At 40.2% G+C, this 238,999-nt stretch overlaps 7 protein-coding genes and 1 long non-coding RNA gene across 9 annotated transcripts in view; all 8 read right to left on the bottom strand.

The window, feature by feature from the left end:
• The window catches only part of LOC135463073 (probable E3 ubiquitin-protein ligase MID2), a 27,428-nt gene extending 23,005 nt beyond the window's left edge, over positions 1-4,423 (bottom strand). The window contains exons 1-4 of the mRNA XM_064740393.1: positions 4,349-4,423; positions 1,874-2,561; positions 1,372-1,467; positions 379-588 (exon numbers count right to left, since the gene is read on the bottom strand). Of these exons, the coding sequence (XP_064596463.1) occupies positions 379-588; positions 1,372-1,467; positions 1,874-2,542 (975 nt within the window). The 5' untranslated portion in view covers positions 2,543-2,561; positions 4,349-4,423. The remainder of the gene's footprint in view (positions 1-378; positions 589-1,371; positions 1,468-1,873; positions 2,562-4,348) is intronic.
• A 25,279-nt stretch (positions 4,424-29,702) lies between these two features.
• LOC135463072 (probable E3 ubiquitin-protein ligase MID2) lies at positions 29,703-33,980 on the bottom strand. The gene is made up of 5 exons (XM_064740392.1): positions 33,930-33,980; positions 31,454-32,140; positions 30,951-31,046; positions 29,979-30,209; positions 29,703-29,735 (listed from the first exon to the last, which is right to left on the bottom strand). The coding sequence occupies exons 2-5, from the start codon at positions 32,120-32,122 to the stop codon at positions 29,703-29,705; spliced, it is 1,029 nt and encodes a 342-aa protein (XP_064596462.1). The 5' UTR covers positions 32,123-32,140; positions 33,930-33,980.
• An 11,436-nt stretch (positions 33,981-45,416) lies between these two features.
• Positions 45,417-61,721, bottom strand: LOC135463071 (E3 ubiquitin-protein ligase TRIM38-like). The gene is made up of 7 exons (XM_064740391.1): positions 61,316-61,721; positions 60,814-60,909; positions 59,991-60,221; positions 59,434-59,456; positions 59,022-59,161; positions 53,977-54,398; positions 45,417-45,728 (listed from the first exon to the last, which is right to left on the bottom strand). The coding sequence occupies exons 1-7, from the start codon at positions 61,703-61,705 to the stop codon at positions 45,417-45,419; spliced, it is 1,614 nt and encodes a 537-aa protein (XP_064596461.1). The 5' UTR covers positions 61,706-61,721.
• A 3,564-nt stretch (positions 61,722-65,285) lies between these two features.
• LOC135463126 (uncharacterized) lies at positions 65,286-66,144 on the bottom strand. The gene is made up of 2 exons (XR_010443523.1): positions 65,782-66,144; positions 65,286-65,430 (listed from the first exon to the last, which is right to left on the bottom strand). It is a non-coding gene; the product is annotated as an uncharacterized LOC135463126 (long non-coding RNA).
• Positions 66,145-97,084: 30,940 nt separating this feature from the next.
• LOC135462683 (E3 ubiquitin-protein ligase Midline-1-like) lies at positions 97,085-166,230 on the bottom strand. 2 transcript variants are annotated; one of them, XM_064739908.1, is made up of 7 exons: positions 166,203-166,230; positions 163,729-164,415; positions 163,228-163,323; positions 162,271-162,501; positions 161,713-161,735; positions 161,287-161,474; positions 97,085-98,749 (listed from the first exon to the last, which is right to left on the bottom strand). In XM_064739908.1, exons 2-7 carry the CDS (start codon positions 164,395-164,397, stop codon positions 98,163-98,165), a joined length of 1,794 nt encoding a protein of 597 aa, XP_064595978.1. In that variant the 5' UTR covers positions 164,398-164,415; positions 166,203-166,230; the 3' UTR covers positions 97,085-98,162. The 2 variants fall into 2 exon arrangements, with proteins under 2 accessions (XP_064595978.1, XP_064595977.1); XM_064739907.1 differs by lacking the exon at positions 166,203-166,230 and adding an exon at positions 165,356-165,681.
• LOC135462950 (probable E3 ubiquitin-protein ligase MID2) lies at positions 132,662-135,305 on the bottom strand. The gene is made up of 4 exons (XM_064740271.1): positions 134,643-135,305; positions 134,141-134,332; positions 132,966-133,196; positions 132,662-132,722 (listed from the first exon to the last, which is right to left on the bottom strand). The coding sequence occupies exons 1-4, from the start codon at positions 135,303-135,305 to the stop codon at positions 132,690-132,692; spliced, it is 1,119 nt and encodes a 372-aa protein (XP_064596341.1). The 3' UTR covers positions 132,662-132,689.
• Positions 166,231-185,646: 19,416 nt separating the features above from the next.
• On the bottom strand, positions 185,647-195,277 carry LOC135462684 (probable E3 ubiquitin-protein ligase MID2). The gene is made up of 6 exons (XM_064739909.1): positions 194,315-195,277; positions 193,814-193,909; positions 192,923-193,153; positions 192,366-192,388; positions 191,940-192,127; positions 185,647-187,738 (listed from the first exon to the last, which is right to left on the bottom strand). The coding sequence occupies exons 1-6, from the start codon at positions 194,978-194,980 to the stop codon at positions 187,161-187,163; spliced, it is 1,782 nt and encodes a 593-aa protein (XP_064595979.1). The 5' UTR covers positions 194,981-195,277; the 3' UTR covers positions 185,647-187,160.
• Positions 195,278-216,280: 21,003 nt separating this feature from the next.
• LOC135462685 (probable E3 ubiquitin-protein ligase MID2) lies at positions 216,281-223,195 on the bottom strand. Its single transcript, XM_064739910.1, has 6 exons — positions 222,512-223,195; positions 222,009-222,104; positions 221,008-221,238; positions 220,742-220,764; positions 220,282-220,469; positions 216,281-216,354 (listed from the first exon to the last, which is right to left on the bottom strand). The coding sequence occupies exons 1-6, from the start codon at positions 223,178-223,180 to the stop codon at positions 216,317-216,319; spliced, it is 1,245 nt and encodes a 414-aa protein (XP_064595980.1). The 5' UTR covers positions 223,181-223,195; the 3' UTR covers positions 216,281-216,316.
• Between the last annotated feature and the right edge of the window lie 15,804 nt (positions 223,196-238,999).

The raw sequence follows: 238,999 nt of genomic DNA, 5'->3' as shown, positions 1-238,999 counted from the left end.
CATAGTTCACATCAGCTCTCAATTCCGATTAATAAATTCCATGGTGTTTTATGCAATGTAATTTTCCCCCAAAGATCTGTTTTCATACAAACTATGTTTTTGAAAAACAGCATGCAGTATGTTCTTTTTCACATTGCATGTTGCTACTCTATTGCTTTAGTCGGACAGTGGTTCGGTTATGGGTAGAAAAGTTGACAGCGACCGGAGGGTACTACTGAGCAAAACAAAGCTGTTGAACTCGAATCAACCTTAGTAGATTTGGAAGCATGAGATGGATTTGAACACCTGATAACAGTTCCTAAGGGTGGTTGGGTTATGGGTAACATCTGGAGTTGAGGCAGCTGAACCAGTGTTTGAGAATGTGCACATCTGACTTACCTGCAAAAACTCGACGTCCATTGACGCTAACAAATCTTTGGAAGCCTGTACCATCCTCTCCATTTCCTGGGTCTGAGCGCTACACTCCACGCTCCACTGTGAATAGCGGGTTTTTATGCCATCTAAGGACTGTTGTTTCCATGCTTGTAAAGCTTCCAAGGCTGCACAGTAAGCCTTTTCTACCTGCTGAATGTGAAGTTCCTGGTTTTCCTACCAAACAGAAAAATCGCTTACTGCCTCATCCAGACCTTTAGAATTGTGTGTTGAAGAAGTTATGTATGTATGTGTAACAGGGTGAAATATAAGCGCCACACAACTGTGGCTACAATGTATCTCCGGGATGGAGGGGATTTCCTTGTAGTTTAGGGATGTACATGTAAGTGTCGACTTAAAACCCAAAGTACGTCGTTCAATTCCAAAAAGGGTCGTACCATCATAACGGATGCTCCGAACAGGGCGAGATGGTGGAGTCTTACATGCTTCGGACAGTGCCCGAACCCCAACGCTGTCGCCCTATCAGATCAAATGGTGTATATATATATATATATATATATATATATATATATATATATATATATATATATATATTATTGTGACAGCGTATTATCGGCGATAATACATCAAATGGAGCTGTCTGAGATGGGCATATAGCGTGTTTGTTACTTAGCAGAAAGTCATAATAATGATACGATAGTGTTATTAGATAAACCAGAAATAGACAAAATAAACTCGTCCTTCATGCAAATACATCTCCGCATCAAACCGTGTATTATACTGTTTAAGTTTTTATAAAATTCGTCACTGTTCGGATTTAACTCTTTAATTGTAATCTACATATATAATATGTGACAGAAGACAGCTTTATCAAGAATTGATGATTGACAGCTGTATTTTACCCGGATTTCTGAATGATAGCAATACTCTACAGTCAAAACGAGTCACCAGCATGTGCAGTACAACACAGGCTGAACATGTGTAATGGGAAATACCAACCTGTATCTTATTGTGCAGCCTTATAACTCCTGACAGTGATTCTTTAGTTTCTTGTAGCACTTTCTCCAGTTCACTTGTCTTGTTCAAAACAACTGGCTGTAATGGAAAAAACTCTACATTAAAAAATCCGTCTTTCAAATGACTCACTACAGTACAGGACACAAAGACCCATTCTTCACTATAGATGACAACCTTTGGGTTAATATATGGTTCCAAGTCATGATATATTTATTTTGATTATCGACCTATATACTAACATGATACACGATTTAGATAGTGATTTAAGTTATTCGCCCAAAACATTCCTTGCGTCTTTCTAACGTCAATGAAAACTGTTTACCACTTCTCTTTACGTGATTCCAACGTAATTTTAAATTTGCACAAATGTTTAGTTTCTTCCTGGTTCGTGTTAATCGTTGTATTGAGAATTGACCTTAAGATTAATGACTCAGAACATTGATTTTGGTTGATGGCTGATATACGAATGTCTTTTTCGCATTACCTTGTCATTCTCAGCTGCTGATGGTATATCCCGCACAACGTGTCCCGGATGGTCAACCACACACCCCACACAGATCACCATCCGACAGGGTTCACAGTACATGACGAACGGCTGACCGTGTCTAGCACATGACGGCTGCTGAGTTGATTGGTGGTCCCTGCTGACTTGACTCTGTGATGTTTTCTGGGAAAGGTACTCCAGGGCCGAAATCAGTCTGTGGCGTTTCAGAGGCCCCTTCATTGGGTGACAAATAGCAAGGCATTCCTCACAGTAGAACACACCACAGTTGGTACAAAACTTGACAGCTTTAGTGAGACTACCATCCTCACACAGAGAACAGTACGGGGGGTCATCCTCAACCTTCACATCCGACGAGAACCTTTCCACAATTTCTGCCAGATGAAAGTTGGGAGGCAGACCAGCCACACCTTCTCTCCCCAGGCTGGTCTGTGCCCGACACACGGGGCATGCTATCAGCTCATGAACTTGCTTATTCTCCGTGCTGCCGGTCTCATCTGTGTGTACAGATTTGGACTTGTCAGCATACAACCCAATGCATTCTCTACAAAAACTGTGCTGACAGGGTAGCATTACTGGTTCCCGGAATGTTTCCATACATATAGAACATTTGAGAACATCATCCCGATTCTGCTTGCTCTCGGCCATCATTTGCTCAGGGTTCCTTTTCCTAAAATAAAAACGGCAAATCGCTCATACTGGTACCTGTGAGGGTGTTCCTATATAAAAATATAATTTTCAAGACAGCACACTGCCTCCGTCTGTTCCCGTGTTCCAGCAACATATACAGTACTTTTTGTCGCTATTCTCCAATTCTCATATAAGAAGCATAAAACTACCTATTCATGTACAAGGAGAGTATGCGCAAATTGCTTTCCTGAAAAGGAATTCATTCTGGTCAGTTCGAAATTAGCGATTCTACCTTTTTGACAAAGGTCTGGTCAAGCCAGTTTGGGCAGATGTGTTTGATGGTGGTGTTCGATAGACATACAGCTTCCATCCATAATGAACAGATTCGTGTGTAGGCCTAAAAACGAAACTGTCACGGTTTAAAGTAGATTTACAGAGAGCCAGTGTGAAAACATCATCAGCCGCAGTGTCGCGACTTGACTCAATATGATAACTTGTCTAAACCTGTGGACTGCATTAGTTATGAAGTTATGAAGGTAACTTGGCTCTATATACTTGATGATAATAGGGTAAAACATTTGGAACAGCTCTATCTACAGAATTATAATAAATAATTAAAGAGATATAATAACGATTACATTACTAATAGTGATGATTAACACGAACATTTCTTACTTAGATTAAAACGGATATAAATGAAGGTCAAAGTCTTCCAGCTCCCAGTGTTAGATTAGTTATTGTCAGGAACCACAGAAGTACAGACTACAGCAGAGCTGCTTCACCCTCCGATCACCACTGGTCGAACAAAATGTTTAAACCGTAAATGCTGACTTCGCTCCACTGTAGAAGTGTCAAGTACACGTCCAGTTAGATACAGTGTTATGACAGGGACAGTTTAAAGAAAACCTAAAAGCGTGGATTGGAGATATGTAACCTCAGGTAGACTGTAGAAGTAGGTCAGCGTCAGTGATACCTTCATACAGATAGCTCGAGCTAATGTATAAGTAGACCTAGGTGCAGTATACAGCTGTCCTGACTGGTTAAGCTGTGTCATATAACACCCCATTATTGGTGATCAATGGGCGAGGTTGTAATGCTTGCTGAGTGAGAAGTTACTAATACACGTAGCCTTCCAGTTCTGCAACACTGAAAATCCTATGCGCAATTCAGTACATAATTTTCAGATTCGATCTACTTATACAGTGTAATACACCCCTTCTGTTTAAGCCCGCCCTGAAGTCGGAAGATCCAAGATCAAAGCAAACACTTCAAACGGAGGACATATATATCCTAACTAGAAATTTTTAATTATTACAGTTTTTATATTTGAAGCATAGAGGCCAACCTCATAAGTAAACAAACAGCGATCCATATAGGTCGGTTGTTGTGGCTATTAATATGTATGTAGGCCCAACCTCAGACAACACGTCGCCGGCAACCAACGACTTTCAGCAAAACCAGACATAATGCGTCTCAAGGTCAAAGCTTCAGAAAAGTACAATAAAAACGTACTATCGTCCTGGATATAGTGAGAAGATCAACATAATTAGACAGTATGAACTTGAACCCAATTAAATCAGTCGTTTCCTTCAGAAGAAAATATTCCGAGTGTTTATAGACACTATTCAGAGGTTCACACACAAGCCGAGAGTAGAGTCTATATAAAGACACGCCCCCAGTCGTACATCGACTTCGTGTCCATTTGAGGACGTTCAGACCAATTAAATACTGTCTGAGAGTCGGGCACACGATCAAATAAGACAATTCCCTCACCTCATAGAAACATCCCGTCATCAACATAGACGTACCATATCTCACTGGACTTACCTGTCGACACAATCCCCACCGTGCTTTTCTACTTGATAAAACTGCGCAAAGTGAAATAGAAAATACTTGGTTCGGAGAAATACACGTCACCTGAGCAGGGGAGGTAAATCCCTCAGTATGCTTTTACACTTTTACACTCTATGACAATCCCAGTCTGCGGATCGTCGTGAGTTTTCCCCAGACTCTGCCCGGTTTCCCTCTGACCATTATGCTGACCGCCGTGGTAATAATGAAATATTCTTGAGTACGTCGTAAAGCACCAGTCAAATAAATAAATAAATCTATGACATCCCCACAATGGTTAGCACAGTTCCCTTTAAACTTTATATGCGAATACCATATTTTAACAAACTACCATGGAGTTTCCCTAAACTGAATTCAGTAGTTTAGCTCAATTCATTTATATTTGTATGGAGATTTACGTCTAAACACTGTCCAATATACAGTCTTACGGAGACATCACCTATATATATAATAGTAGGGCTGAAAATAATGTGTGCATATCTGTACATAATTTTAAGATTCTATTTACTTTTAGCACCAATTACGTACACACACATTATGGGCAATAGATTTTAATTATTTATTTTACTTTTATGCCCAACTCAAGAATGTGCACATAACCGTAAAAATGTTGGCCCTCGCAAAGGCCATTATTTGCAGAGTACTGTTTTAACTGCAGCTGATCGGATGGGTCACAGATCAACGATCAATAACAATTTACCTCCCGCAATATTTATTTATTTATTTGATTTATGCCGTACTCATGAATACTTCACTTATACGACAGCGGTCAGCATTATGGTAGGAGGAAACTGGGGTTGGGGGAAGCCAACGACCATTCGCTTGATGCTGACAGACATTCCTACATACGGCCCGAGAGGAAGCCAGCATGAGCTGGACTTGAACTCGCAGCGATCGCAATGGCGAAAAGCTTCATGGTCATTGAGCCGTTCTGTTGTGCTAATACCATCGGCCACGGAGGCCCCTATGAGCAACTGATATAGCATATCACATAACAGACGGACTGACCTACATGGATTAGGAGAACGCTTATACCCTTGACATGACTTTTTTACAATCACACTTTTTATATTTGGACCAGACAGGCGAACGTTGTAAGTAAAAAAATAGCGATCCTTTTAGGCAAGATATTCAGACTTTGTGTGCCACATGCGGCACGTCACCGCTAGTCATCAACCTTCAACATAACTGCATAATGTCTTTCAAGGTCAAAGTTTCAGAACCTCACATTAATGACGTACTATCGACCTGTATACAAAGTGACAAGACTGACACAGTTAAACAGTATGAACCTGAATAAAAATCAGTTGTTTTCATTTATACGCAAATATCGACAGTTTGAGGTTCACACACAGGCTGACATGGCTAATGTTAAAGTCTATAAAGGAAACGCCCCATTCTTATATCTACATTGTGTCGATTTATGGACGACCAAGCCAATTGATTTGTGTCTGACAGTCGGTGATATGATCAAGTAAAGACAACTCCTTAAACTGAGTGATCGTTTCCATCCAAAGTACATATAATCGTCTTACAGAGCCTACCTGTCGACACAGATCCAACTTGACTTCAGATCTTTGTGAAACTGAGCAGATTGCAATAGAAAATACTTAGATCTGAGAAATGCACGTGATCTGTGCAGGGGAGGTAACTCCCCCCCTAGGCCTATGTTTGTACACATTTATACTCTGTGACATCTCAAGATTGGTTTCCGCTGTTCGCCATTAACTTTAAGCCTATATGTGAATGTCACCTTTCAACAAACAATCACTTTCCCACAAAATTATCTCGGTAAATAGGTTCAAATCATTTTTATTGATCACGTTTAGTTCTAAACAGAATACATTGGAAAGATAGCTGAGAAATGTCTGATGTATTTTCTGAAACCAGCATACTGAGATTAGGCTATATCTACAATATTTGCCCATTGAATTCAATCGGCATTACCTTTGTGGGGTCTCCGGGTTGAAAAGAAAGGGCCTGAGTTTTCTTGACAAGCTTGTCGTGACCTATACCTCTGCCGTGAGAACTCGGTGAAATATAATGGACTCACATCTCCCATCTCTGTATGAGGGGCCATAGAGGAGAAGACCAACCTGATTGCCCTCCGTTGCAACCCTTAAATGCGAGATTTTCAAGATCAACACTCCACTTCGGCTTTTACTTAGTTAGAGACTGAAGATCGGATTGGCCCAGTTTGACCAATCCGTTAGAGAAGATATCCTCCGAACTAAAATCACAAAGGGTTGTCAATGTCAAGCGATTCACAACATACAAGTTACAGTGATAGAAAATTCAGTACGTACTTATCGACATTTAATAACCCCTCTTTTCCTCAGTCATTCTCAATTTGCCGGTACAGTCCCCAGGTAAACCTATACATACCTAACTTGTCGTGCCAAAACTTGGGCATTGTAATGGTCATTGTTGAGATAAACTGTTTTGCGTCCAATTTGCAGGAGAAGGCCATAAATCAACATTTATTGACACTGACTTGCCGATGATTGGGGAAGGTAAACCTAAAACCTAAAAACTATATCTGTGAAAGAATTAACTAACCTGTCAATAAAACTACGTCCTCATGTAGCTCTGCACTCAATCAACGTATCACTGGACCTAACTTATTTTTAACATTTCGGGGCCTCCGTGGCCGAGGTGGATAGTGTGCCAACGCGACGCAATGACCCAGGGGGATCTCACAATGCGGTTTCTGTAAATTCAAGTCCAGCCCATGCTGTCTTCCTCTCTGCTTGTACGTGGGATGGTCTTCCAGCAGATTGCGGATGGTCGTGGGTTCCCCCGGGATTTGTCCGGCTTCCTCTCACTGTAATGCTGGCCGAAGTCGTATAAGTGAAATATTCTTGTGTACGGCGTAAAACATTAATCAAATAAACGAATTAAACATCTCCAGTGCAATCATCAATAGCTTTGCCTAGAGCAATAGCATTGTTTTGCTGCAAGACGCCCTGAATCACTAAAAATGCTGACCAATTCTCCACATTATGATCAAACTTCATTTTTCAGTTTCAGTTTCTAACCAATTTGTCCTCTCAGCCACTGGAGACTCGCTTGGGCTTGTTTAATCATGATATTTAGATTAGTTGTAATTTTTCCACAGTCGTGGAAGAAGGTGTATATTATCCCGGTTCCAAAACCCGGTAGTAAATGACAAATAATAAATAATAGACTTTACTGTATAATATTAAATGTGGTTTTCCTCAAAGTCGATTTAAAGTTTGTCGCATTGAAACTTTTATTCGTAATACGGTGTTTTAAAAGACTTCTCGGATATTGGACTTGTCGTCATTTATGTATGTATTAGAACTTTGATCGTCAGTTTAGAGTACGAGTAGGTACAATCTTTTCGACTCTGATGAGCAAAAATGGGTGTACTCCAGGGCAGTATACTATCGCCAACACTGTTTAGCTTCAACTTAATAGCTTGTCAAAAAACTTAACATCTGTTACAGAGGGTTCTTTATATGTTGATGGTTTCCTTATAGGCTACCGTGCTGAATTATGAATTACATCGAAAGGCAGCCGCAGCAAATTAGCAAATTACGCTTTTTTTCCCCGTGTTAAAATTCTTAAAATTAAATGTACAAATCTATGCGTCAAAACAAACATTCGTATACCAACCGTCAATCAAGATGGACGTTCGAGGTCAACAATCGCAAGGCCAATTCCCAAAACTACGTTTAAGTAAGCATCTAGATACAATTAAAGTCTTATATAGCACAACCCAGCACTGACTCGGGTTTTTCCGGCGTTTCCTCTCTCGCTTTTTCCAAAACCTGAATTAATATCTGATCCACGTAATCATAAGAAATCAATTTCAAATTGTCTGGTGACACAGTTTTTGAGGGACAGCTAGTTCTAAACCAGTAATGTATAAAATATAACAGTTAACATCACTGCAGTGGGTTTTTTTTTTTAGACTTCCAAACTTTTAGTTTAGCTTTTAGTTTTTCTATAACCTAGTGTTATAGTACGGATTATTAGGAGTTCAAGCCATACAAGCTTGATTTATTTATTTTTGTGATTGGTGTTTTACACCATCCTCAAGACCATTTCATATGCAGTCTGCATTATGGTGGGAGGAAACCGGGCAAAGCCCGGGGGAAGCACACGACCATCCGCAGCAATACAGGCGTGAATCCCTAGACTTGAGCCCTAGTTGTATCTGTTCGTATTATTATTATCATTATAGGCAGTTTGGTGATAACTTTTATGAGAAAACGACAAGTGATACGTCCCTGAAACTTTAGTATGTTTTAAGAATGTATCTGAAGTTGTGCTTTTTTGGCTTTTGGGGACATTTGGTGGCCATATTGGATTTTGTGCCAACCTGAGCAAATCTTCTTCTTCAGAGCGGCTGATGCGATTGAGCTGAAAATTAAACTGCAGTTGCGCTAAGCTTAGGCACATTTAGGTTGATAACGAAAACTTTCTTCTTTGAAAATTCTACAAGCTCGCTCCTGGGTGAAAATGACTTGTGATTTATATTCAAAGAGAACGCAAAATGATCAGACGTACAGTAAACCCACAAAGTGCTCAAAATGTATTAGATGTATGTTAAAAAAAAACAAAGTGAACACAAAACACATCCAACACACATGTGCAAGAAACCCAACATGTGCATGTACAATGGCAACAAAAGATGAATGCAATTGTTTGCTGTTTTACTGCTTATTAATATTGTAACCAAGAAAAAAGCCACATAGTCATTTGTGCTGAAGTCACAACCTTAGGGCTTTACGTGTTCAGTTACTCGGTTTCCTCCAGAACAGGTTTCCACCCGTCAACATAATTTTGTACTCAGTTTTATGAGTTTACAAATATGAAGTACCTATGACTGGCTAACCAGAAAAGATTTATTCCTTTTTAAAACTAATTTGTTTTTGTTCACGCTTATGATTGCTTTTTTATTTTCTGTCATAAAACCACCCTTTAAATAATGATAAGGTATTGCGGTGTTTGCTTACACAGTATCCCTTTCTTAAAAAAAAATTGTGGATTCATGTGATGTAAGTCTGTAGGCCGACGAGGTTAAATATAAAATCGTTTACTCGCAGTTACTTTTTCCAACTTATGTATCTTCTACAAACAACATACATTCTTTAGCAATCTATATTAAACGTAGTGCCAATTTTTCAGAGAGAGTTATCTCTCAAAACATTTCCAACCATATATGGGGGGTGGGGGTGGGGAACACGTAATACCCTTTCTCACTATTGCAATTTTCATCCAAAAAGCATTGTAAGACTCATATCAGTATGTGTGCCTGGTTTGCCTCGGAGGTCATCCCTTCTGCTCAGTTAGAAATATGGCGACTTTTGCTATTGTTATGCTATAAACAGCAGTGTGTAAAAAAGACTCTGGCGATATAAAAGTAGGGAAAAAAACAAAAGAAAGAAAGACCTCCAAAAGCAATGTTGGAACTTGGTAATTTTGACCCAATTTTATAAAATAATCTGTGCAAATCCGTACATAATTTTAAGATTCGATTTACTTTCAGCACCATTTACCTATACAGACTTTCCTAATCTTTGACGTCATGATCAACTAGTATAGGCTATCGTATAACAGACGGGCTGACCTATATAGAATAGGAGAACTGTATACCCTATAACCATTAATCATTACCAACCACAGGTTTATATTTGGAGCGGACAGCCGAACGTTGTTAAGTAAACAATAAACACCGATGCATGATCAAGGCAATACGTTCGGGCTTTGTGTACCACAGGCGACACGTCACCGCCAGTAATCGACCTTCAACATAACTCTGTATAAGGCCTTTCAATGTCAAAGCTTCAGAAACTCAATAACATAGAGGCCTCCCATCGCTCTGTACAATTACATGTAGTGACAAGACCGACATAAATAAACAGTATGAACCTGAACCCAATCCAGTTGTTTTCCTTGACGTAAATATTCAGACTGTTTATCGACAGTGCTATAGGTTCACACACAGGCTGACGGTAGAATCTATAAAAGACTCGCCCTAGCCATCAGTCTGCAACTAACATCATTGCCATTTTTACCTAATTCTCCTTTAACCATGGTGCTAGTGGGTGTGTAATTTGCTACTATACACCCTTTCACAAGTTGATAAAACTGAACAGATGGAAATAGAAAATACTTAGTTCTGAGGGATGCAGGGGAGGATGCAATCCCTCAGTATGCTTGTACACATTTATACTCTGTGACATCTCAACAATGGTTTGCACCCATCGCCTTCAACTTTATATGCAAGTGTCAAATTTCAACAAAGAACCAATTTTCTACAAAATTACATCAACAGATATGTTCAAATTATGTGTAAGTGTTATCATTTTCGGTTCCAAACAGAATATATGAAAACTATAGTTGAGAACGGATGCATTTTCTAAAATCAGTATAATGAGAGTAGGCTACAGCTACAAGAGTTGCCCACTAAATTCAAGCGGCATTACTCCAATGGAATTTCCGGGGTGAAATCAGGCCTCTGGGCAACCTTGTCGTACAAGGCGACTAACCTAGAGCTCCCCCATGTGGCCCATGTGAATATACATGTAATAGACCCATATCTTAGCGGGTGGTGGATTACATGTTGATCATGGAGTACCTGTTTGCTGTGGGTTGCGACCTTTAGAGAAGAGAACGGGATACCAGTGGTTGAGGGCAGGTTAGTCTAGCGAGATTTTCACGCCCAAGAATGCACATGAGCCTTGCTTAGATAAAGACGGGAGGTTGGATTGGTCCAATTCAACTAATCGGCTAGAGCAAATGTACTCCGAACTAAAATCTCAAGGGGTTGTAAATGTCATGTAATTCACATAAATTACAAAAAATTACAGTAACGGCAAACTTAATAAGAACTTATCGATATTTAATAAACTGTATGGTCCTCAGTCGATCTCAATATGGCCACACAATGTCCAAGTAGACATGCACATACCTAACTCGACTAGGTTCGCTTCATGCCAAAAGTGTGAACATGGCAATGGTCAATGTAGAAATAAATTGGTTTGTTCCCCACGTGCAGGTGATGTTCGACAAAGAGTCAACTCTATACATGTTTTGTTTGACAGCCTCACTCTCAATGCCATCATGAAATACTTGAGGGCCATTGGCCTAAATCCTAAAATATAAATTCCAATTAAAAAAAATTCTTTTGACCGTTTGGAACTACCCTTGATAACCAGTCATGAGAAGAAATTTGCATATTAAAGACCACTCCAGCAAGTTGGTACTTAAATACCCCACAGTGAAGTTTTTTTTACTACCATAGCTCAACATTGGCTCAGCCATTCACACTGTTTGAATTGTTTATGGATTGCCGCATGCAGCTCACAAATGTAGTCGTCTGGCCACATACATTTAATGTACTTAATAGTGATGATCTTCCGTGTCTAATGTGGCTCTCGCGGCTTAGGTAGCTATTCAACTATACATCCATGCAACTAAGTAACTGTACGTAGATAAAAACGTATTGTTCTTCCATTTTCGAATACATACTGTCTTTTTTATATTCATGGTTGAAGAACAAAGTATTGTCATTGATATGATTACTCGAGTCACACGTCGCTATCGTATTTTCAAGGTCATTGACGGAGGAAGGGTCAAAATGAAGATCGGAAACTCAGTAACGGGGTTTGGTCAACACGGGCGTCGATGGTTTCCGTGTATCTCCGTCTCAATGAAGTCGCCTTTTTTTCCCCCGGGTTCTGCTCGGTTTCCTCCCACCACAATGCTAGCCGCCGTCGTATAAGTGAAATATTCCTGATTCCGGCGTAAAATACCAACTAAGCAAATAAACAAATAAGTAAATGAAGTCGCCAGACGAACAAGGAATGTTTGCGGAATCTCCGCCCAGATCCTGGTTAGGTCTCCAGCTATTGCGTCAACCTGCTGGAGGTGGCGTCGCTGCCGTCTCAAGCGTAGGTGCATTTCGTAATTAACTTGCTAAATAGATGCTATAAATCAGGTGAATTTGCGGGTCAATGGTCTACGTTAAAGTTATTTGCATCCATAAATGCTCCTGTCACCTGATGGATGTGCTTTACTCTGTTGTAATGTCATCCCGGGGCCACACGCTGCATGAAAGGAACGACAACGGGCTGAAGGATCTGGTCTGGGTAAACCTGCAGCTTTCAAATTACTGTCACCAACAACAAGAGTACGGTGGCGAAATGTGACACCTCTCCACACCATCACTGACCCGCGCTTCTCTCAACAACAACTGCATTAAAGTAAGGCTCACCCGACGACCACACTGGCGTAGACGCCCATTTGAATGGGAAAGGTGAAAACGCAATTTGTCCCTAAACAGTACATTTTGTCACCAGCTTGCAGGGCGTCTGATGTCCTGTTTGCACCACTGCAACCTTGCTTGACCATGTTTTGGCGTCTACGACGCATTGCGACGTGCGCTCAACCCAATATCCCATTGACGATTTAATACGGTTTGTGGGATTATATGGGGATGGTGTGGAATGATTCGAACGGTTTCTAGGGCTGTTTGTCCTGAAGTTTCTGAGGTGTGTCAAACTTTTGATGATTGTTTCTGAAGTGTGTCAAACGAATCCACCGATCTTGCGTAGGCGTCTTTACCCAGAGCACGGACGATCTCTTACGTCCTGAAAAATTCTCTGGTGTCAGCCATCGCTGCTATGGTGTTTCTGTGACAATACATCCGCTTCGACAATACATTACAACTCTGGTTGCTCAGTTGTAGCTTTTAACTTTTTTCACCAGACATTCCAGCGTATACATTGCATTACTATGCTTTGCTAAATACATAACTATAAATTCATAACTGTTTATGAATTATCAAAAGAATTTATATATGTTTTAGGAAATTTATTTTTATAAAAAGCAAAGCTAAGAACAAACGCAAACTTAAACAGAGATAAAAAGATAACTATCATCATGCAGAGGACACTTATTGCTAAGTTCAAGGCTCTGCAGCACAATTTAAGCGTTTGGCACTTTGCTGGAGTTGATTTCAGCGTCGTCTGACAAAGCTAACAAGTCTCTCTCCAACGCTTTTCCTCTGAATCTGATCTGGCCCTCCCCCAGGCGATCTCACAGTATCCGACCTGACTTGAGTCGACGACGGCTCACGCCTGACCTCTGAGTTGACGTCATTACCCGTGTCACGTGGGTGATCTCGGCTGGTCTTCTGCTCTGACTGTTGTCCACATCTTGTTGGCCTGAACTCCCGACAGCCACGGATAATGTTTGGACTGCTCGCTGGCTGCTTCCAGGTTAAGGAGGAATCGGGCTGTGGCAGATGACGAGCGAAGTTAGCAGCCAACGTCGGCTTCAGACACGCACGGCCTCTTCCCATGTGTGGGAATTTGCCTCCTGTTGGTCTTGGGCCAGTAGGCCAAAATTCTGAACACAAAAACAACATTCTGAAGTTTGAATACTTTATAACTTAAAGCACAGGAGCCCGCAAACAATAAGTCAACCCTATATGAAATATACCTCTATCCCAAAATGTATGTAAAGAAGTAAAGGTATAAAACTCAATTCGACAACGTCTCTGCAATCAGGATTCCAGCCGCCAGGGAAGAACTTCGCTCTCTTGCTCAAACAGACTACACTTCCGTACACTCCAGCCGTCCAATGTTCTGATATATTTTGCCAGCAATATGAAGGTAGTTCAATAACCGATTGGCTTTCAGACATCGTGTTATGTTGCAAATTGTTTTCAGCAATGGTGCCTTTTCTTTTCTGTCAAACTGACCGTGGATATTACTTTTACCCGCTAATATCCTCACGGTGGTTTGATTTGGATACTGATAGAATTAGGATAATTGGAAACCAGATCATATATTGCGAAGACATAAACTTAATTACCGCTTCGGTGGCCTAGTGGTTACAATGTCCGCCTCGAAATGAGGTAATATCAAACACTTTAAAAATGGTAGGCCTACTTGTTGCTGCCTTGCGCGGTACTCAGCAGTGAGAGGTTAAAGCTAAGAAACATGACTGGTTGACCTGGTGTCAGTATAATCTCACTAGGTGGGATGTCATACGTAGTGTTTTCGCCATGATACTTCAGTGGTGGAAGCACGTCAGCGGTATCGACTTACCCTGCCTCAAGAACACACAAGTAATGACTCCTCGTCAACATATGACTGAAAAATTGTTATCTACGACGTTAAACCCCATACATCCATCCATACACACATACATCCACATATACATACATGTATGGGGCCTCCGTGGCTCATTTGGTTAGCGCGCTAGCGCAGCGCAATGACCCAGGAGTCTCTCACCAATGCGGCCGCTGTGAGTTCAAGGCCAGCTCATGGTGGTGGGAAGGTCACCCAGCCGCCTGCGAATGGTTGTGGGTTTCCCAGGGGCTCTGCCCGGTTTCCTCCCACCATAATGCTGGCCGCCGTCGTATAAGTGAAAAATTCTTGAGTACGGCGTAAAACACCAATTAAATAAATAAATAAATAAACATACATACATACATACATACATACATACATACATTAGGGTAAGTACATACATACATACATACATAAACTTAATTACCATTATTCACTGCCACAGGAGTTGTCAGAGAACAAACAGCCCTCGATCTCTCCTGATGCTGATGTAGACTTGGTCTCCCGTCTTTGATACGCTCGACTTCTCCATCTGTATTAACAGTCTCGGCTCTAAACAGAGGATTGGTTTTGTTACCAGCTTCCCTACACCCTCCCATGTTGTTAGCCCTTTGGGTGTTGGGCTCCATGTGTGGTGTGGGGTATAGGTTGTCTCAGACTTTGAGTTGGGGGCAAGTTCTGCCTAGTAAGTTTGAAGTGGGCAGAGGGCGTGTGCATGGTGTGTCAGTTTGATTTTTCTCGGATTTCTTGCCACAATTGACTGAATGGAAACTGGTTTGGTAGCCCCCATCTTTTAACGAACAGTGCACGCGCACATGAGGGTCAGCGTTTTCTGACACTGGTTCCTGCAGTCCAGCAGATGTCTCGCTCTTCAGAGGTTCTGGCGACCATGGCTTCTCCACTGATCCTTCATAACTTTGTTTTTCCTGAGGAAATACGGGACAGTAGTTGGTAGGGAATGTTACCAGAGGCTTGTCTAATATCAGGTCTGTGCCATCGCATCGTGAGAGCAATACTCTGCCATCGGCTGCGATCTTCCGGCAAAAGAACATGGCTTCTGTCTCAGGTTTTTGTTTCTCCATGATTCTCTCAACATGATTCCGTACATTTCTAAGCTTTGCTAGATATTCCAAATCAGAAGCTGTCCCCCTCCTGCTCCAGCCTGCATTCTCTCTCCTTGGGTTCTAAAGATCACCGTGGAATACTCGCATGAATCTTTTGGCTTCCATCCTGGTGTTCAGTTCGCCACGGCATACCTTGTCCTCGGTGATATGGCTTCTCCCTGTTTATGGGACAGGTTCTTGCCATGTCTCTGTTTTGGGGCCATTTTGACTACACAAGGCAGTTTATCCGTACATTTCCTGCTGAGTCTTGAGGAGACTTGCTGTCCTTTTCACTGGAATTCTGGACCTTTTTATACCGGCGTGAAACGTACAGATGTGGATCTTCCAGTTCGTCTACCTTAATGTTATTGGTGGAAACTTTCTCCCTTGGACGAAGAAACTAAGCGTTGCTCAGATTTTTCTGTCTTGCGCTCGGGAATTGCCCTGAAGGATTCCAGACGAGATTTCCGCTCGTTGGTCACGTGGGTGATTTCCTTCTCTCCTTTGTAGCTGCTCGTATTGTCCGACCAGAAGCCGGAGTAATCCTTGTTTTTCATGGCCCTGATGAGTAGTTTGGCATCCGGGCAGTCTTTGACGTCTATATCCAAACTATCAGGAACGGTTTCCGGCTCTAAGTCAGTGTTGACCAGACGAGCGAACAAGTTATTCTTGTAGCCCTTTCGGGAAAGGTAGACTGAAGAACAAAGAAAGAAAAAGCAAAAAAACATTGAAGAACAAATGACGTCTCACAAAGGTTTTAGCGGTATCGTCAAATCATTTCACATGTTGGTAAACTCTACCTTATTAATTGAGTGTGAGTAAATACCTTAGTCAAGCAAATTATATGCTGGTATACGTTGTAGCAAAAAAAAATATCCAATAAGAGCTGTGTTCCGACATAAACACTTATTTTCTAGGAAGAATTTTTAGAACACTTTCTAAATTAAAAATACGTGATACCATGTTGGTGCCAATTTTATCCTCTGTTGCACGTTACATGTATGGTTTGTCACATCTTGTCCCAGCAATGACCCAGGAGCCTCTCACCAATGCAGTCCCCGTCAGTTGAATTCCAGATCATGCTGGTATCCTCTCCGGCCAGGCCAGATTGCAAATAATCCTTACACCGCCGAAATAGATGTCTTTTAAGTACATCTATATCTAGTCGCACCATAACATCATATGGCAAACAAATCAACTAATTCATTATCGAAGGCCGCTACAGACACAGGAAATCTATTCAAGTATACCATAACAGTGTTTCTTAAACGACGGCCAAAAGAAAATTCTGAAGCTTTGTTTACAATACCTCGTAGTTTTGGTAAAATTATAGCTAGTCAAGTGTATTTTGCATTTTGTCTCAGTGTTTTCTTCACAGTGTTTTTTTTTTCACTTTTTGCGACTCCTGTTTTTTTCTCTGTTGAAAACACACCCTTGACAAGAAATACTCCCCTCCCCTCGTTTTATAAAATAGCAACTTAGTATAGTTTATATGCATTAGCCTGGCAAGGAAGGTCATGACTCAGTTAACATGTGATTTCAGCTAAGTCCTATATTGCTCCGATTTTAAGTCTGCACAGGGCGTTTCAAAATGGTCGTTTTCTGATTGGAAGAGGCGACCTGAACCCTTGTTTTTCCATGAGCTTCACCCCGTGGGTGATAACGTCCAATGATCGTGATCTTGATTATGTTTATTTGGCTTAATTGTGATATGTGTTTGCCTGTTTGCAAGCATCCTTATTTTACCCAAAGAAAATTTTACATTCCAGAGAAGTCGCTGCTACCATTTTCTTTTTCTATACCAAATATTGATTGGATAGTTCTGACGGTAGAAAGTGCACGTCAGGAAAAAAAGAACGCAGTATAATGATATTACCTGGTGACAGACGCAATGGAACGAAAAAAAGTAATCACATACATTGTACTGCTCCCCTTAACCGGACCAAAGTTCGTGTCTTATCGAGGTCACCTGAGTGGCTCTCTCTTGGCTTTTCGAGCTTTTTGTATTCCGCCATTTCATCTTTCGTAGCCATCATCTTCGCCTGTAGTGTCGTCAGCGTGTGTGTAACAACCGTTATCTGAAAGTCACTGAAACATCTTTCAACAGACTGATGTTTTGTGAAATTATGTAATTTTTTAAATTATTTATTGTTTAAAATACTAGCAATTGATGAATCGGTTGAGGAAGATTTTGTTTGTTTTTCTTAAGAGAATTAGTAAAACATCCACCCTTAAAGTGTAAAATTTGGAAAAGTGGACTTGCGTTTACAACCCTATATGTATATAAGTTATTTTGCAATATAGGTGTTCACTGTAAGTCACATATTATTAGGTAAAACTGCAAGTTGAATCAGGTGGAAAAGGTTTTCATATCTTCGGTTAGCAGTTTGTAAAACGATACACGATATGTGTAAAACTGGGATATGTGTCCACATAGACCCATATGAAGTCGGAAATTGGATTAATTGATGCCTTGTAGGTTTTCTCTCTAAATTACACATGCGTCTGAAACTTTAAGTTTGTCAAATATTGGCTTAGATGGGACAGGTTTTATATTTCCGGTTATTGGATAGAATTACCAGAATTTGTAAAACCATGATCCCGATCATTAAATTTGTGTAGGTACATATATCTTGAAAAGACAACAGGTGTTCTCTGTAGGTTAAATAATCTCTGTAAGTTATATAATATCACGAAATTGTCAAACGTTTGTCAGCTACTGACTTAACTGGAGTAAGTTTTACATTTTCAGTTGCCAGCATTTGTAAAATAACACGCCCGCACACGAAAATTACTAGAAGTTCCTTAAATGTGTTGGGAACGTGCATGACATGAAATGCCACATAAAGGTAGGTAATATAGGTGGGATACATTTCAAAATTTTAACTTAATTTCCACACTGAAAGAAAAGTTTTAGATGTTCAGATAACAATAACTGTCAAAGGGGAAGTTATCCTGGTCTGTCATATGAAAATTAGTCGATTATATTCCTTCAAACGGAAATACATGTATGTCGTTTAAAATGTAAATTTATTTATTTATTTATTTGTTTAAAAGGCGCTAAAAAAATGGAAGTAGGGGCATATTGTCGGTGAAAGGTGTTTATTTATTTTATTTCTTTTTTGTTGTTGGATTGGTGTTTTACACCGTACTCAGGAATGTTTCACTTATACGACAGCAGCTAGCATTATGGAACGAGGAAACCCGACACAGATCGGGGGAAAACCCACGCCATCCGCAGGTTACTGTAAGATCTTCCCTTGTATGTTCGGAGAGGAAGGCAACATGAATCGATTTTTGACCTTGATTTGAGCGATAAAGACTTATATGACGGTTACGAATGTAGCCGCTCCTTGCAGTTTAAGTGTAATTAAATACTTTGGCTCACAGCAGCGGGAAGGAACAGCTAAGATGATTTTACATTTGCGGATAACTTTTTATAAATCCTAATACGTTTTCAGGTAAATGTTTTATATTTGCTTGTATCCAAAATTTTACATCTTGGGGTAATGTTTTATACAATTAGGCGATTTTACAAATCCTGGTAATTTTCGGGTGATTTTACATCTTCGGATGGTACAAATGGTCAGTTACCTGATAAAATAACAGCTTTCAGATGATTTCTTCCTTTCACAAGAGACCGGACCTGATAGCACAGTTGGTAGAGCGCCCGCTTGGTAGATCCAGGATAAATCCTGCATGGGTCGGGTCACCAACAAACTTCCTCGCTTGTCGTTTAGCATGAAGGGGATAGTGCAACTACGGGTTGATCCGTATCAGTATAATGGCTCTGGCGGGTCGGCCTACTTGTCTTTGGTAAGTCGCCTCAGTAAAGCAGCACTAGATAAAAGAGCGGTGGAAATCCGTCCTGTGACAAGGAGGCACATTACATACACCATAAGGATTCTTTCGTGGTCATATGACTGAAAAATTGTTTAGTACGACGTTAAACCGCAAGCACTCACTCACTCCTTTCACAAGAACTTTTGCTGTCGCTGTGCTGCAAATTGATCCATACTCACGTCTCACCTGAACCCAAACGATGATCAAAATACAAGTTGACGTCACATGACCGTATGATCCAACTGAAACGTCTGTAACGTATTCCCGTGAAATTCATCGTGATATGACGTTTGTAGCCTGGATTGCCTCTCTCTTCTTTGTTAAGCTATAAAAATGAGCCTAAGGGTAATGGGCTATAGCGTTTGTTGGAAGTCAACGAAACAGCCAATGAAAACGTCAAAATAGATTCCACAACATGATATGACGTTGTTGGGCTGGATTACCTCCCCTATTCTATTAAGGTAAATTCATGTCATTGCATATTGGCTTTGGGACTCCCGCAGAAATTGAAGTTATGTGTGCAAGTATAGCCAAAATTTTAATTCATTTTAAGATAAACAGATTGCGATACTACTTGTTTATGTCATACTGTCACGACGACACATACGGTAGAGATACGTTGTCTTGGTGTATCGGTCACTTGTACTTGAAAAACTTGAAATATCCAGCTGATAATAGTATATAAAGGTCTCTATCATGTTTGTTAATGGTTTTGTAACCAGTGATTTGGCCTCCATACTCCATGCAAACCAGCCTGTATTCCGTTAGCGACCAAAACTTTTCATTTACCAATATACCCAATAACTCAAGCTTCCGCCATGCAGCTGTTGCTTTTGTCAGACAGAAGACTTCCGGGCTAAACATTAACAGATCTTCGTTTCTGATTGGTCAGTTGCTCTTTCATGTTCATATTCCGTTGAACATTTGACCAATGACTGTCCACGTAAGGAATGATCTGAACCCGGCGCGGAGATAATATCATGTACACTCAAACAATTAATCTGTTAAAGTTAAGTGTTTCAAATCATCTTTGCGTTTCGTTTTTCTTTCCATTTTGCTTTCCTAATTGTAAAGGTGGTAGCCCGAAAATCTGGTCTCGGAATCTACAAACACGCGCAGGCCGCTGAACTAGAAATTACTCAATATTAAAAGTTCACAGCCGATTTCTTGACTACCCTAATTCTTCTAATTTTGAAGCAAATGTTATCAATTTCGTTGACTGGAGATTTTTGACACGTTCGTAGTTTTCTACCCTCACTACTTCATCCCATCAGGTAATGTATAGATCTGGTATTACAAAGAGAGGAAAACCAGCTCTCCAGATAAGATACACACAGGTAATGTATAGATCCGGTATTACAAAGAGAGGAAAACCAGCTCTCCAGATAAGATACACATCAGGTAATGTACAGATCCGGTATTACAAAGAGAGGAAAACGAGCTCTCCAGATAAGATACACATCAGGTAATGTATAGATCCGGTATTACAAAGAGAGGAAAACCAGCTCTCCAGATAAGATACACATCAGGTAATGTATAGATCCGGTATTACAAAGAGAGGAAAACCAGCTCTCCAGATAAGATACACATCAGGTAATGTATAGATCCGGTATTACAAAGAGAGGAAAACCAGCTCTCCAGAGAAGATACACACCAGGTAATGTGTGGACCCAGTATTAGAAAGAGAGAGGAAAACCAGCTCTCCAGAGAACATACTCATCAGGTAATGTGTGGACTCAGTATTACAAAGAGAGGAAAACGAGCTCTCCTGAGAAGATACTCATCCGGTAAAATGTAAGTACTCGGGTATTTGAGAGGAAACCAGCACTACTGATAAGGTACCCATCCAGCAATTTGAATACGTTAAATATGAAGTTCGTATACGTAAAAAATCGTGTAAAAATACTACATACGGTTCATGACATTTCACCGACACTAACTCAATCATTCAAACAAAAGATTACATAATACACAATCATTCATTTTTATTTAGCATATTTCTCAGAAGTTGGAACACAAAGGAGAGAAAGTGGCAAAATATCACTGGATCATACATGTAGATGAATACAAATACAAAAACACCAAGCAGATGCAATAGCGCAATGCGCTAATAGATGACCTCATAATCTTGACTACTCGTTCTCATAGCTACAGTACTATTGATGACCACGTAAATCAGGTACAATATAATTAAAGACGGACAGCATAGACAGTAAATCGCCACAATATGGCTGAAATATTGCCGATGTGGCGTTAAGCCATTATCATTCATTCATAGAGAGTTAAACCAGAGCAGCGACAACAGTGTGATTGCTGGCAAATGGCCGCATGTAACCGATGAAATACCGCCTCTTGTCCATTTACCTCAGTCAGGGTTTTATTCTAACTCTTTATGTAAATACATAAACAGTAGCAAGTCACACGACCCCTCAAACCATGGCTTAAGCAGAATTAGGTAAACAAAATGCCACTTAGATGTCACTGATATAGAATTACCCAAAGCCAGACTCACACATTTGCAAAGTTGTGTGTTTTAACATACATGTACGGGGATTTTGAAGCAAAACAAAGTCACACATGGCAACATATTAAGCGCTTGGATACATGAGCTGCGCATCAACTTGGAGACGAATGGTGGTCTTTGACGTTAAACTTAAAATGGAACTATCTACCAATTCTGTAGACCACATATAGTGATATGTGCCATTACAAGCTGACTGTGAGTGTGTTACAAGCAGATATGTCAGGGCGTATATTATACATGTCAATTTACTTTAACTTAAGCACGTGTAGGTCCACAGATCTGCATGAAATTAAGTAAACATAATAAGGAGACAGCTCATCTTGTAGTTATTCATACATGTATGCAATAAAAGAGAATTAGCGCTCAGTACATGTACAACACAAACTGGTTAGGTTTTTTAAAGAAAAACTGTGGACAGTATTGTTTACATTAAAATTTAAAAAAGAAAAACCAAAGAAAAACGGTGTAACAACGATACAACTGTCAGTTCACCAGACTAAGCACATCCAAACCAAACACGATCTATATTCTGAACAAAGTTCTTAAACAACTGACTTGCAGCATACATGTTATCAACGTATATACATGCATTGAAAAAAGCATATACTAGCAATACATCTAAAACATATGATTTGCACTGGGCGAAATTATCACAGTGTCATCACATATATTCATCACACACGGTGTAATACTTACAGGATATGGATCTACCTCGGCAGAGAATACAATGTGTAGTAATGCATATCATCTAACATCACAGCACTTACATGGAAATCTCGTGGAAAGGAAATATTTATAATTTATAATATAAATGCTTATCATCCTTCCTCACTTTGCCGACATGAGGCCGTTTAAAATGCAAATAGGTCTAAGTGGATTTTTTCATTAGAAAAATTGCGAAAATCTGCCAACAGCCCCAGAAAACTTTCTTGTTAGATTTTCTAAAACGTTTGAATCTTTTCTTAAGTAAATTAATTTGTCACCAAAGGCATTCACATTTTTTAAAATTTTATCGCCATTTCAAAATACTATTCTAAAATTGCGACAATGACGAGTGCCAACGGAGGCCCTGGGTCAGGTTGTGAGTGTCTTATCTTAACTGGACTACTTTTTAGGGTATTTACCATGGGTTACAGGGCCCTAATCCAGCCCTTCTCAGCGTCCCATTACCGGACGCTGCCGTTCCCTCGAAGTGCCCTTTCGAGGGAACGTCCCTTCGCCACAGTGGCGAAAGCAATATATGCCTTTCAACTTCAGTTGTTTAGGTTTAAAGTTTGTAAATTTACTCAAATTTAATGTTGGGTCCAGAATCAATAAGGAATATTTGAGTTCAGTGTGAAAGAACTTGGTTATGAAAACAACAAAGTTTTTAATGAGAATTTAAAATCGGAAACGTATGCCCTGAAGCAGGTTGCGAAAATTGGACCCGCGATAATTCAATTATCATTCAGATTATGTGGGCCGGGTTACTTTCAATTTACTTTCAAAAAAAAAAAAAAAAAAAAAATATGACGACCAACCCGACTTCCAAAAACAGGGTTTGTTACCTTCAACAAACAACTTTTTAATGATGATCTGGGGTAGCTATGATACAATGTGATGATCAGGTGCACATGTCATCGGGGATGGCAGATATATCAAAATATTCAACAATGAGGTGCCCTTCACCGGTGATTCCACCCACTGCCCTTCTGAGGACAGATAAGGCCCTGGGTTATCCCCAACCATTACAAACATTACCCACATCTCAGAGGTTACTCAGGTAAGAAATGTTATGACTTCACTACCACAGCTAAAAAAAAATGGTAGCTGAGAATGTTGTAGACAAAAGCGCAAGCTACATGTGGAGGTATGGCAAGGCACCACGAGAAAGTTTAGGGTATATGTATATTGTAAAAGTTGAAGATTGCTACAGAATTATTGCAGAAAATCAATGCTCGCATCTAACCTAAAACAGTAAGGGAAATATCTTTTTTTTTTCTTCGAAACTAAAGTTACATAACACAACAAGAATTACTACATGTACCATGTTGACTATATGTATTGTCATGTATAAAATGTGACCTGTTTTGCTCAGTGACACTCCTGATTATGCTGATTTACAAGTCACCATTACTAAAAATAAAACTACCCTGTCATCATCTACATGTATTTTGTCTGGAAGAAAACTGACATTAATATTCAGGACAAGTCAGAAAGACTGTGTATAACTACACCAAGCTGTAAGCTTGTGCCAGATCACTGACCACTTTGCAGAAGAAGCTAAACATGCTGAATTAGCCACACTGCTCACATTAACTAAAACATCTATACGCAAATTGGTCAGTTTGTTTTAAAAAAAATCTAATCAAAGTCTATTTCAACAAACTATAATATGACGGAAAAGATGTAATGAATAATTACCCAATGGTCAGGAAGTGCTTATCATATCACAGAGAACTTGAGGCAAAGTCACAGAGTCACCCGTTACCAGACGGGCAGACACAGATCCAGATCCAGACCGGACATCAAACACAACCCATGGCACGAGAGGCTCTGTGACGATAACATCACTGTCAGTGTAAATTACCTGGTTGTTGTCACAGTCCAGGACTGTCAGTGACTGGTCATCACAGTCCAGGTACACACCTAGGTGATGAGGTCGTGTGTAACGTCTCCACTGTCGATAGTCAGGTTTGGTCTCACCTCCACTGTGACTATAACACTTGACCTCATCACCACGGTACGCCATCTCAATGTACCAGGTGTTACGGCCAGCGTCTATCCTCCCCGTCACATCACAGCTCTCCTGTGTCACTCCTACACGACAGGTACAGAAACATCCATGTGAACAGGTGATGTGCACCTCCCAGTAGTACCTGCCCGTCTGGTAACGCCCGTCTGTCACAGCTCTCATCCACCCCAAGGATAAGTCCTCACCCTCTACCACTGAGCCGCTGTCAGTAATTCTCAGCTCACTGTCGTCTGTCTCTGTGAATCTCAGCGTCGGCTCTGCAAAAACACAACAGAAGCAGCATAAACAACAGCACACTATAAACACACGCTGTAAGACTGAGGTGTAAATACCTGTACACATACCGTAGTTTTACTTTCTCCACACAATCTCTTGGAATAAAATAACATATACTGCTGACATGAATGTAATTTATACACCGATCTCTCTCATTTTCAGCCAGTTTAAAAGAGTTGTGCTTCGACAAGAACTGGATATATGACTAACTGACAGGTACGACATAGGCCGAGTAATGCGTTAAAATACACACACTTAGCGCACTAATTTGTTTGAAACTTCTTGCCTACAACAAGAACAATACCTTCCTCTATCCGGTACTTGGTTTTAGTTATCAGTTATGGCACATTTGAACACAAAACTCACTATGAAGCTGTGGTAGACCTGTTGTCATTCGTGGAGTGACCAGCTACCGAAGCCGTCCTCTAGTAAGGGAGGTAACTCGCCACACATAACTTACCAAGTGACATTCTTTTGCCACAATGTTCAAAAGACTATTTAATCCATCAGAATTATTAGTAATCAAGAAGTATTGGAATCTTCTAACTATTGAAGTTTCTCCAATATATTTTTAAAGGATAGTTAATATATTTAAATTTTAAAAGCAAACTTATATCAAGTGAGGAAATAAATCTAGATCAACAATTTTTCTACATACATAGATGGAAACCCTTTAATATTAACAATAAAACAGATATAAGGGTTGTTTTCCCTTTGAAATACATGTTTGACACCGAGGGGTAGGCTACAATATGTTACTGTTCTGTCCTAACAATACACCTGCTGATTTGTACACATGAGGTAAATATCACTCAGACACTCAGGTGTACAATATGCTATCTGTTCTGTCCTAACAGTACACCTGACAAAGAGGGGTACACAACTATCTGTCCTGTTCTAACTATACAGCTGCTGATATAAAGCTCTGCAATGTACTTCCATTAAAAAAAAAACGAAAAAAAAACATAATGTTGTATACACTACCTTTTTATTAATTTTTAGCGAACCATTGTGTATATAGATTACATTGGCTTTATATTTCTTAGAATGGCCTACTGAATGCCTTTTGACTTCAAAGAGCCCACTGTACACTTTACGAGTACCACACACTATTTTATGTCTCACATTAGGTTGTGTTCTCTGTACACACCCTATAAAATACATCACCCTGCTGTATACCTCACTTTAGTTGTTGTCTTCTGGGCCCACTCTACTGTATACCTCACAATTCTTTGTGTTTTTTGTGCACACCCTACTATATACCTCACATTAATCTGTGTTTCCTGTGCACATCCTACTGTATACCTTACATTAGTTTGTGTCTTCTGGGCATACCCTACTGTATACCTCACATTAGTTTGTGTCTTTTGTGCACACCCTACTGTAAACCTCACATTAGTCTGTGTCTTCTGGGCACACTCCAGTGTATACCTCACATTTGTTTGTGACTTTTATGCACACCCTACTGTAAACCTCAAATTACTCTGTGTCTTCTGGACACACCCCAGTGTATGCCTTACATTAGTTTGTGTCTTCTGGGCATACCCTGCTGTATACCTCTTATCAGCTTGTCTTCTTGGCACACCTTACTGTATACCTCACATTAGTTTGTGTCTTTTGAGCATGCCCTACTGTATACCTCACATCTGTTTGTGTCTTCTGGGGACATCCCACTGTATACCTTACATTAGGTTGTGTCTTTTGTACATACCCTACTGTTAGTTTTACATGAGTCTATGTCTTCTGTGCACACCTTACTGCACACCTCAGATTAGTGTGTGTCTTCTGAGCACACCCTTCTCTATACAACACATTGGTCTGTGTCTCCTAGGCACACCCTATTGTATCTGTGTCTCCTGGGCACACCTTTCTGTATACCTCACATTGGTCTGTGTCTTTTGTACAGACCCTACTGTAAGTCTTACATGAGTCTATGTCTTCTGAGCACACCTTACTGTATACCTCACATTATCCTGTGTCTTCTGAGCACACTCTATTGTATACCTCACATTGGTCTGTGTCTTTTGTACAGACTCTACTGTAAGTCTTACATGAGTCTATGTCTTCTGAGCACACCTTTCTGCATACCTCACATTATTCTGTGTCTTCCGTGCACACTCTATTGTATACCTTACATTAGCCTGTGTCCTTAGCCCACAAGGTACTCTATAATTATAGGTTATTTGATTGTATGGTCCTGTATGGACGAGTCCTGGGCGCCCAAGAAAGGGGCGAGCGTGCGAGTCTTTTTTGTCCACCCTATTCAATGTCTCACATTAGTTTGTATCAGTTTTGCCCACCCAACTGCATGCTTCCCATTAGTTTGAATCTTGTTTTGCCCACCCTAGTGCATGCCTCACATTAGTTTGTATCTTGTTTTGCCCACCCTAGTGCATGCCTGCCATTAGATTGTATCTGTTTTGCCCACCCTAGTGCATGCCTCGCATTAGTGTCTATCTTGTTTTTCCCACCCTAGTGCATGCCTCACATGAGTCTATATCTTGTTTTGCCCACCCTAGTGCATGCCTCATATTAGTTTGTATCTTGTTTTGCCTACCCTAGTGAATGCCTCACGAGTTTCTATCTTGTTTTGCCCACCCTAGTGCATGCCTCACATTAGTGTCTGTCTTCTTTTACCAACCCTAGTGAATGCCTCACATTAGTTTCTATCTTGTTTTGCCCACCCTAGTGCATGCCTCACATTAGATTCTATCTTGTTTTGCCCACCCTGGTGCATGTCTCACATTAGTTTGTATCTGTTTTGCCCACCCTAGTGAATGCCTGACATGAGTTTCCATCTTGTTTTGCCCACCCTAGTGCATGCCTCACATGAGTTTCTATCTTGTTTTGCCCACCCTAGTGCATGCCTCACATTAGTTTGTGTCTTGTTTTGCCCACCCTGGTGCATGTCTCACATTAGTTTGTATCTGTTTTGCCCACCCTAGTGAATGCCTGACATGAGTTTCCATCTTGTTTTGCCCACCCTAGTGCATGCCTCACATGAGTTTCTATCTTGTTTTGTCCACCCTAGTGCACGCCTCGCATGAGTTTCTATCTTGTTTTGCCCACCCTAGTACATGCCTCACATGAGTTTCTATCTTGTTTTGCCCACCCTAGTGCATGCCTCACATGAGTTTCCATCTTGTTTTGCCCACCCTAGTGCACGCCTCATATTAGTTTGTATCTTGTTTTGCCCACCCTAGTGCATATCTCACATGAGTTTCTATCTTGTTTTGTCCACCCTAGTGCACGCCTCATATTAGTTTGTATCTTGTTTTGCCCACCCTAGTACATGCCTCACATGCGTTTCTATTTTGTTTTGCCCACCCTAGTGCATGCCTCATATTAGTTTGTATCTTGTTTTGCCCACCCTAGTGCATGCCTCACATTAGTTTGTGTCTTGTTTTGCCCACCCTATTCAATGTCTCACATTAGTTTGTATCTTGTTTTGCCCACCCTAGTGCATGCCTCACATTAGTTTGTGTCTTGTTTTGCCCACCCTAGTGCATGCCTCACATTAGTTTGTGTCTTGTTTTGCCCACCCTATTCCATGCCTCACATTAGTTTGTGTCTTGTTTTGCCCACCCTAGTGCATGCCTCACATTAGTTTGTATCTTGTTTTGCCCACCCAACTGCATGCTTCCCATTAGTTTGTATCTTGTTTTGCCCACCCTAGTGCATGCCTCACATGAGTTTCTATCTTGTTTTGCCCACCCTATTCCATGCCTCACATGAATTTCTATCTTGTTTTGCCCACCCTAGTGCATGCCTCACATGAGTTTCTATCTTGTTTTGCCCACCCTAGTGCATGCCTCCCATGAGTTTCTATCTTGTTTTGCCCAACGTAATGTATGCCTCACATGAGCTTCTATCTTGTTTTGCCCACCATATTCCATGCCCCATATGAGTTTCTATCTTGTTTTGCCCACCCTAGTGCATGCCTCACATGAGTTTCTATCTTGTTTTGCCCACATTAGTACATGCCTCCCACTAGTTTGTATCTGTTGTGAAGGCCTTAAGGGGATGGATAAGTTTACGTGGTATGTTTAGTGAACAGCCTAATGCATGTCCCACATTAGTGTGTGTCTTCTGTGTACACCCTACTTACACCTTGCATAACTTTGTGCCTTTTTCCCAAACCCCAGTTTTGATCACACCCTAGTGTACACCTTTTACTTTTATGTTTGTGTCTTCGATGCACACATTGTCATCATATGACTGAAAAGTTGTTATGTTCGACGTTAAACCCCAAGCTCTCACTCACTCACTCACTCGATGCACATACTAACGTAAACCCTACAGTTGTTTATGTCCTTTTAGCACACCCTACTGTATATTTTTCATACATATACGAACTTACTTGTAACTAAGTCCCGACGTTCTTTTACAGTCACCTGTCTAGGGACAACGTAGTCATGTTGTACAGAATCTAGAAGCTTCTGTTTGCTGACCTCATGTTTCTCCAGATCTGCTCTTATCTGATTCAGCTGGTCATCAATTCTGTGAGAGGAGGAGAGGAAACAAAGAGACACAGTCGTGTAGAAGAATGCCATGATGTACTGTTCCTAGTAGGTTAGATCTGATTTGTCTGGACAAACGTATGTTTAAACATTGGATATATTTTACAGTCGGGTCATGTTTTGGATAACTACAGTGCTGGTACTAAATGTTATAGAAGCATATCTGCTGAAAACAGAGACGTGCAAATGTATAACAAACCTAGAGAGGTATCACACATTTATACATACGTTTTGGTGAAGCCCGTGGAACCCTGTCAACAAACAGAATTAAAAACTCATATAAAATCATATAAAGATGATAACCGAAACTGAAATACTGTAGCTATACTGTCAATTCAACATATAACAAGAACACATTTGTAATTGAAATGTCTTATCTCTTCAAGTACACAGCCACCCACGGCTTTTACCTCAAAACATTTAGACCATTTCCTGATCTATTACATAGTATAGGCAGCTGAACCAATGTTTGAGAATGTGCACATTTGACTTACCTGCAAAAACTCGACGTCCACTGACGCTAACAAATCTTTGGAAGCGTGCACCATCCTCTCCATTTCCTGGGTCTGTAGCTGAAAATGTTTGAGTATGGCGCTACACTCCACGCTCCACTGTGAATAGCGGGTTTTTATGCCATCTAAGGATTGTTGTTTCCATGCTTGTAAAGCTTCAAAGGCTGCACAATAAGCCCTTTCTACCTCCTGAGTGTGAAGTTCCTGGTTTTCCTACCAAACAGAAAAACCGCTTACTGCCTCATCCAGACCTTTAGAATTGTGTGTTGAAGAAGTTATATATGTATGTGTAACAGGGAGAAATATAAGCGCCACACAACTGTGGCTACAATGTATCTCCGGGATGGAGATGATTTCCCTCTAGTTTAGGGATGTACATGTAAGTGTCGACTCAAAACCCAAAGTACGTTGTTTAATTCCAAAAAGGGTCGTGCCATCACAACTGATGCTCAGAACAGGGCGAGATGGTGGAGTCTTACATGCTTCGGACAGTGCCCGAACCCGAACGCTGTCGCCCCATCAGATCAAATGGTGTACATATACATATATATATTATAGATATTATTATGACAGCGTATTATCGGCGATAATACATCAAATGGAGATGTCTGAGGTGGGCATATAGCGTGTGTGTTACTTAATAATGATACGATAGTAGATAAGATAAACAAGAAATAGGTGAAATTGACTGGCCCATCACGCAAGTAAATTCCCTCATCAGTTCGTGCATTCCCCTGTTTACGTTCTTGTAAAAAGTCGTCACTGTTCGGGTTTAACTCTTTGATTGTAATCTACATATATAATATGTGACAGAAGACAGCTTTATCAAGACTAGATAATTGACAGCTGTATGTTACCTGGATTCCTGAATGATAGCAATACTCCACAGTCAAAATGAGTCACTAGCGTGTGCAGTACAACACAGGCTGAACAGGTGTCATGAAAAATACCAACCTGTATCTTGCTGTGCAACATCATAACTCCTGCCAGCGATTCTTTAGTTTCCTGTAGCACTTTCTCCAGTTCACTCGTTTTGTTCAAAACAGCTGGCTGTAATGGAAAAAATACTACATTAAAAAATCAGCCTTTCAAATGACTCACTACAGTACAGAACACAAAGCCCCTTTTCTTTACTATAGATCACAAACTTTGGGGTAATATTTAGTTCCAAATCATGCCATCTTTATTTTGAGTATCGATTTATATACTAGCATGGTACACGATTTAGATAGTGATTTAAGTTATTCGCCCAAAACATTCCCTTGCGTCTTTCTAACAACATTAAAAACTTTTTATTACTTCTCATTACATGATTCCAAAGTAATTTTGAACTTGCACAATTTCTTAGTTTTTTCGTGGTCCGTATTAATCACTGTTCGGGAATTGACCTTACGATTAATGACTCATGACATCCATTTGGGTTGATGGCTGATAAACGAATGTCTTTTTCGCATTACCTTGTCATTCTCAGCAGCTGATGGTATATCCCGCATAGCATGTTCCGGATGCTCAACCACACACCCCAGACAAATTACCATCCGACACGGTACACAGTACATGACGAACGGCTGACCGTGTCTAGCACATGACGGCTGCTGAGTTGATTGGTGGTCCCTGCTGACTTCACCCTGTGAGGTTTCCTGGGAGAGGTATTCCTGGGACGAAATCAGTTTGTGACGTTTCAGGGGCCCCTTCATTGGGTGACAAATAGCAAGACATTCCTGACAGTAGAACACACCACAGATGGTGCAAAACTTGACAGCTTTAGCATGATTGTCCTCCTCACACAGAGAACAATAAGGGATGTCTTCCTCAACCTTAACAGCAGTAGAGAACCTCTCCACCATTTCTGCCAGATGAAAGTTAGGAGCCAGTCCAGCCACACCTTCTCTTCCCAGATTCGTTGGTGCCCGACACACAGGGCATGCTATCAGATGAGCGTCATCATTCCCCCTACTATCGGAGGTGTCATCTATCTGCACAGATTTGGACTTGTCAGCATACAAACCAATGCATTTTTTACAAAAACTGTGCTGACAGGGTAGCATTACTGGTTTCTGGAATGTTTCCATACATATCGAACATGTGAGAACATCATCCCGATTCTGCTTGCTCTCGGCCATCATTTGCTTAGGTTTTTTTTCCTGAAATAAAAACGACAAATCGCTCAGATTGGCACCTGTGAGGGTGTTCCTATTTAAAAAAATATTAACTTTCAAGACAACACACAGCCTCCGCCTATTTCAACACTATACACGTTACTTTTTAGTTGCTATTCTCCTATTCTCATTTAAAAAGCATTTAAGTACCTATTCATGTATGAGGAGAGTGTGCGTAAATCACTTTTCTGAAAAGGAATCCATTCTGGTCAGTTAGAAATTTAGCGATCCAACCCTTTATTGCCCACGAGAGACTGTTTTGACAAAGGTCTGGTCAAGCCAGTTTGGGCAGATGTGTTTGATACTGATGTTCGATAGACATATAGCTCCCATCCAGATAATGAACAGATTCGTGTGTAAAAACGAACCTGTCGCGGTTTAAAAGTAGATTTACAGAGTCAGTGCGAAATCTTCTTCAGCCCCAATGTCGGGACTTGACTCAATATGATAATTTGGCCAAGCCTGTGAACTGCATTGGTTATGAAGGTAACTTGATTCTATATACTTTATGATAATAGGGCAAAACATTTGGAACAGCTCTATCTACAGAATTATAATAAATAATTAAAGAGATATAATACAGATCACATTTGTAATAGTGATGATTAACACGAACATGTCTTACTTAGATTAAAGAGGGATATGAATTAAGGTCAAAGTCTTCCAGCTCCCAGTGTTTGATTAGTTGTCAGGAACTACAGAAGTACAGACTACAGCAGAGCTGCTACACCCTCCGATCACCACTGGTCAAACAAAATGTTTAAACCGTAAATGCTGACTTCGCTCCACTGTAGAAGTGTGAAGTACACGTCCAGTTAGATACAGTGTTATGACAGGGGCAGTTTAAAGAGAACCCAAAAGCGTGGATTGGAGATATGTAACCTTAGGTAGACTGTAGAAGTAGGTCATCGTCAACAATACCTCCATACAGACAGCTCGAGCTAATGTATAAGTAGACCTACGTGCAGTATACGGCTGTCCTGACTCGTTAAGCTGTGTCATATAACACACCCCATTATTGGTGATCAGTGGGCGAGGTTGTAATGCTTGCTGAGTGAGAAGTTAATAATACATGTAGCCTTCCAGTTCTGCAACACTGAAAATCCTGTGTGCAATTCAGTACATAATTTTCAGATTCGATTTACTTATACAGTGTAATACACCCCTTCTGTTTAAGCCCGCCTGGAAGTCGGTAGATCCAAGATCAAACCAAACACTTCAAACGGAGGACATATATATCCTAACTAGAAATTTTTAACTATTACAGTCTTTTTTTATATTTGAAGCGTAGAGGCGAACCTTATAAGTAAACAAACAGCGATCCATATAGGTCGGTTGTTGTGGCTATTAATATGTATGTAGGCCCAACCTCAGACAGCACGTCGCCGGCAACCAACGACTTTCAGCAAAACCCTGCATAATGCCTCTCAAGGTCAAAGCTTCAGAAATGTACATTAAAAACGTACTATCGTCCTGGATATAGTGAGAAGATCAACATAATTAGACAGTATGAACCCAATTAAATCAGTCGTTTGCTTGAGAAGAAAATATTCCGAGTGTTTGTAGACAGTATGAGAGGTTCACACACAAGCCGAGAGTAGAGTCTATGCAAAGACACGCCCCGAGTCGTACATCGACTTCGTGTCCATTTGAGGACGTTCAGACCAATTAAATACTGTGTGAGAGTCGGGCACACGATCAAATAAGACATCTCCTTCACCTAATAGAATCATCCCGTCATAAACATAGACGTGCCATATCTTACAGGACTTACCTGTCGACACAATCCCCACCGTGTTTCACTACTTGATAAAACTGCGCAAATTGAAATGGAAAATACTTTGTTCGGTGAAATACACGTCATCTGAGCAGGGGAGGTAAATGCCTCACTTGAGTACGTCATAAAACACCAATCAAATAAATAAACAAATCTATGGCATCCCTACAGTGGTTAGCACAGTTCTCTTTTAACTTTATATGCGAATGCTATATTTTAATAAACTACCATGCAGTTTCCCTAAAATTAATTCAGTAGTTTGGCTCAATTCATTTATATTTGTATAGAGATTTGCGTCTAAACACTGTCCAATAGACAGTCTTACGAAGACATCACCTATATATATTATAGTAGGGCTGAAAATAATGTGTGCACATCTGTACATAATTTTAAGATTCTATATACTTTTAGCACCAATTACGTACACACACATTGTGGGCAATAGATTTTAATTATTTATTTTACTTTTATGCCCAACTCAAGAATGTGCACATAACCGTAAAAATGTTGGCCCTCGCAAAGGCCATTATTTGCAGTGTACTGTTTTAACTGCAGCTGATCGGATGGCTCACAGATCAACGATCAATAACAATTTACTTCTAACAATATTTATTTATTTATTTGATTTATGCCGTACTCATGAATACTTCATTCATACGACAGCGGCCAGCATTATGGTAGGAGGAAACTGGGGCTGGGGGAAGCCAACGACCATCCGCTTGATGCTGACAGACATTCACACATACGGCCGGAGAGGAAGCCAGCATCAGCTGGACTTGAACTCGCAGCGATCGCATTGGCGGAAGGCTTCATGGTCATTGAGCTGTTCTGTTGTGCTAATACCCTCGGCCACGGAGGCCCCTATGGGCAACTGATATAGGATATCATACAACAGATGGACTGACCTACATGGATTAGGAGAACGCTTGAACCCCTGACAGGGCTTTTATACTATCACAGTTGTTATATTTGGACCAGACAGGCGAACGTTGTAAGTAAACAAACAGCGATCCATTTAGGCAAGATATTCAGACTTTGTGTGTCACATGCGGCACGTCACCGCCAGTAATCGACCTTCAACATAACTGCATAATGTCTTTCAAGGTCAAAGTTTCAGAACCTCACATTAATGACGTACTATCGCCCTGTATACATAGTGACAAGACTGACACAGTTAAACAGTATGAACCTGAATAAAAATCAGTCGTTTTTATTTATACGCAAATATCGACAGTTTGAGGTTCACACACAGGCTGACATGGCTAATGTTAAAGTCTATAAAGGAAACGCCCCATTCGTATATCTACATTGTGTCGATTTATGGACGACCAAGCCAATTAAGTTGTGTCTGACAGTCGGTGATATGATCAAGTAAAGATAACTCCTTATCCTGAGTGATCGTTTCCATCCAAAGTACATATAATCGTCTTACAGAGCTTACCTGTCGACACAGATCCAACTTGACTTCAGATCTTTGTGTAACTGAGAAGATTGCAATAGAAAATACTTAGATCTGAGAAATGCACGTGATCTGTGGAGGGGAGGTAAATCCCTCCCTAGGCCTATGTTTGTACACATTTATACTCTGTGACATCTCAACATTGGTTTCCGCAGCTCGCCATTAACTTTAAGCTTATATGTGAATGTCACCTTTCAACAAACAATCACTTTCTCACAAAATTATTTCAGTAAATAGGTTCAAATCATTTATATTGATCACGTTTAGTTCTAAACAGAATACATTGGAAAGATAGCTGGGAAATGTCGAATGGATTTTCTGAAACCAGCATAATGAGATTAGGCTATACTTACAATAGTTCCCCATTGAATTCAAGCGGCATTACCTTTGTGGGGTCTCCGGTTGAAAAGAAAAGGGCCTGAGTTTTCTTGGCAAGCTTGTCGTAACCTAAACCTCTGCAGTGAGAACTCGGTGAAATATAATGGAGTCACATCTCCCATCTCTGTATGAGGGGCCATAGAGGAGTAGGCCTACCTGATTGCCCTCGGTTGCAACCCTTAAATGCGAGATTTTCAAGCCCAACACTCCACTTCGGCTTTTACTTAGTTAGAGACTGAAGATCGGATTGGCCCAGTTTGACCAATCGGTTAGAGAAGATATCCTCCGAACTAAAATCACAAGGGGTTGTCAATGTCAAGCAATTCACAACATACAAGTGACAGTGATAGAAAACTCCGTACGTACTTATCGACATTTAATAACCCCTCTTTCCCTCAGTCATTCTCAATTTGCCAGTACACTCCCCAGGTAGACCTATACATACCTAACTTGTCATGCCAAAACTTGGGCATTGTAATGGTCATTGTTGAGATAAACTGTTTTGCGTCCAATTTGCAGGAGAAGGCCATAAATCAACATTTATTGACACTGACTTGCCGATGATTGGGGACGGTAAACCTAAAACCTAAAACTATATCTGTGAAAGAATTAACTAACCTGTCAATAAAACTACGTCCTCATATGGCTCTGCACTCAATCAACGTATCACTGGACCTAACTTTTTTTTAACATCTCGGGGCCTCCGTGGCCGAGGTGGTTAGTGTGCCAACGCGACGCAATGACCCAGGGGGATCTCACAATGCGGTTTCTGTAAATTCAAGTCCAGCCCACGCTGTCTTCCTCTCCGCTTGTATGTGGGATGGTCTTCCAGCAGACTGCGGATGGTCGTGGGTTCCCCCGGGATTTGTCCGGCTTCCTCTCACTATAATGCTGGCCGAAGTCGTATAAGTGTACGGCGTAAAACATTAATCAAATAAACGAATTAAACATCTCCAGCGGAATCATCAATAGCTTTGCCTAGAGCAATAGCATTGTTTTGCTGCAAGACGCCCTGAATCACTAAAAATGCTGACCAATTCTCCACATTATGATCAAACTTCATTTTTCAGTTTCAGTTTCCAACCAATTTGTCCTCTCAGCCACTGGAGACTCACTTGGGCTTGTTTAATCATGATATTTAGATTAGTTGTAATTTTTCCACACTCGTGGAAGAAGGTATATATTATCCCGGTTCCAAAACCCGGTAGTAAATGACAAATAATAAATAATAAACTTTACTGTATAATATTAAATGTGGTTTTCCTCAAAGTCGATTTAAAGTTTGTCGCATTAAAACTTTTATTCGTAATATGGTGTTTTAAAAGACTTCTCGGATATTGGACTTGTCGTCATTTATGTATGTATCAGAACTTTGATCGTCAGTTTAGAGTACGAGTAGGTAAAATCTTTTCGACTCTGATGAGCAAAAATGGGTGTACTCCAGGGCAGTATACTATCGCCAACACTGTTTAGCTTCAACTTAATAGCTTGACAAAAAAACTTAACATCTGTTACAGAGGGTTCTTTATACGTTGATGGTTTCCTTATAGGCTACCGTGCTGAATTATGAATTACATCGAAAGGCAGCCGCAGCAAATTAGCAAATTACGCTTTTTCCCTGTGTTAAAATTCTTAAAATTAAATGTACAAACCTATGCGTCGAAACAAACATTTGTATACCAACCGTGAATCAAGATGGACGTTCGAGGTCAACAATCGCAAGGCCAATTCCTAAAAACTACGTTTAAGTAAGCATCTAGATACAATTAAAGTCTTATATAGCACAGCCCAGCACTGACTCGGGTTTTTCCGGCGATTCCTCTCTCGCTTCTTCCAAAACCTGAATTAATATCTGATCCCCGTAATCATAAGAAATCAATTTCAAATTCTCTGGTGACACAGTTTTTGAAGGACAGCTAGTTCTAAACCAGTAATGTATAAAATATAACAGTTAACATCACTGCAGTGGGGTTTTTTTTAGACTTCCACACTTTTAGTTTAGCTTTTAGTTTTTCTATAACCTAGTGTTATAGTACGGATTATTAGGAGTTCAAGCCATACAAGCTTGATTTATTTATTTTTGTGATTGGTGTTTTACGCCAACCTCAAGACCATTTCATATGCAGTCTGCATTATGGTGGGAGGAAACCGGGCAAAGCCCGGGGGAAGCACACGACCATCCGCAGCAATACAGGCTTGAATCCCTAGACTTGAGCCCTAGTTGTATCTGTTCGAATTATTATTATTATTATAGGCAGTTTGGTGATAACTTTTATGAGAAAACGACAAGTGGTACGTCCCTGAAACTTTAGTATGTTTTAGGAATGTATCTGAAATTGTGCTTTTTGGCTTTTGGGGACATTTGGTGGCCATATTGGATTTTGTGCCAACCTGAGCAAATCTTCTTCTCCAGAGCGGCTGATGCGATTGAGCTGAAAATTAAACTGCATTTGCGCTAAGCCTAGGCACATTCAGGTTGATAACGAAAACTTTCTACAAGCTCACTCCTGGGTGAAAATGACTTGTGATTTAAATTCAAAGAGAACGCAAAATGATCAGACGTACAGTAAACCCACAAAGTGCTCAAAATGTATTAAATGTATGTAAAAAAAAGCCAAAGTGAACACAAAACACATCCGACACACATGTGCAAGAAACCCAACATGTACATGTACAATGGCAACAAAAGATAAATGCAATTGTTTGCTGTTTTACTGCTTATTAATATTGTAACCAAGAAAAAAGCCACATAGTCATTTGTGCTGAAGTCACAACCTTAGGGCTTTACGTGTTCAGCTACTCGGTTTCCTCCAGAACAGGTTTCCACCCGTCAACATAATTTTGTACTCAGTTTTATGAGTTTACAAATATGAAGTTTACAAATATGAAGTACCTATGACTGGCTAACCAGAAAAGATTTATTCCTTTTTAAAACTAATTTGTTTTTGTTCACGCTTATGATTGCTTTTTTATTTTCTGTCATAAAACCACCCTTTAAATGATGATAAGGTATTGCGGTGTTTGCTTACACAGTATCCCTTTCTTCAAACAAAAATAGTGGATTCATGTGATGTAAGTTTGTAGGCCGACGAGGTTAAATATAAAATCGTTTACTCGCAGTTACTTTTTCCAACTTATGTATCTTCTACAAACAACATACATTCTTTAGCAATCTATATTAAACGTAGTGCCAATTTTTCAGAGAGAGTTATCTCTCAAAACATTTCCAACCATATATGGGGGGTGGGGGTGGGGAACACGTAATACCCTTTCTCACTATTGCAATTTTCATCCAAAAAGCATTGTAAGACTCATATCAGTATGTGTGCCTGGTTTGCCTCGGAGGTCATCCCTTCTGCTCAGTTAGAAATATGGCGACTTTTGCTATTGTTATGCTATAAACAGCAGTGTGTAAAAAAGACTCTGGCGATATAAAAGTAGGAAAAAAGAAACAAAAGAAAGAAAGACCTCCAGAAGCAATGTTGGAACTTGGTAATTTTGACCCAATTTTATAAAATAATATGTGCAAATCCGTACATAATTTTAAGATTCGATTTACTTTCAGCACCATTTACCTATACAGACATTCCTAATCTTTGACGTCATGATCAACTAGTATAGGCTATCGTACAACAGATGTGCTGACCTATATAGAATAGGAGAACTGTATACCCTATAACTATTAATCATTACCAACCACAGGTTTATATTTGGAGCGGACAGCCGAACGTTGTTAAGTAAACAATAAACACCGATGCATGATCAAGGCAATACGTTCGGGCTTTGTGTACCACAGGCGGACACGTCACCGCCAGTAATCGACCTTCAACATAACTCTGTATAAGGCCTTTCAATGTCAAAGCTTCAGAAACTCAATAACATAGAGGCCTCCCATCGCTCTGTACATATACATGTAGTGACAAGACCGACATAAATAAACAGTATGAACCTGAATCCAATCCAGTTGTTTTCCTTGACGTAAATATTTAGACTGTTTATCGACAGTGCTATAGATTCACACACAGGCTAACGGTAGAATCTATAAAAGACACGCCCTAGCCGTCAGTCTGCAATTAACATCATTGCCATTTTTACCTAATTCTGCTTTAACCATGGTGCTAGTGGGTGTGTAATTTGCTACTATACACCCTTTCACAAGTTGATAAAACTGAACAGATGGAAATAGAAAATACGTAGTTCTGAGAATTGGACGTGATCTATGCAGGGGAGGTAAATCCCTCAGTATGCTTGTACACATTTATACTCTGTGACATCTCAACAATGGTTTGCACGCAACGCCTTCAACTTTATATGAAAGTGTCACATTTCAACAAAGAACCAATTTTCTACAAAATTACATCAACAGATGTGTTCAAATTATGTGTAAGTGTTATCACTTTCGGTTGCAAACAGAATATATGAAAACTATAGTTGAGAACTGTTGGATGGATTTTCTGAAAACAGTATAATGCGATTAGGCTACAGCTACAAGAGTTGCCCACTGAATTCAAGCGGCATTACTCCAATGGAATCTCCGGGGTGAAATCAGGTCTCTGGTCAACCTTGTCGTACAAGGCGACTAACCTAGAGCTCCCCCATGTGGCCCATGTGAATATACATGTAATAGACCCATATCTTAGCGGGTGGTGGATTACATGTTGATCATGGAGTACCTGTTTGCTGTGGGTTGCGACCCTTAATGCGAGAGAACGGGATACGAGTAGTTGAGTTCAGGTTAGCCTTGCGACATTTTCAAGCCCAACACTGCACATGACCCTTGCTTAGATAAAGGCGGGAGGTTGAACTGGTCCAATTGAACTAATCGGCTGGAGCAAATGTATTCCGAACTAAAATCTCAAGGGATTGTAAATGTCAGGCAATTCACATATCCAAAAAAAAAAAAATACAGTAACGGCAAACTTAACAAGAACTTATCGATATTTAATAAACTTTATGGTCCTCAGTCAATTTCAATATTGCCACACAATGTCCAAGTAGACATGCACATACCTAACCCGACTAGGTTCGTTTCATGCCAAAAGTGTGGACATGGCAATGGTCAATGTAGAAATAAATTGGTTTGTTCCCCACGCGCAGGTGATGTTCGACAAAGAGTCAACTCTATACATGTTTTGTTTGACAGCCTCACTCTCAATGCCATCATGAAATACTTGAGGGCCATTGGCCTAAATCCTAAAATATAAATTCCAATTAAAAAAAATTGTTTTTAACGGTTGGTGCTACCCTTGACAACCAGTCATGGGAAGCAATTTGCATATCAAAGACCACTCCAGCAAGTTGGTACTTAAATACCCCACAGTAAAGTTTTTTTTTTACTACCATAGCTCAACATTTGCTCAGCCATTCACACAGTTTGAATTGTTTATGGATTGCCGCAGGCAGCTCACAAATGTAGTCGTCTGGCCACGTACATTAAATGTACTTAGTAGTGATGATCTGCCGTGACTAATGTGGCTCTCGCGGCTTAGGTAGCTATTCAATTATACACCCATTCAACTAAGTAATTGTACGTATATATAAATGTGTTGTTCTTCCATTTTCGAATGCATACTGTCTTTTTTATATTTATGGTTGAAGAACAAAGTATTGTCATTGATATGATTATTCGAGTCACACGTCGCTAACGTGTTTTCAAGGTCATTGACGGAGGAAGGGTCAAAATGAAGATCGGAAAACTCAGTAACGGGGTTTGGTCAACACGAGCGTCGATGGTTTCCGTGTATCTCCGTCTCAATGAAGTTGCCTTGGTTTCCCCCGGGTTCTGCTCGGTTTCCTCTCACTATAATGCTAGCCGCCGTCGTATAAGTGAAATATTCCTGAGTCCGGCGTAAAATACTGACTAAATAAATAAACAAATAAATAAATGAAGTCGCCAGACGAACAAGGAATGTTTGCAGAATCTCCGCCCAGATCCTGGTTAGGTCTCCAGCTATTGCGTCAACCTGCTGGTGCTGGCGTCGCTGCTGTCTCAAGCGTAGGTGCATTTCGTAATCAACTTGCTAAATGGATGCTATAAATCAGGTGAATTTGCAGGCCAATGATTAAAGATCAAGATCTACGTTAAAGGTGTTTGCATCCATAAATGCTCCTGTCACCCGAGGGATGAGCTTTACTCTGTTGTAATGTCATCCTGGGGCCGCGAAGCTGCATGAAAGGAACGACAACGGGCTGAAGGATCTGGTCTCGGTAAAACCTGCAGCATTCAAATTACTGTCATCAACAACAAGAGTACGGTGGCGAAATGTGACACCTCTCCACACCATCACTGACCCGCCGCCAAAACGGCTTCTCTCAACAACAACTGCATGAAAGTAAGGCTCACCCGGACGACCACACTGGCGTAGACGCCCATTTGAATGGGAAAGGTGAAAACGCAATTTGTCCCTAAACAGAACATTTTGTCACCAGCTTGCAGGGCGTCTGATGTCCTGTTTGCACCACTGCAACCTTGCTTGACCATGTTTTGGCGTCTACGACGCATTGCGACGTGCGCAAAACCCAATATCCCATTGACGATTTAATACGGTTTGTGGGATTATATGGGGATGGTGTGGAATGATTCGAACGATTTCTAGGGCTGTTTGTCCTGAAGTTTCTAAGGTGTGTCAAACTTTTGATGTCTGTTTCTGAAGTGTGTCAAACGAATCCACCGATCTTGCGCAGGCGTCTTTACCCAGAGCACGGACGATCTCTTACGTCCTGAAAAATTCTCTGGTGTCAGCCATCGCTGCTATGGTGTTTCTGTGACAATACATCCGCCTCGACAATACATTACAATTCTGGTTGCTCAGTTGTAGCTTTTAACTTTTTTTCACAGACATTCCAGCATATACATTGCATTACTATGCTTTGCTAAATACATAACTATAAATTCATAACTGTTTATGAATTATCAAAGAATTTATATATGTTTTAGGAAATTTATTTTCATAAAAAGCAAAGCTAAGAACAAACGCAAACATAAACAGAGATAAAAAGATAACTACCATCATGCAGAGGACACTTATTGCTAAGTTCAAGGCTCTGCAGCACAATTTAAGCATTTGGCACTTTGCTGGAGTTGATTCCAGCGTCGCCTGACAAAGCTAACAAGTCTCTCTCCGACACTTTTCCTCTGAATCTGATCTGGCCCTCCCCCAGGCAATCTCATAGTATCCGACCTGGCTTGAGTCGACGACGGCTCACGGCTGGCCTGGCTGGAGTTGACGTCATTGCCCGTGTCACTTGGGTGAACTCGGCTGGTCGTCTGCTCTGACTGTTGTCCAAATCTTGTTGGCCTGATCTCCCGACAGCCACGGATAATGTTTGGACTGGTCGCTGGCTGCTTCCGGGTTAAGGAGGAATCGGGCTGTGGCAGATGACGAGCGAAGTTAGCAGCCAACGTCGGCTTCAGACACGCACGGCCTCTCCCCTTGTGTGGGAATTTGCCTCTTGTTGGTCTTGGGCCAGTAGGCCTAAATTCTGAACACAAAAACAACATTCTTAAGTTTGAATACTTTATAACTTAAAGCTCGCAAACAATAAGTCAACCCTATATGAAATATACCTCTATCCCAAAATGTATGTAAAGAAGTAAAGGTATAAAATTCAATTCGACAACGTCTCTGCAATCAGGCTTCCAGCCGCCAGGGGAGAACTTCGCTCTCTCGCTCAAACAGACTACACTTCCGTACACTCCAGCCGTCCAATGTTCTGATATATTTTACCAGCAATATGAAGGTAGTTCAATAACCGATTGGCTTTCAGACATCGTGTTATGGTGCAAACTGTTTTCAGCAATGGTGCCTTTTCTTTCTGTCAAACTGACCGTGGATATTACTTTTACCCGCTGATATCCTCACGGTGGTTTGATTTGGATACTGATAGAATTAGGGTAATTGGATACCAGATGATATACCGCGAAGACATAAACTTAATTACCGCTTCGTTGGCCTAGTGGTTACAATGTCCGCCTCGAAATGAGGTAATATCAAACACTTTAAAAATGGTAGGCCTATTTGTTGCTGCCTTGCGCGGTACTCAGCAGTGAGAGGTTAAAGCTAGGACACATGACTGGTTGACCTGGTGTCAGTATAATCTCATTAGATGGGATGTCATAACTAGTGTTTTCGATATGATACTTCAGTGGTGGAAGCACTTCAGGGCTATCGACTTACCCTGCCTCAAGAACACACAATTTAATGACTCCACGTCATCATATGACTGAAAATTTTTTATCTACGACGTTAAACCCCATACATCCACCCATACACACATACATCCACATATACACACAAGCATGGGGCCTCCGTGGCTGATTTGGTTAGCGCGCTAGCGCAGCGTAATGACCCAGGAGTCTCTCACCCAAGCGGTCGCTGTGAGTTCAAGTCCAGCTCATGGTGGTGGGAAGGTCACCCAGCCGCCTGCAAATTGTCGTGGGTTTCCCCTGGGCTCTGTCCGGTTTCCTCCCACCATAATGCTGGCCGCCGTCGTATAAATGAAAAATTCTTGTGTACGGCGTAAAACACCAATCAAATAAATAAATAAATAAACATACATACATACATACATACATACATACATACATACATACATAAACTTAATTACGATTATTCACTGCCACAGGAGTTGTCAGAGAACAAACAGCCCTCGATCTCTCCTGATGCTGATGTAGACTTGGTCTCCCGTCTTTGATACGCTCGACTTCTCCATCTGTATTAACAGTCTCGGCTCTAAACAGAGGATTGGTTTTGTCTCCAGCTTCCCTACACCCTCCCATGCTGTTAACTTTTGGGTGTTGGGCTCCATGTGTGGTGTGGGGTATAGGTTGTCTCAGACTTTGAGTTGGGGGCAAGTTCTGACTAGTAAGTTTGAAGTGGGCAGAGGGAGTGTGCATGGTTTGTCAGCTTGATTTTTCTCGGATATCTTGCCACCATTGACTGAATGGAAACTGGTTTGGTAGCCCCCATCTTCTAACGAACAGTGCACGCGCACATGAGGGCCAGTGTTTACTGACACTGGTTCCGGCAGTCCAGCAGATGTCTCGTTCTTCAGAGGTTCTGGCGACCATGGCTTCTCCACTGATCCTTCATAACTTTGTTTTTCCTGAGGAAATACGGGACAGTAGTGGGTAGGTGATGGAGCCAGATGCTTGTCTAATATCAGGTCTGTGCCATCGCAAGGTGAGAGCAATACTCTGCCATCGCCTGCGATCTTCCGGCAAAAGAACATGGCTTCTTTCTCAGGTTTTTGTTTCTCCATGATTCACTCAACATGATTCCGTACATTTCTAAGCTTTGCTAGATATTCCACATTAGAAGCTGTCTCCCTCCTGCCAGCCTCCTGCATTCTCTCTCCTTGTGTTCTAAAGATCACCATGGAGTACTCGCATGAATCTGTTGGCTTCCATCCTGGTGTTCAGTTCGCCACGGCATACCTTGTCCTCCATGATATGGCTTTTCCCTGTTTATGGGAGAGGTTCTTGCCATGTCTCTGTTTTGGGGTCATTTTGACTACACAAGGCAGTTTATCCGTACATTTCCTGCTGAGTCTTGAGGAGACTTCCTGTCCTTTTCACTGGAATTCTGGACCTTTTTAACCGGCGTGAAACGTACAGATCCGGATCTTCCAGTTTGTCTACCTTAATGTTATTGGTGGAAACTTTCTCCCTTGGACGAAGAAACTAAGCGTTGCTTAGATTTTTCCGTCTTGCGCTCGGGAATTGCCCTGAAGGATTCCAGTCGAGATTTCCGCTCGTTGGTCACGTGGATGATTTCCTTCTCTCCTTCGTAGCTGCTCGTATTGTCCGTCCAGAAGCCGGAGTAATCCTTGCTTTTCATGGCCCTGATGAGTAGTTTGGCATCCGGGCAGTGTTTGGTGTCTATATCCAAACAATCAGGAACGGTTTCCGGCTCTAAGTCAGCGTTGTCCAGACGAGTGAACAAGTTATTATTGTAGCCCTTTCGAGAAAGGTAGAGTGAAGAACAAAGAAAGAAAAAGCAAAAAAAACATTGAAGAAGTAAACAAATGACGTCTCACAAAGGTTTTAGTGGTATCGTCAAATCATTTCACACGTTGGTAAACTCTACCTTATTAATTGAGTGTTAGTAAATACCTTAGTCAATCAAATTATATGCTGGTAAATACTTCACTGAAAAAAAACGGTGTAGCAAAAAAGAATATCCAATAAGAGCTGTGTTCCGACATAAACACTTATTTTCTAGGAAGAATTTTTAGAGGACTTTGTAAATTAAAAATACGTGATACCATGTTGGTGCCAATTTTATCCTCTGTTGTACGTTATATGTATGGTTTGTCACATCTTGTCCCAGCAATGACCCAGGAGCCTCTCACCAATACAGTCCCCGTGAGTTGAATTCCAGATCATGCTGGCATCCTCTCCGGCCAGGCCAGATTGCAAATAATCCTGACACCGCCGAAATAGATGTCTTTTAAGCACATCTATATCTAGTCGCACCATAACATTATATGGCAAACAAATCAACTAATTCATTATCGAAGGCCGCTACAGACACAGAAAATCTATTCAAGTATACCATAACAGTGTTTCTTAAACGACGGACAAAAGACAATTCTGAAGCTTTGTTTACAATACAAGGTAGTTTTGGTAAAATTATAGCTAGTCAAGTGTATTTTGCATTTTGTCTTAGTGTTTTCTTCACAGAAGTTTCTTTTTCACTTTTTGCGACTCCTGTTTTTTTCACTGTTGAAAACACACCCTTGACAAGAAATACTCACCCCCCCCCCCCCCCCCTTCCTTTTATAAAATAGCAACTCAGTATAGTTTATATGCATTAGCCTGGCAAGGAAGGTCATGACTCAGTTAACATGTGATTTCAGCTAAGTCCTATATTGCTCCAATTTTAAATCTCCACAGGACGTCTCAAAACGGTCGTTTTCTGATTGGAAGAGGCGACCTGAACCCTTGTTTTTCCCTGAACTCCACCTCGTGGGTGATAACGTCCAATGACCGTGATCTTGATTATGTTTATTTGGTTTATTGTGATATTTGTTTGCCTGTTTCCAAGCATCCTTAGTTTACCCAAAGAAAATTTTACATTCCAGAGAAGTCGTTGCTACCATTTTCGTTTTCTATACGAAGTATTGATTGGATAGTTCTGACGGTAGAAAGTGCACGTCAGAAAAAAAGAAGAGCGCATTATAATGATATTCCCTGGTGACAGACGCAATGGAACGAAAAAAAGAAATTGTACTGCTCCCCTTAACCGGACCAAAGTTCGTGTCTTATCGAGGTCACCTGACTGGCTCTCTCTTGGCTTTTCGAGCTTTTTGTATTCCGCCATTTCATCTTTCGTAGCCATCATCTTCGCCTGTAGTGTCGTCAGCGTGTGTGTAACTACCGTTATCTGAAAGTCACTAAAACATCTTTCAACAGACTGATATTTTGTGAAATTATGTAATTGTTAAAATTATTTATTGTTTAAAATACTAGCAATTGATGAATCGGTTGAGGAAGATTTTGTTTGTTTTTCTTAAGAGAATTAGTAAAACATCCACCCTTAAAGTGTAAAATTTGGAAAAGTGGACTTGCGTTTACAGCTCTATATCTATATAAGTTATTGTGCAATATAAGTGTTCACTGTAAGTCACATATTATTTGGTAAAACTGCAAGTTGAATCAGATGTAATGGTTTTATATTTTCGGTTAGCAGTTTGTAAAACGATACACGATATGTGTAAAAATGGCATATGTGTCCACATAGACCCATATGAAGTCGGAAATTGGATTAATTGATGCGTCGTAGGTTTTCTCTCTAAATTACACATGCGTCTGAAACTTTAAGTTTGTCAAATATTGGCTTAGAAGGGACAGGTTTTATATTTCCGGTTATTGGATAGAATTACCAGAATTTGTAAAACCATGATCCCGATCATTAAATTTTTGTAGGGACATATATCTTGAAAAGACAATAGGTGTTCTCTGTAGGTTAAATAATCTCTGTAAGTTATATAATATCACGAAATTGTCAAACGTTTGTCAGCTACTGACTTAACTGGAGTAAGTTTTACATTTTCAGTTGCCAGCATTTGTAAAATAACACATCCTCACACGAAAATTACTAGAAGTTGCTTAAATGTGTTGGGAACGTGCATGACATGAAATGCCACATATAGGTAATATAGGTGGGATACATTTCAAAATTTTAACTTAATTTCCACACTAAAAGAAAAGTTTTAGGTGTTCAGATAACATGCACTAACTGTCAACGGGGAAGTTATCCTGGTCTGTCATATGAAAATTAGTCGATTATATTTCTTCAAACGGAAATACATGCATGTCGTTTAAAATGTAAATTTATTTATTTATTTGTTTGTTTAAAAGGCGCTAAAAAATTGGAAGCAGGGGCATACTGTCGGTGAAAGGTGTTTATTTATTTTATTTCTTTTTTGTTGTTGGATTGGTGTTTTACACCGTACTCAGGAATATTTCACTTATACGACAGCAGCTAGCATTATGGAACGAGGAAACCCGACACAGATCCGGGGAAAACCCACGCCATCCGCAGGTTACTGTAAGATCTTCCCTTGTATGTCCAGAGAGGAAGCCAACATGAATCGATTTTTGACCTTGATTTGAGCGATAAAGGCTTATATGACGGTTACGAATGTAGCCGCTCCTTGCAGTTTAAGTGTCTCTCTCTTCTTTGTTACGCTATAAAAATGAGCCTAAGGGTATTGGGCTATCGCGTTTGTTGGAAGTCAATGAAACAGCCAATGAAAACTTCAGAATAGATTCATCAACATGATATGACGTTGTTGGGCTGGATTACCTCCCCTATTCTATTAGGCTAAGTTCATGTGTCATTGGATATTGGCTTTGGGACTTCCGCAGAAATTGAAGTTAATATGCAAGTATAGCCAAAATTTTAATTTATTTTAAGATGAACAGATTGCGATACTACTTGTTTATGTCATACTGTCACGACGACACATACGGTAGAGATACGTTGTCTTGGTGCATTGGTCACTTGTAATTAAAAAACTTGAAATATCCAGCTGATAATAGTATTTAAAGGTCTCTATCATGTTTGTTAATGGTTTTGTAACCAGTGATTTGGCCTCCATACTCCATGCAAACCAGCCTGTATTCCTTTAGCGACCAAAAGTTTTCATTTACCAATAAACCGAACAACTCAAGCTTCCGCCATGCAGCTGTTGTTTTTGTCAGACAGAAGACATCCGGTCCAAGCATTACCAGATCGCCGTTTCTGATTGGTCAGTGGCTCTTTCAAGTTCATATTCCATTCAACATTTGACCAATGACTATCCACGTAAGGAATGATATGAACCCGGTGCGGAGATAATGTCATGTACACTCAAACAATTAATCTGTTAAAGTTAAGTGTTTCTGATCATCTTTGCGTTTCGTTTTTCTTTCCATTTTGCTTTCCTAATTGTAAAGGTGGTAGCCCGAAAATCTGGTCTCATAATCTACAAACACGTGCAGGCCGCTGAACTAGAAATTACTCAATATTAAAAGTTCACAGCCGATTTCTTGACCACCCTAATTCTTCTAATTTTGAAGGAAATGTTATCAATTTCGTTGACTGGAGATTTTTGACACGTTCGTAGTTTTCTACCGTCATTACTTCATCCCATCAGGTAATGTATAGATCTGGTATTACAAAGAGAGGAAAACCAGCTTCCAGATAAGATACACATCAGGTAATGTATAGATCCGGTATTACAAAGAGAGGAAAACCAGCTCTCCAGATAAGATACACACAGGTAATGTATAGATCCGTATTACAAAGAGAGAAAACCAGCTCTCCAGATAAGATACACATCAGGTAATGTATAGATCAGGTATTACAAAGAGAGGAAAACCAGCTCTCCAGATAAGATACACACAGGTAATGTATAGATCCGGTATTACAAAGAGAGGAAAACCAGCTCTCCAGATAAGATACACATCAGGTAATGTATAGATCCGGTATTACAAAGAGAGGAAAACCAGCTCTCCAGATAAGATACACATCAGGTAATGTATAGATCCGGTATTACAAAGAGAGGAAAACCAGCTCTCCAGATAAGATACACACAGGTAATGTATAGATCCGGTATTACAAAGAGAGGAAAACCAGCTCTCCAGATAAGATACACATCAGGTAATGTATAGATCCGGTATTACAAAGAGAGGAAAACCAGCTCTCCAGATAAGATACACACAGGTAATGTATAGATCCGGTATTACAAAGAGAGGAAAACCAGCTCTCCAGATAAGATACACATCAGGTAATGTATAGATCCGGTATTACAAAGAGAGGAAAACCAGCTCTCCAGATAAGATACACACAGGTAATGTATAGATCCGGTATTACAAAGAGAGGAAAACCAGCTCTCCAGATAAGATACACATCAGGTAATGTACAGATCCGGTATTACAAAGAGAGGAAAACCAGCTCTCCAGATAAGATACACATCAGGTAATGTATAGATCCGGTATTACAAAGAGAGGAAAACCAGCTCTCCAGATAAGATACACATCAGGTAATGTATAGATCCGGTATTACAAAGAGAGGAAAACCAGCTCTCCAGATAAGATACACACAGGTAATGTATAGATCCGGTATTACAAAGAGAGGAAACCAGCTCTCCAGATAAGATACACATCAGGTAATGTACAGATCCGGTATTACAAAGAGAGGAAAACCAGCTCTCCAGATAAGATACACATCAGGTAATGTATAGAGCCGGTATTACAAAGAGGAAAATCAGCCTTCCAGAGAAGATACACATCAGGTAATGTAGACAGCCGATAGCACAGAGAGAGGAAAACCAGGTCTCCACACAAGATACACATCAGATAATGTGTGGACCCAGTATGAAAAAGAGAGAAAACCAGCTCTCCTGAGAAGATACTCATTGGGTAATATGTGGACCCAGTATTAGAAAGAGAGGATAACCAGCTCTCCTGAGAAGATACTCATCGGGTAATGTAAGTACTCGGGTATTTGAGAGGAAACCAGCACTACTGATAAGGTACCCATCCAGCAATTTGAATACGTTAAATATGAAGTTCGTATACGTAAAAAATCGTGTAAAAATACTGCATACGGTTCATGACATTTCACCGACACTAATTCAATCATTCAAACAAAAGATTACATAATACACAATCATTCATTTTTATTTAGCATATTTCTCAGAAGTTGGAACACAAAGGAGAGAAAGTGACAAAATATCACTAGATCATACATGTAGATGAATACAAATACAAAAACACCAAGCAGATGCAATGGCGCAATGCGCTAATAGATGACCTCATAATCTTGACTACACGCCCTCATAGCTACAGCACTATTGATGACCACGGTACAATATAATTAAAGACGGACAGCAATGAGAGTAAATCGTCACAATATGGCTGAAATATTGCCGATGTGGCGTTAAGCCATAATCATTCATTCACAGAGAGTAAAACCAGAGCAGCGACAACAGTGTGATTGCTGGCAAATGGCCGCACGTAACCGATGAAACATGGCCTCTTGTCCATTTACCTCAGTCAGGGTTTTATTCTAACTCTTTATGTAAATACATAAACAGTAGCAAGTCACACGCCCCCTCACACCATGGCTTAAGCAGAATTAGGTAAACAAAATGCACTGATGTTAACTTCAATTTAAAAGATGTCACTGGTATAGAATTACCCAAAGCCAGACTCACACATTTGCGAAGTTGTGTGTTTTAACATACATGTACGGGGATTTTGAAGCAAAACAAAGTCACACATGGCAACATATTAAGCGCTTGGATACATGAGCTGCGCATCAACTTGGAGACGAATGGTGGTCTTTGAGGTTAAACTTAAAATGGAACTATCTACCAATTCTGTAGAGCACACATGGTGATACGTGCCAATACAAGCTGGCTGTGAGTGTGTTACAAGCAGATATGTCAGGGTGTATATCATACATGTCAATTTACTTTAACTTAAGCACGTGTAGGTCCACAGATCTGAATGAAATTAAGTAAACATAATAAGGAGACAGTTCATCTTGTAGTTATTCATACATGTATGCAATAAAAGAGAATTAGCGCTCAGTACATGTACAACAACAACTGATCAGGTTTTTTAAAGAAAAACTATGGACAGTATTGTTTACATTAAAATTTGAAAAATAAAAACGGTGTAACAACGATACACCTATCAGTTCACCGGACTAAGCACATCCAAACCAAACACGATCTATATTCTGAACAAACTTCTTAAACAACTGACACACATCATACATGTAATCAACGTATATACATGTATTGAGAAAAGCATATACTAGCAATACATCTAAAACATATGATTTGCACTGGGCGAAATTATGACAGTGTCATCACATATATTCATCACACACGGTGGAATACTTACAGGATATGGATCTACCTGGGCAGTGAATACCATGTGTAGTAATGCATATTATCTTACATCACAGCACTTACATGGAAATCTAGTTGAAAGGAAATATTTATAATTTATAATATAAATGCTTATCATCCTTCCTCACTTTGCCGACATGAGGCCGTTTAATATGAAAGTAGGCCTAAGTGGATTTTTTCATTAGAAAAATTGCGAAAATCTGCAAACAGCCCCCGAAAACTTTCATTTTAGATTTTGTAAAACGTTTGTATCTTTCCTTAAGTAAATTAGTTTGTCACCAAAGGCATTCTCATTTTTTCAAATTTTATCGCCATTTCAAAAAATTGTTCTACATTTGCGACAATGACGAGTGCCAACGGCAGCCCTGGGTCAGGTTGTGAGTGTCTTATCTTAATTGGACTACTTTATTGGTATTTACCATGGGTTACAGGACCCTAATCCAGCCCTTCTCAGCGTCCCATTACCAGACGCTGCCGTTGCCTCGAAGTGCCTTTTTCGCGGGAACATCCTTTCGCCACAGTGGCGAAAGCAATATATGCCCTTCGACTTCAGTTGTTTAGGTTTAAAGTTTGTAAATTTACTCAAATTTAATGTTGGATCCAGAATCAATAAGGGATATTTGAGTTCACTGTGAAAGAACTTGGTTATGAAAACACACAGTTTTTAATGAGAATTTAAAATCGAAAACGTGTGCCCTGAAGCAGGTGACGAAATTTGGAGCCACGATAATTCAATTATCATTTAGATAATGTTGACCGGGTTACTTTCAATTTACTGGAACAAACAACCTTTTAATGATGGACTGGGGTACCTATGATACAATGTGATGATCAGATGCACATGTCATCCGGGATGGCAGATATATCAAAATATTCAACAATGAGGTGCCCTTCACCGGTGATTCCACCCACTGCCTTTCTGAGGACAGATAAGGCCCTGGGTTATCCCCAACCATTACAACCACTACCCACATCTCAGAGGTTACTAAGGTAACAAATGTTATGACTTCACTACCACAGCTAAAAAAAATGGTAGCTGAGAATGTTGTAGACAAAGGTGCAAGCTACATGTGGAGGTATGGCAAGGCACCACGCGAAAGTTTAGGGTATATGTATATTGTAGAAGTTGAAGATTTGCTACCGAATTATTGCGGAAAATCAATGCTTGCATCTAACCTAAAACTGTAAGGGAAATATCTCTTTTTTTTTTCTTCGGAACTAAAGTTACATAATACAACAAGAGTTACTACATGTACCATGTTGAGTATATGTACTGTCATGTATAAACTGTGACCTGTTTTGCTCAGTGACACTCCTGATTATGCTGATTTACAAGTCACCATTACTAAAAATAAAACTACCCATTCATTATCTACATGTATTTTGTCTGGAAGAAAACTAACATTGATGTTCAGGACAAGTCAGACAGACTGTGTATAACTACTCCAAGTTGTAAACTTGTGACAGATAACTGACCACTTTGCAGAAGAAGCTAAACATACTGAATTAGCCACACTGCTCACATTAACTAAAACATCTATACGGACATTGGTCAGTTTGTTTAAAAAAAAAACCTAATCAAAGTCTATTTCAACAAACCATAATATGACGGAAAAGATGTAATGAATAATTATCCGATGGTCAGGAAGTGCTTATCATATCACAGAGAACTGGAGGCAGAGTTGCAGAGTCACCCGTTACCAGACGAGCAGACACAGATCCAGGCCCAACACAAAACCTAACCCATGGCACGAGAGGCTCTGTGACGATAACATCACTGACAGTGTACATTACCTGGTTGTTGTCACAGTCCAGGAATGTCAGTGTGTGGTCATCACAGTCCAGGTACACACCCAGGTGATGAGGTCGTGTGTAACGTCTGTACTGTAGATAGTCAGGTTTGATCTCACCACCACCACGGTAACTACAACACCTGACCTTATCACCACTATACCCCATCAAAATGTACCAGGAGTTACGGCCAGGGTCTAGCCTCCCCCTCACACCACACCTCTCTTGTGTCACTCCTACATCACAGTTACAGCCATGTGAACAGGTGATGTGTAGCTCCCAGTAGTACCTGCCCGTCTGGTAACGCCCATCTGTCACAGTTCTCCACCACCTCATCTGGGACAAGTCCTTACCCTCTACCATAGAGCCGCTGTCAGTAATTCTCAGCTCACGGTCGTCTGTCTCTGTGAATCTCAGCGTCGGCTCTGCAAACACACAACAGAAGCAGTATAAACAACAGCAAACCATAAACACACGCTGTAAGACTGAGGTGTACACATACCGTAGTTTTACTTTCTCCACACAATGTCTTGGAATAAAATAACATATACTGCTGACACGAATGTAATTTATACACCGATCTCTCTCATTTTCAGCCAGTTTAAAAGAGTTGTGCTTCGACAAGAACTGGATATATGACTAACTGACGGGTACGACATAGGCCGAGTAATGCGTTAAAATACACACATTTAGCGCTCTAATTTGTTTGAAACTTATTGCCTACAACAAGAACAATACCTTCCTCTATCCGGTACTTGGTTTTAGTTATCAGTTATGGCACATTTGAACACAAAACTCACTATGAAGCTGTGGTAGACCTGTTGTCATTCGTGGAGTGACCAGCTACCGAAGCCGTCCTCTAGTAAGGGAGGTAACTCGCCACATATAACTTACCAAGTGACATTCTTTTGCCACAATGTTCAAAAGACTATTTAATCCATCAGAATTATTAGTAATCAAGAAGTATTGGAATCTTCTAACTATTGAAGTTTCTCCAATATATTTTTAAAGGATAGTTAATATATTTAAATTTTAAAAGCAAACTTATATCAAGTGAGGAAATAAATCTAGATCAACAATTATTTCTACATACATAGATGGAAACCCTTTAATATTAACAATAAAACAGATATGAGGGTTGTTTTCCCTTTGAAATACATGTTTGACACCGAGGGGTAGGCTACAATATGTTATCTGTTCTGTCCTAACAGTACATCTGCTGATTTGTACACATGAGGTAAATATCACTCAAGACACTCAGGGGTACAATATGTTATCTGTTCTGTCCTAACAGTACACCTGACAAAGGGGTTACACAACTATCTGTCCTGTTCTAACTATACAGCTGCTGATATAAAGCTCTGCAATGTACTTCCATTAAAAAAAAACGAAAAAAAACATAATGTTATATACACTACCTTTTTATTAATTTTTAGCGAACCATTGTGTATATAGCTTACATTGGCTTTATATTTCTTAGAATGGCCTACTGAATGCCTTTTGACTTCAAAGAGCCAACTGTACACTTTACGAGTACCACACACTATTTTATGTCTCACATTAGGTTGTGTTCTCTGTACACACCCTATAAAATACATCACCCTGCTGTATACGTCACTTCAGTTGTTGTCTTCTGGGCCCACTCTACTATACACCTCACAATTCTTTGTGTCTTTTGTGCACACCCTACTGTATACCTCACATTAATCTGTGTTTCCTGTGCACATCCTACTGTATACCTTGCATTAGTTTGCGTCTTCTGGGCATACCCTACTGTATATCTCGTATCAGCCTGTGTCTTCTTGGCACATCTTACTGCATACCTCACATTAGTTTGTGTCTTTTGAGCATATCCTACTGTATACCTCACATTAGTCTGTGTCTTCTGGGCACACCCCAGTGTATGCCTCACATTTGTTTGTGTACTTTGTGCACACCCTACTGTAAACCTCACATTAGTCTGTGTCTTCTGGGCACACTCCAGTGTATACCTCACATTTGTTTGTGTACTTTGAGCATATCCTACTGTATACCTCACATTAGTCTGTGTCTTCTGGGCACACCCCAGTGTATGCCTCACATTTGTTTGTGTACTTTGTGCACACCCTACTGTAAACCTCACATTAGTCTGTGTCTTCTGGGCACACTCCAGTGTATACCTCACATTTGTTTGTGTCTTCTGGGCATACCCTGCTGTATACCTCTTATCAGCTTATCTTCTTGGGACACCTTACTGTGTACCTCACATTAGTCAGTGTCTTTTGAGCATGCCCTACTGTATACCTCACATCTGTTTGTGTCTTCTGGGGACATCCCACTGTATACCTTACATTAGGTTGTGTCTTTTGTACATACCCTACTGTTAGTCTCACATGAGTCTATGTCTTCTGTGCACACCTTACTGCACACCTCACATTAGTCTGTGTCTTCTGAACACACCCTTCTCTATACAACACATTGGTCTGTGTCTCCTGGGCACACCCTATTGTATCTGTGTCTCCTGGGCACACCCTATTGTATACCTCACATTGGTCTGTGTCTTTTGTACAGTCCCTACTGTAAGTCTTACATGAGTCTATGTCTTCTGAGCACACCTTTCTGTATACCTCACATTATTCTGTGTCTTCCGTGCACACTCTATTGTATACCTTACATTAGCCTGTGTCCTTTGCCCACAAGGTACTCTATTATAGGTTATTTGATTGTATGGTCCTGTATGGACGAGTCCTGGGTGCCCAGGAAAGGGACGAGCTTGCGAGTCTTTTTTGTCCACCCTTTTCCATGCCTCACATTAGTTTCTATCTGTTTTGCCCACCCTATTGCACGTCTAACATTAGTTTCTATCTTGATTTGCCCACCCAACTGCATGCTTCCCATTAGTTTGTATCTTGTTTTGCCCACCCTAGTGTATGCCTCACATTAGTTTCTATCTTGTTTTGCTCACCCTAGTGCATGCCTGCCATTAGTTTGTATCTGTTTTGCCCACCCTAGTGCATGCCTCGCATTAGTATCTATCTTGTTTTGCCCACCCTAGTGCATGCCTCACATGAGTCTCTATCTTGTTTTGCCAACCCTAGTGCATGCCTCACATTAGTGTATGTCTTGTTTTACCAACCCTAGTGAATGCCTCACATTAGTTTCTATCTTGTTTTGCCCACCCTAGCGCATGCCTCACAAGAGTTTCTATCTTGTTTTGCCCACCCTAGTGCATGCCTCACATTAATTTCTATCTTGTTTTCCCAACCCTAGTAAATGCCTCACATTAGTTTCTATCTGGTTTTGCCCACCCTAGTGCATGCCTCACATGAGTTTCTATCTTGTTTTGCCCACCCTAGTACATGCCTCACATTAGTTTCTAACTTAGTTTTGCCCACCCTAGTGCATGTCTCACATTAGTTTGTATCTGTTTTGCCTATCCTAGTGAATGCCTCAAATGAGTTTCTATCTTGTTTTGCCCACCCTAGTGTATGTCTCACATGAGTTTCTATCTGGTTTTGCCCACCCTAGTGCATGCCTCACATGAGTTTCTATCTTGTTTTGCCCACCCTAGTGCATGCCTCACATGAGTTTCTATCTTGTTTTGCCCACCCTAGTGCATGCCTCACATGAGTTTCTATCTTGTTTTGCCCACCCTAGTACATGCCTCACATTAGATACTATCTTGTTTTGCCCACCCTAGTGCATGTCTCACATTAGTTTGTATCTGTTTTGCCCACCCTAGTGAATGCCTCACATTAGTTTCTATCTTGTTTTGCCCACCCTAGTGCATGCCTCACATGAGTTTCTATCTTGTTTTGCCCAACCTAGTGCATACCTCACATGAGTTTCTATCTTGTTTTGCCCACCCTAGCGCATACCTCACATGAGTTTCTATCTTGTTTTGCCCAACTTAGTGAATGCCTGACATGAGTTTCTATCTTGTTTTACCCACCCTAGTACATGCCTCACATGAGTTTCTATCTTGTTTTGCCCACCCTAGTACATGCCTGACATGAGTTTCTATCTTGTTTTGCCCAACCTAGTGCATGCCTGACATGAGTTTCTATCTTGTTTTGCCCATCCTAGTGCATGCCTCACATGAGTTTCTATCTTGTTTTGCCCACCCTAGTGCATGCCTCACATGAGTTTCTATCTTGTTTTGCTCAACCTAGTGCATGCCTCACATGAGTTTCTATCTTGTTTTGCTCAACCTAGTACATGCCTCACATGAGTTTCTATCTTGTTTTGCCCACCCTAGTGAATGCCTGACATGAGTTTCTATCTTGTTTTGCCCAACCTTGTACATGCCTGACATGAGTTTCTATCTTGTTTTGCCCACCCAAGTGCATGTCTCACATTAGTTTGAATCTGTTTTGCCTACCCTAGTGAATGCCTGACATGAGTTTCTATCTTGTTTTGCCCACCCTAGTGCATGCCTCACATGAGTTTCTATCTTGTTTTGCCCACCCTATTGCATGCCTCCCATGGGTTTATATCTTGTTTTGCCCACCCTAGTCCATGCCTCACATGAGTTTCTATCTTGTTTTGCCCACCCTAGTGCATGCCTCCCATGGGTTTCTATCTTGTTTTCCGCACCCTAGTGCATGCCTCACATGAGTTTCTATCTTGTTTTGCCCACCCTAGTGAATGCCTCACATGAGTTTGTATCTGTTTTGCCCACCCTAGTGCATGCCTCCCACTAGTTTGTATCTGTTGTGAAGACCTTAAGGGGATGGATAGGTTTATGTGGTATGCTTAGTGAACAGCCTAATGCATGTCCCACATTAGTGTGTGTCTTCTGTGTACACCCTACTTACACCTTGCATAACTTTGTGCCTTTTTCCCAAACCCCAGTTTTGATCACACCCTAGTGTACACCTCATACTTTTATGTTTGTGTCTTCGATGCACACATTGTCATCATATGACTGAAAAGTTGTTATGTTCGACGTTAAACCCCAAGCTCTCACTCACTCACTCACTCGATGCACATACTAACATAAACCCTACAGTTGTTTACGTCCTTTCGGCACACCCTTCTGTATATTTTTCATACATATACGAACTTACTTGTAACTAAGTCCCGACGTTCTTTTACAGTCACCTGTCTAGGGACAACGTAGTCATGTTGTACAGAATCTAGAAGCTTCTGTTTGCTGACCTCATGTTTCTCCAGATCTGCTCTTATATCTTTTAGCTGGTCATCAATTCTGTGAGATGAGAAGAGAAAACAAAGAGACACAGTCGTGTAGTAATCTTGTGTACAACGCAGTTATAAGAATGCCATGATGTACTGTTCCTAGTAGATTAGATCTGATTTGTCCGGACAAACGTATGTTTAAACATTGGATATATTTTACAGTCGGGTCATGTTTTGGATAACTACAGTGCTGGTACTAAATGATATAGAAACATATCTGCTGACAACAGAGACCTCCAAATGTATAACAAACCCAGAGCGGTATTACACATTTATACATACGTTTTGGTGAAGTCTGTGGAACCCTGTCAACAAACAGAATTGAAAACACATAAAATCATGTAAAGATGATAACCGAAACTGAGATACTGTAGCCATACTTTCACCTCAACATATTACAAGTACACAGTTATAAAATCTTTTAGACCATTCCCTGATTACAATTACATTCCATTCTATTATATAGTTCACATCAGCTCTCAATTCCGATTAATAAATCCCATGGTGTTTCATGCAATGTAATTTTCCCCCAAAGATCTGTTTTCATACAAACCTTGTTTTTGAAAAACAGTGTGCAGTATGTTCTTTTTCACATTGTATGTTGCTACTCTATTGCTTTAATCGGACAGTGGTTCGGTTATGGGTAGAAAAGTTGACAGCGACCGGAGGGTACCACTGAGCAAAACAAAACTGTTGAATTCGAATCAACCTTAGTAGATTTGGCAGCATGAGATGGATTTCAACACCTGATAACAGTTCCTAAGGGTGGTTGTGGTATGGGTAACATCCGGAGTTGAAGCAGCTGAACCAGTGTTTGAGGATGTGCACATTTGACTTACCTGCAAAAACTCGACGTCCATTGACGCTAACAAATCTTTGGAAGCCTGTACCATCCTCTCCATTTCCTGGGTCTGTAGCTGAAAATGTTTGAGTATAGCGCTACACTCCACGCTCCACTGTGAATAGCGGGTTTTTATGCCATCTAAGGACTGTTGTTTCCATGCTTGTAAAGCTTCCAAGGCTGCACAATAAGCCTTTTCTACCTCCTGAGTGTGAAGTTCCTGGTTTTCCTACCAAACAGAAAAATCGCTTACTGCCTCATCCAGACCTTTAGAATTGTGTGTTGAAGAAGTTATATATGTATGTGTAACAGGGTGAAATATAAGCGCCACACAACTGTGGCTACAATGTATCTCCGGGATGGAGATGATTTCCCTCTAGTTTAGGGATGTACATGTAAGTGTCGACTCAAAACCCAAAGTACGTTATGACAGCGTATTATCGGCGATAATACATCAAATGGAGCTGTCTGAGATGGGCATATACCGTGTGTTACTTAGGAAAAAGTCATAATAATGATACGATAGTCTTATTAGATAAACCAGAAATAGACAAAATAAACTCGTCCTTTATGCAAATACATCTCCGCATCAAACCGTGTATTATAGTGTTTTTATAAAAATCGTCACTGTTCAGGTTTAACTCTTTGATTGTAATCTACATATATAATATGTGACAGAAGACAGCTTTATCAAGGCTAAATGATTGGCAGCTGTATGTTACCTGGATTTGTGAGCGATAGCAATACTCCACATAGTCAAAATGAGTCACTAGCGTGTGCAGTACAACCAAAGCTGAACAGGTGTCATGGAAAATACCAACCTGTATCTTGCTGTGCAGCCTCATAACTCCTGACAGTGATTCTTTAGTTTCTTGTAGCATTTTCTCCAGTTCACTCGTCTTGTTCAAAACAACTGGCTGTAATTGAAAGAAAGCTACATTAAAAAATCCGCCTTTCAAATGACTCACTACAGTACAGGACACAAAGACCCTTTCTTCACTATAGATCACAACCTTTGGGTTAATATATAGCTCCAAGTCATGATATATTTATTTTGATTATCGACCTATATACTGACATGATACGCGATTTAGATAGTGATTTAAGTTATTCGCTCAAAACATTCTTTGCGTCTTTTTAAAATCATTGAAAACTGTTTACCACTTCTCTTTACGTGATTCCAGCGTAATTTTAAATTTGCACAAATTTTTAGTTTCTTCCTGGTTCGTGTTAATCGTTGTATTGAGAATTGACCTTATGATTAATGACTCAGAACATCGATTTCGGTTGATGGCTGATATACGCATATCTTTTTCGCATTACCTTGTCATTCTCAGCTGCAGATGGTATATCCCGCACAGCATGTCCCGGATGCTCAAACACACAACCCACACAGATCACCATCCGACAGGGTTCACAGTACATGACGAACGGCTGACCGTGTCTAGCACATAACGGCTGCTGAGTTGATTGGTGGTCCCTGCTGACTTCACCCTGTGAGGTTTCCTGGGAGAGGTACTCCAGAGCCGAAATCAGTCGATGACGTTTTAGAGGCCCCCTCATTGGATGGAAATTTGCAAGACATTCCTGACAGTAGAACACACCACAGATGGTGCAAAACTTGACAGCTTTAGCATGATTGTCCTCCTCACACAGAGAACAATATGGGATGTCTTCCTCAACCTTAACAGCAGTAGAGAACCTCTCCACCATTTCTGCCAGATGAAAGTTAAGAACGAAAGTTACATTCGTGTGTAAAAACGAACCTGTCGCGGGTTAAAAGTGGATTTACAGAGAGCCAGGGCGAAATCTTCTTCAGCCCCAATGTCGGGACTTGACTCAGTATGATAATTTGGCCAGGCCTGTGAACTGCATTGGTTATGAAGGTAACTTGACCCTATATACTTTATGATAATTGGGCAAAACATTTGGAACAGCTCTATCTACAGAATTATAATAAATAATTTAAGAAATATAATAAAGATCACATTTCTAATAGTGATGGTTAACACGAACATGTCTTACTTAGATTAAAGAGGGATATGAATTAAGGTCAAAGTCTTCCAGCTCCCAGTGTTTGATTAGTTGTTGTCAGGAACCACAGAAGTACAGACTACAGCAGAGCTGCTACACCCTCCGATCACCACTGGTCAAACAAAATGTTTAAACCGTAAATGCTGACTTCGCTCCACTGTAGAAGTGTGAAGTACACGTCCAGTTAGATACAGTGTTATGACAGGGACAGTTTAAAGAGAACCTAAAAGCGTGGATTTGAGATATGTAACCTCAGGTAGACTGTAGAAGTAGGTCGGCGTCAGAGATACCTTCATACAGACAGCTCGAGCTAATGTATAAGTAGACCTACGTGCAGTATACGGCTGTCCTGACTGGTTAAGCTGTGTCATATAACACACCCCATTATTGGTGATCAATGGGCGAGGTTGTAATGATTGCTGAGTGAGAAGTTGCTAATACACGTAGCCTTCCAGTTCTGCAACACTGAAAATCCTGTGTGCAATTCAGTACATAATTTTCAGATGCGATTTACTTATACAGTGTAATACACCCCTTCTGTTTAAGCCCGCCTTGAAGTCGGAAGATCCAAGATCAAACCAAACACTTCAGACAGAGGACATATATATCCTAACTAGAAATTTTTAACAATTAAAGTTTTTATATTTAAAGCAAAGAGGCAAACCTTATAAGTAAACAAACAGCGATCCATACAGGTCGGTTGTTGTGGCTATCAATATGTATGTAGGCCCAACCTCAGACAGCACGTCGCCGGCAACCAACGACTTTCGGCAAAACCCTACATAATGCCTCTCAAGGTCAAAGCTTCAGAAAAGTACATTAAAAAACGTACTATCGTCCTGGATATAGTGAGAAGATCAACATAATTAGACAGTATGAACTTGAACCCAGCTAAATCAGTCGTTTCCTTGAGAAGAAAATATTGCGAGTGTTTGTAGACAGTATCAGAGGTTCACACACAAGCCGAGAGTAGAGTCTATATAAAGACACGCCCCCAGTCGTACATCGACTTCGTGTCCATTTGAGGACGTTCAGACCAATTAAATACTGTCTGAGAGTCGGGCACACGATCAAATAAGACAATTCCGTCACCTCATAGAAACATCCCGTCATAAACATAGACGTACCATATCTCACTGGACTTACCTGTCGACACAATCCCCACCGTGCTTCTCTACTTGATAAAACTGCTCAAAGTGAAACAAGAAAGTACTTGGTTCGGAGAAATACACGTCATCTGAGCAGGGGAGGTAAATCCCTCAGTATGCTTTTACACTTTTACACTCTATGACAATCCCAACCTGCGGATGGTCGTGAGTTTTCCTGGACTCTGCCCGGTTTCCCTCTGACCATTATGCTGACCGCCGTTGTATTAATGAAATATTCTTGAGTACGTCGTAAAACACCAGTCAAATAAATAAATAAATCTATGACATCCCCACAATGGTTAGCACAGTTCCCTTTTAACTTTATAGGCAAATACCATGTTTTAACAAACTACCATGGAGTTTCCCTAAACTGAATTCAGTAGTTTAGCTCAATTCATTTATATTTGTATGGAGATTTGCGTCTAAACACTGTCCAATGTACAGTCTTACGATGACATCACCTGTATATATAATAGTAGGGCTGAAAATAATGTGTGCACATCTGTACATAATTTTAAGATTCTATTTACTTTTAGCACCAATTACGTACACACACATTATGGGCAATAGATTTTAATTATTTATTTTACTTTTGTGCCAAACTCAAGAATGTGCACATAACCGTAAAAATGTTGGCCCTCGCAAAGGCCATTATTTGCAGAGTACTGTTTCAAATGCAGTTGATCGGATGGCTCACAGATCAACGATCAACAACAATTTACCTCCCGCAATATTTATTTATTTATTTGATTTATGCCGTACTCATGAATACTTCACTTATACGACAGCGGCCAGCATTATGGTAGGAGGAAAACTGAGGTTGGGGGAAGCCAACGACCATCCGCTTGATGTTGACAGACATTCCCACATACGGCCCGAGAGGAAGCCAGCATGAGCTGGACTTGAACTCGCAGCGATCGCATTGGCGGAAGGCTTCATGGTCATTGAGCCGTTCTATTGTGCTAATACCCTCGGCCACGGAGGCCCCTATGAGCAACTGATATAGGATATCATATAACAGACGGACTGACCTACATGGATTAGGAGAACGCTTATACCCCTGACAGGACTTTTATACTATCACAGTTGTTATATTTGGGTCAGACAGGCGTACGTTGTAAGTAAACAAACAGCGATCCATATAGGCAAGATATTCAGATTTTGTGTGTTATAAACGGCACTTCAACGCAAGCAATCGACGTTCAGCCTAACTGCTTAATGTCTTTTAGGTCCAAAGTTTCAGAGCCCCACATTAATAACGTACTATCGCCCTGTATCTATGGTGACAAGATCGACACAGTTAAACAGTATGAACCATGAACCTAAATAAAAATCAGTCGTTTTCGTTTATACGTAAATATCGAGGGTTCAAGGCTCACACACAGGCTGACATGGCTGTTGTTAAAGTCTATAAAAAAAACGCCCCATTGGTGTATCTACATTGTGTCGATTTGAGGACGACCAGACCAATTAAGCTGGGTCTGACAGTCGGCAATATGATAAAGAAAAAACAACCCCTTAACAAGAGTGATGGTTTCCATCCAAACTACATATAATCGTCTTGCAGAGCTTACCTGTCGACACAAATCCAACCTGGCTTCACAACATTGTGAAACTGAGCAGATTGAAATAGAAAATACTTAGATCTGAGAAATCTGTGCAGGGGAGGCAAATCCCTCAGTATGTTTGTACACATTTATACTCTGTGACATCTCAACATTGGTTTCCGCAGCTCGCCATTAACTTTAGGCCCATATGTGAATGTCACCTTTCAACAAACAATCACTTTCCCACAAAATTACTTCAGCAAATGGGTTCAAATCATTTACATTTATCACTTTTAGTTCCAAACAGAATACATAGGAAGGACAATTGAGAAATGACGGATGGATTTTCTGAAACCGGCATAATGAGATTAGGGTATAGTTACAATAGTTGCCCATTGAATTCAATCGGCATAACCGTCTTGGGTTCTCCGGGCTGAAAAGAATAGGACCTCAGTTTACTTGGCAAGCTTGTCGTAAAATAGAGCTCTGCTATGTGGCCTCGGTGAAATATAATGGACTCACATCTCCTATAATTGTATGAAGGGCCGTAGAGGAGTAGACCTACCTGATTGCCCTTGGTTGTCACACTAAATTGAAGAGAATGATCTTGCGAGGTTTTAAGCGCAACACTCCACTACGGCTCTCAGTTAGAGACTGAAGATCGGATTGGTTCAGTTTGAGCAGTCGGTTAGATAAGATATCCTCCGAACTAAAATCACAAGGGGTCGTAAATGTCAAGTGATTCACAACATAAAATTGAGAGTGATAGAAAAATCAATACGTACTTGTCGACATTTAATAACCCCTCTTTTCCTCAGTCATTCTCAATTTGCCTGTATAGTGCCCAAGTAGGCCTATGCATACCTAATCCCTCCAGGTGCTTTACATGCCAAAAGTTGAGCATGGTAATGGCCAATGTAGAAATAAATTGTTTTGCTTCCAATGTGCAAGAGGAGGCCACAAATCAACATTTATTGACACTTAAATATCACTGACTTGCCGATGATTGGGGACGATAAACCTAAAACCTAAAACTATATCTGTGAAAGAATTAACTAACCTGTCAATAAAACTATGTCTTCATCTGTCTCTGCACACAATCAAGGCATCACTGGACCTAAGTTTTGTAACATCTCGGGGTCTATATGGCCGAGGTGGATAGTGTGCCAGCGCGACGCAATGACCCAGGGGATCTCACAACGCGGTTTCTGTAAATTCAAGTCCAGCCTATGCTGTCTTCCTCTCCGCTTGTATGTGGGAAGGTCTTCCATCAGACTGTGGATGGTTGTGGGTTCCACTGGCACTTGCCCGGTTTCCTCCCACCATAATATTGCAGCCCCCGTCGTATAAGAGAAATATTCTTGTGTGCGGCGTAAAACATTAGTCAAATAAATAAATAAATAAATAAACATCCCCAGCGGAATCATCAATAACTTTGCCTAGCGTAATAGCATTGTTTTGTTCTCCACATTATGATCAAACTTCATTTTATCTTATCTTTACCTCAGGGTGAGCCTTATTATTTGGATTTGTGGTCGTAACAACGTATAGTACGTGTGGTCATAGTAATATTTATTACAAGTTTCTAACCCATTTGTCTCCTGAGCCACTGGAGACTCTCATGGGCTTGTTTAATCATGATATTTAGATGAGTGGTATTTTTTCCACCGTCATGGAAGGAGGCGTGTATTATCCTGGTTTCAAAACCCGGTAAGGATCATTGTGAGCCGTCTAATTACCGTCCCATAGCTCTTACCAGCGTGGTTAAGTTTGGAACGAATAATAAGTGACAGACTTCTTTGGTATTTATTAACCAACAATTTACTGTCTAATATTAAAGGCGGTTTTCCTCAATGTCAATTTAAAGTTTGTTGCATTGGAACTTTTATTTCTAATGATATAATACATAATGAGCACGTGGTATCAATTATTCTCGACCTTGAAAAGCTCACCGACCTACGATATGGGTATGGGACTTATCGCTTATCGTTATTTATTCATGTATCAGAACTTTTATCTGATCGTCAGTTTAGGGTTCGAGTACGGACAATCTTTCTGACTCTCATGAGCAAAAATGGGTGTACTCAAGGGCAGTGTACTATCACCAACACTGTTTAGCTTTAAACTTAATAGCTTGTCAAAAACTTAAACATCTAGGTCAGAGGGGTCTTTATATGTTGATGATTTCCTTATAGGCTACCGTGCTAAAATATGAATAGCATCGAAAGGCAGCTGCAGCTTTGTCTCAATAAGACCAAGAAATGGGCAGTTGGAAATGGTTCTAGATTTTCTGCATCTAAAAACATCGATATGCATTTTGTTGTAAACAGAACTTCATCTAAGCTTTTATGGTGAAACATTTAAAATTGAGAACTGAAAACAGATTTTTTGCTGGCAAATTACGCTTTTTCTACACGTGTTAAAATTCTTAAAGCTAAATGCTCAAATCTATGCGTCGGAACAAACATTCGTATACCAACTGTCAATCAAGATGGACATTCGAGGTCAACAATCGCAAGGCCAATTGAATCCCTAAGCTTGAACCCCTATTGCGTCTCTTCGAAATTGTTTATTCCAGGCGGTTTGGTGATAGATTTTATGAGAAAACAACAAGTGATACGTCCCTGAAACTTCAGTATGTTTTAGGAATGTATCTGAAGTTGTTGTTTTTGGCTTTTGGTGACAATTGGTGGCCATATTGGATTTTGTGCCAACCTGAACAAGCCTTCTTTTGCAGATCGGCCGATGTGATTGGGCTGAAAATTAAACTGCATTTGCACAAAGCCTAGGCACATTCAAGGCGACAACGAAAACTTTCTATTTTGAACATCGCCACTGAGTGATAATATCTTGTGATTCAAATCCGACGCAAAATGAATCAGACGTACAGTAAACCCACAAAGAGCGAGCTCAAAGTGTGTTAGATGTATGTACAAGAAACCCATAGTGAACACAAAACACATCCGACACACATGAAAACCGATGACGATATATGACAATGGTGCCCAGTGTCTGGGGTACAGAGGTAGTGAAGTTGACATAACCCTACCTAACAATGGCGACAACCGTCTGGACTAGAGTGGTAGTAAAGGTGAATTCACCCTATATGACAATGGCGGCAAACGTCTGGGCTACAGTGGTAATGAAGGAGACTTGACACTATATGACAATAGCCCCAAGCCTCTGGACTACAGCTTGGCATTTGATATTTCTTATGTATTAAAATGGTTATACAATAAAATCGTGACAGGTCAAACTCTTCCAGCTTGCTGTGTTTTATTGTGTTATTGTGAGGAACCACAGAAATACAGACTACAGTAGTGCTGATATATCGTGTGATCAAGACGGATAAACACACAATGTTTAAACCGTAAGTGTTGACTTCGCTGCGCACCAGATATGTGACATACATGTCTAGACAGATACAGGGCTGTTGCTATGGTAAAAGGGAAAATATAAAGACAACCTATCAGGCTGTACAAGTAGGTTAGTGTTTGCTAAAATTCCACACAGACAGCCCTGGCTAATCTATAACAGGCCTGCATGTGGGGTAAACGACCGTCCTGACGGGCCAAGCTTTGTCAAGATACATCCTCCATATCCGTGATCAGTAGGCGAGGCTGTAATGTCTGCCGTGCGTGGCGTTAATACTACATGTAGTCACTTCATGCATAAATACATCTGGGTGTTTGTAAACTATACATGATTACGAGAAGGTCGCTTATATAGAAGTTTTTATATTTGGCTCAGGCAGGCAAACGTTGTAAACAAAGTAAACAAGTAAACAAACAGTGGTTGTTTTGTTCTGGCCTTGTGTACTAGAGGCGTCACGTCACCGGCAGTAATCGACCTTCAAAATACTCTAACTCTGCGTAATGCCTTTCAAAGTCAAAGCTTTAGAAACTCACATTAATAACGTACCATCGCCTTGTGTATATAGTGACAAGATCGACACAGTTAACAATATGAACCAAAATTAGTCATTTTCCGTGAGATGGAAATATTCTAACTGCGCATCGACAGTGTTAAAGGTTCACCCGCAGGCTGAGGGTAGAGTCTATATAAAGACACGCCCCAGCCGTATGTCTACTTTGTGTCGATTTGAGGACGACCAGACCAACTAAATACTGTCTGAGACATTTGGATAAAGACAATTCCTTCACCCGATAAACATCCCGCCGCAAAATAGACCTACTCGATCTTACAGGACTTACCTGTCGACACCAAATCCCACCGTGCTTCGCAACTTAACAAAACTGCGCAGATTGAAATCAAAATACTTAAATTTCGGAAATGCACGTGATCTGAGGAAGAGAGGTAACTCCCTCAATACGCTTTTACATATTAATACCGTATGACATCCCTACAATAGTTAGCACCGTTCCCTTTTAACTTTATGTGAGAATGACGTATTTTAAGAAATATACCAGTTTCCATAAAATTACTTCAGCACTTGTTTCAAATCATTTATATTAGTTTGTATATGTATGTACATTGTATGCTTGGGGCTTTACGTCGAACTGAACAGTTTTCCAGCCATGGGACAACGAAGAGTCATTACATTGTATGGACATATACCGTGTTTTCTTGTGACAGGCCGTGTTCATGCCACCAAAGTATCCGGTCGAAGACACCAGACATGACCCATGACCCCACCCAATCACAGTATACTGACACTGGGCCAGCCACCCCTGTTCCCTTGCTCTCTTCTTACAGTATTGAGTGGTAAGCCAGGGAGCCATTTATATATGTTATCACATTTGCTTTCAAACAGAATACTTTCAAAATATACTTTACATTTTGTGGTGGGAACGTAAGATGGATTTCCTGAGACTGGTATAGCGCCATTAGTCTATATATGGCTACAACAGTTGTAGACAGAATTCAAGCGTCATTAAATGTACAGCAAACTGATCCGGGAAAAAAAAGTTCATAAGATGAGTAAAGAATTGATATTGAACACTAACGTCATCGCATGTTAACTGAACAAACTCACAGAGAACACAAAATGCATCAAATACGCTGCTAACACAAAATACATCAAAGGAACAACAAACCCGCTGCTAACACAAACTATATTACATGCACAATTATGCTATAAAAATGGGGGGAAATGCATTAAATGTAAAGCAAACTCATACAGAAAACATTACGTGAACAACAAAATCATAGAGAACACATTAGACATGCAACAAATTGATAAAGGATGCAAAATACTTCAGATGTAAAATAAACATGTATAAATAGAGGACTTAAAATATATAAGACATATGTGAACACAAAACATATCAGACATACATGTACAAAAGATGAATACTATTGTTTGTTGTTTTTTACTGCTTAATTATATTGTAACAAACAAAATAGTCACATGGTCATTTGTTTTTGAAATGATCATGTAATATATGTAACAGCCTCAGAGCTTTACGTATTCAGTTACTCAGTTTCCTCCAGTCCAGGTTTCCATCTGTCAATATAATTGTGTTCTCAGTGTTATGAGCTCAACACGAAATGCCTTGCTACGTATCAGTCACATGTATCAATCACGGATAAACTAAAAAAGACATATTTCTATTCAAACCTATTTAATATTTAAGTTTAGTCTTAGACTTCGATTAATTTGTTTTTGTTCACCCATATAATTGGAGATAAAACCACCTTTCAAATGATGATTATTGAGGTGTAACAGTATCATTTTCTACAAGAAACAGTTGTTTTAGGTTGTGTAAGTTGGTAGGCTGAGGGGTCTAAGTATTAAATCATTCACTTTCAGTTACTTTGTAGCATTTTCAAACTTGTGTATCTTCTACAAACGACATACATTCTTTAGCAATCCATGGAAGGTTGTGCCAGGCAAACATGGCGGCGCCCTAATCCGAGCGTGTTCGGAGTGGGAAGCGATATGAAGCCTATAAACGTCAATCATACCAGCTCATCAGTATATCAGCACATCAACGCAGCATTGTATCATAGCCTAATTGAATGATCGCATCATTCATGTCATGCACTGAAAAGCCTTGAACAAAATGCACATGTGTTGCCACATGTGAATTGCGTTTTGTCTTCATGCTGAACTCCAACCGTCACACTGACTATGTCAATAGGGATGTGTTTCTCATTGACTCTCAGTAGAATGAAGATTGTCAGACAATAATCCTTCAACACAGTCTCCATATGTAATTCAGTATCTGTTCCATTATTCCAACCAAATAGCGTGTAACATATATTACATTTTGTCGTTATTGCTCAGTTCTCATTGTAATACCTATATCAGGAGAGTAAGTGCGCTTCGCTTCCCTGAGACGGAATCCCTTTTGCTTTGTCAGAACTTTGGCGATTTTTGCTTTTATCATGTATGACAGACAATTAACGAAATTTCGGTGAGACCAATATAGCCAGACGTGTTTGAAGGTGATGGCACCGATATATGTGCAGCAGTGCAATGCCTACGGTTTCCCTATATAGCCCCCATCCGTAAATATCAGAGTTGTGTGTGAAAACGAGACTCCCGTGACATAAAAGTAGATTGATATCCAGCTAATAAGAAAACACCTTCAGCAGCAATGTTGGAACTTGACCGTTATGATAATGGGGTCACACGTCTGGAATACACTCTGGCCGACGCACTAGTCAGATACAGTGTTCTAACAGGAACAAAAGCCGGGATTGGAGACATGTAACGTCAAGTAGACTGTAGAAGTAGGTCAGCGTCAGTTACATCACTAGACATTACAACCTCGCCCAGTGATCATGGATAATAGAGGGTATAAGCGGTTGGCTATTTGGGACGGCACGATACATACATGTAGGCCTTGTAGAGCTGAGCTAGAGTTGTCAGTGTGAAGAGTGTGGAGATAACATTATAAGCAGCTTTTTATTTTATGGATACACCTACATCTACTTATGGACATTTAATACCCCTTCTGCTCCTCATTCGATCTCAGTTTGCCCGCATTGTGCTCAAGTAAACCTGTACATACCTAAACCGACTAGATGCTTTACATGATAAAAGCTCGGGCATGGCAATGACCAATGTACAAAGCAGCTGGTTTGCCTCCGATGTGCATGAGAAGGCCATGAGGGTTTTGAGTGAACTAAGGCAATAAAATGTTTAAAGTACGACAAAGCCCATATGGCCTCTTCTATAATCTGTTCTTTATAAAAAAAAACATGACATTAACTTAAAAGTTCAAAACGATAAAACTTTTCAAGAAGCACGTCGCCTCTTATTCGAGAGCTCTCTTGAAAACTTTATATCGCCAATGTGGTCAAGAGAGTATCATCATCGACGGTCGCTCGAATACCATTGACTTGGTGATGATTAATGACGGTGAATCGAACACAATATTTCTGCCAGAATAAGTTAAACCTGTCAACAAAACGTCTTCATCTTGCCCCAGCAGAGAGTTCAAACTGTTTCTGAAACACAGAAGAAGAATAGTATCTCTGCTCCTGTCAGCAAAAATATATATCTTAACCTGCAAAATAAGGATCTAATCAGTATGAGTTAAGCCTAGTGGCCCTTCAGACCGACCCGCTCAGGCTGTCACAAACTTGGTGTGAGCTTCCTCGTCAGTTAAGTCATCTATGTCTCTTATCACCCGTCTGTTTAGTGAGTTGTAGGATGACACGACTACCGAAATGTCAGCATGTTTTTCAGGGACAACGGGTTGATAGGCTGCTGTTTTTTCCCGTTACACTCAGTCAAGAATTGACAAGACCTAACTGTTTTAACATGAAACTTCTCGGGGCTTCCGTGGTCGAGGTGCTTGGTGTAACAGCGTAGCGCAATGAGCCGGAGCCGCGAGTTCAAGTCCAGCTCAAGCTGGCCTCCTCTCCGGTCATACGTGGAAAAACCTTATGGCAATCTGCGAATGGTCGTGGGTTTCCTCCAGGCAATCCAACAAATAAATAAATTAAACATCTCCAATTGTAAATAGCTTTGCACAGAGCAATAACATTGCTTTGCTGCAGGGCGTCCTGAATCTTTAGATGTCAGCGCTAAAATGCAGGGCAATCCTCCACATGATTCTGCACAAAGTCTAAAAACTCCATTTTTCTTCTATTTGACCCAAAGGTGGGCCTGATTACGTGGACTCAGTAGTATACTATCTGGGCAACTGATTAACAATGTTTGGATAACTGGTAACTTTATATTCTCCCAGTTCACAAATCGGCGGGGGCGGTAGATCCAGGGTCAATCCTGGGTCGAGTCACACCTATGACCTTAAAAGAGGAACTTGTAACTTCCTGGCTTGGCGTTCACCATGAAGGGGATAGTGCAACGACTGGTTGACCCGTATCAGTATAATGGCTTGTGCGGTGCGGCTTACTTGCCTTTGGTAAGTCGTCTCAGTGAAGCAGCACGTGATAAAAGAGCGGTGGTAATACGTCCTGCAACAAGAAGGCACATCACATGCACTCTAAGAATTCCTTCGTCGTCAAATGGTTGAAAAATTGTTAAGTACGAGGTTAAACCCCAAGCACTCATTCACTCACAAATCGGGAGAGGGTCACACTAATCCGTTGAGATAATCCATTAATCCATTGTTCTTACCATCTGCCTCTGTGAGACCATGGACTGGACGATAAAGGGTAGGCTTGTTTTGTATCCAGAAACCAACAATTTACTGTTTAATATTCAGTGTGGTTTTCTTGAAGGTCGAGCTAAACTTTCTCGAATTGAAACTTTTATTCATAATGGTATAATAAATAATGAACATGTGGTGTCAATATTTTTCGACCTTACGACCTTTAGGCTTACGACAATTCATGGAAATACGCTGTTTTTAAAAACACCTCATATATGGGACTTATCGCTTTTCACACTTTCTATACATGTATCAAAACTTTTATCTGATTGTCAGTTTAGGGTTGGCGTACTCAGACTGAAACACTTGGCATAGAGGGTTCGTTATATGTTGATGATTTCCTAATATGCAAAACATGAACACCATCGAAACGTAGCTGCAGATTTCTCTCAATAAAGCCAGGAAGTGGGGCAGCTGAAAATGGTTTTAGATTTTCTAAATTTGTAAACGGAAACTTCACTCGACTTTTATGGTGAATGAGTGAAAAATTGTTGGAGAAAATAGATTTTAGGGGTCATATTTGATAGCAAATTATCTTTCATACCCCATATTAAATTACTCAAAGGGAAATGTACAAACCTACACGCCGAAACAGACATACGTACACCAGCCGTCAACCAAGATGAGCGTTCCAGCTCATTAACAACAAGACCTATTCCCGAATTGACGTTTAAGAAAGGCTCTTGATATAATGAACGCCGTAGTTAGCGCTGTTTAGCATTGTTCTGCCATCAATATTTAATAAATTTATATGAATCTTTTGTGAGGTCTAAGTTCTACCATGGGTCCCCTTTTCACCATTCTGCGAGGAAATCCGCCTGTCCATGAGTAAGGTTTGCGGCTTAGTCTTGGTGCCTTAGAACCTCGCCTGTACAGACTTTATGCGTTGCGGCTAACCAATTTGTAGTATGCAACAGGCGTATACAGTACCCAGTCAATATGCTACAAAGCTTAAAAGCACATCCAACAAACCTGCCAACAACTGTGATGTGTAAGTATATGTAGATAGACATACATGTTCAGTAATCAGTTTAGGAAAGTAACGTCAAACAAAGAGGATATAGCTCGTATGTCTTTTTGGGAGTTTCCTCCCTAGCTTCTTCCAAAAGTCAATAAATACCTGACCCACGTAAACATAAGAAATCAGGTACAAATCCTCTTATGATTCAGGTTTTGAGGGACAGGTAATTCTAGACCAGCAACGTCTAATATATAATAGTTAACATCACTGCAGTATTTTTGTTTAGGCTCCCATGCTAAAAGCTTTGGAAAAGGCATTATTATCGTAGGGGGTATTAGGTGTTCAAGCCAACCAGGCTATTGTATCTGTTCGGATTATTATTATTATTATTATTCTCGGCAATTTGGTGATGCATATTATGAGAAAACGACAAGTGGTACATTCCTGAGACTTCAGTTTGTTTTGGAAAAGGATCTGTAGTTGTGCTTTTTGACATTAGGCAACATTTAGGCGTGTGACTTGGCGGCCGTATTGGATTTTGGGCCAAGCGAAACAAATCTTCATGTCCAGAACGGCAGATGTGATTGAGCTGAAAATTAAACTGCGGTTGCACAATTCAGGGTGATGACGAAAACTTTGTCCTTTGAAATTGTTCAAGCTCGCTATTGGGTGAAAATGTCGTGTGACCCAAACCTAAAGAGAACACAAAATGAATAAGAGAGACAGTAAACCCACGAAGAGCTCAAACTGTATTGTTAATGGGACTGTATGTTAAATGTGATGACAACACAACATTCTGAGTAATTCTACACCAGTGACGTCTAATAAACTGCAGTTAACATCACTGCATCTTTTTTCTCCTAAATCTGGATAAGCCATGATGCCATCGAGCCTATAAATTGCTACTAAATTGCTATTGTTCATGCATTTACATCAACAGTTATGATAAAACCTTGATTAAGGTAAATTGACAAGAGGCCTTATTTCACTGGTTACGTGGGACCATTTGCCAGATATCACACTGCTGTGGTCTTACTCTCTATGCTGCACGTCATTAATTATATTGGATGTATGTACAACAAACCCATAGTGAACACAAAACACATCAGACATACATGTACAAAACCCCAAAGGGATTCCAAGGTGAATACTATTGTTGTTTTACTGCTTATTAATATTGTAACAAACAAGAAAGTCACGTAGTCATATGCTTGTGAAATGATCATCCTCAGAGCTTTACGTGTTCAGCTACTCAGTTTCCTCCAGTACAGGCTTCCATCAGTCAACATAATTTTGTACTCAGTGTCCAACGCAATCGTCAATAGCTTTGCACAGAGCAGGTAATCTGATTACCCTCTCACAGAGAACAACATCGGATGTCATCCTCAACCTTTACAGCAGTAGTGAACCTCTCCCAATTTCTGCCAGATGAAAGGTTGGAGGCAGACCAGTCACACCATCTCTCCTCAGACTGGTTGGTGTCCGACATACAGGGTATGAGATGAGCAGATGTACGTCTTCACATTCCGTGCTGCCGAAAGCCTCGTCTGTCTGTCCAGGTCTAGACTTTTGGGGGGGAAAAGGCCTGGTAAAGTCAATATGGCCAGATGTGTTTGATAGTGATGTTCGATAGATATATAGCTCCCATCCATAATTAGCAGATTTGTGTACAGCAACTAGAAACTAGCTATTTAAAAACTCAGTCAATATGAAAATGTCGGGATTTGATCCCACATATGATCATTTGCCCATACCTATGGAGTATCTCTCTCTGTAGAATTTTGAGTGGGGAGTTAATAATACATGTAGCCATTCAGTTCACGGATACATATACATCTGGGCCCAGTTGTTCGAAAGTGTATCATGTATTAAGTCATGTTTTAAATTTTTAATTTTAGCCAAACTCAGCTGCCAATGTGGCTGTCCAAATTCAAAGTATAACATCATATTTAATAAACTGTCAAGCAATTGTTTTTGGACTAAGTGCAATCTTGAAGCTTTGGATTAAAGTTAAATCCGGTATTAAGTCTTAAAACAGTTTTGAACAAGCGATTCCTGGCTCTACAAATAGTAACAGGGACAGGATTACGCGTATAGATCCCCTATACGGGACTGAAACGCTTAAAGTTCTAGGACCCGCCGCGAATTCGGTAGAGCTGGGACAATACTAACACTTTAACAGTAGTACGTTTTGTTGCCTGGCTTGAAATATGAGAACATGTATATCTTAACTAGCAGTTTTTTACTATTAGAGTTTTTATATCTGGAGCAGACAGGCAAATGTTGTAAGTAAACAAAGGGCGATCCATATAGACCGGTTTTTCTGGCTATGTATGTACCCCTAACACACGTCACCCTCAACAAGCTACCTTCTGCATAACCTTACATAATGCCTTTCAAGGTCAAAGCCCCAAAACCTCACATTAATAGCGTAGGGGTTGTTAAAGTGCATGAGCGTGAATCCTTTTCCTTCTAAAGGAAATACTCTGACTTTTTAATGACAGTGAGAGAGGTGAACACACAGGCTGAGGTTACAGTCTCTGCAAGGACATACCCTCACTCGCCAGTGTGGTTTGTGTCAGTGTCAGGACGACCAGATCAACTAAGTAGTGCCTGACAGTCGGTCAGCAGTTTTTTCTTACATCATTTACATTTGAATCAGGTTTCTTTCTGAGAAAATAAATTGAAAATATGGTTGATATCAGTTTCTCAAAACTTAATTCAGCACTTGCGTAGTTGATGTTATTTTGGAAAATGTCGGGTGGATTTTCTGAGATTGGTATAATGAGATTAGGTCATAGTTACAACAGCTGCACATATAATTCAATCGGCATTAAACGTACAGCCACGTGACAGGGAAATGTAAAATACAAAAGATGTGACAAGTACTGATATGGAACGCACAGAGGACGCAAAATACATGAAATACCAAAAAAAAAAAACTCATATACACAAAGTTCACAAAATACTTTAGGGTTTCAAAGAAACACATAGGCCGGGAAATGCATTAAATATACAATAAACATATAAATCACAAGTAACATTAAAATGAATATATGAATAAATGAATAAATGAGTTGGGCTTAATGCCATACTGTCAATATAAAGAAACATTGAATGGTTTTCAGCATAATGAAACATCAAAAATGAAACAGACGAATGTGTTAAAGTCCTGTTAAAAGAATTAACCTTAGTTAAAACTAAAAAATCCAAACATTTTTTTTATAATATAAATAGTCGTGTACATGTATATAGTTGATCCATCAAACAGTTTAGGGTAATAAATAGGTGAAGTAATTCCAAAGAAACTCATTCTGACAATCTCAATATTTCGACTTTAATTAAGTCGTCACAAGGAGAATTGTACCAACAGAGACACGTTTTAGCTATATATATACATGTATACAGGAGGCTCCCAGAAAGCACAAATAGCAAGCATGTCTGGTAAACAGAGATTATCGGTTGCGTTGCCACTTTGAAATAGAGTATAGTCCAGATTTTAATAGGCCAAAAAATTACCTACTTTCCAAGTGAACATGTAACGCTAATAATATACAAAATTAGTGAGTTGCACACCGGTGAGGATGCTTGAAAGTCATAGAAAGCTTCTGAAGTTGTCATTAAAGTTAATGGCCATCTTTGGCAGAAATTCAAAACCCCTGCAGTTGTACTTTTGCAGGTGTCATGGTTCACATTGTGCGTGAAATTAGATAAAAACGCGTCATTCTTAAATGGAAAAATAGTGAATGGGACACAAAGAGTTCATTCCTGTAGATGTACCTGGTTGGCAAGATAGGGCCACATATAGTCTTGAGGAGGAAGGCTGTGCGACTTGCGCATTTAAAATGATGTAACTCACTTTTTCCTGCATTCTATGAGAAACGACAGCGTAGTTGTTGATGCTTGCATGAAGGAGTCGGGTACACACAGTTTTAGTAGCACTCTGACTCGTTAAAAGGCCAGGTAAGGTTATTGCCACAGCCTTTATTATGGATTTTAGAATGTGTTTTCCCATTGGCTGATACTGACATGTGTGCAGTACACTACTGGAATCTTTTCTCGTGTAGTTGATTCTGTGCTAAAATGGCGATTATACTTTACGTGCAGATGGTTTGAACGGTAAATCTGGCCTGAACTCACAGCTGTTCGTGCCAAGGAATGGAATCTGGTCTTAAAAAAAAATCACGAAGCAGACGACACAACAATACGACGCAAATTATTATTGTAAACAGTTGGCATTTTATAACAGTATGCAGACAATGTAGAAAATTAAACTTTTCCTCAGGGTTTTACGATGTTCATTGAAGGTTCAAGGACGTCAGCACTGCATGGAAATCCCTTTTAGAAAGACAGGGCTTCGCCAGCGAGAAAATAATTCTGCGCATGCGAAAGTTCGGGGGATGGTGATACGGAAAAATATCGCACAGTTCTCTACCAGGCGGGTAACACGCATTAGTATAAGATAACAAACAAATATAGTGTTGGTTTGGTGTCAGTGGGACAGGTTTGGCAACGAACTTGTTTGTTTCCAATGTGCCAAGATGGGTCATGAAGGCTTCGATTGCGAGAACTCTGTCAGGTGTTCGATTTGTAACGGACAATACCATGCCCACACTTCTGAGAGGTAAAACACCTAGTTGGGTTTGGAATGTGTGGATCCACTCTGACACCGTAAGGGCCAATGAGTACACATTGTGGCAATTCGATTTTATTGCAGTTGAAGAGATATGTACTGAGTTTCACCATATTGCCATTCTGTTTAATTGAAATGAATCATTTGACCTTTGTGGTGCTTTGAGTTGTCAGTTCGGCCCAGATTTCGTCCTCCAGGGAGGTCATCCTAATCAGAATTCTGTTGTGTTTAAAGAGTTATGGGGTGAAAAGAAATCCGGGGTGTCGGTAATTTTATTAAGGGACTATAGTTCCATGGCCTAAAAAATGGAGATGCGATCACATTCTACCTTCTCGCATTTTATCTATTAAGCTTGATGAAAAATATGCCAAAAATCATCTGAGTGTTGTTTTATTGAATTCTAGCAAATAAAACCAGAAAGAAAAAGCTGAATTATGGTTTTCTTCTCAAAAAATTAGTGTACCTAAGAAGCTTGCTGAAATAATTTTGGATATAATATCTTGGAAATGTCTCATTTCGTTCAAAGATCTTAAATCTGCATTTACAAAATGCACATGACACTGCAAGTGGTCCTCATTATGTTTGTTATAAATGTCTGAACCATTTACCATCTAAGCCAGTTGTATTATCCCGGCTCACAGATATACTGATCCATTTCATTACCGTTCCATAGCTCTTACCAACCGTGTCTGTAAGACAATGGGGCGGATGATAAATGGTAGGCATGTTTGGTTCCTTGAAACACTTATCCACTATAAAACTTCCGTAAAGGCCAATCAACTTTTGAATGGAAAGATATACGCATGAACAGTATTCTCGGTAAACTGTTTTAAAAAAATGATGGTTTTCGATTTTTAATTTTGGTGGTTATCTGGTTTTAAACGTGTTCGAATATTTTTCCTTAAATTTTGATGAACCAATCACCGTCTCGTGTTTTCAACTTGTTCTGGCCAGAAGATGGTTAAAATGTTGCCGATGTGGCGTTAAGCCATAATCATTAATTCAGTCATTCATTCAACTTTTAATATGTGGTGGTTATATCAATAATGAACATGTAGATTTTATATTTTCTGCATTTAAATTCTTCGATATGCATTTTGTTGTTGCAAGAGGAAAGTTCATTTAGACCCTGAGCTTAAGGTTTATGGCGAATTAGTTATTCAAAAGATTTATGGAGAAAATATATTTTTGGGGAGATATTTGATATGAAAGTGTATTTTATGCCCCATATAAGGATGCTTAAAGCTAATAAATATTCATCTACCATGAGGTTTATATTGGACTATGGGACATTGTCTCTTCCGCTAGGAAATAGTGTCTAAAATGTTGGATCCTGTCTATCACCAGAGTTTAAGTCCTAGGCTTGGTGCCTTTAGAACCTTACCAGTAGAGAGTTTATATGTCGAGCCTAACGAGCCTTTGTTATATAACAGACGTGTAAAACTCAGCCGTCAATGTGCTACAAAGCTTAAAGCTCATCCAACAAACCCTACGTGGGACTCCAGTTCATCATACAGAGTTGAATGTAATAAAACTTCTACCGAGATCTTTGCTTGGTTTTCATATTCGAGGTCGTTTTGTGGAAGCTAACATTAAACTAGAGAATATTCCATTCGTGTCTTTCTCGGAGTCTCCTCCTTGGCTTCTTCCACAACCTTCTGCCCACGTCAGGCAAAGGTCGCACACAGTCAACTCCATATTCAGTTTATTTCACAGCATTCATGGCCATGCTGTCATTAAATATGGGAAGGTCATACGCCTGTACCATAAAATATAGTTGTTTATTATTTATATACTTTCCTAGATAAAAAAATGTGGTTTCTGAGGTTTTATCTAAAATGTGGTTCTTTTTAAACGGTTCTCATTGTCAGGCAGAAAGCCGTTTTCCACCTCGTGTTTTAAACATGTTCTCGCCACAATATGGCTTACAGATTATAGATAATATAGAATACAGGCTTTGCATTGCTCTCTGTTTATCACAAGTTAATCTCTATCGACTCCGAGGTAAAAAGTTTTCCATTCTAATAGCGTATGAGACCGATATTTACTTCAAGTGTTTGGAGACACCACTACAGAAATATGGATTTACTCTCAATACTCCAATCATTAAAACAATGCTATAATTCTATGTAACACACCAAATGCATTCCCAGTCTGTATTGTTCCGGTCTAACTCCTGGAGGAAAACTCAAGTCTTAAGACTTATTTCAGTAGATCGGCAACAGCACCATAATAGAAGATCCGAAGATTTGTTTTTCAGTTCGAACACTAAAGAGTGAATTCCATTTATTCACATATATACAGTCAAATCATCAAATATTCCTTCAGAATAGCAATGCCATTTGCGAGAGAGAGTTTCAGGGGAAATAACTCTCGGCTTGTTGACACGTCTATAGACGGTGAACAGTTTTTAGCAATTTAAAAATATTAGCACAGTTATATGTGCTGGAATTTCTACCTAACCGTAATCCTTAGGTATATTTTAATCCAAGATAAGCAACTCCTTAACTCATATAGTCATAGTCATTTCCCGCCAGATCGACCAAATCTCCTGCGGAATCGAATACGCAAGCTCCGATCGCTGCCAATCAAGATCGGCTCTTCTTGTAAAGATCGGCGGTCTCTGGTAAATGTCTATGCTGATCCCTATGGGTGCTCATCGATGTCTTGAAACCGTATAGCTGTCTTGCATCTGTATGCTTCAGTAATTGTCTCACCTGTGGCATCTTCTAATCCTCTGTGCCTTGTCTTGATCTTAACTTTACCTTTGTCTTTGTTTTGTCTTCGATCTTGACTGTCGTAGACTTCCAGGACCATCTGGCGCCACGATCGATGCCCTTTTATAGCGTGTAGAATCAGCAATGCCATTTGCAAGAGAGTTTCAGAGGGAATAAATCTGGGCGGCTTGTTGGTTCGGCTATAGACGGTGAACAATCTTTAGCAATTTAAAAACATTACAACAGGTGTATGTGGTGGAATTTCTACTTAACAGTAATGATTAGGTATATTTTAATGCAAGAGAAGTAACTTCTTAACTCACATTAGGAGTCTTGAAACCGTATAGCCGTCTTACGTCCGTATACTTCAGTAACTGTAAATCTTCATCTGTGGTATCCTCTAATCCTCTGTGCCTTGACTTCATCTTGCCTTTACCTTTGTCTTTGTTTTGTCTTCGATCTTGACTGTCATAGACTTCCAGGACCATCTGTCAGACGCCATGAGCGATGCCCTTTTACAGCGCGTAGACAGAATAGGCGATGCTAATCACTAAAAATCCCACATTTTGACTGAGTGACGTGCAGTGACCAGCGTTCACCTCTTACTATGCCCCGCCTATAATTTACTATGATAGCGAACCAAATGTGGTTAAAATACGGTAAGTTTCCCCATGCCAACATTAAGAAAAGCCCCGTAATTTCTATTAAATAGTACAAATCTAAATAGCTTCTAAATGAGGTAAGACCATAGAAACTCCAACAATATATACCTGTTTCATAAACTATGAGTTCTAAGCCAACAATGAGTACATTTTTACATCAGAATTCTGTGACAATCGGTCACTAAAATCGGTCACAAGGGATATCTTTATCAAAAACAATCCCATGAAACTCTTCTTATATTTAATTTTGTTAACAATAAAATATTAGTCATGCATAAGACAATGTAGGAGGACTCACTGTTGAATGGCCCTCCAAAAATCTCACGGCCTAATGTTCGATTGTGGTGATTGTTGGTCTCAGACTCGATCAGTCGATACTCGAGTTCCTCTCAATATTCACGCAGTAATGTGTCAGTATTTTAGAACTTAACAGCAGAGGTGCAGGCAGAAGACGACAGTTATTTATTAATATTTTGCGCCATTTTCGTGTTGTCATTGTTGCTCTTATACATACCATGTATTTCAAGTGAAATACTCAGTGGAGTCAAGTAATCACAATTACACTTCCAATGTAACAACCAGATTAGTTTCAGGTTTACACCAGTCAATCTGATGTGAATAAGAGATTATCCATAAGTTTTCATCACAATACGCACAAACCCAACTGGTTTTCAGTCAGCAACATAATCTTTTTGACCTCATTAAAGCCTGTCAGAAAGGAAAGCACAAGCCAGGTTATTCAGGTGTCAAGTTTCCGAAGCGCTCGGTCAGTGACGTCAGGCATTGACCGGTGATGGAGTAGTGTTAAAGCAAAAGAAAGCTAGAATAGGAAGTAAGGTTCGTCATACAGACAGCTTAAAACTGTGCATGAATATACTTTCATTTGTTTTGTTTTTTAGATTTTTTTGACGAGAGTTAAAGCCGTTTACACCTTTGAATTCTAAGGTGGGCTTTATGGGCTCGTCACAGGAACTTTTTTTCCAACACGACACTGGGTGTTGCAATAACTCTTTTAACCAATGAATAAAAGATTGCTGAAATAATGTTCTCAAAAATTCCTTCCTTCTGATGAACATCAGGGGGAAAATGGGATCTGACGTCAGAGTTGCTAAATACCGTCGGTATGGCCACCGTAGAATGCAAATACCGTATTTGAATGCCTTTCAACAGAATCTTAAAAAAAAAATGAAAGTATATTTACACATAGTTTCAGTGGTCTGTAGGATGAACCTTACTTCATATTTTAGCTTTCTTTTAATTTAAATAAAAAAGTAAGGTAAATAAATGGGAGCGACAAGTAATGAACATGTGAGCCAGACCCACTCGACGATACACTCAGCAACAACAACACATCCTGAGTCGCTCAGAGCTTGCTGTGGATCCAGGAGAATACGAGCATTGTATTTCTTTGTATATTATATTGAGAGGAAAAGTGTTATGTCCGTACGTACCCTGTCTTTAAATATTCTATTATATTTTTTTTTTCATTTGCTCTTGACTGAGTGCCTGGCCTACATTTTGCCCTCAGTGTAAGTTATAGCCTGCACTGTAAATGAGTCGAGCGTTCTCGAGGCTTCAGTGTTCGTGAGTTCAGTGTCATTGTACAAAGCGTATACATTCTTGAAATATGTATAGGTGTGGTAAACATATTTTCGTTCATACCATCCAGAATTTTCTTTACGTTAGTCTATAAATATAACCGACGGAGGTGTGAAGCTCGCGGTCACTTATTTACTCAAGTCCACTTGAGAGCAGTCATATTTACTGTCATCCACTGTGAAAGATTATGGCGGTTTCGGAGAAATCGGCTTTCACGCCATTTGTTTCCCATAAAACACAATTATCCAACATATTTTTTAAAAACCCCTACATATAGGGGTAAATAGAGGTAAAACATACGTCTCTTTCCCTGTTCAGCTGTGAAAACTGAAATTAAATCAGATAATCTAAACGATTTGTTATACTTTAACTCTGGTATGGCGAAGGATGCACCCACTAATTTGGAATCGTGGCATTTTGAAGCGTCTGTAAATACGTGAAGTTACTGGGACCAATTACAATGAAATTGATACACTGGACAAGGCATTGCTTTTGGATTTACAACTTCTTGGTTGATTGTCACGACGTTTCGATGCCGATCGAAACTTGATAACAGATTGAAACTTGAAAGCGATGCAAATATCTGCATCGAAACGTCGTTATGAATCCATAAGCAATACCTTGTCCAGTATACTTCCGTGCCAACTTCTAAATGCCACTAAAACAAATCAATGAAACTGATCCTTGGCAAAGACACAGCTAAATTGTCACATTGACTGATGTTTGAGTGCATGTGGTTCCGCGGATGTATATGGTATGTGCAGCTTCACTGGGGGGAAATGAGGTACAAAAGATAAATGAAGATTTAAATAATTACGCTGCAATAAAGAAGAACTTTGTTTGGATCTTAAACTGAAAGGCATTGCATGAGAATCCTGTAAATCTTATAAACAATCATAAAATGAAGGCTGAAGAACAGCAGAGGCAGAGATATTAACAGACGATTTAAGTATGAGAAAGAATCTACTGGTGCGATGTACAAGGGTCAGTCCTTACAGAAAACCTGCATGACGCTTAGTGGCGTCGATCGTATACACCCGGTACAAATCCGCACCGTAGCGCACTGAATAGAATCCAATCCACCCTTAAGTGTCTTACGTGCAGAGTCATACGTTTCACGGCAGTTGTCAAGTCGAGAACGAATTATGGTAGGATATAAGAAAAGAATATGTTGTCTCTCGTCTCTCTGTGCCGACCCCCCCCCCCCCAAACATTTTCCCACCTATAACAGTATTCTTCAGTTTCATCAACACACCCGTCCTCCAGAGGACAACGTATGCCTTTTCAATGTCCAAAAAAAAAAACACAACAGAAAAAAACAGCAAATAAATACTCTTTACCTGAAAAACAATCACGAATATCGGTTTCTAGTGTTATCACATGCTCAGCTGTACACCTGTCAAACCTGAATCCACTCTGTGCGGAGGTCAGAACATTACTTTTAGTTAAGAAATATATTAGACGGGAATTAATGATTCTTTCCATAGTTCTACAGATGCATGACGTTAGAGCTATGGGCCGATATGAAGATGGGAGAGAATGATCTTTTCCAGGTTTGGTGACCGGAATGACTACAGCTCTCTTCCAGGTAGACGTTAACTTCATGCTTGACCATATAGTATTATATAACAAAAATAAAGTGTTGAGACAGTGGTCAGGTACGATTCTAATCATTGAATACATAATGCCGTCTTCCCCAAGAGAATAATCCGCAGGCGAAGGTAAATCCCGTTTCAGTTCTGTAATGCTAAAGCCGTCAGTAATAGGCATGTCATCATAGGCTATATTTTTGAAAGGGCGCATGTCTTCATCAACATTTTTATGTGGGACAAAATCTACATTATAGTTATCCGAAATGGATACAAAAGAGAACGTATCAACCAGTATATTCGCTTTGTCCTCAATGGACCCACTTTTTACCCCATCAGATATAATTGTGGGGATATTACCTTTAGTTCTCTTAATTTTAATGGAATTAACTTTATTCCACATAGATTTGTTTGTAACCTTGAAATTAAGACAAGAACAAAACTTTAGCCAGTATTCTTTCTCCGTTCGCTTAATGATGCACCGTGCTACAGCTTTAGCTTTCTTATATAATAGAACATCATCCATTAATCTGGTACGTCGCGCTCGGTTCTTCCGGCGCTGGCGCTCTTTGATAGCTGCTGAGCACTAATCCGTCCACCACGGCATCGGCTTCTTAAAATGAACTACTCCAGATGATTTTGGAACAGAATTATTGGCCGCATAGCTTTAAGTATATTGTTACTGTTTTGGTGCTGTGAAAACACGGAAACATTCATGTGGTTCATCATTGTAGAGTTTAGTCAGTTCATGGTCATAAATGGTAGGCATAGGTGTTAATTCTTCTCTTGCTGTCTTCTGCATACATCTTTTCACTTCATCAAACTGTCGACTAAATGTACTGAAGTCATAGTTGTGTTCTTGTTGGCTGACATAAAGGATGTTGTCTGTTGTACATGAACTTGAACGACATCCGGCAGGTCATCATTTCCATTTTCTTTCTTTCGTGTTACCCGCTATTTGTAGCCGCCATACATAACAGCTTATCCGCCTCTCCGTGTTGGAACAAACTTGAGTCGTGTCTGCGAAGATGCCATTTTTTTGCAATGACCATGTTGATTGTTAGCTACCTTTATATACCCGGAGTGAGCAATTTTTAGTCAGTAAATTAAATTGTTGACAGAACTGTACCGAAGCTAAGTTGCTGGGTTTATACCACTCGTGGACAAACCTTTTACTACATGTTGACTCTACACAGGGGGTAAACTAACCCATGGCCATTGTGTGCCAGGGGCCGCTGAAATAACAGAGTTGGCAAAAGTGGATTTTTTGAGATGTGAAAGTTGGCGAAAGTGGCAAAAACCGGAAAGATATGGTATAAAAGGTATTTAAACTCCTGGCCATGGGGGTCATATACCCTGGACATTATATTGTTGCACATTAAAAGCCATTACAAAGGCAATAGACACTAAATAATACAGGCACAGGGAGATACTGTTCGCCATGAATTTCCTTCATCGGAGGACAGAGCGGATAATAGGGACACTAAGCCGCTCGGGATTAACATGCTCTGAACCGAAGCAGTTTTCAGCTATTTCAAACACAGCCCTAACAAAACCTGCTGCATCCGAAATTTCAAAACCTTAAAGCCTAATTTCTGTAAAAAAACTACAAGTAAACGAGTGACCATATTATAAGATATGTCTTCAGTCTGAGAACCGCTATCGGCATTAGTTTGTATGAAAACTGATTACATTACAGGCTTAACGGCCTTGACAGACGTAACAGGCTTAATCAAGGGCGGAGGTTGAGAAGACTGAACAGGACGAGGTTCTTCTGTAGGAGTTTCACACGGTGTACCTACAAACAAAGCACTGTTGGCCCTTCCTGGTGGTGGTTCTCTTCGTCTCGAACTGCTTTTAATGCCTTTGTAAATGAGACTTTCTGAGAGACTTTAATAAACTGGGTTTTACTGACATGTTTACGATGAGGACATCCAAGATGTGCCGAACTATGTAACAACCAGTAGTTTACACACTGTGGTTAATCCAACTAATCACATTCATCAAATATATGAGCCCTCCCCCCACACACACACATCTCGGACATTTCTGACCCCCCCCCCCCTCCCAGTCAAAACAAATTTGGCTGTACAACTGACACGTGTAGCAACGTACAACACGTGGAACGTAAGTTTTAACTTTAAACACTTCGTATCGTAAATATACTTTATCAGGTTAGCTTTCTAAGTCGAAATAGAGTAGGACACATTTTGTCGAAACTTTGTCTTTTCCCTTTAATAATCTCTGCGCTTTAGTCACCTTACTTTTTTTAAGGTCACAAGGACTTCCTCTTCCGTGATTTCTTCACCTACACCGTAAATTACCCCATGGGTAGAATAAGTCGATGTATGTGCTCTGCATACAATATCCTGCCTTATTTTATTAGCTTGTGTAGGTGCGGTGCATATCACTAGTAAGTCTTTACCACTTACTTTCTTGACCAGTTTAACATTACCAATTGCCCCCTGTATGTCGTCACCCTATATATTGTTATCATAGTAGATAAATCATGGATGAAGAAATTGAGGACGATGGCCCTCCCTGCTCTATATGGACTGCACTGAACAGAAGTCTGCAACATAAAGAACAAGACACGTATCCTTAGAAATGAAGTATGCAGAGAGAAAGCGAAAAAGACAAGTAAACCCTAAAGCTACTTATAGAGAAAGATCGCCTAGGAGCTTCTCTAGGCAGGGATAGCAGAAACAAGATGCTCAGGTGAGTAGTGCAGAGAAGACAGTGTTATTACAAAGAGAAGGCTACGATATAATACTACACTCTGTACCTAAAGAACAGAGTTACTTATGCCCCTAAACTGCACCTAACTAACCTGAAAAAAGAATTGTTTATTATTTATCTATATATTCATTTATCTATATTTATATATCTGTATACCTATATATGCGCACGTATGTATATATACACACACACGCACACACACATACAAGAGTACAAAAGGTCCAAAAAGCCAAGCCTTGATAACTGTCAACAACTTTACAAAATAGCAAATGTGTCTATGCGTCCATCCACGCAAGCACACACCGAGATATGCACATATATACACAAAAAGTAGTCAGACTGAGACAAAAAAAAAAGCCAGTCCAAACCGCAGGTCTCACCCTGCTGGGTGCAACTGACTATATAGCCAGTCTAAACCACAGGCTTAAGCCTGATTGGAGAGGGGCGGGGGAGAGGGTGAAACGCGAAATGAATCAGACGTACAAGAGACCCAAAAAGAGATCAAAATGTATAAGATGTATGTACAAGAAACCCATAGTAAACACAAAACACATCCGACATAGATGTACAAAAATCCCACCAAAAATACAAGATGAATACTATTTTTTCTTGCTTTACCGCTTATTAATATCGTAACAAACAAAAAAGGTTACATAGTTATTTGTGTTTAAGTGATCATGTAATATCTGTAACAACCTAAGGGCTTTACGTGCTCAGTTACTCAGTTTCCTTCAGTACAGTCTTCCGCCAGTCAATATAATTTTGTACTCAAGCGTTTTGAGCTAATCACAAGAAGTCGTTAAATATGAAGTATCAATCACTGACAAACTTGTCCACCAGAAAAGATAGACTTCTTTTCAAACCGTTTTGATATCTAAGTTTACTTTTTGACTTAGATTAACTTGCTTTTGTTCACCCATATAATTGCCTTTTTCATTTTCTGTCATAAAAGCACCCTTCAAATGATGATAAGGTATTGCGGTGCTTGATTACACAGTGTTCCTTTCTTCAAGAAACGGTTGGTTTAGGTATAAATATTAAATCAATCACATTCAGTTACTTTGCAACATTTTTCAAATTACGTATCTTCTACAAACGACATACACTCTTTATCAATCCATTAAAGGTAGTGTCAATTTTTTTCCAAACCTTGGCATTAACTTGATAGTTAAAGTCGCCAGCCTGCACATTCCCCAAATATATTTATGTGTCTGAACATTGAGTGTTATTGCACAATTCTGATAGTTGATGAGATTTATTATTGCTTCTTTGTGACCCATGGGACATATTGGCCCACAATGATTGTTTGATTTCTGCCACCAAGGAAGTCTCAGACATATTAGCATTTACCTAATCCTTAACATCTTTAAATGACATTTGGAAGCTTGTAGCTATAAGGCAGTAAGTCATACTACAATTGCTTGAATAACAACTCCTGGTTTGATTAGATGAGAACGTCTCCATCTCAGTTCTAATCTGGTTTTCACAGCGATCAACTTGTTTTTGATGACCAACAGTTTACTCATTGCCGTAATGTTTAGATCAGACTGCTATATGTTTTCGTGCCAAAACCATGTCAACTTTTAGATTTCTAAAACAGGAGGAAAGGAAGACTGATTAGAGCCTTGTGAATATAGAAGGGATTCTTCTGCACCATGTTCTATAATCTTACGAAAGCTTGGTGGCAAATTTCATTCCGTCTGACACAACATATTTCGTCTTTCTGCGTCATCTCCGTGGTAATGACCATGTCACTATGGAGTCGTTGTCGTGAATGTTGTACACACAGTTTTAATCATTGTCCTACTAATGGTAATTTAAAACAGGTCCCTCTTATTAGAGCTAACAGTTGGCCGATTACTTAAGACCAAGAGACGCCACCGTCTATTACTAGATATATTCTTGTTGTGAACATTATCACTGCAGGCCATTGGCGGCGAAATCGGTCTTCCGTGGGAGCTCATGGCTGGTTGGCCTTACGAGACACTAACACCCAACACTGGGCTTTGGTCCTGACATCTTTATAGACGAGAGTCTTTACAGTCTTTACAGTCTGTACAGTGGGTTATTTCTTATTGTTTAGGTTTGTCCTGCCCGAGTATAAGCGATGAAGCCATCTTCTCGAGGATGGTGTGGAATTCTCGTTTCTCTTCCTGCTGGTTACTCGCAGAAGGGGTTCACCGTAGCTGGCCTCCGTAATGTGGTGTAAACTAATGGTGCCTCTTCTCAGCCAAAGTATTCTCTTGGTGCTAAGAGACGGATAAAAAAGATTTGTTGTAGATTTGCCGTGCTTTAATTGATTCTCTTGATAAAAAAAAATCAAAAAAACAATACAAACAGAGGAAAAACGGCGTCTAAAAGTAAAGCCTGTGCTTTAAGTACTGAGGGTTGTGCTGGACGAAAAAGGTAGACGGCAAATCTCAGATCTGGAGATGTTTGATTGTCCTTCGGTAATACTGAATGAAATTATTTCAACAGCAGCGGAAGGACTACTCCTAAGAGGTTGACAAGTCTGAAGGAAACCCACATGCATACGCTGACACGACAATGTCTGTCGTGATGCCACAAAGGACGGTAAATGCTGCACGCACTTTTAATCATTGTCCTACTAATGTATTTAAAACGGGTTCGTCTTATTAGAGCTAAAACATTGCCGATTACTTATTAGATCGAGAGACGCTCTTACTGACAGAAAGCTGTTCCAGACGTTAAAAGGTCCGAAACATGGTCATCACATTGAACACACAATGACAATATTAAAGGCTTTCGATATTAAGGGATTTTATTTGTTTTACGAACATTATATCCTTCTTTGGTGAGATCTAAACTGGACGCCACCGTTTATTCCTTGATATGTTCTTGTCAGTCGATTGGCAGCCAAATCGGACGTTTAGTCTTGAACACGGACGACGTAGGCCTCGTGTTACAGACTCGAATCTCAAACTAAACTCATCGCTTTCTCTCACTTAGGAAGTGAGGCAGTACATGAACTGTGGGTCTGTCAGTTACGACAGCACAAGGAAATCATGAGTTAAAATGTTGGATCCCGCCGATCACAAGAGTTTAAGCTCAGCCTTGATGCTTTTTAAACCTCACCCGTGAAGAGTTAATAAGGAGCCTTGTTTAAATATATATGTATTTGCTTGGTGTGTTACGCCGCACTCAAGAATGTTTCACTTACACGACTGCTGCCAGCACTAAGGTGGAAGGAAACAGGGCAGGGCCCGAGATAAATCCACGACCATATTGTGGAAACCAACAAGCTATATGGGATAGTTTACATCTTTTTTCCAGATTCCCCTCTCTGGCTTTCTTTCACAACCTAATGAAATTTGAACCACGTATACACAAGGAAGCAGACAGGAGGACCAGAATTAGACGGAGCGAGAAACAAAGTACACCCGAGAAGAGACAACTCATGTAACATGTGGGTCCGGAAACATGTGGGACGAAACTGTCCACACTTGAGGAAATATAAATCAGGTAGATTGATATTATGGAACAGGTGTCAGAGAGGGGGGAAACCCAGCACACGTTGAAAGATACACATGTGATGACCGGGTATTAAATGTAGAAAGAGAGGAAAACCAGCCCTCCTGAGAAGTTATACATGAGGTAATGTGTGAACCCGGTATTAGAGAGATAGGAAAACCAGCCCTCCCAAGATGATACACATCAGGTAATGTGTGGACCCGGTATTACAGAGGGGAAAACCAGCTCTCCTGAGAAGGTACACATCAGGTAATGTGTGGACCTGGTATTAGAGTTGGGAAAACCAGTTCTCCAGAGAAGATACACATCAGGTAATGTATAGAACCGATATTACATAGAGAGGAAATCCAGATCTCCAGAGAAGATACTCATTGGGTAATGTGTGGACCCAATGCTAGAAAAAGAGAAAAACCAGCTCTCCCGAGAGGATACACATCAGGTAATATAAGGACAAAATTATTAGACAGAGACGCGAAATCCACGACACTTAAGAAGATAACCACCAGGTAATGTGGAGAGAGGAAATCCAGATCTCCAGAGAAGATACTCATTGGGTAATGTGTGGGCCCAATGCTAGAAAACGAGAAAAACCAACTCTCCTGAGAAGATACTCATCGGGTAATGTGAGGACTCGGCATTTGATAGTAAACCTAGCACTGCTGATAGGATACCCATCAGGAAACTTGAATATGTTGAATATGAAGTTCGTATATGAAAAAAAAAACGTGTATCAATGCTACAAACGGTTCATGATTTTACGTGTGTATTACTACTCTAACATTTCACTGACATTAACTCAATCAGTCAAACAAGGATGACATAAACACAATCATTCATTTTTATTTGGCATATTTCTCAGAAGTTGGAACACAAAGGAGAGAAAGTGGCAAAGTATCACTGAATTATACATGTAGATGAATACACATCAAACTGACATCAAAATAACAGCAAGCAGATGCAATGGCGCCATGCGCTAATAGATGACCTCATAATCTTGACCACAGGTTGTCTTAGCTACAGTACTAGTGATGACGACGTAATTTCAGGTACAATATAATTAAAGACGGACAGCATAGAAAATAAAACCAGAGCAGCGACAACAGTGTAATAGCTGGCAAATGGTCACACGTAACCGGCGAAATATGGCCTCTTGTTAATTTACCTCAGTCAGGGTTTTATTCTAACTCTTGAATAAAAAATGGGTAAACAGTAGCACGTTACACGCCACCTCACACCATGGCTTAAGCAGAATTAGTTTTAAACAATGATGTTAACTGCAATTTAATAGACGTCACTGGTCTAGAATTACTCAAAGCCAGACATTAACATTTGCGAACACCCTGACACAGTCACACAATGCAACATATTAAGCGCTTGGATACATGAGCTGCGCATCAACTTGGAGACGAATGGTGGTTTTTGAGGTTAAACTTAAAATGGAACTATCTACCCATTCTGTAGAGCACATATAGTGATATGTGCCATTACAAGCTGACTGTGAGTGTCTTACAAGCAGATAATGTCAGGGTGTATATTATACATGTCAATTTACTTTAAGCACGTGTAGGTCTACAGATCTGAATGAAGTTAATTAAACATAAGGAGACAGCTCATGTTGTAGTTTTTCATACATGTATGCAATAAAAGAGAATTAGCGCTAAGTACATGCACAACACAAACTAATCAGGTTCTTGAAAGAAAAATTGTGGACAGGATTGCTTGCATTAAAATTTAAAAAAGAAAAAACCAAAGAAAAGCAGTATGAACACTATACACCTATCAGTTCACCGGGCTAAGCACAACCAAACCAAACACAATCTGTATCCTTAAACAACTGACACACTGCATACATCTAATCAATGTATGTACATGTATTAAGAAAAGCATCTAATACAGCTAAAACATATGACTTGCACTGGGCGAAATTATCACAATGCCATCACATATAATCACCAGACACGGTGTAATACTTACAGGATATGGATCTACCTGGGCAGTGAATACAATATTGATGCATATTATCTAACATAACAGCACTTACATGGAAATCTCGTGGAAAGGAAATATTTATAATTTATTATATAAATGCTTATCATCCTTCCTCATTTTTCTTACATACTAAAAAAGCGTTTAATTTGTAAACACATTTCTGTTACACTTCTGAAACACCTATTGATTTTCATTCATGAAATAAATATGTCTAGTAAGAGATAAAAAGATATGTTTATTATGGTAAACACCTCAGATATTTACATAATAATGGGGTGGATATATATTAAGAAAAAGGCATATTCCAGTAAACACACGTTTATATTGAGTGCCGGCAGCTGATAAACTTCACAAAATGTTTAATATTGTAAACATGTGACATGTTTATACTCTAATACATAACACTTTTCAAGTATTTAATCAAACTATGGCCAGGTACTTGTGCTGGGTTTCCTCTCTTAAAGGTTCAATAAACAAAATAAAAATAAAAAATAGCTGAACATACAGGAAACAATGATATCCGACAGCTGCCAGCATTATGGTGGGAGGAAACTGAGCAGAGCGCAGGAGAAACACATAACCATCCGCAGGTTGATGCAAAACCTTCCCTCGTATGGCTGGAGAGGAACCCAGCATTGATGAGAGGCTCCTGGAACATTGCGCCGAACTGGCAAACTAACCAAACATGCTTTTTTGGACATAGGATTAGCCATACCTTACAGGATAGGTCAATACAAAAAAAAAATTGTTTGTAATCTGTCTAAACAAACTTCTATTAAAATAGAAAAAAGACCGTTGAAGTAGGGCGCTTTATTGGAGAGTCTGTTGGGTTACGCTGAAAAAGACAACTTTAACTGACAGGTTATATCCTTTACAGACATGAGGTGAACGCTTCAGTGCAAGGTATAAATGAGGTGAAACTGGGGTGTGAGGTATAGAGGAGATGTACACCCCATCTGTATTATCTGAGGTGTACTGTACCTCCAGTTCACAACAGCCATATGTCTATACCTCAGGTATACCTAAAGAGCATAAAACAGTATTTGCATATGAGATAATATACCTCAAATGCACCTTAGTAGCTTTGAAAAATAGCAACACTTGGACATGTTAGACGATGTACCTAAGGTTCACCTCAGAAACCTTGAAAGGTTTTGAATATAATTAAGTGATCATGTACCTGGGGTACACCTTTGCCGATTTTTTAAACTTTTAAAATAACAGATCTGATTCAAACATTTTACTTCAAACAAAACTACAAAATTACAAATGTTTTTTATTTTGTCAACACAAATGTTTACAAAATAAATATAAGCCTCTGTCTCACCCAATACACACTTGCCATTCAGTGTGCAAATATTCACCAACCACAGAGTATGGCTATATGGATATTTGTCCCTGCTTATTCAAAAATGTCTGCCCTTAACAATGTGCATATTCCAGGCTGTGGAAAAAGAACCCTATTATGCACTGACTGATACTTCCTGGGTCTGAATTTGTAAAGTGTGAGCACATACAAACATCTAAAGTGTATAGAAAAACAGTAGAAAATCCCAAAAAACCCAATTTCGCCTAATCACCTTTATTGTGATAAGGTCAGCAGGGCTTCCTCTGGGTCAGTATCTTTTTTAGCCGGTCACTTTTTAGCCACTCATCAGATTTTGTAGCAAATGCTGTTTTTCTTTAGCCATACTTCCTCATCAGCCTTGACTTAATCTCTTGTGATCATCATCTCATTGAATGGAAGCCATATCCATGATTTTTGTAGGTCTCCATCTGTAATTGGTTTTTGTCTGCTTTGGTGTAGCTGCTAGAATCAGTTTGGTCTGTTCCAGCTATATCTGGAGTTTATCAAACGTTACATTTAGAACAATTGCCCTCAAAATAATAGACCAATGCTTGGCAGCATGTGTTTGTTTGTTCTGTTTTTTTCTTTTTGAAAAAAAAAATCAATCCGTTTTTCAACCTGTCTGTAGGATCCTAGTAAAATGTAATTTCTTCTATCAGAAAAATTTGTTACGAAATAAATTTGTAAATTCAGTTCATTTCAATTCAACATTATGATCAGTACATTGGAGTAATACAGTCTGACAGAAGAAAACCAGACGTCGTACACATTTATGTAATGGCACATATTCTGAAACATTTAATTTATTGCGGATCCAAACAAAAAAATAGTTTATTAAGTGGAAAAGTTTAAATTTTTCATGGGAGGTAACTTCATTTACAGGTGAAACGCTACCTTGATTTATCTCCCTTGATTCCTTTTTTTCTAATATTGGCGGCGAAAGGCATCCCCCAAAATGCCATGATTCTCATTCCTTACTGAAAATTAATGTCAGTCAACTTGCAACAATACAGGATCCATCAAGTAATCGCCATAAAACTGTGTTGTTTCGCCGAGATGAAGCCGTTTGAAATGAAAGTAAGTGGATTATTTTCATTAGAAAAATTGCAAAAATCTGCTAAAAACCTCAAAAAACTCTCATTGTAGATTTTGCATAACTTTGTATACTTTTCTTAAGTGAATAAATTTGTCACCAAAAACATTCGTATTTTTTCACATTTTATCGCCATTTAAAAAATTGTTCCAAATTTGCGACAATGACGTGTGCCAGCAGAAGCCATGGGCCATGTTGTGGGTGTCTTATGTTAACTGGACTAATTTTTGAGTACACACCACCCCAGCCCCAATCCGGCTATTTATGCAAAAATCCTCCCTCACACTTATAAGGCTTATATTTCCAAATTTCATTTACACAGGTGAGTGTAAGATTGCATTTATTTAATCAGAACTGTTTCAGGATGTATACAGATAAACGTAGCCAGTTATTGTTATCAGCTACTTTGAAACACCTACATACATGTATGACATTTAGTATGGCAATGCACAAGTATGTATTGCAATTTTGTTAAATGCAAAGTGACTTTATAACATTAAATATGCTAATGCTGTGTTTTAAAATAGGACTGAAAGTTAATCTACTTCTTATCTTTGAGGAAATTTGATTAAATGCGCTGTTTGTGCAATTAATAATAAAAATTTGTTTAGAATTTTAAGCCATTTCTACAGGTACAAGTGGAGATAGGCCTAGCAATTATTACATATCTTCTGCACATCTGGAGAGAAGTGGTAAAATTTTAGCATCTAATGACAACAAGTGTTACATTTTAAGGAAATACAGGGTACATGTTCATTTCTGCAGATTTTCTTTCGGACAGAAAAGAAATTTAAACCCCGTTCTCTACAAAACATCCTATCCCAGACACTTACGTGTAGACTATCAACCCAGGTGAGCCACTACCCACAGCCGTGAAATTTGATTTCTGCCATTAGCCGTATAAGATTTTGGTTTTAGTGCCAAGTTCATATAAAGATATTACTAACAAAAAATTATCTTTGTCCTATTTATAGGTTACATAGGTGTGAAATTCGGGAAAATGGGTCCAAGATTTGCTTCCGAGCTGAAGTCGGAGGACTGACTGGATAAACCTGACACAGAGGCATTTAAGTTGTTCATACACTATAAATTTCTGCTGTGCTACATTGCATCAAACATCCGAATTTTATTTGGATAGAACAGAAAACTTTTAACTCAGTGTTATTACCCACCTCTGTATATAGGACGGTCTGTAAGAAACCTGCCGATGGTCGTGGGTTTCACCCGGTCTCTGCCCCGTTTCCTCCCACCATAATGCTGGCCGCCATCGTATAAGTGAAATATTCTTGAGTACGGCGTAAAACACCAATCAAATAAATAAAAAAATAAATCAATAAACAAATATTACCCACCTCTCTAGAGGTTACCAAGATAAGAAAATGTTATGACTTCACTTTCAGCCACTAAAGCTAAACAAAAAAAACAAAATGGTAGCTGAGAATGTTGTTGACAAAAGTGCAAGCTACATGTGGAGGTATGGCAAGGTACCACGTGAAAGTTAGGGTATATATATATTGCAGAAGTTGAAGATTTGCTACATAAGTATTCAGGAAAATCAATGTTCGCGTCTAACCTAAAGGGGTAAAGGACATATCTCTCATTTTTTTTTCTTCGAAACTAAAGTTACATAACACAACAAGAATTACTACATGTACCATGTTGACTATATGTAATACCATGTATAAACCGTGACCTGTTTTGCTCAGTGACACTCTTGATTATGCTGATTTACAAGTCACCATTACTAAAAATAAAACTACCTAGTCATTATCTACATGTATTTTGTCTGGAAGAAAACTGACACTGATGTTCAGGAGAAGTCAGACAGACTGTGTATAACTACACCAAGTTGTAAGCTTGTGACAGATCACTGACCACTTTGCAGAGGAAACTAAACATACTGAATTAGCCACACTGATGAATTAACTAAAACATCTATACGCAAATTGGTCAGTTTGTTAAAAAAAAAACCTAATCAAAGTCTATTTCAACAAACTATAAAAGATGTAATGAATAATTACCCGATGGTCAGGAAGTGCTTATCATATCACAGAGAACTGGAGGCAGAGTTGCAGAGTCACCCGTTACCAGACGAGCAGACACAGATCCAGACCAGACATAAAACTCAACCCATGGCACGAGAGGCTCTGTGACGACAACATCACTGACAGTGTACATTACCTGGTTGTTGTCACAGTCCAGGACTGTCAGTGTGTGGTCATCACAGTCCAGGTACACACCCAGGTGATGAGGTCGTGTGTAACGTCTCCATTGTCGATAGTCAGGTCTGATCTCATCATCACCACCACCACTGTGACTATAACACAAGACCTCATCACCACTGTAGTCCATCCAAATATACCAGGTGTTACGGCCAGCGTCTGTCTCCCCACTCACACCACACCTCTCCTGTCTCACTCCTACACAACAGTAACAGTAACAGCGATGTGAACAGGTGATGTGTATCTCCCAGTAGTACCTGCCCGTCTGGTAACGCCCGTCTGTCACAGCTCTCCACCACCTCCCCTGGGACAAGTCCTTACCCTCTACTATACAGCCGCTGTCAGTAATTCTCAGCTCACTGTCGTCTGTCTCTGTGAATCTCAGCGTCGGCTCTGCAAATACACAACAGAAGCAGTATAAACAACAGCACACCATAAACACACACTGTAAGGCTGAGGTGTAAATACTTGTATACATACCGTGGTTTTACTTTCTCCACACAATCTCTTGGAATAAAATAACATATACTGCTGACACGAATGTAATTTATACACTGCTCTCTGTCATTTTCAGCCAGTTTAAAAGAGTTGTGCTTCGACAAGAACTGGATATATAAATAACTGACGGGTACGACATAGGCCGAATAATGCGTTAAAATACACACATTTAGCGCTCTAATTTGTTTGAAACTTATTACCTACAACAAGAACAATACCTTCCTCTATCCGATACTTGGTTTTAGTTATCAGTTATGGCACATTTGAACACAAAACTCACTATGAAGCTATGGTAGACCTGTTGTCATTCGTGGAGTGACCAGCTACCGAAGCCGTCCTCTAGTAAGGGAGGTAACTCGCCACACATAGCTTACCAAGTGACATTCTTTTACCACTATGTTCAAAAGACTATTTAATCCATCAGAATTATTAGTAATAAAGAAGTATTGGAATCTTCTAACTATTGAAGTTTCTCTAATATATTTTTTAAAAGACAGTTAATATATTTAAATATTAAAAGCAAACTTATATCAAGTGAGGAAATATATCTAGATCAACAATTATTTCTTTATACATAGATGGAAACCCTTTAATATTAATAATGAAACAGATATGGGGGGTGTTTTTCCCTTTGAAATACATGTTTGACTACATTTGAGTCTAGTAAGTAATACTCAGTTTTAACTTGGATACTTGTTTCATTAATAATTAAGAAAGTTGAAATATATTCTGCTATCAGTAATGTGTTAAATATCACAGGTCAACACACTGAGGGGTAGGCTACAATATGTTATCTGTTCTGTCCTAACAATACACCAGCTGATTTGTACACATGAGGTAAATATCACTCAGACACTCAGGGGTACACAACAATCTGTCCTGCGCTAACTGTACAGCTGCTGATATATGACTCTGCAATGTACTTTCCATTTTTAAAACAAACATAAATATACTGTTGTATAAATTACATTTTTATTAATTTTTAGCGAACCATTGTGTTTATAGCTTACACTGGCTTTATATTTCTTAGAATGGCCTACTGAATGCCTTTAGACTTCAAAGAGCCCCCTTTACACTTTACGAGTACCATACACTATTTAGTGTCCTCTGTACACAACCTATTGTATACATCACACTGATTTTTGTCTTGTAAACGCACCCTGCTTTATACCTCACATTAGCTTGTGTCTTCTCTGCACACCCTGCTGTATACCTCACATTAGCTTGTGTCTTCTGTGCACACCCTACGGTATACCTCACATTAGTATTTGTCTTCTGGACACAGCACACTGTATACCTCACATTAGTATTTGTCTTCTGTGCACGCCCTACTGTATACCTCACATTAGTTTGCGTCTTCTCTGCACACCCTGCTGTATACCTCACATTAGCTTGTGTCTTCTCTGCACACCCTACGGTATACCTCACATTAGTATTTGTCTTCTGGACACAGTACACTGTATACCTCACATTAGTGTGTCTCTTCTAGGCACACCCCAGTGTATACCTTACATTAGTTTGTGTCTTCTGTACACACCCTACTGTAAACCTTGTATCAGCTTGTGTGTTCTTGGCACACCTTACTGTATGATTGTATCTTTTTTGCCCACCCTGTTGCATGCCTCACATTAGTTTGTATCTTGTTTTGCCCACCCTAGTGCATGCCTCACATTAGTTTGTATCTTGTTTTGCCCACCCGAGTGTATGCCTCACATTAGTTTGTATCTCTTTTGCCCACCCTATTGCATGCCTTACATTAGTTTGTATCTTGTTTTGCCCACCCTATTGCATACCTCACATGAGTTTCTATCTTGTTTTGCCCACCCTAGTGCAAGCCTGCCATTAGTTTGTATCTTGTTTTGCCCACCCTAGTGCATGCCTGCCATTAGTTTGTATCTGTTTTGCCCACCCTAGTGCATGCCTCACATGAGTTTCTATCTTCTTTTGCCCACCCTAGTACATGCCTCACATTAGTCTGTATCTTGTTTTGCCCACCCTACTGCATGCCTCACATTAGTTTGTATCTTGTTTTGCCCACCTTAGTGCATGCCTTACATTAGTCTGTATCTTCTTTTGCCCACCCTAGTACATGCCTCACATTAGTCTGTATCTTGTTTTGCCCACCCTACTGCATGCCTCACATTAGTTTGTATCTTGTTTTGCCCACCCTAGTGCATGCCTTACATTAGTCTAGATCTTCTTTTGCCCACCCTAGTGGATGCCTCACATTAGTTTGTATCTGTTTTGCCCACCCTATTGCATACCTCACATGAGTTTCTATCTTGTTTTGCCCACCCTAGTGCAAGCCTGCCATTAGTTTGTATCTTGTTTTGTCCACCCTAGTGCACGCCTCGCATGAGTTTCTATCTTGTTTTGCCCACCCTAGTGCACGCCTCATATTAGTTTGTATCTTGTTTTGCCCACCCTAGTACATGCCTCACATGAGTTTCTATCTTGTTTTGCCCACCCTAGTGCATGCCTCACATGAGTTTCCATCTTGTTTTGCCCACTCTAGTGCACGCCTCATATTAGTTTGTATCTTGTTTTGCCCACCATAGTGCATGTCTCACATGAGTTTCTATCTTGTTTTGTCCACCCTAGTGCACGCCTCATATTAGTTTGCATCTTGTTTTGCCAACCCTAGTACATGCCTCACATGATTTTCTATCTTGTTTTGTCCACCCTAGTGCACGCCTCACATAAGTTTCTATCTTGTTTTGTCCACCCTAGTACATGCCTCACATGAGTTTCTATCTTGTTTTGCCCACCCTAGTGCACGCCTCATATTAGTTTGTATCTTGTTTTGCCCACCCTAGTGCATGCCTCACATGAGTTTCTATCTTGTTTTGCCCACCCTAGTGCATGCCTCATATTAGTTTGTATCTTGTATTGCCCACCCTAGTGCATGCCTCATATTAGTTTGTATCTTGTTTTGCCCACCCTAGTGCATGCCTCACATGAGTTTCTATTTTGTTTTGCCCACCCTAGTGCATGCCTCACATGAGTTTCTATCTTGATTTTGCCCACCCTAGTTCATGCCTGCTATTAGTTTGTATCTGTTTTGCCCACCCTAGTACATGCCTCACATTAGTTATATCTTGTTTTGCCCACCCTAGTGCATGTCTCACATTAGTTTGTATTTTCTTTTGTCAACCCTAGTGAATGCCTCACCTGAGTTTGTATCTGTTTTGTCCACCCTAGTGCACGCCTCGCATGAGTTTCTATCTTGTTTTGCCCACCCTAGTGCACGCCTCATATTAGTTTGTATCTTGTTTTGCCCACCCTAGTACATGCCTCACATGAGTTTCTATCTTGTTTTGCCCACCCTAGTGCATGCCTCACATGAGTTTCCATCTTGTTTTGCCCACTCTAGTGCACGCCTCATTTTAGTTTGTATCTTGTTTTGCCCACCCTAGTGCATGTCTCACATAAGTTTCTATCTTGTTTTGTCCACCCTAGTGCACGCCTCATATTAGTTTGTATCTTGTTTTGCCAACCCTAGTACATGCCTCACATGATTTTCTATCTTGTTTTGTCCACCCTAGTGCACGCCTCACATGAGTTTCTATCTTGTTTTATCCACCCTAGTGCATGCCTCACATGAGTTTGTATCTTGTTTTGCCCACCCTAGTGCACGCCTCATATTAGTTTGTATCTTGTTTTGCCCACCCTAGTGCATGCCTCACATGAGTTTCTATCTTGTTTTGCCCACCCTAGTGCATGCCTCATATTAGTTTGTATCTTGTATTGCCCACCCTAGTGCATGCCTCATATTAGTTTGTATCTTGTTTTGCCCACCCTAGTGCACGCCTCATATTAGTTTGAATCTTGTTTTGCCCACCCTAGTACATGCCTCACATGAGTTTCTATCTTGTTTTGCCCACCCTAGTGCATGCCTCACATGAGTTTCCATCTTGTTTTGCCCACCCTAGTGCACGCCTCATATTAGTTTGTATCTTGTTTTGCCCACCCTAGTGCACGCCTCATATTAGTTTGTATCTTGTTTTGCCCACCCTAGTACATGCCTCACATGAGTTTCTATCTTGTTTTGCCCACCCTAGTGCATGCCTCATATTAGTTTGTATCTTGTTTTGTCCACCCTAGTGCATGCCTCATATTAGTTTGTATCTTGTTTTGCCCACCCTAGTGCACGCCTCACATGAGTTTCTATTTTGTTTTGCCCACCCTATTGCATGCCTCACATGAGTTTCTATCTTGTTTTGCCCACCCTATCCCATGCCTCCCACTAGTTTGTATCTGTTGTGGAAACCTTAAGGGGATGGATAAGTTTACGTGGTATGTTTAGTGAACAGCCTAATGCATGTCTCACATTAGTGTGTGTCTTCTGTGTACACCCTACTTACACCTTGCATAACTTTGTGCCTTTTTTCCAAACCCCAGTTTTGATCACACCCTAGTGTACACCTTATACTTTTATGTTTGTGTCTTCGATGCACACATTGTCATCATATGACTGAAAAGTTGTTATGTTCGACGTTAAACCCCAAGCTCTCACTCACTCACTCACTCGATGCACATACTAACGTAAACCCTACAGTTGTTTATGTCCTTTCAGCACACCCTACTGTATATCTTTCATACATATACGAACTTACTTGTAACTAAGGCCCGTTCTTTTACAGTCACCTGTCTAGGGACAACGTAGTCATGTTGTAAAGAATCTAGAAGCTTCTGTTTGCTGACCTCATGTTTCTCCAGATCTGCTCTTATATCATTCAGCTGGTCATCAATTCTGTGAGAAGAGAAGAGAAAACAAAGAGACACAGTCGTGTAGTAATCTTGTGTACAACGCAGTTATGAGAATGCCATGATGTACTATTCCTAGTAGATTAGATCTGATTTGTCTGGACAAACGTATGTTTAAACATTGGATATATTTTACAGTCGGGTCATGTTTTGGATAACTACAGTGCTGTTGCTCACAACTGCTGACAATAGCCATATGCAAATGTATAACAAACCTAGATAGGTATCACACATTTATACATACGTTTTGGTGAAGCCCGTGGAACCCTGTCAACAAACAGAATTAAAAACTCATATAAAATCATGTAAAGATGATAACCGAAACTGAGATACTGTAGCTATACTGTCAATTCAACATATAACAAGAACACATTTGTAATTGAAATGTCTTACCTCTTCAAGTGCACAGCCACCCATGGCTTTTACCTCAAAACATTTAGACCATTTCCTGATCTATTACATAGTATAGGCTGCTGAACCAATGTTTGAGAATGTGCACATTTGACTTACCTGCAAAAACTCGACGTCCACTGACGCTAACAAATTTTTGGAAGCCTGTACCATCCTCTCCATTTCCTGGGTCTGTAGCTGAAAATGTTTGAGTATGGCGCTACACTCCACGCTCCACTGTGAATAGCGGGTTTTTATGCCATCTAAGGACTGTTGTTTCCATGCTTGTAAAGCTTCAAAGGCTGCACAATAAGCCTTTTCTACCTCCTGAGTGTGAAGTTCCTGGTTTTCCTGCCGAACAGAAAAATCGTTTACTGCCTCATCTAGACCTATAGAATTGTGTGTTGAAGAAGTTATATATGTATGTGTAACAAGGTGAAATACAAGCGCCACACAACTGTGGCTACAATGTATCTCCGGGATGGAGATGATTTCCCTCTAGTTTAGGTATGTACATGTAAGTGTCGACTCAAAACCCAAAGTACGTCGTTTGATTCCAAAAAGGGTTGTGTCATCACAAATTATGCTCCGAACAGGGCGAGATGGTGGAGTCTTACATGCTTCGGACAGTGCCCGAACCCGAACGCTGTCGCCCCATCAGATCAAATGGTGTACGTATATATATATATTATAGATATTATTATGACACCGTATTTTCGGCGATAATACATCAAATGGAGATGTCTAGGTGGGCATATACCGTGTGTGTTACTTAATAATGATACGATAGTAGATAAGATAAACAAGAAATAGGTGAAATTGACTCGCCCATCACGCAAGTAAATCCCCTCATCAGTTCGTGCATTCCCCTGTTTACGTTCTTGTAAAAAGTCGTCACTGTTTGGGTTTAACTCTTTGATTGTAATCTACATATATAATATGTGACAGAAGACCGCTTTATCAAGACTAGATCATTGAAAGCTGTATGTTACCTGGATTTCTGAATGATAGCAATACTCCACATAGTCAATATGAGTCACCAGCATGTGCAGTACAACACAGGCTGAACAGATGTCATGGAAAATACCAACCTGTATCTTGTTGTGCAACCTCATAACTCCTGCCAGCGATTCTTTAGTTTCCTGTAGCACTTTCTCCAGTTCACTCGTTTTGTTCAAAACAGCTTGCTGTAATGGAAAAAATACTACATTAAAAAATCAGCCTTTCAAATGACTCACTACAGTACAGAACACAAAGCCCCATTTTTTACTATAGATTACAAACTTTGGGTTAATATTTAGTTCCAAATCATGCCATGTTTATTTTGAGTATCGATTTATATACTAGCATGCTACACGATTTAGATAGTGATTTAAGTTATTCGCCCAAAACATTCCTTGTGTCTTTCTAACATCATTAAGAACTTTTTACTACTTCTCATTACATGATTCCAAAGTAATTTTGAACTTGCACAATTTCTTAATTTTTTCGTGGTCCGTATTAATCATTGTTCGGGAATTGACCTTACGATTAATGACTCATGACATCCATTTGGGCTGATGGCTGATAAACGAATGTCTTTTTCGCATTACCTTGTCATTCTCAGCAGCTGATGGTATATCCCGCACAGCATGTTCCGGATGCTCAACCACACACCCCAGACAAATTACCATCCGACACGGTACACAGTACATGACGAACGGCTGACCGTGTCTAGCACATGACGGCTGCTGAGTTGATTGGTGGTCCCTGCTGACTTCACCCTGTGATGTTTCCTGGGAGAGGTATTCCTGGGACGAAATCAGTTTGTGACGTTTCAGGGGCCCCTTCATTGGGTGACAAACAGCAAGACATTCCTGACAGTAGAACACACCACAGATGGTGCAAAACTTGACAGCTTTAGCATGATTGTCCTCCTCACACAGAGAACAATATGGGATGTCTTCCTCAACCTTAACAGCAGTAGAGAACCTCTCCACCATTTCCGCCAGATGAAAGTTAGGAGCCAGTCCAGCCACACCTTCTCTCCCCAGATTCGTTGGTGCCCGACACACAGGGCATGCTATCAGATGGACGTCATCATTTCCCCTGCTGTCGGAGGTGTCATCTATCTGCACAGATTTGGACTTGTCAGCATACAAACCAATGCATTTTTTACAAAAACTGTGCTGACATGGTAGCATTACTGGTTTCCGGAATGTTTCCATACATATCGAACATGTGAGAACATCATCCCGATTCTGCTTGCTCTCGGCCATTATTTGCTCAGGTTTTTTTTCCTGAAATAAAAACGACAAATCGCTCAGATTGGCACCTGTGAGGGTGTTATTATTTAAAAAATATCAATTTTCAAGACAACACACAGCCTCCGCCTATTTCAACACTATACACGTTACTTTTTAGTTGCTATTCTCCTATTTTCATTTAAAAAGCATTAAAGTACCTATTCATGTATGAGGAGAGTGTGCGCAAATCACTTTTCTGAAAAGGAATCCATTCTGGTCAGTTAGAAATTTAGCGATTCTAGCTTTTATTGTGCACGAGAAACTGTTTTGACAAAGGTCTGGTCAAGCCAGTTTGGGCAGATGTGGTTGATACTGATGTTCGACACACATATAGCTCCCATCCACGATTACCAGATTCGTGTGTAAAAACGAAACTGTCGCGGTTTAAAAGTAGATTTGACTCAGTATGACAATTAGAAATTTTTAACTATTATAGTTTTTATGTTTGATGCATAGAGGCAAACCTTATAAGTGAACAAACAGCGATCCATATATGTCGGTTGTTGTGGCTAACAATATGTATGTAGGCCCAACCTCAGACAACACGTCGCCGACAACCAACGACTTTCAGGAAAACCAGACATAAAGCCTGTCAAGGTCAAAGCTTCAGAAAAGTACATTAAAAACGTCCTGTCGTCCTGGATATAGGGAGAAGATCAACATAATTAGACAGTATGAACTTGAACCCAATTAAATCAGTCGTTTGCTTGAGAAGAAAATATTCCGGGTTTTGTAGACAGTATCAGAGGTTCACACACAAGCCGAGAGTAGAGTCTATATAAAGACACGCCCCCAGTCGTACATCGACTTCGTGTCCATTTGAGGACGTTCAGACCAATTAAATACTGTCTGAGAGTCGGCACACGATCAAGTAAGACAATTCCGTCACCTCATAGAAACATCCCGTCATAAACATAGACGTACCATATCTCACTGGACTTACCTGTCGACACAATCCCCACCGTGCTTCTCTAATTGATAAAACTGTGCAAAGTGAAATAGAAAATACTTGGTTCGGAGAAATACACGTCATCTGAGCAGGGGAGGTAAATCCCTCAGTATGCTTTTACACTTTTACACTCTATGACAATCCCAACCTGCGGATGGTCGTGAGTTTTCCCAGGACTCTGCCCGGTTTCCCTCCGACCATTATGCTGACCGCCATTGTATTAATGAAATATTCTTGAGTACGTCGTAAAACACCAATCAAATAAATAAATAAATCTATGACGTCCCCACAAGGGTTAGCACAGTTCCCTTTTGACTTTATATGCGAATACCATATTTTAACAAACTACCATGGAGTTTCCCTAAAATGAATTCAGTAGTTTAGCTCAATTCATTTATATTTGTATGGAGATTTGCGTCTAAACACTGTCCAATAGACAGTCTTACGAAGGCATCACCTATATATATTATAGTAGGGCTGAAAATAATGTGTGCACATCTGTACTCAATTTTAAGATTCTATTTACTTTTAGCACCAATTACGTACACACACATTATGTGCAATAGATTGTAATTATTTATTTTATTTTTATGCCCAACTCAAGAAAGTGCACATAACCGTAAAAATGTTGGCCCTCGCAAAGGCCATTATTTGCAGAGTACTGTTTTAACTGCAGCTGATCGGATGGCGCACAGATCAACGATCAATAACAATTTACCTTCAGCAATATTTATTTATTTATTTGATTTATGCCGTACTCATGAATACTTCACTTATACGACAGCGGCCAGCATTATGGTAGGAGGAAACTAGGGTTGGGGGAAGCCAACGACCATCCGCTTGATGCTGACAGACATTCCCACATACGGCCGGAGAGGAAGCCAGCATGAGCTGGACTTGAACTCGCAGCGATCGCATTGGCGGAAGGCTTCATGGTCATTGAGCCGTTCTGTTGTGCTAATACCCTCGGCCACGGAGGCCCCTATGAGCAACTGATATAGCATATCACATAACGAACGGACTAACCTACATGGATTAGGAGAACGCTTATACCCTTGACATGACTTTTTACATTTGGACCAGACAGGCAAACGTTGTAAGTAAACAAACAGCGATCCATATAGGCAAGATATTTAAACTTTGTGTGCCACATGCGGCACGTCACCGCCAGTAATCGACCTTCAACATAACTGCATGATGTCTTTCAAGGTCAAAGTTTCAGAACCTCACATTAATGACGTACTATCCACCTGTATACATAGTGACAAGACTGACACAGTTAAACAGTGTGAACCTGAATAAAAATCAGTCGTTTTCATTTATACGCAAATATCGACAGTTTGAGGTTCACTCACAGGCTGACATGGATAATGTTAAAGTCTATAAAGGAAACGCCCCATTCGTATATCTACATTGTGTCGATTCATGGACGACCAAGCCAAGTAAGTTGTGTCTGACAGTCGGTGATATGATCAAGAAAAGACAACTTCTTAACCTGAGTGATCGTTTCCATCCAAGCTACATATAATCGTCTTACAGAGCCTACCTGTCGACACAGATCCAACTTGACTTCAGATCTTTGTGAAACTGAGAAGATTGCAATAGAAAATACTTAGATCTGAGAAATGCACGTGATCTGTGCAGGTGAGGTAAATCCCTCCCTAGGCCTATGTTTGTACACATTTATACTCTGTGATATCTCAAGATTGGTTTCCGCAGCTCACCATTAACTTTAAGCCTATATGTGAATGTCACCTTTCAACAAACAATCACTTTCCCACAAAATTATTTCAGTAAATAGGTTCAAATCATTTATATTCATCACGTTTAGTTCTAAACAGAATACATTGGAAAGATAGCTGAGAAATGTCTGATGTATTTTCTGAAACCAGCATACTGAGATTAGGCTATATCTACAATATTTGCCCATTGAATTCAATCGGCATTACCCTCGTGGCGTCTCCGGGTTGAAAAGAAAAGGGCCTGAGTTTTCTTGGCAAGCTTGTCGTGACCTATACCTCTGCCGTGAGAACTCGGTGAAATATAATGGACTCACATCTCCCATCTTTGTATGAGGGGCCATAGAGGAGTAGGCCTACCTGATTGCCCTCGGTTGCAACCCATAAATGCGAGATTTTCAAGCTCAACACTCCACTTCGGCTTTTACTTAGTTAGAGGCTGAAGATCGGATTGGCCCAGTTTGACCAATCGGTTAGAGAAGATATCCTCCGAACTAAAATCACAAGGGGTTGTCAATGTCAAGCGATTCACAACATACAAGTGACAGTGATAGAAAACTCAGTACGTACTTATCGACATTTAATAACCCCTCTTTTCCTCAGTCATTCTCAATTTGCCGGTACAGTCCCCAGGTAGACCTATACATACCTAACTTGTCATGCCAAAACTTGGGCATTGTAATGGTCATTGTTGAGATAAACTGTTTTGCGTCCAATTTGCAGGAGAAGGCCATAAATCAACATTTATTGACACTGACTTGCCGATGATTGGGGACGGTAAACCTAAAACCTAAAACTATATCTGTGAAAGAATTAACTAACCTGTCAATAAAACTACGTCCTCATCTGGCTCTGCACTCAATAAACGTATCACTGGACCTAACTTTCTTTTAACATCTCTGGGCCTCCGTGGCCAAGCTGGTTAGTGTGCCAACGCGACGCAATGACCCAGGGGGATCTCACAATGCGGTTTCTGTAAATTCAAGTCCAGCCCATGCTGTCTTCCTCTCCGCTTGTACGTGGGATGGTCTTCCAGCAGATTGCGGATGGTCGTGGGTTCCCCCGGGATTTGTCCGGCTTCCTCTCACTATAATGCTGACCGAAGTCGTATAAGTGAAATATTCTTGTGTACGGCGTAAAACATTAATCAAATGAACGAATTAAACATCTCCAGTGCAATCATCAATAGCTTTGCATAGAGCAATAGCATTGGTTTGCAGCAAGACGTCCTGAATCACTAAAAATGCTGACCAATTCTCCACATTATGATCAAACTTCATTTTTCAGTTTCAGTTTCTAACCAATTTGTCCTCTCAGACACTGGAGACTCTCTTGGGCTTGTTTTATCATGATATTTAGATTAGTTGTATTTTTTCCACACTCGTGGAAGAAGGTATATATTTTCCCGATTCCAAAACCCGGTAGTAAATGACAAATAATAAATAATAGACTTTACTGTATAATATTAAATGTGGTTTTCCTCAAAGTCGATTTAAAGTTTGTCGCATTAAAACTTTTATTCGTAATACGGTGTTTTAAAAGACTTCTCGGATATTGGACTTGTCGTCATTTATGTATGTATCAGAACTTTGATCGTCAGTTTAGAGTACGAGTAGGTACAATCTTTTCGACTCTGATGAGCAAAAATGGGTGTACTCCAGGGCAGTATACTATCGCCAACACTGTTTAGCTTCAACTTAATAGCTTGTCAAAAAAACTTGATATCTGTTACAGAGGGTTCTTTATATGTTGATGGTTTCCTTATAGGCTACCGTGCTGAATTATGAATTACATCGAAAGGCAGCCGCAACAAATTAGCAAATTACGCTTTTTTCCCCGTGTTAAAATTCTTAAAATTAAATGTACAAATCTATGCGTCGAAACAAACATTCGTATACCAACCGTTAATCAAGATGGACGTTCGAGGTCAACAATCGCAAGGCCAATTCCTAAAAACTACGTTTAAGTAAGCATCTAGATACAATTAAAGTCTTATACAGCACAGCCCAGCACTGACTCGGGTTTTTCCGGCGTTACCTCTCTCGCTTCTTCCAAAACCTGAATTAATATCTGATCCCCGTAATCATAAGAAATCAATTTCAAATTCTCTGGTGACACAGTTTTTGAGGGACAGCTAGTTCTAAACCAGTAATGTATAAAATATAACAGTTAACATCACTGCAGTTTTTGCATCACTTTTAGTTTAGCTTTTAGTTTTTCTATAACCTAATGTTATAGTACGGATTATTAGGAGTTCAAGCCATACAAGCTTGACTTATTTATTTTTGTGATTGGTGTTTTACACCATCCTCAAGACCATTTCATATGCAGTCTGCATTATGGTGGGAGGATACTGGGCAAAGCCTGGGGGAAGCACACGACCATCCGCAGCAATACAGGCTTGAATCCCTAGACTTGAGCCCTGGTTGTATCTGTTCGAATTATTATTATCATTATAGGCAGTTTGGTGATAACTTTTATGAGAAAACGACAAGTGATACGTCCCTGAAACTTTAGTATGTTTTAGGAATGTATCTGAAGTTGTGCTTTTTGGCTTTTGGGGACATTTGGTGGCCATATTGGATTTTGTGCCAACCTGAGCAAATCTTCTTCTTCAGAGCGGCTGATGCGATTGAGGTGAAAATTAAACTGCAGTTGCGCTAAGCCTAGGCACATTCAGGTTGATAACGAGAACTTTCTTCTTTGAAAATTCTACAAGCTCGCTCCTGGGTGAAAATGACTTGTGATTTAAATTCAAAGAGAACGCAAAATGATCAGACGTACAGTAAACCCACAAAGTGCTCAAAATGTATTAGATGTATGTAAAAAAAAAACCAAAGTGAACACAAAACACATCCGACACACATGTGCAAGAAACCCAACATGTACATGTACAATGGCAACAAAAGATGAATGCAATTGTTTGCTGTTTTACTGCTTATTAATATTGTAACCAAGAAAAAAGCCACATAGTCATTTGTGCTGAAGTCACAACCTTAGGGCTTTACGTGTTCAGTTACTCGGTTTCCTCCAGAACAGGTTCCACCCGTCAACATAATTTTGTACTCAGTTTTATGAGTTTACAAATATGAAGTTTACAAATATGAAGTACCTATGACTGGCTAACCAGAAAAGATTTATTCCTTTTTAAAACTAATTTGTTTTTGTTCACGCTTATGATTGCGTTTTTTTTTCTGTCATAAAACAACCCTTTAAATGATGATAAGGTATTGCGGTGTTTGCTTACACAGTATCCCTTTCTTCAAAAAAAAATAGTGGATTCATGTGATGTAAGTTTGTAGGCCGACGAGGTTAAATATAAAATCGTTTACTCGCAGTTACTTTTTCCAACTTATGTATCTTCTACAAACAACATACATTCTTTAGCAATCTATATTAAACGTAGTGCCAATTTTTCAGAGAGAGTTATCTCTCCAAACATTTCCAACCATATATGGGGGGTGGGGAGCACGTAATACCCTTTCTCACTATTGCAATTTTCATCCAAAAAGCATTGTAAGACTCATATCAGTAAGTGCCTGGTTTGCCTCGGAGGTCATCCCTTCTGCTCAGTTAGAAATATGGCGACTTTCGCTATTGTTATGCTATAAACAGCAGTGTGTAAAAAAAGACTCTGGCGATATAAAAGTAGGGAAAAAAAACAAAAGAAAGAAAGACCTCCAGAAGCAACGTTGGAACTTGGTAATTTTGACCCAATTTTATAAAATAATCTGTGCAAATCCGTACATAATTTTAAGATTCGATTTACTTTCAGCACCTTTTACCTATACAGACATTCCTAATCTTTGACGTCATGATCAACTAGTATAGGCTATGGTATAACAGATGTGCTGACCTATATAGAATAGGAGAACTGTATACCCTATAACCATTAATCATTACCAACCACAGGTTTATATTTGGAGCGGACAGCCGAACCTTGTTAAGTAAACAATAAACACCGATGCATGATCAAGGCAATACGTTCGGGCTTTGTGTACCACAGGCGACACGTCACCGCCAGTAATCGACCTTCAACATAACTCTGCATCAGGCCTTACAAGGTCAAAGCTTTAGAAACTCAGTAACATAGAGGCCTCCCATCGCTCTGTACATATACATGTAGTGACAAGACCGGCATAAATAAACAGTATGAACCTGAACCCAATCCAGTTGTTTTCCTTGACGTAAATATTCAGACTGTTTATCGACAGTGCTGTAGGTTCACACACAGGCTGACGGTAGAGTCTATAAAAGACACGCCCTAGCCGTCAGTCTGCAATTAACATCATTGCCATTTGTACCTAATTCTGCTTTAACCATGGTGCTAGTGGGTGTGTAATTTGCTACTATACACCCTTTCACAAGTTGATAAAACTGAACAGATGGAAATAGACAATACACAGTTCTGAGAATTGGACGTGATCTATGCAGGGGAGGTAAATCCCTCAGTATGCTTGTACACGTTTATACTCTGTGACATCTCAACAATGGTTTGCACGCATCGCCTTCAACTTTATATGCAAGTGTCACATTTCAACAAAGAACCAATTTTCTACAAAATTACATCAACAGATGTGTTCAAATTATATGTAAGTGTTATCACTTTCGGTTCCAAACAGAATATATGAAAACTATAGTTGAGAACTGTTGGATGCATTTTCTAAAATCAGTATATTGAGAGTAGGCTACAGCTACAAGAGTTGCCCACTGAATTCAAGCGGCATTACTCAAATGGAATCTCCGGGGTGAAGTCAGGCCTCTGGGCAACCTTGTCGTACAAGGCGACTAACCTAGAGCTCCCCCATGTGGCCCATGTGAATATAATAGACCCATATCTTCCCGGGTGGTGGATTACATGTTGATCATGGAGTACCTGTTTGCTGTGGGTTGCGACCTTTAGAGAAGAGAACGGGATACCAGTAGTTGAGGGCAGGTTAGTCTTGCGAGATTTTCAAGCCCAACACTGCACATGAGCCTTGCTTAGATAAAGACGGGAGGTTGGATTGGTCCAATTCAACTAATCGGCTGGAGCAAATGTACTCCGAACTAAAATCTCAAGGGATTGTAAATGTCAGGTAATTCACATAAATTACAAAAAATTACAGTAACGGCAAACTTAATAAGAACTTATCGATATTTAATAAACTGTATGGTCCTCAGTCGATCTCAATATTGCCACACAATGTCCAAGTAGACATGCACATACCTAACTCGACTAGGTTCGCTTCATGCCAAAAGTGTGGACATGGCAATGGTCAATGTAGAAATAAATTGGTTTGTTCCCCACGTGCAGGTGATGTTCGACAAAGAGTCAACTCTATACATGTTTTGTTTGACAGCCTCACTCTCAATGCCATCATGAAATACTTGAGGGCCATTGGCCTAAATCCTAAGATATAAATTCCAATTAAAAAAATTCTTTTGACCGTTTGGAACTACCCTTGATAACCAGTCATGAGAAGAAATTTGCATATCAAAGACCACTCCAGCAAGTTGGTACTTAAATACCCCACAGTAAAGTTATTTTTTACCACCATAGCTCAACATTGGCTCAGCCATTCACACAGTTTGAATTGTTTATGGATTGCCGCATACAGCTCACAAATGTAGTCGTCTGGCCACGTACATTAAATGTACTTAGTAGTGATGATCTGCCGTGACTAATGTGGCTCTCGCGGCTTAGGTAGCTATTCAATTATACACCCATTCAACTAAGTAACTGTACGTAGATATAAATGTGTTGTTCTTCCATTTTCGAATACATACTGTCTTTTTTATATTCATGGTTAAGAACAAAGTATTGTCATTGATATAATTATTCGAGTCACACGTCGTTAACGTGTTTTCAAGGTCATTGACGGAGGAAGGGTCAAAATGAAGATCAGAAAACTCAGTAACGGGGCTTGGTCAACACGAGCGTCGATGGTTTCCGTGTATCTCCGTCTCAATGAAGTCGCCTTGGTTTCCCCCGGGTTCTGCTCGGTTTCCTCCCACCATAATGCTAGCCGCCGTCGTATAAGTGAAATATTCCTGAGTCCGGCGTAAAATACCAACTAAATAAATCAATAAATGAAGTCGCCAGACGAACAAGGAATGTTTTCGGAATCTCCGCCCAGATCCTGGTTAGGTCTACAGCTATTGCGTCAACCTGCTGGTGCTGGCGTCGCTGCTGTCTCAAGCGTAGGTGCATTTCGTAATTAACTTGCTAAATAGATGCTATAAATCAGGTGAATTTGCAGGCCAAGGGTCTACGTTAAAGGTGTTTGCATCCATAAATGCTCCTGTCACCCGAGGGATGAGCTTTACTCTGTTGTAATGTCATCCCGGGGCCACGACGCTGCATGAAAGGAACGACAACGGGCTGAAGGATCTGGTCTCAGTAAAACCTGCAGCTTTCAAATTACTGTCATCAACAACAAGAGTACGGTGGCGAAATGTGACACCTCTCCACACCATCACTGACCCGCCGCCAAAACGGCTTCTCTCAACAAGAACTGCATCCAAGTAAGGCTCACCCGGACGACCACACTGGCGTAGACGCCCATTTGAATGGGAAAGGTGAAAACGCAATTTGTCCCTAAACAGAACATTTTGTCACCAGCTTGCAGGGCGTCTGATGTCCTGTCTGCACCACTGCCACCTTGCTTGACCATGTTTTGGCGTCTACGACGCATTGCGATGGGCGCACAACCCAATATCCCATTGACGATTTCATACGGTTTGTGGGATTATATGGGGATGGTGTGGAATGATTCGAACGGTTTCTAGGGCTGTTTGTCCTGAAGTTTCTGAGGTGTGTCAAACTTTTGATGTCTGTTTCTGAAGTGTGTCACACGAATCCACCGATCTTGCGCAGACGTCTTTACCCAGAGCACGGACGATCTCTTACGTCCTGAAAAATTCCCTGGTGTCAGCCATCGCTGCTATGGTGTTTCTGTGACAATACATCCGCCTCGACAATACATTACAACTCTGGTTGCTCAGTTGTAGCTTTTAACTTTTTTCACAGACATTCCAGCATATGCATTGCATTACTATGCTTTGCTAAATACATAACTATAAATTCATAACTGTTTATGAATTATCAAAGAATTTATATATGTTTTAGAAAATTTATCTTTATAAAAAAGCAAAGCAAAGAACAAACGCAAACATAAACAGAGATAAAAAGATAATTACCATCATGTAGAGGACACTTATCGCTAAGTTAGAGGCTCTGCAGCACAATTTAAGCGTTTGGCACTTTGCTGGAGTTGATTTCAGCGTCGCCTGACAAAGCTAACAAGTCTATCTCCAACGCTTTTCCTTTGAATCTGATCTGGCCCTCCCCCAGGCGATCTCACAGTATCCGACCTGACTTGAGACGACGACGGCTCACGCCTGACCTCTGAGTTGACGTCATTACCCGTGTCACGTGGGTGATCTCGGCTGGTCGTCTGCTCTGACTGTTGTCCACATCTTGTTGGCCTGATCTCCCGACAACCACGGATAATGTTTGGACTGGTCGCTGGCTGCCTCCGGGTTAAGGAGGAATCGGGCTGTGGCAGATGACGAGCGAAGTTACCAGCCAACGTCGGCTTCAGACACGCACGGCCTCTCCCCATGTGTGGGAATTTGCCTCCTGTTGGTCTTGGGCCAGTAGGCCTAAATTCTGAACACAAAAACAACATTCTGAAGTTTGAATACTTTATAGCTTAAAGCACAGGAGCTCGTAAACAATAAGTCAACCCTATATGAAATATACCTCTATCCCAAAATGTATGTAAAGAAGTAAAGGTATAAAATTCAATTCGACAACGTCTCTGCAATCAGGCTTCCAGCCGCCAGGGGAGAACTTCGCTCTCTCGCTCAAACAGACTACACTTCCGTACACTCCAGCCGTCCAATGTTCTGATATATTTTACCAGCAATATGAAGGTAGTTCAATAACCGATTGGCTTTCAGACTTCGTGTTATGCTGCAAACTGTTTTCAGCAATGGTGCCTTTTCTTTCTGTTAAACTGACCGTGGATATTACTTTTACGCGCTGATATCCTCACGGTGGTTTGATTTGGATACTGATAGAATTAGGGTAATTGGATACCAGATGATATACCGCGAAGACATAAACTTAATTACCGCTTCGGTGGCCTACTGGTAACAATGTCCGCCTCGAAATGAGGTAATATCAAACACTTTAAAAATGGTAGGCCTACTTGTTGCTGCCTTGAGCGGTACTCAGCAGTGAGAGGTTAAAGCTAAGAAACATGACTGGTTGACCTGGTGTCAGTATAATCTCACTACGCGGGATGTCATAACTAGTGTTTTCGACATGATACTTCAGTGGTGGAAGCACTTCAGGGCTATCGACTTACCCTGCCTTAAGAACACACAAGTAATGACTCCTCGTCATCATATGACTGAAAAATTGTTATCTACGACGTTAAACCCCATACATCCATCCATACACACATACATCCACATATACATACATGTATGGGGCCTCCGTGGCTCATTTGGTTAGCGCGCTAGCGCAGCGCAATGACCCAGGAGTCTCTCACCAATGCGGCCGCTGTGAGTTCAAGTCCAGCTCATGGTGGTGGGAAGGTCACCCAGCCGCCTGCGAATGGTCGTGGGTTTCCCCTGGGCTCTGTTCGGTTCCCACCCACCATAATGCTGGCCGCCGTCATATAATGGAAATATTCTTGAGTACGGCGTAAAACACCAATCAAACAAATAAATAAATAAACATACATACATACATACATTAGGGCAAGTACATACATACATACTTACATACATACATAAACTTAATTACCATTATTCACTGCCACAGGAGTTGTCAGAGAACAAACAGCCCTCGATCTCTCCTGATGCTGATGTAGACTTGGTCTCCCGTCTTTGATACGCTCGACTTCTCCATCTGTATTAACAGTCTCGGCTCTAAACAGAGGATTGGTTTTGTTACCAGCTTCCCTACACCTTCCCATGCTGTTAGCTTTTGGGTGTTGGGCTCCATGTGTGGTGTGGGGTATAGGTTGTCTCAGACTTTGAGTTGGGGGCAAGTTCTGACTAGTAAGTTTGAAGTGGGCAGAAGGAGTGTGCATGGTGTGTCAGCTTGATTTTTCTCGGATTTCTTGCCACCATTGACTGAATGGAAACTGGTTTGGTAGCCCCCATCTTCTAACGAACAGTGCACGCGCACAAGAGGGCCAGCGTTTACTGACATTGGTTCCGGCAGTCCAGCAGATGTCTCGCTCTTCAGAGGTTCTGGCGACCATGGCTTCTCCACTGATCCTTCATAACTTTGCTTTTCCTCAGGAAATACGGGACAGTAGTGGGTAGGTGATGGAGCCAGAGGCTTGTCTAATATCAGGTCAGTACCATCGTAACGTGAGAGCAATACTCTGCAATCGGCTGCTATCTTCCGGCAAAAGAACATGGCTTCTGTCTCAGGTTTTTGTTTCTCCATGATTCTCTCAACATGATTCCGTACATCAACCGGCTTTCCAAGCTTTGCTAGATATTCCAAATCAGGGTCTGTCTCCCGCCTGCTCCAGCCTGCATTCTCTCTCCTTGGGATCTAAAGATCACCGTGGAATACTTGCATGAATCTTTTGGCTTCCATCCTGGTGTTGAGTTCGCCACGGCATACCTTGTCCTCCATGATATGGCTTTTCTCTGTTTATGGGACAGGTTCTTGCCATGTCTCTGTTTTGGGGCCATTTTGACTACACAAGGCAGTTTATCCGTACATTTCCTGCTGAGTCTTGAGGAGACTTGCTGTCCTTTTCACTGGAATTCTGGACCTTTTTATACTGGCGTGAAACGTACAGATCTGGATCTTCCAGTTCGTCTACCTTAATGTTATTGGTGGAAACTTTCTCCCTTGGAAGAAGAAACTAAGCGTTGCTCAGATTTTTCCGTCTTGCGCTCGGGAATTGCCCTGAAGGATTCCAGACGAGATTTCCGCTCGTTGGTCACGTGGGCGATTTGCTCCTCTCCTTCGTAGCTGCTCGTATTGTCCGACCAAAAGCCGGAGTAATCCTTGTTTTTCATGGCCCTGATGAGTAGTTTGGCATCCGGGCAGTCTTTGACGTCTATATCCAAAGTATTAGGAACGGTTTCCGGCTCTATTTCAGCGTTGTCCAGACGAGCGAACAAGTTATTATTGTAGCCCTTTCGGGAAAGGTAGATTGAAGAACAAAGAACGAAAAAGCAAAAAAACATCGAAGAAGTAAACAAAAGACGTCTCACAAAGGTTTTAGTGGTATCGTCAAATCATTTCACATGTTGGTAAACTCTACCTTATTAATTGAGTGTTAGTAAATACCTTAGTCAATCAAATTATATGCTGGTAAATACTTCATTGAAAAAAAAACGTTGTAGCAAAAAAGAATATCCAATAAGAGCTGTGTTCCGACATAAACACTTATTTTCTGGGAAGAATTTTTAGAGGACTTTCTAAATTAAAAATACGTGATACCATGTTGGTGCCAATTTTATCCTCTGTTCTACGTTATATGTATGGTTTGTCACATCTTGTCCCAGCAATGACCCAGGAGCCTCTCACCAATACAGTCCCCGTGAGTTGAATTCCAGATCATGCTGGCATCCTCTCCGGCCAGGCCAGATTGCAAATAATCCTGACACCGCCGAAATAGATGTCTTTTAAGTACATCTATATCTAGTCGCACCATAACATTATATGGCAAACAAATCAACTAATTCATTATCGAAGGCCGCTACAGACACAGAAAATCTATTCAAGTATACCATAACAGTGTTTCTTAAACGACGGACAAAAGAAAATTCTGAAGCTTTGTTTACAATACCTCGTAGTTTTGGTAAAATTATAGCTAGTCAAGTGTATTTTGCATTTTGTCTCAGTGTTTTCTTCACAGAGGTTTTTTTTTCACTTTTTGCGACTCCTGTTTTTTTTCTCTGTTGAAAACACACCCTTGACAAGAAATCTTCACCCTCCCCGCCCCCTTCCTTTTGTAAAATAGCAACTCAGTATAGTTTATATGCATTAGCCTGGCAAGGAAGGTCATGACTCAGTTAACATGTGATTTCAGCTAAGTCCTATATTGCTCCGATTTTAAATCTCCACAGGACGTTTCAAAACGGTCGTTTTCTGATTGGAAGAGGCGACCTGAACCCTTGTTTTTCCCTGATCTCCACCCCGTGGGTGATAACGTCCAATGACCGTGATCTTGATTATGTTTATTTGGCTTAATTGTGATATTTGTTTGCCTGTTTCCAAGCATCCTTAGTTTACCCAAAGAAAATTTTACATTCCAGAGAAGTCGTTGCTATCATTTTCGTTTTCTATACCAAGTATTGATTGGATAGTTCTGACGGTAGAAATTTCACGTCAGAAAAAAAGAGCGCAGTATAATGATATTCCCTGGTGACAGACGCAATGGAAAGAAAAAAAGAAATCCCATACATTGTACTGCTCCCCTTAACCGGACCAAAGTTCGTGTCTTATCGAGGTCACCCGACTGGCTCTCTCTTGGCTTTTCGAGCTTTTTGTATTCCGCCATTTCATCTTTCGTAGCCATCATCTTCGCCTGTGGTGTCGTCAGCGTGTGTGTAACTACCGTTATCTGAAAGTCACTGAAACATCTTTCAACAGACGGATATTTTGTGAAATTATGTAATTTTTTAAATTATTTATTTTTTAAAATACTAGCAATTGATGAATCGGTTGAGGAAGATTTTGTTTGTTTTTCTTAAGAGAATTAGTTAAACATCCACCCTTAAAGTGTAAAATTTGGAAAAGTGGACTTGCTATTACAACCCTATATGTATATAAGTTATGTTGCAATATAGGTGTTCACTGTAAGTCACATATTATTAGGTAAAACTGCAAGTTGAATCAGATGGAAAGGTTTTATATTTTCGGTTAGCAGTTTGTAAAACGATACACGATATGTGTAAAACTGGGATATGTGTCCACATAGACCCATGGATTAATTGATGCGTTGTAGGTTTTCTCTCTAAATTACACATGCGTCCTGAAACTTTAAGTTTGTCAGATATTGGCTTAGATGGGACAGGTTTTATATTTCCGGTTATTGGATAGAATTACCAGAATTTGTAAAACCATGACCCCGATCATTAAATTTGTGTAGGTACATATATCTTGAAAAGACAATAGGTGTTCTCTGTAGGTTAAATAATCTCTGTAAGTTATATAATATCACGAAATTGTCTTACGTTTGTCAGCTGCTCACTTAACTGGAGTAAGTTTTACATTTTCAGTTGCCAGCATTTGTAAAATAACACATCCTCACACGAAAATTACTAGAAGTTGCTTAAATGTGTTGGAAACGTGCATGACATGAAATGCCACTCATAGGTAATATAAGTGGGATACATTTCAAAATTTTCACTTAATTGCCACACTGAAAGAAAGGTTTTAGATGTTCAGATTACACTAACTGTAAAAGGGAAGTTATCCTGGTCTGTCATATGAAAATTAGTCGATTATTATTTCTTCAAACGGAAATACATGCATGTCGTTTAAATGTAAATTTATTTATTTATTTGTTTGTTTAAAAGGCGCTAAAAAATTGGAAGTAGGGGCATATTGTCGGTGAAAGGTGTTTATTTATTTTATTTCTTTTTTGTTGTTGGATTGGTGTTTTACACCGTACTCAGGAATATTTCACTTATACGACAGTAGCTAGCATTATGGAACGAGAAAACCCGACACAGATCGGGGGAAAACCCACGCCATCCGCAGGTTATTGTAAGATCTTCCCTTTTATGTCCGGAGAGGAAGCCAACATAAATCGATTTTTGACCTTAATTTGAGCGATAAAGACTTATATGACGGTTACGAATGTAGCCGCTCCTTGCAGTTTAAGTGTAATTAAATACTTTGGCACACAGCAGCGGGAAGGAACAGCTAAGATGATTTTACATTTGCGGATAACTTTTTATAAATCCTAATACGTTTTGCCTGTTTACATATTCATGTAAATGTTTCATATTTGCTTGTATCCAAAATTTTACATCTTGGAGTAATGTTTTATACAATTAGGCGATTTTACAAATCCTGGTAATTTTCGAGTGATTTTACATCTTCGGATGGTACAAATGGTCAGTTACCTGATAAAATAACAGCTTTCAGATGATTTCTTCCTTTCACAAGAGACCGGCCCTGATAGCACAGTTGGTAGAGTGTCCGCTTGGCAGATCCAGGATGAATCCTGCATGGGTCGGGTCACCAACAAACTTCCTCGCTTGTCGTTTATCATGAAGGGGATAGTGCAACTACTTGTTGATCCGTATCAGTATAATGGCTCGGGCGGGTCGGCCTACTTGCCTTTGGTAAGTCGCCTCAGTAAAGCAGCACTAGATAAAAGAGCGGTGGAAATCCGTCCTGTGACAAGGAGGCACATTACATACACCATAAGGATTCTTTCGTGATCATATGACTGAAAAAAACCTTAAACCGCAAGCACTCACTCACTCCTTTCACAAGAACTTTTGCTGTCGCTGTGCTGCAAATTGATCAATACTCACGTCTCAGCTGGTCGAAACCTGAACCAAAACGATGATCAAAATACAAGTTGACGTCACATGACCGTATGATCCAATTGAAACGTCTGTTACGTATTCCCGTGAAATTCATCGTGATATGACGTTCGTAGCCTGGATTGCCTCTCTCTTCTTTGTTACACTATAAAAATGAGCCTAAGGGTAATGGGCTATCGCGTTTGTTGGAAGTCAACGAAACAGCCAATGAAAACGTCAGAACAGATTCCTCAACATGATATGACGTTGTTGGGCTGGATTACCTCCCCTATTCTATTAGGCTAAGTTCATGTGTCATTGGATATTGGCTTTGGGACTCCCGCAGAAATTGAAGTTACGTGTGCAAGTATAGCCAAAATTTTAATTCATTTTAAGATAAACAGATTGCGATACTACTTGTCTATGTCATACTGTCACGACGACACATACGGTAGAGATACGTTGTCTGGGTGTATCGGTCACTTGTACTTGAAAAACTTGAAATATCCAGCTGATAATAGTATTTAAAGGTCTCTATCATGTTTGTTAATGGTTTTGTAACCAGTGATTTGGCCTCCATAATCCATGCAAACCAGCCTGTATTCCGTTAGCGACCAAAAGTTTTCATTTACCAATATACCGTACCGAATAACTCAAGCTTCCGCCATGCAGCTGTTGCTTTTGTCAGACAGAAGACTTCCGGGCTAAACATTAACATATCGTCGTTTCTGATTGGTCAGTGGCTCTTTCATGTTCATATTCCATTCAACATTTGACCAATGACTATCCACGTAAGGAATGATATGAACCCGGTGCGGAGATAATATCATGTACACTCAAACAATTAATCTGTTAAAGTTAAGTGTTTCAAATCATCTTTGCGTTTCGTTTTTCTTTCCATTTTGCTTTCCTAATTGTAAAGGTGGTAGCGCGAAAATCTGGTCTCAGAATCTACAAACACGCGCAGGCCGCTGAACTAGAAATTACTCAATATTAAAAGTTCACAGCCGATTTCTTGACTACCCTAATTCTTCTAATTTTGAAGCAAATGTTATCAATTTCGTTGACTGGAGATTTTTGACACGTTCGTAGTTTTCTACCGTCATTACTTCATCCCATCAGGTAATGTATAGATCTGGTATTACAAAGAGAGGAAAACCAGCTCTCCAGATAAGATACACATCAGGTAATGTATAGATCCGGTATTACAGAGAGAGGAAAACCAGCTCTCCAGATAAGATACACATCAGGTAATGTATAGATCCGGTATTACAAAGAGAGGAAAACCAGCTCTCCAGATAAGATACACATCAGGTAATGTATAGATCCGGTATTACATAGAGAGGAAATCCAGCTCTCCAGATAAGATACACACCAGGTAATGTATAGATCCGGTATTACAGAGAGAGGAAAACCAGCTTTCCAGATAAGATACACATCAGGTAATGTGTGTACCCAGTATTAGAAAGAGAGGAAAACCAGCTCTCCAGATAAGATACACATCAGGTAATGCACAGATCCGGTATTACAAAGAGAGGAAAACCAGCTCTCCAGATAAGATACACATCAGGTAATGTATAGATCCGGTATTAGAAAGAGAGGAAAACCAGCTCTCCAGATAAGATACACATCAGGTAATGTATAGAGCCGGTATTACAAAGAGGAAAACCAGCCTTCCAGAGAAGATACATATCAGGTAATGTAAAGAGCCCATAGCACAGAGAGAGGAAAACCAGGTCTCCACACAAGATACACATCAGATAATGTGTGGACCCAGTATGAAAAAGAGAGAAAACCCAGCTCTCCTGAGAAGATACTCATTGGGTAATGTGAGGACTTAGGTATTTTAGACGAAACCCAGCACTGCTGATAAGACACCCATCAGGTAACTTGAATATGTTGAATATGAAGTTCGAATATGAAGTTCGTATACGTACAAAATTGTGTGACAATACTACATGCGGTTCATGACATTTCACTGACACTAACTCAATCATTCAAAACGAGAATTACACAATACCGAATCATTCATATTTATTTGCATTATTTCTCAGAAATTGGAACACAAAGGACAGAAAACAGGAAAGTATCACTGAATCATACACGTAGATGAATACAAATACAACTGACATCAAAATAACACCAAGTAGATGCAATGGCGCAATGCGCTAATAGATGACCTCATAATCTTGACCACAGGTTGTCATAGCTACAGTACTAGTGATGACCACGTAAATCAGGTACAATATAATTAAAGACGGACAGCATAGAGAGTAAATCGTCACAATATGGCTGAAATATTGCCGATGTGACGTTAAGCCATAATCTTTTATTCACAGAGAGTAAAAGCAGAGCAGCGACAACAGTGTGATTGCTGGCAAATGGCCGCATGTAACCGATGAAATACGGCCTCTTGTCCATTTACCTCAGTCAGGGTTTTATTCTAACTCTTTATGTAAATACATAAACAGTAGCAAGTCACACGCCCCCTCACACCATGGCTTAAGCAGAATTAGGTAAACAAAATGCCACTTAGATGTCACTGATATAGAATTACCCAAAGCCAGACTCACACATTTGCGAAGTTGTGTGTTTTAACATACATGTACGAGGATTTTGAAGCAAAACAAAGTCACACATGGCAACATATTAAGCGCTTGGATACATGAGCTGCGCATCAACTTGGAGACGAATGGTGGTCTTTGAGGTTAAACTTAAAATGGAACTATCTACTAATTCTGTAGAGCACACATGGTGACACACGCCATTACAAGCTGGCTGTGAGTGTCTTAGAAGCAAATAATGTCAGGGTGTATATTATACATGTCAATTTACTTTAACTTAAGCACGTGTAGGTCCACAGATCTGCATGAAATTAAGTAAACATAATAAGGAGACAGCTCATCTTGTAGTTATTCATACATGTATGCAATAAAAGAGAATTAGCGCTCAGTACATGTACAACACAAACTGGTTAGGTTTTTTTAAGAAAAACTGTGGACAGTATTGTTTACATTAAAATTTAAAAAAGAAAAACCAAAGAAAAACGGTGTAACAACGATACAACTGTCAGTTCACCAGACTAAGCACATCCAAACCAAACACGATCTATATTCTGAACAAAGTTCTTAAACAACTGACTTACAGCATACATGTTATCAACGTATATACATGCACTGAAAAAATCATATACTAGCAATACATCTAAAACATATGATTTGCACTGGGCGAAATTATCACAGTGTCATCACATATATTCATCACACACGGTGTAATACTTACAGGATATGGATCTACCTCAGCAGAGAATACCATGTGTAGTAATGCATATCATCTAACATCATAGCACTTACATGGAAATCTGGTGGAAAGGAAATATTTATAATTTATAATATAAATGCTTATCATCCTTCCTCACTTTGCCGACATGAGGCCGTTTAAAATGCAAGTAGGTCTAAGTGGATTTTTTCGTTAGAAAAATTGCGAAAATCTGCCAGCAGCCCCAGAAAACTTTCTTGTTAGATTTTCTAAAACGTTTGAATCTTTTCTTAAGTAAATTAATTTGTCACCAAAGGCATTCACATTTTTTAAAATTTTATTGCCATTTCAAAATACTGTTCTAAATTTGCAACAATGACGAGTGCCAACGGAGGCCCTGGGTCAGGTTGTGAGTGTCTTATCTTAACTGGACTACTTTTTAGGGTATTTACCATGGGTTACAGGGCCCTAGTCCAGCCCTTCTCAGCGTCCCATTACCGGACGCTGCCGTTCCCTCGAAGTGCCCTTTCGAGGGAGCGTCTCTTCGCCATAGTGGCGAAAGCAATATATGCCTTTCAACTTCAGTTGTTTAGGTTTAAAGTTTGTAAATTTACTCAAATTTAATGTTGGGTCCAGAATCAATAAGGAATATTTGAGTTCAGTGTGAAAGAACTTGGTTATGAAAACAACAAAGTTTTTACAGAGAATTTAAAATCGGAAACGTATGCCCTGAAGCAGGTGACGAAAATTGGAGCCGCGATAATTCAATTATCATCCAGATTATGTGGGCCGGGTTACTTTTAACTTACTTTCAAAAAATAAAATGACGACCAACCCGACTTCAAAAAACAGGGTTTGTTACCTGCAACAAACAACTTTTTAATGATGGCCTGAGGTAGCTATGATACAATGTGATGATCAGATGCACATGTCATCCGGGATGGCAGATATATCAAAATATTCAACAATGAGGTGCCCTTCACCGGTGATTCCACCCACTGCCTTTCCGAGGACAGATTAGGACCTGTGTTATCCCCAACCATTACAACCATTACCCACATCTCTGAGGTTACTTAGGTAAGAAATGTTATGACTTCACTACCACAGCTAAAAAAAATGGTAGCTGAGAGTGTTGTCGACTAAAGGTCAATCTACATGTGGAGGTATGGCAAGGCGCCACGCGAAAGTTTAGGGTATATGTATATTGTAAAAGTTGAAGATTTGCTACAGAATTACTGCAGAAAATCAATGCTCGCATCTAACCTAAAACAGTAAGGGAAATATCTCTTTTTTTTTCTTAGGAAGTAAAGTTACATAACACAACAAGAATTACTACATGTACCATGTTGAGTATAGGTACTGTCATGTATAAACTGTGACCTGTTTTGCTCAGTGACACTCCTGATTATGCTGATTTACAAGTCACCATTACTAAAAATAAAACTACCCAGTCATTATCTACATGTATTTTGTCTGGAAGAAAACTGACATTGATGTTCAGGACAAGTCAGACAGACTGTGTATAACTACACCAAGCTGTAAGCTTGTGACAGATCACTGACCACTTCGCAGAAGAAACCATACAAATTGGTCAGTTTGCTTGAAAAAAAAAACTAATCAAAGTATATGTCAACAAATTATAATATGATGGAAAAGATGTAATGAATAATTACCCGATGGTCATGAAGTGCTTATCATATCACAGAGAACTTGAGGCAGAGTTGCAGAGTCACCCGTTACCAGACGAGCAGACAGAGATCCAGATTCAGACCCGACACCAAACCCAACCGATGGCACGAGAGGCTCTGTGACGATAACATCACTGTCAGTGTACATTACCTGGTTGTTGTCACAGTCCAGGACTGTCAGTGTTTGGTCATCACAGTCCAGGTACACACCCAGGTGATGAGGTCGTGTGTAACGTCTCCACTGTAGATAGCCAGGTTTGATCTCACCACCACTGTGACTATAACACCAGACCTCATCACCATAGTACACCACCCAAATGTACCAGGAGTTACGGCCAGGTTTTGTCTCCTCACTTACATCACAGCTCTCCTGTGTCACTCCTACATGACAGTGACAGCCAAGTGAACAGGTGATGTGTATCTCCCAGTAGTACCTGCCCGTCTGATAACGCCCGCCTATCACAGCTCTCCTCCACCTCCCATCCCCGTACAAGCCCTCAGCCTTTACCACACAGCTCCCAGGATAAGTCGTCACCCTTTACTGCAGAGCCGCTGTCAGTGATTCTCAGCTCACTGTCGTCTGTCTCTGTAAATCTCAGCGTCGGCTCTGCAAAAACACAACAGCAGCAGCATAAACAACAGCAAACCATAAACACACGCTGTAAGACTGAGGTGTAAATACCTGTACACATACCGTGGTTTTACTTTCTCCACACAATCTCGTGGAATAAAATAACATATATTTGCGACATAAATGTAATTTATACACAGATCTCTGTCATTTTCAGCCAGTTTAAAAGAGTTGTGCTTTGACAAGAACTGGATATATGACTAACTGACGGGTACGACATAGGCCAAGTAATGCGTTAAAATACACACATTTAGCGCTCTAATTTGTTTGAAACTTATTACCTACAACAAAAGCAATACCTTCCTCTATCCGGTACTTGGTTTTAGTTATCAGTTATGGCACATTTGAACACAAAACTCACTATGAAGCTGTGGTAGACCTGTTGTCATTCGTGGAGTGACCAGCTACCGAAGCCGTCCTCTAGTAAGGGAGGTAACTCGCCACACATAACTTACCAAGTGACATTCTTTTGCCACAATGTTCAAAAGACTATTTAATCCATCAGAATTATTAGTAATAAAGAAGTATTGGAATCTTCTAACTATTGAAGTTTTCTCCAATTTATATTTTTAAAGGACAGTTAATATATTTAAATTTTAAAAGCAAACTTATATCAAGTGAGGAAATAAATCTAGATCAACAATTATTTCTAGGTACATGGATGGAAACCCTCTAATATTAACAATAAAACAGATATGAGGGTTGTTTTCCCTTTGAAATACATGTTTGACACTGAGGGGTAGGCTACAATATGTTACTGTTCTGTCCTAACAGTACACCTGCTGATTTGTACACATGAGGTAAATATCACTCAGACACTCAGGGGTACAATATGTTATCTGTTCTCTCCTAACAGTACACCTGACAAAGGGGGTTACACAACTATCTGTCCTGTTCTAACTGTACAGCTGCTGATATAAAGCTCTGCAATGTACTTCCATTAAAAAAAAACTAAAGAAAAAATAATGTTGTATACACTACCTTTTTATTAATTTTTAGCGAACCATTGTGTATATAGCTTACATTGGCTTTAAATTTCTTAGAATGGCCCACTGAATGCCTTTTGACTTCAAAGAGCCCCCTTTACACTTTACGAGTACCACACACTATTTTATGTCTCACATTAGGTTGTGTTCTCTGTACACACCCTATAGAATACATCACCCTGCTGTACACCTCACTTTAGTTGTTGTCTTCTGGGCCCACTCTACTGTATACCTCACAATTCTTTGTGTCTTTTGTGCACACCCTACTGTATACCTCACATTAATCTGTGTTTCCTGTGCACATCCTACTGTATACCTTACATTAGTTTGTGTCTTCTGGGCATACCCTTCTGTATACCTCACATTAGTCTGTGTCTTTTGAGCACACCTTACTGTAAACCTCACATTAGTCTGTGTCTTCTGGGCACACCCCAGTGTATGCCTTACATTAGTTTGTGTCTTCTGGGCATACCCTGCTGTATACCTCTTATCAGCTTGTCTTCGTGGCACACCGTACCCTATACCTCACATTAGTTTGTGTCTTTTGTGCACACCCTACTGTAAACCTCACATTAGTCTGTGTCTTCTGGGCACACTCCAGTGTATACCTCACATTTGTTTATGTCTTTTGTGCACACCCTACTGTAAACCTCACATTACTCTGTGTCTTCTGGGCACACCCCAGTGTATGCCTTACGTTAGTTTGTGTCTTCTGGGCATACCCTGCTGTATACCTCTTATCAGCTTGTCTCCTTGGCACACCTTACTGTATACCTCACATTAGTTTGTGTCTTTTGAGCATGCCCTACTGTATACCTCACATCTGTTTGTGTCTTCTGGGGACATGCCACTGTATACCTTACATTAGGTTGTGTCTTTTGTACATACCCTACTGTTAGTCTTAAATGAGCTTATGTCTTTTGTGCACACCTTACTGCACACCTCAGATTAGTCTGTGTCTTCTGAGCACACCCTTCTCTATACAACACAATGGTCTGTGTCTCCTGGGCACACCCTATTGTATTTGTGTCTCCTGGGCACACCTTTCTGTATACCTCACATTGGTCTGTGTCTTTTGTACAGACCCTACTGTAAGTCTTACATGAGTCTATGTCTTCTGTGCACACCTTACTGTATACCTCACATTATTCTGTGTCTTCCGTGCACACTCTATTGTATACCTCACATTGGTCTGTGTCTTTTGTACAGTCCCTACTGTAAGTCTTACATGAGTCTATGTCTTCTGTGCACACCTTACTGTATACCTCACATTATTCTGTGTCTTCCGTGCACACTCTATTGTATACCTCACATTGGTCTGTGTCTTTTGTACATTCCCTACTGTAAGTCTTACATGAGTCTATGTCTTCTGTGCACACCTTACTGTATACCTCACATTATTCTGTGTCTTCCGTGCACACTCTATTGTATACCTCACATTGGTCTGTGTCTTTTGTACATTCCCTACTGTAAGTCTTACATGAGTCTATGTCTTCTGTGCACACCTTACTGTATACCTCACATTATTCTGTGTCTTCCGTGCACACTCTATTGTATACCTCACATTGGTCTGTGTCTTTTGTACAGTCCCTACTGTAAGTCTTACATGAGTCTATGTTTTCTGTGCACACCTTACTGTATACCTCACATTATTCTGTGTCTTCTGTGCACACTCTATTGTATACCTTACATTAGCCTGTGTCCTTTGCCCACAAGGTACTCTATAATTGTAGGTTATTTGATTGTATGGTCCTGTATGGACGAGTCCTGGGCGCCCAAGAAAGGGACGAGCTTGCGAGTCTTTTTTGTCCACCCTATTCCATGTCTCACATTAGTTTGTATCAGTTTTGCCCACCCAACTACATGCTTCCCATTAGTTTGTATCTTGTTTTGCCCACCCTAGTGTATGCCTCACATTAGTTTCTATCTTGTTTTGCCCACCCTAGTGCATGCCTGCCATTAGATTGTATCTGTTTTGCCCACCCTAGTGCATGCCTCGCATTAGTGTCTATCTTGTTTTGCCCACCCTAGTGCATGCCTCATATTAGTTTGTATCTTGTTTTGCCTACCCTAGTGAATGCCTCACGAGATTCTATCTTGTTTTGCCCACCCTAGTGCATGCCTCACATTAGTGTCTGTCTTCTTTTACCAACCCTAGTGAATGCCTCACATTAGTTTCTATCTTGTTTTGCCCACCCTAATGCATGCCTCACATTAGTTTGTATCTTGTTTTGCCCACCCTAGTACATGCCTGCCATTAGTTTGTATCTGTTTTGCCTACCCTAGTGCATGCCTCACAAGAGTTTCTATCTTGTTTTGCCCACCCTAGTGCATGCCTTACATTAGTTTCTATCTTGTTTTGCCCACCATAGTGCATGCCTCACATTAGTTTCTATCTTGTTTTGCCCACCCTAGTAAATGCCTCACATTAGTTTCTATCTTGTTTTGCCCATCCTAGTGCATGCCTCACATGAGTTTGTATCTTGTTTTGCCCACCCTAGTACATGCCTCACATTAGTTTCTATCTTGTTTTGCCCACCCTAATGCATGTCTCACATTAGTTTGTATCTGTTTTGCCTACCCTAGTGAATGCCTCACATGAGTTTCTATCTTGTTTTGCCCACCCTAGTGCATGCCTCACATGAGTTTCTATCTTGTTTTGCCCGCCCTAGTACATGCTTCAGATTAGATTCTGTCTTGTTTTGCCCACCCTACTGCATGCCTCACATTAGTTTGTGTCTTGTTTTGCCCACCCTATTCCATGCCTCACATGAATTTCTATCTTGTTTTGCCCACCCTAGTGCATGCCTCACATGAGTTTCTATCTTGTTTTGCCCACCCTAGTGCATGCCTCCCACTAGTTTGTATCTGTTGTGAAGACCTTAAGGGGATGGATAAGTTTACGTGGTATGTTTAGTGAACAGCCTAATGCATGTCCCACATTAGTGTGTGTCTTCTGTGTACACCCTACTTACACCTTGCATAACTTTGTGCCTTTTTCCCAAACCCCAGTTTTGATCACACCCTAGTGTACACCTTATACTTTTATGTTTGTGTCTTTGATGCACACATTGTCATCATATGACTGAAAAGTTGTTATGTTCGACGTTAAACACCAAGCTCTCACTCACTCACTCACTCGATGCACATACTAACGTAAACCCTACAGTTGTTTATGTCCTTTTAGCACACCCTACTGTATATTTTTCATACATATACGAACTTACTTGTAACTAAGTCCCGACGTTCTTTTACAGTCACCTGTCTAGGGACAACGTAGTCATGTTGTACAGAATCTCGAAGCTTCTGTTTGCTGACCTCATGTTTCTCCAGATCTGTTCTTATATCATTCAGCTGGTCATCAATTCTGTGAGATGAGAAGAGAAAACAAAGAGACACAGTCGTGTAGTAATCTTGTGTACAAGGCAGTTATAAGAATGCCATGATGTACTGTTCCTAGTAGGTTAGATCTGATTTGTCTGGACAAACGTATGTTTCAACATTGGATATATTTTACAGTCTGGGTCATGTTTTGGATAACTAGAGTGCTGGTACTAAATGTTATAGAAACATATCTGCTGACAACAGAGGCCTGCAAATGTATAACAAACCTAGAGAGGTATCACACATTTATACATACCTTTTGGTGAAATCCGTGGAACCCTGTCAACAAACAGAATTAAAAACTCATATAAAATCATGTAGAGATGATAAGCGAAACTGAGATACTGTAGCTATACTGTCAATTCAACATATAACAAGAACACATTTCCAATTGAAATGTCTTACCTCTCAAAGTACACAGGCACCCATGGCTTTTACCTCAAAACATTTAGACCATTTCCTGATCTATTACATAGTATAGGCAGCTGAACCAATGTTTGAGAATGTGCACATTTGACTTACCTGCAAAAACTCGACGTCCGCTGACGCTAACAAATCTTTGGAAGCGTGCACCATCCTCTCCATTTCCTGGGTCTGTAGCTGAAAATGTTTGAGTATGGCGCTACACTCCACGCTCCACTGTGAATAGCGGGTTTTTATGCCATCTAAGGATTGTTGTTTCCATGCTTGTAAAGCTTCAAAGGCTGCACAATAAGCCTTTTCTACCTCCTGAGTGTGAAGTTCCTGGTTTTCCTGCGAACAGAAAAATCGTTTACTGCCTCATCCAGACCTATAGAATTGTGTGTTGAAGAAGTTATATATGTATGTGTAACAGGGAGAAATATAAGCGCCACACAACTGTGGCTACAATGTATCTCCGGGATGGAGGGGATTTCCCTGTAGTTTTGGGATGTACATGTAAGTGTCGACTCAAAACCCAAAGTACGTCGTTCAATTCCAAAAAGGGTCGTGCCATCACAACTGATGCTCAGAACAGGGCGAGATGGTGGAGTCTTACATGCTTCGGACAGTGCCCGAACCCCAACGCTGTCGCCCCATCAGATCAAATGGTGTACGTATATATATATATTACAGATATTATTATGACAGCGTATTATCGGCGATAATACATCAAATGGAGCTGTCTGAGATGGGCATATAGCGTGTGTGTTACTTAGCAGAATGTCATAGTAATGATACGATAGTCTTATTAGATAAACCAGAAATAGACAAAATAAACTCGTCCTCTATGCAAATACATCTCCGCATCAAACAGGGCGAGAAGGTGAAGTCTTACATGCTTCGGACAGTGCCCGAACCCCAACGCCGTCGCCCCATCAGATCAAAGTCTGAGGTGGGCATATACCGTGTGTGTTACTTAATAATGATACCATAGTAGATAAGATAAACAAGAAATAGGTGAAGTTGACTTGCCCATTACGCAAGTAAATCCCCTCATCAGTTCGTGCATTCCCCTGTTTACGTTCTTGTAAAAAGTCGTCACTGTTCGGGTTTAACTCTTTGATTGTAATCTACATATATAATATGTGACAGAAGACCGCTTTATCAAGACTAGATAATAGACAGCTGTATATTACCTGGATTTCTGAATGATAGCAATAGTCCACATAGTCAATATGAGTCACCAGGGTATGCAGTACAACACAGGCTGAACATGTGTCATGGAAAATACCAACCTGTATCTTGCTGTACAACCTCATAACTCCTGCCAGTGATTCTTTAGTTTCCTGTAGCACTTTCTCCAGTTCACTCGTCTTGTTCAAAACAGCTGGCTGTAATGGAAAAAATACTACATTAAAAAATCCACCTTTCAAATGACTCACTACAGTACAGGACACAAAGCCCCATTCTTCACTATAGATCACAAACTTTGGGTTAATAGATAGTTCCAAATCATGCCATCTTTATTTTGAGTAACGATTTATATACTAGCATGGTACACGATTTAGATAGTGATTTAAGTTATTCGCCCAAAACATTCCTTGCGTCTTTCTAACATCATTGAAAACTGTTTACCACTTCTCTTTACGTGATTCCAACGTAATTTTGAATTTGCACAAATTCTTAGCTTTTTCCAGGTTCGTGTTAATCGTTGTATTGAGAATTGACCTTATGATTTATGACTCAGGACATCAATTTTGGTTGATGGCTGATATTCGAATGTTTTTTTCGCATTACCTTGGCTTTCTCAGCTGCTGATGGTATATCCCGCACAGCGTGTCCCGGATGCTCCACCACACACCCCACACAGATCACCATCCGACACGGTTCACAGTACATGAATGGCTGACCGTGTCTAGCACATGACGGCTGCTGAGTTGATTGTTGGTCCCTGCTGACTTCACCCTGTGAGGTTTCCTGGGATAGGTACTCCAGAGCCGAAATCAGTCGATGACGTTTTAGAGGCCCCCTCATTGGATGGAAATTTGCAAGACATTCCTGACAGTAGAACACACCACAGATGGTGCAAAACTTGATAGCTTTAGCATGATTGTCCTCCTCACACAGAGAACAATATGGGATGTCATCCTCAACCTTAACAGCAGTAGTGAACCTCTCCACCATTTCTGCCAGATGAAAGTTAGGAGCCAGTCCAGCCACACCTTCTCTCCCCAGGCTCGTTGGTGCCCGACACACAGGGCATGCTATCAGATGGACGTCATCCTTCCCCCTGGTATCGGAGGTCTCATCTATTTGCACAGATTTGGACTTGGCAGCATACAAACCAATGCATTTCCTACAAAAACTGTGCTGACAGGGTAGCATTACTGGTTCCCGGAATGTTTCCATACATACAGAACATGTGAGAACATCATCCTGATTCTGCTTGCTCTCGGCCATGATTTGCTCAGGGATTTTTTTCCAGAAATAAAAACGACAAATCGCTCATACTGGCACCTGTAATGGTGTTCCTATTTAAAAAATATTAATTTTCAAGACAACACACAGCCTCCGTCTGTTCCCGTGTTCTAACAACATATTGTTATGTGCACGACTGCCGTCAGTTTCTAAATTTAGCTTGCCACTGTTTACATACGCTGAGTTCAGCGCCTGCTGTCTGCCTCTACCTTAGAATATTCCAGAATGCGCTCAGTTCGGTGCCTGTTTATTTACATCAAGTGTTCAGGAATTTTCTTATTCTGGACAATTCCACCAGGCTATATAAGACCTATGAAAGCAGGTCAAACGGAGAGAACAGAGACGAAGAGAACGGAGAATTATTGAGAGTTTTGGATGCTTTCGCTGTGTATTACTTTAGTAGGCCTTTTGTGCTGAATTTTATATCTCCACCGAGCACTTGTTTAGTCTGAACTTGTATGTTTAATTTGTGCTCCTGTATACACAGTGCTTATTAGTACACGGACTCTGTCTATGGAATTTTGTATATATTTCGTCATACACTCAGTTATACTGTGGATTTTCCCTCTTGTGAATTTGCCTCTGAGCATTTATGCCTGTGTGGTATATATTGTGGAATATATGCGTCCGTTTGGACTTGACACCGTAAGTACTTTAGTATTTGTATAGATACTGCTATCCTTTCTTGTTAAACTTAAGTACTTTAGTATTTGTATAAGTCTTATTATCTCTTCTTGTTAAGTTAATAAATTGTTGTCAAATAAAATCTGCTGGTTTTGGTTACTTTTTTGTGCGGCTTAACTGTCGTGTATTTCGAACAAGCCATCTCTTTATAATGCAAACAGTTTGGGTCGTAACAAGGCGCATGACCTACCCATATTTAATGACAGCATTGCCATGAATGCTGTGAAATAAACTGAATATGGAGTCGACTGTGTGCGACCTTTGCCTGACGTGGGCAGAAGGTTGTGGAAGAAGCCAAGGAGGAGACTCTCAGAAAGACACGAATGGAATCTCCTCTAGTTTAATGTTAGCTTCCACAAAACGACCTCGAATATGAAAACCAAGCAAAGATCTCGGGAGAAGTTTTATTACATTCAACTCTGTATGATGAACTGGAGTCCCACGTAGGGTTTGTTGGATGAGCTTTAAGCTTTGTAGCACATTGACATAATACAGACAGTTTGGGTCGTAACAATATACGTTACTTTTTTGTCACTATTCTCCAATTTTCATTTAAGAAGCATTTAAGTGCCTATTCATGTATGAGGAGAGTGTGCGCAAATCACTTTTCTGAAAAGGAATCCATTCTGGTCAGTTAGAAATATAGCGATTCTACCTTTTATTGCGCACGAGAGACTGTTTGGACAAAGGTCTGGTCAAGCCAGTTTGGGCAGATGTGTTTAATACTGATGTTCGATAGACATATAGCTCCCATCCAGATAATGAACAGATTCGTGTGTAAAAACGAACCTGTCGCGGTTTAAAAGTAGATTTACAGAGAGTCAGTGCGAAATCTTCTTCAGCCCCAATGTCGGGACTTGACTCAGTATGATAATTTGGCCAAGCCTGTGGACTGCCTTGGTTATGAAGGTAACTTGATTCTATATACATATGATAATAGGGCAAAACATTTGGAACAGCTCTATCTACAGAATTATAATAAATAATTAAAGAGATATAATAAAGATCACATTTCTAATAGTGATGATTAACACGAACATGTCTTACTTAGATTAAAGAGGGATATGAATTAAGGTCAAAGTCTTCCAGCTCCCAGTGTTTGATTAGTTGTTGTCAGGAACCACAGAAGTACAGACTACAGCAGAGCTGCTACACCCTCCGATCACCACTGGTCAAACAAAATGTTTAAACCGTAAATGCTGACTTCGCTCCACTGTAGAAGTGTGAAGTACACGTCCAGTTAGATACAGTGTTATGACAGGGACAGTTTAAAGAGAACCTAAAAGCGTGGATTGGAGATATGTAACCTCAGGTAGACTGTAGAAGTAGGTCAGCGTCAGCGATACCTTCATACAGACAGCTCGAGCCAATGTATAAGTCGACCTAGGTGCAGTATACGGCTATCCTGACTGGTTAAGCTGTGTCATATAACACCCCATTATTGGTGATCAATGCGCGAGGATGTAAGGCTTGCTGAGTGAGAAGTTAATAATACATGTAGCCTTCCAGTTCTGCAACACTGAAAATCCTTTGTGCAATTCAGTACATAATATTCAGATTCGATTTACTCATACAGTGTAATACACCCCTTCTGTTTAAGCCCGCCCTGAAGTGGGAAGATCCAAGATCAAACCAAACACTTCAAACGGAGGACATATATATCCTAACTAGAAATTTTTAACTATTAAAGATTTTATATTTCAAGTATAGAGGCAAACCTTATAAGTTAACAAACAGCGATCCATATAGGTCGGTTGTTGTGGCTATTAATATGTATGTAGGCCCAGCCTCAGACAGCTCGTCGCCGGCAACCAACGACTTTCAGCAAAACCAGACACATAGCCTCTCAAGGTCAAAGCTTCAGAAAAGTACATTAAAACGTACTATCGTCCTGGATATAGTGCGAAGATCAACATAATTAGACAGTATGAACTTGAACACAATTAAATCAGTCGCTTCCTTCAGAAGAAAATATTCCGGGTGTTTATAGACGATATCAGAGGTTCACACACAAGCCGAGAGTAGAGTCTATATAAAGACACGACCCCAGTCGTACATCGACTTCGTGTCCATTTGAGGACGTTCAGACCAATTAAATACTGTCTGAGAGTCGGGCACACGATCAAATAAGACAATTCCGTCACCTCATAGAAACATCCCGTCATAAACATAGACGTACCATATCTCACTGGACTTACCTGTCGACACAATCCCCACCGTGCTTCTCTACTTGATAAAACTGCGCAAAGTGAAATAGAAAATACTTGGTTCGGAGAAATACACGTCATCTGAGTAGGGGAGGTAAATCCCTCAGTATACTTTTACACTTTTACACTCTATGACAATCCCAACCTGCGGATGGTCGTGAGTTTTCCCCGGACTCTGCCCGGTTTCCCCCCGACCATTATGCTGACGGCCGTTGTATTAATGAAATATTCTTGAGTACGTCGTAAAACACCAATCAAATAAATAAATAAATTTATGACATCCCCACCATGGTTAGCACAGTTCCCTTTTAACTTTATATGCGAATACCATATTTTAACAAACTACCATGGAGTTTCCCTAAAATGAATTCAGTAGTTTAGCTCAATTCATTTATATTTGTATGCAGATTTGCGTCTAAACACTGTCCAATATACAGTCTTACGAAGACATCACCTCTATACATAATAGTAGGGCTGAAAATAATGTGTGCACATCTGTACATAATTTTAAGATTCTATTTACTTTTAGCACCAATTACGTACACACACATTATGGGCAATAGATTTTAATTATTTATTTTACTTTTATGCCCAACTCAAGAATGTGCACATAACCGTAAAAATGTTGGCCCTCGCAAAGGCCATTATTTGCAGAGTACTGTTTTAACTGCAGCTGATCGGATGGCTCACAGACCAACGATCAATAACAATTTACCTCTAACAATATTTATTTATTTATTGGATTTATGCCGTAGTCATGAATACTTCACTTATACGACAGCGGCCAGCATTATGGTAGGAGCAAACTGGGGTTGGGGGAAGCCAACGACCATTCGCTTGATGCTGACAGACATTCCCACATACGGCCCGAGAGGAAGCCAGCATGAGCTGGACTTGAACTCGCAGCGATCGCATTGGCGGAAGGCTTCATGGTCATTGAGCCGTTCTGTTGTGCTAATACCCTCGGCCACGGAGGCCCCTATGAGCAACTGATATAGCATATCACGTTACAGACGGGCTGACCTACATGGATTAGGAGAACGCTTACATCCTTGACATGACTTTTTTACAATCACACTTTTTATATTTGGACCAGACAGGCGAACGTTGTAAGTAAACAAATAGCGATCCATTTAGGCAAGATATTCAGACTTTGTGTGCCACATGCGGCACGTCACCGCCAGTAATCGACCTTCAACATAACTGCATAATGTCTTTCAAGGTCAAAGTCTCAGAACCTCACATTAATGAGGTAATATCGACCTGTATACATAGTGACAAGACTGACACAGTTAAACAGTATGAACCTGAATAAAATCAGTCGTTTTTATTTATACGCGAATATCGACAGTTTGATGTTCACACACAGGCTGACATGGCTAATGTTAAAGTCTATAAAGGAAACGCCCCATTCGTATATCTACATTGTGTCGATTTATGGACGACCAAGCCAACTGAGTTGTGTCTGACAGTCGGTGATATGATCAAGTAAAGACAACTCCTTAAACTGAGTGATCGTTTCCATCCAAACTACATATAATCGTCTTACAGAGCTTACCTGTCGACACAGATCCAACTTGACTTCAGATCTTTGTGAAACTGAGCAGATTTCAATAGAAAATACTTAGATCTGAGAAATGCACGTGATCTGTGGAGGGGAGGTAAATCTCTCACAAGGCCTATGTTTGTACACGTTTATACTCTGTGACATCTCAAGATTGGTTTCCGCAGCTCGCCATTAACTTTAAGCCTATATGTGAATGTCACCTTTCAACAAACAATCACTTTCCCACAAAATTATTTCAGTAAATAGGTTCAAATCATTTATATTCATCACGTTTAGTTCTAAACAGAATACATTGGAAAGATAGCTTAGAAATGTCGGATGGATTTTCTGAAACCAGCATAATGAGATTAGGCTATATCTACAATAGTTGCCCATTGAATTCAAGCGGCATTACCCTTGTGGGGTCTCCGGGGTGAAAAGAAAAGGGCCTGAGTTTTCTTGGCAAGCTTGTCGTAACCTAGAGCTCTGCCGTGAGAACTCGGTGAAATATAATGGAGTCACATCTCCCATCTCTGTATGAGGGGCCATAGAGGAGTAGGCCTACCTGATTGCCCTCGGTTGCAACCCTTAAATGCGAGATTTTCAAGCCCAACACTCCACTTCGGCTTTTACTTAGTTAGAGACTGAAGATCGGATTGGCCCAGTTTGACCAATCGGTTAGAGAAGATATCCTCCGAACTAAAATCACAAGGGGTTGTCAATGTCAAACGATTCACAACATAAAAGTGACAGTGATAGAAAACTCAGTACGTACTTATCGACATTTAATAACCCCTCTTTTCCTCTGTCAATCTCAATTTGCCGGTAACATGCCCAAGTAGACCTATACGTATCTAATCCGTCTAGGTGATTTACATGCCCAAAGTTGAGCATGGTAATGGCCAATGTAGAAATAAACTGTTTTGCTTCGGTTGTGCAGGAGAAGGCCATGAGGGTTTGCCTCTACTAAGACAATAAAATGTTAAAATTGCGACGAAGTCTACATGACCTCCTCTATCGACTGTTCTCTCTTTATAAAAGAGAAACAGGTCATTACCTTGAAAGTTCAAAACCATACAAATTTTCAAGAAGCACATCGCCTCATCCCTTCCTCGAGCACTGTCCTGAAAACATTTATTGACACTCAGATATCACTGACTTGCCGATTGTTGGTGACGGTAAACCTAAAACAACGTCTGTAAAAAAATATATATATAAACTAACCTGTCAATAATACTACGCCTTCATCTGTCTCTGCACTCAATCAAGGCATCACTGGACCTACGCTTTTTAACATCTCAGGGCCCCCGTGGCCGAGGTGGATAGTGTGCCGGCGCGACGCAATCAATGACTGGGGGATCTCACCAATGCGGTTTCTGTAAATTCAAGTCTAGCGTATGCTGTCTTCCTCTCGGCTTGGACGTAAGAAGGTCTTCCAGCAGCCTGCGGATGGTAGTGGGTTCCACCAGGATTTACCCGGTTTCCTCCTACCATAATGCTGACCGCCGTAGTATAAGTGAAATATTCTTGTGTACGACGTAAAACATCAATCAAAAAACTAAATAAACATCTCCAGCGCCGTTATCAATAGCTTTGCCTGGAGCTATAGCATTGTTTTGCTTCTGGACGTCCTGAATCTTTAGCTGTCAGATCTAAAAATGCTGAACAATTCTCCACATTATGATCTAACTTCATTTTTCCTAATCTTTACCTTAGGGTGGGCCTTATTATTTGGATTTCTGATCGTAACAACTTATAGTACGTGTGGTCATGGTAATATTTATTATTAAATTTCTAACCCATTTGTCATCCGAGCCACTGGAGACTCTCTTGGACTTGTTTAATCACGACATTTGGATTAATGGTATTTTTTCCACCGTCATGGAAGGAGGCGTGTATTATCCAGGTTCCAAAACCCGGTAAGGATCATAGCGAGCCGTCTAATTACCGCCCCGTAGTTCTTACCAGCGTGGTTAAGAGTATGGAACGAAAAATAAACGATAGACTTGTTTGGTATTTAGAGACCAACAGTTTATTGTCTAATATTTAAGGTGATTATCCTTATATTCGATTTAAAGTTTGTCGCATTTAAACTTATAATCGCATTGATATAATAAATAATGAACATGTGGTATCAATATATTTCGACCTTAAAACGCTCACCGACCTTCGACACCCCATGGAAATACGGTGTTTTAAAAGACCTCTCAGGTATTGAACTTATCGCTTATTATTATTTATGCATGTATCAGAACTTTTATCTGTTTAGCTTCAAAATTATTAGCTTGTCAAAAAGCTATACATCTTTTACAGAGGGTTCTTATATTTTGATGATTTTGAAAATACAAGAGTTACATCGAAAGGCAGCTGCAACTTTGTCTCAATAAGACCAAGAGATGGGCAGTTGAAAGTGGTTTTAGATTTTCTGCATCTAAAACCATCGATATTTTGTTGTAAACAGAACTTCATCTAAGTTTTTACGGTAAACCAGTGAAAATTGAGAACTGAAAACAGATTTTCAGGAGCCATATTTGATAGCAAATTACACTTTTGTTGCCCGTGTTATAATTTTTGAAACTAAATGTGCAAATCTATGCGTCGAAACAAACATTCGTATACCAACCGTCAATCAAGATGGACGTTCGAGTAACGTCTAATATGTAACAGTTAACATCACTGCTGTGTTGTTTTTCCAATCATCCAAAACATTTCCAACCATATATGGGGGTAAACACTAGGCCATTTTAATAATGGAGTCAAAGATATTGTCTGCAGTGTTGTTACGGTGACATTACAAGGAGGTCAGCATCAGTTATATCTTCGCAAAGACAGCCCTAGGTAATCTATAAGCAAGCCTATATGCAGATGTTCGGCTGCACTGACTGGCTAAGCTCTATCAACAGATATTACAGCCTCGTTCAGCGCTCACGGATAATGGAAGGTGTAGCAGGCTGAACAGTCAGGACGACAGTATAATACATGTAGGTGTCAGTTTTATATTTGGACCGGACAGCCGAACATTGTTAAGTAAACAATAAACACCGATGCATGATCAAGGCAAAACGTTCGGGCTTTGTGTACCACAGGCGACACGTCACCGCCAGTAATCGACCTTCAACATAACTCTGTATAAGGCCTTTCAATGTCAAAGCTTCAGAAACTTAATAACATAGAGGCCTCCCATCGCTCTGTACATATACATGTAGTGACAAGACCGACATAAATAAACAGTATGAACCTGAACCCAATCCAGTTGTTTTCCTTGACGTAAATATTCAGACTGTTTATCGACAGTGCTATAGATTCACACACAGGCTAACGGTAGAATCTGTAAAAGACACGCCCCAGTCGTCAGTCTGCAATTTTTACCTAATTCTGCTTTAGCCATGGTGTAGGGGGCGTGCAATTTACTTCCATATACGCATTTACTTCAACAGTTAGAATAAAATCCTGACTGAGGTAAGTTAACAAGACTCGTATTTCACCGGTGACGTGTGACCATTTGCCAGCTATCGCACTGTCGTCTCTGCTCTGTTTTTCTCTCTAAGCTGAACGTTTTCTTTATAGTGTGTAGGTGTGAGGACGACTCGTCCAACTAAGCATTGTCTGACAGTTGGTAAAACGATCAAGTAAAAACAACTCCTTAGATTGACAAATAGTTCCGCCCCAAATACACCAACCCCGTCTTAAATGACTTACCTGTCGACACAAATACCACCTGGCTTCACAAGTTGATCAGAGTGAACAGGTTGACATAGAAAATACTTAGTTCTGAGAATTGGACGTGACCTATGCAAGGGAGGTAAATCCCTCAGTATGTTTGTTCACATTTATACACTGTGACATCTCAACAATAGTTTGCACGCATCGCCTTCAACTTTATATGCAAGTGTCACATTTCAACAAAGAACCAATTTTCTACAAAATTACATGTGTTCAAATTATGTGTAAGTGTTATTACTTTTGGTTATTATCAGCTATTTTTTTTGAAAAATAGTTGAGAACTGGTGGATGGATTTTCTAAAATCAGTATGATGAGATTAGGCTACAGCTACAAGAGTTGCTCACTGAATTCAAGCGGCATTACTCCAATGAAATCTCCGGGGTGAAATCAGGCCTCTGGGCAACCTTTTCGTACTAGGCGACTAACCTAGAGTTCCCCGATGTGGCCCATGTGAATATAATAGACCCATATCTTAGCGGGTGGTGGATTACATGTTGATCATGGAGTACCTGTTTGCTGTGGGTTGCGACCCTTAATGGGAGAGAACGGGATACCAGTAGTTGAGGGCAGGTTAGTCTTGCGACATTTTCAAGCCCAACACTGCACATGACCCTTGCTTAGATAAAGGCGGGAGGTTGGACTGGTCCAATTCAACTAATCGGCTGGAGCAAATGTACTCCGAACTAAAATCTCAAGGGGTTGTAAATGTCAGGCAATTCACATATCCAAAAAAAAAAATACAGTAACGGCAAACTTAACAAGAACTTATCGATATTTAATAAACTTTATGGTCCTCAGTCAATCTCAATATGGCCACACACCTACCTAACCCGACTAGGTTCGTTTCATGCCAAAAGTGTGGACATGGCAATGGTCAATGTAGAAATAAATTGGTTTGTTCCCCACGTGCAGGTGATGTTCGACAAAGAGTCAACTCTATACATGTTTTGTTTGACAGCCTCACTCTCAATGCCATCATGAAATACTTTAGGGCCATTGGCCTAAATCCTAAAATATAAATTCCAATTAAAAAAAAAATTGATTTTAACGGTTGGTGCTACCCTTGACAACCAGTCATGGGAAGCAATTTGCATATCAAAGACCACTCCAGCAAGTTGGTACTTAAATACCCCACAGTAAAGTTTTTTTTTACTACCATAGCTCAACATTTGCTCAGCCATTCACACAGTTTGAATTGTTTATGGATTGCCGCATGCGGCTCACAAATGTAGTCGTCTGGCCACGTACATTAAATGTACTTAGTAGTGATGATCTGCCGGGACTAATGTGGCTCTCGCGGCTTAGGTAGCTATTCAGTTATACACCCATTCAACTAAGTAATTGTACGTAGATATAAATGTGTTGTTCTTCCACTTTTTCGAATGCATACTGTCTTTTTTATATTCATGGTTGAAGAACAAAGTATTGTCATTGATATGATTATTCGAGTCACGCGTCGCTAACGTATTTTCAAGGTCATTGACGGAGAAAGGGTCAAAATGAAGATCGGAAAACTTAGTAACGGGGTTTGGTCAACACGGGCGTCGATGGTTTCCGTGTATCTCCGTCTCAATGAAGTCGCCTTGATTTCCCCCGGGTTCTGCTCGGTTTCCTCCCACCATAATGCTAGCCGCCGTCGTATAAGTGAAATATTCCGGCGTAAAATACCAACTAAGCAAATAAACAAATAAATAAATGAACTCGCCAGACGAACAAGGAATGTTTTCGGAATCTCCGCCCAGATCCTGGTTAGGTCTCCAGCTATTGCGTCAACATGCTGGAGCTGGCGTCGCTGCCGTCTCAAGCGCAGGTGCATTTCGTAATTAACTTGCTAAATAGATGCTATAAATCAGGTGAATTTGCAGGCCAAGGGTCTACGTTAAAGGTGTTTGCATCCATAAATGCTCCTGTCACCTGATGGATGTGCTTTACTCTGTTGTAATGTCATCCCGGGGCCACGACGCTGCATGAAAGGAACGACAACGGGCTGAAGGATCTGTTCTCGGTAAACCTGCAGCTTTCAAATTACCGTCACCAACAACAAGTACGGTGGCGAAATGTGACACCTCTCCACACCATCACTGACCCGCGCTTCTCTCAACAGCAACTACATCAAAGTAAGGCTCACCCGGACGACGACACTGGCGTAGACGCCCATTTGAATGGGAAAGGTGAAAACGCAATTTGTCCCTAAACAGTACATTTTGTCACCAGCTTGCAGGGCGTCTGATGTCCTGTTTGCACCACTGCAACCTTGCTTGACCATGTTTTGGCGTCTACGACGCATTGCGACGTGCGCAAAACCCAATATCCCATTGACGATTTAATACGGTTTGTGGGATTATATGGGGATGGTGTGGAATGATTCGAACGGTTTCTAGGGCTGTTTGTCCTGAAGTTTCTGAGGTGTGTCAAACTTTTGATGTCTGTTTCTGAAGTGTGTCAAACGAATCCACCGATTTTGCACAGGCGTCTTTACCCTGAGCACGGACGATCTCTTACGTCCTGAAAAATTCTCTGGTGTCAGCCATCGCTGCTATGGTGTTTCTGTGACAATACATCCGCCCCGACAATACATTACAACTCCGGTTGCTCAGTTGTAGCTTTTAACTTTATTCACAGACATTCCAGCATATACATTGCATTACTATGCTTTGCTAAATACATAACTATAAATTCATAACTGTTTATGAATTATCAAAGAATTTATATATGTTTTAGGAAATTTATTTTTATAAAAAAGCAAAGCTAAGAACAAACGCAAACATAAAAAGAGATAAAAAGATAACTACCATCAAGCAGAGGACACTTATTGCTAAGTTCAAGGCTCTCCAGCACAATTGAAGCGTTTGGCACTTTGCTGCAGTTGATTCCAGCGTCGCCTGACAAAGCTAACAAGTCTCTCTCCAACGCTTTTCCTCTGAATCTGATCTGGCCCTCCCCCAGGCGATCTCACAGTATCCGACCTGACTTGAGTCGACGACGGCTCACGCCTGACCTCTGAGTTGACGTCATTACCCGTGTCACGTGGGTAAACTCGGCTGGTCGTCTGCTCTGACTGTTGTCCACATCTTGTTGGCCTGATCTCCTGACAGCCACGGAAAATGTTTGGACTGGTCGCTGGCTGCTTCCAGGTTAAGGAAGAATCGGGCTGTGACAGATGACGAGCGAAGTTACCAGCCAACGTCGGCTTCAGACACGCACGGCCTCTCCCCTTGTGTGGGAATTTGCCTCTTGTTGGTCTTGGGCCAGTAGGCCTAAATTCTGAACACAAAAACAACATTCTTAAGTTTGAATACTTTATAGCTTAAAGCACAGGAGCCCGCAAACAATAAGTCAACCCTATATGAAATATACCTCTATCCCAAAATGTATGTAAAGAAGTAAAGGTATAAAATTCAATTCGACAACGTCTCTGCAATCAGGCTTCCAGCCGCCAGGGGAGAACTTCGCTCTCTCGCTCAAACAGACTACACTTCCGTACACTCCAGCCGTCCAATGTTCTGATATATTTTGCCAGCAATATGAAGGTAGTTCAATAACCGATTGGCTTTCAGACATCGTGTTATGGTGCAAATTGTTTTCAGCAATGGTGCCTTTTCTTTCTGTCAAACTGACCGTGGATATTACTTTTACCCGCTGATATCCTCACGGTGGTTTGATTTGGATACTGATAGAATTAGGGTACTTGGATACCAGATGATATACCGCGAAGACATAAACTTAATTACCGCTTCGGTGGCCTAGTGCTTACAATGTCCGCCTCGAAATGAGGTAATATCAAACACTTTAAAAATGGTAGGCCTATTTGTTGCTGCCTTGCCAGGTACTCAGCAGTGAGAGGTTAAAGCTAGGACACATGACTGGTTGACCTGGTGTCAGTATAATCTCACTGGGTGGGATGTCATAACTAGTGTTTTCGACATGATACTTAAGTGGTGGAAGCACGTCAGGGCTATCGACTTACCCTGCCTCAAAAACACACAATTAATGACTCCTCGTCATCATATGACTGAAAAATTGTTATCTACGACGTTAAACCCCATACATCCACCCATACACACATACATCCACATATACATACATGCATGGGGCCTCCGTGGCTCATTTGGTTAGCGCGCTAGCGCAGCGTAATGACCCAGGAGTCTCTCACCAATGCGGTCGCTGTGAGTTCAAGTCCAGCTCATGGTGGTGGGAAGGTCACCCAGCCGCCTGCAATTGGTCGTGGGTTTCCCCTGGGCTCTGCCCGGTTTCCTCCCACCATAATGCTGGCCGCCGTCGTATAAGTGAAAAATTCTTGAGTACGGTGTAAAACACCAATCAAATAAATAAATAAATAAATATACATACATACATACATAAACTTAATTACCATTATTCACTGCCACAGGAGTTGTCAGAGAACAAACAGCCCTCGATCTCTCCTGATGCTGATGTAGACTTGGTCTCCCGTCTTTGATACGCTCGACTTCTCCATCTGTATTAACAGTCTCGGCTCTAAACAGAGGATTGGTTTTGTCTCTAGCTTCCCTACACCCTCCCATGCTGTTAGCTGTTGAGTGTTGGGCTCCATGTGTGGTGTGGGGTATAGGTTGTCTCAGACTTTGAGTTGGGGGCAAGTTCTGACTAGTAAGTTTGAAGTGGGCAGAGGGCGTGTGCATGGTGTGTCAGCTTGATTTTTCTCGGATTTCTCGCCACAATTGACTGAAACTGGTTTGGTAGCCCCCATTTTCTAAGGAACAGTGCACGCGCACATGAGGGCCAGCGTTTACTGACACTGGTTCCGGCAGTCCAGCAGATGTCTCGCTCTTCAGAGGTTCTGGCGACCATGGCTTCTCCACTGATCCTTCATAACTTTGTTTTTCCTCAGGAAATACGGGACAGTAGTGGGTAGGTGACGGAGCCAGAGGCTTGTCCAATATCAGGTCAGTACCATCGCAACGTGAGAGCAATACTCTGCCATCGCCTGCGATCTTCCGGCAAAAGAACATGGCTTCTGTCTCAGGTTTTTGTTTCTCCATGATTCTCTCAACATGATTCCGTACATTTCTAAGCTTTGCTAGATATTCCAAATCAGAAGCTGTCTCCCTCCTGCTCCAGCCTGCATTCTCACTCCTTGTGTTCTAATGATCACCGTGGAATACTCGCATGAATCTTTTGGCTTCCATCCTGGTGTTCAGTTCGCCACGGCATACCTTGTCCTCCATGATATGGCTTTTCTCTGTTTATGGGACAGGTTCTTGCCATGTCTCTGTTTTGGGGCCATTTTGACTACACAAGGCAGTTTATCCGTACATTTCCTGCTGAGTCTTGAGGAGACTTGCTGTCCTTTACACTGGAATTCTGGATCTTTTTATTCCGGCGTGAAACGTACAGATCCGGATCTTCCAGTTCGTCTACCTTAATGTTATTGGTGGAAACTTTCTCCCTTGGACGAAGAAACTAAGCGTTGCTCAGTTTTTTCCGTCTTGCGCTCGGGAATTGCCCTGAAGGATTCCAGACGAGATTTCCGCTCGTTGGTCACGTGGGTGATTTCCTTCTCTCCTTCGTAGCTGCTCGTATTGTCCGACCAGAAGCCGGAGTAATCCTTGTTTTTCATGGCCCTGATGAGTAGTTTGGCATCCGGGCAGTCTTTGACGTCTATATCCAAACTATCAGGAACGGTTTCCGGCTCTAAGTCAGCGTTGTCCAGACGAGCGAACAAGCTATTATTGTAGCTCTTTCGGGAAAGGTAGACTGAAGAACAAAGAAAGAAAAAGCAAAAAAAACATTGAAGAAGTAAACAAATGACGTCTCACAAAATTTTTAGTGGTATCGTCAAATCATTTCACATGCTGGTAAACTCTACCTTATTAATTGAGTGTTAGTAAATACCTTAGTCAAGCAAATTATAAGCTGGTAAATACTTCATTGAAAAAAAACGTTTTAGCAAAAAAGAATATCCAATAAGAGCTGTGTTCCGACATAAACACTTATTTTCTAGGAAGAATTTTTAGAAGACTTTCTAAATTAAAAATACGTGATACCATGTTGGTGCCAATTTTATCCTTTCTTGTACGTTATATGTATGGTTTGTCACATCTTGTCCCAGCAATGACCCAGGAGCCTCTCACCAATGCAGTTCCCGTGAGTTGAATTCCAGATCATGCTGGCATCCTCTCCGGCCAGGCCAGATTGCAAATAATCCTGACACCGCCGAAATAGATGTCTTTTAAGTACATCTATATCTAGTCGCACCATAACATCATATGGCAAACAAATCAACTAATTCATTATCGAAGGCCGCTACAGACACAGAAAATCTATTCAAGTATACAATAACAGTGTTTCTTAAACGACAGACAAAAGAAAATTCTGAAGCTTTATTTACAATACCTCGTAGTTTTGGTAAAATTATAGCTAGTCAAGTGTATTTTGCATTTTGTCTCAGTGTTTTCTTCAGAGAGGGTTTTTTTTTTCACTTTCTACGACTCCTGTTTTTATCTCTGTTGAAAACACACCCTTGACAAGAAATACTCCCCCCCCCCGCTTCCTTTTATAAAATAGCAACTTAATGTAGTTTATATGCATTAGCCTGGCAAGGAAGGTCATGATTCAGTTAACATGTGATTTCTTCTAAGTTCGTGTCTTATCGAGGTCACCTGACTTGCTCTCTCTTGGCTTTTCGAGCTTTTTGTACTCCGCCATTTCATCTTTCCTAGCCATCATCTTCGCCTGTGGTGTCGTCTGCGTGTGTGTAACTACCGTTATCTGAAAGTCACTGAAACATCTTTCAACAGACTGATATTTTGTGAAATTATGTAGTTTTTTAAATTATTTATTGTTTAAAATACTAGCAATTAATGAATCGATTGAGGAAGATTTTGCTTGTTTGAATTAGTAAAACATCCACCCTTAAAGTGTCAAATTTGGAAAAGTGGACTCTATATGTATATAAGTTATTTTGCAATATAGGTGTTCACTGTAAGTCACATATTATTTGGTAAAACTGCAAGTTGAATCAGATGGGATGGTTTTATATTTTCGGTTAGCAGTTTGTAAAACGATATACGATATTTGTAAAACTGGGATATGTGTCCACATAGACCCATATGAAGTCGGAAATTGGATTAATTGATGCGTTGTAGGTTTTCTCTCTAAATTACACATGCGTCTGAAACTTTAAGTTTGTCAAATATTGGCTTAGAAGGGACAGGTTTTATATTTCCGGTTATTGGATAGAATTACCAGAATTTGTAAAACCATAATCTCGATCATTAAATTTGTGTAGGTACATATATCTTGAAAAGACAACAGGTGTTCTCTGTAGGTTAAATAATCTGTGTAAGTTATATAATATCACGAAATTGTCTTACGTTTGTTAGCTACTGACTTAACTGGAGTAAGTTTTACATTTTCAGTTGCCAGCATTTGTAAAATAACACGCCCGCACACGAAAATTACTAGAAGTTCCTTAAATGTGTTGGGAACTTGCATGACATGAAATGCCACATAAAGGTAGGTAATATAGGTGGGATACATTTCAAAATTTTAACTTAATTTCCACACTGAAAGAAAAGTTTTAGATGTTCAGATAACAATAACTGTCAAAGGGGAAGTTATCCTGGTCTGTCATATGAAAATTAGTCGATTATATTTCTTCAAACGGAAATACATGTATGTCGTTTAAAATGTAAATTTATTTATTTATTTCTTTGTTTAAAAGGCGCTAAAAAAATGGAAGTAGGGGCATATTGTCGGTGAAAGGTGTTTATTTATTTTATTTCTTTTTTGTTGTTGGATTGGTGTTTTACACCGTACTCAGGAATATTTCACTTATACGACAGCAGCTAGCATTATGGAACGAGGAAACCCGACATAGATCGGGGGAAAACCCACGCCATCCGCAGGTTACTGACAGATCTTCCCTTGTATGTCCGGAGAGGAAGCCAACATGAATCGATTTTTGACCTTGATTTGAGCGATAAAGACTTATATGACGGTTACGAATGAAGCCGCTCCTTGCAGTTTAAGTGTAATTAAATACTTTGGCTCACAGCAGCGGGAAGGAACAGCTAAGATGATTTTACGTTTGCGGATAACTTTTTATAAATGCTAATACGTTTTGCCTGTTTACATATTCAGGTAAATGTTTTATATTTGCTTGTATCCAAAATTTTACATCTTGGGGTAATGTTTTATACAATTAGGCGATTTTACAAATCCTGGTAATTTTCGGGTGATTTTACATCTTCGGATGGTACAAATGGTCAGTTACCTGATAAAATAACAGCTTTCAGATGATTTCTTCCTTTCACAAGAGACCGGCCCTGATAGCACAGTTGGTAGAGCGTCCGCTTGGTAGATCCAGGATAAATCCTGCATGGGTCGGGTCACCAACAAACTTCCTCGCTTGTCGTTTAGCATGAAGGGGATAGTGCAACTACTGGTTGATCCGTATCAGTATAATGGCTCTGGCGGGTCGGCCTACTTGTCTTTGGTAAGTCGCCTCGGTAAAGCAGCACTAGATAAAAGAGCGGTGGAAATCCGTCCTGTGACAAGGAGGCACATTACATACACCATAAGGATTCTTTCGTGGTCATATGACTGAAAAATTGTTTAGTACCGGTACGACGTTAAACCGCAAGCACTCACTCACTCCTTTCACAAGAACTTTTGCTGTCGCTGTGCTGCAAATTGATCAATACTCACGTCTCAGCTGGTCGAAACCTGAACCAAAACGATGATCAAAATACAAGTTGACGTCACATGACCGTATGATCCAATTGAAACGTCTGTTACGTATTCCCGTGAAATTCATCGTGATATGACGTTCGTAGCCTGGATTGCCTCTCTCTTCTTTGTTACACTATAAAAATGAGCCTAAGGGTAATGGGCTATCGCGTTTGTTGGAAGTCAACGAAACAGCCAATGAAAACGTCAGAACAGATTCCTCAACATGATATGACGTTGTTAGGCTGGATTACCTCCCCTATTCTATTAGGCTAAGTTCATGTGTCATTGGATATTGGCTTTGGGACTCCCGCAGAAATTGAAGTTACGTGTGCAAGTATAGCCAGAATTTTAATTCATTTTAAGATAAACAGATTGCGATACTACTTGTCTATGTCATACTGTCACGACGACACATACGGTAGAGACACGTTGTCTGGGTGTATCGGTCATTTGTACTTGAAAAACTTGAAATATCCAGCTGATAATAGTATTTAAAGGTCTCTATCATGTTTGTTAATGGTTTTGTAACCAGTGATTTGGCCTCCATACTCCATGCAAACCAGCCTGTATTCCGTTAGCGACCAAAACTTTTCATTTACCAATATACCCAATAACTCAAGCTTCCGCCATGCAGCTGTTGTTTTTGTCAGACAGAAGACATCCGGTCCAAGCATTACCAGATCGTCGTATCTGATTGGTCAGTGGCTCTTTCATGTTCATATTCCGTTGAACATTTGACCAATGACTGTCCACGTAAGGAATGATCTGAACCCGGTGCGGAGATAATATCATGTACACTCAAACAATTAATCTGTTAAAGTTAAGTGTTTCAAATCATCTTTGCGTTTCGTTTTTCTTTCCATTTTGCTTTCCTAATTGTAAAGGTGGTAGCCCGAAAATCTGGTCACAGAATCTACAAACACGCGCAGGCCGCTGAACTAGAAATTACTCAATATTAAAAGTTAACAGCCGATTTCTTGACTACAGTAATTCTTCTAATTTTGAAGGAAATGTTATCAATTTCGTTGACTGGAGATTTTTGACACGTTCGTAGTTTTCTACCGTCATTACTTCATCCCATCAGGTAATGTATAGATCTGATATTACAGAGAGAGGAAAACCAGCTCTCCAGATAAGATACACATCAGGTAATGTATAGATCCGGTATTACAGAGAGAGGAAAACCAGCTTTCCAGATAAGATACACATCAGGTAATGTATAGAGCCGGTATTACAGAGAGAGAGGAAAACCAGCTCTCCAGAGAAGATACACACTAGGTAATGTGTGGACCCAGTATTAGAAAGAGAGAGGAAAACCAGCTCTCCAGAGAACATACTCATCAGGTAATGTGTGGACTAAGTATTACAAAGAGAGAAAACCAAGCTCTCCTCAGAAGATATTCATCGGGTAATATGTGGACCCAGTATTAGAAAGAGAGGAAAACGAGCTATCCTGAGAAGATACTCATCGGGTAATGTAAGTACTCGGGTATTTGAGAGGAAACCAGCACTACTGATAAGGTACCCATCCAGCAATTTGAATACGTTAAATATGAAGTTCGTATACGTAAAAAATAGTGCAAAAATACTGCATACGGTTCATGACATTTCACCGACACTAATTCAAATCATTCAAACAAAAGATTACATAATACACAATCATTCATTTTTATTTAGCATATTTCTCAGAAGTTGGATCACAAAGGAGAGAAAGTGACAAAATATCACTGGATCATACATGTAGATGAATACAAATACAAAAGCACCAAGCAGATGCAATGGCGCCATGCGCTAATAGATGACCTCATAATCTTGACTACACGCTCTCATAGCTACAATACTATTGATGACCACCTAAATCAGGTACAATATAATTAAAGACAGAGAGCATAGACAGTAAATCGCCACAATATAGCTGAAATATTGCCGATGTGGCGTTAAGCCATAATCATTCATTCACAGAGAATAAAAGCAGAGCAGCGACAACAGTGTGATAGCTGGCAAATGGCCGCACGTAACCGATGAAATACGGCCTCTGGTCCATTTACCTCAGTCAGGGTTTTATTCTAACTCTTTATGTAAATACATAAACAGTAGCAAGTTACACGCCCCCTAACACCATGGCTTAAGCAGAATTAGGTAAACAAAATGCACTGATGTTAACTGCAATTTAATAGATGTCACTGGTATAGAATTACCCAAAGCCAGACTCACACATTTGCAAAGTTGTGTGTTTTAACATACATGTACGGGGATTTTGAAGCAAAACAAAGTCACACATGGCAACATATTAAGCGCTTGGATACATGAGCTGCGCATCAACTTGGAGATGAATGGTGATCTTTGAGGTTAAACTTAAAATGGAACTATCTACCAATTCTGTAGAGCACACATGGTGATACATGCCATTACAAGCTGGCTGTGAGTGTGTTACAAGCAGATATGTCAGGGTGTATATTATAATGTCAATTTACTTTAACTTAAGCACCTGTAGGTCCACAGATCTGAATGAAGTTAAGTGAACATAATAAGGAGACAGCTCATCTTGTAGTTATTCATACATGTATGCAATAAAAGAGAATTAGCGCTCAGTACATGTACAACAAAAATTGATCAGGTTTTTTAAAGAAAAACTATGGACAGTATTGTTTACATTAAAATTTGAAAAAGAAAAACGGTGTAACAACGATACACCTATTCAGTTCACCGGACTAAGCACATCCAAACCAAACACGATCTATATTCTGAACAAAGTTCTTAAACAACTGACTTACAGCATACATGTTATCAACGTATATACATGTATTGAGAAAGTCATATACTAGCAATACATCTAAAACATATGATTTGCACTGGGCGAAATTATCACAGTGTCATCACATATATTCATCACACACGGTGTAATACTTACAGGATATGGATCTACCTGGGCAGTGAATACAATGTGTAGTAATGCATATCATCTAACATCATAGCACTTACATGGAAATCTCGTGGAAAGGAAATATTTATAATTTATAATATAAATGCTTATCACCCTTCCTCACTTTGCCGACATGAGGCCGTTTAATATGAAAGTAGCCCTAAGTGGATTTTTTCATTAGAAAAATTGCGAAAATCTGCAAACAGCCCCAGAAAACTTTCATTTTAGATTTTGTAAAACGTTTGTATCTTTCCTTAAGTAAATTAGTTTGTCACCAAAGGCATTCTCATTTTTTCAAATTTTATCGCCATTTCAAAAAATTGTTCTAAATTTGCGACAATGACGAGTGCCAACGGGAACCCTGGGTCAGGTTGTGAGTGTCTTATCTAAATTGGACTACTTTTTGGGTATTTACCATGGGTTACAGGACCCTAATCCAGCCCTTCTCAGCGTCTCATTACCAGACGCTGCCGTTCCCTCGAAGTGCCTTTTTCGCGGGAACATCCCTTCGCCACAGTGGCGAAAGCAATATATGCCCTTCGACTTCAGTTGTTTAGGTTTAAAGTTCGTAAATTTACTCAAATTTAATTTTGGATCCAGAATCAATAAGGAATATTTGAGTTCACTGTGAAAGAACTTGCTTATCAAAACACAAAGTTTTTAAAGAGAATTTAAAATAGGAAAGGTATGCACTGAAGCAGGTGACGAAAACTGGACCCGCGATTTATCAATTAGCATTCAGATTATGTGGGCCGGGAATTACTTTCAATTTACTTTCAAAAAAAAAAAAAAAATACCGACTTCAACAAACAGGGTTTGTTACCTTCAACAAACAACTTTTTAATGATGATCTGGGGTAGCTATGATACAATGTGATGATCAGATGCACATGTCATCCGGGATGGCAGATATATCAAAATATTCAACAATGAGGTGCCCTTCGCCGGTGACTCCACCCACTGCCCTTCTGAGGACAGATTAGGCCCTGGGTTATCCCCAACCATTACAACCATTACCCACATCTCAGAGGTTACTTGGGTAAGAAATGTTATGACTTCACTACCACACCTAAAAAAAAATGGTAGCTGAGAATGTTGCAGACTAAAGGTCAATCTACATGTGGAGGTATGGCAAGGCACCACGCGAAAGTTTAGGGTATATGTATATTGTAGAAGTTGAAGATTTGCTACAGAATTATTGCAGAAAATCAATGCTTGCATCTAACCTGAAACAGTAAGGAAAATATCTTTTTTTTTTCTTCGAAACTAAAGTTACATAACACAACAAGAATTACTACATGTACCATGTTGACTATATGTATTGTCATGTATAAACTGTGACCTGTTTTGCTCAGTGACACTCCTGATTATGCTGATTTACAAGTCACCATTACTAAAAATAAAACTACCCAGTCATTATCTACATGTATTTTGTCTGGAAGAAAACTGACATTGATATTCAGGACAAGTCAGACAGACTGTGTATAACTACACCACGCTGTAAGCTTGTGACAGATCACTGACCACTTTGCGGGAGAAGCTAAACATACTGAATTAGCCACACTGCTCACATTAACTAAAACATCTATGCGCAAATTGGTCAGTTTGTTTAAAAAAAAACCTAATCAAAGTCTATTTCAACAAACTATAATATGACGGAAAAGATGTAATGAATAATTACCCGATGGTCAGGAAGTGCTTATCATATCACAGAGAACTGGGGGCAGAGTTGCAGAGTCACCCGTTACCAGACGAGCAGACACAGATCCAGACCGGACACCAAACTCAACCGATGGCACGAGAGGCTCTGTGACGATAACATCACTGACAGTGTACATTACCTGGTTGTTGTCACAGTCCAGAACTGTCAGTGTGTGATCATCACAGTCCAGGTACACACCCAGGTGATGAGGTCGTGTGTAACGTCTCCACTGTAGATAGTCAGGTTTGATCTCACCACCACTGTGACCATAACACTCGACCTTATCACCACGGTACACCATCACAATGTACCAGGAGTTACGGCCAGTGTCTGTCCTCCCCCTCACATCACAGCTCTCCTGTGTCACTCCTACACGACAGTAACAGCCATGTGAACAGGTGATGTGTATCTCCCAGTAGAACCTGCCCGTCTGGTAAAGCCCGTCTGTCACAGCTCTCCTCCACCTCCCATCCCGACACAAGTCCTCAGCCTTTACCACTGAGCCGCTGTCAGTTATTCTCAGCTTCCTGTCGTCTGTCTCTGTGAATCTCAGCGTCGGCTCTGCAAAAACACAACAGAAGCAGTATAAACAACAGCAAACCATAAACACACCCTGTAAAACTGAGGTGTACACATACCGTGGTTTTACTTTCTCCACACAATCTCTTGGAATAAAATAACATATACTTCTGACATGAATGTGATTTATACACTGATCTCTGTCATTTTTAGCCAGTTTAAAAGAGTTGCGCTTCGACAAGAACTGGATATATAACTAACTGACAGGTACGACATAGGCCGAGTAATGCGTTAAAATACACACATTTAGCGCTCTAATTTGTTTGAAACTTATTACCTAAAACAAGAACAATACCTTCCTCTATCCGGTACTTGGTTTTAGTTATCAGTTATGGCACATTTGAACACAAAACTCACTATGAAGCTGTGGTAGACCTGTTGTCATTCGTGGAGTGACCGGCTACCGAAGCCGTCCTCTAGTAAGGGAGGTAACTCGCCCACACATAACTTACCAAGTGGCATTCTTTTACCACTATGTTCAAAAGACTATTTAATCCATCAGAATTATTAGTAATAAAGAAGTATTGGAATCTTCTAACTATTGAAGTTTCTCTAATATATTTTTTAAAAGACAGTTAATATATTTAAATATTAAAAGCAAACTTATATCAAGTGAGGAAATATATCTAGATCAACAATTATTTCTTTATACATAGATGGAAACCCTTTAATATTAGTAATGAAACAGATATGAGGGTGTTTTTGCCTTTGAAATACATGTTTGACTACATTTGAGTCTAGTAAGTAATACTCAGTTTTAACTTAGATACTTGTTTCATTAATAATTAAGAAAGTTGAAATATATTCTGCTATCAGTAAAGTGTTAAATATCACAGGTCTACACACTGAGGGGTAGGCTACAATATGTTATCTGTTCTGTCCTAACAGTAGACCAGCTGATTTGTACACATGAGGTAAATATCACTCAGACACTCAGGGGTACACAACAATCTGTCCTGCGCTAACTGTACAGCTGCTGATATATGACTCTGCAATGTACTTTCCATTTTTAAAACAAACATAAATATACTGTTGTATAAATTACATTTTTATTAATTTTTAGCGAACCATTGCGTTTATAGCTTACACTGGCTTTATATTTCTTAGAATGGCCTACTGAATGCCTTTAGACTTCAAAGAGCCCCCTTTACACTTTACGAGTACCATACACTATTTAGTGTCCTCTGTACACAACCTATTGTATACATCACACTGATTTTTGTCTTCTAAACACACCCTGCTTTATACCTCACATTAGCTTGTGTCTTCTCTGCACACCCTGCTGTATACCTAACATTAGCTTGTGTCTTCTCTGCACACCCTACTGTATACCTCACATTAGCATTTGTCTTCTGGACACAGCACACTGTATACCTCACATTAGTATTTGTCTTCTGTGCACGCCTTACAGTATACCTCACAATAGTTTGCATCTTCTTGACACAGCACACTGTATACCTCACATTAGTGTGTCTCTTCTAGGCACACCCCAGTGTATACCTTACATTAGTTTGTGTCTTCTGTACACACCCTACTGTGTACCTTGTATCAGCTTGTGTGTTCTTGGCACACCTTACTGTATGATTATATCTTTTTTGCCCACCCTGTTGCATGCATCACATTAGTTTGTATCTTGTTTTGCCCACCCTAGTGCATGCCGCACAATACTTTGTATCTTGTTTTTCCTACTCTTATGCATGCCCCTCATTAGTCTGCATCTGCATTCTGTCCACCCTAGTGTATGTCTTACATTACGTTGTACCTTTTTTGCCTACCCTATTGCATGTCTCACATTAGTTTGTAGATTTTTTGCCCACCCCTTTACAAACCTTACATTAGTTTGTATCTTGTTTTGCCCACCCTAGTGCATGCCGCACAATACTTTGTATCTTGTTTTTCCTACTCTTATGCATGCCCCTCATTAGTCTGCATCTGCATTCTGTCCACCCTAGTGTATGTCTTACATTACGTTGTACCTTTTTTGCCTACCCTATTGCGTGTCTCACATTAGTTTGTAGATTTTATGCCCACCCCTTTACAAGCCTTACATTAGTTTCTATCTTGTTTTGCCCAACCTAGTGCATGCCTCACCTTTGTCTGTATCTTGATATGCCCACCCTTATGCATGCCTCACATTAATTCTGCCTTCTGTGTACACCCTACAGCACCCCTCACATTAGTTTGTATCTTGTTTTAACAACCCCATTGCATGCCTTACATTCGTTTCCTCTTTTTTGCCATCTCTACTGCACGCCTCACCTTAGTTTGTATTTTGTTTTGCCCACCCTAGTGCAAGCCTCACATTAGTTTGTATCTTGTTTTGCCCACCCTTTTGCATGCCTCACATTTGTTTGTATATTGTTTTGCCCACCCTTTTGCATGCCTCACATTTGTTTGTATCTTGTTTTGCCCACCCTTTTGCATGCCTCACATTTGTTTGTATCTTGTTTTGCCCACCCTTTTGCATGCCTCACATTTGTTTGTATCTTGTTTTGCCCACCCTAGTGCAAGCCTCACATTAGTTTCTATCTTGTTTTGCCCACCCTTTTGCATGCCTCACATTTGTTTGTATCTGTTTTGCCCACCCTAGCGCAAGCCTCACATTAGTTTCTATCTTGTTTTGCCCACCCTTTTGCATGCCTCACATTTGTTTGTATCTTGTTTTGCCCACCCTTTTGCATGCCTCACATTTGTTTGTATCTTGTTTCGCCCACCCTAGTGCATGCCTCACCTTAGTTTGTATCTTGTTTTGCCCACTCTAGTACATGCCTCACATTTGTTTGTATCTGTTTTGCCCACCCTAGTGAAAGCCTCACATTAGTTTGTATCTTGTTTTGCCCACCCTTTTGCATGCCTCCCATATGTTTGCATATTTTTTGCCCACCCAACTGCATGCCTTACATTAGTTTGTGTCTTGTTTTGCCCACCCTATTGCATGCCTTACATTATTTTGTGTTTTGTTTTGCCCACCCTATTGCATGCCTTACATTAGTTTGTATCTTGTTTTGCCAACCCTACTGCATGCCTGACGTTATTTTGTGTCTTCAGTGTACACCCTATTGCATGCCTTACATTAGTTTGTATCTTGTTTTGCCCACCCTAGTGCATGTCTCACATTAGTTTGTATCTTGTTTTACCCACCCTAGTGCATGCATCACATTTGTTTGCATCTTGTTTTGCCCACCCTAGTGCATGCCTCACAATAGTTTGTATGTTTTGCCCCCTAGTGCATGTCTCACATTAGTTTGTAACTTTTTGCCCTCCTTATTGCATGTCTCACATTAGTTTGTACCTTTTTTGCCCACTCTTAAGCATTCCCCTCATTAGTTTGCATCTTTTCTGTCCACCCTAGTGTATGTTTCACAATACTTTGTACCTATTTTGCCCACCCTATTGCATGTCTCACATTTAGTTTGTACATTTTTTGCCCATCCCATTACATGCCTCACATTAGTTTGTATCTTGTTTTGCCCACCCTAGTGCATGCCTCACATAAGTTTGTATCTTGTTTTGCCCACCCTATTGCATGCCTCACATTAGTTTGTATCTTGTTTTGCCCACCCGAATGTATTCCTCACATTAGTTCGTCACTTCTGTGTAAACCCTACTTACACCTTGCATTACGTTTTTTCTTTTTCCCACACCCTAGTGAAAAACCTGACATCAGTCTGCGTTTAGTTCACACCCTAGCGTACACCTCATACTTTTATGTTTGTGTCTTCGATGCACATGACGTCGTCACATGACTGAGAAGTTGTTAAGTACGACGTTAAACTCCAAGCACTCTCTCACTCCCTTGATGCACATAGTAATGTAAAGCCTACAGTCGTTTATCACTTTTGAGCACACCCTACTGTATACCTTTCATGCATATACGAACTTACTTGTAACACGTAGGGGTGATATTTGTCCACCGACAGCTCTTTCTAAGTCCTGACGTTCTTGCACTGTCTCTTTTACAGTCACCTGTCTAGGGACAACGTGGTCATGTTGTACAGAATCTAGAAGCTTCTGTTTGCTGACCTCATGTCTCTCCAGATCTGTTCTTGTATCATTCAGCTGGTCATCAACTCTGTGAGAAGAGAAGAGAAAACAAAGAGACACAGTCGTGCAGTAATCTTGTGTGCAACGTAGATTAGATCTGATTTGTCTGGACAAACGTATGTTTAAACATTAGATATATTTTACACTCGGGTCATGTTTTGGACAACTACAGTGCTGGTACTAAGTGTTACAGAAACACATCTGCTGACAATAGTCATGTGCACACGTATAACAAACCTAGAGAGGTATAACACATTTATACATACGTTTTGGTGAAGTCTGTATAACCCTGTCAACAAACAGAATTGAAAACACATAAAATCATGTAAAGATGATAACCGAAACTGAGATACTGTAGCTATACTGTCACCTCAACATATTACAAGAACACAGTTATAAAAACTTTTAGACCATTCCCTGATTACAATTACATTCCATTCTATTACATAGTTCACATCAGCTCTCAATTCCGATTAATAAATTCCATGGTGTTTTATGCAATGTAATTTTCCCCCAAAGATCTGTTTTTCATACAAACCTTGTTTTTGAAAAACAGCATGCAGTATGTTCTTTTTCACATTGCATGTTGCCACTCTATTGCTTTAATCGGACAGTGGTTCGGTTATGGGTAGAAAAGTTGACAGCGACCGGAGGGTACCACTGAGCAAAACAAAACTGTTAAACTCAAATCAACCTTAGTAGATCTGGCAGCATGAGATGGATTTCAACACCTGATAACAGTTCCTAAGGGTGGTTGGGGTATGGGTAACATCTGGAGTTGAAGCAGCTGAACCAGTGTTTAAAAATGTGCACATTTGACTTACCTGCAAAAACTCGACGTCCATTGACGCTAACAAATCTTTGGAAGCCTGTACCATCCTCTCCATTTCCTGGGTATGTAGCTGAAAATGTTTGAGTATAGCGCTACACTCCACGCTCCACTGTGAATAGCGGGTTTTTATACCATCTAAGGACTGTTGTTTCCATGCTTGTAAAGCTTCCAAGGCTGCACAATAAGCCTTTTCTACCTCCTGAGTGTGAAGTTCCTGGTTTTCCTACCAAACAGAAAAATCGCTTACTGCCTCATCCAGACCTTTAGATATGTGTGTTGAAGAAGTTATATATGTATGTGTAACAGGGTGAAATATAAGCGCCACACAACTGTGGCTACAATGTATCTCCGGGATGGAGGGGATTTCCCTGTAGTTTAGGGATGTACATGTAAGTGTCGACTCAAAACATACATATATATATATATATATATATATATATATATATATATATATATATATATATTATATATATATATATATATATATATATTATATATATATATATGTATATTATAGATATTATTGTGACAGCGTGTTATCGGCGATAATATATCAAATGGAGCTGTCTGAGATGGCATATAGCGTGTGTGTTACTTAGCAGAAAGCCATAATAATGATACGATAGTCTTATTAGATAAACCAGAAATAGACAAAATAAACTCGTCCTTCATGCAAATACATCTCCGCATCAAACAGGGCGAGATGGTGGAGTCTTACATGCTTCGGAGAGTGTTTAAGTTTTTATAAAAATCGTCACTGTTCGGATTTAACTCTTTAATTGTAACCTACATATATAATATGTGACAGAAGACAGCTTTATCATGACCAGATGATTGACAGCTGTATGTTACCCGGAATTCTGAGCGATAGCAATACTCCACAGTCAAAACGAGTCACCAGCATGTGCAGTACAACACAGGCTGTACAGGTGTCATGGAAAGTACCAACCTGTATCTTATTGTGCAGCCTCATAACTCCTGACAGTGATTCTTTAGTTTCTTGTAGCACTTTCTCCAGTTCACTCGTCTTGTTCAAAACAACTGGCTGTAATGAAAAAAACGCTACATTAAAAAATCCGCCTTTCAAATGACTCACTACAGTACAGGACACAAAACCCCATTCTTCACTATAGATGACAACCTTTGGGTTAATATATAGTTCCAAGTCATGATATGTTTATTTTGATTATCGATTTATATACTAACATTAAACACGACTAGATAGTGATTTAAGTTACTCGCCAAAAAAATTCCTTGCGTCTTTCTAACGTCATTGAAAACTGTTTACCACTTCTCTTTACTTGATTCCACCGTAATTTTAAATTTGCACAAATTTTTAGTTTCTTCCTGGTTCGTGTTAATCGTTGTATTGAGAATTGACCTTATGATTAATGACTCAGAACATCGATTTTGGTTGATGGCTGATATACGAATGTCTTTTTCGCATTACCTTGTCATTCTCAGCTGCAGATGGTATATCCCGCATAGCATGTCCCGGATGCTCAACCAAACACACCACACAGATCACCATCCGACACGGTTCACAGTACATGATGAACGGCTGACCGTGTCTAGCACATGACGGCTGCTGAGTTGATTGTTGGTCCCTGCTGACTTGACCCTGTGAGGTTTCCTGGGAGAGGTATTCCTGGGACGAAATCAGTCTGTGACGTTTCAGGGGCCCCTTCATTGGGTGACAAATAGCAAGACATTCCTGACAGTAGAACACACCACAGATGGTGCAAAACTTGACAGCTTTAGCATGATTGTCCTCCTCACACAGAGAACAATATGGGATCTCTTCCTCAACCTTAACAGCAGTAGAGAACCTCTCCACCATTTCTGCCAGATGAAAGTTAGGCGCCAGTCCAGCCACACCTTCTCTTCCCAGATTCGTTGGTGCCCGACACACAGGGCATGCTATCAGATGAGCGTCATCATTCCCCCTGCTGTCGGAGGTCTCATCTATCTGCACAGATTTGGACTTGTCAGCATACAAACCAATGCATTTTTTACAAAAACTGTGCTGACACGGTAGCATTACTGGTTCCCGGAATGTTTCCATACATATAGAACATGTGAGAACATCATCCCGATTCTGCTTGCTCTCGGCCATCATTTGCTCAGGGTTTTTTTCCTGAAATAAAAATGGCAAATCGCTCAGATTGGCACCTGTGAGGGTGTTCCTATTTAAAAAATATTAACTTTCAAGACAGCACACAGCCTCCGCCTATTTCAACACTATACACGTTACTTTTTAGTTACTTTTCTCCAATTCTCATTTAAAAAGCATTTAAGTACCTATTCATGTATGAGGAGAGTGTGCGCAAATCACTTTTCTGAAAAGGAATCCATTCTGGTCAGTTAGAAATTTAGCGATCCAACCCTTTATTGCCCACGAGAGACTGTTTTGACAACGGTCTGGTCAAGCCAGTTTGGGCAGATGTGTTTGATACTGATGTTCAATAGACATATAGCTCCCATCCAGATAATGAACAGATTCGTGTGTAAAAACGAACCTGTCGCGGTTTAAAAGTAGATTTACAGAGAATCATTGCGAAATCTTCTTCAGCCCCAATGTCGGGACTTGACTCAATATGACAATTTGGCCAGGCCTGTGGACTGCATTGGTTATGAAGGTAACTTGACCCTATATACTTTATGATAATAGAGCAAAACATTTGGAACAGCTCTATCTACAGAATGATAATAAATAATTAAAGAGATACAATAAAGATCACATTTCTAACAGTGATGATCAACACGAACATGTCTTACTTAGATTAAAGAGGGATATGAATTAAGGTCAAAGTCTTCCAGCTTCCAGTGTTTGATTAGTTGTTGTCAGGAACCACAGAAGTACAGACTACAGCAGAGCTGCTACACCCTCCGATCACCACTGGTCAAACAAAATGTTTAAACCGTAAATGCTGACTTCGTTCCACTGTAGAAGTGTGAAGTACACGTCCAGTTAGATACAGTGTTATGACAAGGACGGTTAAAAGAGAACCTAAAAGCGTGGATTGGAGATATGTAACCTCAGGTAGACTGTAGAAGTAGGTCAGCGTCAGCGATACCTTCATACAGACAGCTCGAGCCAATGTATAAGTCGACCTAGGTGCAGTATACGGCTGTCCTGACTGGTTAAGCTGTGTCATATAACACCCCATTATTGGTGATCAATGGGCGAGGATGTAAGGCTTGCTGAGTGAGAAGTTAATAATACATGTAGCCTTCCAGTTCTGCAACACTGAAAATCCTTTGTGCAATTCAGTACATAATTTTCAGATTCGATTTACTTATACAGTGTAATACACCCCTTCTGTTTAAGCAAGCCTGGAAGTCGGAAGATCCAAGATCAAACCAAACACTTCAAACGGAGGACATATATATCCTAAGTAGAAATTTTTAACTATTACAGTTTTTTTATATTTGAAGCATAGAGGCGAACCTTATAAGTAAACAAACAGCGATCCATATAGGTCGGTTGTTGTGGCTATTAATATGTATGTATACCCAGCCTCAGACAGCAAGTCGACGGCAACCATCGACTTTCAACAAAACCCTGCATAATGCCTCTTAAGGTCAAAGCTTCAGAAAAGTACATTAAAAACGTAGTATCGTCCTGGATATAGTGCGAATCAACATAATTAGACAATATGAACCCAATTAAATCAGTCATTTCCTTGAGAAGAAAATATTCCGAGTGTTTGTAGACAGTATCAGAGGTTCACACACAAGCCGAGAGTAGAGTCTATGCAAAGACACGCCCCGAGTCGTACATCGACTTCGTGTCCATTTGAGGACGTTCAGACCAATTAAATACTGTCTGAGAGTCGGGCACACGATCAAATAAGACATCTCCCTCACCTAATAGAATCATCCCGTCATAAACATAGACGTGCCATATCTTACAGGACTTACCTGTCGACACAATCCCCACCGTGTTTCACTACTTATAAAACTGCGCAAATTGAAATGGAAAATACTTTGTTCGGTGAAATACACGTCATCTGAGCAGGGGAGGTAAATGCCTCACTTGAGTACGTCGTAAAACACCAATCAAATAAATAAATAAATCCATGACATCCCCACAGTTGTTAGCACCGTTCTCTTTTAACTTTATATGCGAATGCTATATTTTAATAAACTACCATGGAGTTTCCCTAAAATTAATTCAGTAGTTTGGCTCAATTCATTTATATTTGTATAGAGATTTGCGTCTAAACACTGTCCAATAGACAGTCTTACGAAGACATCACCTATATATATTATAGTAGGGCTGAAAATAATGTGTGCACATCTGTACATAATTTTAAGATTCTATATACTTTTAGCACCAATTACGTACACACACATTATGGGCAATAGATTTTAATTATTTATTTTACTTTTATGCCCAACTCAAGAATGTGCACATAACCGTAAAAATGTTGGCCCTCGCAAAGGCCATTATTTGCAGAGTACTGTTATAACTGCAGCTGATCGGATGGCTCACACATCAACGATCAATAACAATTTACCAGTAACAATATTTATTTATTTATTTGATTTATGCCGTACTCATGAATACTTCACTTATACGACAGCGGCCAGCATTATGGTAGGAGGAAACTGCGTTTGGGGGAAGCCAACGACCATCCGCTTGATGCTGATAGACATTCCCACATACGGCCCGAGAGGAAGCCAGCATGAGCTGGACTTGAACTCGCAGCGATCGCATTGGCGAAAGGCTTCATGGTCATTGAGCTGTTCTGTTGTGCTAATACCCTCGGCCACGGAGGCCCCTATGGGCAACTGATATAGGATATCATATAACAGATGGACTGACCTACATGGATTAGGAGAACGCTTGTACCCCTGACAGGGCTTTTATACTATCACAGTTGTTATATTTGGACCAGACAGGCGAACGTTGTAAGTAAACAAACAGCGATCCATTTAGGCAAGATATTCAGACTTTGTGTGTCACATGCGGCACGTCACCGCCAGTAATCGACCTTCAACATAACTGCATAATGTCTTTCAAGGTCAAAGTTTCAGAACCTCACATTAATGACGTACTATCGCCCTGTATACATAGTGACAAGACTGACACAGTTAAACAGTATGAACCTGAATAAAAATCAGTCGTTTTTATTTATACGCAAATATCGACAGTTTGAGGTTCACACACAGGCTGACATGGCTAATGTTAAAGTCTATAAAGGAAACGCTCCATTCGTATATCTACATTGTGTCGATGTATGGACGACCAAGCCAAGTAAGTTGTGTCTGACAGTCGGTGATATGATCAAGTAAAGATAACTCCTTAACCTGAGTGATCGTTTCCATCCAAACTACATATAATCGTCTTACAGAACTTAGGCCTACCTGTCGACACAAATCTAACCTGGCTTTAAAACTTTGTGAAACTGAGCAGATTCAAAAAGACAATACTTAGATCTGAGAAATGCACGTGACCTGTGCAGGGGAGGTAAATCCCTCCCTAGGCCTATGTTTGTACACATTTATACTCTGTGACATCTCAACATTGGTTTCCGCAGCTCGGCATTAACTTTAAGCCTATATGTGAATGTCACATTTCAACAAACAATCACTTTCCCACAAAATTATTTCAGTAAATACGTTGAAATCATTTATATTCATCACGTTTAGTTCTAAACAGAATACATTGGAAAGAAAGATGAGAAATGTCTGATGTATTTTCTGAAACCAGCATACTGAGATTAGGCTATATCTACAATATTTGCCCATTGAATTCAATCGGCATTACCCTCGTGGCGTCTCCGGGTTGAAAAGAAAAGGGCCTGAGTTTTCTTGGCAAGCTTGTCGTAACCTAGAGCTCTGCCGTGAGAACTCGGTGAAATATAATGGACTCACATCTTCCATCTCTGTATAAGGGGCCATAGAGGAGTAGGCCTACCTGATTGCCCTCGGTTGCAACCCTTAAATGCGAGATTTTCACGCCCAACACTCCACTTCGGCTTTGACTTAGTTAGAGACTGATTGGCCCAGTTTGACCAATCGGTTAGAGAGGATATCCTCCGAACTAAAATCACAAGGGGTTGTCAATGTCAGGCGATTCACAACATACAAGTGACAGTGATAGAAAACTCAGTACGTACTTATCGACATTTAATAACCCCTCTTTTCCTCAGTCATTCTCAATTTGCCGGTACAGTCCCCAGGTAGACCTATACATACCTAACTTGTCATGCCAAAACTTGGGCATTGTAATGGTCATTGTTGAGATAAACTGTTTTGCGTCCAATTTGCAGGAGAAGGCCATAAATCAGCATTTATTGACACTGACTTGCCGATGATTGGGGACGGTAAATCTAAAACCTAAAACTATATCTGTGAAAGAATTAACTAACCTGTCAATAAAACTACGTCCTCATCTGGCTCTGCACTCAATCAACGTATCTCTGGACCTAACTTTTTTTTAACATCTCGGGGTCTCCGTGGCCGAGGCGGTTAGTGTGCCAACGCGTCGCAATGACCCAGGGGGATCTCACAATGCGGTTTCTGTAAATTCAAGTCCAGCCTATGCTGTCTTCCTCTCCACTTGTACGTGGGATGGTCTTCCAGCAGACTGCGGATGGTCGTGGGTTCCCCCGGGATTTGTCCGGCTTTCTTTCACTATAATGCTAGCCGAAGTCGTATAATTGAAATATTCTTATGTACGGCGTAAAACATTAATCAAATAAACGAATTAAACATCTCCAGTGCAATCATCAATAGCTTTGCCTAGAGCAATAGCATTGTTTTGCTGCAAGACGTCCTGAATCACTAAAAATGCTGACCAATTCTCCACATTATGTTCAAACTTCATTTTTCAGTTTCAGTTTCTAACCAATTTGTCCTCTCAGCCACTGGAGTCTCTCTTGGGCTTGTTTAATTATGATATTTAGATTAGTTGTAATTTTTCCACAGTCGTGGAAGAAGGTGTATATTATCCCGGTTCCAAAACCCGGTAGTAAATGACAAATAATAAATAATAAACTTTACTGTATAATATTAAATGTGGTTTTCCTCAAAGTCGATTTAAAGTTTGTCGCATTGAAACTTTTATTCGTAATACGGTGTTTTAAAAGACTTCTCGGATACTGGACTTGTCGTCATCTATGTATGTATCAGAACTTTGATCGTCAGTTTAGAGTACGAGTAGGTACAATCTTTTCGACTCTGATGAGCAAAAATGGGTGTACTCCAGGGCAGTATACTATCGACAACACTGTTTAGCTTCAACTTAATAGCTTGTCAAAAAAACTTGATATCTGTTACAGAGGGTTCTTTATATGTTGATGGTTTCCTTATAGGCTACTGTGCTGAATTATGAATTACATCGAAAGGCAGCCGCAGCAAATTAGCAAATTACGCTTTTTCCCCGTGTTAAAATTCTTAAAATTAAATGTACAAATCTATGCGTCGAAACAAACATTCGTATACCAACCGTCAATCAAGATGGACGTTCGAGGTCAACAATCGCAAGGCCAATTCCCAAAACTACATTTAAGTAAACATCTAGATACAGTTAAAGTCTTATATAGCACAGCCCAGCACTGACTCGGGTTTTTCCAGCGTTTCCTCTCTCGCTTCTTCCAAAACCTGAATTAATATCTGACCCACGTAATCATAAGAAATCAATTTCAAATTCTCTGATGACACAGTTTTTGAAGGACAGCTAGTTCTAAACCAGTAATGTATAACTATAACAGTTAACATCAATGCAGTGGGGTTTGTTTTTAGACTTCCAAACTAAAAGTTTGGAAAACCTAGTGTTATAGTACGGATTATTAGGAGTTCAAGCCATACAAGCTTGATTTATTTATTTTTGTGATTGGTGTTTTACACCATCCTCAAGACCATTTCATATGCAGTCTGCATTATGGTGGGAGGAAACCGGGCAAAGCCGGGGAAGCACACGACCATCCGCAGCAATACAGGCTTGAATCCCTAGACTTGAGCCCCGGTTGTATCTGTTCGAATTATTATTATCATTATAGGCAGTTTGGTGGTGATAACTTTTATGAGAAAACGACAAGTGATACGTCCCTGAAACTTTAGTATGTTTTAGGAATGTATCTGAAGTTGTGCTTTTTGGCTTTTGGGGACATTTGGTGGCCATTTTGGATTTTGTGCCAACCTGAGCAAATCTTCTTCTTCAGAGCGGCTGATGCGATTGAGCTGAAAATTAAACTGCAGTTGCGCTAAGCCTAGGCACATTCAGGTTGATAACGAAAACTTTCTTCTTTGAAAATTCTACAAGCTCGCTCCTGGGTGAAAATGACTTGTGATTTAAATTCAAAGAGAACACAAATGATCAGACGTACAGTATACCCACAAAGTGCTCTAAATGTATTAGATGTATGTAAAAAAAAACCAAAGCGAACACAAAACACATCCGACACACATGTGCAAGAAACCCAACATGTACATGTACAATGGCAACAAAAGATGAATGCAATTGTTTGCTGTTTTACTGCTTATTAATATTGTAACCAAGAAAAAAGCCACATAGTCATTTGTGCTGAAGTCACAACCTTAGGGCTTTACGTGTTCAGTTACTCGGTTTCCCCCAGAACAGGTTTCCACCCGTCAACATAATTTTGTATTCAGTTTTATGAGTTTACAAATATGAAGTTTACAAATATGAAGTACCTATGACTGGCTAACCAGAAAAGATTTATTCCTTTTTAAAACTAATTTGTTTTTGTTCACGCTTATGATTGCGTTTTTTTTTCTGTCATAAAACCACCCTTTAAATGGTGATAAGGTTTTGCGGTGTTTGCTTACACAGTATCCCTTTCTTCCAAAAAGCAATAGTGGATTCATGTGATGTAAGTTTGTAGGCCGACGAGGTTAAATATAAAATCGTTTACTCGCAGTTACTTTTTCCAACTTATGTATGTTCTACAAACTACATACATTCTCTAGCAATCTATATTAAACGTAGTGCCAGTTTTTCAGAGAGAGTAATCTCTCAAAACATTTCCAACCATATATGGGGGGTGGGGGTGGGGAACACGTAATACCCTTTCTCACTATTGCAATTTTCATCCAAAAAGCATTGTAAGACTCATATCAGTATGTGTGCCTGGTTTGCCTCGGAGGTCATCCCTTCTGCTCAGTTAGAAATATGGCGACTTTCGCTATTGTTATGCTATAAACAGCAGTGTGTAAAAAAGACTCTGGCGATATAAAAGTAGGAAAAAAAAAAACAAAAGAAAGAAAGACCTCCAGAAGCAATGTTGGAACTTGGTAATTTTGACCCAATTTTATAAAATAATCTGTGCAAATCCGTACATAATTTTAAGATTCGATTTACTTTCAGCACCATTTACCTATACAGACATTCCTAATCTTTGACGTCATGATCAACTAGTATAGGCTATCGTATAACAGATGTGCTGACCTATATAGAATAGGAGAACTGTATACCCTACAACCATTAATCAATACCAACCACAGGTTTATATTTGGAGCGGACAGCCGAACGTTGATAAGTTAACAATAAACACCGATGCATGATCAAGGCAATACGTTCGGGCTTTGTGTACCACAGGCGACACGTCACCGCCAATAATCGACCTTCAACATAACTCTGCATCAGGCCTTTCAAGGTCAAAGCTTCAGAAACTCAATAGCATAGAGGCCTCCCATCGCTCTGTACATATACATGTAGTGACAAGACCGACATAAATAAACAGTATGAACCTGAACCCAATCCAGTTGTTTTCCTTGATGTAAATAGTCAGACTAGTTATCGACAGTGCTATAGGTTCACACACAGGCTGACGATGGAGTCTATAAAAGACACGCCCTAGCCGTCAGTCTGCAATTAACATCATTGCCATTTTTACCTAATTCTGCTTTAACCATGGAGACAGGTGTCGACAGTGGGTGTGTAATTTGCTACTATACACCCTTTCACAAGTTGGTAAAACTGAACAGATGGAAACAGAAAATACGTAGTTCTGAGAATTGGACGTGGTCTATGCAGGGGAGGTAAATCCCTCAGTATGCTTGTACACATTTATACTCTGTGACATCTCAACAATGGTTTGCACGCATCGCCTTCAACTTTATATGCAAGTGTCACATTTCAACAAAGAACCAATTTTCTACAAAATTACATCAACAGATGTGTTCAAATTATGTGTAAGTGTTATCACTTTCAGTTCCAAAGCAGAATATATGAAAACTATAGTTGAGAACTTTTGGATGCATTTTTCTAAAATCAGTATAATGAGAGTAGGCTACAGCTACAAGAGTTGCTCACTGAATTCAAGCGGCATTACTCCAATGGAGTCTCCGAGGGTGAAATCAGGTTTCTGGGCAACCTTGTCGTACAAGGCGACTAACCTAGAGCTCCCCGATGTGGCCCATGTGAATATAATAGACCCATATCTTAGCGGGTGGTGTAATGCCTGTTGATCATGGAGTACCTGTTTGCTGTGGGTTGCGACCTTAATGGGAGAGGAACGGGGATACCAGTAGTTGAGGGCAGGTTAGTCTTGCGACATTTTCAAGCCCAAGACTGCACATGACCCTTGCTTAGATAAAGGCTGGAGGTTGGACTGGTCCAATTGAACTAATCGGCTGGAGCAAATGTACTCCAAACTAAAATCTCAAGAGGTTGTAAATGTCAGGCAATTCACATATCCAAAAAAAAAAATACAGTAACGGCAAACTTAACAAGAACCTATCGATATTTAATAACTTTATGGTCCTCAGTCAATCTCGATATGGCCACACAATGTCCAAGTAGACATGCACCTACCTAACCCGACTAGGTTCGTTTCATGCCAAAAGTGTGGACATGGCAATGGTCAATGTAGAAATAAATTGGTTTGTTCCCCACGTGCAGGTGATGTTCGACAAAGAGTCAACTCTATACATGTTTTGTTTGACAGCCTCACTCTCAATGCCATCATGAAATACTTTAGGGCCATTGGCCTAAATCCTAAAATATAAATTCCAATTTAAAAAAAATTGTTTTTAACGGTTGGTGCTACCCTTGACAACCAGTCATGGGAAGCAATTTGCATATCAAAGACCACTCCAGCAAGTTGGTACTTAAATACCCCACAGTAAAGTTTTTTTTTACTACCATAGCTCAATATTTGCTCAGCCATTCACACAGTTTGAATTGTTATGGATTGCCGCATGCGGCTCACAAATGTGGTCGTCTGGCCACGTACATTAAATGTACTTAGTAGTGATGATCTGCCGTGACTAATGTGGCTCCTCGCGGCTTAGCTAGCTATTCAATTATACACCCATTTCAACTAAGTAACTGTACGTAGATATAAATGTGTTGTTCTTCCATTTTCGAATACATACTGTCTTTTTTCTATTCATGGTTGAAGAACAAAGTATTGTCATTGATATGATTATTCGAGTCACGCGTCGCTAACGTGTTTTCAAGGTCATTGACGGAGGAAGGGTCAAAATGAAGATCGGAAACTCAGTAACGGAGTTTGGTCAACACGAAGCCTCGATGGTTTCCGTGTATCTCCGTCTCAATGAAGTCGCCTTGGTTTCCCCCGGGTTCTGCTCAGTTTCCTCCCACCATAATGCTAGCCGCCGTCGTATAAGTGAAATATTCCTGAGTTCGACGTAAAATTACCAACTAATAAATAAACAAATCAATCAATGAAGTCGCCAGACGAACAAGGAATGTTTTCGGAATCTCCGCCCAGGTCCTGGTTATGTCTTCAGCTATTGCGTCAACCTGCTGGAGCTGGCGTCGCTGCCGTCTCAAGCGTAGGTGCATTTCGTAATTAACTTGCTAATTAGATGCTATAAATCAGGTGAATTTGCATTCCAAGAGTCTACGTTAAAGGTGTTTGCATCCATAATGCTCCTGTCACCCGAGGGATGAGCTTGACTCCTGTTGTAATGTCATCCCTGGGCCGAGAGGAACGACAATTGGCTGAAGGATCTGGTCTCGGTAAACCTGCAGCTTTTAAGATTACCGTCACCAACAACAAGAGTACGGTGGCGAAATGTGACACCTCTCCACACCATCACTGACCCGCGCTTCTCTCAACAACAACTACATCAAAGTAAGGCTCACCCGGACGACCACACTGGCGTAGACGCCCATTTGAATGGGAAAGGTGAAAACGCAATTTGTCCCTAAACAGTACATTTTGTCACCAGCTTGCAAGGCGTCTGTTGTCCTGTTTGCACCACTGCAACCTTGCTTGACCATGTTTTTGGCGTCTACGACGCATTGCGACGTGCGCTCAACCCAATATCCCATTGACGATTTTATACGGTTTGTGGGATTATATGGGCATGGTGTGGAATGATTCAAACGGGTTCTAGGGCTGTTTGTCCTGAAGTTTCTGAGGTGTGTCAAACTTCTTGATGTCTGTTTCTGAAGTGTGTCAAACGAATCCACCCATCTTGCGCAGGCGTCTTTACCCATAGCACGGACGATCTCTTACGTCCTGAAAAATGGTGTCAGCCATCGCTGCTATGGAGTTTCTGTGACAATACATCCGCCTCGACAATACATTACAATTCTGGTTGCTCAGTTGTAGTTTTAACTTTTTTCACAGACATTCCAGCGTATATATTGCATTACTATGCTTTGCTAAATACATAACTATAAATTCATAACTGTTTATGAATTATCAAAGAATTTATATATGTTTTAGGAAATTTATTTTTATAAAAAAGCAAAGCTAAGAACAAACGCAAACATAAAAAGAGATAAAAAGATAACTACCATCATGCAGAGGACACTTATTGCTAAGTTCAAGGCTCTGCAGCACAATTTAAGCGTTTGGCACTTTGCTGGAGTTGATTCCAGCGTCGCCTGACAAAGCTAACAAGTCTCTCTCCAACGCTTTTCCTCTGAATCTGATCTGGCCCTCCCCCAGGCGATCTCACAGTATCCGACCTGACTTGAGTCGACGACGGCTCACGGCTGGCCTGGCTGGAGTTGACGTCATTGCCCGTGTCACGTGGGTGAACTCGGCTGGTCGTCTGCTCTGACTGTTGTCCACATCTTGTTGGCCTGATCTCCCGACAGTCACGGATAATGTTTGGACTGGTCGCTGGCTGCTTCCGGGTTAAGGAGGAATCGGGCTGTGGCAGATGACGAGCGAAGTTAGCAGCCAACGTCGGCTTCAGACACGCACGGCCTCTCCCCATGTGTGGGAATTTGCCTCTTGTTGGTCTTGGGCCAGTAGGCCTAAATTCTGAACACAAAAACAACATTCTTAAGTTTGAATACTTTATAGCTTAAAGCACACGAGCTCGCAAACAATAAGTCAACCCTATATGAAATATACCTCTATCCCAAAATGTATGTAAAGAAGTAAAGGTATAAAATTCAATTCGACAACGTCTCTGCAATCAGGCTTCCAGCCGCCAGGGGAGAACTTCGCTCTATCGCTCAAACAGACTACACTTCCGTACACTCCAGCCGTCCAATGTTCTGATATATTTTACCAGCAATATGAAGGTAGTTCAATAACCGATTGGCTTTCAGACATCGTGTTATGGTGCAAACTGTTTTCAGCAATGGTGCCTTTTCTTTCTGTCAAACTGACCGTGGATATTACTTTTACCCGCTAATGTCCTCACGGTGGTTTGATTTGGATACTGATAGAATTAGGGTAATTGGACACCAGATGATATACCGCGAAGACATAAACTTAATTACCGCTTCGGTGGCCTAGTGGTAACAATGTCCGCCTCGAAATGAGGTAATAACAAACACTTTAAAAATGGTAGGCCTATTTGTTGCTGCCTTGCCCGGTACTCAGCAGTGAGAGATTAAATCCAGGACACATGACTGGTTGACTTGGTGTCAGTATAATCTCACTAGATGGGATGTCATACCTAGTCTTTTCGACATGATACTTCAGTGGTGGAAGTACGTCAGCGGTATGGACTTACCCTGCCTCAAGAACACACAATTAATGACTCCTTGTCATCATATGATTGAAAAATTGTTATCTACGACGTTAAACGCCATACATCCACCCATACACACATACATCCACATATACATACATGCATGGGGCCTCCGTGGCTCATTTGGGTTAGCGTGCTAGCGCAGCGTAATGACCCAGGAGTTTCTCACCAATGCGGGCGCTGTGAGTTCAAGTCCAGCTCATGGTGGTGGGAAGGTCACCCAGCCGCCTGCGAATAGTCGTGGGTTTCCCCTGGGCTCTGTCCGGATTCCTCCCACCATGATGCTGACCGCCGTCCTATAAGTGAAAAATTCTTGAGTACGGCGTAAAACACCAATCAAATAAATAAATAAATAAACATACATACATACATACATACATAAACTTAATTACCATTATTCACTGCCACAGGAGTTGTCCTACACCCTCACATGCTGTTAGCTGTTGTTTGTTGGGCTCCATATTTTGTGTGGGGTATAGGTTGTCTCAGACTTTGAGTTGGGGGCAAGTTCTGACTAGTAAGTTTGAAGTGGGCAGAGGGCGTGTGCATGGTGTGTCAGCTTGATTTTTCTCGGATTTCTTGCCACCATTGACTGAATGGAAACTGGTTTGGTAGCCCCCATCTTCTAACGAACAGTGCACGCGCACATGAGGGCCAGCGTTACAGCGTTCAGGTTTTTGTTTCTCCATGATTTTCTCATCATGATTCCGTACATTTCTAAGCTTTGCTAGATATTCCAAATCAGAAGCTGTCCCCCTCCTGCTCCAGCCTGCATTCTCTCTCCTTGTGTTCTAAAGATCACCGTGGAATACTCGCATGAATCTTTTGGCTTCCATCCTGGTGTTCACTTCGCCACGGCATACCTTGTCCTCGGTGATATGGCTTCTCCCTGTTTATGGGACAGGTTCTTGCCATGTCTCTGTTTTGGGGTCATTTTGACTACACAAGGCAGTTTATCCGTACATTTTCTGCTGAGTCTTGAGGAGACTTGCTGTACTTTTCACTGGAATTCTGGACCTTTTTTAGCGGCGTGAAACGTACAGAACCGGATCTTCCAGTTCGTCTACCTTAATGTTATTGGTGGAAACTTTCTCCCTTGGACGAAGAAACTAAGCGTTGCTCAGATTTTTCCGTCTTGCGATCGGGAATTGCCCTGAAGGATTCCAGACGAGATTTCCGCTCGTTGGTCACGTGGGTGATTTGCTTCTCTCCTTCGTAGCTGCTCGTATTGTCCGACCAAAAGCCGGAGTAATCCTTATTTTTCATGGCCCTGATGAGTAGTTTGGCATCCGGGCAGTCTTTGACGTCTATATCCAAACTATCAGGAACGGTTTCCGGCTCTAAGTCAGCCTTGTCCAGACGAGTTAACAAGTTATTATTGTAGCCCTTTCGAGAAAGGTAGACTGAAGTACAAAGAAAGAAAAAGCAAAAAAACATTGAAGAAGTAAACAAATGACGTCTCACAAAGGTTTTAGCGGTATCGTCAAATCATTTCACATGTTGGTAAACTCTACCTTATTAATTGAGTGTTAGTAAATACCTTAGTCAAGCAAATTATATGCTGGTAAATACTTCATTGAAAAAAAAACGTTGTAGCAAAAAAGAATATCCAATAAGAGCTGTGTTCCGACATAAACACTTACTTTCTAGGAAGAATTTTTAGAAGACTTTGTAAATTAAAAATACGTGATACCATGTTGGTGCCAATTTTATCCTCTGTTGTACGTTATATGTATGGTTTGTCACATCTTGTCCCAGCAATGACCCAGGAGCCTCTCACCAATGCAGTCCCCGTGAGTTGAATTCCAGATCATTCTGGCATCCTCTCTGGTTAGGCCAGATTGCAAATAATCCTGACACCTCCGAAATAGATGTCTTTTAAGTACATCTATATCGCACCATAACATCATATGGCAAACAAATCAACTAATTCATTATCGAAGGCCGCTACAGACACAGAAAATCTATTCAAGTATACCATAACAGTGTTTCTTAAACGACGGACAAAAGAAAATTCTGAAGCTTTGTTTACAATACCTCGTAGTTTTGGTAAAATTATAGCTAGTCAAGTGTATTTTGCATTTTGTCTCAGTGTTTTCTTCACAGAGGTTTTTTTTTTTTCACTTTTTGAGACTCCTGTTTTTTTCTCTGTTGAAAACACACCCTTGACAAGAAATACTCCCCCCCCCCCCCACTTCCTTTTATAAAATAGCAACTGAGTATAGTTTATATGCATTAGCCTGGCAAGGAAGGTCATGACTCAGTTAACATGTGATTTCAGCTAAGTACTATATTGCTCCGATTTTAGATCTCCACAGGACGTCTCAAAACGGTCGTTTTCTGATTGGAAGAGGCGACCTGAACCCTTGTTTTTCCCTGAGCTCCACCCCGTGGGTGATAACGTCCAATGACCGTGATCTTGATTATGTTTATTTGGCTTAATTGTGATATTTGTTTGCCTGTTTCCAAGCATCCTTAGTTTACCCAAAGAAAATTTTACATTCCAGAGAAGTCGTTGCTACCATTTTCTTTTTCTATACCAAGTATTGATTGGATAGTTCTGACGGTAGAAAGTGCACGTCAGAAAAAAAAAAAGCGCAGTATAATGATATTCCCTGGTGACAGACGCAATGGAACGAAAAAAACTAATCACATACATTGTACTGCTCCCCTTAACCGGACCAAAGTTCGTGTCTTATCGAGGTCACCTGACTGGCTCTCTCTTGGCTTTACGAGCTTTTTGTATTCCGCCATTTCATCTTTCGTAGCCATCATCTTCGCCTGTGGTGTCGTCAGCGTGTGTGTAACTACCGTTATCTGAAAGTCTCTGAAGCGTTTTTCAACAGACTGATATTTTGTGAAATTATGTAATTTTTTAAATTATTTATTGTTTAAAATACTAGCAATTGATGAATCGGTTGAGGAAGATTTTGTTTGTTTTTCTTAAGAGAATTAGTAAAACATCCACCCTTAAAGTGTAAAATTTGGAAAAGTGGACTTGCGTTTACAGCTCTATATGTATATAAGTTATTTTGCAATATAGGTGTTCACTGTAAGTCACATATTATTTGGTAAAACTGCAAGTTGAATCAGATGGAATGGTTTTATATTTTCGGTTAGCAGTTTGTAAAACGATACACGATATGTGTAAAACTGGGATATGTGTCCACACAGACCCATATGAAGTCGGAAATTGGATTAATTGATGCGTTGTAGGTTTTCTCTCTAAATTACACATGCGTCTGAAACTTTAAGTTTGTCAGATAATGGCTCAGATGGGACAGGTTTTATACTTCCGGTTATTGGACAGAATTACTAGAATTTGTAAAACCATGATCCCGATCATTAAATTTGTGTAGTTACATATATCTTGAAAAGACAATAGGTGTTCTCTGTAGGTTAAATAATCTGTGTAAGTTATATAATATCACGAAATTGTCTTACGTTTGTTAGCTACTTAACTGGAGTAAGTTTTACATTTTCAGTTGCCAGCATTTGTAAAATAACTCACACGAAACTTACTAGAAGTTGCTTAAATGTGTTAGGAGCGTACATGACATGAAATGCCACATATAGATAATATAGGTAGGATACATTTCAAAATTTTAACTTAATTTCCACACTGAAAGAAAAGTTTTAGATGTTCAGATAACACTAACTGGCAAAGAGGAAGTTATCCTGGTCTGTCATATGAAAATTAGTCGATTATATTTCTTCAAACGGAAATACATGCATGTCGTTTAAAATGTAAATTTATTTATTTATTTGTTTGTTTAAAAGGCGCTAAAAAATGGAAGTAGGGGCATATTGTCGGTGAAAGGTGTTTATTTATTTTATTTTTTTGTTGTTGTTGGATTGGTGTTTTACACCGTACTCAGGAATATTTCACATACACGACAACAGCTAGCATTATGGAACGAGGAAACCCGACACAGATCGGGGGAAAACCCACGCCATCCGCAGGTTACTGGCAGATCTTCCCTTGCATGTCCGGAGAGGAAGCCAATATGAATCGATTTTTGACCTTGATTTGAGCGATAAAGACTTATATGACGGTTACGAATGTAGTCGCTCCTTGCAGTTTAAGTGTAATTAAATACTTTGGCTCACAGCAGCGGGAAGGAGTAGCTAAGATGATTTTACATTTGCGGATAACTTTTTATAAATCCTAATACGTTTTGCCTGTTTACATATTCAGGTAAATGTTTTATATTTGCTTGTATCCAAAATTTTACATCTTGGGGTAATGTTTTATACAATTAGGCGATTTTATAAATCCTGGTAATTTTCGGGTGATTTTACATCTTCGGATGGTACAAATGGTCAGTTACCTGATAAAATAACAGCTTTCAGATGATTTCTTCCTTTCACAAGAGACCGGCCCTGATAGCACAGTTGGTAGAGCGTCCGCTTGGTAGATCCAGGATGAATCCTGCATGGGTCGGGTCACCAACAAACTTCCTCGCTTGTCGTTTAGCATGAAGGGGATAGTGCAACTACTGGTTGATCCGTATCAGTATAATGGCTCTGGCGGGTCGGCCTACTTGTCTTTGGTAAGTCGCCTCGGTAAAGCAGCACTAGATAAAAGAGCGGTGGAAATCCGTCCTGTGACAAGGAGGCACATTACATACACCATAAGGATTCTTTCGTGGTCATATGACTGAAAAATTGTTTAGTACCGGTACGACGTTAAACCGCAAGCACTCACTCACTCCTTTCACAAGAACTTTTGCTGTCGCTGTGCTGCAAATTGATCAATACTCACGTCTCAGCTGGTCGAAACCTGAACCAAAACGATGATCAAAATACAAGTTGACGTCACATGACCGTATGATCCAATTGAAACGTCTGTTACGTATTCCCGTGAAATTCATCGTGATATGACGTTCGTAGCCTGGATTGCCTCTCTCTTCTTTGTTACACTATAAAAATGAGCCTAAGGGTAATGGGCTATCGCGTTTGTTGGAAGTCAACGAAACAGCCAATGAAAACATCAGAATAGATTCCTCAACATGATATGACGTTGTTGGGCTGGATTACCTCCCCTATTCTATTAGGCTAAGTTCATGTGTCATTGGATATTGGCTTTGGGACTCCCGCAGAAATTGAAGTTACGTGTGCAAGTATAGCCAAAATTTTAATTCATCTTAAGATAAACAGATTGCGATACTACTTGTCTATGTCATACTGTCACGACTACACATACGGTAGAGATACGTTGTCTTGGTGTATCGGTCACTTGTACTTGAAAAACTTGAAATATCCAGCTGATAATAGTATTTAAAGGTCTCTATCATGTTTGTTAATGGTTTTGTAACCAGTGATTTGGCCTCCATACTCCATGCAAACCAGCCTGTATTCCGTTAGCGACCAAAACTTTTCATTTACCAATATACCAAATAACTCAAGCTTCCGCCATGCAGCTGTTGCTTTTGTCAGACAGAAGACTTCCGGGCTAAATATTAACAGATCGTCATTTCTGATTGGTCAGTGGCTCTTTCATGTTCATATTCCATTCAACATTTGACCAATGGCTGTCCACGTAAGGAATGATCTGAACCCGGTGCGGAGATAATATCATGTACACTCAAACAATTAATCTGTTAAAGTTAAGTGTTTCAAATCATCTTTGCGTTTCGTTTTTCTTTCCATTTTGCTTTCCTAATTGTAAAGGTGGTAGCCCGAAAATCTGGTCACAGAATCTACAAACACGCGCAGGCGGCTGAACTAGAAATTACTCAATATTAAAAGTTCACAGCCGATTTCTTGACTACCCTAAATCTTCTAATTTTGAAGCAAACGTTATCAATTTCGTTGACTGGAGATTTTTGACACGTTCGTAGTTTTCTACCGTCATTACTTCATCCCATCAGGTAATGTATAGATCCGGTATTACAAAGAGAGGAAAACCAGCTCTCCAGATAAGATACACATCAGGTAATGTATAGATCCGGTATTACAGAGAGAGGAAAACCAGCTTTCCAGATAAGATACACATCAGGTAATGTATAGAGCCGGTATTACAGAGAGAGGAAAACCAGCTCTCCAGATAAGATACACACAGGTAATGTATAGATCCGGTATTACAAAGAGAGGAAAACCAGCTCTCCAGATAAGATACACACAGGTAATGTATAGATCCGGTATTACAAAGAGAGGAAAACCAGATCTCCAGATAAGATACCCATCAGGTAATGTATAGATCCGGTATTACAAAGAGAGGAAAACCAGATCTCCAGATAAGATACACACCAGGTAATGTATAGATCTGGTATTACAGAGAGAGGAAAACCAGCTCTCCAGAGAAGATACACATCAGGTAATGTATAGATCCGGTATTACAAAGAGAGGAAAACCAGCTCTCCAGATAAGATACACATCAGGTAATGTATAGATCCGGTATTACAGAGAGAGGAAAACCAGCTTTCCAGATAAGATACACATCAGGTAATGTATAGAGCCGGTATTACAGAGAGAGGAAAACCAGCTCTCCAGAGAAGATACACACCAGGTAATGTGTGGACCCAGTATTAGAAAGAGAGAGGAAAACCAGCTCTCCAGAGAACATACTCATCAGGTAATGTGTGGACTCAGTATTACAAAGAGAGAAAACCAAGCTCTCCTCAGAAGATATTCATCGGGTAATATGTGGACCCAGTATTAGTAAGAGAGGAAAACGAGCTCTCCTGAGAAGATACTCAGCGGGTAATGTAAGTACTCGGGTATCTGAGAGGAAACCAGCACTACTGATAAGGTACCCATTCAGCAATTTGAATACGTTAAATATGAAGTTCGTATACGTAAAAAATCGTGTAAAAATACTACATACGGTTCATGACATTTCACCGACACTACCGTATTACAGAGAGAGGAAAACCAGTTCTCCAGAAAAGATACACAGGTAGTTATAGATGCGGTATTACAGAGAGAGAAAAACCACTTTTCCAGAGCAGATACACACCAGGTAATGTGTGGATCTGGTATTACAGAGAGGGGAAAAACAGCTCTCCAGAAAAGATACACAGGTAATTATAGATGCGGTCTTACAGAGAGAGAAAAACCACTTTTCCAGAGCAAATACACACCAGGTAATGTGTGGATCTGGTATTACAGAGAGGGGAAAACCAGCTTTCCAGAGAAGATACACATCAGGTAATGTGCATGTGGACCCAGTAATAGAAAGAGAGATAACCCAGCTCTTTTGAGAAGATGCCTATTGGGTAATATGTGGACCCAGTATTAGAAAGAGCGGAAAACCAGCTCTCCTGAGAAAATACTCATCGGGTAATGTGAGGACTAGGGAGAGGAAACCCATTACTACTGATAAGATACCCATCCAGCAACCTGAATATGTTGAATATGAAGTTCGTTTACGTAAAACATCGTGTAACAAATACTACATATGGTTCATGATTTTACGTGTGTATTATTACATTTCATTGACACTAACTCAATCAGTCAAACGAGAATTACATAATACACAATCATTCATTTTCATTTAGCATATTTCTCAGAAGTTGGAGCACAAAGAACAGAAAAACGCACAATATCACTGAATCATACAAGTAGATGAATACAAATACAACTGACATCAAAATAACAGCAAGCAGAAGCAATGGGGCAATATGCTAATAGATGACTTCATAACCTTGACCACAGGTTGTCTTAGCTACAGTACTAGTGATGACGACGTAAATCAGGTACAATATAATTAAAAACGGACACTATAGAGAGCAAAACTAGAGCAGCGACAATAGTGTGATCGCTGGCAAATGGTTACACGTAACCGGCGAAATACCGCCTCTTGTCAATTTACCTCAGCCAGGGTTTTATTCTAACTCTTTATGTAAATACATAAACAGTAGTAAGTTACACAATTAGGTAAAAGAAAAAAGGCAGTGATTTTAATTGCAATTGAATACACGTCACTGGTCTAGAATTACTCAAAGCCAGACTTTCACATCTGCAAGTTCAGAAATCAAAAATGATTTTCCAGCTGATTTTACATGGACACAGAGCATGGCTACATGTACATTTGTCCCTGATTATTCAAAGATGGCTGTCCTTAACAATGTGCATGTTCCAGGCTGTGGAAAAAGAACCCTATTATGCACTGACTGATACTTCCTGGGGCTGAATTTGTAAAGTGTGAGCACATACAAACATCTAAAGTGTATAGAAAAACAGTAGAAAATCCCAAAAAACCCAATTTCGCCTGATCACCTTTATTGTGATAACGTCAGCAGGGCTTCCTCTGGGTCAGTATCTTTTTTAGCCGGTCACTTTTTAGCCACTCATCAGATTTTGTAGCAAATGCTGTTTTTCTTTAGCCATACTTCCTCATCAGCCTTGACTTAATCTTTTGTGATCATCATCTCTTTGAATGGAAGCCGTATCCATGATTTTTGTAGGTCTCCATCTGTAATTTGTTTTTGTCTGCTTTGGTGTAGCTGCTAGAATCAGTTTGGTCTGTTCCAGCTATATCTGGAGTTTATCAAACGTTACATTTAGAACAATTGCCCTCAAAATAATAGACCAATGCTTGGCAGCATGTGTTTGTTTTTTTGATTTTATTTTGAAAAAAAAATCAATCCGTTTTTCAACCTGTCTGTAGGATCCTAGTAAAATGTAATTTCCTCTATCAGAAAAATTTGTTACAAAATAAATTTGTAAATTCAGTTCATTTCAATTCAGCATTATGATCAGTGCACTGGAGTAATACAGTCTGACAGAAGAAAACCAGACGTCGAACACATTTATGTAACGGCACATATTCTGAAACATTTAATTTATTGCGGATCCAAACAAAAAAATAGTTTATTAAGTGGAAAAGTTTAAATTTTTCATGGGAGGTAACTTTATTTACAGGTGTAACTCTACCTTGATTTATTTTCTTTGATAATTTTTTTTTTACAATTGGCAATGAAAGGCATTCCCCAATATGCCATGATTCGCTATTTAACAAAAAGAATTTTCAAGCGTTATTTAATGTAAGACAACTTGTAACAATGCTGAACCCTCTTTGTAGATTTCTGTCAAGTAATCGCCATACAACTGTGTTGTTGTTGTTTCGCCGTGACGAGGTCGTTTGAAATGAAAATGAGTGGATTATTTTCATTAGAAAAATTGCGAAAATCTGCTAAAAACCCCAGAAAAATTTCATGGTAGATTTTGTATAACGTCTGTATTTTTTCTTAAGTAAATAAATTTGTCACCAAAAACATTCGCATTTTTTCAAATTTTATCGCCATTTCAAAAAATTCTAAATTTGCGACTACGCCGAGTGCCAGCGGAAGCCCTGGGTCAGGTTGTGAGTGTTTTATCTTCACTGGACTACTTTTTGGGTATTTAGGCCTACTATGGGTTATCCCCAACCATTACAATCCCAACCCTGTCTACCCCCCCCCCTTCCCCCTTCACCCCATCCCGCTATTTATGCAAAATTCCCCCCTCACACTTACAAGGCTTGCATTTCCAAATTTCATTTACAAAGGTGAGTGTAAGATTGCATTTATTAAACCAGAACTGTTTCAAGATTTATACAGATAGACGTAGCAAGTTATTTTTATCACATATTCTGAAACACCTACATACATGTATGACAGTATGGAAACGCATTTTTGTTATATGCAAGGTGAATTTACAACATTAAATATGCTAATGCTGTGTTTCAAAATAGGTTTGAAAGTTGATCTGTTTCATATCTTTGATGAAATTTGATTAAATGTGCTGCCTGTGCAACAATAATTATAAAAATTTGTTTATTTTTTTTAATTCCTTCCTACAGGTACAAGTGGAGATAGGCTTATCAATTCTTACAGAACTTCTGCGCAGCAACAGAACTGGTAAAATTTTAGCATCTAAGGACAACAAGTGTTGTATTTTAAGGAAATACAGGGTAAATTTTCATTTCTGCAGATTTTCTTTTTGACAGAAAAGAAATTTAAACCCCATTTTCCGCAAAACATCCTATCCCAGACTCTTACGTGTAGAGTATCAGCCCAGGGGGCCATTACCCACAGCCCTGAAATTTGACATTTGCCATTAGCCATGTAAGATTTTGGTATTAGTGCCAAATCCATATAAAGATATTACTAACAAAACATTTTTAAAATTTGTCCTATTTATAGGTTACATGTGTGCAATTCGGGAAATTGGGTTCAAGATTTCCTTCTGAACTGAAGTCGGAGGACTGATTGGATAAAGGTGACACAGAGGGATTTAAGTTGTTCATACATTATAAATTTTTGCTGTTCTACTTTGCATCTAACATCCGAATTTTATTTGTAATGGATAGAACAGAAAACTTTTACCCCAGTGTTATTATCCACATCTCTAGAGGTTACCAAAGTAAGAAAATGTTATGACTTCACTTTCAGCCACTGCAGCTAAAAAAAAATGGCTGCTGAGAGTGTTGTAGACAGATGTGCAAGCTACATGTGGAGGTATGCCAAGATTCCTCACGAAAGTTATACATTTATATACATTTTAGAGGTTGAAGATTTACTACATAACCTAACCTAAAAGGGAATATATCTCTCAGTTACTTTTTTTCCCTCAGAAACTTAAGTTAGATAATACAACAAGAATTACTACATGCACCATGTTGACTATATGTATTGTCATGTATAAACTGTGACATGTTTTGCTCAGTGACACTCCTGATTATGCTGATTTACAAACCATTACTAAAAAATAAAACTACCCTGTCATTATCTACATGTATTTTGTCTGAAAGAAACCTGACATTGATGTTCAGGACAAGTCAGACAGACTGTGTATAACTACACCAAGCTGTAAGCTTGTGACAGATCACTGACCACTTCGCAGAAGAAACTATACAAATTGGTCAGTTTGCTTGAAAAAAAAAACTAATCAAAGTATATGTCAACAAATTATAATATGATGGAAAAGATGTAATGAATAATTACCCGATGGTCAGGAAGTGCTTATCATATCACAGAGAACTGGAGGCAGAGTTGTAGAGTCACCCGTTACCAGACGAGCAGACACAGACACAGATCCAGACCAGACATAAAACCCAACCCATGGCACGAGAGGCTCTGTGACGATAACACCACTGTCAGTGTACATTACCTGGTTGTTGTCACAGTCCAGGACTGTCAGTGTTTGGTCATCACAGTCCAGGTACACACCCAGGTGATGAGGTCGTGTGTAACGTCTCCACTGTAGATAGCCAGGTTTGATCTCACCACCACCACTGTGAGTATAACAGCTGACCTCATCACCACGGTACTCCATCACAATGAACCAGGTGTTGCGGCCAGGGTCTGTCTCCTCACTCACGCCACAGCTCTCCTGTGTGACTCCTACATGATAGTAACAGCCAGGTGAACAGGTGATGTGTATCTCCCAGTAGAACCTGCCCGTCTGGTAACCCCCGTCTGTCACAGCTCTCCACAACCCCCTGTACAAGCCCACACCCTCTACCCCAGAGCCGCTGTCAGTAATTCTCAGCTCACTATCGTCTGTCTCTGTGAATCTCAGCGTCGGCTCTGCAAACACACAACAGAAGCAGTATAAACAACAGCACTTCATAAACACACACTGTAAGGCTTAGGTGTAAATACTTGTATACATACTGTGGTTTTACTTTTTCCACACAATCTCTTGGAATAAAATAACATATACTGCTGACATGAATGTAATTTATACACTGATTTCTGTCATTTTCAGCAAGTTTAAAAGAGTTGTGCTTCGACAAGAACTGGATATATAACTAACTGACGGGTACGACATAGGCCGAGTAATGCGTTAAAATACAGACATTTAGCGCTCTAATTTGTTTGAAACTTATTACCTACAACAAGAACAATACCTTCCTCTATCCGATACTTGGTTTTAGTTATCAGTTATGGCACATTTGAACACAAAACTCACTATGAAGCTGTGGTAGACCTGTTGTCATTCGTGGAGTGACCAGCTACCGAAGCCGTCCTCTAGTAAGGGAGCTAACTCGCCACACATAACTTACCAAGTGACATTCTTTTACCACAATGTTCGAAAGACTATTTAATCCATCAGAATTATTAGTAATAAAGAAGTATTGGAATCTTCTAACTATTGAAGTTTCTCCAATATATTTTTTTAAAAGACAGTTAATATATTTAAATATTAAAAGCAAACTTATATCAAGTGAGGAAATATATCTAGATCAACAATTATTTCTTTATACATAGATGGAAACCCTTTAATATTAGTAATGAAACAGATATGAGGGTGTTTTTGCCTTTGAAATACATGTTTGACTACATTTGAGTCTGGTAAGTAATACTCAGTTTTAACTTGGATGCTTGTTTCATTAATAATTAAGAAAGTTGAAATATATTCTGCTATCAGTAATGTGTTAAATATCACAGGTCTACACACTGAGGGGTAGACTACAATATGTTATCTGTTCTGTCCTAACAGTACATCAGCTGATTTGTACACGAGGTAAATATCACTCAGACACTCAGGGGTACACAACAATCTGTCCTGCGCTAACTGTACAGCTGCTGATATATTACTCTGCAATGTGCTTTCCATTTTTAAAACAAACATAAATATACTGTTGTATAAATTACATTTTTATTAATTTTTAGCGAACCATTGTGTTTATAGCTTACACTGGCTTTATATTTCTTAGAATGGCCTACTGAATGCCTTTAGACTTCAGAGAGCCCCCTTTACACTTTACGAGTACCATACACTATTTAGTGTCCTCTGTACACAACCTATTGTATACATCACACTGATTTTTGTCTTCTAAACACACCCTGTTTTATACCTCACATTAGCTTGTGTCTTCTGTGCACACCCTGCTGTATACCTCACATTACTATTTGTCTTCTGGACACAGCACACTGTATACCTCACATTAGTATTTGTCTTCTGTGCACGCCCTACTGTATACCTCACATTAGTTTGCGTCTTCTGGACACAGTACACTGTATACCTCACATTAGTGTGTCTCTTCTAGGCACACCCCAGTGTATACCTTACATTAGTTTGTATCTTCTGTACACACCCTACTGTATACCTTGTGTCAGCTTGTGTGTTCTTGGCACACCTTACTGTATGAATGTATCTCTTTTGCCCACCCTGTTGCATGCCTAACATTAGTTTGTATCTTGTTTTGCCCACCCTAGTGCATGCCTCACATTAGTTTGCATCTTGATTTGCCCACCCTATTACATGCCTCACATCAGTTTGTATCTTCTTTTGCCTACCCTAGTGTATGCCTCACATTAGTTTGTATCTGTTTTGCCCACCCTATTGCATGTCTCGCATTAGTTTGTATCTGTTTTGCCCACCCTATTGCATGCCTTACATTAGTCTGTATCTTGTTTTGCCCACCCTACTGCATGCCTCACATTAGTTTCTATCTTGTTTTGCCCGCCCTATTGCATGTCTTACATTAGTTTGTATCTTGTTTTGCCCACCCTAGTGCATGCTTCACATTAGTTTGTATCTTGTTTTGCCCGCCCTATTGCATGTCTCACATTAGTTTGTATCTTGTTTTGCCCACCCTAGTGCATGCCTCACATTAGTTTGTATCTTGTTTTGCCCACCCTAGTGTATGCCTCACATTAGTTTGTATCTGTTTTGCCCACCCTAGTGCATGCCTTACATTAGTTTGTATCTTGTTTTGCCCACCTAGTGCATGCCTTACATTAGTTTGTATCTGTTTTGCCCACCCTAGTGCATGCCTCACATGAGTTTGTACCTTCTTTTGCCCACCCTAGAGTATGCCTCACATTAGTTTGTATCTGTTTTGCCCACCCTGTTGCATACCTCACATTAGTTTGTACCTTCTTTTCCCCACCCTATTGCATACCTCACATTAGTTTGTATCTTGTTTTGCCCACCCTAGTGCATGTCTCACATTAGTTTGTATCTTATTTTGCCCACCCTAGTACATGCCTCACATTAGTTTGTACCTTGTTTTGTCCACCCTATTGCATGCCTCACATTAGTTTGTATCTTGTCTTGCCCACCCTAGTGCATGCCTCACATTAGTTTGTATCTTCTTTTGCCCACCCTAGTACATGCCTCATATTAGTTTGTACCTTGTTTTGCCCACGATATTACATGCCTCACATTAGATTGTATCTGTTTTTGCCCACCCTAGTGCATGCCTCACATTAGTTTGTATCTTCTTTTGCCCACCCTATCGCTTGGCTCACATTAGTTTGTATCTTGTTTTGCTCACTCTTATGCATGCCTCACATTAGTCTGCATCTGCATTCTGTCCACCCTAGTGTATGTCTTACATTACGTTGTACCATTTTTGCCTACCCTATTGCATGTCTCACATTAGTTTGTATCTTGTTTTAACAACTCTATTGCATGCCTTACATTCGTTTCCTCTTTTTTGCCAACTCTACTGCATGCCTCACCTTGTGCCTTGTTTTGCCCACCCTTTTGCAAGCCTCACATTAGTTTGTATCGTGTTTTGCCCACCCTAGTGCATGTCTCACATTAGTTTTTACCTTTTTCGTCCTCACTTTTGCATGCCTTACATTTGTTTGCATATTTTTGCCCACCCCATCGCATGCCTTACATAAGTTTGTGTCTTGTTTTGCCCACCCTAGTGCATGCCTTACATTAGTTTGTATCTTGTTTTGTCAACCCTAGTGCATGCCTGACTTTAGTTTGTGTCTTCAGTGTACACCCTATTGCATGCCTTACATTTGTTTGCATATTTTTGCCCACCGTATCGCATGCCTCACATGAGTTTGTATCTTGTTTTGCCCACCCTATTGCATGCCTCCCATTAGTTTGTATCTTTTTTTGCCCACCCTAGTGCACGCTTCACATTAGTTTGTACCTTTTCCGCTCTCCCTTTTGCATGCCTTACATTTGTTTGCATATGTTTTGCCCACCCTACTGCATGCCTCACATTAGTTTGTGTCTTGTTTTGCCCACCTTTTTGCATGCCTTACATTAGTTTGCATCTTGTTTTGCCCACCCTAGTGCATGCCTCACATTAGTTTGTATCTGTTTTGTCAACCCTATTGCATGCCTCACATTAGGTTTTATCTTGTTTTGCCCACCCTAGTGCATGCCTCACAATAGTTTGTATCTGTTTTGCCAACCCTAATGCATGCCTCACATTAATTTGTAACTTTTTGCCCTCTGTATTGCATGTCTCATATTAGTTTGTACCTTTTTTGCCCACTCTTGTGCATTCCCCCCATTAGTATGCATCTTTTCTGTCCACCCTAGTGTATGTCTCCCATTACTTTGTACCTTTTTTGCCCACAAAATGGCATGTCTCACATTAGTTTGTACATTTTTGCTCATCCCATTACATGCCTCACATTAGTTTGTATCTTGTTTTGCCCACCCTATTGCATGCTTCACATTAGTTTGTATCTTGTTTTGCCCACCCGAGTGTATGCCTCACATTAGTTTGTGCCTTCTGTGTAAACCCTACTTACACCTTGCATTACGTTTTTTCTTTTTTCCACATCCTAGTGAAAATCTGACATCAGTCTGTGTTTTTTTCACACCCTAGCGTACACCTCATACTTTTATGTTTGTGTCTTCGATGCACATGACGTCGTCATATGACTGAAAAGTTGTTAAGTACGAAGTTAAACTCCAAGCACTCTCTCACTCCCTTGATGCACATAGTAATGTAAAGCCTACAGTCGTTTATGACTTTTGAGCACACCCTACTGTATACCTTTCACACATATACGAACTTACTAGTAACACGTAGGGGTGATATTTGTCCACCGACGGCTTGTTCTAAGCCCTGACGTTCTTGCACTGTCTCTTTTACAGTCACCTGTCTAGGGACAACGTGGTCATGTTGTACAGAATCTAGAAGCTTCTGTTTGCTGACCTCATGTCTATCCAGATCTGTTCTTATATCATTCAGCTGGTCATCAACTCTGTGAGAAGAGAAGAGAAAACAAAGAGACACAGTCGTGCAGTAATCTTGTGTGCAACGTAGATTAGATCTGATTTGTCTGGACAAACGTATGTTTAAACATTAGATATATTTTACACTTGGGTCATGTTTTGGACAACTACAGTGCTGGTACTAAGTGTTACAGAAACACATCTGCTGACAATAGTCATGTGCACATGTATAACAAACCTAGATAGGTAGAACACATTTATACATACGTTTTGGTGAAGTCTGTGGAACCCTGTCAACAAACAGAATTGAAAACACATAAAATCATGTAAAGATGATAACCGAAACTGAGATACTGTAGCCATACTTTCACCTCAACATATTAGAAGAACACAGTTATAAAAACTTTTAGACCATTCCCTGATTACAATTACATTCCATTCTATTACATAGTTCACATCAGCTCTCAATTCCGATTAATAAATTCCATGGTGTTTCATGCAATGTAATTTTCCCCAAAAGATCTGTTTTCATACAAGCCTTGTTTTTGAAAAAAAGCATGCAGTATGTTCTTTTTCACATTGCATGTTGCTTCTCTATTGCTTTAATCGGACAGTGGTTCGGTTATGGGTAGAAAAGTTGACAGCGACCGGAGGGTACTACTGAGCAAAACAAAACTGTTGAACTCGAATCAACGTTAGTAGATCTGGCAGCATGAGATGGATTTGAACACCTGATAACAGTTCCTAAGGGTGGTTGGGTTATGGGTAACATCTGGAGTTGAAGCAGCTGAACCAGTGTTTGAGAATGTGCACATTTGACTTACCTGCAAAAACTCGACATCCATTGACGCTAACAAATCTTTGGAAGCCTGTACCATCCTCTCCATTTCCTGGGTCTGTAGCTGAAAATGTTTGAGTATAGCGCTACACTCCAGGTTCCACTGTGAATAGCGGGTTTTTATGCCATCTAAGGACTGTTGTTTCCATGCTTGTAAAGCTTCCAAGGCTGCACAATAAGCCTTTTTTACCTCCTGAGTGTGAAGTTCCTGGTTTTCCTACCAAACAGAAAAATCGCTTACTGCCTCATCCAGACCTTTAGATATGTGTGTTCAAGAAGTTATATATGTATGTGTAACAGGGTGAAATATAAGCGCCACACAACTGTAGCTACAATGTATCTCCGGGATGGAGATGATTTCCCTCTAGTTTAGGGATGTACATGTAAGTGTCCACTCAAAACATTATAATATATATATATATATATATATATATATATATATATATATATATATATATATATGACATTATAGATATTATTATGACAGCGTATTATCGGCGATAATACATCAAATGGAGCTGTCTGAGATGGGCATATAGCTTGTGTGTTACTTAGCAGAAAGTCATAATAATGATACGATAGTCTTATTAGATAAACCAGAAATAGACAAAATAAACTCGTCCTTCATGCAAATACATCTCCGCATCAAACCGTGTAGTATACTGTTTTTATAAAAATCGTCACTGTTCAGGTTTAACTCTTTGATTGTAATCTACATATATAATATGTGACAGAAGACAGCTTTATTAAGACTAGATGATTGGCAGCTGTATGTTACCCGGATTTCTGAATGATAGCAATACTCCACATAGTCAAAATGAGTCACTAGCGTATGCAGTACAACACAGGCTGAACAGGTGTCATGGAAAATACCAACCTGTATCTTATTGTGCAGCCTCATAACTCCTGACAGTGATTCTTTAGTTTCTTGTAGCACTTTCTCCAGTTCACTCGTCTTGTTCAAAACAACTGGCTGTAATGGAAAAAACGCTACATTAAAAAATCCGCCTTTCAAATGACTCACTACAGTACAGGACACAAAGACCCATTCTTCACTATAGATGACAACCTTTGGGTTAATATATAGTTCCAAGTCATGATATATTTATTTTGATTATCGACCTATATACTGACATGATACACGATTTAGATAGTGATTTAAGTTATTCGCCCAAAACATTCCTTGCATCTTTTTAACATCATTGAAAACTGTTTACCAAATCTCTTTACGTGATTCCAACGTAATTTTGAATTTGCACAAATTTTAGTTTCTTCCTGGTTCGTGTTAATCGTTGTATTGAGAGTTGACCTTATGATTAATGACTCAGAACATCGATTTTGGTTGATGGCTGATTTACGAATGTCTTTTTTGAGTTACCTTGTCATTCTCAGCTGCAGATGGTATATCCCGCATAGCATGTCCCGGATGCTCAACCACACACCCCACACAGATCACCATCCGACACGGTTCACAGTACATGACGAACGGCTGACCGTGTCTGGCACATGACGGCTGCTGAGTTGAGTGTTGGTCCCTGCTGACTTCACCCTGTGAGGTTTCCTGGGAGAGGTACTCCAGAGCCGAAATCAGTCGATGACGTTTTAGAGGCCCCCTCATTGGATGGAAATTTGCAAGACATTCCTGACAGTAGAACACACCACAGATGGTGCAAAACTTGACACCTTTAGCATGATTGTCCTCCTCACACAGAGAACAATATGGGATGTCATCCTCAACATTAACATCGGTAGGGAACCTCTCCACCATTTCTGCCAAATGAAAGTTAAGAGCCAGTCCAGCCACACCTTCTCTCCCCAGGCTCGTTGGTGCCCGACACACAGGGCATGCCATCAGATGGACGTCATCATTCCCCCTGGTATCGGAGGTCTCATCTATCTGCACAGATTTGGACTTGTCGGCATACATCCCAATGCATTCCCTACAAAAACTGTGCTGACAGGGTAGCATTACTGGTTCCCGGAATGTGTCCATACATATAGAACATGTGAGAACATCATCCCGATTCTGCTTGCTCTCGGCCATAATTTGCTCAGGGTTTTTTTTTCCTGAAATAAAAACGACAAATCGCTCAGATTGGCACCTGTGAGGGTGTTCCTATTTAAAAAATATTAACTTTCAAGACAACACACAGCCTCCGTCTATTTCAACATTATACACGTTACTTTTTAGTTGCTATTCTCCTATTCTCATTTAAAAAGCATTAAAGTACCTATTCATGTATGAGGAGAGTGTGCGCAAATCACTTTTCTGAAAAGGAATCCATTCTGGTCAGTTAGAAATTTAGCGATCCAACCTTTTATTGCGCACGAGAGACTGTTTTGACAATGGTCTGGTCAAGCCAGTTTGGGCAGATGTGTTTGATACTGATGTTCGATAGACATATAGCTCCCATCCAGATAATGAACAGATTCGTGTGTAAAAACGAACCTGTCGCGGTTTAAAAGTAGATTTGCAGAGAGTCAGTGCGAAATCTTCTTCAGCCCCAATGTCGGGACTTGACTCAGTATGATAATTTTGCCAAGCCTGTGAACTGCATTGGTTATGAAGGTAACTTGATTCCATATACTTTATGATAATTGGGCAAAACATTTGGAACAGCTCTATCTACAGAATTATAATAAATAATTAAAGATTATAGAGATACAATAACTATCACATTACTAATAGTGATGATTAACACGAACATTTCTTACTTAGATTAAAACGGATATAAATTAAGGTCAAAGTCTTCCAGCTCCCAGTGTTTGATTAGTTGTCAGGAACCACAGAAGTACAGACTACAGCAGAGCTGCTACACCCTCTGATCACCACTGGTCAAACAAAATGTTTAAACCGTTAATGCTGACTTCGCTCCACTGTAGAAGTGTCAAGTACACGTCCAGTTAGATACAGTGTTATGACAGGGACAGTTTAAAGAGAACCTAAAAGCGTGGATTGGAGATATGTAACCTCAGGTAGACTGTAGATGTAGGTCAGCGTCAGCGATACCTTCATACAGACAGCTCGAGCTAATGTATAAGTTGACCTACGTGCAGTATACGGCTGTCCTGACTGGTTAAGCTGTGTCATATAACACACCCCATTATTGGTGATCAATGGGCGAGGATGTAATGCTTGCTGAGTGAGAAGTTACTAATACACGTAGCCTTCCAGCTCTGCAACACTGAAAATCCTTTGTGCAATTCAGTACATAATTTTCAGATTTACTTATACAGTGTAATACACCCCTTCTGTTTAAGCCCGCCTTGAAGTCGGAAGATCCAAGATCAAACCAAACACTTCGGAAAGAGGACATATATATCCTAACTAGAAATTTTTAACTATTAAAGTTTTTATATTTGAAGCATAGAGGCAAACCTTATAAGTAAACAAACAGCGATCCATATAGGTTAGTTGTTGTGGCTATTAATATGTATGTAGGCCCAACCTCAGACAGCTCGTCGCCGGCAACCAACGACTTTCAGCAAAACCAGACATAATGCGTCTCAAGGTCAAAGCTTCAGAAAAGTACATTAAAAACGTACCATCGTTCTGGATATAGTGCGAAGATCAACATAATTAGACAGTATGAACTTGAACCCAATTAAATCAGTCGTTTGCTTGAGAAGAAAATATTCCGGGTTTTGTAGACAGTATCAGAGGTTCACACACAAGCCGAGAGTAGAGTCTATATAAAGACACGACCCCAGTCGTACATCGACTTCGTGTCCATTTGAGGGCATTCAGACCAATTAATTACTGTCTGAGAGTCGGGCATACGATCAAGTAAGACAATTCCCTCACCTCAAACAAACATCCCGTCATAAACATAGACGTACCATATCTCACTGGACTTACCTGTCGACACAATCTCCACCTTGCTTCACTACTTGATAAAATTGCGCAAATTGAAATAGAAAATACTTGGTTCGGAGAAATAGGCTACACCTCATCTGAGCAGGGGAGATAAATCCCTCAGTATGTTTTTACACTTTTACACTCTATGACAATCCCAACCTGCGGATGGTCGTGAGTTTTCCCAGGACTCTGACCGGTTTCCCTCCCACCATTATGCTGACCGCCGTTGTATTAATGAAATATTCTTGAGTACGTCGTAAAACACCAATCAAATAAATAAATAAATCTATGACATCCCCACAATGGTTAGCACAGTTCCCCTTTAACTTTATATGCGAATACCATATTTTAACAAACTACCATGGAGTTTCCCTAAAATGAATTCAGTAGTTTAGCTCAATTCATTTATATTTGTATGGAGATTTGCGTCTAAACACTGTCCAATAGACAGTCTTACGAAGACATCACCTATATATATAATAGTAGGGCTGAAAATAATGTGTGCACATCTGTACATAATTTTAAGATTCTATTTACTTTTAGCACCAATTACGTACACACACATTATGGGCAATAGATTTTAATTATTTATTTTAGTTTTGTGCCAAACTCAAGAATGTGCACATAACCGTAAAAATGTTGGCCCTCACAAAGGCCATTAGTTGCAAAGTACTGTTTCAACTGCAGCTGATCGGATGGCTCACAGATCAATGATCAATAACAATTACCTCTAACAATATTTATTTATGTATTTGATTTATGCCGTACTCATGAATACTTCACTTATACGACAGCGGCAAGAATTATGGTAGAAGGAAACTGGGGTGTGGGGGAAGCCAACGACCATCCGCTTGATGCTGATAGACATTCCCACATACGGCCCGAGAGGAAGCCAGCATCAGCTGGACTTGAACTCGCAGCGATCGCATTGGCGAAAGGCTTCATGGTCATTGAGCCGTTCTGTTGTGCTAATACCCTCGGTCACGGAGGCCCCTATGAGCAACTGATATAACATATCACATAACAGACGGACTGACCTACATGGATTAGGAGAACGCTTATACCCTTGACATGACTGTTTTACATTCACACTTTTTATATTTGGACCAGACAGGCGAACGTTGTAAGTGAACAAACAGCGATCCATTTAGGCAAGATATGCAGACTTTGTGTGTCACATGCGGCACGTCACCGCCAGTAATCGACCTTCAACATAACTGCATAAGTGGATGTTCAAAGTTTAAGAACCTCACATTAATGACGTACTGTCGCCCTGTATACACAGTGACAAGATTGACACAGTTAAACAGTATGAACCTGAAGAAAAATCTGTCGTTTTCATTTATACGAGAATATCGACAGTTTGGGGTTCACACACAGGCTGACATGGCTAATGTTAAAGTCTATAAAGGAAACGCCCCATTCGTATATCTACATTGTGTCGATTCATGGACTACCAAGCCATTAAATTGTGTCTGACAGTCGGTGATATGATCAAGTAAAGACAACTCCTTAACCTGAGTGATCGTTTCCATCCAAACTACATATAATCGTCTTACAGAGCTTACCTGTCGAAACAGATCCAACTTGACTTCAGATCTTTGTGTAACTGAGCAGATTGCAATAGAAAATACTTAGATCTGAGAAATGCACGTGATCTGTGCAGGGGAGGCAAATCCCTCCCTAGGCCTATGTTTGTACACATTTATACTCTGTGACAACTCAAGATTGGTTTCCGCAGCTCGCCATTAACTTTAAGCCTATATGTGAATGTCACCTTTCAACAAACAATCACTTTCCCACAAAATTATTTCAGTAAATAGGTTCAAATCATTTATATTCATCACGTTTAGTTCTAAACAGAATACATTGAAAAGATAGCTGAGAAATGTCGGATGGATTTTCTGAAACCAGCATAATGAGATTAGGCTATATCTACAATAGTTGCCCATTGATTTCAATCGGCATTACCCTCGTGGGGTCTCCGGGTTGAAAAGAAAAGGGCCTGAGTTTTATTGGCAAGCTTGTCGTAACCTAGAGCTCTGCCGTGAGAACTCGGTGACATCTCCCATCTCTGTATGAGGGGCTATAGAGGAGTAGGCCTACCTGATTGCCCTCGGTTGCAACCCTTAAATGCGAGATTTTCAAGCCCAACACTCCACTTCGGCTTTTACTTAGTTAGAGACTGAAGATCGGACTGGCCCAGTTTGACCAATCGGTTAGAGAAGATATCCTCCGAACTAAAATCACAAGGGGTTGTCAATGTCAAGCGATTCACAACATAAAAGTGACAGTGATAGAAAACTCCGTACGTACTTATCGACATTTAATAACCCCTCTTTTCCTCTGTCAATCTCAATTTGCAGGTAACATGCCCAAGTAGACCTGTACGTATCTAATCCGTCTAGGTGATTTACATGCCCAAAGTTGAGCATGGTAATGGCCAATGTAGAAATAAACTGTTTTGCTTCGGTTGTGCAGGAGAAGGCCATGAGGGTTTGCCTTTACTAAGACAATAAAATGTTAAAATTGCGACGAAGTCTACATGACCTCCTCTGTCGGCTGTTCTCTCTTTATAAAAGAGAAACAGGTCATTACCTTGAAAGTTCAAAACCATACAACTTTTCAAGAAGCACATCGCCTCATCCCTTCCTCGAGCACTGTCCTGAAAACATTTATTGACACTCAGATATCACTGACTTGCCGATTGTTGGTGACGGTAAACCTAAAACAACATCTGTCAAAAACTATATATTAACTAACCTGTCAATAATACTACGCCTTCATCTGTCTCTGCACTCAATCAAGGCATCACTGGACCTACGCTTTTTAACATCTCAGGGCCCCCGTGGCCGAGGTGGATAGTGTGCCAGCGCGACGCAATCAATGACTGGGGGATCTCACCAATGCGGTTTCTGTAAATTCAAGTCTAGCGTATGCTGTCTTCCTCTCGGCTTGGACGTAAGAAGATTTTCCAGCAGCCTGTGAATGGTCGTGGGTTCCACCAGGATTTACCCGGTTTCCTCCCACCATAATGCTGACCGCCGTAGTATAAGTGAAATATTCTTGTGTACGAGGTAAAACATCAATCAAAAAACTAAATAAACATCTCCAGCGCCGTTATCAATAGCTTTGTCTGGAGCTATAGCATTGTTTTGCTTCTGGACGTCCTGAATCTTTAGCTGTCAGATCTAAAAATGCTAAACAATTCTCCACATTATGATCTAACTTCATTTTTCCTAATCTTTACCTCAGGGTGGGCTTTATTATTTGGATTTATGATCGTAACAACTTATAGTACGTGTGGTCATAATAATATTTATTATTAAATTTCTAACCCATTTGTCATCCGAGCCACTGGAGACTCTCTTGGACTTGTTTAATCACGACATTTGGATTAGTGGTATTTTTTCCACCGTCATGGAAGGAGGCGTGTATTATCCCGGTTCCAAAACCCGGTAAGGATCATAGCGAGCCGTCTAATTACCGCCCCGTCGTTCTTACCAGCGTGGTTAAGAGTATGGAACGAAAAATAAACGATAGACTTGTTTGGTATTTAGAGACCAACAGTTTATTGTCTAATATTTAAGGTGATTATCCTCATATTCGATTTAAAGTTTGTCGCATTTAAACTTATAATCGCATTGATATAATAAATAATGAACATGTGGTATCAATATATTTCGTCCTTAAAACGCTCACCGACCTTCGACACCGCATGGAAATTCGGTGTTTTAAAAGACCTCTCAGGTATTGAACTTATCGCTTATTATTATTTATGCATGTATCAGAACTTTTATCTGATCGCCAGTTTAGAATACGAGTACGTACAATCTTTGTGACTCTCATGAGCTAAAACGGCTGTACTCCAGGGCGGTATATTTTCACTACCACTGTTTAGCTTCAAAATTAATAGCTTGTCAAAAAGCTATACATCTTTTACAGAGGGTTCTTATATTTTGATGATTTTGATAATACAAGAGTTACATCGAAAGGCAGCTGCAACTTTGTCTCAATAAGACCAAGAGATGGGCAGTTGAAAATGGTTTTAGATTTTCTGCATCTAAAACCATCGATATTTTGTTGTAAACAGAACTTCATGTAAGTTTTTACGGTAAACCAGTGAAAATTGAGAACTGAAAACAGATTTTCAGGAGCCATATTTGATAGCAAATTACACTTTTGTTGCCCCTGTTATAATTTTTGAAACTAAATGTGCAAATCTATGCGTGGAAACAAACATTCGTATACCAACCGTCAATCAAGATGGACGTTCGAGTAACGTCTAATATGTAACAGTTAACATCACTGCTGTGTTGTTTTTCCAATCATCCAAAACATTTCCAACCATATATGGGGGTAAACACTAGGCCATTTTAATAATGGAGTCAAAGATATTGTCTGCAGTGTTGTTACGGTGACATTACAAGGAGGTCAGCAACAGTTATATCTTCGCAAAGACAGCCCTAGGTAATCTATAAGCAAGCCTATATGCAGATGTTCGGCTGCACTGACTGGCTAAGCTCAATCAACAGATATTACAGCCTCGTTCAGCGCTCACGGATAATGGAAGGTGTAGCAGGCTGAACAGTCAGGACGACAGTATAATACATGTAGGTCTCAGTTTTATATTTGGACCGGACAGCCGAACATTGTTAAGTAAACAATAAACACCGATGCATGATCAAGGCAATACGTTCGGGCTTTGTGTACCACAGGCGACACGTCACCGCCAGTAATCGACCTTTAACATAACTCTGTATAAGGCCTTTCAATGTCAAAGCTTCAGAAACTTAATAAAATAGAGGCCTCCCATCGCTCTATACATATACATGTAGTGACAAGACCGACATAAATAAACAGTATGAACCTGAACCCAATCCAGTTGTTTTCCTTGACGTAAATATTCAGACTGTTTATCGACAGTGCTATAGATTCACACACAGGCTAACGGTAGAATCTGTAAAAGACACGCCCCAGTCGTCAGTCTGCAATGTTTACCTAATTCTGCTTTAGCCATGGTGTAGGGGGCGTGCAATTTACTTCCATATACGCATTTACTTCAACAGTTAGAATAAAATCCTGACTGAGGTAAATTAACAAGAGTCGTATTTCACCGGTTACGTGTGACCATTTGCCAGCTATCGCACTGTCGTCTCTGCTCTGTTTTTCTCTCTAAGCTGAACGTTTTCTTTATAGTGTGTAGGTGTGAGGACGACTCGTCCAACTAAGCATTGTCTGACAGTTGGTAAAACGATCAAGTAAAAACAACTCCTTAGATTGACAAATATTTCCGCCCCAAATACACCAACCCCGTCTTAAATGACTTACCTGTCGACACAAATACCACCTGGCTTCACAAGTTGATCAGAGTGAACAGGTTGACATAGAAAATACTTAGTTCTGAGAATTGGACGTGACCTATGCAAGGGAGGTAAATCCCTCAGTATGTTTGTTCACATTTATACACTGTGACATCTCAACAATAGTTTGCAAGCATCGCCTTCAACTTTATATGCAAGTGTCACATTTCAACAAAGAACCAATTTTCTACAAAATTACATGTGTTCAAATTATGTGTAAGTGTTATTACTTTTGGTTATTATCAACTATTTTTTTTTTGAAAAATAGTTGAGAACTGGTGGATGGATTTTCTAAAATCAGTATAATGAGATTAGGCTACAGCTACAAGAGTTGCTCACTGAATTCAAGCGGCATTACTCCAATGAAATCTCCGGGGTGAAATCTGGTCAACCTTGTCGTACAAGGCGACTAACCTAGAGCTCCCCGATGTGGCCCATGTGAATATAATAGACCCATATCTTCCCGGTTCGTGTAATACCTGTTGATCATGGTGTACCTGTTTGCTGTGGGTTGCGACCCTTAATAGGAGAGAACGGGATACCAGTAGTTGAGGGCAGGTTAGTCTTGCGACATTTTCAAGCCCAACACTGCACATGACCCTTGCTTAGATAAAGGCGGGAGGTTGGACTGGTCCAATTGAACTAATCGGCTGGAGGAAATGTACTTCGAACTAAAATCTAAAGGGGTTGTAAATGTCAGGCATTTCACATATCCAAGAAAAAAAAATACAGTAACGGCAAACTTAACAAGAACTTATCGATATTTAATAAACTTTATGGTCCTCAGTCGATCTCAATATGGCCACACAATGTCCAAGTAGACATGCACATACCTAATCCGGCTAGGTTCGTTTCATGAAAAAAGTGTGGACATGGCAATGGTCAATGTAGAAATAAATTGGTTTGTTCCCCACGTGCAGGTGATGTTCGACAAAGAGTCAACTCTATACATGTTTTGTTTGACAGCCTCACTCTCAATGCCATCATGAAATACTTGAGGGCCATTGGCCTAAATCCTAAAATATAAATTCCAATTAAAAAAAATTGTTTTTAACGGTTGGTGCTACCCTTGACAACCAGTCATGGGAAGCAATTTGCATACCAAAGACCACTCCAGCAAGTTGGTACTTAAATACCCCACAGTAAAGTTTTTTTTCTACTACCATAGCTCAACATTCACACAGTTTGAATTGTTTATGGATTGCCGCAGGCAGCTCACAAATGTAGTCGTCTGGCCACGTACATTAAATGTACTTAGTAGTGATGATCTGCCGTGACTAATGTGGCTCTCGCGGCTTAGGTATCTATTCAATTATACACCCATTCAACTAAGTAACTGTACGTAGATATAAATGTGTTGTTCTTCCATTTTCGAATACATTCTGTCTTTTTTATATTCATGGTTGAAGAACAAAGTATTGTAATTGATATGATTATTCGAGTCACGCGTCGCTAACATGTTTTCAAGGTCATTGACGGAGGAAGGGTCAAAATGAAGATCGGAAAACTCAGTAACGGGGTTTGGTCAACACGAGCCTCGATGGTTTCCGTGTATCTCCGTCTCAATGAAGTCGCCTTGGTTTCCCCCGGGTTCTGCTCAGTTTCCTCCCACCATAATGCTAGCCGCCGTCGTATAAGTGAAATATTCCTGAGTCCGGCGTAAAATACCAACTAAATAAATAAACAAATCAATCAATGAAGTCGCCAGACGAACAAGGAATGTTTGAGGAATCTCCGCCCAGATCCTGGTTAGGTGTCCAGCTATTGCGTCAACCTGCTGGAGCTGGCGTCGCTGCTGTCTCAAGCGTAGGTGCATTTCGTAATTAACTTGCTAAATAGATGCTATAAATCAGGTGAATTTGCAGGCCAAGGGTCCACGTTAAAGGTGTTTGCATCCATAAATGCTCCTGTCACCCGAGGGATGAGATTTACTCTGTTGTAATGTCATCCCGGGGCCACGACGCTGCATAAAAGGAACGACAACGGGCTGAAGGATCTGGTCTCGGTTAAACCTGCAGCATTCAAATTACCGTCATCAACAACAAGAGTACGGTGGCGAAATGTGACACCTCTCCACGCCATCACTGACCCGCCGCCAAAACGGCTTCTCTCAAAAACAACTGCATCAAAGTAAGGCTCACCCGGACGACGACACTGGCGTAGACGTCCATTTGAATGGGAAAGGTGAAAACGCAATTTGTCCCTAAACAGTACATTTTGTCACCAGCTTGCAAGGCGTCTGATGTCCTGTTTGCACCACTGCAACCTTGCTTGACCATGTTTTGGCGTCTACGACGCATTGCGATGTGCGCACAACCCAATATCCCATTGACGATTTCATACGGTTTGTGGGATTATATGGGGATGGTGTGGAATGATTCGAACGGTTTCTAGGGCTGTTTGTCCTGAAGTTTCTGAGGTGTGTCAAACTTTTGACGTCTTTTTCTGAAGTGTGTCAAACGAATCCACTGATCTTGCGCAGGCGTCTTTATCCATAGCACGGACGATCTCTTGCGTCCTGAAAAATTGTGTCAGCCATCGCTGCTATGGAGTTTCTGTGACAATACATCCGCCTCGACAATACATTACAATTCTGGTTTCTCAGTTGTAGTTTTAACTTTTTTCACAGACATTCGAGCGTATACATTGCATTACTATGCTTTGCTAAATACATAACTATAAATTCATAACTGTTTATGAATTATCAAAGAATTTATATATGTTTTAGGAAATTTATTTTAATAAAAAAGCAAAGCTAAGAACAAACGCAAACATAAACAGAGATAAAAAGATAACTACCATCATGCAGAGGACACTTATTGCTAAGTTCAAGGCTCTGCAGCACAATTTAAGCGTTTGGCACTTTGCTGGAGTTGATTCCAGCGTCGCCTGACAAAGCTAACAAGTCTCTCTCCAACGCTTTTCCTCTGAATCTGATCTGGCCCTCCCCCAGGCGATCTCACAGTATCCGACCTGACTTGAGTCGACGACGGCTCACGGCTGGCCTGGCTGGAGTTGACGTCATTGCCCGTGTCACTTGGGTGAACTCGGCTGGTCGTCTGCTCTGACTGTTGTCCACATCTTGTTGGCCTGATCTCCCGACAGTCACGGATAATGTTTGGACTGGTCGCTGGCTGCTTCCGGATTAAGGAGGAATCGGGCTGTGGCAGATGACGAGCGAAGTTAGCAGCCAACGTCGGCTTCAGACACGCACGGCCTCTCCCCATGTGTGGGAATTTGCCTCTTGTTGGTCTTGGGCCAGTAGGCCTAAATTCTGAACACAAAAACAACATTCTTGAGTTTGAATACTTTATAACTTAAAGCACAGGAGCTCGTAAACAATAAGTCAACCCTATATGAAATATACCTCTATCCCAAAATGTATGTAAAGAAGTAAAGGTATAAAATTCAATTCGACAACGTCTCTGCAATCAGGCTTCCAGCCGCCAGGGGAGAACTTCGCTCTCTCGCTCAAACAGACTACACTTCCGTACACTCCAGCCGTCCAATGTTCTGATATATTTTACCAGCAATATGAAGGTAGTTCAATAACCGATTGGCTTTCAGACTTCGTGTTATGCTGCAAACTGTTTTCAGCAATGGTGCCTTTTCTTTCTGTCAAACTGACTGTGGATATTACTTTTACCCGCTGATATCCTCACGGTGGTTTGATTTGGATACTGATAGAATTAGGGTAATTGGATACCAGATGATATACCGCGAAGACATAAACTTAATTACCGCTTCGGTGGCCTAGTGGTAACAATGTCCGCCCCGAAATGAGGTAATAACAAACACTTTAAAAATGGCAGGCCTATTTGTTGCTGCCTTGCGCGGTACTCAGCAGTGAGAGATTAAATCCAGGACACATGACTGGTTGACTTGGTGTCAGTATAATCTCACTAGATGGGATGTCATACCTAGTGTTTTCGACATGATACTTCAGTGGTGGAAGCACGTCAGCGGTATGGACTTACCCTGCCTCAAGAACACACAATTAATGACTCCTCGTCATCATATGACTAAAAAATTGTTATCTACGACGTTAAACGCCATACATCCACCCATACACACATACATCCACATATACATACATGTATGGGGCCTCCGTGGCTCATTTGGTTAGCGTGCTAGCGCAGCGTAATGACCCAGGAGTTTCTCACCAATGCGGTCGCTGTGAGTTCAAGTCCAGCTCATGGTGGTGGGAAGGTCACCCAGCCGCCTGCGAATAGTCGTGGGTTTCCCCTGGGCTCTGTCCGGTTTCCTCCCACCATGATGCTGACCGCCGTCCTATAAGTGAAAAATTCTTGAGTACGGCGTAAAACACCAATCAAATAAATAAATAAATAAACATACATACATACATACATACATACATACATACATACATAAACTTAATTACCATTATTCACTGCCACAGGAGTTGTCCTACACCCTCCCAAGCTGTTAGCTGTTGGGTGTTGGGCTCCATATTTTGTGTGGGGTATAGGTTGTCTCAGACTTTGAGTTGGGGGCAAGTTCTGACTAGTAAGTTTGAAGTGGGTAGAGGGCGTGTGCATGGTGTGTCAGCTTGATTTTTCTCGGATTTCTTGCCACCATTGACTGAATGGAAACTGGTTTGGTAGCCCCCATCTTCTAACGAACAGTGCACGCGCACATGAGGGCCAGCGTTTACTGACACTGGTTCCGGCAGTCCAGCAGATGTCTTGCTCTTCAGAGGTTCTGGCGACCATGGCTTCTCCACTAATCCTTCATAACTATGTTTTTCCTGAGGAAATACGGGTCAGTAGTGGGTAGGTGACGGAGCCAGAGGCTTGTCCAATATCAGGTCAGTACCATCGCAACGTGAGAGCAATACTCTGCCATCGCCTGCGATCTTCCGGCAAAAGAACATGGCTTCTGTCTCAGGTTTTTGTTTCTCCATGATTTTCTCAACATGATTCCGTACATTTCTAAGCTTTGCTAGATATTCCAAATCAGAAGCTGTCCCCCTCCTGCTCCAGCCTGCATTCTCTCTCCTTGTGTTCTAAAGATCACCGTAGAATACTCACATGAATCTTTTGGCTTCCATCCTGGTGTTCAGTTCGCCACGGCATACCTTGTCCTCCGTGATATGGCTTCTCCCTGTTTATGGGACAGGTTCTTGCCATGTCTCTGTTTTGGGGTCATTTTGACTACACAAGGCAGTTTATCCGTACATTTCCTGCTGAGTCTTGAGGAGACTTGCTGTCCTTTTCACTGGAATTCTGGACCTTTTTTAGCGGCGTGAAACGTACAGATCCGGATCTTCCAGTTCGTCTACCTTAATGTTATTGGTGGAAACTTTCTCCCTTGGACGAAGAAACTAAGCGTTGCTCAGATTTTTCCGTCTTGCGCTCGGGAATTGCCCTGAAGGATTCCAGACGAGATTTCCGCTCGTTGGTCACGTGGGTGATTTGCTTCTCTCCTTCGTAGCTGCTCGTATTGTCCGACCAAAAGCCGGAGTAATCCTTGTTTTTCATGGCCCTGATGAGTAGTTTGGCATCCGGGCAGTCTTTGACGTCTATATCCAAACTATCAGGAACGGTTTCCGGCTCTAAGTCAGCCTTGTCCAGACGAGTTAACAAGTTATTATTGTAGCCCTTTCGAGAAAGGTAGACTGAAGAACAAAGAAAGAAAAAGCAAAAAAACATTGAAGAAGTAAACAAATGACGTCTCACAAAGGTTTTAGCGGTATCGTCAAATCATTTCACATGTTGGTAAACTCTACCTTATTAATTGAGTGTTAGTAAATACCTTAGTCAATCAAATTATATGCTGGTAAATACTTCATTGAAAAAAAAACGTTGTAGCAAAAAAGAATATCCAATAAGAGCTGTGTTCCGACATAAACACTTACTTTCTAGGAAGAATTTTTAGAAGACTTTGTAAATTAAAAATACGTGATACCATGTTGGTGCCAATTTTATCCTCTGTTGTACGTTATATGTATGGTTTGTCACATCTTGTCCCAGCAATGACCCAGGAGCCTCTCACCAATGCAGTCCCCGTGAGTTGAATTCCAGATCATGCTGGCATCCTCTCTGGTTAGGCCAGATTGCAAATAATCCTGACACCGCCGAAATAGATGTCTTTTAAGTACATCTATATCGCACCATAACATCATATGGCAAACAAATCAACTAATTCATTATCGAAGGCCGCTACAGACACAGAAAATGTATTCAAGTATACCATAACAGAGTTTCTTAAACGACGGACAAAAGAAAATTCTGAAGCTTTGTTTACAATACCTCGTAATTTTGGTAAAATTATAGCTAGTCAAGTGTATTTTGCATTTTGTCTCAGTGTTTTCTTCACAGAGGTTTTTTTTCACTTTTTGAGACTCCTGTTTTTTTCTCTGTTGAAAACACACCCTTGACAAGAAATACTCCCCCCCCCCCCACTTCCTTTTATAAAATAGCAACTTAGTATAGTTTATATGCATTAGCCTGGCAAGGAAGGTCATGACTCAGTTAACATGTGATTTCAGCTAAGTACTATATTGCTCCGATTTTAGATCTCCACAGGACGTCTCAAAACGGTCGTTTTCTGATTGGAAGAGGCGACCTGAACCCTTGTTTTTCCCTGAGCTCCACCCCGTGGGTGATAACGTCCAATGACCGTGATCTTGGTTATGTTTATTTGGCTTAATTGTGATATTTGTTTGCCTGTTTCCAAGCATCCTTAGTTTACCCACAGAAAATTTTACATTCCAGAGAAGTCGTTGCTATCATTTTCTTTTTCTATACCAAGTATTGATTGGATAGTTCTGACGGTAGAAAGTGCACGTCAGAAAAAAAGAGCGCAGTATAATGATATTCCCTGGTGACAGACGCAATGGAACGAAAAAAACTTATCACATACATTGTACTGCTCCCCTTAACCGGACCAAAGTTCGTGTCTTATCGAGGTCACCTGACTGGCTCTCTCTTGGCTTTACGAGCTTTTTGTATTCCGCCATTTCATCTTTCGTAGCCATCATCTTCGCCTGTGGTGTCGTCAGCGTGTGTGTAACTACCGTTATCTGAAAGTCTCTGAAACGTCTTTCAACAGACTGATATTTTGTGAAATTATGTAATTTTTTAAATTATTTATTGTTTAAAATACTAGCAATTGATGAATCGGTTGAGGAAGATTTTGTTTGTTTTTCTTAAGAGAATTAGTAAAACATCCACCCTTAAAGTGTAAAATTTGGAAAAGTGGACTTGCGTTTACAGCTCTATATGTATATAAGTTATTTTGCAATATAGGTGTTCACTGTAAGTCACATATTATTTGGTAAAACTGCAAGTTGAATCAGATGGAAAGGTTTTATATTTTCGGTTAGCAGTTTGTAAAACGATACACGATATGTGTAAAACTGGGATATGTGTCCACATAGACCCATATGAAGTCGGAAATTGGATTAATTGATGTGTTGTAGGTTTTCTCTCTAAATTACACATGCGTCTGAAACTTTAAGTTTGTCAGATAATGGCTCAGATGGGACAGGTTTTATACTTCCGGTTATTGGACAGAATTACTAGAATTTGTAAAACCATGATCCCGATCATTAAATTTTTGTAGTTACATATATCTTGAAAAGACAATAGGTGTTCTCTGTAGGTTAAATAATCTCTGTAAGTTATATAATATCACGAAATTGTCTTACGTTTGTTAGCTACTGACTTAACTGGAGTAAGTTTTACATTTTCAGTTGCCAGCATTTGTAAAATAACACACCCTCACACGAAAATTACTAGAAGTTGCTTAAATGTGTTAGGAGCGTACATGACATGAAATGCCACATATAGGTAATATAGGTAGGATACATTTCAAAATTTTAACTTAATTTCCACACTGAAAGAAAAGTTTTAGATGTTCAGATAACACTAACTGGCAAAGAGGAATTTATCCTGGTCTGTCATATGAAAATTAGTCGATTATATTTCTTCAAACGGAAATACATGCATGTCGTTTAAAATGTAAATTTATTTATTTATTTGTTTGTTTAAAAGGCGCTAAAAAATGGAAGTAGGGGCATATTGTCGGTGAAAGGTGTTTATTTATTTTATTTCTTTTTTGTTGTTGGATTGGTGTTTTACACCGTACTCAGGAATATTTCACTTATACGACAACAGCTAGCATTATGGAACGAGGAAACCCGACACAGATCGGGGGAAAACCCACGCCATCCGCAGGTTACTGGCAGATCTTCCCTTGTATGTCCGGAGAGGAAGCCAATATGAATCGATTTTTAACCTTGATTTGAGCGCTTAAGACGGTTACGAATGTAGTCGCTCCTTGCAGTTTAAGTGTAATTAAATACTTTGGCTCACAGCAGCGGGAAGGAACAGCTAAGATGATTTTATATATGCGGATAACTTTTTATAAATCCTAATATGTTTTGCCTGTTTACATATTCAGGTAAATGTTTTATATTTGCTTGTATCCAAAATTTTACATCTTGGGGTAATGTTTTACACAATTAGGCGATTTTACAAATCCTTGTAATTTTCGAGTGATTTTACATCTTCGGATGGTACAAATGGTCCGTTACCTGATAAAATAACAGCTTTCAGATGATTTCTTCCTTTCACAAGAGACCGGCCCTGATAGCACAGTTGGTAGAGCGTCCGCTTGGTAGATCCAGGATCAATCCTGCGTCGGGTCTCCAACAAACTCCCTCGCTTGTCGTTTAGCATGAAGGGAATAGTGCAACTACTGGTTGATCCGTATCAGTATAATGGCTCTGGCGGGTCGGCCTACTTGTCTTTGGTAAGTCGCCTCAGTAAAGCAGCACTAGATAAAAGAGCGGCGGAAATCCGTCTTGTGACAAGGAGGCACATTACATACACCATAAGGATTCTTTCGTGGTCATATGACTGAAAAATTGTTTAGTACGACGTTAAACCGCAAGCACTCACTCACTCCTTTCACAGGAAGTTTTGCTGTCGCTGTGCTGCAAATTGATCAATACTCACGTCTCAGCTGGTCGAAACCTGAACCAAAACGATGATCAAAATACAAGTTGACGTCACATGACCGTATGATCCAATTGAAACGTCTGTAACGTATTCCCGTGAAATTCATCGTGATATGACGTTCGTAGCCTGGATTGCCTCTCTCTTCTTTGTTACACTATAAAAATGAGCCTAAGGGTAATGGGCTATCGCGTTTGTTGGAAGTCAATGAAACAGCCAATGAAAACGTCAGAATAGATTCCTCAACATGATATGACGTTGTTGGGCTGGATTACCTCCCTTATTCTGTTAGGCTAAGTTCATGTGTCATTGGATATTGGCTTTGGGACTCCTGCAGAACTTGAAGTTACGTGTGCAAGTATAGCCAAAATTTTAATTCATTTTAAGACAAACAGATTGCGATACTACTTGTCTATGTCATACTGTCACGACGACACATATGGTAGAGATACGTTGTCTTGGTGTATCGGTCACTTGTACTTGAAAAACTTGAAATATCCAGCTGATAATAGTATATAAAGGTCTCTATCATGTTTGTTAATGGTTTTGTAACCAGTGATTTGGCCTCCATACTCCATGCAAACCAGCCTGTATTCCGTTAGCGACCAAAACTTTTCATTTACCAATATACCGTATAACTCAAGCTTCCGCCATGCAGCTGTTGCTTTTGTCAGACAGAAGACTTCCGGGCCAAACATTAACAGATCTTCGTTTCTGATTGGTCAGTGGCTCTTTCACGTTCATATTCCGTTGAACATTTGACCAATGACTGTCCACGTAAGGAATGATCTGAACCCGGTGCGGAGATAATATCATGTACACTCAAACAATTAATGTGTTAAAGTTAATTGTTTCAAATCACCTTTGCGTTTCGTTTTTCTTTCCATTTTGCTTTCCTAATTGTAAAGGTGGTAGCCCGAAAATCTGGTCTCTGAATCTACAAACACGCGCAGGCCACTGAACTAGAAATTACTCAATATTAAAAGTTCACAGCCGATTTCTTGAATACCCTAATTCTTCTAATTTTGAAGTAAATGTTATCAATTTCGTTGACTGGAGATTTTTGACACGTTCGTAGTTTTCTACCGTCATTACTTCATCCCATCAGGTAATGTATAGATCCGGTATTACAAAGAGAGGAAAACCAGCTCTCCAGATAAGATACACATCAGGTAATGTATAGAGCCGGTATTACAGAGAGAGGAACACCAGCTCTCCAGAGAAGATACACATCAGTAATGTATAGAGCCGGTATTACAGAGAGAGGAAAACCAGCTTTCCAGATAAGATACACATCAGGTAATGTATAGAGCCGGTATTACAGAGAGAGGAAAACCAGCTTTCCAGATAAGATACACATCAGGTAATGTATAGAGCCGGTATTAGAAAGAGAGGAAAACGAGCTCTCCAGAGAAGATACACACCAGGTAATGTGTGAACCCAGTATTAGAAAGAGAAGAAAACGAGCTCTCCTGAGAAGATACTCATCGGGTAATGTAAGTACTCGGGTATTTGAGAGGAAACCAGCACTACTGATAAGGTACCCATCCAGCAATTTGAATACGTTAAATATGAAGTTCGTATACGTAAAAAATCGTGTAAAAATACTACATACGGTTCATGACATTTCACCGACACTAATTCAATCATTCAAACAAAAGATTACATAATACACAATCATTCATTTTTATCTAGCATATTTCTCAGAAGCTGGAACACAAAGGACAGAAAATAGGAAAATATCACTGAATCATACAAGTAGATGAATACAAATACAACTGACATCAAAATAACACCAAATAGATGCAATGACGCAATGAGGTAATAGATGACCTCATAATCTTGACCACATGTTGTCATAACTACAGTACTAGTGATGACCACGTAAATAAGGTACAATATAATTAAAGACGGACAGCATAGAGAGTAAATCGTCACAATATGCTGAAATATTGCCGATGTGACGTTAAGCCATAATCATTCATTCACAGAGAGTAAAAGCAGAGCAGCGACAACAGTGTGATTGCTGGCAAATGGCCGCATGTAACCGATGAAATATGGCCTCTTGTCCATTTACCTCAGTCAGGGTTTTATTCTAACTCTTTATGTAAATACATAAACAGTAACAAGTCACACGCCCCCTCAAACCATGGCTTAAGCAGAATTAGGTAAACAAAATGCCACTTAGATGTCACTGATATAGAATTACCCAAAGCTAGACTCACACATTTGCGAAGTTGTGTGTTTTAACATACATGTACGGGGATTTTGAAGCAAAACAAAGTCACACATGGCAACATGTTAAGCGCTTGGATACATGAGCTGGACATCAACTTGGAGACGAATGGTGGTCTTTGAGGTTAAACTTAAAATGGAGCTATCTACCAATTCTGTAGAGCACACATGGTGATACATGCCATTACAAGCTGGCTGTGAGTGTCTTAGAAGCAGATAATGTCAGGGTGTATATTATACATGTCAATTTACTTTAACTTAAGCACGTGTAGGTCCACAGATCTGAATGAAGTTAAGTAAACATAAGAAGGAGACAGCTCATCTTGTAGTTATTCATACATGTATGCAATAAAAGAGAATTAGCGCTCAGTACATGTACAACAACAACTGATCAGGTTTTTTAAAGAAAAACTATGGACAGTATTGTTTACATTAAAATTTGAAAAATAAAAACGGTGTAACAACGATACACCTATCAGTTCACCGGACTAAGCACATCCAAACCAAACACGATCTATATTCTGAACAAAGTTCTTAAACAACTGACACACATCATACATGTAATCAACGTATATACATGTATTAAGAAAAGCATCTAATACATCTAAAACATATGACTTGCACTGGGCGAAATTATCACAGTGTCATCACATATATTCATCACACACGGTGTAATACTTACAGGATATGGATCTACCTGGGCAGTGAATACAATGTGTAGTAATGCATATAATCTAACATCACAGCACTTACATGGAAATCTCGTGGAAAGGAAATATTTATAATTTATAATATAAATGCTTATCATCCTGCCTCACTTTGCCGACATGAGGCCGTTTAAAAATGAAAGTAGGCCTAAGTGGATTTTTTCATAAGAAAAATTGCGAAAATCTGCAAACAGCCCCAGAAAACTTTCTTGTTAGATTTTGTAAAACGTTTTGTATCTTTTCTTAAGTAAATTAATTTGTCACCAAAGGCATTCACATTTTTTCAAATTTTATCGCCATTTCAAAAAACTGTTCTAAATTTGCGACAATGACGAGTGCCAACGGAGGCCCTGGATCAGGTTGTGAGTGTCTTATCTTAACTGGACTACTTTTTGGGGTATTTACCATGGGTTACAGGGCCCTAATCCAGCCCTTCTCAGCGTCCCATTACCGGACGCTGCCGTTCCCTCGAAGTGCCCTTTTCGAGGGAACGTCCCTTCGCCACAGTGGCGAAAGCAATATATGCCTTTCAACTTCAGTTGTTTAGGTTTAAAGTTTGTAAATTTTCTCAAATTTAATGTTGGACCCAGAATCAATAAGGAATATTTGAGTTCACTGTGAAAGAACTTGGTTATCAAAACACAAAGTTTTTAAAGAGAATTTAAAATTGGAACGTGTGCCTGAAGCAGGTGACGAAAATTGGAGGCGCGATAGTTCAACTATCATTCAGATTACGTGGACCGGGTTACTTTCAATTTACTTTCAAAAAAAAAAAAAAAATGACGACCAACCCGACTTTAAAAAAAAAACAGGGTTTGTTACCTGCAACAAACAACTTTTTAATGATGGCCTGGGGTAGCTATGATACAATGTGATGATCAGATGCACATGTCATCCGGATGGCAGATATATCAAAATATTCAACAATGAGGTGCCCTTCACCGGTGATTCCACCCACTGCCTTTCCGATGGACAGATAAGGCCCTGGGTTATCCCCAACCATTACAACCATTACCCATATCTCAAAGGTTACTTAGGTAAGAAATGTTATGACTTCACTACCACAGCTAAAAAAAAATGGTAGCTGAGAATGTTGTAGACTAAAGGTCAAGCTACATGTGGAGGTATGGCAAGGCACCACGCGAAAGTTTAGGGTATATGTATATTGTAAAAGTTGAAGATTTGCTACAGAATTATTGCAGAAAATCAATGCTCGCATCTAACCTAAAAACTGTAAGGGAAATATCTTTTTTTTTTCTTCGAAACTAAAGTTACATAACACAACAAGAATTACTACATGTACCATGTTGACTATATGTATTGTCATGTATAAACTGTGACCTGTTTTTGCTCAGTGACACTCCTGATTATGCTGATTTACAAGTCACCATTACTAAAAATAAAACTACCCAGTCATTATCTACATGTATTTTGTCTGGAAGAAAACTGACATTGATATTCAGGACAAGTCAGACAGACTGTGTATAACTACACCAAGTTGTAAGCTTGTGACAGATAACTGACCACTTTGCGGAGAAGCTAAACATACTGAATTAGCCACACTGCTGAATTAACTAAAACATCTATACGCAAATGGTCAGTTTGTTTAAAAAAAACTTAATCAAAGTCTATTTCAACAAACTATAATATGACGGAAAAGATGTAAATGAATAATTACGCGATGGTCAGGAAGTGCTTATCATATCACAGAGAACTTGAGGCAGAGTTGTAGAGTCACCGTTACCAGACGAGCAGACACAGACACAGATCCAAACCCGACACCAAACCCAACCCATGGCACGAGAGGCTCTGTGACGATAACATCACTGACAGTGTACATTACCTGGTTGTTGTCACAGTCCAGGACTGTCAGTGTGTGGTCATCACAGTCCAGGTACACACCCAGGTGATGAGGTCGTGTGTAACGTCTCCACTGTAGATAGTCAGGTTTGACCTCACCACCACCACTGTGACTATAACACCTGACCTCATCACCACGGTACACCATCTCAATGTACCAGGAGTTACGGCCAGGGTCTAGCCTCTCCCTCACACCACAGCTCTCCTGTGTCACTCCTACACGACAGTCACAGTCACGGCCAAGTGAACAGGTGATGTGTATCTCCCAGTAGTACCTGCCCGTCTGGTAAAGCCCGTCTGTCACAGCTCTCCTCCACCCCCAGGATAAGTCCTCACCCCTTTACTGCAGAGCCGCTGTCAGTGATTCTCAGCTCACTGTCCGTCTGTCTCTGTGAATCTCAGCGTCGGCTCTGCAAACACACAACAGAAGCAGTATAAACAACAGCAAACCATAAACACACGCTGTAAGACTGAGGTGTACACAAAGCGTGGTTTTACTTTCTCCACACAATCTCTTGGCATAAAATAACATATACTTCTGACATGAATGTAATTTATACACTGATCTCTGTCATTTTCAGCCAGTTTAAAAGAGTTGTTCTTCGACAAGAACTGGATATATGACTAACTGACGGGTACGACACAGGCCGAGTAATGCGTTAAAATACACACATTTAGCGCTCTAATTTGTTTGAAACTTATTACCTACAACAAGAACAATACCTTCCTCTATCCGGTACTTGGTTTTAGTTATCAGTTATGGCACATTTGAACACAAAACTCACTATGAGGCTGTGGTAGACCTGTTGTCATTCGTGGAGTGACCAGCTACCGAAGCCGTCCTCTAGTAAGGGAGGTAACTCGCCACACATAACTCACCAAGTGACATTCTTTTACCACAGTATTCAAAAGACTATTTAATCCATCAGAATTATTAGTAATAAAGAAGTATTGGAATCTTCTAACTATTGAAGTTTTCTCCAATTTATATTTTTAAAGGACAGTTAATATATTTAAATTTTAAAAGCAAACTTATATCAAGTGAGGAAATAAATCTAGATCAACAATTATTTCTACATACATAGATGGAAACCCTTTAATATTAACAATAAAACAGATATGAGGGTTGTTTTCCCTTTGAAATACATGTTTGACACCGAGGGGTAGGCTACAATATGTTACTGTTCTGTCCTAACAGTACAATCTGCTGATTTGTACACATGAGGTAAATATCACTCAGACACTCAGGGGTACAATATGTTATCTGTTCTCTCCTAACAGTACACCTGACAAAGGGGTTACACAACTATCTGTCCTGTTCTAACTATACAGCTGCTGATATAAAGCTCTGCAATGTACTTCCATTAAAAAAAAACGAAAAAAAACATAATGTTGTATAAATTACATTTTTATTAATTTTTAGCGAACCATTGTGTATATAGCTTACACTGGCTTTATATTTCTTAGAATGGCCTACTGAATGCCTTTAGACTTCAAAGAGCCCACTGTACACTTTACGAGTACCACACACTATTTTATGTCTCACATTAGGTTGTGTTCTCTGCACACACCCTATAGAATACATCACCCTGCTGTATACGTCACTTTAGTTGTTGTCTTCTGGGGCCCACTCTACTGTATACCTCACAATTCTTTGTGTCTTTTGTGCACACCCTACTGTATACCTCACAATAATCTGTGTTTCCTGTGCACATCCTACTGTATACCTTACATTAGTTTGTGTATTCTGGGCATACCCTACTGTATACCTCATATCAGCTGGTGTCTTCTTGGAACACCTTACTGTATACCTCACATTAGTTTGTGTCTTTTGAGCATACCCTACTGTATACCTCACATTTGTTTGTGACTTTTGTGCACTCCCTACTGTAAACCTCACATTACTCTGTGTCTTCTGGACACACCCCAGTGTATGCCTTACATTAGTTTGTGTCTTCTGGGCATACCCTGCTGTAAACCTCTTATCAGCTTGTCTTCTTGGGACACCTTACTGTGTACCTCACATTAGTCAGTGTCTTTTGAGCATGCCTGACTGTATACCTCACATCTGTTTGTGTCTTCTGGGGACATCCCACTGTATACCTCACATTGGTCTGTGTCTTTTGTACATACCCTACTGTTAGTCTTACATGAGTCTATGTCTTCTGTGCACACCTTACTGCACACCTCAGATTAGTCTGTGTCTTCTGAGCACACCCTTCTCTATACAACACATTGGTCTGTGTCTCCTGGGCACACCCTATTGTATCTGTGTCTCCTGGGCACACCTTTCTGTATACCTCACATTGGTCTGTGTCTTTTGTACATACCCTACTGTTAGTCTTACATGAGTCTATGTCTTCTGAGCACACCTTACTGCACACCTCAGATTAGTCTGTGTCTTCTGAGCACACCCTTCTCTATACAACACATTGGTCTGTGTCTCCTGGGCACACCCTATTGTATCTGTATCTCCTGGGCACACCTTTCTGTATACCTCACATTGGTCTGTGTCTTTTGTACAGACCCTACTGTAAGTCTTACATGAGTCTATGTCTTCTGAGCACACTTTACTGCACACCTCAGATTAGTCTGTGTCTTCTGAGCACACTCTATTGTATACCTTACATTAGCCTGTGTCCTTTGCCCACAAGGTACTCTATAATTATAGGTTATTTGATTGTATGGTCCTGTATGGACGAGTCCTGGGCGCCCAAGAAAGGGACGAGCTTGCGAATCTTTTTTGTCCACCCTATTCCATGTCTCACATTAGTTTGTATCAGTTTTGCCCATCCAACTGCATGCTTCCCATTAGTTTGTATCTTGTTTTGCCCACCCTAGTGTATGCCTCACATTAGTTTTTATCTTGTTTGCCCACCCTAGTGCATGCCTGCCATTAGATTGTATCTGTTTTGCCCACCCTAGTGCATGCCTCGCATTAGTGTCTATCTTGTTTTGCCCACCCTAGTGCATGCCTCATATTAGTTTGTATCTTGTTTTGCCTACCCTAGTGAATGCCTCACATGAGTCTATATCTTGTTTTGCACACCCTAGTGCATGCCTCATATTAGTTTGTATCTTGTTTTGCCTACCCTAGTGAATGCCTCACGAGTTTCTATTCTTGTTTTGCCAACCTAGTGCCATGCCTCACATTAGTGTCTGTCTTCTTTTACCAACCCTAGTGAATGCCTCACATTAGTTTCTATCTTGTTTTGCCCACCCTAGTGCATGCCTCACATGAGTTTCTATCTTGTTTTGCCCACCCTAGTACATGCCTGCCATTAGTTTGTATCTGTTTTCCCTACCTAGTGAATGCCTCACAAGAGTTTCTATCTTGTTTTGCCCCACCCTAGTGCATGCCTCACATTAGTTTCTATCTTGTTTTTGCCCACCCTATTAAATGCCTCACATTAGTTTCTATCTTGTTTTGCCCACCCTAGTGCATGCCTCACATGAGTTTGTATCTTGTTTTTGCCTACCCTAGTACATGCCTCACATTAGATTCTATCTTGTTTTGCCCACCCTAGTGCATATCTCACATTAGTTTGTATCTGTTTTGCCTACCCTAGTGAATGCCTCACATGAGTTTCTATCTTGTTTTGCCCACCCTAGTGCATGCCTCACATGAGTTTCTATCTTGTTTTGCCCGCCCTAGAACATGCCTCACATTAGATTCTATCTTGTTTTGCCCACCCTGGTGCATGTCTCACATTAGTTTGTATCTGTTTTGCCCACCCTAGAGCGTGCCTCACATTAGTTTCTATCTTGTTTAGACCACCCTAGTGCATGCCTCAATTAGTTTGTGTCTTGTTTTGCCCACCCTATTCCATGCCTCACATTAGTTTGTGTCTTGTTTTGCCCACCCTATTCCATGCCTCACATGAATTTCTATCTTGTTTTGCCCACCCTATCCCATGCCTCACATGAGTTTCTATCTTGTTTTGCCCACCCTATCCCATGCCTCCCACTAGTTTGTATCTGTTGTGAAGGCCTTAAGGGGATGGATAGGTTTATGTGGTATGTTTAGTGAACAGCCTAATGCATGTCTCACATTAGTGTGTGTCTTCTGTGTACACCCTACTTACACCTTGCATAACTTTGTGCCTTTTTTCCAAACCCCAGTTTTGATCACACCCTAGTGTACACCTTATACTTTTATGTTTGTGTCTTCGATGCACACATTGTCATCATATGACTGAAAAGTTGTTATGTTCGACGTTAAACTCCAAGCTCTCACTCACTCACTCACTCGATGCACATACTAACATAAACCCTACAGTTGTTTATGTCCTTTCAGCACACCCTACTGTATATCTTTCATACATATACGAACTTACTTGTAACACGTAGGGGTGATATTTGTCCACCGACAGCTCTTTCTAAGTCCTGACGTTCTTGCACTGTCTCTTTTACAGTCACCTGTCTAGGGACAACGTAGTCATGTTGTACAGAATCTAGAAGCTTCTGTTTGCTGACCTCATGTTTCTCCAGATCTGTTCTTATATCATTCAGCTGGTCATCAACTCTGTGAGAAGAGAAGAGAAAACAAAGAGACACAGTCGTGTAGTAATCTTGTGTACAACGCAGTTATAAGAATGCCATGATGTACTGTTCCTAGTAGATTAGATCTGATTTGTCTGGACAAACGTATGTTTAAACATTGGATATATTTTACAGTCGGGTCATGTTTTGGATAACTACAGTGCTGGTACTAAATGTTATAGAAACATATCTGCTGACAACAGAGACGTGCAAATGTATAACAAACCTAGAGAGGTATCACACATTTATACATACGTTTTGGTGAAGTCCGTGGAACCCTGTCAACAAACAGAATTAAAAACTCATATAAAATCATGTAAAGATGATAACCGAAACTGAGATACTGTAGCTATACTGTCAATTCAACATATAACAAGAACACATTTGTAATTGAAATGTCTTACCTCTTCAAGTACACAGGCACCCCTGGCTTTTACCTCAAAACATTTAGACCATTTCCTGATCTATTACATAGTATAGGCTGCTGAACCAATGTTTGAGAATGTGCACATCTGACTTACCTGCAAAAACTCGACGTCCACTGACGCTAACAAATCTTTGGAAGCGTGTACCATCCTCTCCATTTCCTGGGTCTGTAGCTGAAAATGTTTGAGTATGGCGCTACACTCCACGCTCCACTGTGAATAGCGGGTTTTTATGCCATCTAAGGATTGCTGTTTCCATGCTTGTAAAGCTTCAAAGGCTGCACAATAAGCCCTTTCCACCTCCTGAGTGTGAAGTTCCTGGTTTTCCTGCCGAACAGAAAAATCGTTTACTGCCTCATCTAGACCTATAGAATTGTGTGTTGAAGAAGTTATATATGTATGTGTAACAGGGTGAAATATAAGCGCCTCACAAATGTGGCTACAATGTATCTCCGGGATGGAGATGATTTCCCTCTAGTTTAGGGATGTACATGTAAGTGTCGACTCAAAACCCAAAGTACGTCGTTTAATTCCAAAAAGGGTCGTGCCATCACAACTGATGCTCAGAACAGGGTGAGATGGTGGAGTCTTACATTGCTTCGGACAGTGCCCGAACCCGAACGCTGTCTCCCCATCAGATCAAATGGTGTACATATATATATATATATATATATATATATATATATATATATATTATAGATATTATTATGACAGCGTATTATCGGCGATAATACATCAAATGGAGATGTCTGAGGTGGGCATATACCGTGTGTGTTACTTAATAATGATACGATAGTAGATAAGATAAACAAGAAATAGGTGAAATTGACTCGCCCATCACGCAAGTAAATTCCCTCATCAGTTCGTGCATTCCCCTGTTTACGTTCTTGTAAAAAGTCGTCACTTTTCGGGTTTAACTCTTTGATTGTAATCTACATATATAATATGTGACAGAAGACCGCTTTATCAAGACTAGTTAATTGACAGCTGTATGTTACCTGGATTTGTGAATGATAGCAATACTCCACATAGTCAATATGAGTCACCAGGGTATGCAGTACAACACAGGCTGAAAAAGTGTCATGGAAAATACCAACCTGTATCTTGCTGTGCAACCTCATAACTCCTGCCAGCGATTCTTTAGTTTCCTGTAGCACTTTCTCCACTTCACTAGTTTTGTTCAAAACAGCTGGCTGTAATGGAAAAAATACTACATTAAAAAATCAGCCTTTCAAATGACTCACTACAGTACAGAACACAAAGCCCCTTTTCTTTACTATAGATCACAAACTTTGGGTTAATATTTAGTTCCAAATCATGCCATCTTTATTTTGAGTATCGATTTATATACTAGCATGGTACACGATTTAGATAGTGATTTAAGTTATTCGCCCAAAACATTCCCTTGCGTCTTTCTAACAACATTAAAAACTTTTTATTACTTCTCATTACATGATTCCAAAGTAATTTTGAACTTGCACAATTTCTTAGTTTTTTCGTGGTCCGTATTAATCATTGTTCGGGAATTGACCTTACGATTAATGACTCATGACATCCATTTGGGTTGATGGCTGATAAACGAATGTCTTTTTCGCATTACCTTGTCATTCTCAGCAGCTGATGGTATATCCCGCATAGCATGTTCCGGATGCTCAACCACACACCCCAGACAAATTACCATCCGACACGGTACACAGTACATGACGAACGGCTGACCGTGTCTAGCACATGACGGCTGCTGAGTTGATTGTTGGTCCCTGCTGACTTCACCCTGTGATGTTTCCTGGGAGAGGTATTCCTGGGACGAAATCAGTTTGTGACGTTTCAGGGGCCCCTTCATTGGGTGACAAATAGCAAGACATTCCTGACAGTAGAACACACCACAGATGGTGCAAAACTTGACAGCTTTAGCATGATTGTCCTCCTCACACAGAGAACAATATGGAATGTCTTCCTCAACCTTAACAGCAGTAGAGAACCTCTCCACCATTTCTGCCAGATGAAAGTTAGGAGCCAGTCCAGCCACACCTTCTCTCCCCAGATTCGTTGGTGCCCGACACACAGGGCATGCTATCAGATGAGCGTCATCATTCCCCCTGCTGTCGGAGGTGTCATCTATCTGCACAGATTTGGACTTGTCAGCATACAAACCAATGCATTTTTTACAAAAACTGTGCTGACAGGGTAGCATTACTGGTTTCTGGAATGTTTCCATACATATCGAACATGTGAGAACATCATCCCGATTCTGCTTGCTCTCGGCCATCATTTGCTCAGGGTTCTTTTTCCTAAAATAAAAACGACAAATCGCTCAGATTGGCACCTGTGAGGGTGTTCCTATTTAAAAAAATATTAACTTTCAAGACAACACACAGCCTCCGCCTATTTCAACACTATACACGTTACTTTTTAGTTGCTATTCTCCTATTCTCATTTAAAAAGCATTTTAGTACCTATTCATGTATGAGGAGAGTGTGCGCAAATCACTTTTCTGAAAAGGAATCCATTCTGGTCAGTTAGAAATTTAGCGATCCAACCCTTTATTGCCCACGAGAGACTGTTTTGACAAAGGTCTGGTCAAGCCAGTTTGGGCAGATGTGTTTGATACTGATGTTCGATAGACATATAGCTCCCATCCAGATAATGAACAGATTCGTGTGTAAAAACGAACCTGTCGCGGTTTAAAAGTAGATTTACAGAGAGTCAGTGCGAAATCTTCTTCAGCCCCAATGTCGGGACTTGACTCAATATGATAATTTGGCCAAGCCTGTGAACTGCATTGGTTATGAAGGTAACTTGATTCTATATACTTTATGATAATAGGGCAAAACATTTGGAACAGCTCTATCTACAGAATTAAAATAAATAATTAAAGAGATATAATACAGATCACATTTGTAATAGTGATGATTAACACAAACATGTCTTACTTAGATTAAAGAGGGATATGAATTAAGGTCAAAGTCTTCCAGCTCCCAGTGTTTGATTAGTTGTCAGGAACTACAGAAGTACAGACTACAGCAGAGCTGCTACACCCTCCGATCACCACTGGTCAAACAAAATGTTTAAACCGTAAATGCTGACTTCGCTCCACTGTAGAAGTGTGAAGTACACGTCCAGTTAGATACAGTGTTATGACAGGGGCAGTTTAAAGAGAACCCAAAAGCGTGGATTGGAGATATGTAACCTTAGGTAGACTGTAGAAGTAGGTCATCGTCAACAATACCTCCATACAGACAGCTCGAGCTAATGTATAAGTAGACCTACGTGCAGTATACGGCTGTCCTGACTGGTTAAGCTGTGTCATATAACACACCCCATTATTGGTGATCAGTGGGCGAGGTTGTAATGCTTGCTGAGTGAGAAGTTAATAATACATGTAGCCTTCCAGTTCTGCAACACTGAAAATCCTGTGTGCAATTCAGTACATAATTTTCAGATTCCATTTACTTATACAGTGTAATACACCCCTTCTGTTTAAGCCCGCCTGGAAGTCGGTAGATCCAAGATCAAACCAAACACTTCAAACGGAGGACATATATATCCTAACTAGAAATTTTTAACTATTACAGTCTTTTTTTATATTTGAAGCGTAGAGGCGAACCTTATAAGTAAACAAACAGCGATCCATATAGGTCGGTTGTTGTGGCTATTAATATGTATGTAGGCCCAACCTCAGACAGCACGTCGCCGGCAACCAACGACTTTCAGCAAAACCCTGCATAATGCCTCTCAAGGTCAAAGCTTCAGAAATGTACATTAAAAACGTACTATCGTCCTGGATATAGTGAGAAGATCAACATAATTAGACAGTATGAACCCAATTAAATCAGTCGTTTGCTTGAGAAGAAAATATTCCGAGTGTTTGTAGACAGTATCAGAGGTTCACACACAAGCCGAGAGTAGAGTCTATGCAAAGACACGCCCGGAATCGTACATCGGCTTCGTGTCCATTTGAGGACGTTCAGACCAATTAAATACTGTCTGAGAATCGGGCACACGATCAAATAAGACATCTCCTTCACCTAATAGAATCATCCCGTCATAAACATAGACGTGCCATATCTTACAGGACTTACCTGTCGACACAATCCCCACCGTGTTTCACTACTTGATAAAACTGCGCAAATTGAAATGGAAAATACTTTGTTCGGTGAAATACACGTCATCTGAGCAGGGGAGGTAAATGCCTCACTTGAGTACGTCATAAAACACCAATCAAATAAATAAACAAATCTATGGCATCCCTACAGTGGTTAGCACAGTTCTCTTTTAACTTTATATGCGAATGCTATATTTTAATAAACTACCATGCAGTTTCCCTAAAATTAATTCAGTAGTTTGGCTCAATTCATTTATATTTGTATAGAGATTTGCGTCTAAACACTGTCCAATAGACAGTCTTACGAAGACATCACCTATATATATTATAGTAGGGCTGAAAATAATGTGTGCACATCTGTACATAATTTTAAGATTCTATATACTTTTAGCACCAATTACGTACACACACATTATGGGCAATAGATTTTAATTATTTATTTTACTTTTATGCCCAACTCAAGAATGTGCACATAACCGTAAAAATGTTGGCCCTCGCAAAGGCCATTATTTGCAGTGTACTGTTTTAACTGCAGCTGATCGGATGGCTCACAGATCACCGATCAATAACAATTTACCTCTAACAATATTTATTTATTTATTTGATTTATACCGTACTCATGAATACTTCACTTATACGACAGCGGCCAGCATTATGGTAGGAGGAAACTGGGTTTGGGGGAAGCCAACAACCATCCGCTTAATGCTGACAGACATTCCCACATACGGCCCGAGAGGAAGCCAGCATCAGCTGGACTTGAACTCGCAGCGATCGTATCGGAAGGCTTCATGGTCATTGAGCTGTTCTGTTGTGCTAATACCCTCGGCCACGGAGGCCAATATGGGCAACTGATATAGGATATCATACAACAGATGGACTGACCTACATGGATTAGGAGAACGCTTGTACCCCTGACAGGGCTTTTATACTATCACAGTTGTTATATTTGGACCAGACAGGCGAACGTTGTAAGTAAACAAACAGCGATCCATTTAGGCAAGATATTCAGACTTTGTGTGTCACATGCGGCACGTCACCGCCAGTAATCGACCTTCAACATAACTGCATAATGTCTTTCAAGGTCAAAGTTTCAGAACCTCACATTAATGACGTACTATCGACCTGTATACATAGTGACAAGACTGACACAGTTAAACAGTATGAACCTGAATAAAAATCAGTCGTTTTTATTTATACGCAAATATCGACAGTTTGATGTTCACACACAGGCTGACATGGCTAATGTTAAAGTCTATAAAGGAAACGCCCCATTCGTATATCTACACTGTGTCGATTTATGGACGACCAAGCCAATTAAGTTGTGTCTGACAGTCGGTGATATGATCAAGTATAGACAACTCCTTAACCTGAGTGATCGTTTCCATCCAAACTACATATAATCGTCTTACAGAGCTTACCTGTCGACACAGATCCAACTTGACTTCAGATCTTTGTGTAACTGAGAAGATTGCAATAGAAAATACTTAGATCTGAGAAATGCACGTGATCTGTGGAGGGGAGGTAAATCCCTCCCTAGGCCTATGTTTGTACACATTTATACTCTGTGACATCTCAACATTGGTTTCCGCAGCTCGCCATTAACTTTAAGCCTATATGTGAATGTCACCTTTCAACAAACAATCACTTTCTCACAAAATTATTTCAGTAAATAGGTTCAAATCATTTATATTGATCAGGTTTAGTTCTAAACAGAATACATTGGAAAGATATCTGAGAAATGTCGGATGGATTTTCTGAAACCAGCATAATGAGATTAGGCTATATCTACAATATTTGCCCATTGAATTCAAGCAGCATTACCCTCGTGGGGTCTCCGGTTGAAAAGAAAAGGGCCTGAGTTTTCTTGGCAAGCTTGTCGTAACCTAGACCTCTGCCGTGAGAACTCGGTGAAATATAATGGAGTCACATCTCCCATCTCTGTATGAGGGGCCATAGAGGAGTAGGCCTACCTGATTGCCGTCGGTTGCAACCCTTAAATGCGAGATTTTCAAGCCCAACACTCCACTTCGGCTTTTACTTAGTTAGAGACTGAAGATCGGATTGGCCCAGTTTGACCAATCGGTTAGAGAAGATATCCTCCGAACTAAAATCACAAGGGGTTGTCAATGTCAAGCAATTCACAACATACAAGTGACAGTGATAGAAAACTCAGTACGTACTTATCGACATTTAATAACCCCTCTTTCCCTCAGTCATTCTCAATTTGCCAGTACACTCCCCAGGTAGACCTATACATACCTAACTTGTCATGCCAAAACTTGGGCATTGTAATGGTCATTGTTGAGATAAACTGTTTTGCGTCCAATTTGCAGGAGAAGGCCATAAATCAACATTTATTGACACTGACTTGCCGATGATTGGGGACGGTAAACCTAAAACCTAAAACTATATCTGTGAAAGAATTAACTAACCTGTCAATAAAACTACGTCCTCATCTGGCTCTGCACTCAATCAACGTATCACTGGACCTAACTTTTTTTTAACATCTCGGGGCCTCCGTGCCCGAGGTGGTTAGTGTGCCAACGCGACGCAATGACCCAGGGGGATCTCACAATGCGGTTTCTGTAAATTCAAGTCCAGCCCACGCTGTCTTCCTCTCCGCTTGTATGTGGGATGGTCTTCCAGCAGACTGCGGATGGTCGTGGGTTCCCCCGGGATTTGTCCGGCTTCCTCTCACTATAATGCTGGCCGAAGTCGTATAAATGAAATATTCTTGTGTACGGCGTAAAACATTAATCAAATAAACGAATTAAACATCTCCAGCGGAATCATCAATAGCTTTGCCTAGAGCAATAGCATTGTTTTGCTGCAAGACGCCCTGAATCACTAAAAATGCTGACCAATTCTCCACATTATGATCAAACTTTATTTTTCAGTTTCAGTTTCTAACCAATTTGTCCTCTCAGCCACTGGAGACTCACTTGGGCTTGTTTAATCATGGTATTTAGATTAGTTGTAATTTTTCCACAGTTGTGGAAGAAGGTGTATATTATACCGGTTCCAAAACCCGGTAGTAAATGACAAATAATAAATAATAGACTTTACTGTATAATATTAAATGTGGTTTTCCTCAAAGTCGATTTAAAGTTTGTCGCATTGAAACTTTTATTCGTAATACGGTGTTTTAAAAGACTTCTCGGATATTGGACTTGTCGTCATTTATGTATGTATCAGAACTTTGATCGTCAGTTTAGAGTACGAGTAGGTACAATCTTTTCGACTCTTATGAGCAAAAATGGGTGTACTCCAGGGCAGTATACTATCGCCAACACTGTTTAGCTTCAACTTAATAGCTTGTCAAAAAACTTAACATCTGTTACAGAGGGTTCTTTATATGTTGATGGTTTCCTTATAGGCTACCGTGCTGAATTATGAATTACATCGAAAGGCAGCCGCAGCAAATTAGCAAATTACGCTTTTTCTCCACGTGTTAAAATTCTTAAAATTAAATGTACAAATCTATGCGTCGAAACAAACATTCGTATACCAACCGTCAATCAACATGGACGTTCGAGGTCAACAATCGCAAAGCCAATTCCCAAAACTACGTTTAAGTAAGCATCTAGATACAATTAAAGTCTTATATAGCACAGCCCAGCACTGACTCGGGTTTTACCGGCGTTTCCTCTCTCGCTTCTTCCAAAACCTGAATTAATATCTGATCCCCGTAATCATAAGAAATCAATTTCAAATTCTCTGGTGACACAGTTTTTGAGGGACAGCTAGTTCTAAACCAGTAATGTATAAAATATAACAGTTAACATCAATGCAGTGGGTTTTTTTTTTTAGACTTCCAAACTAAAAGTTTAGAAAACCTAGTGTTATAGTACGGATTATTAGGAGTTCAAGCCATACAAGCTTGATTTATTTATTTTTGTGATTGGTGTTTTACACAATCCTCAAGACCATTTCATATGCAGTCTGCATTATGGTGGGAGGAAACCGGGCAAAGCCCGGGGGAAGCACACGACCATCCGAAGCAATACAGGCGTGAATCCCTAGACTTGAGCCCTAGTTGTATCTGTTCGAATTATTATTATAATTATAGGCAGTTTGGTGATAACTTTTATGAGAAAACGACAAGTGATACGTCCCTGAAACTTTAGTATGTTTTAGGAATGTATCTGAAATTGTGCTTTTTGGCTTTTGGGGACAGTTGGTGGCCATATTGGATTTTGTGCCAACTTGAGCAAATCTTCTTCTCCAGAGCGGCTGATGCGATTGAGCTGAAAATTAAACTGCATTTGCGCTAAGCCTACGCACATTCAGGTTGATAACGAAAACTTTCTTCTTTGAAAATTATACAAGATCACTCCTGGGTGAAAATGACTTGTGATTTAAATTCAAAGAGAACGCAAACTGATCAGACGTACAGTAAACCCACAAAGTGCTCAAAATGTATTAGATGTATGTTAAAAAAAAACCAAAGTGAACACAAAACACATCCGACACACATGTGCAAGAAACCCAACATGTACATGTACAATGGCAACAAAAGATGAATGCAATTGTTTGCTGTTTTACTGCTTATTAATATTGTAACCAAGAAAAAAGCCACATAGTCATTTGTGCTGAAGTCACAACCTTAGGGCTTTACGTGTTCAGTTACTCTGCTTCCTCCAGAACAGGTTTCCACCCGTCAACATAATTTTGTACTCAGTTTTATGAGTTTACAAATATGAAGTTTACAAATATGAAGTACCTATGACTGGCTAACCAGAAAAGATTTATTCCTTTTTAAAACTAATTTGTTTTTGTTCACGCTTATGATTGCTTTTTTATTTTCTGTCATAAAACAACCCTTTAAATGATGATAAGGTTTTGCGGTGTTTGCTTACACAGTATCCCTTTCTTCAAAAAAAAATAGTGGATTCATGTGATGTAAGTTTGTAGGCCGACGAGGTTAAATATAAAATCGTTTACTCGCAGTTACTTTTTCCAACTTATGTATCTTCTACAAACAACATACATTCTTTAGCAATCTATATTAAACGTAGTGCCAATTTTTCAGAGAGAGTTCTCTCTCAAAACATTTCCAACCATATATGGGGGGTGGGGTGGGGAACACGTAATACCCTTTCTCACTATTGCAATTTTCATCCAAAAAGCATTGTAAGACTCATATCAGTATGTGTGCCTGGTTTGCCTCGGAGGTCTTCCCTTCTGCTCAGTTAGAAATATGGCGACTTTTGCTATTGTTATGCTATAAACAGCAGTGTGTAAAAAAGACTCTGGCGATATAAAAGTAGGAAAAAAAACAAAAGAAAGAAAGACCTCCAGAAGCAATGTTGGAACTTGGTAATTTTGACCCAATTTTATAAAATAATATGTGCAAATCCGTACATAATTTTAAGATTCGATTTACTTTCAGCACCATTTACCTATACAGACATTCCTAATCTTTGACGTCATGATCAACTAGTATAGGCTATCGTATAACAGATGTGCTGACCTATATAGAATAGGAGAACTGTATACCCTATAACCATTAATCATTACCAACCACAGGTTTATATTTGGAACGGACAGCCGAACGTTGTTAAGTAAACAATAAACACCGATGCATGATCAAGGCAATACGTTCGGGCTTTGTGTACCACAGGCGACACGTCACCGCCAGTAATCGACCTTCAGCATAACTCTGTATAAGGCCTTTCAATGTCAAAGCTTCAGAAACTCAATAACATAGAGGCCTCCCATCGCTCTGTACATATACATGTAGTGACAAGACCGGCATAAATAAACAGTATGAACCTGAACCCAATCCAGTTGTTTTCCTTGACGTAAATATTCAGACTGTTTATCGACAGTGCTATAGGTTCACACACAGGCTGACGGTAGAATCTATAAAAGACACGCCCTAGCCGTCAGTCTGCAATTAACATCATTGCCATTTTTACCTAAATCTGCTTCAACCATGGTGCTAGTGGGTGTGTAATTTGCTACTATACACCCTTTCACAAGTTGATAAAACTGAACAGATGGAAATAGAAAATACACAGTTCTGAGAATTGAACGTGATCTATGCAGGGGAGGTAAATCCCTCAGTATGCTTGTACACATTTATACTCTGTGACATCTCAACAATGGTTTGCACCCATCGCCTTCAACTTTATATGTCAAATTTCAACAAAGAACCAATTTTCTACAAAATTACATCAACAGATATGTTCAAATTATGTGTAAGCGTTATCACTTTCGGTTCCAAACAGAATATATGAAAACTATAGTTGAGAACTGTTGGATGCATTTTCTAAAATCAGTATAATGAGAGTAGGTTACAGCTACAAGAGTTGCTCACTGAATTCAAGCGGCATTACTCCAATGGAATCTCCGGGGTGAAATCAGGCCTCTGGGCAACCTTGTCGTACAAGGCGACTAACCTAGAGCTCATCCATGTGGCCCATGTGAATATAATAGACCCATATCTTAGCGGGTGGTGGATTACATGTTGATCATGGAGTACCTGTTTGCTGTGGGTTGCGACCTTTAGAGAAGAGAACGGGATACCAGTGGTTGAGGGCAGGTTAGTCTTGCGAGATTTTCAAGCCCAAGACTGCACATGAGCCTTGCTTAGATAAAGACGGGAGGTTGGATTGGTCCAATTCAACTAATCGGCTGGAGCAAATGTACTACGAACTAAAATCTCAAGGGGTTGTAAATGTCAGGTAATTCACATAAATTACAAAAAATTACAGTAACGGCAAACTTAATAAGAACTTATCGATATTTAATAAACTGTATGGTCCTCAGTCGATCTCAATATAGCCACACAATGTCCAAGTAGACATGCACATACCTAACTCGACTAGGTTCGTTTCATGCCAAAAGTGTGGACATGGCAATGGTCAATGTAGAAATAAATTGGTTTGTTCCCCACGTGCAGGTGATGTTCGACAAAGAGTCAACTCTATACATGTTTTGTTTGACAGCCTCACTCTCAATGCCATCATGAAATACTTGAGGGCCATTGGCCTAAATCCTAAAATATAAATTCCAATTAAAAAAAAATTGTTTTTAACGGTTGGTGCTACCCTTGACAACCAGTCATGGGAAGCAATTTGCATATCAAAGACCACTCCAGCAAGTTGGTACTTAAATACCCCACAGTAAAGTGTTTTTTTTACTACCATAGCTCAACATTGGCTCAGCCATTCACACAGTTTGAATTGTTTATGGATCGCTGCATGCAGCTCACAAATGTAGTCCTCTGGCCACGTACATTAAATGTACTTAGTAGTGATGATCTGCCGGGACTAATGTGGCTCTTGCGGCTTAGGTAGCTATTCAATTATACACCCATTCAACTAAGTAACTGTACGTAGATATAAATGTGTTGTTCTTCCATTTTCGAATACATACTGTCTTTTTTATATTCATGGTTGAAAAACAAAGTATTGTCATTGATATGATTATTCGAGTCACACGTCGCTAACGTGTTTTCAAGGTCATTGACGGAGGAAGGGTCAAAATGAAGATCGGAAAACTCAGTAACGGGGTTTGGTCAACACGAGCGTCGATGGTTTCCGTGTATCTCCGTCTCAATGAAGTCGCCTTGGTTTCCCCCGGGTTCTGCTTGGTTTCCTCTCACCATAATGCTAGCCGCCGTCGTATAAGTGAAATATTCCTGAGTCCGGCGTAAAATACCGACTAAATAAATAAACAAATAAATAAATGAAGTCGCCAGACGAACAAGGACTGTTTGCGGAATCTCCGCCCAGATCCTGGTTAGGTGTCCAGCTATTGCGTCAACATGCTGGTGCTGGCGTCGCTGCTGTCTCAAGCGTAGGTGCATTTCGTAATTAACTTGCTAAATGGATGCTATAAATCAGGTGAATTTGCAGGCCAATGGTCTACGTTAAAGGTGTTTGCATCCATAAATGCTCCTGTCACCCGAGGGATGAGCTTTACTCTGTTATAATGTCATCCTGGGGCCGCGAAGCTGCATGAAAGGAACGACAACGGGCTGAAGGATCTGGTCTCGGTAAAACCTGCAGCATTCAAATTACTGTCATCAACGACAAGAGTACGGTGGCGAAATGTGACACCTCTCCACACCATCACTGACCCGCCGCCAAAACGGCTTCTCTCAACAACAACTGCATCAAAGTAAGGCTCACCCGGACGACCACACTGGCGTAGACTCCCATTTGAATGGGAAAGGTGAAAACGCAATTTGTCCCTAAACAGTACATTTTGTCACCAGCTTGCAGGGCGTGTGATGTCCTGTTTGCACCACTGCAACCTTGCTTGACCATGTTGTGGCGTCTACGACGCATTGCGACGTGCGCTCAACCCAATATCCCATTGACGATTTCATACGGTTTGTGGGATTATATGGGGATGGTGTGGAATGATTCGAACGGTTTCTAGGGCTGTTTGTCCTGAAGTTTCTGAGGTGTGTCAAACTTCTGATGTCTTTTTCTGAAGTGTGTCAAACGAATCCACCGATCTTGCGCAGGCGTCTTTACCCTGAGCACGGACGATCTCTTACGTCCTGAAAAATTCTCTGGTGTCAGCCATCGCTGCTATGGTGTTTCTGTGACAATACATCCGCCTCGACAATACATTACAATTCTGGTTGCTCAGTTGTAGCTTTTAACTTTTTTTCACAGACATTGCAGCATATACATTGCATTACTATGCTTTGCTATATACATAACTATAAATTCATAACTGTTTTTGAATTATCAAAGAATTTATATATGTTTTAGGAAATTTATTTTTATAACAAAGCAAAGCTAAGAACAAACGCAAACATAAACAGAGATAAAAAGATAACTACCATCATGCAGAGGACACTTATTCCTAAATTCAAGGCTCTGCAGCACAATTTAAGCGTTTGGCACTTTGCTGGAGTTGATTCCAGCGTCGCCTGACAAAGCTAACAAGTCTCTCTCCAACGCTTTTCCTCTGAATCTGATCTGGCCCTCCCCCAGGCGATCTCACAGTATCCGACATCACTTGAGTCGACGACGGCTCACGGCTGGCCTGGCTGGAGTTGACGTCATTGCCCGTGTCACGTGGGTGAACTCGGCTGGTCGTCTGCTCTGACTGTTGTCCACATCTTGTTGGCCTGATCTCCCGACAGCCACGGATAATGTTTGGACTGGTCGCTGGCTGCTTCCGGGTTAAGGAGGAATCGGGCTGTGGCAGATGACGAGCGAAGTTAGCAGCCAACGTCGGCTTCAGACACGCACGGTCTCTCCCCTTGTGTGGGAATTTGCCTCTTGTTGGTCTTGGGCCAGTAGGCCTAAATTCTGAACACAAAAACAACATTCTTAAGTTTGAATACTTTATAGCTTAAAGCACAGGAGCTCGCAAACAATAAGTCAACCCTATATGAAATATACCTCTATCCCAAAATGTATGTAAAGAAGTAAAGGTATAAAATTCAATTCGACAACGTCTCCGCAATCAGGCTTCCAGCCGCCAGGGGAGAACTTCGCTCTCTCGCTCAAACAGACTACACTTCCGTACACTCCAGCCGTCCAATGTTCTGATATATTTTACTAGCAATATGAAGGTAGTTCAATAACCGATTGGCTTTCAGACATCGTGTTATGCTGCAAATTGTTTTCAGCAATGGTGCCTTTTCTTTCTGTCAAACTGACCGTGGATATTACTTTTACCCGCTGATATCCTCACGGTGGTTTGATTTGGATACTGATAGAATTAGGGTAATTGGATACCAGATGATATACCGCGAAGACATAAACTTAATTACCGCTTCGGTGGCCTAGTGGTTACAATGTCCGCCTCGAAATGAGGTAATATCAAACACTTTAAAAATGGTAGGCCTACTTGTTGCTGCCTTGCGCGGTACTCAGCAGTGAGAGGCTAAAGCTAAGAAACATGACTGGTTGACCTGGTGTCAGTATAATCTCACTAGATGGGATGTCATCACTAGTGTTTTCGACATGATACTTCAGTGGTGGAAGCGCTTCAGCGGTATCGACTTACCCTGCCTCAAGAACACACAATTAATGACTCCTCGTCATCATATGACTGAAAAATTGTTATCTACGACGTTAAACGCCATACATACACCCATACACACATACATCCACACATACATACATACATGGGGCCTCCGTGGCTCATTTGGATAGCGCGCTAGCGCAGCGTAATGACCCAGGAGTCCTTCACCAGTGCGGCCGCTGTGAGTTCAAGTCCAGCTCTTGCTGGCTTCCTCTCCGGCCGTACGTGGGAAGGTTTTGCAGCAACCTGCGGATGGCCGTGGGTTTCCCCTGGGCTCTGTCCGGTTTCCTCCAATCATAATGCTGGTCGCCGTCGTATAGGTGAAAATTCTTAAGTACGGACGAAGAACACCAATCAAATAAATTAAAAAATAAACATACATACATACATACATCCACACATACATACATACATACATACATACATACATATACACATACATACATACATACATATATACATACATACATACATACGTATATACATAAACTTAATTACCATTATTCACTGCCACAGGAGTTGTCAGAGAACAAACAGCCCTCGATCTCTCCTGATGCTGATATAGACTTGGTCTTCCTTCTTTGATACGCTCGACTTCTCCATCTGTATTAACAGTCTCTGCTCTAAACAGAGGATTGGTTTTGTTACCAGCTTCTCTACACCCTCCCATGCTATTGGCTGTTGGGTGTTGGGCTCCATGTGTGGTTTGGAGTTTAGGTTGTTTCAGACTTTGTGTTGTGGGCAAGTTCTCACCTGTTGATGCTTGATTAACTGGAATTACACATGGGATTGGGGGAACAGTTAGGGTTCTTGGCACTTGCACACCGTGAGCTTGTAGTAAGTTTGAAGTGGGCAGAGGGCGAGTGTATGGTGTGTCAGCTTGCTTTTTAGCGGGTTTCTTGCCACCATTGACTGAATGGAAACTGGGTTGGTAGCCCCCATCTTCTAACGGACAGTGCACGCGCACATGACGGTCAGCTTTTACTGACACTGGTTCCAACAGTCCAGCAGATGTCTTGTTCCTCAGAGGTTCTGGCGACCATGGCTTCTCCACTGATCCTTCATAACTTTGTTCTTCCACAGGAAATACGGGGTAGTAGTGGGTAGGGAATGGAGCCAGAGGCTTGTCTAATAGCAGGTCTGTACCATCGCATCGTGAGAGCATTACACTGCCATCGGCTGCGATCTTACGGCAAAAAGACATGGCTTCTGTCTCAGGTTTTTGTTTCTCCATGATTCTCTCAACATGATTCCGTACACCAACCGGCTTTCCAAGCTTTGCTAGATATTCCAAATCAGGGTCTGTCTCCCGCCTGCTCCAGCCTGCAATCTCTCTCCTTGTGCCCTGAAGATCACCATGGGATACTCCGATGAATCTTTTGGCTTCCATCCTTGTCTCCAATTCGCCACGGCATGCCTTCTTCTCCATGATATCGCTTTTCCCTGTTAAGGGGACAGGTTCCTGCCATGCTTTTGCTTTGGGGCCATCCTGCCTACATAAGGCCGAACAATTGATCCGAGCAGAGGTTCTCCTCAGCTCTATTCCTGCTGAGGCTTGAGGAGACTTGCTGTCTTTTTCATTGGAATTCTGGACTTTTTTATATCGCAGTCGGCGTGAAACGTACAGATCCAGATCGTCCAGTTCGTCTACCCTAATGTTGTTGGTGGAAACTTTCTCCCTTGGCCGGAGAAACTTAGCGTTGCTCAGACTTTCAAATCCCGTCTTGCGCTCGGGATTTGCTCTGAAGGATTCCGGACGAGATTTTTGCTTGTTGGTCACGTGGATGACTTCCTTCTCCTCCTCGTCGCTGCTCGCATTGTCCGACCAGAAGCCGGAGTAATCTTTGTTCTTTAAGGCTCTGATGAGTAGCTTGGCGTCTGGCCAGTCTTTGGCGTCTATATCCAAACCATCGGGAACGGTTTCCGACTCTAAGTCAGCGTTGTCCAGAAGAGCAGACACGTGATCAGTGTAACCCTTTTGGGAAAGATAAACTAAAGAACAATCAAAGAAAAAAAACATTTAAGAAGTAAACAAAAGACGTCTCACAAAGGTTTTAGCTGTATCGTCAAATCGTTTCACATGTTGGTAAACTCTACCTTATTAATTGAGTGTTAGTAAATACCTTAGTCGAGCAAATTATATGCTAGTAAATAATTCAATGAAAAAGCACTTTGTAGTAAAAAAAAGCATATCCATTAAGAGCTGTGTTCGGACAAAAACACTCATTTTCTAGCAAGAATCGGAAAGACTTTCTTAATTAAAGGTACCATGTTGGTGCCAATTTTGTGATCTGTTGTACGTTATATGTATGATTTGTGACAGCAATGACCCTGGAGCCTCTCGCCAATGCTCATGCTGACTTCCTCTCCGGCTGTACGTGGGAATGGGGGGGGGGGGGGGGGGGGAAGGTCGTGAGTTTTACCCCGGCTATGTCCCGTTTCGTTCCACCATAATGCTGGCCGCCGTCGTATCGATGAAATATTCTTCAGTATGGTGGGAAACATCAATCAACATCAAAATCACACTTTGACGCAGGATGTAAAAAGCCAGATTGCAAATAATCATGGGACCGCCGAAATAGATGTCTTTTAAGTACATCTATATCTAGTCGCACCAAAACATCATATGGCAAACAAATCAACTATTTCATTATCGAAGGCCGCTACAGACACAGAAAATCTATTCAAGTATACCATAACAGTGTTTCTTAAACGACGGACAAAAGAAAATTCTGAAGCTTTGTTTACAATACCTCGTAGTTTTGGTAAAATTATAGCTAGTCAAGTGTATTTTGCATTTTGTCTCAGTGTTTTCTTCACAGAGGTTTTTTTTTGACTTTTTGCGACTCCTGTTTTTTTCTCTGCAGAAAACACGACCCACGACTAGAAATACAACCTTCTTCCTTTTATAAAATAGCAACTCAATGTAGTTTATAAGAATTAGTCTGACATGGACGGCCATGACTCAGTTAACATATTACTCCGATTTTAAATCCGCACAGGACGTCTCAAAACGGTCGTTTTCTGATTGGAAGGCGCGACATGAACTCTTTTCTTTCCCTTAGTTTCAGCCCGTGTGTGATAACTTTCAATGACCGTGATCTTGATTGCATTCAAGTGACTTAATTGTGATATGCGTTTGTCTGTTTGCAAGAATCCATATTTTATCCAAAGAAAACTTTACATTTCAGAGTAGTCGTTGCTACCACCTTTTTTTTTATAGGAAGTATTGACTGGATGGTTCTGACGGTACAAAGTGCACGTCAGACAAAAGAGAGCGCTGTATAATGATATTCCCTGGTGACAGACGCAATGGAACGAAAAGAGTAATCACATACCTTGTACAGGTCCCCTTAACCTGGCAAAAGTTCGTTTCTTTTCGAGGCCACGTGACTGCCTCTCTCTCAGCTTTACGAGCCTTTTGTACTCCGCCATTTCATCTTTCGTAGCCATCGTCTTTGCCGATGGTGTCGTCTGTGTGTGTTACTACCGTTATCTGAAGTCAATGAAACGCCTTTCAACAGACTGATATTATGTGAAATTTCTTGGGCGATTCTAAAATACTAGGAATAATGAATCGATTCAAAAAGGTTTTATTTGTTTTTATTAGCAGAATTAGTAAAATGCCAACCCTTAAACTGTAAAATTTGGAAAAGTTAACTTCAGTTTACAACTCTATATGTATATAAGTTATTGTGTAATATGGGTGTTCACTGTCACATAACATTAGGTAAAACTGCAAGTTGAATCAGATGAAAAAAGTTTTATATTTTCGGTTAGCAGTTTGTAAAACGACACACCACATGTGTAAAACTGGGACATTTGTTAAAATACATCCACAGAAAGTCGGGAACTGAATTAGTTGATGCGTTATAGGTTTTCTCTCTAAATTACATATATGTCCAAAACTTAAAGTTTGTAAGATATTAGCTTAGATGGGAAAGGTTTTATATTTTCGGTTGTTGGACATAATTACCAGAAATT

This window comes from Liolophura sinensis, chromosome 2 (genome assembly GCF_032854445.1).
Source record: "Liolophura sinensis isolate JHLJ2023 chromosome 2, CUHK_Ljap_v2, whole genome shotgun sequence".
In the NCBI taxonomy this organism is placed as follows: Eukaryota; Metazoa; Mollusca; class Polyplacophora; order Chitonida; family Chitonidae; genus Liolophura; species Liolophura sinensis.
This window is presented reverse-complemented; position numbering and strand designations above follow the sequence as displayed.

What these genes read in the sequence shown, in the direction of transcription:
- LOC135462685 (XM_064739910.1), bottom strand. Translation starts at nt 223,180, where the DNA reads ATGATGGCCGAGAGCAAGCAGAATCGGGATGATGTTCTCACATGTTCG. An exon ending in CAGCTGCTGAGAATGACAAG is followed by an intron (nt 222,105 to 222,511) that starts GTAATGCGAAAA and finishes TTTCCATTACAG; the next exon opens with CCAGCTGTTTTGAACAAAAC. An exon ending in TCCACGGACTTCACCAAAAC is followed by an intron (nt 220,470 to 220,741) that starts GTATGTATAAAT and finishes CTCTTCTCACAG; the next exon opens with AGTTGATGACCAGCTGAATG.
- LOC135463071 (XM_064740391.1), bottom strand. Translation starts at nt 61,705, where the DNA reads ATGGTGGAGAGGTTCTCTACTGCTGTTAAGGTTGAGGAAGACATCCCA. An exon ending in GGCTGCACAGCAAGATACAG is followed by an intron (nt 60,222 to 60,813) that starts GTTGGTATTTTC and finishes TCTGTTTGGTAG; the next exon opens with GAAAACCAGGAACTTCACAC. An exon ending in TCCACAGACTTCACCAAAAC is followed by an intron (nt 59,162 to 59,433) that starts GTATGTATAAAT and finishes CTCATCTCACAG; the next exon opens with AATTGATGACCAGCTAAAAG.
- LOC135463072 (XM_064740392.1), bottom strand. Translation starts at nt 32,122, where the DNA reads ATGATGGCCGAGAGCAAGCAGAATCGGGATGATGTTCTCACATGTTCG. An exon ending in CAGCTGCTGAGAATGACAAG is followed by an intron (nt 31,047 to 31,453) that starts GTAATGCGAAAA and finishes TTTCCATTACAG; the next exon opens with CCAGCTGTTTTGAACAAAAC. An exon ending in TGTTGCACAGCAAGATACAG is followed by an intron (nt 30,210 to 30,950) that starts GTTGGTATTTTT and finishes TCTGTTTGGTAG; the next exon opens with GAAAACCAGGAACTTCACAC.
- LOC135462684 (XM_064739909.1), bottom strand. Translation starts at nt 194,980, where the DNA reads ATGGCCGAGAGCAAGCAGAATCGGGATGATGTTCTCACATGTTCTATA. An exon ending in TCCACAGACTTCACCAAAAC is followed by an intron (nt 192,128 to 192,365) that starts GTATGTATAAAT and finishes CTCTTCTCACAG; the next exon opens with AGTTGATGACCAGCTGAATG. An exon ending in ATCACCCCTACGTGTTACTA is followed by an intron (nt 187,739 to 191,939) that starts GTAAGTTCGTAT and finishes GTGTGTTTGCAG; the next exon opens with AGCCGACGCTGAGATTCACA.
- LOC135462950 (XM_064740271.1), bottom strand. Translation starts at nt 135,305, where the DNA reads ATGGCCGAGAGCAAGCAGAATCAGGATGATGTTCTCACATGTTCTGTA. An exon ending in CAGCAGCTGAGAAAGCCAAG is followed by an intron (nt 134,333 to 134,642) that starts GTAATGCGAAAA and finishes ATTAACCCAAAG; the next exon opens with TTTGTGATCTATAGTGAAGA. An exon ending in CGGACGTCGAGTTTTTGCAG is followed by an intron (nt 132,723 to 132,965) that starts GTAAGTCAAATG and finishes GTTTGTTGACAG; the next exon opens with GGTTCCACGGATTTCACCAA.
- LOC135462683 (XM_064739907.1), bottom strand. Translation starts at nt 165,448, where the DNA reads ATGGGGTGTTATATGACACAGCTTAACCAGTCAGGACAGCCGTATACT. An exon ending in CTGCAGCTGAGAATGACAAG is followed by an intron (nt 163,324 to 163,728) that starts GTAATGCGAAAA and finishes TTTTCATTACAG; the next exon opens with CCAGTTGTTTTGAACAAGAC. An exon ending in TGGACGTCGAGTTTTTGCAG is followed by an intron (nt 161,736 to 162,270) that starts GTAAGTCAAATG and finishes GTTTGTTGACAG; the next exon opens with GGTTATACAGACTTCACCAA.